General features: G+C 40.1%; 1 protein-coding gene across 1 annotated transcript; it reads left to right on the top strand.

Moving 5' to 3' along the window:
* The first annotated feature begins 29,244 nt into the window (after positions 1 to 29,244).
* Positions 29,245 to 250,484, top strand: LOC126456565 (semaphorin-5A-like). Its single transcript, XM_050092311.1, has 10 exons — positions 29,245 to 29,458; positions 82,626 to 82,843; positions 86,665 to 86,716; positions 104,968 to 105,147; positions 118,858 to 119,022; positions 136,278 to 136,442; positions 152,861 to 153,070; positions 176,369 to 176,628; positions 248,513 to 248,728; positions 250,359 to 250,484. The coding sequence occupies exons 1-10, from the start codon at positions 29,245 to 29,247 to the stop codon at positions 250,482 to 250,484; spliced, it is 1,806 nt and encodes a 601-aa protein (XP_049948268.1).
* The last annotated feature ends 15,280 nt before the right edge of the window (positions 250,485 to 265,764 follow it).

Genomic DNA, 265,764 nt, shown 5'->3' with positions numbered 1-265,764 from the left:
TCAAAGGGACCATTATAAATGTATTTGAACTTAGAAATATCTTGGTTTATTTCAATTGATTTTTCGTGAGTTTTTACGAGAGCAAAATCCCCAATTTTGTATTTGGTCACTTAAAATAAACCTACTCCTAATCGATATAAGTGTTACACATGCCCCATGTTTCAGTGATGTTTCCCGACAGGGATACGTAAATGAAACATCAGTAACACTTCAAAACAGTGTTGGGCGACCAGAAAATATCATGCCTGGCTTCCGCTTTTTGTTTTATTCTTTTTCTTACTAAGTCTTTTTTCTCCCTCAAATCTAGTTCTACAGAGGATGGAAATTGTAAGGTTTCTTCAATTATACCTTTGCTCTTATGATTAAGTAGGATTTCTTTGAGTGTGATTCCTGTAGTTTCATGGTGGAGGGTATCCATTGTAATTTCAAAGTCTGCAATAAACCTGTCCCACGCCTTATGGTTGTGGTAGCAGTAAGTTCGACACAGTCTACCTAGTCAACGCATATAGCACTCCACAGGATTGCTTGCAGGATGGTATGCTAAAAATATTTTACTTGAATGCCATTCTGTTCCATCCCTTCCTTCCAGATTTTTTAAATGAATTGGGGTCCATTATATAATAGTACTGTTTTTGGTTTTCTATTGCATTGAAATATTCAGTCATTCTATTAAATACTGATTTTGCTGTAGCTTTTCTAATGGGGGAAAAAGTTTGATAAAGTTCGAAAATACTTCTGATACTACTAAAATATAGGTAAACAAAAAGAACAATTTGTTTCCACATTATTCTTTCTTTATTTACACACACACGCACACACACACACACACACACACACACACACACACAGCCTCACGGGGTAGCCACTCGGTCTGAGGTGCCTTCTCATGGTCTGTGAGCCTCCTCCCGTTGGAGGACTGAGTCCTCCCTCGGGAATGGGTGTGTGTGTTGTCCATAGCATAAGTTAGATTACGTAGTGTGTAGGATTATGGACCAATGACATCAGCAGTTTGGTCCCATAAGACCTTACCACAATTTACCAATTTACACACACACACACACACACACACACACACACACACGCACACACACACAGATATGTACACAATACCTAACTGCTGGACTACTCTCGTCATCCTTACTACTTCTTACAGTTCCAGTTTCCTGATGATTCTTCTCCCTATGAAATTATCTCCAGGCCATCTTGTAATGGAGAACACCTCTACAGTGCACTTAACTGCTGATAGACACACAGCACACACTGTCTTTTCCTGTTCGTTCAACTGCTTCGTGTTGTGGGGCCAATCCACTTTGGGACTACAGTCATGCTAACCTCACATGTGACGTCTAATTTTCTGTGCACGACTGGGAGACCTCTGGAAACATGCTCCTGCACTTTATCTATCTCGTCCTTAAGTTTCGCAGAGCACAGTAGTTGTGCGCGAGGAAAGAGAAGAAAGCAAGCACAGGAAGAAGGCAAACGTAGATGTTCAAAAGATAACAAAACCTCTGCATGCATGAAACTCCCTTTTCTGCGTTCTGGTATTGTGAACTACGGATGAAATACACTATAAGACAAAAAGAGGAAAAAAATGACGCATCACGAAGGAGTTATGCAGATTGGTCACAAAGTGATGTTCAACCAGGTGTCGATGGAAAATGAAAAATTGTAAACTTTGGCGGCCGATGGGTGAATGTGTGACACTGCAGCATAATTTCACCGTGCGGCTGGCATTTAGGAGTATGCTAAGCAGACGATACAGATACCAGGGCAAAAAGTATTTGTTAATTTCATTCCACGTACTCAGGTGGAGAGTAATTCTGCCTCGCAAACGGGCGTGTGAACAGTATACGCAGATGTCAGGATTGAGAGAGAGCACATGTAGTTGGCCTCAAAGAAGACGGATGGAGTAATCAGAGAATCGCTCGACATTTGAATAGGAGTGACGCCACAGTTCGACAATGCTGGCAGGGGGTGAACCGCCGTCAAACACAGCGTCAGGAAAGAAGTGGTCGATCTAGAGAGATGACAGAACGTGAGACTGAGCAGTCGTCGGAGAGGCACTCAGAGACCTGGATTCGTCATTATCATCGATCCGACGTACAACTGGTACTTCAGTGACCATAAGGACCATTAATAAGCGGCTTACAGAAAGGAGACTGATCTCACAGATTCCCTTGCGGCGACTACTATTGACCTCAAGTGGTTCAAGTGCCTCTGAGCACTATGGGACTTAACATCTGAGGTCATCAGTCCCCTAGAACTTAGAACTACTTAAACCTAAATAACCTAAGGACATCACACGCATCCATGCCCGAGGCAGGATTCGAACATGCGACCGTAGCGGTCACGCGGTTCCAGACTGAAGCGCCTAGAACCGCTCGGCCACAACGGCTGGCTATTGACCTCAGCCCGCCCAGTTGGCCGTGCGGTCTAACGCACGGCTTTCTGGGCAGGGAGGATCGCCTGGTCCCCGGCACGAATCCGCCCGGCGGATTTGTGTCGAGGTCCGGTGAACCGGCCAGTCTGTGAATGGTTTTTAGGCGGTTTTCCATCTGCCTCGGCGAATGCGGGCTGGTTCCCCTTATTCCGCCTCAATTACAATATGTCGGCGATTGCTGCGCAAAAACAAGTTCTCCACGTATGCGAACACCACCATTACTCTACCATGCAAACATAGGGGTTACACTCGTCTGGTGTGAGATGTTCCCTGGTGGGGGGGGGGGGGGTCCACCGGGGGCCGAATAGTACAGTAACCTTGGGTTTGGTGTGGGGCGGCGGAGGGGTGAAGTGGACTGCGGTATTCGTCGTGGGGTTGTGGACCACTGTGGCTGCGTTGGGGACGGAGCCTCTCCGTCATTTCTAGGTCCCCGGTTAACATACAATACAATACAATACTATTGACCTTCGTGCAATAGCAAACCCTTTTGCAGTGGTGTCGTGCACATTCAGCCTGGAATCTCATTGACTGAAGCAGAATTGTCTTCAGTGATGAGTCCCACTTTGAACTTATCCTCTATGACAAGCGAAGACATGTCTGGAGATGTCCCACACAGCGGTTTTATACCAACCTGACTGTCGCCCGCCATATGGCCCGACAGCCAGGAGCGATGATCTGGAGTGCCATTTATTTTCATAGCACAACACCTTTGGTTGTCGTCTGCAGCACCTTTACAGCACAGCGGTACGTCGACTATACACTACATCCAGCTTTGTTGCCCTTCATGGCAAGTCATCCTGCATTTACATTTCAGCAAGATAATGCCTGATTACATGAGGCGAGAGTTTCTACTGATTATCTTCATGCTTGGCAAACCCTATCTTGGCCAGCAAAGTCGCCAGATCTCTCATCAACTGAGACAGTTTGGACCATTATGGGCAGGGACCTTCAATCAGCCAGGAATTTTGTTGACCTTACGTGCCAATTGGACAAAATTTGCCATGATATCCGTCAGGAGGACATCCAACAACTCTGACAATCAATGCCAAACTGAACAACTGATTGCATATTGGCCAGGAGTGAACCGACACTTTATTAACTTCTTGAATTTGTGAAGTTCTTTCTCTCAAATAAATCATAAATTTTTTCTGAACTTATAGTCATTTATTTTTATGTACATGTACATCACATCTACCATTTTGCTTCTCAATCAGATAATTGCTTCATAATGTGTCTTTTTTGTCTTAGAATGTAATTTATCTAGTCCGAGGACACACTCCATTTGAATTTCAGGAAATATATGTAAACACAGAAATTCTCAGAAAGAGAAGATCGGCTTTTATTCATATGGAAGATGAATATTATACTGTCTCATGACCATCATCTACATATGACTGATTTTATTTAATGAGAAGAAATAAATTATTTTATCGTAAAGTTTTTTTTCCGTAATGTCCAGAAAATACTTCACTTTCTTTTCAAGTGCAAAGTTAATACATTTTATTTTATCCAAAGTAATATGTGCCTACTCTTAGCTCAACGTTTTGTACTAAAAGAATTTTATTACTTGATGAAATCGAAAGACCCACTGCGTTTCTTGTTTCATAATTTCAACGAAAGGATGTTAAAGCTCTCGACTTGGAAAATTTTATGTTGTTATTTCAGTATGCGGATATGTCCATATATTTAAAACTGATTGTTACCTGAGGCTACTCTCACGTGTCAGTAGTTTTGTTATGATGAGTGGTGGTAAGTATGTAAACTGTTGTAAATGCAATAACGTCAGCTCCTATCACTTGTCTGCCTGTTCGCATAAGCATAGATGGTGCATAGATACAACCCTCTCCAACTACCCCAACACAAGACGAAATGGCATGCATACAGCATTGCTGCTTAGCAGTGCATGCGGATGGGTGTGGGCAGGTGTGCACATCTATGCGTTATGCTACTTCACATTGTGGTGTCACCGCCAGACACCACACTTGCTAGGTGGTAGCCTTTAAATAGGCCGCGGTCCGTTAGTATACGTCGGACCCGCGTGTCGCTACTATCAGTGATCGCAGACCGAGCGCCGCCACACGGCAGGTCTTCCTAGCACTCGGCCCAGTTGTACAGCCGACTTTGCTAGCGATGGTTCACTGACAAATTACGCTCTCATTTGCCGAGACTATAGTTAGCATAGCCTTCAACTACGTCATTTGCTACGACCTAGAAAGGCGCCATTATCAATTGCTATTTATCTTGTGATGCATGTACCGTCAGACCGATGTTTACCAATTATGGATTAAAGTTAAGTATTCCAGAAGCTACGTACTTTTTTTACTAGACTCAACTCCTTTAACTGTTCCAGACCTCAAGCCAGCCTGCGTGAGCTTAAACGCGTGCCTTTCGGCTACCTCATAGTGGCTTGGCTGTCTTGCCAAGTCACAACACACATTATGCAACAAATTTAACAATTTTTGTAATAATTTGTGTTCACTGTTTCAAAGAGTAAGAATTTTCCTTAATTTGCATAAGGTCCTTCAAATATCTATCTATCTTGTATTAATAACTTGAATACAACTATTAATTTTCTAAAAATTGTGGAACATCAATACATTGTATTAAATTTATTAATATGTCTTTGTTTCTCCAAGAGCCGACGGAAAATTCCACAAAAATATCTCGTACTATACCCATTCTGTCCGCAGTTCGTGGTCTCGCAGTAGCGTTCTCGCTTCTCGGGCACGGGGTCCTGGGGTCGATTCCCGGCGGGGTCAGGGATTTTCACCTGCCCCGAGATCACTGGGTGTTGTTGTGTCGTCGTCATCATTCGTCCCCCTTAGGGTCGTAGAAAGCCAAAGGCAAACCACCTCCATTAGACCGCACAGCTACCCTGCAAGGCCCAAATGTTATTTTCGAGATTCATGGGAGCCATTACCAATAGTAGCAGACTTTGGAAAAGTAGATGAACCTGTAAGTGTATTTCTAGTTTACTTTTTTGTATGATAGTTTTGAGTCTTTCGTTTAGCAGCATGGTTTTTTTTCAGGTACATGGCCCGTATTTTGAGAAAATTAATGTGTATTTCTTACTTTTGTAGCTTCTGAGGTTTCCAACAGATAGTGGTAATTATAGTTCTCGGTTATGATTCGATTTAATGTCCAACAATTCATCTACATTATAGGGGATGTATAAGAATCATTTTTTTCCACTTCATATTTTATGTCCTGGAGTCTATAGCGGTACAGTGTGTTTTTATGAAAAGGCCTACTCGATTACTTTTCCGTACTGTGAACTATTTCTTTCATTACAATATTCGTAATCCAAAGTGTTTTTTTTTTTTTTTTGCTCCTGTCTGTTACCATGAAGAAATCCACAATGATATGACGTCACAATGGGCATAATATTTACAATGTTTGTCGCGTGTTTTTACGTTACTCGACAAAGCCAACGGCTTGTATCGAAGATTCATCTTCTTCCAAACTTCACCTCACATTATCATTTTTTGAAGTAGTTTTGCAGATTATCGCGTACAAAGAGACTGACCGTTACATTATTACTGCGGAAAAGATTTGTGTGGTTACACACTGATCTGTAGCGTAACCTGAGGTCTAGGTGATTGTGGCAGCACTGGTATATCAGTAGTTTTGTTATGATGGGTAACAGTGAGTAAGTGAGTAACTGTACGTGCAATATCAGCTGCCCCGTCCCAGCACACGATGCTTCGGCGTATCCACTGTCGCTGGCGAACAGAGTGTCAAGTGGGGCGTGGGCAGGAGTGTGCACCCACGCGTCGTGCTACTAACGGAGCTATGCATTACACAACGTGTACATTATGTAACAAATAGTGTAGAAGTATCGATGAAACAATCCAATGATTGTATAAGCGTTGTACTCATTACTTTCAATCATATCATTTAGCACGTATCAACCAATAAAAGTACTTTCACAAATATGATCAAGATCAAAATTCAAAGAGTACATAGCTTTCTAAAAGAGTAAATATTTTTCCCTAATTCGCGTAATATTCTTCAGGTCAATAAGTATCTTGTACTACACGCTTTCTTCTCTGGTTCATGTTATCTCCATGCCAATTTCATTTAAACTGGCTCAGTGGGTTAATTGTGAAAACGTACCGGGCAGAGTTACTTTCGCATTTATAATATTAGTATGGATAAGACTTTCAATTCCAGTATCTTTTTTCTATGATCCGGTTTTGATGAAATAAAACCTGTATGTTGCTCCAAGGTATGCTCAAGTCACCTGTGAAAACTGCATGACAATTTGTTTAGTAGGTTTGGAGATTTGCATTTTCATTGAGACAGACAAGATGATTTTAGAAAAAATTTATATCACTGTATTTTTCTTTCTGTCATCAGATTTTGATGAACTAAAGCCTATACAGTGCCCCAAATTAAGCTCAAGTTACCTGCCAAAACCCCACGAAAATTCGTCTTGTAGTTTTGGAGAAGTGTGTTTAAACAGACATACACGACTGTTTTACTGATTTATTGTTAGTACATAGATTCAGATGTCGCTGAAGCCTGGCTGATGAAGGCACATTTGATAAGAGGAAGGAAGGGCTGTAAGGGAGGATGGGACCCATCCCCCCTCCCCACCCAAAAAAGTACTGTCTGGGGGGCTGACAATGGGCGGGTATGCTGACCACCATCACCCCTCCGCACCGCATCACTGCTACAGAGTCAAGTGCATGACAAGACACACCTTTCTAGTTTTTGACACAGTTCAGTGGTTGCTGTCTCTTCTCTGTACCTAGTGGTATTTCTACAGTTATCTGATATTCAGATTAATTCGTGAGGGTAAGCTTAACAGAATCGTAGACAAAATTGACACGTAAGTACAACATCTGTATATAATGATAATGTTGATGGTTGCGTTGTAACATCGTGTTATCAATTTGCAGCTTGTGCATGCAGTGCGACTCAAGCCTGGTTTACAAAGCAGTGAACACAAGCGAAAGAGCAACAGTGAGGAAGATTTCACTATACCGGGCGTGTAGCATGGAGGCGACTGCGCGTGACCAGCATTTGGTCGCCTTCGGTCTGCAATTCACATTCTCTAGTACTCGCTTGTTTTGCGATGGTTGTTCTTTTAACAGACCATCAAAGGACGTTTGCATCCTCTCCACTTCGACGCTAGCAGTACAGAAAGCTTTCGTCTGATGTCTTGGGTACTTTTGTTGTTGAAATAAGTTCCGTTAGTGATGGAGTGGTCTGAAGAGAATGTAATGTTGTTGGTACTAGACTAGAGACATCGTAGGTAATTCTGTCCGCTCCAGTAGCTGAATGGTCAGCGTGACGGACTGCCGTCCTTAGGGGCCAGGGTTCGATTCTACATTTACATTTATACTCTGCAAGCCACCCAACGGTGTATGGCGGAGGGCACTTTATATGCCACTGTCATTACCTCCCATTCCTGTTCCAGGCGCATATGGTTCGCGGGAAGAATGACTGCCGGAAAGCCTCCGTGCGCGCTCGAATCTCTCTTCATGATCTCCTCGGGAGGTATAAGTAGAGGGAAGCAATATATTCCATACCTCATCCAGAAACGCACCCTCTCGAAACCTGGACAGCAAGCTACACCGCGATACAGAGCGCCTCTCTTGCAGAGTCTGCCAGTTGAATTTGCTAAACATCTAAACGCTCATTTCCATTTTCCATAGGTAGTTCTGGGGTCCTCCAACAGATACACAGCACATATGCCAAAGGAAACGAAATATTATACGAATGCAAGGCGACTGTTCTTTCAGAGATTCATAAATATGTTCGAGCTCCTGTGAGACTCTCTGAGTAGCGAGTGGGAATATAATTGATAGGGACTGCGGATAGGTGACACTCGGTGGGAGTGTGGACTGGCCTTGGCAGGTGCTGAGATGGTCCACACTGTGTCCCGGATGGTGCACTGGTTACCATGCCTGCCTAGTAAGCAGGAGAATCTGGGTTTGAGTTCCAGTCTGGTACACATTTTCACTCAGAGCCGCTGATTTTGCGTAACGTCCCACTGGCTGTAGCGTGAGTGAGTGGTGGTATCAGTGGGAGGATGTGTCGCCAGAGCTGAATGGTGCCAGCGATGGTTTGTGGTTTGTTGGAAGTAAATGTGGTGCCTTGGTCGCGATGTGACCTCCCTTCTCCTTCTTTCTCTCTCTTGCCCCGTCGTCGTCGTTTTTTTTCTTTTCTCCTCGGCTGTCCAAACCCTCCTCCTTCTTCCTTCGTCGTACCGCTGTCATATCTCAGGGTTTTCGACAAAGGGGAGGGAGAAGGGGGCACATATGTGGTTGATCACGATGACGTAGTGCTATGTGTAAATGTCATCCGTATCTCTGTTTTGGGAAGACTTATGACTAAAGCTGAAACATTTCTCTAAAAAGGTAAGCGCTCTCTTTTTCAAAAGGTGAAAATTACTGTGTAGACTACAATTCTTATCGATCTACTACATTGAAGGAGCACGACACAGTTTATAAAGTTCCAACTTCGGATGAAGTTTATTGATCCCAAGGAGATGAAACAAAACTCATCCGTTCAAAATGTCATTCACAACGACAGTAGTTAGTTTTCTGGTTTGCGTGTAGTGTTCACCAATGATTGAAATGATCGTTCCAGTAATTCAATTACAATCTGTTTATTGGTTGCTAACCAACGTATCAATCAATCGACTATTCCGTGTTTAATATATGTCGTATTCAAACAGTAAATACATGTCGTATTCAAACAGTAAATCAAACCCCAATTACTGTAAGCACCAAGAACGATTACTATAACTTCCACTAATTCTTTAATAATTATTACCAAGTTATTGTCAAGAAATCACGGGGAGTATCAATAAATCCTTCACGCGACTATAACGCGCGAAAGCCTGCCGCGTATCTCAAACGTCGCGCCATTATTTCAAAGTCCGCGCGCGATCTGTTTATAACAGAGTTTGGCCGTGGCTCTCTAGAATGTTTTCCCAACCAACTCCGGATTATGGATTATCAGTTTCAGGTCAGTTCTTTAAAATTAAAGAGGATTCGCACTCGATTACAACTTGTCCGCGCACTCGAGCAACTCAGAAGTTATTATTTTTTTCAAATTAAAAAAAAAAAGAAACACGCATAACGCAGCATTGGATCTGCTATGTCAAAAAAAAAAGGCATTACCTATTGATTCTTATACAGCGTCAATCTCTCAGCAAAGATTGCACTACAAAAAAGTCTCGACTTGAGATGACGTCACGTGTTACTACCTGTTTTGACTCCTCCTACTCTCATGTGACACAAAGTAATCTGACTTTAATGGCCATCCCGACAAGATTATTGCTTAAAGATTTCGTGGGCTACTCGGACGATTACCCATGTAATGCTACACCGAGGATTCCTTTGTTGAAAACACGAGACGTGAGAGTGGCAATATGAATGTTGTGCGGCAATTTGATAGCCTGGCAGATATGGCTTATGATGGGACCATCTGCAGTCTTGCGACCGGCAAGCTGGACTTTGATAAGGAGGTCAGTGTCTATGAGTTTCAAGTGGAGGTATTCGGGAAGGAAGTCTCGGATGTCCTGATGTAATAAGAAGGTCGACAGTACATTTTCACTGCCGTGAGAGTCGGGAAGTGTTGGAGGGGGGCTGCTTGACATGTGTTGTCGTCAGGTGAGGCATCTTGAACTATCCACATGGGTTTGAGTCAGTTGATGTCCCTGGTTGAAGGTTTTCCATTGATTAATACAGGGAAGATACGATCGCTCTTCAGTGCACTTTGTGTAGTCCTCTGTAGGGAGGGAGGTGGGGGCTGTAGGGCAGGCTGCACCGTGTCATCTCTTAACATTATGAAGTCACAGTCTATGAGTGTTTCTTGAACAAAGGCTTTAGGTAACGAGTCTGGAAGAGTTGTAAGGTGGCAGAATAAACGAAGGTCAATTTCGCACCTTACATAAGAGTTTTATACATCGTAATGGGAAGGTGATTATGACACCTAACTTACTTCAGCGGTAATGAGCAGATTTGCCTATAAGTATGTAATGCAAAAGGGATAACACACCGCTCCTATATGAAGGGCTTGTTTCAGTAGTGGTACAAGTCCATTTTTGTTCATTGTGAGAGACAGAGTCCTAAAGTTAAATGAGGGCTGAAAAATCTGCAGTTGAGATACCAGAAATATCCAAGCATATGGTTTCTTGATAGAGATGAACTTTTCTTTCTGTTTGTTTGGATCATTAATTGCAGAAGCATTATAGGCAAAACCACTTTTGAAGTAAGCCCTTCATATAATGCATGTCAATGAGCATAAGGTGAAACAAGCAGTGAGAGGAAACGTTTTATGAGGAAGCAGGCACGGGCAGAAGCAGAGCCCGCACCATGGGAGGCACCATGAAAACCTCGAGGGGGGAGGGGGAGGGGGGGTGAGCGTCCCGCGGCGGGAGTCAGCGACCGGACAGGTGATGCATACTGGAGAGCAAGTAATGGGTCACCAGAAGTAGGACAGAACAAAGCTTTAGAAAACTGCGTTTCGGGATTCTAAATGGATATGAACAAAACCAGTGACGTAGTTGATAACGTGAACAGTGAGTGGTACACATGTGATGTACGCATGTAACTTTTAGGCGTCTGGAGCGGACACAAAACGTCCGATAGGCAGAAACGAACTAGGAAGGAGTTAAATTGTAGGGCGCTTGCAATTGGCAGAGAGAGTTTCCACAAAAATAAGAGGAACGCTCCTAATGGTCGAAAAAAGCCGTGATGTGGAGAACAAAATAACCCAGGTGGGGAGACAGTTCGGCTATGAGAAAGACGAGCGAAATTTTTGGGGACTTTTTTCTGAACTGGCGTCAAGTGCTGAACATAACGCTCTGTACGACACAGAGGAGAAATTTCTGTGCACACTGCATTCACTGCGGCTGGCATTCAGCTAGATATTAGCTGTAGCGTTGTTGAACTCCAACTGTGCAGAAATGAACCAGCCTGTTAGTTAATTGTTCTTCCGAAGACTGAGAGGTCATTTCAATATGCAAGCTGCTCCAACCATGCACGTGCATATCGCCATATTCCAAGACTAGAGATGAGTACATGCTTTCTCGCATAATGAGAAACATAGGGAGAGTTTCTGCTGGAAAAATCAGCACAGGCTTAATTAGTTTTTATAGGAATTTCAGAGGACGAGAGCACCCATTCAGACGACAGCTCATCGTAGCTAAGGTAAATACCGTGAGCAGAGGCGTAAACTTGTTGGTTCACCAGCTTGCGTCCACTGTAAACTCGAGCGACCTTGGGTAATCTTTTGCTCAACCTTTCACAAAACTAACCATCCTCCGTAGACTTGATTGTCATCCTAAATAGTACCGAACTTTGAACCAGAATTGGGTGATTTGTCGTAGTACTGGCCAACATCATGACCTAGTCTTAAGAATAATTTTGTAAAAAACTTCTAGTTAAAATTTACCATTGTTGTATTTAGGATTATTTCACTTTCTAAGAACGAGATGCGTTCGTTTGACAACTGTCATAACATTGTCACATTGTAAACTGTGTAAATGCGTGTCTTTCTGTGATAAGATTGCAATATTAAACCAAAAGTACGAGGGTTATTCCAAAAGTAAGGTCCGGTTATAAAAAAAAAATCAAAGCTAAAATGTTTTTTCAAAACAATTGTTTTATTTACATTCCTTACATCTTTATCTATTTTTCTACATAACTTCCATACTTATTTAAACATTTGTCACATCGTTCAACAAGCTTTTGAATGCCCATGTTATAGAAATCGGCCGCCTGTGACGATAACCAGTCCTTAACTGCTTCTTTCACTTCATCATCTGTGTCGAAGCGCTTGCCGCCGAGAAACTCCTTTAAGTAACGGAACAGGTGGAAATCACTTGGCGCCAGGTCCGGACTGTAAGGAGGATGGTCCATCTGTTCCCATCCAAATTTCTTGATCAGAGCTTGCGTTTCATTTGCAGTGTGGGGTCTGGCATTGTCATGCAACAACAAGATTCCAGACGACAAAAGACCACGTCGCTTATTCTGGATTGCACGTCGAAGTTTAGTTAGGGTAGCGCAGTAGGCGGCTTTATTAATCGTTGTTCCTCTCTCCATAAAGTCGACTAACAATACTCCACGTCTATCCCAGAACACAGTCGCCATAACCTTACGTGTTGAGATTGTCTGCTTTGCCTTGACCTTGACTGGCGATGACGTGTGACGCCATTGCATTGACTGACGTTTAGACTCTGGAGTGATGTGAGAAACCCATGTCTCATCCCCTGTGACAACATTGTCTAAAAGACTGTCACCTTCCTTATGATATCTCTCCAAAAAATCAAGAGCAAAAGCCATTCTTTTCATTCGTTGGGGCTCAGTAAGCAGCCTGGGAACCCAACGGGCACACAATTTGTGAAACTTCAAATGTTCAGACACAATTCTGTACAAAGTTGTTCTACTCACATTCGGAAAATGCATGTCTACGTCTGTAATAGTGAATCGGCGATCTTCACGAATTTTTTTGTCAACCGCATTGACCAAATCGTCTGAAATCACTGATGGTCGGCCACACCGTGGTTCATCGTGCACATTATCCCGTCCTTCATTAAAAGCTCGCACCCACTTGCGCACTTTACTGTCGCTCATTATGTTAGGACCGTACACTTCCGTAATCTGCCGATGGATTTCCGCCGCTGAATTGTTTCTTGCAGACAAAAACCGTATCACTGCCCTTACTTCACAATCGGCGGGCTGATCAATTGTCTTAAACATTGTAAAGTGACACTGTGAACTACACTCAGCAACAGTAACAAAGCGAATGGCGGCGTTTGACGCGCAAGGCTTGCCGGGAGTCGGCGCGCATGCGTGTTTTGTCATTGGCGCCAAATTTCAATAGTTACGGCGAATCGGACCTTACTTTTGGAATAACCCTCGTATTTACAGCTTACACAGTTGTTGACCTGTCCTCAAAACCTTACAGAGTCGATTGTGTACGGAAACATGCTATGTGAATCTTAACACTTGTGACTAAGTCCAGTAGCTCTTGGAGTGTAGGTGATGATTCTTGGAGCACAAAGCCTACTGGGAGGGATAGCATGTCTATGTATAGAATTTCGTCCAGTAAGGCTCCAAGGTTGTGTTTTTGTGCTGTGTAATCTCCAAGGAGAACCCAGGACACACAGGTCGTCTGTGATTGCTGTGAATGGGATGTGAACCAAGTTGGTGACACTTCGCTCACAGCTCCAGGCTGTGGTGGCTTTTTTTACACAGCTTGAGGCTGCAGTGGATGGGATCACTGTTTTGGACTGGCTGTGGGGATCCAACAGATGTCCAGCACATCCCACGAGTCTGCCTATTGGTCTGCACCAGTGCCAGTCCAGTTAGAGTCCACACAGGATAAGGTGGCCAATGTGCATTGACCAGTTTTAACTCAAGCATTTGGCAAGTTCATTTGTTTGTTCCAAAGGGGAGGCAAACAGTGTCTGCCACCTTTCAGCAGGTCGGCAATGACAAGGTTGAGGTGCACACCCTGCAGTCTTTTTCAAACCTGGTGCCTGGATATCGTGTACAGGTGGTATAGTATGAGTCGTGGTGGAAGGGCATGTGGTCAGCCATAATGTGAGGTTGTGGGGGCTAGAGATAAATTCTACCATTGATGGTGCTAGATTGTATGTGGTTGGTACCTGAAGTGGTGATGCAGCTGTGGTCGGTGGGCTGCTCTGAAAGATAGCTGGCAGGGTAATCTTGAGCTCACCTACCAAGGAAATTCGTGAGGACACCACCATGAAACCTATGGCTTATGACAAGTAGAAGCTCTATGTAAGGTTGGTAGCAATTGGCATGGTCGTGGAGTCAAGGGTCGCTTGAGTGGCTTCCATCCAGAGGTCAACGGCAGCAAGTTAGACCACGACTTCATCTGATTGGAAGCTGCGGACATCGACTATGATCATTACTGTTTCAGCAGGTCACGTTCCAGTTGTATGTGGGATGTCAGAATTTTTGTCATCCTGAAGGTCATTTGGATCCTTCCCAGTGACAATGATCCACACAGGTTTCATCTTGTTAATGGAGACTGTTGTAGAGGTGCCTGTTATGTCAGTATCGAATCTATGGCTGTCGGGGTCTTCAATGTAGGTAGTTTCCTTTGGACACTGGAAGTGGATTTTTCAATAGCAATGAAACACAAATGCTGAGTATTAAACATTACTTCGAGACTGCAGGATACAAAAGCATCTATCACATTGCATCACTCGGCATGAACCAGCGTGAAGAGCCAGGCTGAAGCACAGACATTCCACTCCTGTACTCGGCTTTGTTGGTCAGCGATGTTATTTCGTCTGATGTCCCCACACATTTTTCAGGCTCATTTTCTTATTCGCCAAAGTTGAAATAGATGCTGCACTTTTGTTTTTTGTTTCTTCACATATATTGGAAACTTTAAAATTCCTCTTGCTGAATAGCAAAGAGAATGGAAGAATCCATGCTTTTGCCAGGTGAAATATTAAGCTGCTTCTTTGTTTTCTTCGAAGGCTGAGTTTCTTTAGCGTACAATTCCTGCAGATTGTTGATGCTGACTTTTACCACGTTTGTGGGCTTCCAGCTTCATTTTGTTTTCTGTTGTCGGTATTCTCTTCAGCACCTCATTTTCATAGAGAAAATAAATTCTAGTTCCCCTCAAACCAGCTTCTTTTTCTTTCTTTACAGTTCCATTTTTGACCTAAGCTGTCAAGTCATGCCTTGAGCAAGGGAAGTTGTCTTTAGGCATCATTTCTTGTGTTTGAATTTCCAATTATTCAAAACTTCAACTCAATTTTTTTTAATGCCTGAAAAGTTTATGTCAAGTGGCTGGCAGACCTATATAGAATCAGGAGGAAGAATCAGAAATCCGACATTATTCTTCCCACATTCTCGAATTGCAGATGATGAACTGTGAAAAGCTGAGTTGTCTCCAATCATTACTTTTGGCAAGGCACTATGGAAACGTTTAAAATAAGGGCGCACGAGAGAGTAAAAGTAATCTTCAAATATGGCCACATTGAATCACAAGTGTTTTGAATCTTTGTATCGTGTGTCTTCGGATCCCCCTTCACTTCAGGAACAGTACATGTTTCCTGCTCGATACACCACGTATGGTGGAAGCAGATGTCAACTAGTTTGAGACGTCCTTGTCTGCTTATAATTTTTTTTTCTGCCAGGCTCATCAGTGATGTACATTACGTCATAGTTCATTACATGCTCTGAAACGAAAACAGCCAACGAAGTTTCTAATTTTTAAAGTATTCTTCTATAGTTTCATCTGACACCACTGCTCTGGAATGTTTGATGGTTCAGATAAGCTCCTCCGTCATTCAAGGAACCCGCAGGCCTGTGCCTTTCTAGCCATATTACTCTTGAATCGTTTTTCTGCTACGCCCTTTTGGCCAAGAAAAGATTTTACTATCAAACGAATGTCAAATGCTGTGAAAGGAAAACCACAATCTGAGAGTACTTCCATGCGTTCTGTCACTATTTTTCGTTTTATTTGCTTAAAATATATGGCTGAGCAAATTTCCGGGTGTGTATTGCTTTTATGTATTTTTCAATTATTGAAAGGCACCATATTTCTCAGCTGCTTTTTCCAAATATTCACCCAGAAAATTACGATAACTCCTAGCAACAATAGCTCTAGGTCGTAGTAATTTATCCATCTTATCTGCAGTCAAATAAAGAATTACATTTACTTCAAAGTGTCCTTTCTGCAATTCAGTAAATAAAATGTATAAAAGTTCATGAGTTGAAATGATAACTTTGGACAGGGCTGTAAATTCAATTTAGGAATTTGTTTTTCCCAGGCAATAATTGGTTGGTACATGTGAAAACTCAATTAAGCTACATCTTGCCTTATGAGTGAAGCTGTGTTTGATACTATCGCAAATGTCGCAACTATTTCAGATCGTCTGTGGAGCAAATATTCTACTGTGCTTTTCAAAGACTTTGGCATAGTCACGATAAAAAAAAAACTGGACTACCATGGATGCCAACTGTTACATCTGAATAGAAGGTGTCAGGTTCGTCCCAAGTTAGCTCACTATACAGTAGCAGTGGCTGACATGCGACACAATAATTACTATAACGAGAATGTCTACACTTGCTAATAACAAGAACACAAAAGTTCGTCATTCGTAAGGCTATTTTGGCCATCGGTGATTCGTGTTCTGCTTGTAAATTTCCTCCTCAGTTTTAATGAGGGGCCAGCGAAAACCGTTAACTATACCGGTTATGTGCAAAGTTTTGGAATAATGCTACGAACAACTGGAGCTCCAATTCAATGTTAAGTGCACAATCTCTTCTCATTTCATGCATGCGTACTAATTACGACACCTAAATTCTTTTCTTCGCAGTTTCGCTTACTTCGTTACAAACTGTGATCGCCATGTAAAATTATCGTCTGTGAATATGAAACTTTTGTACCGTGGCAGTAACTATACACATCAAAAAAAAGTTTTGCATCACCCTGATTCCCAGAACTCCTGAAGAGAGACGTTGTCTGTGGATACTGTATCACAGACACAGTCTCTTTGTTGAGAGATGTCACTAAACCAGCCCAAATATGTAAACAACCATGCATGAGCAGCGCCTATTAGACAGAGGGGGTCCACAGCCGATCAGTTCCAGTCATCCTACCAGGAAGGAGGTACATGTCTCGTGTTGTCTCTAGTTCAACCATACCTAGACGGTCAATACTGCGGTTCGAACGCGTCCGCATTGCTACTTTGTGCCGGGAAGGGCTCTCGACAAGAGAAGTGTCCAGGCATCTCGGAGTGAACCAAACCGTTGTTGTTAGGACAAGAGGAGGTACAGAAAGAGGAACTATCGATGACATGCCTCGCTCAGGCCACCCAGGGACTACTACTGCAGTGAATGACCGCTACGTACATATTATGGCTTGGCGGAATCCTGACAGCAACGCCATCATGTTGAATAATGCATTTCGTGCAGCCACAGAACGTCGTGTTGTGACTCAAACAGTGCGCAATAGGCTGCAAGATGCGCAACTTTACTTCCGACGTCCATCTTTGCAACCACGACACCATGCAGCACGATACAGTTGGGCCCAACAACATGCCAAATGGACTGCTCAGGATTGCCATCACATTCTCTTCACAGATGAGTGTCGCATATGCCTTCAACCAGACAATCGTCGGAGACGTGTTTGGAGGCAACCGGTCAGGCTGAACGCCTTAGACACACTGTCCAGCGAGTGCAGCAAGGTGGAGGTTCTCTGCTGTTTGGGGCGGCATTATGTGGGGCCGACGTACGCCGCTGGTGGTCATGGAAGGCGCCGTAACGGCTGTACGATACGTGAATGCCATCCTTTGACCGATAGTGTAACCATATTGGCAGCATATTAGCGAGCCATTCGTCTTCATGGACGACAATTCGTACCTCTATCGTGCTCATCTTGTGAATGACTTCCTTCAGGATAACGACATCGCTCGAATAGAGTAGCCAGACATGAACCCATCGAACATGCCTGGGAGTCCCGAGTTCGAGTCTCGGTCGGGCACACAGTTTTAATCTGCCAGGAAGTTTCATGCCTGGGATAGATTGAAAAGGGCTGTTTATGGACGATGTGACCCACCAACCACTCTGAGGGACCTACGCCGAATCGTCGTTGAGTAGTGGGACAACCTGGTCCAACAGTGCCTTGATGAACTTGTGGATAGTATGCCACGACGAATACAGGCATGCATCAATGCAAGAGGACGTGCTACTGGGTATTAGAGGTACCGGTGCGCTCAGCGATCTGGACCACCACCTCTGAAGGTCTCGCTGTATGATGGTACAACATGCAGTATTTGGTTTTCATGAGCAGTAAAAAATTACGGAAATGGTGTTTATGTTGATATCTGTTCCAATTTTCTGTACAGGTTCCGGAACTCACGGAACCGAGATGATGTAAAACTTTTTTGGAGTGTGTTTGTAGCTCTGTATTCTGTATATCGATTATTAGGGTAAAAAAATATAAATAGTGCAGCATTCGTGGTTAAGCTCGTTACTTCGTGTTCTCTTTAGTGGCCCCTACACGGTCAATAACATTGCACTATATTTCCTGAAGCGCTAAGTGGAGATTGCGCAATAATATGGAGAACTTCGAAAACTTCTGAATATTTCGCGCTGTTCGGAAGTATTGTTCTGTCTGTGGGCACAGCGAGATCGCCAGTTCGGTCGTGTAGCGGAGAAGCTACACAGCCGAACCAACAAGAAGAGGCCACTGCTATTAATTCTGGCTGTGGACAATATTGCGCAATATCCTTGACAGTCTCGCGTGCTCTCTTTGCTGTTATGGCGTTGAAAGTGATTTCAAAATTAGACTAAAGAGGTTTTATGGATAACGTGTATGGAAATATATAAATAATTGCCAGCCTTATGCGATGCCAGGGCAGATGAGTACAAAAACAGAAATTTAAAAATTCCACTCTATTCTAATCGCATGATTTGTTGCTCAGAAAATACGAGGAAAAGCAACAAAGGACAATGTTTTTTTAAATAATTAATGCAAAATTATTTATATATTGTGTGTATGTGTGTTGTTACCGGCGTGCAGATAATCGTATTTTTTCATAATGCGTTTGCGTAACTACATACAAAATACTTTAAGGTGATACTGCATTTGTAAATTTATAGTCTTCGAAAGAATTGCCAGTGGCAAGGTATTGTAGCATATCAGCAAACGTTGGAAATACGTCTACCATACCATCATAGCATTTTTTTTTTTTTTTTGACCCCGTGGATTTGAGCATGTGCGCAAATTTAACGAAGCAGGTAGGGGGGCGGGTAAGGTCTCAAAAATTTATAATTTTCATGTAAAAGAGTTGGTCAGTTTTGACACAAGAACGCTATAGGCATATTCCAGAAAACTGATTATTATCCGTTCAGTATTTGTTATTCGAACATTACTTCGATACCGTAATTACAACAAACGGCAATTGCTAAAGCCATACCATTGTCTCACTGACATCAGCCACGTAGTGCCACATTTGGTTAAACGAGGGGTTTAGCGGAATCATAGGAAATCACTTCTAGAAGACTAGAAGAAGATTGTAAAAAGCAAGAACACCGTACACGAGATTACAGTAGGGGGGAAGGGGTAAATGCCTATACAAGGGGACACCTAGAGTAATGTATCAGATGTTGGACCATCAACACACAAAAAGTTATGATAATTCTTTATTTGTCCAATCTCAATTCCATCAACAAGTTTTCGTGAGAGATCTTACCCTCCTTAACTCAACCTTCCATTCACCTTTCTTTCTGCTTGCAACAGAGTAGAGCAATTATCACAGCAGCAGAGTCTTTATTGTCAACAATCTTATTCTGCAGTGTGGGGAGAACGTCAATAATATTGCACAATATTATTGTGCAGTATTATTGAGCACCTAGTGACCGCTTTCCCCTTCGCTGTAATGTAAACGCTTGTCCACAGATACAAGTGAATGGTGGTGAAAACTGCCGAATTTTCTGCAAAAGCCAGTTCCCATGTGTCCGATTCCACTCGCTCCGGTGTAAACCAGACTGCAGTGTGACGTTTCGTGCTGGTACGATTGAATGATTTCAGCTTTTAAGGCACGATTCATTGCCTGTTTCGTAAAAGTAACAACAGTATGCTTTCACTTTCGCAACAGTACTGATACTTAATGCACCAACAATTTATTATTAGATCGTCTTTTAAATTTACTAGAACATTAAATTGCTTAACATCAAAAAATTCGAAAGAAAAAGGTCGTTGATTTGCACTATAAAGTCCGAGGTGGTATATTAAAAATGTTCAAAGTAAAGAATGAACCTGCAACGTATTGTTACCAGTAATTTCCTACGATTATAATCTTTCAACAATACCATACAGGAAGGTAATGGTAACTGGGCACACTGCAAAAAGACATCGAAACATAGTTGTGAATACTGGTACAGTATGCGCTAACCGAAATAAGTCGTTCAGTGTAGTATCATTTAACTTTCGCGTTTTTGTAACTATGGACCTAATTATTCGTCTTTTATTACTAACAACCATTTCAAATGCTGGTAAGCAATGTCTGTTATCAAGGAATTTAAATTCTGTTGTCTGTAGCAGGGTTTTTCGCGTATTTTGTTTCTTGTGGCGAATTTTATAAATGCGTGATATCGTGTTGTAATAACAGTATTGACGACGAAAATGAACGGGATGTTTAACTATGCCGGCATATTAATAAAACGTGCATCACCCTTCCACACAGTTTGCCTATACTTCGAGATTGCCCCACAGTTTCAGTTGTCTTATTTTTAAAATAGGACAGATCAGAATAATATTAATCAATACTGTGAAATAGACGTGATCAGTTGTACAACAAAATACATTAAACATCACAAGTGAAGCGACTAAATGATTATGCCTACATAATCTGTGGCGTATTTGTTGATTAAGACATACGTTCATATTTAATAGCCATTAATAGTCATCGTTTTTCCCACAGACAAAAATAACATGTTAAAGGAGTTTTATGGGAGATAGGGGAATGGCATGCGCGTGGGAGGGTGAAGTTCGATACTTCTCATAACACAAAAAACTAAACTATATGGTGACACGAAAAACTTATAGTGCAGAGAACTGATGGTCAGTCAGTCATGTCTAGAAGTGTGTGAGAATTCTGCAGTGAATAAAACCTCTTTAAAGGAAATAATGCTACTGGTACATAGTTTTCTTTTTTCGTGTTCCATGCAGCCATAATGCGAATTTTTCATTATGATGTAATAAGAGTGACATAACTATGGCAGGCACAATTGTGAAAGCCTTGAAATCATGTCCTGTTGGGAAGGCCGCAGCAACACATCTTCAAAAGTCCTGATCGGTAGTTAACTATGTCAGATCACCTACTGCAAAAGTCATGCCATCAACAGCAGAGGTCAGGTCACCTGCAGCAGAGGTCTGATCACTTTCAGCTGAAGCCAGATATCCCACAGTAGAGGCCAGGTAGAAGACTTTACACCAGTAGCAGAAGGAACCTCCTTTAGCAGTGGAGGATCCTACATGAGAAGTGGATGACCCTGCACTGGCAGCATAAGACCCTACACCAGCATCCAGAGATCCGAAGGCAGTAGCAGTGAAAGTAGACTGGCAGCAGAAGATCCAGCCACACCAGTAGCTGCTGCATCAGGGTTTATAATGGAGCTAAAGGGAAGACCTGCAGTGTATTGTAGTGCTTAAGAATTTTTAATACCCTGTCTCAAAACAGCCCGGTCAGACCTTGGATTTTTCAGTCTGCATTTTAATCTAGAGTTCACCTCTCAAAGCTGTGGGGAGTTGCCGGAAATGATATGTGGTTCGCATTCCACATTAAACTATAGGTCCCGTTTCCCCAGATGGATAACTGGGGTAGGTTAGGTAGGTTAGGGACATGCAATTCGCCAGAGTGGCATCCAATTGAAAGCCTTGCATCACTCTAGTGAGTCACACAAAATAATAATAATAATATTTGTTTTTATAATAATTATTATTATCATTTATGACACAACAAAGTATGAGTACAACTGTTATCAGTCTCTGTTCCAGTTACTTTCATAATTTAAACTGTAATATCTGGAGAGTTATAGGAGTAAATATTTTGAACTTTGAAGTTACAGTTAATGATGTCTGTAATGACTGTATTTGTATTAAGGAACAGTGACATAGGGATTATGAAGTAGGTATTGTTAACATTAATCATTACAATCTGGCTAGTCAGTTCTGTAGGAAGAATGTCAAAAGTGGAGGTGTTTGAATTTTCGCCAAATATGAAATGAGGTGTGAGGCAGAAGCTTTGAGTATTCAAAAGCATTTTGAAGCTGCTGCTGTCCAGTTGCATGGAGATAGGAATAAAGTAATAATTATAGCAGTATGGAAATCACCTAGGGGATGTAGACACTTTTGTGAGTAAGTAAAGAGTCTGCTGGACATTATGTTAACAAAAAAAGCCACTATATTATGTGTGACACAGTTTCAACATGTTACATCTTACAAATTGCTCCAAACAGTACAGAATGTCTAACAGACACCATGTTTCCAAACATGGACACCAGAGGGACAGAAATCATTAATATTATTCTAGGACTATCTGATCATAATACTCTCGTCCTTAGAGTTCAAGCCATATCTGTGAAAGAAAGATTTGTAGGCCCCTACTTCTTGCTATACAAGAAATTTCTCTAGGTAGAAAGCAGTGCTAGTTCTGTAATTAATCTAAGTACAGAGTTCTGGTTAGAGGAGCTTTCACAATCAGGTACTAACGATGCTGACAGTGCTTTCTCTATAGGGTTCATGATTAATTCTTGAATGTGTTTTCCAAAGAAACTGACCAGAATCCATTCATGTCTGATCATTGACTCTAGTTGCTGGATTATGTCTAGTATTAAGATTTCCCGTAGCATTCCAAAAGGGCTCAGTTTCAAATGGAAAGTTCTACAGATCCTCAGTGTAAAAACTTATAAGAAAGCATATTGATGGGTAACTACAAAAGCAAAACTATTTAGAAGTAGTTAGTAGCTGCTAGTTTTCCTCTGCTGTTGGTTTTCTGATCCCTCTGTTTTGGATGCAATGCAATCCATCTCCGCAGTGTAAGTGGCCGGTGCTATGTTAGTTTTGATGGATATAGTGTCAGGTTTTTGTGTGGTCGTGTTTTATACGTTTCAGCTGTGTTGAGTAATGTGACATGCATTTTCATTTTTCAAAAAAGTTTTATATCAAAATTTCATGTGTTAGTTATATCATTGATTTACTACTTGAGCATGTTCTAATCTCAGTTTAGACTACGTATTAATTATTCTGCTACCAGTCATATACCGAGCGAGGCAGTTTTTACAGTCTTAATGCACTGGACTTGCATGCAGGAGGAGTGGGATTTATTCTCCGTCTACCCATCCTTACTTGGATTTCTCAAGGTTTTCATAAGTTGCTAAGGTGATTGCTGGTGTGGTTTCTTTGATTAGGCCATGGCCAGCTTTCATCCTATCCCCCCTCTCCTCCTTTATGTTTTATACATGTATATATTAGGATGAAGTGGGGTAAGTGTAACCATGGGGTTAGTGTAACCACGGCTTATGGTGCCTTAAAGAAGCTGTATTTTTACCTCTGACCTATCACACATGTTGATTTACTCCTTTCTTTGTTATATTTAACCATAAGTTGTCAAATCTGACATAAATTGTTAATTAATTTTTGGACTTGAATTGACGTCTACATTTTCACTCTGCGAGAGAGTGACATGCTCAGAATTTGGTGGTCTGTCATTTTCGCAGTTTTAAAGATAACTGCTTTTGGTTACAAACTAACTTTTGCATGATAATTTCAAATATGAGATTCGTTTTACTCTACTGATACAGCTCTTGATATGCCAGGCATGGTTACACTTACCCCAACTTTTTCCCATGTGGGGCAAGTGTAACCAATCGGCTGGGGCAAGTGTAACCAGGGAGGTTACACTTGCCCCAAACAAACTTACCAGAACATATTTATTTATTTAAGCCATAACCCTGTTTTTGCCATCACGCTAGATCAACTAAACTGACCTTCCTGTGTGTGAAATCTACTTGGGACCAAAAGTTAACTCATCACCAGAGACATCATCAAGGGGTAAAATTAGCAAACGTGACTGTTCCAATCTCCTCACTGCTGTGTGTAATGAAACACCACCTGATATGCTGCAAAGTGGTTTTCAAAAAGCAGGAATATTCCCTTACAATAGAGAAGTAATTGATAAAACTAAATATGATCCCGAGGCATATAAAAGATATGTAGCTCATACCAAATCTTTGGCAGAAACAAATCCATTGCCAGCTCACGATAATGCAGCCATAGACTGTGTGGAAACTACATCTCTAACAGAAAGTACTCAGATTTTTGGGAAGCTTCCAGCTGAACAACCTCCAGAATTTTATAGGCCTACATCTACTGAGTTCTGTAGTTTTCCCAGTATCAGAGTTCTTTCTCAACCATTCCCAAGCTAACCAATGTTTCATTATGTTCTGTAACTTCTGATTTGTCATCTGAAAGGTTATAATTGGAAACAGTCCAACAGTGTAGTCCCACTGGTAAAACAAAGAAGAAAAGGATTGCACCAGGAGCTGAAGTTATCACTTTTCAAGATGCCATCTATAAAGAAAAAGATTTTAAAGGAAACAAGAATAATAAGGAGAAAGCAAAACAAAAAAGCATTATCGGCATAAAAAAGGGCTTGGTAATGAAAAGTAAATCTTCCAAACAAAGTGCTGTTACTTTATCCAAAATGGCATCTCAGAATGTTGTGGAAAAAAAATCCCCGATTGCTCATGTGGGAAAAAGAAAAAAAGACTGGAAGTTGAATAAACAAGCGAAGAAAGTGAAACTGAAGGAGGCCTATCTTTAATAAGTAGTGATGAAGATGCTAACACTGGATGATCTCAGGAAAGAAATGATAAGCTGCGAAGAAGAAGAAGAAGAAGAAGAAGAAGATGAAGAAGAGGCAAACTTTTTTTAAGCCAAAGATAAAATTACAGTTGGAAAAGTATGTTCTGGTAGCTTTTGCAACAAAATGTAAGAAAGTTCATTTTATTGGCCAAGTAACCAAAATTATTGATTTAGGAGATCCAGAAGTGATTTTCCTCAGATGCAAAAATAAGACAAAGCATGGCACCACATTCTATTGGCCTGATAGAAGAGATGAGACACAAGTTCCCTCCTCTGATGTCATTTCAGTGCTGCCTGAGCCTACTTTGGGTCACAAGGGAGATCTGAAATTTGGTGTTACATTTGATTCATACAACATTCAGTGACTAAATAATAGTTAGGGCCTAAGTGTGAATATAATAAGTTGAATTAGGGCAGTTTAGCATTAAACACAAATTGCCTACAACTTTACTTCAATTACCATGAAAAATAATAGAAAGTGAACTTATAAAGTGATATTTTTCTTTTCTCTTGAGACTAGATATTTTATTATTTTTGTTAAATTGCCTACTAAAGAAAAAATATTACTTTTGTAGAATTTAAACTAATAAATTACTGGCCTAAAACAAAAATAAATCATCTAGACACATTCTGTTTCAGTGTTTTATGGTTTAGGCTAACACTTATTTTTTTAGTTTAGCTAACATTTTCTGTGTATTTCGTAATGTACAAAGAGGCAGGGTTGTAACCTCTCCCCGATGTTATTCAATCTGTATATTGAGCAAGCAGTAAAGGAAACAAAAGAAAAATTCGGAGTAGGTATTAAAATTCATGGAGAAGAAGTAAAAACTTTGAGGTTCGCCGATGACATTGTAATTCTGTCAGAGACAGCAAAGGACTTGGAAGAGCAGTTGAGCGGAATGGACAGTGTCTTGAAAGGAGGATATAAGATGAACATCAACAAAAGCAAAACAAGGATAATGGAATGTAGTCAAATTAAATTGGGTGATGCTGAGGGGATTAGATTAGGAAATGAGACACTTAAAGTAGTAAAGGAGTTTTGATATTTAGGGAGCAAAATAACTGATGATGGTCGAAGTAGAGAGGATATAAAATGTAGACTGGCAATGGCAAAGAAATCGTTTCTGAAGAAGAGAAATTTGTTAACATCGAGTATAGATTTAAGTGTCAGGAAGCCGTTTCTGAAAGTATTTGTATGGAGTGTAGCCATGTATGGAAGTGAAACATGGACGATAACCAGTTTGGACAAGAAGAGAATAGAAGCTTTCGAAATGTGGTGCTACAGAAGAATGCTGAAGATAAGGTGGGTAGATCACGTAACTAATGAGGAGGTATTGAATAGGATTGGGGAGAAGAGAAATTTGTGGCACAACTTGACTAGAAGAAGGGATCGGTTGGTAGGACATGTTTTGAGGCATCCAGGGATCACAAATTTAGCATTGGAGGGCACCGTGGAGGGTAAAAATCGTAGAGGGAGACCAAGAGATGAATACACCAAGCAGATTCAGAAGGATGTAGGTTGCAGTAGGTCCTGGGAGATGAAGAAGCTTGCACAGGATAGAGTAGCATGGAGAGCTGCATCAAACCAGTCTCAGGACTGAAGACCACAACAACAACAACAGAGAGGCGAGTGCAGAAAAGTTCGTATCTTGAGTAAAATTTAAGATATTTTAATAATTTAAAAATCCTCAAATTCAGTAAAAATTGGGTAATCAGGTCACATACCACAAGTCTCTTTTACAATGCTCTTTGTGGGTACAACAATGCGGGGTTACACTTGCCCCGAACCATGGGGCAAGTGTAACCTCACAACACAAAATTTTGAAAACAATTATTTGACCATATAATTTTTTCTTTCAAAAACAAAATGTATATTGTTTAAAAGTCAATAAGTCAAACTTTAAGCATGAGAAATTTCAAACTCATATCTTCAATAACAAGTTGGCAATTTGGTGTCAAAGTTGAACTATGCCTAAACGTGGTTACACTTACCCCACTTCACCCTATGTCTGCAATGTATTTGATCGGCCAGGAGAGCGGTGTGCAGACCACATGCCTCTCCATATCGGCATCCAGTTATGCCTATGGGCTCCTTAATGGTGTAAGGAGGAATAAGTAAATAAATAAATGAAACAAAAGTAAATGATATCATAATAAGAAAGTCAGGCAATAAATCAAAGTCTGTTAAAAAATTTTTAAAGAGTGAAACAGGGAAGAGATGAATGGCAGGAAATTACATGTACAAAATGCTGAAACATTAATATAAGTGAAAAAGACCTGCCAAATTACATAAATGATTACTTTATAAATGCTTCAGAAACACTAAACTTAAATTTCACAAATCAGGATAAATTTAAATATTATACGTTGACATACAGCATGAGGTTAGCATCAGTTAGTGAAAGTGAAGTAATAAAGGTGTTTAAAAGCCTCAAATACAAAATGTCCACAGCTGTAGATGAAGTACCAGTGTCACTTATAATCTGTGCTGCATCACAGATTACAAAGTTCTTAGTGCACACTGCTGATTTGTTATTCACAGAGGGAGTGTTTACTCCCAGACCTCAAGACTGGTAACAGGCATAACATTGAAAATTATTGACCCATGTCACTACTCTCAGCACTGTTCTCCATCCGGCTGTCAATGTATAGAGGCACTGTGTGTTTGTGTGTACGTGCATGCCATAGTTTGAGAAAGGATTTACTCTAAAATCTAGCAAATTTTCTGTCTCTTTTTGTGTGTGAGTGTCAATGACTCAACACTTCTGCTTTATGGTGAGTGGTCTCCTTCACTCCTGAAGTATTTCCATTTTACCAGAACTATTCTACTACTTTGTATATCAAACAATGGAAAATACAGGATGGAATGTAACAATAAGAGAGAAGGAAAGTTGCTACTCACCTTAAAGTGGAGATGCTGAGCCGTGATAGGCACAATAAAAAGATGCACACAATCATAGCTTTCGGCCATTAAGGCCTTTGTCAGCAGTAGACACACATACACACATGCACACATACACTCACGCAAGCGCAACTTGCACACACATCTGCAGTCTCAGAGAGTTGCAAGCTGCGCTTGCGTGAGTGTGTGTGTGTGTGCTGACAAAGGCCTTAATGGCCGAAAGCTATGATTGTGTGCATCTTTTTATTGTGCCTATCGCAGCTCAGCATCTCCGCTTTATGGTGAGTAGCAACTTTCCTTCTCTCGTATTACTACTACTTTGTATATGTTCATATAGGTAAATATTATCCTGTAATTTGTCTGACATATTTGATACTGGAGTGCCTGAATAGTCTAAGGATGAATTACTGTAAGATTGATGCACTATTAACTATAAGGCTCATAGTTCCAATTTGTAAGTACCATAGCCCCACAGTAACAGAAATAATCCAAAAAAGTGTTTAAGAATAAGGTTAACTTCTGAAAATTCATCCTAATTCATAAAATATTATAAATTGCTAAAAACTTCTTCTAAAAAGTTAAAAGCATTTTTTTTTAAAAAAAAGACTGTTTTAGCCCTTTTTTAAAAATTTGGCCAGGTCATCACTAAGTGATCAGTCATGAACTGGTTGTATGTTTTGAATGGCACCCATCTGTTTGAATTCATTTGTTCATCCATTATGTTCTGTGGATCTCATTATGAAGGAAAACCTTCAGGGATGAGGGATTTGAGAAGTATGAAACATCTGTTAGAAACCAGTGCAATAACCTGTATGGACTGAATATCATTTAAATATCCACCCCGCCCTTTCCCTGTTCGTTGTGTGGTTTTATATATAGTATTACCATTTATCCACCTTAATGTAAATTATTTCAGTGATTTCAAATTGTGTTCTGATAAGAATGTAACACATTTACTGCTACTTTATTAATAATTTTTCTTTGTTGATAGTAGATGTTCAGCCTTTAAATGTAATACGTGCATAAAGAGGGTGTATGATAAAAGGACTTTTTTTATTTTTATTTAAAAAAAAATTGTGCTATAAGGCTCAACACCACAGTGCATAAAAACAGTCAAGCTTCTCCACTGTTTCTTTGGCTATTATGAAGTCTTCTGGGCATACTCCATACAGTATAGTATCATCAGGTGACTACTTGCTTTTCGCCATTTCTAAAATTAGTTTTAATAGACTAGGAGGTGCAGAATGCCGTGTCTGAATGGTCAAGGGAGTTGGTAGCCAACTCAGTGCCACTCTCACACAGAAGATGATACACTGACTCACCTAACACCTGAAATATAATTATGATTATTTGAAAAAATGGTGGTAGGCCTATACCCTTGTAATACACAGTCTATGTTCCATGAATAAATTTGTGTTTGTACGTAAATGAAATATGTTGTAATGTGTCTTTCCGAATATACATTGTAGGCCTATGTATTATTTCAACCATTCTGTTGCCCGCAGCAGAAGTCAAAGATATGAGACTGCGCTGCCTTCTGGGGGAGTACAGAGGAGCTGAATGTCCACTGGACGGTGGCTGGTCATCATGGGGTCCATGGGGACCATGCCAGGGCCAGTGCGGGGCAGCAGGGCGACGTGTGAGGCGAAGGCTGTGTGACAGCCCTCGTCCAGCCCAGGGCGGGGCCTCGTGCCCCGGCTCTGATGTTGACATTGAGACCTGTGCTGTTCCAAGTAAGTACTGGTGCTCTGCAACAATAAAATTGTATACTACACAGAGGCAAGTTTTTTTATTATTTTTGTATCACAAGTAGCTTGGGTGGACTACACTGGGTACTAATGTCAAGAGCAAAAGTAATGTTGATTTAAATTTCCCTTTTCTAAAGGGTACCACAATATGTAGCTCACTCTTGTGATTTACATCAGTTATACAGTATATCTTAGCCTTTTGCACTCTGCGTGCTTCTTAAGACCTGCTGATGTAGTTGTGGGATTAATTTTTAGTTTGCTTGAGGGATAATATCCTGGTCTTTGTGCAATTGTGTTAATACATCAGTAATTTGAAAGGAACATCTAATAAGAAAAATGCCAAAAGAGTTGGCAGAAGTGTCCAGCACAAGTTAAATTAAATTGAATGTTTATCAGCACATTACGTGTCTTATACAAAGTTTGTGATGAAGGTGGTCTGTCAATTATAAGACTATATACAGACTAATAAAATTAATGTAAATTTACAATATGTAAGGTGTAAGTAAGTTCTTCTGGTAGCTTATAATGAGGATCAGTGGACATTTTTGACTAAATTAGTGGGTATGTGCAGGTATTTACAGGTACTATTTTACTTGCTTATCATGCGAGAAATCTTGTACACTATAGTAACACTTACTTTTTAGATGTTTTTCCAGATCTGCTGCCGTGTTTTTTGGATTTGTGTCTCAATCTCACTTCTAGATCTGATTTATCAATTTCATGCCCTATAAATGGATACAGTTTTTAGCCACTGGTAGTTAACATGTAACTTACTTTGTGTTCTGTCTCATACTGATGTAATAAGCAGTTTCCCTCAAAAAGTTGTGTTTCTCTCGCCAGAAAATTGTACTTTACCTAATGACTGAAAAAAACTACACATAATAGCTTCTTTACAGGTAATTCAATGATATTGTATAAGATGTTCATGACACAAGCGAGATTGTCCACATGGTTACTCCACAACATATTTTTATTCAGTGTAGTTTCAACAGTTTAAGTTGATCCCTGGCAGTGACAGTGGGCTGGATGTAGCAGCTTCAAGGATCTACCTCAACTAGTAATATAAAGTGAGTTTGAAAACATCTCTACGGCAATGCCTCAGTGTTGTCACAGCTCTATGGACAGCTACTGCTTTCACCTACAGTTATTACTGCTGCGGATTTGGAACTGGCAACAGTGCTACAAGCTGTCAGGGATATTCTTACACGACCTCAACTGTAGTACACCAAGCAACTTGACACTGTTTGCAGTGTCCTGTTTTTTTGTCCATATAGTGTAATTGACATATACATTGTTTTGATGGTTTTTCTTTTCTGTTTTTGCAAACAGTAATTTCAGATTGTTATTTTTGTTCTTGGAGACATTGTCTGTCTTTGCAACCAATTGAAAGGTTTGTTTTGTGCCATAAGCATTTTGTTTCTTTTTATTTATGAAGTACCATCTGTGTTGATTTTATGGTCTTATTATTTCACATGTGTCATGTTGGAGTTGTACTTAGTTGGTCAACACACACCAGGATGCTTGATTTTCAGCATTTTTGAACACATTTCACTTAAACACTTCACTTGCGCTGTGTGATGGGTGTGTGTGTTGCTGTGTATTATTTTTGACCCATGACTCTAGTTCCTCAAATGTGTACTCAGTGTGGCGGATAAACTCTCTGTCAGTTTTACAGAAGACCATCACTGTTGAGTCATCTGTATAGAAATCAGTATGAGACTGAATTTGGAATGATATATCATTAATGAAATAAAAAAAAATAATGGGCATAACATCGAGTCTTATGCAACACATAATTGTCTGTTTTTCCAACCACAGAGGAAATACTCTTTGATTTCTCTTGTCTAAATATGATAACATCTAACCAACAGATTTCCCTGAAAACTACAGCTTATCATTTTGTCAAGAAGCATGTATCAAAACAAAAGCATTAAATAGTCTATACTTTTTTTCTAGTTTCAGGTTTGATCAGATTCTAACTTAAATAATTTAGGAGAAATAGTAGAAATTTTGAGTCATCAACAGACATAAAAATAAGAATGAAAACTGCTGGCTTTCAAGTGAATCCTTTAATGAGCTAGAGTGTGAACCCATCCACACACACACACACACACACACACACACACACACACACACACACACACACACACACACACACACACCTGTTCAGCTACATTGTGCCAGCTGAGCCTACAGTGTAGAGGCTGCTCTTCAGCAGGTGTTCTGGGGTGAAGGGTTATGTTGGATGGGCCTGGGGGAGAGAGAAAAGAGATGGGAAGAGGGGTAGCTGGTGATTCAGTAGGAGGCAGCAGGTGTGCATTATAGGAATGTGGTTGGGAGAGGCAGCAGGTGCACAGGCACCAGAGCTGGTGTTTGTGTGGCACACAATGACTATCACCTAGAGGACTCCTGAATTATTTACATTCTTCCAGAACATCCTTACCATACTTAAATTTTAAATTAAGAACTCTACCTAATGATAGCCAATCATTATTTAATTTTTACAGTTTATCTTGATGTAATTCATTTCGAATATTGAACTGTATTATCCCTGTGTTGGGATGTTCAGTTTTAGTTTACTCAGTTGGAACAAAAATTAGAGTTTCCTCAATGTTTTCTTAAGCTTGTGTGGAGTTTTTATTTTTATTTTTTTATTTATTTAGAAGACTGGTTTCTGTATGATGATACATTTTATCTACTATAAAACTGCTTCTTCCTGGAACTATTCCACTTTCATTGCAGAGTCTGCATCTCATAAGCTTTGCTCTTGGTGCCATTTCTATATCTGTTTCTTTTTTCTTTTCTTTTTCTTTTTTTTTTAAATGCCATATTACGATTTTAATCCAAGGGGATGAATGTTACTATGTAGCTGCTAAATCATTGTAACGCACCATCTCAAGGAGTGAATGACTGAGCGAATTAGGAGGCATGGTTTTTTCTTTATATTCCTTTCTCTTTTTCTTTTCTTCTAATGATGTTAATGAAATAAAGTAATCCAAAGAAAGTCAGTTTTTTTAACTCCATGAGCTGTTAATAAACAAACCTTCAATCCTCTTTAAGTCCATTGCTTGATCAGGAGCATGCACAATTTGATTACTGATTTCAGTTTATGGTGACTGTCTTCAGATATGAAGACAACTGTCAAAGAACAAAAATCTATGCTCAACTAATGTACATTTGGGATCAAGCCCTGGAATTACAGAGTATATTTTCTACCAGTTTCAGTCTGTCTGATTATCAGCAGACACTGTAAAAATCATTGCTGGAGCCATTTTGGAACCATAACACTAAAATTATAAGAAGCCGTTATCCATCACTGTCTTCAAAAAGGTAAAATGCATTTATACATTAGAATAATGTTAGTACCCTGCCCATTTCCATATTTGTTGCTGTTCAGTGGTGTTGGAACGGCTGCTTGGATCGGGTGCGGGGGCTCATATTGGTGTGGTTCCTGTTGATTATCTTAGTAGGTGGGACTATACCAGGCACGGCCTACATCTCAACAGGAAAGGGAAGGGGAAACTGGGTGGGAGCAGCACCTTTTTTAGGATAGGTAAGACAGAAAGATGTCAAGTTCTACGAGAGGTCAGGATTGAAACAAATCTTCAGTTTAGGAAAGAAATTAAACAGCACAATTCTAGCACATTGGATCACCAATCACAGCTATCAATTATAAATTTTCACCAATCACCAGAAATTTTATCTCCACCAAGTTGTATCTCAGTCCTAGGTAATTCCATTGATGAATTAAAGTCACCCAACCCAGTTGACATAATCTGCCTCTCTGAACACCATGTGACCACTGGTATAGGAACTAGGCCTAAGCACAATGAGAAACTCAGACAGGAGAGTACTGCAAATGTTAGAATAAGGGAAGGTTCTCATAAAAGTATAATTAAAAATAATGTAAGTATATTTCATCAAAATATTGGGAGTTTAAAGAATAAAGTAGATGAGCTTCTGGTTTGTTTAGAAGATTTAGAAGCTGAGAATGAAATAGATATACTATGCCTGTCTGAGCATCACATTGTTACTGATATGGATAAGGTAAATGTAAGTGGTTATAAGCTCTCTGCACATGTAATGAGAGAAAATATGGAGAAAGGAGGAGTTGCCATATATGTCAAAAGTTATCATTGTGCAAAAAGTATAGAAACAAAAAAGTTTTGTGTAGAGAAACATATAGAAGCATGTGCCTGTGAGCTTAAATTAAATAAAGGCACATTTATAATTGTAACTGTATATAGGTCCCCATCAGGAAATTTTCATCTATTTCTGAAAAATTTGGACTCCTTGTTGTGCTATCTGTCAGACAGGGGGAAGCAAATTATTATTTGTGGGGACTTCAATGTAGATTCTCTGAAAGAGGGTAATAGGAAAAATGACCTTGAAGTATTACTCGGTTCTTTCAATTTGACACCCGTTATTGATTTTCCTACTCGGGTGGTAAAGGATAGCAGCTCACTGATAGATAACTTCTTTATAGACCAAGATAAGTTTAACCAGATAAATGCTCAGCCTGTTGAGAATGGTCTTTCTGATCATGGTGCACAGCTAGTTACAATATATGACATAGCTCCATTCAGCAATACTAAACAGTCCTCCAAAGTAGTACGTTCGGTCAACGATTTAACTATTGCAAATTTCAGGGAAAGCCTACAGCAGTTAGACTGGGATGAGGTGTACCGTGAACCTGATGCCAATTTAAAATATAATTTATTTCATGACATTTTTGTAAATGCATTTGAAAACTGCTTCCCCAAGAAAATAGTTAAATATACTCGTAAGAAACCTTGTAACAAACCATGGCTTACTAAGGGTATAAAAATATCTTGTAACCGGAAAAGGGAAATGTATCTGACAGCAAGAAAGAGTAGTGACCCAGAAACTATCAAAAATTATAAAAACTACTGTGTTATATTAAGAAAAGTTATTAAAAAATCCAGGAGTATGTGTATCATGTCTGAAATCAGCAACTCTGATAATAAAATTAAAACAATTTGGAATATTATTAAAAGAGAAACAGGTCAACCAAGAGCAGAGGAAGACAGTATTACCATCAAATTGAATGAAAACTTTATGAACAAAAAGTCAGAAGTTGAAAATATTTTTAATAATCATTTTCTAAATGTTGTGGATATAGTAGGATCCAGGTGTTCATTAGGAGATGCTAGGCTGTTAATGGAAGAGGCCATACCTATGCAATTTGATACAATTGAAATCTCACCCACTTCTCCCTCTGAAATTAGGAAAATAATAAACTTGCTTAAAAGCAAAAACTCACATGGAATTGATGGCATTTCCAGCAAAATACTAAAAGCTTGTTCTCAACAGATAAGTAAGATTCTCAGCCACCTGTGTAATAGCTCTCTGGAACAGGGCATTTTCCCTGATAGACTGAAATATGCTATTGTTATACCTTTGCATAAAAAGGGGGATAGATCTGATGTCAACAATTACCGTCCAATCTCCCTTCTAACAGCTTTATCCAAAATTTTTGAGAAAGTAATGTATTCAAGAGTAGCTTCACATATCTGTAAAAATGAAGTACTAACAAAATGTCAGTTTGGTTTCCAGAAAGGTTTTTCAACAGAAAATGCCATATATGCTTTCACCAGTCAAATTTTGAATGATCTGAATAACCGAACACCTCCCATTGGGATTTTTTGTGATCTCTCAAAGGCTTTTGATTGTGTAAATCATGAAATTCTGCTAGACAAGCTCAAGTATTGTGGCATGAGTGGGACAGTGCACAAATGGTTTAATTCGTACCTAACTGGAAGAGTGCAGAAAGTTGAAATAAGTAGTTCTCGTAACATGCAAAGATCAGCACATTCCTCAAACTGGGGAACTATCAAGAATGGGGTTCCACAAGGGTCAGTCTTGGGTCCTTTGTTGTTCTTATTATATATTAATGACTTGCCATTCTATATTCATGAAGAGGCAAAGTTAGTTCTCTTTGCTGATGATACAAGTATAGTAATCACACCTGAGAAACAAGAATTAACTGATGAAATTGTCAATACTGTCTTTCAGAAAATTACTAAGTGGTTCCTTGTAAACGGACTCTCACTGAATTTTGATAAGACACAGTACATACAGTTCCGTACAGGGAATGGTATGACGCCATTAATAAATATAGACCTTAATCAGAAGCATATAGGTAAGGTAGAATATTCCAAATTTTTAGGTGTGTCCATTGATGAGAGATTAAATTGGAAGAAACACATTGATGATCTGCTGAAATGTTTGAGTTCAGCTACTTATGCAATAAGGGTCATTGCAAATTTTGGTGATAAACATCTTAGTAAATTAGCTTACTACGCCTATTTTCACTCATTGCTTTCATATGGCATCATATTTTGGGGTAATTCATCACTGAGGAATAAAGTATTCATTGCACAGAAGCGTGTAATCAGAATAATAGCTGGAGTCCACCCAAGATCATCCTGCAGACATTTATTTAAGGATCTAGGGATATTCACAGTAGCTTCTCAGTATATATACTCTCTTATGAAATTTGTTATTAGCAACCAAACCCAATTCAAAAGTAATAGCAGTGTGCATAACTACAATACTAGGAGAAAGGACGATCTTCACTATTCAAGATTAAATCTAACTTTGGCACAGAAAGGGGTGAATTATACTGGCACTAAAGTCTTTGGTCACTTACCAAATAGTATCAAAAGTCTGACAGATAACCAACAAGTATTTAAGAAGAAATTAAAAGAATTTCTGAATGACAACTCCTTCTACTCCATAGAGGAATTTTTAGATATAAATTAAGAAAAAAAAAAAAAAAATATAAAAAAAATAAAAAAAATAAAAATAAAAAACACAAAAAAAATAAAGTTGTTATATTAACTTAAGTATGTTGTTAAATTAACCTAATTATATCATGTATTGGAAAATTCGACTCGTTCCACATCATTACGAAATATCGTATTCATGATCCATGGAACTAGTATTAATCTAATCTAATCTAATCTAATCTGTGCACTATGTATACTGTAGATATTGGCAAAACAGAAGATCAGCATTGTTTTGGGAAGACAATAAAAATGACAAGTTATGTACTTTCAGAGAGAAAGAAAAAAAAAAAGTTACGAAAGAAATAATCTGCTGCATCAGATGGTATTCCTGCAGAAGTAATACAAGCCTTAATTGATCAATTATCTTTGTAAGTGAACTGCAGGAGTGCCATTTCCAGGGAAGGGTGGCTGTATTATGGAAAAATGTTGAGATGGTGATGATCGGTAAAGGATGGTTGTCTTCTGAACATCCTGGGTTACACAAAGTGTTCGGAAATTCCTGTTAGAGACTTCTAGGACTTGTAGAAGGAAGTGAGTATACAATATTTTGAATAGGGCCCCTGTCCAGAAACATAATGTTTCTGCTCTACGATGGTTTCAGTTCAGATGTTTTGCTCATCCATTTCTGCTTAAGGAATTGAATTAGGCATGATCAGTACAATTATTAGGTAACAATTCGAAAGGAAACATCCATTTATCACTTAAACACATTTGTTTGTAGTAACATTTAAACATTATATGTTTACATTATTCCCAAACAAAATGAACCCAGTGTCTCTTCAGTTTCTAGTACAGCAGTCAGAACTTCTGCCAGCAGATCTTCCTCTGTCTGCAGGAGTAGCGTAAATTATACTCTACATATGATCCCACAAAAAGTAGTGCATAGAAGTTAAATCCGGCAGTCACGGTGGCCAAATGGTTGGATGACCTTGACCTATCCATCTCTCACCATGTCAACTGTTCAGAAGTTTCCAAACTGCATGTGAGAAGTAAGGTGGTGCACCATCATGCGGGAATCACATTTCCTGATTGATATTCAGTGGCACATTTTCCAAGAATGTGTCTAATATGTTTTGTAGGAAGATAAAGTATGCAGGACCAGTGGAAGGAGGTATGCCCAATCACATGACTGTCCAGAATACCTACCTACACATTAATACCAAACTGGTGCTGAAATCTGTGAACATATACTGCATGAGGGTTTTCGTCTGCCCAGTCATGGCTGTTTTGTGAATTCAGAACACTGTCCGTAGTGAATGTACATTCATTTGTGAACAGAACTTGATTAGGAAACAGGAGAGTGTCAATCCAGTTTTGCAGGATCTGTGAATATTTGTATACTGCCAAGGACTCTCGGCCACTGCTTACCACAGTGGAAGTATGCGCAATTCCTTCCACATGCAGTGAAGTGTAGGTTAACTACTAAAAGAAGTGTTTTTGTAACACCTGCATAAAGAGCAAAACAACATTTTACAATTGTGGCAACTTTAGGGCAAAATGTCCACAGAAAGCCCACTCACAGATACCTTCACAGTAATTCTAGTCACCATCTCAAGCAGAAAGTAGTTAATACATTGGTGAAATGGCCTAAAACAATCTGTGAGCTGTAGTAGTTATATGAAGAGCTCAGTCATTTGAGGATTACTTTCAGAACAAGTTACTACTATGTCAAACACATAAATAGGGCACTGCTTACTAAAAAATCTGGAGATTCTGATGAAAAATGTCCAGGTAAAGGGAAAGTTATTTGCCGAGTCATAAAAATAATCACAGATTGCATCAGTAGACTGCTAAGACAGGGTGTATATGACCCAGGAGAACCGGGAAATCTGGGAAAAACCCAGGAATTTTTTCATTTGGGAGAAAACCAGGAAAACCCGGGAATTTTTTGAAATTCTGGGAATTTTTCATAGTTTTAGATTTCATTCAAATTTTTGTAATTTTGACTGGTAAGAATTGATTCTCTAGCAAAGAATGTTACTGCATCCTGACACTGGAGAATGATACTGCAGCAATAAAATATAAACGAGGGAGAGAAAAAAAAAATAAAAATAAAAAAGAAAATAGAACTTCAGTGGTAAAGGAAATGCACCATTTACAACAACAAAACACCGTGCATGCACAAGTGTCTGCAAACAGCAAAAATACACTATGTGATCAAAAGTATCCAGACACCTGGCTGAAAATGACTTACAATTTCGTGGCACCCTCCATTGGAAATGCTGGAATTTGGAATTCAATATGATGTTGGCCCATCCTTAGCCTTGATGACAGCTACCACTCTTGCAGGCATACATTCAATCAGGTGCTGGTAGGTTTCTTGGGGAATGGCAGCCCATTCTTCATGGAGTGCTGCACTGATGAGAGGTATCGATGTCGGTCGGTGAGGCCAGGCACGAAGTTGGTATTCCAAAACATCCCAAAGGTGTTCTGTAGGATTCAGGTCAGGACTCTGTGCAGGCCAGTCCATTACAGGGATGTTATTGTCGTGTAACCAATCTGCCACTGGTTGTGCTTTATGAACAGGTGCTCGATCGTGTTGAGAGATGCAGTCGCCATCCCTGAATTGCTCTTTAACAGTGGGAAGGAAGAAGGTGCTTAAAACATTAATGTAGGCCTGTGCTGTGATAGTGCCATGCAAAACAACAAGGGGTGCAAGGCCCCTCCTTGAAAAACGTGACCACATCATAACGCTGCCTCTGAATTTTACTGTTGGCACTACACACGCTGGCAGATGACGTTCACCGGGCATTCGCCATACCCACACCCTGCCATCGGATCGCCACATTGTGTACCATGGTTCTTCACTCCACACAATGTTTTTCCACTGTTCAATCATCCAATGTTTACGCTCTTTACACCAAGCAAGGCATTGTTTGACATTTACCGGCATGATATGTGGCTTATGAGCAGCCGCTCGACCATGAAATCCAAGTTTTCTCAGCTCCCGCCTAACTTTCATAGTACTTGCAATGGGTCCTGATGCAGTTTGGAATTCCTGTGTAATGATCTGGATAGATGTCTGCCTATTACACATTATGACCCTCTTCAACTGTCAGCGGTCTCTGTCAGTCAACAGACGAAGTCGGCCTGTATGCTTTTGTGCTGTACATGTCCCTTCAACTTTCCACTTCACTATCACAGCAGAAACAGTGGACCTAGGGATGTTTAGGAGTGTGAACATCTCGTGTACAGATGTTTGACACAAGTGACACCCAATCACCTGACCACGTTCGAAGTCTGTGAGTTCCGTGGAGTGTTCCATTCTGCTCTCTCACAATGTCTAGTGACTACTGAGGTCGCTGATATGGAGTACCTGCCAGTAGGTGGCAGCAAATTGCATCCAATATGAAAAACATATGTTTTTGGGGGTGTCCCGATACTTTTGATCACATAGTGTACGTCAAAGCCCTTATGGAAAAGACTATGTAATACATCGTAACAATAAACTGCTTTCTATGAGCGTGACATCACAACTGTTTATATTAGGTTCGTTTGACCAGTTGCCAGCGGGCTCATGCGCATGCACAGTTGACTCGCATGTGAGCAGAACCTTCTCTCACTTCCCACTACTTGAAGTGTGGCTGTTAGCTATATGGGCAGTAGCAGCAAACAGCCAGATGCTAATGAGAAAAATTTTTCTCATGCACCCTAACTACCAGATTCATGTATGTGCAGAGTTGTCTGAGTTGTATTGGGGAGGGGGCTAGTCTCCACGTGACCGGTGTTTGCGTTAAGTGATTTCACTGTTTCCTCTTCGTTTACAGCTCACACATCAAATGAAAACAAAACAGATTTCTGTGGCTGGGAGCTACCAAGTGAATTAAAATACATTCACATAATTACGGAAGGCAGACATATATTATTAGTTTCAGTTTTCTGATTTTATTTTATTTCCAAGTTATTAGCAGTCAAGCATTAATCACCTTGCAGAACAATGAAGTTTTTTTGTCAGTTTGCTGAAGAAATTTGGCTTTATTAATCTTTCTGCTGAGACAATCAATTTATTTGAAACAAAGTGTTTCATTCCACAGTATTGGCTAGTTCCAACTGTTTGCTGAATTTCAAGTGCACATTTTCATCTTCTGTCATGTATTGCATTGTGTCATAATAAAGAACTAAATATGAGATAGTACTCCAAGAAAATTTACATCCCTGAAACCACACTGAAAAGCTTAATATCATATAGGACCTGCTTCATTGTGAACCTGGAAAAAATCATTGTGCACTTCAAGCCAAATTATGCATTTTAGTGTGGTTTATGAAATTCCAGTGCTCTTGGAGTATCCTCTGATTTCCTGTTTCTTTTATGGCATAACGTAAGCTCTCTTAGTGCTTTATACAGTCGCACCAAAAAGTATTGGCACATGTGCGTATTTATCGTTGCTGGTTACAAATGCCGCACCTTCTGGTACACAGCACATGTACGTGCTACCTCACATACCAGACGTTACAATTCTGCCCACAGTGCCTATCATTAACAAAGAAATGCAATGTTAAGGGCAAACATTTATCTCCTCTGCACACAAAAAATATTGGCACAGAGCGTTTCTTCTCGGTCTATTGCTTGGTTTTTCAGGTACCAGAACACCATCTGCTGATGCAATAGACACTGCGTGTTGTTGATGGCCCAGTTGCTAGTATGTTGCTGTATTGTGCGATAGTGATCAGCATGGGGCCGAAGACGAAGGAACATTCAATGGCGTTGTGTGAGAGAGTAGTATTGCTCCATTCACAAGGGAGAAGCTATTGACAAATTGAAGCAGAGGTGACTGTTAGCTACACCATGGTACAAGCCATCATTCATAAATATAAAGAAACTGGAACGAAGTGAATAAGTGTTGTCCTGGATGTCCAAAAGTGCTTACAACCCGAGAACGCCGCTGTATCATCGCACTTGCTCGGAAGGAACCTGCTACAAGTGCAGCAACTATTGCTGAGGTTGTTCAGACAATGTCCGACAAGACGGTTAGTGTTCAAACTATACGAAATGTCTTGAATGAGGCTGACGTGCATGGACGTTCTCCCAGGAAAAAGCCATACATATCGGAAATTAACCAGCAGAAACGCCTGCAGTTTGCCAAGAACTACATCAGCAAGCTGATGGAGCTTTGGAACACTGTGATATTTAGCAACGAATCGAAGTTCAGTGTGTTCAGATTTGATGCAAGAAAGAAAGTTTGGCGCAAGCCGAATACGCACCTCGACATCAAACACATGCATCCCACAGTCAAACACGGTGGGGGCGGTATCATGGTCTGTGGCCATATGGTGGCATCCAGCATTGGCAGTCTAGCTGTAATCCAAGGTACAATGGATCATATGAGATACATCGATGTGTTGTGAGGTAATTTACACGCTAGTGCACAGTCATTGGGCCTTACTGGGGTGTTTCATTTCCTACAAGACAACAACCCAAAACATACTGCCATGAAAACCTGGGAGTGGTTACTGTACAATGCCCCCAGAAGGGCTCTAACACAAGGTTCAAACACCAACTCAGAGCCCTGATTTGAACCCCATTGAGAACCTGTGGGCTCATCTTGACACCCAAGTCATAAAAAGGCATCCATCCGGTAAAAACGACTTGGAGAAAGTGCTCCTGGAGGAATGATCGAAAATTACCCCTGATATCACCTGGATTTAATACAAAGCGTTCCTAGATGTTTATGTGCTGTTATAAATGATAAAGGGATGCACACTAGCTATTAGAAGGTGAACATCAATGACAAAAATGAACACACTGTCCGATTCATATGTGTGTGCCAATACTTTTTTGGATGCAGAAGAGAGATGTTTATTTTCATAACACTGTATGTTACTTTACGGCCAGGTCATTTGGACATATCTGTAACCTATGTAATGTAAGGTGGCAAGTGTCTGGGTTCTGTTCTGAAATATATGTTTCGTTTAACCTACGACCACTAAAATGTAACTGTGCCAATACTTTTTGGTGCGATTGTACATGCGAGCTTCCTACACCACTGCAGCTGCATACGTGCAATAATGCCTGTTCTCTGGCACTCCCTGGCAACTGCAAAGTAGAACCTATTTCTGACAGTCTCAGGATAGTATTGCGAATGGTGGTTTGAAAAGCATTACTTTCAAAGTAAATTTCTTTTTACGCAAAATGAATTATGTTACGTGTGAGAAAGTGGGATGAATTTCTTAAATCACAGAGTGTTTAAAACTGAACGCTTTGAGGACCAGAAACTGACAAGAATTTTGAGCCCAGAAGACCAGACATTTATGTCATTTTAAATTTACTGGCACATTTGTGTGATGTATCTTAAAGCATCACACACACAAAAAACCATCAGTATTACATGTGAAAGGTTAGCTTCTCTTGTAGCTTCTTAATCTTTGAGACCAATATTATATGTGAAAGCATAGCTTTTCTTGTAGCTATACTATGTATATTATGCGCAGATGCGCATAACTAAAGACCTATATCTCTGACGTCGATCTGTTGTAGAATTTTAGAACATGTTTTTTGCTCGCGTATCATGTCGTTTTTTGAAACCCAGAGTCTACTCTGTAGGAATCAACATGGAATCCGGAAACAGTGATCGTGTGAGACCCAACTCGCTTTATTTGTTCATGAGACCCAAAAAATATTAGATACAGGCTCCCAGGTAGATGCTGTTTTCCTTGACTTCCGGAAGGCGTTCGATACAGTTGCGTACTGTCGCCTGATAAACAAAGTAAGAGCCTACTGAATATCAGACCAGCTGTGTGGCTGGATTGAAGAGTTTTTAGCAAACAGAACACAGCATGTTGTTATCAATGGAGAGACGTCTACAGACGTTAAAGTAACCTCTGGTGTGCCACAGGGGAGTGTTATGGGACCACTGCTTTTCACAATATATATAAATGACCTAGTAGATAGTGTCGGAAGTTCCATGCGGCTTTTCGCGGATGATGCTGTAGTATACAGAGAAGTTGCAGCATTAGAAAATTGTAGCGAAATGCAGGAAGATCTGCAGCGGATAGGCACTTGGTGCAGGGTGTGGCAACTGACCCTTAACATAGACAAATGTAATGTATTGCGAATACATAGAAAGAAGCATCCTTTATTGTATGAGTATATGATAGCGGAACAAACATTGGTAGCAGTTACTTCTGTAAAATATCTGGGAGTATGCTTGCGGAACGATTTGAAGTGGAATGATCATATAAAATTGGTGGTAAGGCGAATGCCAGGTTGAGATTCATTGGGAGAGTCCTTAAAAAATGTAGTCCATCAACAAAGGAGGTGGCTTGCAAAACACTTGTTCGACCTATACTTGAGTATTGCTCATCAGTGTGGGATCTGTACCAGATCGGGTTGACGGAGGAGATAGAGAAGATCCAAAGAAGATCGGCGCGTTTCGTCACAGGGTTATTTGGTAACCGTGATAGTGTTACGGAGATGTTTAGCAGACTCGAGTGGCAGACTCTGCAAGAGAGGCACTCTGCATTGTGGTGTAGCTTGCTCGCCAGGTTTCGAGAGGGTGCGTTTCTGGATGAGGTATCGAATATATTGCTTCCCCCTACTTATACCTCCCAAGGAGATCATGAATGTAAAATTAGAGAGTTTCGAGCGTGCACGGAGGCTTTCAGACAGTCGTTCTTCCCGCGAACCATACGCGACTGGAACAGAATAGGAAGGTAATGACAGTGGCACGTAAAGTGCCCTCCGCCACACACGGTTGGGTGGCTTGCGGAGTATAAATGTAGATGTAGATGTAGATGTATATTAATGTAAACCTTTAACTTTTCCTCTTTGTGTGTTTACACTATGTAACAGTGATTTTGCTACACACACATGCTCTGAATATCTGCTGTCATCAGCTGGTGAGATCACGTAGCATGAGGTATGACTGGCTTACAAAAGGAAATTACAGTGTCGATTTCAACGCTCCCAGAAGCTAACGTGCTGTGTTTGGTGCAATTTTTTAAACGGGATATCCAGGAAAAAATCCAGGAATAACCCAGGAATTTTTTTTTTTGTCTGTGTATACACCCTGTAGGAAAGTCGTTCCACACACAGTGTAGGTACATAGGAACTACTAAAATAAGTGTTTTAGCAACATCTGGCTTAAATATATAGTTCTGTGATATTATCATTTTATCAAGGCCAGTCATTACTGCATAAGGATGTATAGAGAGACTATAGAAATTCAAAAGCTCAGAACTTATTTAACGGAACTGAAATTAGACAAGTTGGCGACCATAATGCTAAAAATGCAAACAGCACCAATTATTCTGTAGTAAAAGTTCCATAACACATGTGATACCACAATCTTTGACAACAGTTGGATGATGCCATGACCCCATTATTGTGCTGTTGCTTATAAACACATGGTTATCAATGCAGTTAGGTAACCTATGTCACTAATAACACATGTTTCAATGGAAATACATTTATTAAACACTGAATAACTAAAACAATACAACAGAAAACATGAGCTTACAGCTTGTGAGAAAGCTGGCATTGGACTGTCTCAGAGAAGGTCATTCACAGATAAAACACACTTTTCACTTATCGATAGTCATCACAGAGGGCCCCCTCCCCCTCCGGAAGTGTGGAGCGCGGTGGAGAGGTTGTCTGGAGACCCTGTGGCAATGCATAGGATAGGAGACAGGATGCAGCGAGACGTAGTCTTCATGCCAGCGGGGCAGTTGAATACAGCGTCCGGCTCTGGAGAGTGGAGGCACATCAGCTTGCATCGGTTCAACAGGAGCATTGTCATCATGTTCGTGCACTCAGTGAAGGTGTGAGGGGCATCGTCTTGGTGGCGATGGTACAGCCAGGACCTCATAGGAGTCTTCCAGTGTTCAAGCGGGTTTTATGCAATGCACCAATACTGTTTGAGGTTTGACATTGAGCATGATGTGCACAGTGTTGGTGCCACATGCGAGCACTTTACGTGGCCCCGCGTATGGGGATTGAAGAGCCACATGTACGGAATCATTCTATAACCTGACGAAGCTGCATGTTTACGAGTCCTTATTGGAGGAACACGCATGGAGTGGTGTGAGGCTTAGGTGGTGGAGCCCGAAGGTTAGAGATGTGCGTGCGAACATGCTTGACCAGGGCAGGTAGTGAGTCTTGAGAGGGAGGTTGGACATCATCCATGAACTTGGTGGTTGGGATTAGTGGTTTGCTGTACAGGATTTCTGTGAGTGATGCATCCAGGTCCTCCTTATGTATCGCATGTACACCTAGAAGTATCCAGGGAAGTGCCTCAGACCAGAGACCTCCATGGCACATGAACGCAGCCTTGAGTGTCGTGTGCCAGCGTTCAACCAGGCCATTGCTCTGCAGGTGATAGGGTGTGGTGTGGAACATGGACACGTCACACAGAGCACACAGCCGATCGAACAGGTCAGGTTAGACTCGAACTGGCGGTCCTTGTTAGTCGTCAGGGACAAATGGCAGCCAAATTGTGAGATCCACGTGTTGATGAATGTGTGGCAACAATGCAGCTGTGATGTCCTCCAGAGGAACCACCTCAACCCACCAGGTATTCCAGTTGATCACAGACAATATGTTTGTAAAAACCCTTGGATGGAGGGAGCGGACCCACGAGATTGACGTGGATGTGCCTCAGTCTGCCAGTGGATTGGGGGGGGGGGGGGGGGGTGGATGGTGAAGGTGCTGAGAGGAGATGAGGCATGCCCACCCACCTCGATGTATTGGCAGGTGGTGCACACGCTCGTGCATGTGGGGCAGTCGTGTTTGACTTCTGGCCAGAGGTAACATTTGGTTACAAGTATGGTGGTTGCTTTTGTGCCTGGGTGGGCCAAGCTGTGTAAGGCATCAAAGATGTCATTCACAGATCAGTCGGGCTGAGTGGTCAGATCCTACCTGTTGATGTGTTACAGAGCATTGGTGTCATCATTCCATGAAGGTGGTGGATTTCAAGAGTGAGTGAACTTGATAGGTCTGGACATAGCTGTTGAATTGATGCTTTGGTGGGCTGCCGACATTAAAGGTCTTTGAGATCAATAGATACGGTGATGGATGATGATACTGATCCATGACAGGTAGTTTGCCACCACTTTCTCTGCCCCATGGATGTATTGTGCGTCTGTGGAATACTGGCAGGTGAGGTCGAGGTGGCAAAACCTGCAAGAGGAGATAGGGAGGAGACCCTGAGATTGGTTGCAAATGACATCAACAAGAAGTTTATGGTCTGTGTATATAATGAAGGGATACCTTTCAATATAATTATGGAAGTATGTGATTGCCTCAAAAACTGTTAAAAGTTCACGATCAAACACCAACCACTTGCACTGAGATGTCAGTTTTTTTTAGAAGAAGCATGTGCAGTTGTAGCAAGAGGCCGATGGTCATGTCGCTGGCATCTGCCATGAGGGACACGTGTGCTGGGATGGGCAAGGGTAACGGCCTTGGAAAGCATGGGCTTGCAAATTGTTGAAAGTGTCAATTATGTCATTTGTCCGAGGGAGACGCTGTTTGCCTGACATGTTCTTCGTGGCCAGTGCATCAGTCAAGGGTATCTGTATTGAAGGTGTTAGTGATAAAAACGGACCAAGCCTAGAAAGCATCTTAGTTCAGAATAATCTTCCGGGAGAGGCAGGCTGAGAACGAGGTTGACACCGTCCGAAGTGGGGTGCATGCCATTAGGCGAAATGGTATGGTCATCACAGATTTTAAATTATGATAACGCTGCAGAATGAGAAGCAGAGTGAAATGAGGCAGCATGCTGCAGAATCACTGAATGGGCTACGTAGCTCCAACCTTGTCTATGGGGAGGTGAAGTGGCGTTGAATGACATGGGGACGTCCTTTACAGGGATGAGGTTGGCGACCAGGCCACTCGGTTCGGTGTGGTTGGCATTCAGGGCAACAGGTGAGGTCAGCAGTATTGTGCTGGGTGAGGCTAGTTCGGTGATGTGGGAAACCCATGAAATGAAGTTACATAGTTCCATCTTAGCCATAAGTGACGAGGTAGGTACGGTAGCAGATTCGCTGTCAGACCTCACTCAAGGCAAGGAGAAGTCCAAATGCGAAGGAATAATATGTCCATGTTAACAGTGAACAATGGGAACTGAAGCGCACGAAACAAAGGCAATAAACACTTACAGGTTTTTAACATTGCTAATGGTTGTCGGGGTCACCACTGAGGTTATTCATGCAGTTAAGGCAACGTATGTCACTACTAACACACATTTCAATGGACATACATTTATTAAACACTGAATAACTAGACAAAATATAACAAAAAGCGTGAATGTTATAGAACCTGAGAAAGCCGGCATCAGGCTGACTCAAAGAAAGTCATTCACAGATAAAACACACTTTTCACTTATCGATAGTCACCACAAACAGTTTGGCTTGCTGAGCTCATTTAAGTTCAGAAATCACAACACTTTATTGCCTCCGAGGACAACTCCAGCATTAGATGAAACGTTAGGCATTAAAACATGCCTCTTTAGATAATCATCTCTTGGGATGGGAACATAAATGCATGATCAAATTTACCTGAATTGGTTTTGTCCCATCAGTTGTAGCCTAGAGACTGATTGTACACTGCTGCAAAACAATTACTTTTTTAAAAAAAGTTTGTTATTTGTTGTTTATTCCAATATAAATAAGTGGATGTACCTGAAATTGATTATATGGCCATTCTGCTATGAAGAGAGTATGAGTGGACGAGAGCTATATGTTGTTCTGAGATCAAGTGCATTGTGCTGCCAGGTAATTTTGTTGTGTTTGCAGTTTTTGTAGCAGTTTCAAATTTTTGTAGCAAGCACACAGCATGGGCAAGAACTCCCATAACAGCAAGAAGACAACAGCCTGATCCACAAGAAAGTTGCAGGATGCAGGGCCATAGAGCAGACAAAATGTAGTATCTTTCCACGACAGGTACTTTCTTAATCTCTCATCAGTATACATTCATTGTACAGGAGATGACTGAATAGCCCTTACGGCACAGCTGTTTTTGAACTACAATAAGAGCTCGAAGCCACTGTGACCATTTCTTATCCTGCACTGGAGCTATGGGTGTCCACCAACAACAAGTGTGAAATCCTGATGAAACTGATGGTCTACCTGATTGAAATCGCAATTAGGATGAAGCTATGGAAGAAGACACCAAATGTAATGGGCCTTCTACCGGGGCTGCCATGGATTTTCTGTTGTTAAAAAAGTTCAACAAGCACAGCTTGACGGTGGATTCGACATCAGTTGAACTAATAAGGAAAGGCCTCCATTGTTCACCCTAGCAATAGATATGTCAAATGGTAATGAAAAGTTCATGAGACCAGACAGTGTCATAAAATACACCTTCTAGCTAGATAGCCTATAGTTGGAGTCATGAATGTTGGTGGTCGAGATTAGGATTGTTCTGCTACCTACATTATGCTTTCTCTGACAGCCAGTGAGCGTTCGGCAGTGTTCTGGGTGCTCTGCTGTGAATGTTGTAGCCAGTGCAAGCATTAAACATGATCGTAGCGAGTTGTTTAGGAAATTTTTATTTAATTTGTTGTGAGTTGTCATTACTGTTTGTTGTGATATGCAAGCTACTGTGGCTGTAGGGCCTTTTCAACCCACAACAATGTTAGAAACAAGATGCAAGAAAGGCAAAACATCAAGTGAACACAGGAGCAGTCATCAGAAATAAGAGAAGGAGAAGAGAATGTGGTAATCGTGTCTAGTGCAGTACAGTAGTTGAAACAGTCCATAAGGGAGAGTGGTGGGGGCATGGGCCCTGCCTCAAAGCACAGAGTGAAGATTGTTAGTGCCAGAACGCTGACTAGTGAAAGGAGTCACAGTAGCAGAATGCATCGCAGTAGCAGAAGGCATTGCAAGAACAGAAGATGACAAGCACATGGAATGCAACTGGAAGTTAAGGTCAGAGCACTCATCAATATAGCGGTGACAAGACTCTACCATCAGCTTCAAACCAAATCCCTAAATAAGATAAATGTGGCAGTCCATGCCACAATCAAAAGATTCAAAAGCCCTAAAGCACACATCCAGTCAGAGCCAAGGTTTTAGAGGAGATTTCCCCTGCCATAAAGCAAATATCAGTTCGTGCATCTCCTGCTGTGCCGAGCAAGAGCTATATTTTTTATGCCCTTACAAATCTATCAGTAAATTGAGTCAAACAAAAATAACGTAAATTAAGTCAAGGGACAAAAGAACAATGTTCTCCATATGCCCACCTTCCCCCTTCTGGGGAAGGAGTGAAAGATGAAGGAAAAAAATCAAATTCGCTAGGTGAAACAAGGAATATCTTTGGAATTCAATAGTTCACACATTAAAATATAACTTTTGTAGCGGCACTAGTTATTTCAGAAACTCTAGCATGCAGCCAAATTCAAAAAAAGCATACTCAAAGTGTTTCACACAATTCACAGATAGTTCTTCAAACTGTCAGTTCCACAATATGTACGACACAATGACACACTTCCTTATGAAAACTTTAAAGTTGCTCAATGAGCTCACTCATGGAAATATTCTAAATTCTGGTGTGGACTGAACTTGCACTATGTGGCCATTTGCTGCCCACAAATCAAATCACATAAATGTTACCATGTTGTGTACTGGTGACTGAGCTCCTCATCCTTTTGACTCTAAACCCTAAGCTTCCTACGGTGTTAATCATAGAAAAATTCTAAATTGTGATATGTTCTGGACTCACAAAATAAAGTTCCAACTGTTTCAGAACACACAAACTTTGGAAACTCACATCCTGGAATAGAGATCGTCACCCTTTTGAGTCTATAAACAAGATAAGTTTCAGTCTCGACACCAAAGACCAGCTTACTACATATTCCACCACTACTTCTTTTAGCTTGCTTCCTATTGGCTGCCACTATCGTCTTACCTACCATGCCACTCCATCCTAGTGATGTACATTGCATCCCATTTTGATACAGGTTTTGGAGTAGTTGACCAATACTACTGAAAAGAGTTTCATAATAACTATTGCTCAGATACAGATCAAAGTGGTATCAAACACTATATATTTAAAACTGATAGCTCCTCATAAAATATTATGTTAACATGAATATTCTGTTGCTAACCTAAGATTGCGCACTTTTATTATTAAGGAAAGATGTGAAACTTTAGAAATATTATTATGTAGCTTTGCATGCTGTGGTGTATGTGTGTGTGTGTGTGTGTGTGTGTGTGTGTGTGTGTGTGTGCGTGTTAAATGTTATTAACTATGACTTGGTGAAATTTCCACCTCAGTCATCAGTGGCGAGAGTTCCATGTATACAATAGTGAAGTGCCTACTGGCTAATCTCTGTGGGCTAGCTCAGACTACCTGGGCAGGTAGGATGGTAAACATCTTGATCATTCCTAATGGCAAACCACAGTGTATTTAGTACAGCAGCTTTCAAACTGGAAATACTGTGGTCTCATTTACACACAGAAACATCTTGTCTTGCCATATTTATAAAGAAATATTTACAAAGAAACTGCCAACAAAGTTTCATAAACCGGGTTGCAAGTTTACAGCTTAAAATCTTTTCCCTTAATTTTTCCTTGCCAGAGAAGTTTACAGTGACCATTAACTGAATTGGAATGTCTGTCCAAGATACTCAGAACCTCATTCTCCACACTGTAATTACAGGTCTACTCAGACTAAAATACCGGTGTTCATACTGTAATCTCTCAATAACTTCAGTAGGCTTGTCCTCACTATGAAATGTATGAGTGAGGATTGGAAAGTAGCACACAATAATTTTTTTCTGTCTGGGTATTACAGCTGTAATGTTGAAATTTCATGACAATATGTTTGAAGTTAGCACTATAAAGGGTATTTTGTTGTCATGTGCAGGGCTGGCGAGAGAAGCCGAACTACAAAATAAACATGACACACTTGTTACTGTTGTCAGGTTGTGAAGAGCGGAGAAGAGTAGCTCAATATTTGTGAGTGAAAGGGCATAAAACAAGTGAAATTCAGAAGGACATATGTGGCATGTACCTGGATGACTGTATGGACTGTAGCAAAGTCACCAGATGTGTTCTCCCAAGGGGGCCATGTAACCTTAGTGGTTCGCTACGCTCCAGGCGGCTGGTAACAGCTTCAACCCTGCAGAAGGTCAGAGCCACTCAGCCAGCAATTGGTGTGTGCAATTGCGAACCATATTGCAGCACTTCAACTTTTACTGTGATGTGGTGTATGATATTGTTCATGTCATGTTGAAATTCTGTAAAGTTAGTGCCTGCTGGGTGTGTAAGAACCTGATGGACAACCACAAGGGCCAGCAAATGATAACAAGTTTGGATCACTTAATACATTACATCACAGAAGGGCATGACTTTCTGTAAGGAATTATCACTGAGGATGAGTCATGGGTTTATCACTACACGCCAAAACCCGGCAAACCTCTGTGGTGTTGAAACATGCTGCTTCCCCAGCACCAAAAAAAATCAGAGTAACTCAGTGTACTAGTCAAGCGCTTGTGACTGTGTTCTGGGATATGCAAGGTGTGTTGTTGGTGAACTTTTCTGAACCTGGGACCACTCTGAGTGCTGCAGCCTACATTAAAACTTTGGTTAAGTTGTATTGGGTCCTTTGTGACAAACGACACAGCGTTAATGCCGATGGTGTCAAACTTCTTCATGACAATGCTCTCCCCCACATTGCTGTTCCTGTTCCTGAGAAAATTGCCAAATTTTGATGGAAGGTGCTCCAGCACCCACCATACAGTCTGGACCTTGCACCTTCGGAATTTCACCTATTTGGTCCCATGAAGAAATTCCTGGCCAGCCAACAATTTGCGATAGAACCAGAAATGAAATCAGCAGTCCACAGGTAGTTATACTCCAAACTGAATATTGAAACTGGTACCACATTGGGAGAAATGTGTTGAGAACATTGCTGACTGTGTAGAAAAGTAGGTAAAAGATGTTAGTTCATTTGTGTTTTTTTTTTTTTTTTGTTTTGTTTTGTTTTGTTACCTTTTAAACTCCTTGGTAGTAAAATTATTGTGCATTACTTTCTGATCTTTCCTTGTAAATGACTTGACTAATAGCACCAAACTCACCTTCTTACCTCAAACAGCACCTCTACATTTTGCTCGAATGTATGTATAAACTTAACAGAACTTAACTACCTGTCACTTTGGGGAATTTGTCCATCAGCATACCTCATTTGTGAGCAAAATCTGTAGTTGTATGCAGAATTACTACCCATATTGTCACATTAAGTAGTTGAGATTGAAAAACTTCATTCATGGATCTGCATAAGCCAAACTTAAAAAAAAAGACTTCAGATTCCAAATCAAATAAAAATAAAATGGCCTTAACTCTCCATCCGTTGCTCTCAGGTCAAATTTAATAAATAATTGCAGAAGGCAAAAATTTAAAATTAACTGCATGTGAGTTTTTCATCAACTTTGAAGATATACAATAACTGTCTTAAATTGCAAATTTACATGTAACAGTGGCTTAATAATTCAATGATCTCTTTCGTTAATCAGATTGTGCACAGATTCATCTTTGCACTTTCAAACAAAAGTATAAAAATGCACTTTACTACAGCATTCATTTATCTTTTGTGCTGGACAAAATCTGATGTGGTCCATACTACAGTATCTTGCCTCCTTGTTAACCAGTACAGAGATTTGAGATATAATTCTGGTGAAACTCCATTCAGCTAGATGGCTCTTTACTGCAAAGTTGTGTCTGCTGTTGCCAGCCAAGCTCTTAAGTCCCTTACAACAAATCTGTATGAAAAACAGACTGAGAATTTATGTCATTGCATGCCCTGATAACCCATTGTGAGGTTATTAATACCTTCCCATTACTTGTGAAGCCATAGAGTATCTAAGACAATCCCAAGAAATCCATGAAAAGAATATGGTTGCAATGTTCCAGTTAAGAAATAACACACACATTTTTATGTTAACTGCAGGCTACTTTTGACCTCTAGCTTAAGAACATAATCTCACTGGAGTGTTTACACTGTAGAATTCACTGCCCTTAACCAGGTGTTGCATGAAATTTATTCTAGTGGCTAGCCAAACTGCAGTGTCCTCCAGAGATAAGAGACACAGCCATACATACGAGAGCACCAATCTGCCTGCAACTGTGTTAACATTGCCATCCAGAGAGTGGTGCCACATGGCAAAGACTATTTCGGCCTCCACATTACCTTACTCAAAAAGTTCCCATGTGGACTTCCATCCACTGAACAAAGACATGATCTGACACATGGCTCCACCGAATCTGTTCAGCAACAGTAGGCTCTCAACAGTACCTCAAGACTAAATCAGGACCATGTTCATAGTTGCCACCAAGGAGAGGCAAATTGGACCTTATACAAGTGTTGTTCACTGTATTCAGGACTAGATCAGCGTTAGACAGATATCAGTGCATGTGAATATTGATCCATTGGCATCCATCAGTTGCGTACTGAAGTTAAGTGATATGATATTTCTTTTAATAAATTATTGTAAATTATTGCTAATCTGTGTTGCCATATATAACTTTTTCGCAGTGTTATATAACCTTATGTGGCCCTGTGACACTATCATTTCTGTGTGCAAGCAATCTACCTCATAGCATCAACTACTTTCGGTGGCAAGAGGTTCTCTTACCGCCTCCTATTTATGTATGGCATCAATTGTATTTGATGAATACAACACAAACCAACACACAGTTAATTAAAATCAAACTTCCCCTCAGTCGTCATCAATTTTATTATTACTAAACTATATAAAGAATTCTCTTTTTCTGAATTTGTTGCTTTTGAAATAAAAATGCTGTTGCCACAGATGTGTCTACAATAATGCAACTGTAATACATTCATAGTCATAAATAAACAAATACCATGCCCTGTTATCTGAACTTCATAAAAAAATCCTCCCCAAATGACTTCACTAACAAGACATCAGAACCAATTCATAGACACAATCCAAATGGTATCCTGCAAATAAATATTAACATACTACAATAATGAAATTTATCCACACACTAATAACCTCAAATTAGCATTATTACTTGTCACCTGTCATTACTTGTGCCAATCAGCAACCATACAGTGATATAGCCACTCCCACACACCAAGACATTGGTACACCCTGAAGCAAAACACATAGACATATAAATAAAAATGTAATTGAACGAAAACCTTCTTCATTCCTACATCATTCAGTCCACATATTCTCATTACAGTGGTACATGATGTGATATGCAAAAAATGCACCTAATAAAATTCCCAAAACTATCAATACATTAACCCTTCACATGACAAAAGACATCTCTCTTCCTCCTTCTTTTTCCTGGCCTTTAACTTGTATCTTCACTGGGTCGGCAATTTAAATTATGTATTTGGCAATGTCACTGGTGGAGAGTGGCAGGATGCCCTCCTACTCCACCCGTTTCACCCAGGGATGGAACTTGTGTATCGCATCTGTCTGTGTCTAGCGTTATTTCATGTGAAAGTGTGTGAATCTTTTCAGAATGTTTGCAAATCTTGTAGCTGAGCCAGGACCTGGGTACCAGCCCGTTGTTCACCTAGTCAAATGTGGGAAAACTGCCTAAAACTACATCCTGCCTGCTGGCACATCAATCCTCATTGTTAATTCACTGGGCAGATTTGATCTGGTGCCAGCAAGCTTCCTGTATACCAGACGTTGAGTTATTTGAGTTATATTCTGGTCTTTGTATATGCCAGCCTGTATCCAACAGGATGTGGACAGTCAGCCACAATGAATGGCCCATAATACAATTCAAATACCTATTTTGTTTCTACATCAGTGTCACTCAACTATTCATTTGTCTTCACCAAGACCAAATCTCCTTTCTTAGACTTTGTAACCCAGTACCTCCTGTTGTGCTCTCTTGCTTTCTTTTGCTTATATTCCGTGACCAATGCCTCTCTCTCTCTCTCTCTCTCTCTCTCTCTCTCTCTCTCTCTCTCATGGCAGATGACCAATAATAGTTTGCCCATTTGAAAATTCCACCACTTCACGGATCAGATTTATAGCCTTCTTGTGTTTCATTACTTCATAGGGTGTAAACTAGTCAGACTACTTTTCACATTATATTGCACCCATCTGGTATGTTTGCAACTACAGTGAGTTTGGATCAGCCACCCAAGCTCCTGCCTGTACCTTTGTGCTGGTTACTTGGAGGATAGTGAATAGATATTCTGGCATGCTTCAACCTATTCATTGCACAAACTCATTCCATTAATTTGAAATGAATTGCAAGCCATTGTGAGATAATATTATGACAAGTTTGTTGACAGTTGTGAAAAAATTCTTTTCCAACTTACTGATTATTACCTTGAATGTAGCCCTCTTCAGTACATAAAGTTTTATGAATTTTGAAAATATGTTGGTTGCCACCAAAATGTATTTTAATGTACTCCTGCCTATAGGGAGAGGTCCAAATGGATGGATCACCACTTCCTTATTTGCTATTATAATGTGCATATCCCCATGTATCATTGTAGTATTACACTTCACTCTTTGGCATTTGTCATAAGCAGTGATTCCCTTCCTCACCCTTCTTGACATGTTGTTGAGCAAAACATATTCCTGTAAACTTTCAGTGCATTTTTTGTGCTCCATAATGCCCATGATTATTATGATATAATCTATCAAAGTATCCACATGTTTGTCAAGAAAGCACCATTAGTTGTTCTCCTGCAAAATAGTTCCTTACATATTTTATAAAATTATTTCAATTTTTCATGCCCTCTTGTGCCAAAATTAATCGTAATTATTTGTAATATAGGATCCCCATTCTGCATTCTTCTAATGCCTTCAGATTCTTCACATCTCCTTCTCCTCGAACACTCCCTTGATATACATCATATATTTTCTAGATTTTCTTTCTTTTCCAGCCTTTCAGTACTGGCGAACTTGACAGTGCATCTACCACCATAATCTATGTTCGTTTACTGTATCTAACACCATAGATAAACTGTTATAAGAATAGTGCCATCTTGTTAATCTTCATTCAGCAACTTGCATTCCTGCAAGCAGCCCAGTGCCTTGTCGTCTGTATATACCACGATTTTGCATCCTTCAAAGTAGAACCAAAACTTTGTGAAAGCAGACAACAATACCAGTAGTTCCATCTCAGTTATTCCATTTACTCGTTCATGTTTTGTTAACATGTGGCTCGCAAGCACTATGCTTCTATGTTCAGTTTACACATTGACTTTCCTTTCCTGAAAGAGAGATGCAGCAATACCAAAATCCAAGCTGTCTGCTGCCAAATAGAATGACAGTGACAAGTTTGGATAATACAAGATTGTACTGTTATGTAAACTTCTCTTAATTTCATTGACATCCTTTTCATGTTCATGGATCTTGAAGTGTTTCCTGGTTTGGTTTTGTGTGCAAAATGCTTGTGTTCACATTATGAATGGTATTACTCTTGAGTTCTGAACTGCTGCGTCTTAAAATAAAGTCCAAAACAACTATATAATTTGCATTTATGAGAACTTCTTCACTACTGCAATTCCGTGCTGGAAATTGTAGACTTAATATATCTTCAACTTCCTGCTAAATGATAGAAAACAATTCTTTTGAAGTGCTGTTGTATTGCTTTTTCTGGTACAATAAGGCAATACTCTGTATAATATTGGTGTTCATATATTCACTGTGACATTAATGACAGTTCTGTATGAATCTGACAGCTAACTAATCTTAGTTTATGTTCTGTGATGTCCTCACCATTGTCATGGTGCCTCTTTTCATTTGAAGGTGTGCCCCACTACCTCAAGCTGGAACACTGCAATATGGTACGCAGCCAAGGCAGCATGTACTGTGAAATGCAGTAAAACTGCTATTGTTGTCCCATCTTGAAGATGCACGGCATGCATCCATACCCATTTACATGTACAAACAAACACAAAATTTACAAACAGTTCAACCTTGTATAGAAACAAATCTCCCATGCCTTATTTTTCCAGTTTCCCACCACCTCCCAAAGTCCCACAGTCCGGCCACAGAGGAGCATTCCCCTTGTAACTCAGTACCATCCAGGACTGGAGCAACTGGATTACATTCTCCGCCAGGGTTTTGATTACCTCACGTAGTGCCTTGAAATGAGAAATGTCCTGCCCACTATCCTTCCCAGCCCTCCTACAGTGGTATTCCGCTGTCCACTGAACCTACACAATATACTCATCCATCCTTACACAACCCCTGCTCCCAGTACCTTACCTCATAGCTCATACCCCTGTAATAGACCTAGATGCAAGACCTGTCCCATATATCCTCCTACCACCACCTACTCCAGTCGGGTCACAAACATCACCTATCCCATCAAAGGCAGGGCTACCTGTGAAACCAGTCATGTGATTTACAAGCTAAGCTGCAACCACTGTGGTGCATTCTATGTGGGCATGACATCCAACAAGCTGTCTGCCCACATGAATGACCACTGTCAAACTGTGGCCAAGAAACAAGTGGACCACCTAGTTGTTGAGTATGCTGCAAAACATGATATCCTTCATTTCAATGGCTGCTTCACAGCCTGTGCCATATGAATCCTATCCACCAACACCAGCTTTTCTGAATTGTGCAGGTGGGAACTATCCCTGCAATACATCCTACGTTCCCGTAACCCTCCTGGCCTCAACCTTCGTGAGTCACTGTCCTCACCCATCCAGCCCCCTCCCTGTTCCCATTCTAGCACTACACAGCTGTCATTTCACCACCACACCCAGTCCTTTTATTTCTCTCCTTTTCCACTACTTACCCCCCCTCCCCCTCCCCACCTCTCCCCTGCCCTCCGTCCAGACTGCAGCACTTCACTGTCTGCCACCCCCACCATACTATCCCTTCCCACCACTCCCATCAAGTATTGGTGCTGCTGCTCACAGTGTGGTTTCATTTGCCTGAGATTGCAGTTGTGTGTGCGAGTTGTGTTTGCGAGTGTGTGTGTGTGTGTGTGTGTGTGTGTGTGTGTGTGTGTGTGTGTGTGACTATGGTTGACAAAGGCCTTAATGGCCAAAAGCTATAATTGTGGGAATCTTTTAATCTTTTTGTTGTGCTTATCTATGACTCAGAATCTCACTTAACCAATAAAATTGGTGTAAACACCAGCAGGGAACCATTATGTTTTGACAACAGTCAATAATTTTTCAAGTCCATTTCTATGATAGCCATAACAAACCAGCAGGGCGAAACAGCAGCATTTGCTATGGTGAACTAGTGGATACTCAAGTTCAGAATGCCTGAGACAGTAATAACAGACCGAGTGACTAACTCCATGTCCAATTTAATGAAGCAGTTATGTCAGTTATTGAACATTAAGAATCTTTCGAAGAGTGCTTTACAACTGCGAATGAAAGTTTGAATACAAAAGATTCATTGGATGATTGAAAAAATGTAAAGCTACTATGTTAACTCACAGCATAATAACTGGGATGCTCTACTTGCATATGTCACAGGAGCATACAATTCAAAAATCCACAAGAGCACAGGGTTGTCCCGATACAATGTTGTTTCTCGTTAGAAGATGAAGTCTCCCTGTGAGTTTCGTAAGCTTCTCCCAGGAAGTGATATTTTGGCAGTGCAAAATTCTCTAAAAGATTAGAAGCTATTTGGTGACACATGAAAAAGGTGGACATCAAAGCTTTGGAATGACAAGACAGGAAACATAATAGGAACGCAGTGTTGCCTAAATATCATGTAGGTCAGTGAGTTATGATGACCAGCCCATATGTACCACAAGGAAAAACTAAGAAGTTTGTGACATGTTATCAAGTCCCCTTTCAGATGATAGAAAAGATATTGCCTGTTAACGTTAAGCTGTACCTCCTAACTTGCCCCACGAGAGTCCATGTCAGTTAGATTCATCCTTTTGAGGGAAACAGATGTTCTGCCTCCACTGTTGGCAGTGTCTGCCAAAAAGCCAGTTCTGCAATTATCCTCATACATCACTGCACACATAGACCATGAGCAGGAATAATAAGGTAATTAGAGGATGGCATGGTAACTGTGGACACAACACGTTTATGAACTGTATGTGGTCTCTTACTGATTACACTACCCAACAGTGAAAATGTAACTGTTATGAAATAAATGTTTGTTAACTATATTGACCATGCTGATAATGAAAACGACAATGAAAAACTCGAATTAGCTCTTGTTTCTAGGTTACAGGGGATTGCATTTAATTATAATTATATTTCATTAGCCTTCATTGTCAGTCCCTTCCTGCAGAGGTATCAAAATCCCGCTGATAGTAGACCGAGTGATGAATTTCAATCCAAAACTGGCTGTGTGTATTCTGTCACTATCTTTAGCATGGGCTCGTAGCAACGAGGGAAGAGGAAGAGGAAGGGAGGAGCAGAGAATGTTCAGTTAAGTGTAGTTTCAGTCTTTTATAAGCCATGTTCTATTTGTGAGCTGGAAGAACATGTTACTGAAGAGCAGTTAGTGCATGTGGACACTGTAATTCCTGTGATTCAATATACCTTGCAATCTGCCCCTGGTAGCCGAGTGGTCAGCGCGATGGAGTGTCATACCTAACAGCCCGGGTTTGATTCCTGGCTGGGTCGGAGATTTTCTCCGCTCGGGGACTGGGTGTTGTTATTGTCCCTATCATCATCATTTCATCCCCTTTGATACGCAAGTCACCAAAGTGGCGTCAACTCGAAGGACTTGCACCAGGTGAACGGTCTACCCTACGGGAGGCCCTAGCCATACGGCATTTCCATTTCCAAAATACCTCGCAAATGAGTGAATAGTACATTTGTGGACATGCTACATTGAAATCACAGAGGAGGCCAATTATGATATATTAGCAAGGTGTACAGACCATACTTTTGCTTTGAAATCAGGGACCAGGACAAGCGCTTGGCTCCTCAAGTATATTTCATGTTTTTTGTCTCGAGTCTTCACTCTTGGGAGAATTGTGAAAGATCTTCCATGGGCTTTGCTGTACCCATGATCTAGCGAGAATTATCAAACCACGTGAATGATTGTCACTTTTGTATGACAATCCATTAATACGTGGCATTTCCAAGAAGAAAAAGTATTCCATGGCATATCCTAACATACTGGTGGCCTTGTGACCAGTGCATCACAGGGACAAACTGCCTTTTCGTGTCTCACCTGATTGTGATAGTGACGAGGGTGATAGTGCAACTAGGGCTGCACCATCACTTTCAAAACAAAGGTCTTCAAAAGACCCTGATTTTGTGTGTAATGATGTGTATACGGAGATTCACAAAATAACACAAAGTGAACTTTATGACCTAGTGAGAGATCTGGAATAGCTCAAAGGTAAAGTTGAACTGTTGGTGTCAAGACTGCAACAATGGAATTGTCTTGATAAGACAGTAACTGTGACTGTTTTCTGTGTCTGCCATATGCCATTCCTTCGATTTTTCAAAAGTGAAAAGAACCTGTATTTTGTAGTTGATGTACAGGGCTAATAGCAACTGTGGACATTGAATATAAAAGTGATTTGTGGAGGTTGTTCATTGACTCTTCCAAAGTAAGTCAGACATCTGTGGTAATGCATAGTGATAATGTGTTACCATCGATTCCAATTGGATATGCTCCTTACACGAAAGAAACATATAACATGAAACAGTTGTGTTGCGATTGAACTGTGACAAGTTTAAATGGCAGATTTCCAGGGACCTGGTAGTCATAGGCATATTACTTGGGCTACAACACTGCTACACCAAATTCTGTTGCTTCCTATGCCTATGGAGTAGCAGTGCCAAAGCACTTCATATAAGATTGGCCTAAGCAACAGTCACTTGAGCCAGGATTTCAGAATATTATGCTCAAAGCACTTGTTGAGTCCAAGAACATAATTCTCCCTGCTCTTAATAAAATTGGGCCTAATGAAAAACTTCATTAATGCCATGGGCAAAACCGGTTTCTCTCCCCAGATATGCAGGGAACTGTACAAAGATGAGCATTTCAACACCATGAGTGGGACAGTGCACAAATGGTTTAATTCATACCTAACTGGAAGAGTGCAGAAAGTTGAAATAAGTAGTTCTCGTAACATGCAAAGATCAGCACATTCCTCAAACTGGGGAACTATCAAGAATGGGGTTCCACAAGGGTCAGTCTTGGCTCCTTTGTTGTTCTTATTATATATTAATGACTTGCCATTCTATATTCATGAAGAGGCAAAGTTAGTTCTCTTTGCTGATGATACAAGTATAGTAATCACGCCTGACAAACAAGAATTAACTGATGAAATTGTCAATACTGTCTTTCAGAAAATTACAAAGTGGTTCCTTGTAAACGGACTCTCACTGAATTTTGATAAGACACAGTACATACAGTTCCGTACAGTGAATGGTATGACGCCATTAATAAATATAGACCTTAATCAGAAGCATATAGCTAAGGTAGAATATTCCAAATTTTTAGGTGTGTCCATTGATGAGAGATTAAATTGGAAGAAACACATTGATGATCTGCTGAAATGTTTGAGTTCAGCTACTTATGCAATAAGGGTCATTGCAAATTTTGGTGATAAACATCTTAGTAAATTAGCTTACTACGCCTATTTTCACTCATTGCTTTCATATGGCATCATATTTTGGGGTAATTCATCACTGAGGAATAAAGTATTTATTGCACAAAAGCGTGTAATCAGAATAATAGCTGGAGTCCACCCAAGATCATCCTGCAGACATTTATTTAAGGATCTAGGGATATTCACAGTAGCTTCTCAGTATATATATTCTCTTATGAAATTTGTTATTAACAACCAAACCCAATTCAAAAGTAATAGCAGTGTGCATAACTACAATACTAGGAGAAAGGATGATCTTCACTATTCAAGATTAAATCTAACTTTGGCACAGAAAGGGGTGAATTATACTGGCACTAAAGTCTTTGGTCACTTACCAAATAGTATCAAAAGTCTGACAGATAACCAACAAGTATTTAAGAAGAAATTAAAAGAATTTCTGAATGACAACTCCTTCTACTCCATAGAGGAATTTTTAGATATAAATTAAGGAAAAAAAGAAAAAAATATTTAAAAAAATAAAAAAATAAATTAAAAAAAATAAAGTGGTTATATTAACTTAAGTATGTTGTTAAATTAACCTAATTATGTCATGTATTGGAAAATTTGACTCGTTCCACATCATTACGAAATATCGTATTCATGATCCATGGAACTAGTATTAATCTAATCTAATCTAATCTAATGTAATCCCGACAGGTGATGAAAAGCTAGCTTGAGATACATTTGTTCAAGTGTCAACAAACTTTGTAGGAAATAAGAGGGTAAAAAACTACAAGGATCTTGTGGAAAATCTTCTATACTGCTAAAATAGGCTTGGGTGCAACATGTCCTTAAAATTACATTTCCTAGATTCCCACTTGGATTTCTTTCTTGGCAATTGTGGTGCTGTAACTGATGAGCACGGAGAATGCTACCACCAGCAAATTTTGGACATGGAAATGAGATACCAGGGAAAGTGGAGTGCATCAGTGTTAGCCGATTACTGCTGGACACTGATCAGGGAATCACCAGCAGAAAACTACAAACATCAGGCAAAGCATTTATAAAATGGCTCTGTGCAGTATGAGACTCAACTGCTGTGGTCATCAGTCCCCAAAGCATTTATAGTGACCTTCCTCCAAGGAATAGCAGCAAGGTAAATACATGCATAAAGTTATATGGGCAGTAATGTAAAGCTATCATAACTTCAAAACAAGATCAAATCTTGCATTTTCATTAACATTTTCATTATCAGCATATCCAAAACATATTTTATGGTTATATTTATGTTTTATGAAAGAGTGGATAGCAGAGGACACTATTTTGGTGAAAGAGGCTCACAAGTTAACCTAAAGAAAATGTTTGGTATAACTTCTAGGTTGAAGGAATTTGGGTAAAACTGTACCTGCAATGTTACTAATGGCGGATGAACTTCAGCGCTTAGACTGACAGGAAGATGCAATACTACAACCCTTTTTGGGATCCTGTATCCGTTTCCAGTCTCATCCCCACTCTCCCGAAGAGGGGATATGTGTAATATGAGTAATTTTCACCAATTTAAATTGAGGTTTTGATTTTGTCTTTTCTGGTTATCTGGATTTGAATTAGTAACTTACACTAATTTAAGCTATTGGTTTGACATTGTTTACGTTTGGCCTCATCAATATGCAGAATGAAGGAGACATGTTGGATGAAAAGCTGATGTACCACCACAATTTGTACATTATACAAACTTCAGGCACATGGTAGGAATAATTTTGTTATTGTAGTTATGGAGTAATTAAGGATTAAAGATTCGATATTTCTAGCCATTGAAAGACACCTTTTTTTATGTATTCAAGCTAGAAACAAATTGTACCCCTAACAGAAATATGACATGATAATTTTTCAGTCAGAATTAAGCCTATTCATATTTTAATTGGTGTTACTTAATGGAATTGTTATTATGACTATATAGAAATGTAGAATTTTACACATACAAAATTTAATTAATTGAAGGCCTTTCATTCAGTAAAACTAATCCCTCTGATCATCTGAAAATGATAGGGTGATTATCCTTTAATTAAGTAAAATAATACATGCAAATTAACAAAATATATTGTTGCAGTGATAAAACTGTAATTTATAGTCTTAATAGAAACAGATTCTTTCCTGTATTTGTATTAAATTATTCATTTTTATTTGATGTAAATTTCTATGTAATTTTGGAAGATGTATGTAAAAGTTTTAATTGTTAAATATGCAAATGTAATATGTAACAATGTTGGTAATTGTTTAAAATCATATAAATAGAGGTGATTTGTATACTGCCATAGGGCAGTTCATTTCAGTTTGAGGTTAGTCTGAAGTTAGTGTTACATCAGTCATGAGACAGTTTTAAGACAGTTTTACGCATGTAGTTCGCTGCCAAACATCTTGCGTGCGAAATAAAACTCTTTGTGAACACGAATTCCTGGAGCTTATTTCTACCATTGCATGACTCCCTTGTGGCCATGCAGTAACATCAAGATGACCCTATGTCAGCATTAAGAAGCAGCACCCCGGATTACATAAGATAGGTATTATTTATTTGGTGGAGGATATCCGTAATATGATGTGGTATTATGTTTTTCTTGTATTAAGCAATGATACACATCCCAAACTTCACCACACAAAAACATTTTTGCCATGTTATATTACAAGAAACACAGATATGTGTTGTGTGACAAGTTTATTTTTTCCCAAGGAGTGGGTCAAATTCATTATCTGTAGTTATTATGAGTGAGGTTGACAAAACTGCACACAGCAAATAGAAGTATATGGCCAGGGGTTGATAATCAGTGGTACCCAACGTGACATATCCAGACTGATTTTCTGATAGCCACCACCTTCCATACAATCTCACATTCATTTATGTACCTGATCTACCTCTAGAGATTTCAGCCATAGAAACCTACCTTCCTAAATAATACATTAGATCCAGCCCTGCTTGCTTCCTTTGATCAAATGTTAGTCATCTCCCTGGGACACTTGTTACAGCACATAAAAAATACTGTAGTGACCATCAGCAGGAACTAATAGTTATTGGATCATGACACTGTAATGGTACTTGAGTTACGCAACCATTACGGCACCTCATCTGAACCTCTCGAGACCAGTAATATTCTACTGTGTTTCTGTGAAGTAGTTAACATATTATGAGACAACATTCAGATTTGATTTCATTTGTGATACATCGATATGTTTATATTGCAATGATATTAATCTTATGTGTATTCTTTCTTTTGTCACTATGATCTTTGATGTACTTGTAACTCTGATTTTTGGGCGCGTAAACGATAGTTAGTTGGTTGTTAAGTTGTTGTTAGAGAGTTGTTAGAGAGACGGACCATGAGAGGGTCAAGTCTTGGACGTAATGTTGGAAAGACGCATATTGTAGTCCGCTTATAAAATGTGAACTTTAACAGTGACTGTGAGGAAGATGTTTTCAAGTATGATTTGTATTGTGAAGTGATGTTTTGTGTGTTATGTGATATTGCAATAAAAGCAATTAAAAGGAAGTGTAACTTGAATTTGGAGTGCTGATTACTTTTTTACATCACCATTGTCCAGCAAAAGTGTAATCTGCAAGAATGATTTGTGAAGCGCATCTACAAAACTTTTGAATATAGCAGAATAAAACCTAGGTCTATTTGCATCCGAGCTTGGAATCATAACCACCTAGATTTTCGACAATTGAGCCATGATTTTACACCGAGACCAGTGTGGGAAACACGAAAAGATGAGTGCCTAGTTTTTTTTTTCATTATTACATGAAATGACTTTATTAACTGTGCTCTAATAACACCTGCCACATAATAACTTAGTTGTTGCCTGAAAATGCAGTATTTAGCAGCGTGAGCAACACCACAATCGTTATTAAATTCTGACCTTTGTTTTAGTAGGGTTGTTAGAACACTCAGCAGCCTACATAATTTTCACAGTAATAGGAGTCATGTACCACCAATTTGAGTGGAAAGTAGCCCAAATCCCATCCCTGCCAACCTTCATCCTTGTTCAAACTACTCACAACGGCACCAACCAGAAGCCATTTGACAAGGGACAAAGTGTACCGTGAACAAAGACCTCTTTGCAGAGGTAAATGCTAATGAGTCGGACGGATAATGTAAAAAGTGCAAAGGACTTGGTGATACATAAATGGGGGTAGAGAGGAGGAGTGCAAATAAATTATTGTCTATTGCCCAGTAAAATTGGAGGGTGAATTTTCTTGCAGGCATGAGGCAATGAGGAATAACACAGTCAAAGTTCACTGAGTATAGGTAGTACAAGACATGAAGTGAATGAAAACTATAAAAGCATGAATTATTTCAATAACACTCTGAAACTGACACAATCAGAAAATTATGTAAAGCACTGTAATGGACCCAAAACTAACTGTCTGACTTCTGTTAACTTAGAATCAGTTTCCATTGCACGTTGCACTTATTAATTCAGACTCAACATGCATAAAATTGTTGCTAAACTTGTTAAGAGCAGATTTAGCTTCCTTCACCTGACTGTTGTGCTACAACTTATCCCATCCCATACCCTACCTTAAATACTCTTTGAGGGCATGCTTCACTGCAGCCAGCTATGTGTGACATCATATCATTTCTCACTTACAGCTGTTGATGTTTATTGCCACTCAGTTTTTCTTCAAAATTATCCTACCTCTCTGAACTTATGTCTGTCCAAAATTGTACAAATCGTAATGTAACGATGAAAAATTTTTCATTATGTAATCAATTGTGCTGAAGATTATTATTATTATTATTATTATTATTATTATTATAAAAGAGGAATAGATTCATGCATTTATTAACAACTTGTTAACTTTAATTCGCTGTAGAAAACAGACATCTCCAACACGAATTTTAAAGTAAAAAGCTCTACCCATACATTCAATGTGATACTTGAGCCTGCTCTGCCCACTGCCGGCCGAGTCATGATAGAATCATTGACAAAGCAAGTCTCATTTCTTCATAGATGGATATGAGTCTGTCTTTCTTTGATGTTTTAACTTCAGTCAATGTCTAGAATCCCATTTCACAAAAATATTTAGTTGAAAATGGTAATAACACATTAATTACTGTCTTAGAGTTAGCCAAGTGTTGAATGCTTATTGAGAAGCAAATGTATCCAAAACCACTCCGAAAAATTTTGATTTCAGTGTCCTGTGTGCTTTCAAATCTGCCAGTTGCACTTGTAAGCCTAAATCTATATTATTTCTAAGATGTTTCAAACCACGAGTGGATCATGAATCCAGTCAGATTCTTCAACACTCTCCCCAAAATATTTTTTGAAATTCTGCTGCAAGAGTACATACAGTTGGGAACATCTCATGTATAGCATTTTCAGTTATCTGTATCCACAAATTAAATGAATTAATAAATCTGTGTATATTATCCATACTAGTCAAAATGTTTTCAGTTACATCTTGCATTTTTCTGTTTAGTCATGTAAGTGTACGAAAATATTGGAAAGATATGCCAACTTAGATATCCATTCATCATCAGCAAATAAATCACCATGCTGATGAAAAATGCTGTTGTGTCTTCTCTTTGTTCGAACATTTGTGTTAACACTTTACCTTGAGATAACCATCATACTTCTGTATGTAACAGAAGTGTAGTCTGCTGTGATCCCATTTCTTGTCACGAAACATTAGAAAGCTGCATATTTAGAGGCCATGATTTAATGAAGTTCACAACTTTTACTACTTTGTCCATCACAATTTTCAGAGGATATGGCAAAGACTTAGCAACAATGGCTTTGCGATGAATGAGCCGAAGGTCGGTTGTAAAGTAGGATTTACTTTGCGTAATTTACCTATGAATACTTTCACTTGGCCTGACATGTAAGTGGCTCCATTGTACAAACACTAACACAGTCCTCCCATGTTGATTCATTGAGGACCAAATATTAATTATACACATAAAATATTTCTTTGCTGTAAAAAAGAAATTACTTGCAGTTGCATCACCATCAATATAACTTTTGGAGCAAAGAAATATGCATGACTGCCAATATTGGTGGACTTTTCAATAGGAAGTGAGAACTTCAAACTGCTCTTTATTTTTTCCTTCAAAATGTTTTCAATGTCACTGCATATGTCACTAACTTTGCAGCTGATTGTGTCAGCAGAGAGAGGAACTTTCGAAATTTCAGTAGCAGCTTCTGAACCAAGGCCTATCTTTACCATTTTTTTACATGTGCGCATTAACAACATTTCTGCTGTTTGTGGTTTTTTGGCCTTTACAGCAAGTTCAGTGGTAATTCCTTTTTGTGAAACAAGTACCGCCATAGTCATGAGATTAATTTGCTTTTTAAGTTTGTTCCAACCAACAAAAGTAATTCACAGTTTTACTTAAGAGAGATGAATGTGTTGTTGATAAATATCATTTCTATTTACTGGGAACAATACCAACATAATGGAGTTTTTCACCACACACAACACACTCAGGGATTGGGCGTGTTTTGTCACCACACCAAAAAAGCTGTAAGATTAATAATTATCGCTATATTGCATTTGAAGGTGTCGCTACTTGCATCCGAGGATGCACCACTTCACACAATGAACTTATCCATACAGAAAAACAAAAGGTTTAGTAACACTGTGATAGAAATTACTGGATAGTGACCACAATATTTGCACTACTGCGGAGCACAGCGGTGATAAAACTGAAGTACTCAAACAAGGGATAGTCTGGGATGGAAAAACATAATATTGTCACATAGAAGAAGGTATAATTAAATGGACGACAAACACTAACTTCACTTAGCGAAGGTTTATTCAGCACTTGAACATACAAGAGCACGGAGTGAACTGCCTCCGGCCAGAACACATACGGTGTATATACAGTTACAGAACATTCCAGTACAATGATTCTTGACAATTGTGGATACTTCTAGAATGTACTCAAACCGAATATAGAAATTAAAATTTTACAGTTCAGGTGAGTTTTGAACTCACAAACCTCCATGCAACAGTCTAGTATCAAACCATTACACCACACTGACTGTGCTACTCAGCTTCTTCTGCGACATTGCTCCCTCCTTAAGAGAACAGCCTCTCGGTGCATCCTCCTAGTCTGGGAACGAGTCATCGGTCCTGCATACTCCAACTCCCGATGACTGGTGATCTCCCTGGCAGTGATCTTCTTAGGACTTCCTTTGCCACTACGCTCTTCATAACATTTCCGCTTGTTGCCTGCCACTGGAGCTTCGAATTTACCCTGGGTTGCAGGATCCTTATAGGGCTTCATTCAAAGGACATGGACTGTATCTCGGATCTTTTGTTGTCTTGTGTTGGAGTCGAAATCTTCAACTTCATGAGTAACATCAGACAACTGTTCTACAACTTATAAGGTCCAAAGTAGCGCCGGAGGAGCTTCTCAGAGAGACCTTCCGAACAGGAGTGAAGACGCAGACGAGGTCACCAGGCTGGTAGGCAACAGGGAAGTGGCTCGCGTCATACCTTCGGTGATTGTTTTCTTGAGCCTGCAATGTGCAGAGTCGAGTTAAGTGCTGAGCTTCCTCAGCTCTGGTTAACACCTGGCCGATGTAGTCGTTGTCCACATCATCAGAATGTAATGAGAACACAATGTCCATCAACGGAGTTTCCTCACGCCCACGCACCAGGAAAAATGGTGGAAATCCTGTGGTGTCTTGTTTGGCGGTGTTGTAGGCAAACGTCACGAAAGGTAGCACCTCATCCCAGTTGCTGTGCTCAATGTTGATGAACATTGATAGCATGTCAGCCAAGGTCTTATTAAGGCATTCAGTAAGCCCATTAGTTTGCGGATGGTAGGCAGTCGTCATGTAATGAGTAATATTGCACATACAATTTATCTCTGTCACAAGATTTGATTGAAAAATTTTCCTTCGATCCGTAATTAATGACCTTGGGACACCATGTTTTAATACAATGTCTTCCATGGTGAATTTGGCTACCTCTAATGCTTCGGCTGTTTTCACGGCTTTTTTAATGGCATAGTGTGTCACATAATCAGTGCAAACAATAATCCATCTATTGCCACTAGCAGATGTTGGCAATCGTCCGAGGAGGTTAATCCTAACTTGCTGGGAAGGCATTTCGGCTAGTGGAATTGGTATGAGTCAGCCAGGTGGTTTCTGAGGAACTGCCTTTCACCTCTGGCACTCTTGACAGTGCGACACATAGTGACGGAAACTCCTAAATAAACCTGGCCAGAAAAATCTCTTGCGGATCCTTTTGCATGTCTTAATAAATCCTAAACATTTGGCCTCAGGTGTGTCATGGAATTTCTGTTGAACATCTAAGGGCATTTGCTTAGGAATCACTGGCAGCTACCTCCTTCCAAATGGATCAAAGTTTTTCTTGCAAAGTAATCCATTAACGACCTTAAGTTGTCCTTTCACATGCTCTGACTGATTTAAGGCAAGCATAATTTGAGATATCTTTGCATTCTTCTTCTGCTCAGCAGAGAGATCCTGGAGTGCAGCAAGACAGTCACTATCTTCATCAAAGTCTTGATGGTGTTGCACAAGGTTTCTAGAGAGCTAGTCGGCATCTTGGTGTGTTTCCTCCCACTCTTGTACACTATGGTAATGTCATACTCTTGAAGACGTAGTCCCCACCTGGCGATATGTCCTGTTGTATCCTTAAGACCTGTCAACCAACAAAGTGAATGGTGGTCTGTAACAACTGTGAATGGCCTTCCATAGAGATAGAGATACTGTCAGAATTTCTATGTGGCCCAGATGACAGCAAGACATTCTCTTTCTGTAGTTGAGTAGTTTCTCTCGGCGTTTGTAAGTGTCCTAGAAGCATAGGCTATAACCTTCTCTTTTCCATCCGAAATTTGCACCAGAACAGCACCGATCCCAGATCCACTGCCACCTGTGTGTAGTTCTGTAGGGGCTCTCTCATCATACAGACCAAGTACAGGGTCAGTCATCAGAGCTTTTCGCAGCACATCGAAACAATCTTGTTGAGCACCACTCCAGATAAATTTAGCATCAGCTATTAACAACTTTTGGAGTGGCCTGGCTTTGATACAAAAGTCTTTGATAAAACGACGGTAATAAGGACATAATCCGAGGAAGCTTCACACATCTCTAACCCTTTTAGGAATAGGAAATTCCGTTATAGATCTCACCTTTTCGGGGCCTGGCCGCATACCTTTGTTTGGGACAAGGTGTCCAAGTATTTTGATTTATTTTGCTCCAGAGTATTAAGTTTCAGTCAGCCTTGTTGAAAACACTTAAGAACAGCCCTCAGTCTTTTTATGTGTTCATCAAATGTCTCTGAGAACACTATAATGTCATCTAAATAACAAAGACACATCATCCACTTCAGGTGACCTAGAAGATTATCCATCATCCACTCAAAAGTTGCTGGTGCATTATACGAACCAAACGGCATTATGTTAAACTCATACAGGCCCTCAGGGACAATGACTGCAGTTTTCTCACTCTCAGCCTCATATACTTTGATTTGCTAATATCCCGAGTACATGTCCATGGTTGAGAAAAACTTAGCCCCCTTCAGGCAATCTAGTGTATCGTCAATTCGTGGAAATGAGTAAACGTTCTTTTTAGTTATCTTATTAAGCTTCCTGTAATCAACATAAAGCGCCAATTGCCATCCATCTTCTTGACGAGAAACACTGGTGACGACCATGGGCTGTGTGAAGGCTGAATGATGTCAATTTTTCTACCTCATTGCGAATAATTCGACATTCCATTGCTGACACATGGTATGCTCTCTGGCTTATTGGTTGATGGTCTCCAGTGCTAATCCGGAGCGTCACTGTTGATTTGTCTAATTTGCTCTTCACCTGTGGATTGAAGCATTCAGAGAACTCTTGAAGAATGGCAGGTAGCTTCTGTGTTGTTCCTTAATGGGATCTCGTAATAGTCGAGCGAGAAGATCTTGTCTCGTAGTGGTAGCGCTAATTTCGCCCACAGATTCGGCATGGGAGGTTTCTGTGACGATCTGCTGTTTGGCAATTAATGGCTCAGTGTTTGCTACGCACGTGTCTTGGAAGCATCTGTGGTTCTCGGCAACAGTTAACTATCCACAATTCACTGATGACAGAGGCTGGGATGGCCAAGTTATTCTTCAGTGGTATGCTTCTCTTACATTCCACTACAAGATACATGGGTTGATGCATGACATGACACTTGACAGTTACTTTTCTAGTACTGACTGCAGGAATGATACTTCATCCCGCACACATAGTCTCCACACACTCGGATGCGCATCTTCCTGTCCACAGTATCTCATCTCGTCTAGCATAATCTTCAAGCGAACAAAATCTATAATTGCTTGAGAAGCTTTCAAAAAGTCCCAGCCGAGAATGACGTCATGACTACACTCTTGTAAGGTGATGATTTCTAAGGGTTGTGTATGGCCACTTATACCCACATGAATGACACACCTTCCTGTAGGTTTTATATATTTCCCATTAGCCACCATCAGCAGAGATGTTTTGCTTTTGACAAATACGGTTTTCTGCAACTGGCAATGGTACTTCTCCAAAATGACTGAATATGGTGCTCCACAGTCCACAAGAGCTTGGGCTGGTTGGCCATCCATGAGGATATTGACATAGTTTTCTATCATTTTTGTAGTGTTCGAAGGCGGAGGATTTTTCTCTTCGGTGGCCTCACCTCAAAGGAAGGTCACCCCATTTAGTTTTTCAGGTCGCGGCAGCTACGTGATAGGCTGGAGCTTCTAAATGGCGATGGGGACCTTGATTGGCATGTTGGGGAGCATCCTCTCCAGTGGCTAGCTTGTGGCGATGATGGCCTACGTCATCCTGCACCCCCATCTTCATCTTCATCTTCGTCGACCCGGAGTTGGCGTCGGCTAAGATCAATCTGCTGTCTTCTGGTGCGGGCGTCATCAAATATCAGCCGCCTTTCTTAACAATAGCGCACCACATATCCCTGTCGTCCGCAGTGGAAACATACTGGTTGGTTATCCTGGGTCCTCCAGACGTCTTCCTTGGTGCCCAAACAGGTTTCTCACACAGCATTGTGAGAATGTAACTTCACCTGGGTCTTGACTTTTTCACCATTTTAAAGGGAAATGAAAGAAGAGAGATTGGGTTCATTGCCTGTTCCACTTCCTCTCTAATGACCTCTTGAAGCGTCTTGGTTTTTTGCTCGCCGTGCATTCGAAATGCCTTCTGAACTTCCTCTCTCACTATCTGACAAAGAACACTTGTGAAATCAGTTCCTTCCTCCATCACAGACATCGATATGATGTTTGGAAGCCGTTCAAAACTCTTACATGTAATTCTTTTTTGATGCATGTTCTCGATATACTGGTACCATTTTATGAAGTCGTCTGCTGTCAAAACCTCCTTCAGGAGTAGGTCTTGATACATGTCCTCAGCAACACCCTTCATGAGATGTGCAACCATATCTTCCTCCTTCATTCTAGGATCCACTATTTTACACAGCTTCAAGACGCCTTGAATGTAGGATGCTGTAGTTTTTCCTGGACACTGTGCCCTGCACTTTAATTTATTTTCAGCCTTGCACTTCTGTTGGTGTGTGTCGCCAAAAAACTTGCACAGTTCCACCTATAATACTTCCCAGCTTGTGAACTTCTCCTCATTGTTCTCATACAATTGCTTGGCAGTGCCCTCCAAGAAGAAAAATATGTTAACCAAACACACGGTGTCATCCCATTTGTTAAATTTGACTATACACTCATATACCTTCAGCCACTTGTTTGGATCTTGGCCATCATCACCAGAGAACCTGGAAGAATGTCTCATGTGGTGGCACACAGTTGCTGTTATCGTAACGTCCTCTTCTTCTTCTATCTCCAATAGGTTGCGATCTGTTGAATATGGCTCGAACTCAGGTTTCTCACCACGCAAACGGCAGCTCTGTTGTGGCCTGATAGGAGCCACCGTGTCGTCGATAATGTGTGCTATCACAAGTTTCAATACTCAGCGTCTCCACCAGATTAATGTCATGTAGAAGAAGGTGTAATTAGATAAATGATGAACACTAACATTATTTAAAGAAAGTTTATTCAGCACTTGCACATACAAGAGAACGGAGTGAACTGCCTCCGCCCAGAACTTATACGACATAATACAGTTACAGAACATTCCAGTACAATGATTCTTGACATTTGTGGATACTTCTAAGAGTGTCCTCAAACTGAATATAGAAATTAAAATTTTACAGTTCAGGTGAGTTTTGAACTCATGAACCTCCATGCAAGAGTCTAGTATCATAACCATTACATCACACTGAGTGTGCTAATCAGTGCTGCTGGGAGCAGACACACAAGGTGTGCGGCGCACACAGGCGGCACGCACAGGGGGGCGGCAAATTCAGCCAAATCGCTTTAATCGGATTCATTTTAATGTCTCCATATCTGCATGACACAATTATTTAATTCTCTCCTAAGAGTGCAAGGTATTCTTACTTGCGAAGGAACATCTACAACAGAGATATTACTCGTACTAAGTAGAAGCTGGCAGAGCCGGCCTCCAGACACCTTTTCCCGAACAGGGAACCCTGTGGCTTCCCGGCAGGTGCATTGTACTGATGAAGCTCTGCTCTCCATTCACTTATTCTGAGCCAGTAGCGTGATACAGAAAGCTGCACATTGTCCGTTGATTGTTTACTGCAACTTCAGAGTGCTATCAGCGCACATTATTTTTAGCCTTATAAAATATAGACGGAGAAAAAAGCATCCATATGGTGAGTGCGGTTTTCTATTTTATTTGTATTTATAATACTAAATTTTCTCTGTGCTATAGTCACTGTTTTAGTACATTAATTGCTGACAGCAGTGTCTATACAGAACTTTAAACCCTCGATCAAACGTAATGTTCCCCCAAAGTGGCTGCAATTCACCTTTGACATTAAAAATTAAATTTTCACTGAAGTTTATAACATTTGTGCAGTGATCAGTTTGGCTAATTTACTCTAATTTCCTTTCCTATTCCCATTTCAGAGTGAATATATTTTTATTTGTAATGCCACTTGGAAAACGTCATTTATACCCAGTAAGTAACTGTACAAATGAAGGACTTTTAAGCATTAGTAGCACAGTTAATCCTCAAAATAATGTAGGCATCTTTATCTCCTTTTAAGGAAGGAGGACGTAATTTTGTGCTAATACGCATTTGATTCGTGTGGTAAACAGACTTTATTAAACTTTGTCAGTAATGTAATCGATTTCTAACTTTCTGATTTCTAATCTGTCATAAAAAAATGGCTCTGAGCGCTATGGGACTAACATCTATGTCTATCATAAAAAAGTTCGTACATAAGCTCAGTTGCCTTGACAAGTTTTGCTGCCCTGTAGGATCAATTCAATGCCCCTGGGGCCCATACAGCTGCATATGTTTTGTAAATTTCATTGTGTCATTGATACATGGCTTGCTAATTTCTCATATTACACTGCCTGACGCACGAAAATGCCGATGACAAGTCTTTAATACGAGTATGAAAAAAAGTTTTGTATTGGGGCGGGGGGATGGCAAATCTGGTTTGCATGCGCGCTCTATGGGAGCAAGCTACTCAGCTTTTTCTGTGACAATATTGTTGAACCAAAACACTGTATTTTTGTCTGACAATGTGTGGGTCCTTTGGTGGTGAACAAAAAGACCAATAAAGTTTTAGAAGTGGTTACAAACTGGAACAAATATCCAGACAAAGTAATAAAAATAATGAGAAACTGATGTTTTTGCTAATCCTCGATATTTTAGGGAAAAGCATGTCCAGCCAGCCGTACACAAAAGATGTGTTGTTATGAAGTACTCTCACCCTAGTAGCATACCCAGTGCAGTGGTGCACTTTGGAAAACAATTAACTTAAGATAAGCAGAGTGTAACAACAGTAATGAGAAAATAAATTATTTTCTATCAAAATATAACAGTTATCAGCCTGTATTAAATAATTAAAGAATAATCAGGGATCTTCTTACTTAAAATCAAAGAAAATAGATTACATTTAATTTCTTTAAAAACAGGAAAATTTGCATTGTGCCTAAAATTGAAACCCCTTAATTTCTCATGATAATATGTAAATGTTTACATTGCAGCCTTCACTTTGTGGCAGCACGCCAGTCTGCTGTAGCACACTGGTGGAGAAACACTGGTTTATATTATATGATCTAGGTGACACAAGGAACATCTTTGAAATTCAAAAGTTTATTCATCAAAATTAACCATTTGGTAGTGGCACTTGATATTTCAACAACTCTAGCTTATTTTACAAAAAGCAGACTCAATGTGCCCTCACAATTTACAGGTATTTTATAAAACTGTAAATCTGACAATGTTTATCAACAAGCATCTCTATGAAAAGTTTAAAAGTTCCTCTGTGGTCTGTTTTTTAGTTTCATTCCTATTAGCTGCCACTATCACCTACCCTACCATTCCACTCACTTGGTCACCCAAATGACACATTTGTGCTTGTCCACATGAGCACTGATGTGGAATGTTTCATCAGAGAACATGAACAGAATGTCAGGCTCCATGAACACAATTTCCAAGATAATTTGTACAGCATTCAGATGTGCCTGCTTGTCTGTGTTTGTGAGCTGCTGCACAATCTGCATTCCTAAATTATGCTGCATCATCTAACCACTGACATTGGAGGAATGTAAGTCTTTTGAGAAAGTCTGCATGAGGACTTGGTTGGGCTGTCTACCATCCCTCCCTGGATGAGTATGATATTCTCTTCAGTTCAGACAGGTCTCTTTCTGCTGTTTCCCTTGCAATCATCTTGAATGGAGCCTGTCCCTGAAAACTTCTCGTAGATCCTACCAGTTGTCAGGTGCGATGATGCATCTCATCCAACCTAGGTCTTGAATTTTTCTTGTATGATGCTTGGGGACTGGAAGACCTCCATCCAGGCAGCTGTTTTCCTTTGTTCCTCAATGGAATATCAGGACACCATCGTTTAATCTGCGAAGAAGCAAGAAAGAGAAAACTCATTTAATGTTAACATCTTTTTGCCCCACCCATTATATATGCACATGTCCAAAAGAACAGACACCATTCTTGATCCTGCAGCTGTATATATACATGATGAAATTAATACTGATGTTGGCTGCAGTTGTGCATTGAAGTTAATTCAGTGGCAACAAGTGAAAATTTGTGCCGACCTGGGTCTCGAACTCAAATTTACCAGTATACACTAATAGTCACCTTAATCTCTTTGGCTATCCAAGCACACTTTCTGCCCAATCCAAATTCCCCTCTTGTTGCACACTACTTACTTAGCACCCTCTGTCCACCATACTCATTGTTCCTGTAATTACACTGGATTCCTGCAAGATTTCAGAAGAGGGATCGAGCGAGAGGGCACAGTGAATAGCACACTGGACTTGCATATGGGAGGATCATGGTTCAAACCTGCTTCTGGCCATACTGGTTTACGTTTACCTTGATTTCCCCAAATTGCTTCAGGCAAATGGTTCCTTTGAAAGGGCATGGCCAATTTCCTTCCCCATCCTTCTTTAATGTGTCCTTGTGCTCCACCTGTAATGGCATTAAACGCTTATCTCCTCCTCCTCCTTCTCTTCCTCCTCCTCCTCCTCCTCCTCCACCACAGGAGAGAGAGTGTGCATCCACATTGAAATGATGTTCATGGCCGTCAAGTCATATATTCTATATGTGTAGTGGACAGGAGTGCCCAATTGCAGCCGATGTCAGAATTAACTTTGTTCCTTCAAGTACTATTTTTAATGTTGAGTACTGGTACCTTAACGTATAAATTAAAAAATTGATGATATTAACAAATATTTTTCCCTTCTTGATTTTGTTGGAATGTCATGTACTTCTACGTTCTAGTTTTAAGTCAAACAGAGATGACCCTGTTCCTAGGAGATCCAAGTAAGACACAAGTTCATGAAAAAAACCCTGATTTATACAACTGACGTTTTTGCTACATTTATACATTAATATTGCCTCAGAGATGACTCTGTGTCTAAGAGATCCAAATAAGGTATGACTTCATGAAAAAAAACCCTGATTTATCTGACTGACATTTTTCCTACATTTGTATGACATTGTCTCTTCATCTTGTTGTTCATACTAGCAGCCTTTTCCCTTAAGGCTGATAGAGATGGAGACAGTGGTATAATCATAGCATGAAGGACCTGTTGTGACGAGCCTCAGATTGTAACAGAATGAACTTTTGCATCCAGTTGACAGTTTGTTAATTAGTTTGTTACTTTCTGTTGATCATATATGCAAAATATTGACTATTTCACAAAATTAACATTCTTGTCAGCGATTGTTTGACTAATGTGGTGGAAGCCTGCTTCTTCAACTACACAAATTTTATCAAATCCAAATTATTATCAAATAAATCGCAGAATGCAATAGTTTCTTACTGTTCTGGAAATAACAAAATGAAAAACTTCTGGAGCTGATACCTCTTGGTCAGTAAAACACTCTGGAAGTTTGTAGTTCAGAACACACTTTGTAGGTTTTCCTGTTAAACAATTGAATTCGAATCACATTCTCAGTGCACCCATATTTTAGCTGTCCATTCACTGCAATCACAACTGTTGGCTGAGCAGTGAGTGAAGGCAGACAAGTAAGTTGTGGGCTAGCCAAATGTCGATGGTAGGTAACCATCAAAGTCCAGGAGAAAAGCATGTACTGCTGGGTCACCTTCAATAGGTATGCTGGAGATCTTACTGTAAACATCAGCTGGTTGTGACAGGTGAAACTATGATGGTCCACAGTAGCCCTTAAATCTGCCATAGGTGTTTTGTTGTGTGACCTGACTCCAGCAGATGTATCCCTTTGTGCTGTGCATAGTGAGCTTGCCAGAAGTATTATATCAAATGATATATCAATACATCCTGTGCGTTTATCTTGTAAACCTTCCCCCTTGAATTGGTGCACAGGGTCAGAACCATTGTGACTGCTGCTGAGAGGATGAGGTGGATGCGGCATTCTGGAAGGCTGGGATATGGCTTTGGATACTGTGGGTGGCAGAGGAATCGCTTCCAGGTCCAATGCCGGAGAGGTCCCACAATTTTTTCTTAGAACATATTTATTCTCAAGAGTTAGAAGTTGGTGACAGTATCAGTTAATATTTCTTTTATGTTCTCCAGTTTTCTACATAAGCTCCATTGTGTTTTATGGCCTTATGCAAATGTTGTTTAAGAGTGTGTGTTCCCTGATTGCTAGTTGATAAAACCTATTGTACTGCGTTTGTAGCCATGTTTTCGCTATCTAGATTACACTCTCATTATCTTCAAGGAATGTTCCATGTGGAGAATCCTTGTGGCCCAAATAGATGGAAGTCCGAGGGCACCAGGTCTGGACTATATGATAGATGGAGCAATTATGTCCAACACAATTTTGCAGTTTGTTCCCAGGTTCTGAGACTTGTGTGTGAATGTGCATTGTTGTGGTGGAACAAGACTTCTTTTGGATTCTTGACACAAAAACACTTTGGAAATGGTTCTTGAGTTTGTTCAGAGTATTCACATTTACCTCTGAATTACTGGTTGGTCCTTTTGGCAATAGACCCACGAGAATCACATCATCACTATCCCAAAAGGCTGTCATTGTCACTTTGCCCATTGATGAAACTCACGTAAATTTCTTCTTTTTTGATGATTGTGCGAGGGTGCTGTCTTTTTATTTCCAGTTCAGTGTGGTGCTCCCAGGTTTTGTCATGTGTAACAGTTCATGACAGAAAGGCCTCTCAGTTGGCCACACATCGCTTCAACAATTCAGATGAAATGGCTTTTCTTTCTTGTGGTCTGTCATGAGTATTTGTGGAACTCATCTTTAACACACCTTTGAATATCCAAGAGTCTCAATCACTGCACACACACTTCTTGTGTTCACCAGTAACTGTAGAGCCAGTTGACAAGTTGCGATGTACCTGTATGCACAAATAATGGCATTTGCATGGTTCACTGTCTCTGCAACATTGGTGTGAGAGGATATCCTGAACATGACTGATCATGGAGCTTAGTTTCTGCACTTCCTTGTACTTGAACTCTCTTCACCCATCACCCAGCAGCAGTCCTATCAAATGCATCATTCATTACAAAAATAAACTTTTTATAGTAGCGATTCTCATTCATCGATTTAAAAAATGCTTTTGCAACACATCACTTCACCAAAGTGATGCATTACATTAGAGATTCCTCCCCTTAGGTGAATGATGTTATCACTACTGTGAAACACTAACCAATTAGTAAATATTCAAAGTTCAAAACTAATTTTAACCTTCTAAAAGTGCAAGTATTAATATCTTGTGCCTACCTGATGTGCAGTCACAGCCGTACTTGTATCTCATTCACAATAAATATACTTATTCATGCGTATTACATGTGGAATGCTCCACAATGAATAGTAAACCACCAATCATAGGCATGCATTTGCCTCAATTTCATTTCGATTAAGTTTCTCAACCTCTCTACCAGATACTCATTCTTTCACTAGGGATATGGGATCTTGTATAACAACTAATTATTTTTACAATATTTCTGGCTTTCTTTTATGAGCTACCCATTACCAGGACTTACAGTCCAGTCCCCATTTAGTCTAATCATCCATATTTCCTCTAATCAAATGTAGTGCTTTCAGAACTCAAACTTTTCTAGCCATGCTCATAATACTTTTGGAAATCATTGGATGTGTGTTACACCTTGGGCAAGCCTGTGGATACAGGTTCTAAGAAACAGATATATAAGAAGGTTTCCATGATTGAGACTGTTGAACAGAGTAAAGAAGTAGGATAGCCAAGTGGTCCAGAGGAGGAGAAATAAAGGAAAAGAAATACTATCAACATTAGAACCGAGGAAGAAAAGAAGTTAGACTGAAAACTGATACCCATCCCATCCCCCATCCCATGATTCCCTCCCTGACAGATTCTGCACTGAGGAGCTGGAAGATGAAGCTGTTCGGCACATCCTACAGAATGGCCTTCCCAGATTTCACTTGTACAGGCTCCAAAAAGTGGTCCTACCACCTTACTATTGATGTGGAGAGGGTGGTAACATGACACAGTAATCACCTTGTGATTATATCTTGTGCCTACCTGATGTGCAGTCACAGCCGTACTTGTATCTCATTCACAATAAATATACTTATTCATGCGTATTACATGTGGAATGCTCCACAATGAATAGTAAACCACCAATCATAGGCATGCATTTGCCTCAATTTCATTTCGATTAAGTTTCTCAACCTCTCTACCAGATACTCATTCTTTCACTAGGGATATGGGATCTTGTATAACAACTAATTATTTTTACAATATTTCTGGCTTTCTTTTATGAGCTACCCATTACCAGGACTTACAGTCCAGTCCCCATTTAGTCTAATCATCCATATTTCCTCTAATCAAATGTAGTGCTTTCAGAACTCAAACTTTTCTAGCCATGCTCATAATACTTTTGGAAATCATTGGATGTGTGTTACACCTTGGGCAAGCCTGTGGATACAGGTTCTAAGAAACAGATATATAAGAAGGTTTCCATGATTGAGACTGTTGAACAGAGTAAAGAAGTAGGATAGCCAAGTGGTCCAGAGGAGGAGAAATAAAGGAAAAGAAATAATATCAACATTAGAACCGAGGAAGAAAAGAAGTTAGACTGAAAACTGATACCCATCCCATCCCCCATCCCATGATTCCCTCCCTGACAGATTCTGCACTGAGGAGCTGGAAGATGAAGCTGTTCGGCACATCCTACAGAATGGCCTTCCCAGATTTCACTTGTACAGGCTCCAAAAAGTGGTCCTACCACCTTACTATTGATGTGGAGAGGGTGGTAACATGACACAGTAATCACCTTTGTGTTTGTAAACTCCACATTCATATTAAACCAATTCCATGGTCTGAACTACCCAAACCTCCTATAGAAAATTCTTATAGACCCAGTTGTATTACTTACCATCGTCAATAATAATAATAATAATAATAATAGTAGGGATCTCTCTAGGCTCTACAAAATTCACAGATCTGTCAGTTTCTGTTCAAACTCATGTTGCTTCTCAAGCTGTTGTTTCCAGAGCTAGAAAAATGTGCTCTGTTGTGATTGAAATGCTTAGCAAAATGGCCTGACTTGTCCTATTGTGGTACTGGTAGGTGGTAGGTTAAAGTTTCAAAAAATCTTTGTCTGCTTCTTCAGCAATACAGATTTTATTAAGCACAAATTATTTCGAAACAAATCACAGAAAATAATAAATAGTTTGTGATTCTTTGAGAAATGAACAAAATAATAAACTACAGTAGGTGGATAACCATTGGCCAATACAGTACTTTGGAAGTTTGTTGAATATCTCACACATTAGAGCTGGAGGACATTGTTTGTAGGTTCGACTTGGAAGCTGTGAAATACAGACCACACTCTGGGTGTGCCCATATGCTATGAGTTTGTACGCTGAAGACACAACTGTCAGTTGAACAGTGAATGAAGACAATACCACATTAGGCAAACAGGAAAATCTCTGTGCTAGCCAAAAATTGATGGCAGGTAATATCAGAGTCCAGTCACAGTCCATGATAAAATTGCATGTTGCAGCCTCATAATCAATGACTATAGTGGAGATTTTGGTGTAAATAGTGGCTGACAAGTGAGGCTGTAGTGGTCCACAGCAGCCCTTAAATCTACCATGGGAGTTTTGTCACTTGACGTGGAACAAGCACATGTATTGTTCCATGTAATGCCTAGCTACCTCACTGGACAAATGCATAATTATGTCAACTGATTTCACTGATATATCCAATAGGTACTGGTTGATCAGTGATGTGTGTATCTCATACATTTTGTGACATTAAATTTTATTTTAGATTTACACATATATAAACGCAAGATTTATTTTTTCCTATTATATATACAAATAAAATATGTAACATTATTGATCATCTATTTCTCTGTCATGCAGCTCTGTCAGTAAGGCAGCTCATTTATTCATTGGATCATTTGCTTACCACAGTGTGTACAATGGAACAGCTGGAGGAGTTGCTTGCTGGAGACCCAGTTCGACAAAAGGCAATGGAAGCGGTGCAGCAGATTCACCAGAAATACCCTGCTCTCCTGGAACGTTGCCTCCTACGAAATTGTTACTTTGATACTGTCAAAAATATTCTGCAAGCAGATGCGGTGGGCACACACATTCAATTTTAAGTGATGCACTGTATATACATTTAGAGAATGTATCTTTACTTTATGGCATAGCGTGTGTTGTTATGAAACTTCCTGATAGACAGAAATTATGTGCTCTTAAGAGGAATGTCTGCCATTGGGAGGGATCTGGGTTCAGGTCACAGTTTAGTACATGGGTTTTAATGTGACAGGAAATTTCTCCACTTACTTGTGCTTGGCAGTGAAGTTCTGATAATAGATAAATGAGTTAAGATATGGGATGCCTTAGAAGGTATTTTACAATTTCGCACTGTAATTTCTAGTGATGAAGAATGATTTCGTGCGTTGGCCTCTTTCCAAATCTTTTTCTTTGTACTACTTTTACATCTCTTATTGACAAGTACGGTATTTAATACGTTTCATTTTTATGTCCTCTTTTGATACAACAGGTCTTCCGTTAACTGAAGCTGTTGGATTGTTGTTTCTGTCCTTCATATGATAAGCATATTGTTTCTACCATTATCTACCATTATCTATTGTAAGCTCATGCTCTGTCTCTATAGACCTCATCATTCATGGGATATTAATTCATAATATCCTGTCCTTGGTTGCTTAGGAGTTTGGTAAATGTCACCTTTAATGTAAAACTAGAGAAGGAATTTGCAAGAATGTAAATTCAAAGGATATGCAAGGCCAGGAAATTGGGCCACCTCTACCATTCTAACAGCCATGAAATACATTGTTCAGGACTTATTACACCTCAAGAAAACAAGGCAATGGCACATAACTACTTTTTTGGGAAAATGCTGTCAATTCATAGTTAATTTCACTCCAGTATGGCATAGTAATTATGTACAGTTAACTGTTTATGCCACAGAAAAAAAGAACCCATTAGTATGCTAGATCATGAGATAGCTCCATATGTTAACTTTTCTGATTTAACATGTCTCTACTCATATAGTATGTGAGTGTGTTGAGTCCAAAATGCAGACATTATTTTTATTGACAGTATTGTACACATAAAGTTTGTTCATCAGAAAATGTCAGGTTATTTAGGAAATAATTGTGCTCTTCCAAACATTAAAGATTTTTCTTACTGAATTTCATCTGTTACACTGTGATATGATTACATTTCCTGTAGTCATTTCAGTTGGTATGGGCACAGTTAAGAAAGTTAACATCATATGAGAGACTTATTTATGTATTTATTTGTGATTTTCTTTTAGTCTGCAATCCAGATAATAAAACAGATCAACTGTGGCCCCTAAATTTGTGCTGTACATATAACATATTAACAAAAAAATTTTAATGTGTTAATGTATCTCAGCATTATCTCTTTAAGGAAAGTAAAATAAGAAAATAAGTAGGAAATAGAAATACAACTGAGAAGGGGGGGGGGGGGGGGGGAGCATGATGACATATTAAGGAAAGAAAAAATAAGTCTGCACACTAGTCTTTTTCCCTTTGTCACACAAGTATGTACTCATCCAGAGCACAGAGGGCACATGCTACTGCACTGCTGTACTGTACTCCATTTCTACAGTACCAATTTTGTAAGTTATTATTCCACACTGTACATCAGTACACTACTGCTCTCAATGCTTTACTGGTGTCAGAAGCAGAACTTGTCTTTCTTATTTTATCTGGATTGTTATCGCTTGGCACACTGAGGCATATCTCCAACTTCACGGGGATGTACTACTACACCACCCAATGTGTAGAGACTGGAAGATGGCTGTCAGGGTCTCTGGAAATCCTTGTTGGTCCTCATTGAGGTTCATCTTCTCTGTGCTTGTGGAAGGACATTTCAGTTGGGAATTCTGCATTTTGTAATCTACCCCTCCTTCACATCATTTGTTGATGGTCACTGACTTCATAATTAACTCTTTTAATAAATTTTGAGAGGATTTACAATAAACTTTTTACTCATCTTCTTTTCTTGTAGTTCGTTCCAGTTCTTCACGTCTAGGGGCTCAGTTCTTCATGTAGGGGCTGATTCCTGAGGCTGAAATTTTTGATATTATAGGTTCTCATAGCTCCAATTGATGTAGTAACTTCTGAAAGAATTGCTTGAGCAATTAATTTTAGTCTCGCACTTTTTTCTATATAACGCTGTCCTTACAATTTCCACTTCAAAACTGAAAATTACGTTGTTATTGCCAAAAATAAAAACATGTCTGATCAAATCAGAGGCATGCCCACTACTAATCCATTCTGTAGTACTAACAATATTCCAAAGAGTTCACAAATTTTCTTGACAAATGAATCTCAACCAATTTAATGATTTATAAATGAATCCAGAAGTACACATAATAAATATCATCCATTGCACAATTAATAATAGGAATTTTAAGTGTAGCAGATATTTCATAATTTCAAAATTTTCTAAAAAAAAGTAATTTTAACTGTATATACAGAGCTAGTACATATAAATTGTAACAACAAAAATAAAGTAGGGAAAAGTAATGCTAGAGGAGGGTGTCCCTTTACAATTTCTGCTTCTTATGGTCATGATGGATTTCCATGCCAGTTGGACATGCAGTTTGTAAACTGATATTTTGCTTGTCAGCAAGTTCAGCTTGAGCCACAGCACCTCATTCCTTATTTCATTAGAGACTGGAAATTCACCAAGGGTGTTCCTGCCCACATATGTAACTTCTTGTCTACTGACATGTTCCCAGACAATATGGTCCAGGGTGCCAATTGCTTGGCATTCACAGACGTTTGTTGTATATTGACATATTTTTTAAGTAAATAGGTTGGATGTGGACCATGCTCTGACAGATAGTGTATTGGTCACTTGATTGGTGAGAAGTATGGTGGTCTCAATCCTTCTTTTATGTTGGGAAGCAATTGGTAGATTCTCCTGTTTCCAGTAATACTATTCTTGTAGAATCGGGTAAACAGAGTTTTGTGGTGAACACTGGAAGACTACTTACATCCCTTTAGGTTGTGTTCTACTCCTGTCAGCATGATGCTTTAGATCCTTACTAATGTGTTCCACAGTTGTGCACCAGCTGCCGCAATAGCCTTGACACCTACCAAAGGCTGTGCCCTGCTGCCCAGTATTAAAAAGAGACAAGATCATATTAGAACAACTGTAGAACATTTTTAAAGATCTTATTACTATAAAGACAGTAGTTTATTAATTTAAAGAAATAGAGAAGTTGCCATGTGGTTTCTTTCCACCAATACCAGCTTTTTTGAATTGCACAGATTCCTAAAACATAACCCTCATTCCTGTAAATCTCCTGGCCTCAACCTTTGCTAGTCCCTGTCCCTACCTGCCTCTGTCTTCTAGCCTATGTTGCAGAATGCCAAACACATAACTGTCTTGTCATCTCTGTTTGATGTTAGTTTGAGCTGCCTCCAATCTGGCAGTGGTTCTTGATATGAGCCAGTGAAACACCACAGCTATCTTGTTTCACTCTCAGATCCAAAACATTCAGTTGAATGCTATGTAAAAATTATTTAAGCTGATTATGAAGTATTTGATTTCCTTGTAGCTTTATTGTGCAGCACAGTAGGGAGTTGGGATGATGATTTCCTTGTAGCTTTATTGTGCAGCACAGTTGGGAGTTGGGATAACAATATTCTTAACTTTTCTTGACTCTGGTGCTGGGTTTGTGATTGTCCCCTTATTAATGGTATCCGATGTAGTATTTAGTGGATATTTTACCACCCATATATATTCAAATCGTAGTTGTTTGTACAACATGATAGCGTCAGTTAAAAACAATAATTTTCTTGATGTTCTGATAATGATAGTGTTTATTTATCATACATTAGCATGATTAAATTAATGCTGAAAACATTTAATACTTGAATCTTCATTTCAGATGCGATACTGGAATTCCTTGATGTGTGTCAAGCACAATGTTGGTTGTCCAGGTTGGTTACATTTTAATAAAAATTATTATTGTCACTCAATCATTAATGTTAATAAATGATGGAGATAGATATCTTTTTATTTCCTCATCTAACACATCTGAAGTGTGGTTTATGCTGAAAGATTTAAATGTGTAGCAATTAAATGTTGGACTTAAAATAATGTACAATCAACACACAAACAACAAAATAAATAGAAATTAACTGTGCAGTCATAGAACCTTATATTTAAGGTTATTGAAACCATGAGTAGATCAAGAGCAAAATAATAAATATAAGTAAAAAACTGGCCTGGAGTTTTTCAAAACTAAATTTATCATATTTATCATGTGTATGAAGGTGCATGTTAGGAATTAGTATGAGAGACAGGAAAACAAAGATGTTAGTGAAAAGGCTGTAATGGAAGACATATTACTGATGCATTCCAAGAAGACACTTGGTGGGATGGTAATGGGAGTAGCTCAAATGATGGATATAGATATATGTTGACTGGTATTGAATGCATTCGGGTTGCTACAAACTTTGGCTAGCAGACGATACAGATTTTAATATGTAGAACGTGACAATAAATAAGACAATTTCATGCTGTATTATGCTCAACATTTCAACAATGGTTAAGTACTTGTGTCATTTCTGATTTTGTGGATCTGTTCGCCCTAAACATAGTGTTAGTTGCTAATTGGCATTGCTAATTACCAGAAAGCAGTCAGTATTGGTTAATACAATATTATGAAAAAGTTAGTTGCTATTCACCATATAGCGGAGATGCTGAGTATCGGTCGATGTCATTTGACTTCTAACTATTCAGCTACTCCCATCAGCCACTGTGCTGAGAGTCTTTCTGGGATTCGCTAATAGTAATATGATTATAACGACAACAAAATATGGCGAGACAGGACACGCAATATGGTAATTGACCGATAAACTGATTAAAGAAGTTGTTTGTTGGAATTCAAGAAATAAAAAAAGACCAAGATGATGACTTAATGAATGGTGGCTAAATGATTAAAAAAAACATGTGGGAGGTATGGGGAGGCTGTAATACAAGGAAAAGTTTAGAGAGTGGAGTGAATATCAAATGTATGAATGAAGATGAAACTAATGTTCATGGTCCAACCTCTTCTGCATTAGAAATTACTGTCTTGATTTCTGTAACCATACATAGATAATCATTTACAAGTTAACATCAACCTTAATTCCTTAAAGCATTTATTAACGGTTCTGTCAACAGCTGCAGTATTTGTTAGATGACTAGTTTGGAAACCTTACAGGTTCATTTTCAAGCCTGGCCTACTGAGGCTACAAAAACAGTACATAGTTATCAGTGAACAGTGAATTCAAAAGTAGTATTACAATAAAAAGGTAAAATGTAACAGAAATTAATTATCTGAATATAGACATATTTCTGCTGACAATGACTAATCTTAATAATAAACACTATGTGGCAACACATGCTCTTTAAGTGTTGACAGGATAAATGCCACAATCCACACATGCCTATTACCAGTTCAAAATCTAACTGAAGGTCAGCATAGCCATCAGCACCAGGAAATTTTCAATGGCACTAGCATCACACCTCACGTACAAATGCACATCTGCAACCAATGGGTGTGTTGCATTTAAAAATGTGGATTTGTCTAAGCATCATTATTACACCTGACATCAATACAGTGAATGACAACAAAAAATGTACAGGTATTACACACATACAAATACTAGTGTGCTGTGTAAATGTTACATATATGAACAGAAGACAAGCATTTCATGTTCAAGTGTGTGTCTATAGCCAATAGACGTATTGAATTAAAATAGAGGCTATCACAGAACCTTTTATTAACCAGTCACATGTAATGTAAAGTACAATGAAACAAATCACATTTGTTTCTCCATTACAATTTTTGCATTGTACATACAGACAGTTGTCTTCCAAAAGTGTGCATACACATATTTAACATGCTTAAAATATTTAAAAAGAACATACATTGTTTGCTTAGCCAATAAGTTCTGCAAAACCAGTTACAGAGTCCTGCTAAAACAGCATCTCATAGCACTAAATCATTACTACATCACGTCATGTGCGACCACCTTGTCCTGTACACAAAGTGCCTATCAATTCATGCGAGTCCTGTTGTGAATTACAGAGGACAAATACTGAAATATGGATACGCAAGTATTTTATGTAATTCCAAACAATTTTGTGTTACTGGTCATGCATGCTGCAACCTTTGTCATATAGTGCCTCTGTGATCACACCACCCTTCAGATACGCACATCATGACCTGACATAATTTACTAACTAGACATGCTAACCCAATTACATATGCACTTAAATGCTCTCCTATGAAATTTTGTTTGAAATTCCAATATCTTGATCCAACATGTTTGCTGACTTGATATGCACCTCTAGTTATGGATTACATTCAAATGATATAATATTCACTAGAAAATGCTCCTGTGCAAAACACTGTGCTACATGTCATACAGTGCACAGTACTTTCCTGTTTATTTGCATTGAGATCATCGTACACTCATTTGGGCACCTAATGCAGTTATTTAAATTGAAATGGCCATTATATGTAGCCTGCATGCGAAAACTCACATACTCTTAAACAAAATATGAAATGACATAAAATTAAAATTAATAAAATTTGAAAAATCAAAAAAGGAAATTTAAAAATCAGGCCACTGTGTGCGAGCATTTTGCGTGTCATCTGCACACACTACTAAAAAATCATTTAATCCTAGAGATTGTGTCACACACTTTAGCCCCTGTTAATATCCTTGCATTACCATCTAGCAATTATCAGGAAACAGCACTGGTGCCCCAGAACCTGTGATGACACTGGTGACTTTGAGTGAGCATTCAGTGTCCACATGTTGCTGAATACATGGGTAGGCACGAAGTGCTTACATAACAGTGACCTTATCAATGAGTGTGGCATTAAGTAGTTCAAGAAATCACAAAATAGAAGACACTACAAGCCTCAAATCAATTTGGGGAGTGGGACTATACAATGGTAAGCCCTGGTTGGTCAACCTACACATCCACTTATAAAATCAGTATACTAATTGTAGTGAATAGTATTTGTTCAACCCCCAAGATACCTTAGGGAATGCAACCATACGAAACGTATAATGTAATCAAATGTAAATATGTAATCAATTTAACACTGTTAATGTTCAGCCATTGTGTACATGAATATACCTTCTTCTTTTCAAATACCATCTATAGAAATTAATACTTAAGTTGCATGCAAAGGCACTCTGGCACTAAGAAGAAACTAAGAAGAAACATTTGTGCTTGGGGGTTCATTGCTCTGTGTCACACATGACTTGATGTAGTGGTGCTATGAGACACTGTTTTAGTAGGACTATGTGACTGTTTTTACAAAACTTACTGGCTAAATAAACAGTATGTATTCTTTTTAAATGTTTTATCTATGTAAACTATGTGTATGGACACTTTTGGAAGACAACTGTCTGTATGTACAATGCAAATGTGATTTGTTTCCTTGTACTTTATATTACGTGTGACTGGTTAATAAAGGCATTGTGATGCCCTCTATTTTAATTCAGTGCATCTAATGGTCTGGACATGCACTTGAACATGAAATGCTTGTCTTCCGTTCAAATGCGTAATGGGTGCTCATCACACTAGTATTTGTATTTGTGTAATACCTGTAAATATTTTGTTGTCATTCACGGTATTGATGTCAGGTGTAATAAAGATCCTTAGACAAATCCCCATTTTTAAATGTGACACAGTCATTGGTTGCAAACATGCATTTGTTAGTGATGCTCAATGCTAGTGCCATCAAAAATGCATGTGTGGATTGTGGCATTTATCCTGCTAACATTTATAGATCATGTGTTGCCACTCAATGTTTATTATTAAGATGTCATGTCAGTGGAGGTATGTTTCTATTCAAATAATTATGTCTGGTTCCTGTGTCCCCACTGAGAGAATCTCTGCTCATGTAGACCAACACCTTCAACCTATTACCTGAAACCTGCCCTCCTATATAAAAGATATCAGCATGTCCTCCACCAATTCACCACAGTTCCTGTTCCTTTACCACACAGTGCCCTGCCTGTCACTATTGATGCCACCTCCCTTTACACTAACATCCCTAATGCCCATGGTCTTACTGCTATTGAACACTACCTTTCCCAATGCCCAATGGATTCCAAACCAATAACCTCCTTCCTAGTTGCCATGACCAACTATATACTCACTTACAATTACTAATCCTTTGAAAATACCTACAAACGAATCTGGGGTACAGCTATGGGCATCTGCATGACACCATCCTGTACCATTACATGTAGAAGAATCCTTCCTATACACCCAGAATCCTAAACCCCTGACCTGGTTCAGATCCATTGATGACAACTTTGTGATCTGGATTGAGGGTGAGGACACCCTATCCACATTCTTCCACAGCCTCAATAGCTTCTCATCCATTTGCTTCACATGGTCCTACTCAACCCAACAAGCCACCTTCCTAGATGTTGACCTCCACCTTAAAGATGGATACATCAGTACCTCTGTCCATATCAAATCTACTAACCACCAGCACTACCTCCACTTTGACAGCTGCCACACATTCCATACCAACAAGTCCCTTCTATACAGACTAGCCACCCATGTTGTCGCATCTGCATTGACGAGTGGTCCCTCTTGAAATATATCTATGGTCTCACTGAAGCCTTCACAGGCCATAATGATCCTCCCAACTTTGTACAAAAACAAATCTCCTGTGCCTTATCTTTCCAGTCTCCCATCACCTCCCAAAGTCTCCCCATCCGGCCATGGAGGAGCATACCCCTTGTAACTCAGTACCACCCAGGAATGGAGCAACTGAATTTCATTCTCCAACAGCATTTTGATTACCTCTCGTCGTGCTCTGAAATGAGGAATGTCCTGCCCACTATCCTTCCCAGCCCTCCCACAGTGTTTTTCCGCCATCCACTGAACCTACACAATATACTAGTCCATCCCTACACAGTCCCTGCTCCCAACCCTTTACCTCAAGGCTCATAACCCTGTAATAGAAGTAGAAGCAAGACCTGCCCCATACATCCTCCCACCACCACCTACTCCAGTCCGGTCACAAACATCACCTATCCCATCAAAGGCAGTGCTACCTGTGAAACTGGTCATGTGATCTACAAGCTTTTTCTCAACATTAATTCACAAACATACACTTAATGTGAGCTGATCACTACAAAATCTACTTGTCTCAATGGATTTGACCTTGTGTTCTGTCTTAATGTATGTAACAACTCCTCCTTTCCCTATGCTATTTCTGCACGAGTAAGCTGCAATAGTGTAATGTTTTATATGTAACTTATCTAACTCTGTGGTTATGTGGTGCTCAGACAGGCACAGAATGTCTATCGTTTCAGAGCTCTCTAAAGCTAAGAATCTCTTCTACTTTGTAACTCTATCCTATAATGTTTTACCGAAATAAACTAACCTTACTTTTCTGGAGATCTTCTGTTATTTTCTCCTCTTTCAAGACAGAGTGCCTGAATCCTCATTGTAACCTAAGCAAGATGCACCTCTGACACCGGCAACCACAGGAATCCTTGCTAATACGTGATGGTGCCTAACCCCCCCCCCCGCCCTTCACCCATATGTTATCTGCAAGAAGCTTAGCCAACCTATCTTTCCATCTTCTATTCACATGTAGGCCATGTCTAGTATATTCCCATCCTCCAGTTGTAGCAACTGGCCCTGGACTCATACGAGATTTCGTTTCAGTCTGCATCAGCCTGCTCAACTCAGTGTTCATACGACTCACAGCAGAGTTTACTCAGGCCTTGTCATGGCGCCACAGAACCTCTCGTGTACCATCTGTTCGACACTCCCCCCCCTCCCCCCCCCCCTCCTCCCCCCCTGTGATTACTATCTAATCGCAAGTCTCTTTTCTTCCTACTCACTTTTGGTACTGACCTACATTAAATTCCTTTGCTAGAAGTCTGCTGCACCCTACTATGACCTACAGCTGGGTAAGTCCCTTCCCTTCCTACATTAGATAACAAGTCAATTCGTTAGATACTGTTAGCTCAAATGTAGATGAAATTGAAGAGCTGTTCTCCTTTCACCCATTGCGTGTTACCTTTATCGAGTTCCCAAGATCTTTTTCCCCCTTCAACCTGTCTTGTAAAAATTTTGTGTGCTCTAATTCAGCCTGAAGGGCACAAATCTTTGTCTCCTGCTCAGCGATTCTCTTGTCTTTTTTGCAAAGCCTACTGTCCCATGGGAGAGACGCATGGAGTTTCCAATTCAGTTCCCCACTACAGTCATCTGAGGGAAATTACAATCCACAGTCAACACCTATCACTCCCTCTTTGACTATACTATGGCAACATCCACACTTATCACACATTGCAACACAGATTACATGCTTAAAAAATAGAATTAAATCATTTAACCCATTTTACACTACACAAATTTTCGTTACTTATGGACAGCAAATATCAGGCCTACAGGTTAGTGCTTCAGCGTATGATAGGACATAAAAAGTTATTTATTTCCACTTACAACAAGAACTATGCCCTCACTCAACTGCAGTATCAGTTAAATATCTTAACCCTTATTTTTCCAGGTTATTTTTTTTTCACACTCTGTCCCAGGTGTGGTTTGACAGAATGCCATATTTAAACATCCATAAAAATTGCATTCAGCGATTTCAATGAAACAGTTCAGTTTTTTATGTGAAAGGTTACATGAATACCAAAATATTTTAAAGTATAATAGAGGGAAACATTCCACGTGGGAAAAATTATATATAAAAACAAAGATGAGGTGACTTACCGAACGAAAGCGCTGACACGTCGATAGACACACAAACAAACACAAACATACACACAAAATTCAAGCTTTCGCAACAAACTGTTGCCTCATCAGGAAAGAGGGAAGGAGAGGGAAAGACGGAAGGAAGTGGGTTTTAAGGGTGAGGGTAAGGAGTCATTCCAATCCCGGGAGCGGAAAGACTTACCTTAGGGGGAAAAAAGGACAGGTATACACTCGCACACACACACATATCCATCCACACATACAGACACAAGCAGACATATTTAAAGACAAAGAGTTTGGGTAGAGATGTCAGTCGAGGCAGAAGTGTAGAGGCAAAGAAGTTGTTGAAAGACAGGTGAGGTATGAGTGGCGGCAACTTAAAATTAGTGGAGATTGAGGCCTGGAGGATAACGAGAAGAGAGGATATACTGAAGGGCAAGTTCCCATCTCTGGAGTTCGGATAGGTTGGTGTTGGTGGGAAGTATCCAGATAACCCGGACAGTGTAACACTGTGCCAAGATGTGCTGGCTGTGCACCAAGGCATGTTTAGCCACAGTTTAGTCACAGGTGGAGTATGTTTTGTGTTTCCCAACCTTTCTACGATGACTTTTACTCTTGGTTCTGCTACATCAAAAACATGGTGAATGGCTGCATAAAAGTTCACAAGGTATGTGACAGTTGTTGACTTGCTTTTTATCTGTGGAATTGCCAGTGAGTTTGCAAGACTCTGCAGAAAATTAAAGCAGCTCACCTGAGTATTGTCTTTGTAGGAATTGTGAGCAACAAACGCATTCACCCCACTTATTTTCAACATGTGGAAAAATAATGCCATTGGCTATCGTTGGAAGTGGTTTGGACAATTAGTAAAATTCTTTTCAACTAAGTATATTTGTAGCAGAATATTTAGCTAAAGATTCTGTCTCTACATTTCTGTCTTCATTACTTTGATCATCTGTTTCTTTCAAGGATTTCAGAGATGGCAAAACAAATTTGCTATCTCTTTTGCACTGTTCCTATTCTAATTATGAATTATGTTCACTTTCAGTTTTGTTGTCACTATTGAATCCAACATCACTTCCTAAACTGTCCTCAAAAGTTTTAAAACAGTATCCTCAAAATTAGCAGATAAAGACCTGGCTACTGAATCCATAATGTAAAGTCCCAGGTGTGGTCTCAGAGACCTCTAGCACGGAAAAAGCAGTACTAGTATAGGTCCATGTCACATTCAAGCGACTACTGACAAAGACACTATAGTAGGTTTGGGGAAGAACAACTGGACAAGGCTGTAATCTCCTGCTTTAGCAATGGAGTAACAATACACGCTAGTGGTCTGTGAGACAACACCTGGGATATTAAGGGTTAACCACAACAGAATGAAACTTTATTGTATGCAAACTGCACGTAAACAATCGACTAGTGTGAAAAATCCCTAATTGTAGCAGCCAAAGCCATCATCTGAAGTATTATTGTGATAGTGCATGAGTATCAAGCAGAGTGAAAATGTCAATTTGTGTGTGTGTGCCAAGTAGTTCCATGCATTCTGTTAGGGGTGCTGTGTTCTCAAGATGTGCAGAGCTTTTATTCCTTGTTTTGTTACTTTTGTGTGTTGGTTATTCTATGTTTTTTTGCCTTCAGTCTAGTATGGGTTCCCATGTACAATGTACCTAGTAAGGCAAACAAGCAACGAACTCACTAAGTGCAATTGATCTGTTTTTGTGGTCCTAGTCATGTGAGCCTGGCATTTAATATTCATCCTCAGGAACTTTCTATGATCAGATAAAGTTCTATTGTTGTTTTGAAGATGGTCTGGTGTACATGTTTCTCCTGTAGCAGGCACAGCAGAGTCTCAAGGCCTGATCATTATACACATTGGCCAAACTGTTGATGCTGATGTGATTGGCCACCTGCACACACATAACACAAGTAAACAATACAGTGGATGAAAATACGGTGACTTTGAACCCGACTGTGTGCAGGCTAGCTGTGAGGCTACCACCATTTTGGATTCACAACCTGGCCTTGTAGTTCACCCAGGTAGAGGCAAATGTTTTTCTATTCTGGTGTGAATGCAGATGCTTCTAAATTCACGTTGGTGGTTAGACAATTGGAACAGCAATATTTGGCAGAAACGGCAGATGTTTAGGACATCATTGTTGCTCCCCTTGAAGGGAAGGCATACAACCATTTAAAGTCAGAACTGATCCGACATATTTCCGCATCTCAAGAGGAGCACATTAGACAGGTACTGACCCACAATACAGGGGGCATCTTAGAAGTGAAATCGACGCAGGTATCGTACCCAATCAGCTGTTGTGTATGATCTCGAACTGTTACTTGCCTCGCTCTATCAAGGTGATTATTGCAACACAGTTAGAATTGTTGCTAGACACCATGGCAGAATTGGCTGACAAAGTACTGGGCGCCATATCACCTTCGCCCACTATCGTATCAGCTGCGCAGTGTGCGAGTCCAAGTCGATCAGCTGATGCAACAGTTTAGCCAGCTGGTAGTGTGTCACAGCATTGGCGGAGATCGCAGCCAGCAGAGAGATAGAAGGCACTCACAGCAGGGCTGCGTCTCACTTGCCTGCGCTGACACCTGATGCACAGAAGGACATCTGCTGGTACCATCAACATTTCAAGGAATGTGTACAACACTGCCTCAAGCCGTGCGCGTACCCAAGTGCCAGCAGCAACTGACCATAGGCACCTCATCAGATTGCTGGCCAATGTTACAGAGGCTATTCATCAGCAATCGACACACCAGCCATAAGTACCTGATGCACACCAGCTCCAATTTATGCATCTACCTTTGCATGCTGCTACATCAGTGCCAACAGCGTATGACATTCTGCCTGGGGCCCGACATTCTACCTGGTGACCAAGAATAACTTGTTTATCTCCATGTATGGCCTGCACAGAATAGGGCTGGATTTCAGCCTGTGCTGTGCCTTCCCATGGAACTTCACTGTGGCAGACGTGGGTGTACCAATTGTAGGTGCACATTTCTTGTCATACTTTAACCTTTTGCCAGGCATGTCCAATACCTGCCTTGTAGACCAGACCACCAGACTGAGAACCATAGGCTTCTGTCACCAGACATCCATTCAATCTGTGGCAGTGGACGACCAATATGTCTTGGTACTGAAAGATTTTCTGGCATTAACGAAGCCACCAGGCATACCAAAAGATGTCCAACACAACACAGTCCATCACTTCAAGATGACTGAGGGGCTGCCAATCTCTTGCTGACATTGATGACTAGTACCTGACCTGTTGAAGGTAGTGAAAGCCAAGCCTGATAACATGATCAAAGAGGGCATTATGCATCAGTCTGATAGCCCCTGGTCTTCACTCCTGCACCTTGTTCCTAAGAAGTGTGGTGTGTGGCAGCCTTATGCAGACCTGCGTGATTCCTGACAGATACCACATACCTCTGCTCTGATCTGCACTGCATTACCCCCTCAGGCTCACTGCCATTGATGGACAAGTTTGAGGCTATCTGCCAGCTGCCCCGGCTGGCCACACAAAGAATTAAGGCACTATTTAGGCATGCTGAACTTTTATCGACGGTACCTGCCGCATCAGCTGACATTCTAGAGCTGCTGGCAGCCGTGTTGGTGGACCTGAAGGCCAAAGGCAACCTAGCAATTACCTGGAGAGTTGATACGATCATTGCATTTGAGAAGTTGCCCAAGTGATAGTGGACACGGCATTGTTGGCACATGCTGAGCCGAATGCACTGTTGGCTGTGGTAGTAGATTCAAATCTGATGACAATAAGTGATATACTTCAACAGCATGTTGACAAGACTTGACAGCTGCTATCTTTCTTTTCTAAAAGGTGACTGCCTCACAGAAAAAACAGAGAGCGTACGACAGGGAATGACTGGCAAGTTACGAAGGCATCAAGGACTTCCGACCTCATGTCGAAGCTTGTGCCTTCACAATATTTACAGACCTCAAGCTGCTGACATTTGCCTTCTGGCAATATAACCTTAGCTGCTCACTGAGGCAACACAATCAGCTGCGTGTTCACTGTGGACATACAGCACATTTCATATATAGGCAACATTGTGGCAGACTGCTCTCTCGCTTCGGATGCATCTCTACAGTGGACTATATGGCACTTGCAGAAGCACAGAGCTCGGGTAAAGAGCTTCAAGACCTTGTTATAGGATCCACGGTTATCATTACAATTACAACTCGTGAACATTCCTGGTACCATGAACAACTATATCACAATATGCCCACAGTCAAGCCACATCAATACTTGCCTCTGAACTTCCATTGGCAAGTGTTCGTATCCCTGCACAACCTGAGCCACCCATGTATGAGGTCTATGCTTCGAATAGTTCTTGCTCACTTTGTGTGGCCTGTGGTGAAGAAGGATTGCAGAGAATGGACGAATTTCGCTCTACAGTGCCAGTGCTGATAGGTTAGCAGGCACATTTATGCGCCAAAAGGTAATTTCCGTGATATCAAAGTACACTTTACACATGTCCACGTTGACATTCTCAGACCACTACCACCCTTGAACGGCCAGCGTTACCTGTTCACTTGTTGGCCTGAAGCAATTCTGATAGACAATATCTTGGTCAAAACTTTGGGGCAGGCCTTTGTAATGCATTGGAAATCGTGGTTTGGCTGCCATCTCAATGTCACAACTGAGACATGCAGACAATTTGAGTCTGAGCCGTTCATGAAACTGGTAGCACTTTGTGGCATGAGCCATCATCGGACAACCAGCTACTGCCCAGCCAGCAACAGAATGGTGGACTGATGGCACTGCACCCTAAAAGTGGCCCTGATGTCCCATGTGGCCAGGTGAGCTGAAGCTTTGCCAATTGTCCCCCTTAGGCTTTGCAACACCTACAGACCAGACATGGGCGGTTCCTCAGCAGAGCTAGTGTGTGGGGAAACAGTGAGACTATCCTGCAATTTCATAGAAGCCGCCCCATGACAAGAGATCGACCCATCTACACTTGTTGGTGGTCTCAGAGAGCACACAGAGAAGATGTGCTGCTCTTCATAGCCATCCAGACATGGTACCAAACCACTGTTTGCACACAAGGACCTCAGCTCGTGGTCACATGTGATGCTGTGTGTCATCATTAGACTGGCTCTCCAGTCACCCTACGCTGGTCCACACCGGGTTATCAGCAGGAGAGACTGTGTCATGGACATTCTCTTCAGTGGAAAATGTAACACAGTCACCGTAGGCAGAGTGAAGCCCGCCTGTGTGTTCCAAGAGCTGCTACCAGCCGTGGGCCATCAATCATCTCCTCTGCTGCCTGGTCCAGCACCCACAAGGACGAGTACACTGCTTTCACCAGCAGCTTCTCTACTACATCACACCATGACATCTGGCTGTCATGTGCACTTCCCAGTGCACTTTCTAGATGGCACACCATTCCTATTGAGGGGGCTGTTCTAGTGACTGCAGCCATCATGTGGCAACTGTTGTGTTAGTGCGTGAATGTCAACCCGAGTGCAAATGTCAATTTTCACATGTGTGCCAAGTAGTTCTGCACATTCTGCTTGGTGTGCTGTGTTTTGTTCTCACGATGTGCAGATCTTTTATTCCTTGGTTTGTTACTTTTTGAATCTTGGTTGTTCTATGTTTTTTACCTTTAGCCTTGTATTAATTCCTATGTACAATGTACCTGGTGATACAAATAATCAATGAACTCACTAAATGCAATTAATCTGTTTTCGCATTTCTAGTCTTGCAAGCCTGGTATTTAGTGTTCATCCTCATGAGCTTCTGTATATAGAATTCTATGATCAAGTAAAGCTCAGTTGTTGTGTTGAAGATAGTCTGGTGTACACGTTATTCCTGTAGCAGGGATAATAGAGTATCAAGGCCTGATTTTCCTACAAAGCGGCCAAAAAAATCTAACAAATTAAGATTTATGCTACACTCTGGAAATATGAACTTAACAGTGATTGGACACACTCAAATTCAATTGTTGGAAAGAAAAACTGAACAATTCAGCCAATTCAGCGGGATTCTGTAAGCTGATTGTGCAAAGCTGTAGACAAATATACTGGTACCATCTGACCTTACAATCATTTCCTGTTTTCTGAACTAATATATATGGGAAAGTGAAACATTTAATAGTAAGCTTATGAAACGCACTGATATGTGTATTTAATGAGTAATTTGTACTACTCTAACTGTTATTACAATCTAAATAATTTATCTTTGTGAGAGTGCAAAAACTTGAATTTCTTGCCTGGAGGAGGGCTGCAGACCTTCCATACACTCACAAAAATCTGTATCAACAAAAACCACCATCTGCTAATGATAGCTCCACTCTTAACACCTGTCGCAAATTCCACACTAAAAGTACTTCTGATACAGCTTTCCACCTATGGATGCAGCATACACAGTAACGTTAGTCTCTGTCCAAGTATGCTGAAGGTTATGTGAGCTTTTTGCTGACCAAAACTACTCTACCTATATTTCCCAGAAATGGTGGTTGTCCAGCACTCAATATGACCTAGGATATGGGCAGGGGATTAAATAATAATAATAATAAAAAAAAAAACAGATTGAATTTCTACTAACTCTGGTTATGATTGCAAATAAGGAATATTTTATCCATTACCATATTTTACCCATTTCCATTCCCATCCTTCCCAAAGCCACCCAACCTGTTAAATGTCCTTTTTGTTATGATCTTCATATTCTTAACCCTATACTCATGTGTAATTGCCTGTTATAAATTATTTACGGAAGACCTCAGGGAAGATAAGTTTTTGGGTTCCAGAGCAATGTAGGAACAAGAGAGGCAATACTGATGCTACGACTTGTATTAGAAGACAGGACAAAGAAAGGCAAACCTATGTTTATAAAATGTATAGATTTAGAGAAAGCTTTTGGCAGGTCTGGCTAGAATACACTCTCTAAAATTCTGAGGATAGCTGTGATACAAGGAATGAAAGGTTATTCACAACTTGTATGGAAATTAGACTGCAGTATTAAAAGTCAAGGGACATGGAACAGAAGCAGTGGTTCAGAAGGTAATGAGACAGGGTCATAGCCTCTCTCTGATGTTATTCAATCAGTACATCTGTACGTTGAGCAGGGTGTGAAGAAAACCAAGAGGAAAGCTGAAAAGAGAATTATGGTTCAAGAAAAGAAATCAATAATTTGCTGATGATATTGTCATGTTGTAACCACACTAAGACGAAATCCAAAAGCAGTATCATCAGCAGAATACAAAACTTTGCACCAAAAATACATTTATTGCAAACACTCTGGTACAGCCAGAACAGAACTGACCACTTGGATGGACAGTGCAGCTATTTATACAAACATCAAATATTCCAAAAGGTTAGTATTTATACAAATGTCAAATATTCTCAGATATACCAATATTACAAAAATAAGATATTTCAACAATCTTCCAGAAATAATAAATACTAAATGACAAATAACTGACAGTCAGGTTTTAGCTGGTGATGTGCAGTATACCATCCATGCTAGCCACTATGCCACACTGCATGCCTCACAGCTCATAGCACTGCTCTGTCTCGTGGAGTAAGAGCTCCAGCACTCTGGATCTAGATATGGTCAATGATCCTCTGCAGTGCTGGCAGATTTAACATTCTGGTCTTCTTGTTACATCCTCTTCACTATGATGAGTGCCAAAGATAGCCCATCCTGTCAATGCTTCATAATTGTCAAGTGGGTCTTCTGTTTCCTTGAACCTCCCATTACTGGTTTGCATTTGTGGGTTGTAGTAGGACTTCATACGGAGCACATTGATGAATCCCTGCACCTATGTCTTCTCAATGAAGGGCCGTAATTTTTAACTTCATGTGTGACGTCCGATAAGCAATGAAGGATATGATACAGCCAATGCTTTAGTAACTTTTCCGATAGTCCCACTTTTGTCACAGCCATAAAAATCTATACCAAGTCTCCCAGGCTGCATCTCACTGGTTGGTGCTTGACATTAATAGTGTTCTCAGTCTTTTGTGTGGGTGCCCAGGTCTGAACATAAGCCAGCTGCCTGGCTTCATCAGTCCTGACAATGAAGTGTTTCACAAAGTCATCCTGAATATCTTCCAGCTTAAAAGAGAACAATGTGTCCATTGTTGGTTCAGTCTCACAACTGTGGAACAAAAAGAATGGTGTGTAGCCTGTAGTGTATTGCTTTGTTGTGTTGTATGTGAATGTCACAGTAGGTAATACTGTATCCAAGTCTCTCTGTCCAACATCAACGTACATCAAGAGCTATATGCCAACATGTTATTAAAGTGTTCTGCAAGGATATTAATCTGTGGATTGTTAGCAGTTGTTGTCCTGTGGGTGATGGCGCTATGTGAAATTACCTCTGATACTAATTTTCACTGGAAAACTTTTCCATTATCAAATATTAATACACATGGTGCTCTGAAATTCAAAATTATGTATTTTCTGAGCAACCTTGAAATTTCCAGAGCTTTGGCAGTTGACACTACCTTGTTGGCAGCATAGTGAATGATTTAATCAGTGCAGAGTATTATCTACCGATTCTGGTTTGTTGACTTCAGGTACCCCCTGAAGAGAATGATTCCATTTTGGACCAATTGTGTTGCTGCGGGTGGGATTGGTACCAGATGCCCTGAAGCTAATTGCAGCAGGTGCATTTGTTGTTGGCATTTCTTGCAGTGGTTCACACAGTGTCAGACAGATTGGTAGAGGCCAGGCAAGTGATATTTGCATCTGGTTTTGTGTAGTGTCCTCATGAATCACACTTGACCAGATGTTGGAGCATTGCGGAAGTATTTCATGGTAGCTGGCTATAGATAAGCTTGATGATGAGCAACCATTGGTTCATAGTTCCTTTTATCAATGTTCTGTTAATTGATTGGAATTCTCCTTCTGTCAGTTCCTCCTCCTTTAAGGCATCTATGGTTTTCAGCAGTTCTGGGCCTTCCCTGTGCTCAGCAGCAGTGTTATTTAACCCAGTGATGACTGAGTTTTCATCATCCATGCTGCTGTGTTCTGCCAAAGGATTCCTTGAAAAGCAATCAGTGTACATGTGTTTCAGCCACTTTTGTATACCCTTTGTGCTATCATATTCGTGAAGCCTCAGCACCAATCTCACCAGTTGACATGACAGATTATTCAGGATAATTAGCTGGCATAGAGAATATTGGGTTGTTTACAATATTCGAAGGTTTGCCGAATAAATATGGCTATAACTTGTTGATGACCCAAAGAATTGGCAAGCATTCTTTCTCAGTTGTAGAGTAGTTCATATCGGAACTGCTCTGGAAGCAGAAGCTGTCACATTTCCAGCAGTTTGCTCAATTTGCACTAGAAGTTCCCCTATCCTATCAGTGTGAAGTTCTGTCTGAGCATTCTTGTCATACAATGCTAGGACTGGAGATGATGCAGCACTTCCATAAGGACAAGGAAACGTCTTTTTTGTATCTCATTCCAGGAAAATTTGGCATCTCCCTGCAGTAGTTCTTGCAAAGGGTGTAGCTTCATACAGAAGACCTTCATGAATTGTCAGTAGTATGAGCACATCCTGAGAGAGCTTTACATGTCATGAATGTGCCAATGAGTTGGAAAATCTGTGACTGCTCTTATTTCCCCAGAACTGGGCCAGACTCCAGTGCTATTAACTAGATGCTCCAAGATTTTTATTTCTTGTGTGGCGAAGAGGCCTGTAGCATGAACACACGTCAAAACATTTGTCAGGCAGCTTAGATGTTCTCCAAATGTTTTCAAGAAGAAATGACAGCTTCATCCAGATAGAGAAGACACATGTCCATTTATGGTGTTGAGGAAGGTTGTTTCTCATATATATTATGGTGCCTGGACTATTACACTGCTCCACTGTCAAAATAGATAACTGTAAACTCATAGATGCCCTCAGGGTTATGAAGGCAATCTTTATCCGTTTAGCCTTATCAACTTCGATTTTCCAGTGACCTCCTGCATGTCCATAGTTGAGAAATACAAGGGGAAAATCAAAAAGTTTCTATTTGAAGGCCATACAGTCCAGAATCAGTATGCCCACCCACAGACAAAATCACTGTGAGCATTGAGGCAATCATCCCACTGAAGCACCAGGTGAAGATACTGGTTTGGTAAAACACCTTGTCCTCCTGTGTGAAGAAGCTTATAACTGTCTGCTGCACATCCATGTCTGCCGGGAATCATCAACCCTTCAAGGCCTTTTCCAAGGGACCGAAGGTGTGGATAATTGCATGGGGAGAGATTAGGACTATAGGGTGGGCGTTTTAGTGTCTTCCACTTGAACTGATGTAACTTATGCATTAATGACATTTTCGATATGGGGACGTGCATTATCATGAAGCAGTGGCACACCTTGGCGCTTAATTCCACAATGGTGGTAGACATGCTGGCCCATACACATTCTTCATTCCCTGATAGATGTACTGGTGTTTGTCTTTTGGCAGCATTGAAGAGAATGTCAGCATGATGGTCCTGTTTGGATGCATTTGGTAATAATATCTCCACAGTTCATGTCTCTGCATTTACTGCTCACACGTCACAAAGTCATAAATGCCACACTAATCCCTAGCACACAAGTTGGTGTTTATGTACCTGCATTGGAGTCATGCTGCATTGCGTATATGCTGTAGCAATGCCTTCAAATCGAAAATTTAAATTTTTATCATCTTCTCTACTTTACTCCTTTGAATTAGTCCAGTGTATCACCAATGCATGACAATGTATACACATCTTTTTTCTGTAATTTTCTCCAGTAATTGGTAGTAGATGTAGAAACATGATGAGCTCTTTGTCTTGTTTACAAGGAACGCAGGAGAGGACCAAGGCCTTTCTGAAGATTCAATGATGTCATCTTGCAGCATCTTCCCCACTTTCTCCATGATTATCTGTTGTTCAGTCTATGCTGGCTAGTTGATGGGATGGTCGCCAGTGTTGGTATGGTGTTTTACCTTGGGTCACATGGTCTGGCTTTTCTCCACTCCAGATTTGAAAGCATCCAAAAACTGATGCATAATGACTATCACTCGGTGACATTCCTCAGGCAGGCCATGTCCTATTGGCAGTTTGATAGTAGCTCTCATCCATGCATTGACTGTATTGGTAGCAGATACGACAGAAAGAGTCTGTATTTGGGTGTCTGTGCAGTTGTGTGTGTGAATGTGTGTACTTTTCCTTAGAAAGAGCAAGAGCTCGAAAGCTAGTGTGAATACCATTTTCTTTCACATGTTTCTTCTTCTTCACAAAGATCACAGGAGATGACCAAGGCCTTTCTGAAGGCCTACTATAGGTGAGTGGTTACCTTTCCATTATTTTACATATTTTTCCATCCACAAATTGCCTTTATTCCTTAGTAATAACAAATTTTATCCATTGAGATAATGTTTCTAGGAATGCTGATAACGGTAGCTATAGTTGTAGTTTTGTTTGGAACTGACCAGTGATTCAGCTATCATTGCTCATTGCAGTCCGTGGGGGATGGACACCATGGAGCGACTGGACTCGCTGTAGTGCTGTGTGTGGTCAGGGCAGTGAGTACCACTGGAGGAACTGCTCTGATCCACCACCCAGCATCCCAGAACTGATGTGTCGTGGTGTTGCTTTTGAAAGCAGGGCATGTACAGGGAGTGGCTGTGCATCCAAGAAAGGTATTTTACTTTACACTTAAAACTTGTTGTATTGCTGTGAGTTTAAATAACTCACCAGTATTCAGTCATACTTCCACGATGTATTGATTCATGAGCTTATGATCAGTTCACATTTGAAGTGACTGTAATAGGACAAGATATCCTCCGTCCATATAGTGTACAGATGCTTGTAGAGTGTGTATGTGGATCTCTTGAGTGTGGGACACTGTAGCGTATTGATGCGGATCATGACATGCTGACAAACAGATGCTTAGAACATATCTTTGTGTGATATTGTTTGATAATGTCCAAGGGGGAGAAGTAAAAAAATGATCAGATCTAGGCTCATTTCTGAAGACTATTGCTGTAACATACATGTGTGTGTGTGTGTGTGTGTGTGTGTCAGCACACAAGCTGTAGCAACTGAATGTTAATAATATGAAATGGCCTCAAGCACATCAAGTAATTTAAGTTCTGTTACACTGGGCAAAGCTTTTAAACTATTGTGTATGCTTCCACAGACATGGAAGAGGTGTAAATATTTCCTGCTGAAAGGAGAAAACTTGAACTAGTAATCAGCGACAAGAATGAGATTAATATGAGTATTTTTATTCTGATTTACAGAGTCTAGTTTTGTGAGAAACAGTAAATAGGCTTTCAGTCTCAGTACAAACACAAACTACGAAAATTATGTCACATAAGCAATTCGCAAGCTGCGACGCAGGATATGTGCAGCCATGATATCGTTGATTGTGGATGCCACAGTTTCATCATATTGTCATGTAGAAGAAGGTGTAATTAGATGAATGACAAACACTAACTTCACTTAATGATGGTTTATTCAGCACTTGCACATACAAAAGTGTGGAGAGAACTGCCTCCGGCTAGAACACATACAGAATATATACAGCTACAGAACATTCCAGTACAATGATTCTTGACATTTGTGGATACTTTTAGAATGTACTCAAACCGAATATAGAAATTAAAATTGTACAGGCCAGGTGAGTTTTGAACTCACGGCCCGCCATGCAACAATTAAGTATCATAACCTCTACACCATGGAGCTACTCAGCTTCTTCTGCGACATTGCTCCCTCCTTAAGAGAACAGCATCTCGGTGTTATGAAGTCCTAGTTCGGGAACGAGTCATCAGTCCTGCATACTCTGACTCATGATAACTGATTCTCGCACTGGTGGTGGTCTTCTTAGAATTTCTTTTGCCGTTACACTCTTCGTCACTTTTCCGCTTGTTGCCTCTCACTGGAGCTTCGAATTTACCCTGGGTTGCAGGATCCTTATAGGGCTTCATTCGAAGGCCGTGGACTGTATCTCTGATCTTTCATCATCTTGTGTCAGGGTCGAAATCTTCAACTTCATAAGTAACATCAGACAACTGTCTTACAACCTTATAAGGTCCAGAGTAGCGCCTGAGGAGCTTCTCAGAGAAGCCAACATTCTGAACAGGAGTGAAGATCTAGATGAGGTCCCCAGGATGGTAGACAACAGGGCGGTGGCTCGAGTCATACCTTCGGCGATCGTTTTCTTGAGCCTGCAATGTGTGGAATTGAGTTAACTGCCGAGCTTCCTCAGTTCTGGTTAACACCTGGCCGATGTAGTCGTCGTCCATGTCATCAGGATGTAACGGAAACATAGTGTCCATCATCATAGTTGCCTCACACCCATGCACCAGGAAAAATGGCGTAAATCATGTGTGTCTTGTTTGGCGGTGTTGTAGGCAAATGTCATGAAAGGTAGCACCTCATCCCAGTTGCTCTGCTCAACATTGACGAACACTGATAGCATGTCGGCCAAGGTCTTATTAAGACATCCAGTAAGCCCGTTAGTTTGCGGTTTGTAGGCAGTCATCATGTGATGAGTAATGTTGCACTGACGGTTTATCTCTGTCACAAGATTCGATTGAAAGACTATCCCTCAATCCATAATTAACAACCTTGGGGCACCATGTTTTAATACAATGTCTTCCATGATGAATTTGGCTACCTCAAATGCTTCGACTGTTTTCACGGCTTTTGTAATGGCATAGCATGTCAGATAATCAGTGCAATCAGTAATCCATCTATTGCCATGAGCAGACGTTGGAAATTGTCCGAGGAGGTCAATCCCAATGTGCTGGAAAGGCGTTTCAGCTTGTGGAATTGGTATGAGTGGGCCAGGTGGTTTCTGAGGAACTGCCTTTCTCCTCTGGCACTCTCGACAGTGTGACACATAGTGATGGACACTCCTAAATAAACCTGGCCAGAAAAATCTCTTGCGGATTCTGTCGTATGTCTTAATAAATCCTAGATGTTCGGCCTCAGGTGTGTCATGGAATTTCTGTAGAATATCTTAGTTCATGTGTTTAGAAAACACAGGTAGCCACCTCTTTCCAAACTTATCAAAGTTTTTCTTGGAAAGTAATCCACTGACTACCTTAAGTTGTCCTTTCACATCCTCTGACTGATTTAAGGCAAGCATAATTTGAGATATCTTGGCGTCCTGCTCAGCAGAGAGATCCTGGAGTGCAGCAAGACAGTCACTATCTTCACCAAAATCTTGATGGTCTTGCACAAGGTTTCTTGAGAGACAGTTGGCATCTTGGTGTTTTCTTCCACTTTTGTACACTATGGTAATGTCATACTCTTGAAGACGTAGTCGTCCTGTTGGATCCTTAAAACCTGTCAATCAACAAAGTGAATGATGGTCTGTAACAACTGTTAACGGCCTTTCACAGAGATACTGTTGAAATTTGCACATGGCCCAGATGACAGCAAGACATCCTCTTTCAGTGGTTGACTAGTTTCTCTCGGCTTTTGTAAGTGCCCTGGAAGCATAGGCTAAAACCTCTTTTCTATCAGAAATTTGCACCAGAACAGCACCGATCCCATACCTGCTGGCATCTGTGTGTAGTTCTGTAGGTGCTCTCACGTCATACAGACCAAGTACAGGGTCAGTCATCAGAGCTTTTTGCAGCACATTGAAAGTATCTTGTTGAGCACCACCCAGATAAATTTAGCATCAGCTGTTAACAACTCTTGGAGTGGCCTGGCTTTGATACAAAAGTCTTTGATAAAACGACAGTAATAAGAACATAATCCGAGGAAGCTCCTCGCATCTCTAATACTTTTAGGAATAGGAAATTCCATTACAGATCTCACCTTTTCTGCGTCTGGCCACATACCTTCGTTTGGCACAAGGTGTCCAAGTATTTTGATTTCTTTTGCTCCAAAGTATTCAGTTTTAGTCCGCCTTGTTGGAGACACTTAAGAACAGCCCCTCAGTCTTTTTATATGTTCATCAAATGTCTCTGAGAACACTATAATGTCATCTAAATAACAAAGACATTTCGTCCACTTCAGGTGCCTCAGAAGATTATTCATCATCCGTTCAAAAGATGCTGGTGCATTACACAAACCAAACAGCATTACGTTAAACTCATACAGGCCCTCAGAGGTGATGAATGCGGTTTTCTCACAATCAGCCTCATCTACTTCGATTTGCCAGTATCCCAAGTACATGTCCATGGTTGAAAAAACTTAGCCCTCTTCAGACAATCTAGTGTATTGTCAATTTGGGGAAGAGGGTAAACGTCCTTTTTAGTTATCTTATTAAGCTTCCTGTAATCAACACAAAAGCGCCAACTGCCATCCTTCTTCCTGATGAGGACAACTGGTGACGACCATGAGTTCTGTGAAGGCTGAATGATGTCATTCTTCATCATTTTCTCTACCTCTTTGTGAATTATTCAACGTTCTGTTGCTGACACATGGTATGCTCTCTTGCTTATTGGTTGATGGTCTCCAGTGCTAATCCGGTGCTTCACAGTCGATTTGTCTAATTTGGTCTTCACCTATGGATTGAAGCATTCAGAGAACTCATGAAGAGTGGCAAGTAGCTTCTTCTGTTGTTCCTTAGTGAGATCTGGTGATGGTTGAGCTAGAAGATCTTGTCTCGTAGTGGTAGTGCCAATTTCACCCACAGACTCAACATGGGATTTTTCTATGACACTCAGCTGTTCGGCAATTAATGGCTCAGAGTTTCCTATGCACATGTGTCTTGGAAGGATCTGTGGTTCTCGTTGACAGTTAACTGTCCACAATTCACCGAATCTGTTCTTAAATGAGATGACAGAGGCTGGGATGACCAAGTTATTCTTCAGTGGTATGCTTCTCTTACATTGCACTACAAGATACATGAGTTGATGCATGGCATGACAGTTGACAGTTACCTTTCTAGCACTGACTGCAGGAATGATCACTTCATCCAGCACACATAGTCTCCACACTCTCGAATGCGAATCTTCCTGTCCACAGTATCCCATCTTGTCTAGCATAACCTTTGAGCGACCACACTCTATAATTGCCTGATGATGATGAAGTCCCATACTCATTGACAGAAAGTAGGGGACGATGCGGGAGACCCGCACTGCTGTACTAGGCGAGGTCCTATTGGGGGTGGTTTGCCATTGCCTTCCTGCAACCATAATGGGGATGAATGATGATGATGAAGATGACACAACAACACCCAGTCATCTCGAGGCAGGTGAAAATCCCTGACCCCACTGGGAATCGAATCCGGGACCCTGTGCTCAGGAAGCGAGAACGCTACTGCGAGACCATGTGCTGCAGACATAAATTCCTGAGAAGCTTTCAAAAAGTCCCATCCGAGATTGACGTCATGACTATACTCTTGTAAGATGATGAATTCTAAGGGCTGTGTATGGCCACTTATACCCACATGAATGGTACATCTTCCTGTAGGTTTTACATATTTCCCATTAGCCACGTTCAGCAGAGATGTTTAGCTGTCGACGTATTCGGTTTTCTGCAACTGGTGATGGAACTTCTCTGGAATGACCAAATATGATGCTCCAGAATCCACAAGAGTTTGGGCTGGGTTGCCATCCATGGGGACATCAACGTAGTTTCCTATCATTTTTGTAGTGCTCCACGGCGTAGGATTTTTCTCTTCGGTGGCCTCACCTTCAAAGAAGGTTGCATCCTTTAGTTTTTCAGGTTGCTGTGGCTAAGTGATCCGCTGAAGCTTCTAAACGGCGATGGAGACCTTCATCAGCGTGTTGGGGAGCCTCCTCTCCAGCGGCTAGCTTGCGTCTGTGGTGACCTTCGTCGTCCTGCACCCACATCTTCTTGTTCATCTTCGCCGGCCCATAGTTGGCGTCGGCTAAGATCAGTTTGCTGTCTTCCGGTGCGGGTGTCATCAGATATCCGTCACCTTTCTCAACAATAGTGCACCACATGTCCTGGTTATCCACAGTGGAAACATACTGGTTGGTTATCCTGGGTCCTCCAGATGTCAGTCTTCCTTGGTGCCAAAACAGGTTCCTCATGCGGCATTGTAGGAACTTAACTCTGCCCAGGTCTTGACTTTTTCACTGTTTGAAAGGGAAATGAAGGAAGAGAGATTGGGTTCAATGTCTGTTCCACTTCCTCTCTTATGACCTCTTGAAGTGTGTCAGTTTTTTGCTCGCTGTACAATCCAAGTGCCTACTGAACTTCCTCCCTCGCTATCTGATGAAGAATACTTGTGAAATCAGTTGCTTCCTCCCTCACAGATATCAATACAATGTTTGGAAGCTGTTCAAACTTCTTGTGTGTAATTTTTTTTTATGCATGGTCTCGATATACTGGCACCATTTTATGAAGTTGTCCGCTTTCGAAACCACCTTCAGGAGTAGTGCTTGATACATGTCCTCAGCAACACCCTTCATGAGATGTGCAATCTTATCTTCCTCCTTCATTCTAGGATCCACTATTTTACACATCTCCAAGATGTCTTGAATGTAGGATGCTGTAGTTTCTCCTGGATGCTGTGTCCTGCACTTTAATTTATCTTCAGCCATCACTTCTGTTGTTGTGTGTTGCCAAAATATTTGCGCAGTTCCGCCTGTAATACTTCCCAGATTGTGAACTTCTCCTTGTTGTTCATCCCATTTGTTAAATTTGGCTATACACTCATATGCCTTCAGCCACTTGTTTGGATCGTGGCCATTGTCACCAGAGAACCCGGAAGGATGTCTCATGTGGTGGCACACAGTTGCTGTCATCGTAATGTCCTCTTCTTCTTCTGTCTCCAATAGATTGCGATCTGTTGAATATGACTTGAACTTGGGTTTCTCGCCATGTAAACTGCGGCTCTGTCGTGGCCTGATGGGAGCCACTGTGTTGTCGATAATGTGCGCTATCACAAGTTCCAATATTCAGTGCCTCTACCAGAATAATGTCGCATAGAAGAACATGTAATTAGATGAATGATGAACACTAACTTCACTTAACGAAGGTTTATTCAGCACTTGCACATACAAGAGCATGTAGCAAACTGATTCTGGCCAGAACATATACAGGATATATACGGCTACAGAACATTCCAGTACAATGATTCTTGACATTTGTGGATACTTTTAGAATGTATTCGAACCGAATATAGAAATTAAAACTGTACAGTGCAGGTGAGTTTTGAACTCACGACCCACCATGCAACTGTTTAGTATCATAACCACTACACCACGGAGTTACTCAGCTTTTTCTGCAACAATATGCAACAAGACACCTAAAAACAGATTCCATTCTCCTTACACAATAAGAAATATCTTTATGTGCCAAAATCTACATCTACATTTGCAGCTACATTACAAAAGCCTCCTTATGGTGTGTGGTGGAGGGCACTTTGGTACCAATGTGTTTTCCTTCTTTACCGTTCCAGTTGCTTGTGGTCCATGGGAAGAAAAATTACCAGTAAGCCTTCTTATGGATTTGAATCTCTTTGATTTTACCTTGATGGTCTTTTCATAAGATATATGTGGGAGTAAGCAATATGTTGGTTGACTTTTCTAGGAACATACACTCTCAGAACTGTAACAGTAGACAATACTGTGATGCAGGTTGCTGATCTTGCAGCGTCTGCCAGTGGAGTTGACTGAACATCTCTGTAATGTGTTCGTGCTTTCTAAATAAACTTGTAATGAAATATACTGTCCTTCAACTTCTCTATTTACTCTATCAGTCCTATCTAGTTCAGACTCCATACTGAGAGTAATATTCAAGTTTTGGTCCAAGGAGTAATCTGTAAGCTACTTCCTTTGTTGATGGATTACATTTCCTGAGGATTCCTTCTATGAATCTGTCTGACATTTGCCTTACTTGTGATTAATTTTATGTGGTCATTCCACTTCCAATTGCTCAGTATGAGTACTCCTAGATATTTTATGTAAGTAACTGCTTCCAGTGATTGTCCTGTAATTTTGTAATCATACAATACAGATTGTTTCTTCTTTGTATTCACTATACAATACATTTGTTTATGTTGAGGGTCAGTTGCCATGCCATGCATCAAGTGTCAATTCTTTGCGTATCTTCCTTGTTTCACTACAGTTTTCCAGCGTTGCTACTTCTCTGCATACAACAGTGTTGTCTGCAAAAAGCCTCATGGAACCTTTGACATTACCTACCAGATAATTTATATGTATTGTGACAAGTAATGTTTATGCAACACATCCCTGGGGAATATGTGAAGTTACTTTTACTCTGATGACTCCTCTCTGTTGAGAATGACATGCTGGGTTCTGTTTGCTAGAAACTCTTCATCCAGTCACACAGTTGGTCTGATATTCCTTATGCTCATTTTTTGTTCATTAGGTGGCAGTGCGGAACTGTATTGAATGCCTTACAAAAGTCAAGGAACATGGCACATGCGTGGGTGCCTGTATCTATTGCTTTTTGGGTGTTATAGACAAAGAGAGCAAGCTGGGTTTCACAGGACCATTGTTTTCAGAATCCATGCTAATTTCTACAGAGAAGTATTTTGGTCACCAGAAATGTCATGATACGCTAGCAAGATACATGTTACAAAATTCTACAACAGACCTACATCAGAGATATAGGACTATAGTTTTGTGTGTTTGTTTGATGACCTTTCTTGAAAATGGGAATCACCTGTGTTTTTTTCAATTGTTAGGAATGCTTTGCTCCTCTAGAGATCTATGACACATTTCTGCTGGAAGAGGGAAAGTTATTTTGAACACTCTATGTAGAATCAAACTGGTAATTCATCAGTTCCAGTGGTCTTCCCCCAGTTGAGCAATTTCAGTTGCTTTTCCACCGTTTGGTCATTTATTTTAATTTGATGCTCATATGATGATCTAAAGGAGGAACTTGAGTTGATCTACCTTTGTGAAATAGTTTGCTAAAGTATTTCAGCCTCTTCTGTGTCATTCTCTGTTTTAATGCCATTATGGTCACAGAGTGTCTCGACAGATGGCTTTGATCCATTTACTAATTTATCATAAGACCAAAACTTCATAGTATTTTCTGTCAAGTTGGTAGATAGCATTTTAGTTTTGCATTCATGGAATGCTTCATGCATATACTCCTTATGCTAATTTTGGCACTGTTAAGTTTTTGTTTGTCTGTGAGGCTTTCGTTACATTTAAATTTGGAGTGAAGCTGTATTTTCTTTTGTAGCAGCTTCGTAACATAGTTGTCAGAGCACAGTGGGTCTTTCCACCCCACACAATTTTGCTCAGGATGTACTTGTCTAAAGCGTATTCTATGATGCTCTTGAAATTTATCCCTTGACGCTCAATTTTGTCAATGCCAGAGACTAAATTTTCATGATGACTGTCAGATAACGTGAAATTTATGTCTTGTTGTTCTTGCTACCTTTGTTTGTATTCCTATTTACAGCCATATTCAGTGATGCCAAAGCAAAAAGAGAGCACCAGCACTTTATATTGTCGACTAATCGAGATTATTTTTTATTGTCTTTTCTGCAAGTTCCCCACATTTTTATGCAATTTGCTCAAATTTTTATGTTATAACTACTGTAATTTCATATAGAGATTTATTCTAGTTTGTAGAATCTCTCAGGTGGAGTGATGACTTAATAATTGTGTCGCTCTGAAATTTCAGTTACATAAATAGATTTCTTGTAGAGCTGACACATTAATATTGGTAACATTATGTTTTATGTTGTTGTAGGAAAATAGAAATGGATGTTTGACATTCAGTACATCTCATTTAATAAAAATTACTGTGCAAAGGAGACTAAGTATTAGTACTGTACTGGACAAAGAGTTATCATGCAGTTATTGACAGAACTTAGAAGCACTGGACCTTCCATACTTGTTATAGATGGTTTGGTATTCTACTCCTATATCCACAGCTCTACTTCACATGTTTCCTTATAGAATGTGATGGAGGCCACTTTGTACCACTATCACTTAAACTGTGTGTCCCAATCATTACTGTTCTGCAGGAAGAAAGATTGTTTTTGCACTTACTTAATGAATCTGTAATGAAATGTACTGATCTTTGCATCTTCCTGATTTCCTCTATCAAGCAATGGAAAATCGTGAATGAAATAATGACAATATTATGAAAAGGATAGTTGCTTCATACCATATAGTGGAGATGCTGAGCTGCAGATAGGCACAACAAAAAGACTGTCAAACAAGTAGGCCTTCAGCCAAAAAGGCTTTCATCAGAATTAGACTAATATAAATGCACACTCATGCAAATGCAGTTCACACACACACGACCACAATTTCTGGACGCCAAGGCCAGACTATCGAGGCAGTCTTGCCCTCGGGTCGTGTGTTGTGTGAGTTGCATTTGCATGAGTGTATTTTGTCTAATCCTGATGAAGGCCTTCTTGGCCAAAAAGCTTACTTGTTTGGCAGACTTTTTGTTGTGCTTATTACATCTGTTGATCATATCTGATAGGGATCTCAAACAGATGAACATTACCCAAGTTATGATCAAATAAGGGTTCTGTAAGCTCATCCTCTGATTGGGTAGGGTACACTTCCTGAGGATTCTTTCTATGAATCTCAGTCTGGCATCTGCCTTACCTGCAATTGGTTTTACATGGTTGTTCCATTCTAGATCCCTCTGTGTACAAACTCTTAAATATTCACTAAGTATGACTGCTCCCGGTGAATGTTCTATTGTCATGTAATCATACAGCAATAGGTCTTTCTGCCTATTTATATGCAATACATTACACTTGCAACAGAAGGATATTCTAGTAAGACAGTATCAACCAAAGTTATTGTAGCCCATTCTGCAATGTTGTATATGGTACAGCAGTTGTTAAAGTAAACTCGTGTGAATGCAAGTGTTTCACAATCTGGAAGATCCTGAGTAATGTCATACAGGGAAGATGTGTTCATTTGTGTATAGAGTAAATGTCAGAGGATTCACACTGCATGTGAAATTTATGAGGGAGTAAATAGTATGCTAGCAGCACCAGTCTCTGCATCAACAGCACAACACTGTCTCCATGAACAGGGTTTAAAATGATGCATATTTTCCAAAAAAACTTTGTTACACAGACAATGTGAAATGATTGCTGTGGGCACAGAGACATAAAAACTGGAGTGTGCAACAATGATCCAAGTTGTTTGTTTTTCACAGACAAAACTTATGTTTGAAGTATTTGGAAGCCATTGTCGAATGTTTGTTCATTGACTTCATGGAGAATGTATAAAGAGACAATGTGTCATGCCAAAGGTGAAACTTAGTGGACAGCTGGTCATATTGTGGGGATGTCTTGTGGGTGATAAAGCTGGTGATTTAGTGAGAATTAATGACCATTAAAGAAGGAAGCTCCATCTGGCAAGACATTTATTAGTTGTGGGTTTTTTTCTGCAGCAGGACAATGATCCCAAATATGCTTCTAAATGGTTCAAATGGCTCTGAGCACTAAGGGACTCAACTGCTGAGGTCATTAGTCCCCTAGAACTTAGAACTAGTTAAACCTAACTAACCTAAGGACATCACAAACATCCATGCCCGAGGCAGGATTCGAACCTGCGACCGTAGCGGTCTTGCGGTTCCAGACTGCAGCGCCTTTAACCGCACGGCCACTTCGGCCGGCAATATGCTTCTAAATTGTGGAGAGGGTGTATCAGTAGAAAATAGAAATGTGGGGAACTGAAGAATACGATTTGGCCAAGTCAGTCACCTGACTTAAATCACTGTAAGCTCTTATGGCATGAACTTGATAAAGGGGTCAGAAAAGTTTGGTCATCTAATGTTGAAGATCTACTGAATTACTCACAAATGTATTGTATTCCAATATCTGAAAAGACATTACAAAATCTTATCTCAGGAATGCCAAGAATTTGTGCAGCTACTCTGAGGGCAAAGGGTGGATACTTTCATGACATTAAACTCTAAACCTTATTGCATTGTCCTTAATGATAGAGAGAGAGAAAATACTTATTTCATTGGTCTATTTAGTTTGTACAGTGTGTTTGTACATTAAAATAAAGTATGTAGTTTTTATCAAGGGTGCTCAAAAACTTTTGACTGGTGATGTACATTCTGCCACAACTTCCCTTACCATTTTTTTCTGTGGGGTCTTGCCCACTCATCTTGTATAGGGTGCCTAAATGATGCTGCATTCTTGGAATGCTACTGGTATACAACAATTCAAGCAGATAACATTAGTAGTTTTGTTTCGATAAAGCAGATTGACAATACTTAACTTTGAATTTACAATAGTGTCGCAAGCGATGGGTGACATGCAAACAATAAAAGTCCTTTGCTGTATACAAGGTCCATGTAAGTGATTGATATGGATCACACGTCACTGCTATCGTAGGTCTCCTAGCACTGTGCTAATACTATCTGAATACTGTCCCGTCTACTAACAGTCCACCCGAGGCTGGCAGGAGTGGTGCTTATATTCGCTTCAGCTTGCAGGTGCTCCTGTCAAGGTACAGTCCGTGTCAGCGAGCTATTGGCTGACGTTGTCTCACTGCCTTTTTTGCTCTTGCGATCTTTGTCTTTGTGCCAGCACTTGTCGATACGCTGGAACATTTTCCGTGCTTATTACTTATGTGGACACCTCCATTATGAATCCTATCTGATGCAGTGATCCATATCACATGCTCCAGCACTACTACTGGCAAAATACAGGGTGGAGAAAAATTGTGTCATGAAATTTTAACCCTGGATAGCTGATGCTAGTAGGAACCCAAATTACTAATGTTGTGTAGGTCGACGACGCACCATTTTTAAATTACAGAAACTTGGCGCCATGCACTCTGACTGGCCGTGGGATTTCCCTGTTGCTGTTCATCGGTTGATGGGTAGTGCTATGGTTGTTGGTTCACACATAAAAATGTCCCTCGCCCCGTCACTGCCACAGTGTGATACGCACACATGTCAAATAGGTCTTGCTGTTTGTCTCCACCTCACATCGGAGGCATTCACATGTAAGCTTCGCTTAGGAGCACACATACATCACCTGCAATGTAATCATACAGTAATCATGATGGGACAGTATTCTGCCAGGAAGTTTCATATCAGCGCACACTCCGCTGCAGAGTGAAAATCTCATTCTGGGGACAGTATTCGTTTGAAGAACAACGAAATACGGTTTTTGTTTGCAGCCATAGCGCTGCCCGTCAACTGACAAATGGCAACAGGGCAATCCCACGACCATCAGAGCATGTGGCGCTAAGTTTCCGTAGTTTAAAAATGGTGTGTTGTAGACCTACACAACATTAGTAATTTTGTTCCTACAGGCATCAGCTATCCAGGGTTAAAAGTTTGTAACACAATTTTTCATCAGCTATCCAGGGTTAAAATGTTGTAACACAATTTTTCTCCACTCTGTAAATAAAATCAAGGGATAAGAAGCCTGTGAAAGAGCACATGTGGCCTGTGAACCATATTCTAAGTTTTATCCAACATTTTTCATTATTGTCACTAGTGCAAAACTACAGTGAATGACCAAAGAATTTCTAAGCTAGGAATACCCAGTATTCTGTCATCGAGTGTTGTGTGTAACACAGTGGCTGTTATTTCACTGTAGAAAGTCATTTAGATTCCTTGCCATGCTTCATCCAAAGAGATTAGTAGACCAAATCTCTCTCTGCTTCACTTAAGCCCCATCATCCCACTCCACCCCTCTCCTGTCCACCCTGCTTTACATTAATTATTTGGCCATTTTTTTCAAGTATGTTTCACATGTCAATACAAACACTTCATCATTAATGTAGTCAGACATTTCAATTTAACCTGTTATTATATTATTATCTATTATTTTATTGTTTTTTTTGAATGTTTCCTTGAATGTTATGTATTTTGTTATTAAAGGTTTAATATGACATTTCTTCCTTTTGATACCTAGGTAGTTTCCTCTTTCTTTTTCTTTTTTTCACTTTCTTCTAAATAAGAACTTTAAAAACTATTGAAAACAAGAGATACATCTATCCTTTTTTAAATATGTGTATGCACCAATATTAGACGATCTGATCCTGTTACAGCTGCTGGTAAGTAGACACTCTTCTACTGTCATAAGTATTAGCATTAAGTGTATTGTAACTTAAAGATTTTTCATGCAGTCATTCAGTGGAAATCCAGAGAAATGATGTTGAAAGTACGTGTACTATAATTAAATGCCGATATGTGGAGATTGGGCTACCAATCGACAAATTTCTTTGGCCAGATTATAATTTCATTGTTTGATATGGATATCATTTTTGTTTTCATTTAATTTTGTGCCTTTTATATTTTGCAATCATGCTTCTTTGACAGTTATTTTGTTTTGCTGCTGATGTAGAATGCTTTGAAGAAGGGCAGGTAGGACTGCAGTATGAAATGAGAAATTGTTGTCAGAAAGAGAACAGTGAGGCCAAAAAGCAAAGGAAATAAAAGGAAAGAAAGAAAATTCACTCTTTGCCACTTTTCATTTTCAATTCCAGATGGGGTGTGGTCAGATTGGAAGCAATGGTCAAGCTGCACTGCTAAATGTGGGAAAGGAGTTATGAAGAGAGAACGGGACTGCTTGAGAGCTCAAAAACGTGAAATTCAAAATGTTCTTAAGAAGCACTCTCATAGTAGATCTTCCTTATTGGTTGCCAGAGAGAGTAAGTAGCAGTGGTTTCCTGTCTGCTCTACAACTGAAGAAACTTACCAAGTCTGTAAATGTTGTGTAACAGTAATCTTTAAGCTTCTTTTCAAGTAAGACTGATTTGACTTAATTAAATAGGTATCTAACCTAGACTTCAATGTGTGTGAAATAGTTTTGTTGTGCATTTCATCAGCCAGAATGGTGACCAGTTTCCAACTATGACTGTGATGAAGCAAGCTGGGAGATTTGTACTTCCCCTCTTTTCTTGCCATTTGCCTCCTTAAAATTCAGTTTTTCATTTCTGACTGATTACCATTAATGTACATGAGTATAATCTGCATTTTCATAAAAGAGAAAGGTTTGCCCTCAGTTTTAAAGAATATAGCACCAGATCTAATTTTGTGCTTAGTTTTATGCATGTAATTGATTTTCTAATTTACTTTGACTATTCCTAGTTGGCATCTTTTGTTATAGGGTGAAATCTGTAATTGTTTTGTAACTTAAATTCTATTGTTGACTTACAAACAAATAAATTCTGTACTAATTATAAACATTTGGAGAAACAACTAATAATATTCTTAAAGGATCTATTTGGCTGTATTCTAAAACATGATAGTAAAGCCCACCTTTAATTAATTCCAAAGTAATTAACAGTTTTGACAAAAGTATTGTTTGCATAACAAAAGCTATTAATTTGATCTTTTAAACAAATAATTCAGCCTAAGACAGAATTTTTCCATGTTTTCGGTTAATTGAATGATTTAGGTGTTAATCGTAATTTCTGTAAATTAAACATCAAACAATGTATAGTTTCAGTGCTAGATTTTAATTGTAATTTCTGTAAATTAAACATCGAACTATGTATAGTTTCAGTGCTTATTATTGTGAGGATGTATAAGGGCCCTGTTTTTGGTCACAAGAAAGTCAGTCTACGGTCGAATTTCAGATGAGAAACCTGTGTTGGTTAGAACTACAACAATGTATCAACTTAACAGTGAAATAAGTGTAATACAATTAGGCCATGTGTTAAAACAATGTCAGTGTCTGTTCAATTTATTTGAAAGACTGTGAAATGTGTGGATAGGCTTTTACTGCTCATAGATGTTCAACAGTAAAGTATTGTAGCAGTATGTGGATGTTTGTCTGTAACCTATTAATGAGGCTTATCGAAAGTTAAACAGTAGTGGACTGGCCATATAGCTGTGTATTATTGGGGGGTTGTGAACCATGAAAATAAAGAACTGTGAAAAGCAAATGGGCACCTATCAGCTACATCATTTAAAGTAGTCAGTGTTGAACTTTCACCCCCCCCCCCCCCCCCCAAGAAATTTATTAAGATGTCTAGAGTCCAAAACAATTCTCATTCCACTGTTTCTCTTACTTACCACAACTAAAGGACTATTGTAAGCACTCCTACTTCTCTCAGTTACTCCCCATGTTTCCATTTCCTGAATTTCTTTCTCTACATCTGTCCTTTTTGAAAATGGGATACTATATGGCTTGAGAAGGAAATGTTGATGATCTCTAAGGTAAAGAATGCACTGAAAGCCTTTCACTTTCTGTGGTCTTTCATTAAACACATTTCTGAACCCAAAAAACAAATTCCTAAGTTATTGCTTTTGTTGGTCATTAGGAGTTGTACTTATCTTACTTTAGAACATACTACACTTCCAAAATCCTGATCCTTAATCTCATCAAAATCTATATCGCCATCAAACACCTGCTAGTCACCTTGGTTCACAATGTTTTGCAAATAGTTTTCCCATAGTTTAAAATACAGAAATTAGTTTTCATATATATATATATTACTTTTAGCTTCCAAAATAAACAATTCTTTAACATTCCAGCCAAAACAAGCCTCAACTTTCACTATCCAATCCATACCGAAATTATGTTTTCTTCCAGACTGTGGATCACTAAGCATCCATGTTCAGAGGTGCTGTCTTCTATAGTAAACTTTAAAAATACTTGAGATTTTACCAATTTGCTTTGCTTACCTGTAGCTCCTTGTATTTTTACACCTACCCCCATGAACCATAGACCTTGCCGTTGGTGGGGAGGCTTGCGTGCCTCAGCGATACAGATGGCCGTACCGTGGGTGCAACCGCAACGGAGGGGTATCTTTTGAGAGGCCAGACAAACGTGTGGTTCCTGAAGAGGGGCAGCAGCCTTTTCAGTAGTTGCAGGGGCAACAGTCTGGATGATTGACTGACCTGGTTTTGCAACACTAACCAAAACGGCCTTGCTGTGCTGGTACTGCGAACGGCTGAAAGCAAGGGGAAACTACAGCCGTAATTTTTCCCGAGGGCATGCAGCTTTACTGTATGGTTAAATGATGATGGTGTCCTCTTGGGTAAAATATTCCGGAGGTAAAATAGTCCCTCTTTCGGATCTCCGGGTGGGGACTACTCAAGAGGACGTCGTTATCAGGAGAAAGAAAACTGGTGTTCTACAGATTGGAGCGTGGAATGTCAGATCCCTTAATCGGGCAGGTAGGTTATAAAATTTAAAGAGGGAAATGGTTAGGTTGAAGTTGGATATAGAGGGAATTAGTGAAGTTTGGTGGCAGGAGGAACAAGACTTTTGGTCAGGTGAATACAGGGTTATAAATACAAAATCAAATAGGGGTAATGCAGGAGTAGGTTTGATAATGAATAAAAAATATAGGAGTGCAGGTAAGCTACTACCAACAGCATAGTGAACGCATTATTGTGGCTAAGATAGACACGAAGCCCATGCCTACTACAGTAGTACAAGTTTATATGCCAACTAGCTCTGCAGATGATGAAGAAATTGATGAAATGTATGATGAGATAAAAGAAATTATTCAGGTAGTGAAGGGGGACGAAAATTTAATAGTCATGGGTGACTGGAATTCGAGAGTAGGAAAAGGGAGAGAAGGAAACATAGTGGGTGAATATGGGTTGTGGGAGAGAAATGAAAGGGGAAGCCATCTGGTAGAATTTTGCACAGAGCATAACTTAATCATAGCTAACACTTGGTTCAAGAATCATGAAAGAAGGTTGTATACGTGGAAGAATCCTGGAGATACTAGAAGGTATCAGACAGATTATATAATGGTAAGACAGAGATTTAGGAACCAGGTTTTAAATTGTAAGACATTTCCAGGGGCAGATGTGGACTCTGACCACAATCTATTGGTTATGAACTGTAGATTAAAACTGAAGAAACTAGGAATTTAAGGAGATGGGACCTGGATAAACTGACTAAACCAGAGGTTGTACAGAGTTTCAGGGAGACCATAAGGGAACAATTGACAGGAACGGGGGAAAGAAATACAGTAGAAGAAGAATGGGTAGCTCTGAGGGATGAAGTAGTGAAGGCAGCAGAGGGTCAAGTAGGTAAAAAGACGGGGACTAGTGGAAATCCTTGGGTAACAGAAGAAATATTGAATTTAATTGATGAAAGGAGAAAATATAAAAACGCAGTAAATGAAGCAGGCAAAAGAGAATACAAACGTCTTAAAAATGAGATCGACAGGAAGTGCAAAATGGCTAAGCAGGGATGGCTAGAGGACAAATGTAAGGTTGTAGAGGCTTATCTCACTAGGGGTAAGATAAATACTGCCTACAGGAAAATTAAAGAGACCTTTGGAGAAAAGAGAGCCACTTGTATGAATACAAAGAGGTCAGATGGAAACCCAGTTCTAAGCAAAGAAGGGAAAGCAGACAGGTGGAAGGAGTATATAGAGGGTCTATACAAGGACGATGTACTTGAGGACAATATTATGGAAATGGAAGAGGATGTAGATGAAGATGAAATGGGAGATATGATACTGCGTGAAGAGTTTGACAGAGCACTGAAAGACCTGAGTCGAAACAAGGCCCCAGGAGTGGACAACATTCCATTGGAACTACTGATGGCCTTGGGAGAGCCAGTGCTGACAAAACTCTACCATCTGGTGAGCAAGATGTATGAGACAGGTGAAATACCCTCAGACTTCAAGAAGAATATAATAATTCCAATCCCAAAGAAAGCAGGTGTTGACAACATCACTAACAACACAAGTCTCATCTCCATGAAAGTCATTTACCTCACCTACATTCATTTGCTATAAGCTACCAGTCTCAGACTTACCACACTCAGTTATTTCACAGCTCTCATTCACATCTACATCAAAAACACCACCTATTTCAGATCCAATACAGTCATCACCTGATTTACGTACATTAATAAGTCTGTTTTCTGACCAAGAGAAGAATTCATTAGTACACACTACATCAAAATTCTCACAACTCTTACATTCTGGTTTGTGATTAGTATCTACATCACCAGAATTAAAAAGTAGTATCCCAAAACCTTTGATCAACACATAAATGAGAAATCTGATATTCCTTCTGTTTAATGTCAGATGCATGTCCCATAAAATTAACACTGTTATTATTGTCTAATTTCAAGTGTAACTTGGGGGTCCTGTGCATGTTGGACCTTCATTTAGGCGAAATGCTGTTTCCCGAGTAGTTACTTCTATGATTGTTTCTTCTACTGCAATGCCCATGGTGATCCCCATTATTCCTATCCTGCTGATGTTCAAAAGTTCTCTCCCTATTGACACTTTGATCATGATAGAAGTTGCCATTAACTCTGTTTCTCTAACTATCCTCATTGTGATTTCTATCATTCTGATTATTATAGGATGTACTTCTTTCTACTGCCCTATCCAGCCTGTCAACATATCGTAAAAATTGTTCAAGGCAATCATCAGTTCCATGTACTAAGTCCCACTGCAACCTTTCCAGTAATCTCCTTTTAAGTGTATCAGTCAATGTCATTTTGTCAAATCGTTTGTGAAAATGTGTTAATTTTTTAAGCTGATTCTTACAAAATTCTTTCAAAGTACCATCCCTATTCCTATAATTAGGACCATTCAAAAATTCTCTTTTGATTCTCCCCTGTTCAGCTTCAGACCAAAATTTATTTTAAAAACTTTCTTTGAAACTTTGACATGTCTCCCACTGACTTAAATTTAAATTTACCCATGATAGAGCTTTGCCTTCAAGACATCTTTTAACAAATTTAATTTTTTGATTGTCATTCATGCCTGACAACAAAACTGTCTCTACAGCAGTGCAGAAAATCCACTGGATGTAAATTGTCTGATGGAAAACTTTTGATAGGAGTGTTGGACCAAGCAATACCATTGTTTGCACATAGACTTTGGTTCACACGTTTCCTGAACTGCTGAAATTTTTTGATCTAAAACAGTTGCATTAGTTTGCTTATTGGTTTCAAAATTAAAAATTTTTTTGTTTAAACTGGCGATGTTTTGTTCCATTTTTCTACTACGAGCTTCTGTTCAGTTCTGACATTATTAACATTCTTCAATTGTCTTGCTGATTCAACTACTAACTCATTTTTCAAAACAATAAATTTATTTTCTAAAACATCAAGTTTTTCATTCACACTTTGAACCTCTCTGAGAACCCACTTTTTAACTCTGAAACTTGATTACTAAGTTAGTCCATTTGATCTTGAACCCTGTCCATTTTACTATTGTCTTCAGTTTTCAGTATTTATTTTCCTTGTAGTGAAGTATATTTGCTATCGTTATCTATTCTTATTTCAGTTAACTGATCATTAACTGCACTAAATTTGCTATTATTGCCTGTCTTCATTTGCTGTAGTTTAACTGCAAAATATCCGTTTTTACTGTTTGTTTACTGTCTACGATTTAACTTGGCTCAGACATGTTCTGACTGGATCCTACAGCTTTCACTTCTGTCTCGCTCTTACCCTCGTCTCTATTCATTTTTGTTAACAACCACACAAGTTCACAAACTAATTAACTTCACAAATAGTTTGTACTTATCCTTCCTTTTTGAGGTCCCTGGTTGGAAATTGTAAAGTCCTCTTTCATTCAGTCTGGTCCTTCATTGTTGGTAGTACATTGTCACTGTTGATACGACTCACTTTGTTGGGTAGCTCTGAGTATTCTTACTTCGTGTGATCGGAAATCCATTCATACATGAACTGCAAATGACACAAATCACTCTCCCTTCTTCTGCAACAGACAAAACTTCATTATTAGTCAACTGATCCTGGATGACCCCACCACTTGTAATCCACCCCTCCCTCCTTGTTTCAGGAAAAGTTACCTTTCTCTCCTCATCTTTGGGCTCTTGATGATGTGTTATACAGGGCTGTTACAAACGATTGAAGCGATTTCATAAATTCACTGTAGCTCCATTCATTGACATATGGTCACGATACACTACAGATACGTAGAAAAACTCATAAAGTTTTGTTCGGCTCAAGCCGCACTTCAGGTTTCTGCCGCCAGAGCGCTCGAGAGTGCAGTGAGACAAAATGGCGACAGGAGCCGAGAAAGCGTATGTCGTGCTTGAAATGCACTCACTTCAGTCAGTCATAACAGTGCAACGACACTTCAGGACGAAGTTCAACAAATATCCACCAACTGCTAACTCCATTAGGCGATGATATGCGCAGTTTAAAGCTGCTGGATGCCTCTGTAAGGGGAAATCAACGGATTGGCCTGCAGTGAGCGAAGAAACGGTTGAACGCGTGCAGGCAAGTTTCACGCGTAGCCCGCGGAAGTCGACGAATAAAGCAAGCAGGGAGCTAAACGTACCACAGCCGACGGTTTGGAAAATCTTAGGGAAAAGGCTAAAGCAGAAGCCTTACCGTTTACAGTTGCTACAAGCCCTGACACCCGATGACAAAGTCAAACGCTTTGAATTTTCGGCGCGGTTGCAACAGCTCATGGAAGAGGATGTGTTCAGTGCGAAACTTGTTTTCAGTGATGAAGCAACATTTTTTCTTAATGGTGAAGTGAACAGACACAATATGCGAATCTGGGTGGTAGAGAATCCTCACGCATTCATGCAGCAAATTCGCAATTCACCAAAAGTTAACGTGTTTTGTGCAATCTCACGGTTTAAAGTTTACGGCCCCTTTTTCTTCTGCAAAAAAAACGTTACAGGGCACGTGTATCTGGACATGCTGGAAAATTGGCTCATGCCACAACTGGAGACCGACAGCGCCTACTTCATCTTTCAACAGGATCGTGCTCCACCGCACTTCCATCATGATGTTCGGCATTTCTTAAACAGGAGATTAGAAAACCGATGGATCGGTCGTGGTGGAGATCACAATCAGCAATTCATGTCATGGCCTCCACGCTCTCCCGACTTAACCCCAGGTGATTTCTTTCTGTGGGATTATGTGAAAGATTCAGTGTTTAAACCTCCTCTACCAAGAAATGTGCCAGAACTGCGAGCTTGCATCAACGATGCTTTCGAACTCATTGATGGGGACATGCTGCGCTGAGTGTGGGAGGAACTTGATTATCGGCTTGATGTCTGCCAAATCACTAAAGGGGCACATATCGAACATTTGTGAATGCTTAAAAAAACTTTTTGAGTTTTTGTATGTGTGTGCAAAGCATTGTGAAAATATCTCAAATAATAAAGTTATTGTAGAACTGTGAAATCGCTTCAATCATTTGTAATAACCCTGTACTTCAGAATGCCATAATACATTATGAAAATGTAGACTTACAATTATTTCTGTACACATTTTCTTTCATTTGTGTAGTGCATTATTAGTATTAGAATTTGTGTGGGAATAAGAAAGTACAAAAATTTTCCATAAGACAGAAATACTAGCCAACACTTACCCTAAGGGGTCGAAATATTTAGTACTGGAGATCGTCACATGTAATAGTTTGCATTCTATCTTACTTTCACAACTCTTAATTCCCTCATTGGGGAGGAATAGGCATACATTGGGGAAGGATAAAAAGGGAAGGCAGGTTGTTCAGACCCACAGATGGGAGGTGAGTCAGTCTCATCCTGGGTTCTTGTTTGTAAGTATATATTATGGATTATCAGCAATATGAATTGAACACATTGCTACTTGCTGCATATAGGAAGTTTTGAGTGGGAAGGCTGTGGCCGGAAGCTTGATGTGTAAGTCTTTTCATTGTGCCTGTCTGTATCTCACTGTGTCATCTTTACAGTGAGCAGCAATCCATCATTTCCATGATTTTTGATAGTCCAACTTGGACTTTGCATTGGAAAATTAATACGACTGATGTTAGGTTCATGTTTGAATGCGTATTCTGTATAAGTGTACAAAATTATGTTATTTAGGCCATGAAAACTTTGCTAAATGAGAGATTACAATTTTGAACTTATCTGCATCATGTAGTAAATTTATGGAGTGTATTGAATAATCCACTGTATAATGAGGATGAGCCGTTGACCAGTTCCATTACAGGCCGTCTGTATTGTTGAGGCACACAAACTACCACACCTTGGCAAGGTCTATGGTTCATGAGCAGATACTACATAGTCATAATGATGGAGATATAAGCCATCTTCATTTGAACTGATGGCCACATCTAAGCATTTTATACACAACATATAGTATGAGAAACTGTGATCATGACAGTACTGGTAAAAGTCATTGAAAGTATGGTAGTTGTAATCTCCTCGTACAATTTGTTGTTGTTGTCACTACCATTTTCAATGGGAAAGTCTCTTTTTTCAAAAATACGAGAGAAGTAAGATTTACAATAAACTTTTTATTTAGCTTCTTTTCTTGTAGTTGGATCCAGTTATTTATGTCTAGGGGTTGATTCTAGAAGCTAAAATTTTCATATTTTAGGATCTCATGGTTCCAATCGACATATTTAACTTCAAAGTAAGCCTGTGCAATTTTTTTTGTATTTACTATAATTTATTCTCTCACATTTTTCCGTGTCAAACTGTCTTTTGAATTTACACATTAACAAAGCCAAAATTACATTGTTCTTCCAAAATACAAAAACACGTCCTTTCACATCAGAGGCATGCCCTCTACTACCTCACTCTGTGGTAATAAAATATTCCAAAGGGTTTACAGATTTTCTTGACAAATAAATTTCTATTAATTTCTATTATTATTTTATAAATGAATCCAGAAATAAACATAATAAGTTGCACTAAATTGTGTAATTAATAATAGAAATGTTAAGGGTGCCAAATATTTCGTAATTTCAAATATTCCAAAAAAGTAATTTCAACTATACATTCTAAGCTAGTACATTTCAATTGTAAAAAAGATAGTAAAGTAATTTCTTTGTATAGTTTTTATCTTGTAATATAACACATTGTGTACAAAATCATATGAATTTTTCTAGAAAAACAGCTGAGACAATATTAACCTGTTCAAAATTGGAAAATATTTCTGGTATCGGCTACTTCCATTGAGGAAAAGTAATGCTAGAGGAGGGTGCCCCTGTACATGCTGACTTAGTAAATGAGGAAACAAACATCAGATTTTGAATTTTTCAGAGTCTTAATATTTGTATCATATTCAAAAAGCTAAGATAGATTAAAAAATAATATACACTCCTGGAAATGGAAAAAAGAACACATTGACACCGGTGTGTCAGACCCACCATACTTGCTCCGGACACTGCGAGAGGGCTGTACAAGCAATGATCACACGCACGGCACAGCGGGCACACTAGGAACCGCGGTGTTGGCCGTCGAATGGCGCTAGCTGCGCAGCATTTGTGCACCGCCGCCGTCAGTGTCAGCCAGTTTGCCGTGGCATACGGAGCTCCATCGCAGTCTTTAACACTGGTAGCATGCCGCGACAGCGTGGACGTGAACCGTATGTGCAGTTGACGGACTTTGAGCGAGGGCGTATAGTGGGCATGCGGGAGGCCGGGTGGACGTACCGCCGAATTGCTCAACACGTGGGGCGTGAGGTCTCCACAGTACATCGATGTTGTCGCCAGTGGTCGGCGGAAGGTGCACGTGCCCGTCGACCTGGGACCGGACCTCAGCGACGCACGGATGCACGCCAAGACCGTAGGATCCTACGCAGTGCCGTAGGGGACCGCACCGCCACTTCCCAGCAAATTAGGGACACTGTTGCTCCTGGGGTATCGGCGAGGACCATTCGCAACCGTCTCCATGAAGCTGGGCTACGGTCCCGCACACCGTTAGGCCGTCTTCCGCTCACGCCCCAACGTCGTGCTGCCCGCCTCCAGTGGTGTCGCGACAGGCGTGAATGGAGGGACGAATGGAGACGTGTCGTCTTCAGCGATGAGAGTCGCTTCTGCCTTGGTGCCAATGATAGTCGTATGCGTGTTTGGCGCCGTGCTGGTGAGCGCCACAATCAGGACTGCATACGACCGAGGCACACAGGGCCAACACCCGGCATCATGGTGTGGGGAGCGATCTCCTACACTGGCTGTACACCACTGGTGATCGTCGAGGAGACACTGAATAGTGCACGGTACATCCAAACCGTCATCGAACCCATCGTTCTACCATTCCTAGACCGGCAAGGGAACTTGCTGTTCCAACAGGACAATGCACGTCCGCATGTATCCCGTGCCACCCAATGTGCTCTAGAAGGTGTAAGTCAACTACCCTGGACAGCAAGATCTCCGGATCTGTCCCCCATTGAGCATGTTTGGGACTGGATGAAGCGTCGTCTCACGCGGTCTGCACGTCCAGCACGAACGCTGGTCCAACTGAGGCGCCAGGTGGAAATGGCATGGCAAGCCGTTCCACAGGACTACATCCAGCATCTCTACGATCGTCTCCATGGGAGAATAGCAGCCTGCATTGCTGCGAAAGGTGGATATACACTGTACTAGTGCCGACATTATGCATGCTCTGTTGCCTGTGTCTATGTGCCTGTGGTTCTGTCAGTGTGATCATGTGATGTATCTGACCCCAGGAATGTGTCAATAAAGTTTCCCCTTCCTGGGACAATGAATTCACGGTGTTCTTATTTCAATTTCCAGGAGTGTATATATATATATATATATGGTTATAATAAAGGGAAACATTCCACGTAGGAAAAATATATCTAAAAACAAACAAAGATGATGTGACTTACCAAATGAAAGTGCTGGCAGGTCGACAGACACACAAACAAACACAAACATACACACAAAATTCAAGCTTTCGCAACAAACTGTTGCCTCATCAGGAAAGAGGGAAGGAGAGGGAAAGACGAAAGGATGTGGGTTTTAAGGGAGAGGGTAAGGAGTCATTCCAATCCCGGGAGCGGAAAGGCTTACCTTAGGGGGGAAAAAAGGACGGGTATACACTCGCACACACACACACACACACACACACACACACACACACACACACACACACACACACACACACATATATATATATATATATATATATATATATATATATATATATATATATATATATATATATATATATATATATAAACAAAGATGATGTGACTTACCATACGAAAGTGCTGGCAGGTCGATAGAAACACAAACAGACACATACATACATACAAAATTCAAGCTTTCGCAACAAACTGTTGCCTCATCAGGAAAGAGGGAAGGAGAGGGAAAGACAAAAGGAAGTGGGTTTTAAGGGAGAGGGAAAGGCGTCATTCCAATCCCGGGAGCGGAAAGACTTACCTTAAGGGGAAAAAAGGACGGGTATACACTCGCACACACACACATATCCATCCACACATATACAGACACAAGCAGACGTATTGGTCTTTAAATATGTCTGCTTGTGTCTGTATATGTGTGGATGGATATGTGTGTGTGTGTGTGTGTGTGCGAGTGTATACCCGTCCTTTTTTCCCCCCTAAGGTAAGTCTTTCCGCTCCCGGGATTGGAATGACTCCTTACCCTCTCCCTTAAAACCCACTTCCTTTCGTCTTTCCCTCTCCTTCCCTCTTTCCTGATGAGGCAACAGTTTGTTGCGAAAGCTTGAATTTTGTGTGTATGTATGTGTCTGTTTGTGTTTCTATCGACCTGCCAGCGCTTTCGTATGGTAAGTCACATCATCTTTGTTTTTAAATATATTTTTCCCGCGTGGAATGTTTCCCTCTATTATATTGATATCATTAATTTGAACCCAACAATTACATTTGTTATTGTCACTGTTGCATTTCGAAATCTTTTCTGTCGTCTTATTTTCTCTTTCTGTTTTTGCCAGTAGTTTCACTTTGTATTCACCTTCTCCTTTTTACCGTAATCTGCTGTACAATTTTATCCCGCCTATATATACTCAATAATACGTAACCCACTTCCAAAACATAACCAAAAAAATTTTTTTTGCCGCTTTCAACACTACCGCCGCTATAAAATCCACCATTTCTAGTTCACAAACAGTTCCTTTCAGCTTTTAAACAACCATTTCGGCTAGTTCTTATAACTTTCGCTTGATTTCCATTTCCGTTTTCCCACATCACTGATAATTTTTAGCCGCTTCCCACAGGTTTTAACGTCATTATTTCTTCGTCAGACAATTGTTAGCCTCATTTTCACAATCTGCCAATACAAAACCACTCCTTTTAATATATTACACGCAGTTTTTTCGAAATTTTCCCGAATTTCTCCGTCTTCTAACGTGTTTTGGCGGCAACACAACCACCTAACCTTTGTGCACATCGTTGTCTACCAACCCAAGTCCAACATAGCCCAGCTGTAACCAACACCATTTCGCCTTTTTTCACAGCAGATCTCCAGTTACTTTCCAGTCCATCTTTATCCTTCCCCATACATTTTTATTTTCATTTTCATTTCAGCCTGATGGGTCTTTAAATATGTCTGCTTGTGTCTGTATATGTGTGGATGGATATGTGTGTGTGTGCGAGTGTATACCCGTCCTTTTTTCCCCCTAAGGTAAGTCTTTCCGCTCCCGGGATTGGAATGACTCCTTACCCTCTCCCTTAAAACCCACATCCTTTCGTCTTTCCCTCTCCTTCCCTCTTTCCTGATGAGGCAACAGTTTGTTGCGAAAGCTTGAATTTTGTGTGTATGTTTGTGTTTGTTTGTGTGTCTGTCGACCTGCCAGCACTTTCATTTGGTAAGTCACATCATATTTGTTTTTAGATATATATTTCCTACGTGGAATGTTTCCCTCTAGTATAACCATATCATTAATTTGAACCCAACAATTACGTTTGTTATTGTCGCTGTTGCTTCTCGAAATCTTTCCTGTCGTCTTATTTTCTCTTTCTGTTTTTACCAGTAGTCTCACTTTCTATTCACCTTCCCCTTTTTACCGTAATACAATTTTATTCCGCCTATATATACTCTATAATACATAACCCACTTCCAAACCATAACCAAAAAAATTTTTATTTTGCGCTTTCAACAATACCGCTGCTATAAAATCCACCGTTTCTAGTTCAATAACAGCTGCTTTCACGTATTAAACAACCATTTCGGCTAGTTCTAATAACTTTTACTTTATTTCCACTTCCGTTTTTCGGACATCACTGATCATTTTTAGCTTCTCCCCACAGGTTTTAACGTCATTATTTACAATTGTTAGCCCCATTTTCGTAATCTTTCACCATAACACCACTCCTTTTAATACATTTACACGTTTTTTCGAAATTTTCCCGAATTTCTCCGTCCTTTAACGCGTTTTAGCGGCAACACAACCACTTAACCTTCATGCACATCGCTGTCTACCAACCCAAGTTCACCACAGAATCAACTTAACCAACACTTTTTCGCATTTTTTCATACCAGATCTCCAGTTATTTTCTAGTTCACCCTTATCTCTCCCCATATATTTTTATCTTTCATTTTCATTTCAACCTCATGTTACACTTTCCACCTTCTAATACCATGTCACCCTCACAACACCCCCACAACGACCCCATTAAGTTTTATTTACATTCCCTCCGCAAACATGCCTTCACCCTAGCCAGATTACGCTCGCATATTTTATTTTCTCAGGCTTGTCTGACATTTGGCATAACCCCCAAAGGCCTCACACTTAAAGTTCCCATCTCTGGCTGCAACCCTTCTTTCCATCAGTCCCTATACCAGCTCCAAACTGAACAATCCATTGCCCTCACCCACCTAATCCTTCACCTACACATCAACTCAGCCAATGAACACACCCGTCAACTCCTATCCTTAATAAAAGTCCTCAATCTTTCCTCTCCCACATCCACACCGGCTATTCAGAGCATCCTCCTACAGGCCAACCGCAAATTAGAGCAGCCTGCCACCCTTCACCTCAAAAAACTATCCAATCTCCTGGTTTCCCACCTCCGGAAAGGCAACTCACTCACCCTTCACAACCTTTCCAGCAAACCTCAACCACCTCTCATTGCACACAAACCCAGTCTCTCCCATCTACTCAGTCTCCTACTTCCAGCTCCACTCCCTCCAAAACCTCAAAATTCCAAGCAACACAATCTGGCACCACAACACCCTAATTCAGTAGTTAACCTTTCCTCCAAACCTCTCTCCCAATCCGAAACCTCTGTCCTATCCAAAGGCCTCACCTTCAGCCCCACTCCCAATTTCAACCAAACAGCCCTCGCCAGGTCTTTAAATATGTCTGCTTGTGTCTGTATATGTGTGGATGGATATGTGTGTGTGTGCGAGTGTATACCCGTCCTTTTTTCCCCCTAAGGTAAGTCTTTCCGCTCCCGGGATTGGAATGACTCCTTACCCTCTCCCTTAAAACCCACATCCTTTCATCTTTCCCTCTCCTTCCCTCTTTCATGATGAGGCAACAGTTTGTTGCGAAAGCTTGAATTTTGTGTGTATGTTTGTGTTTGTTTGTGTGTCTGTCGACCTGCCAGCACTTTCATTTGGTAAGTCACATCATCTTTGTTTTTAGATATATATTTCCTACGTGGAATGTTTCCCTCTATTATAACCATATATATATATATATATATATATATATATATATATATATATATATATATATATATATATATATATATATATATTGAAGTCAAAGGGATAACTGTACAGATGATTGGGGTGGGGGGTGGGGGGTGGGGGGTCATTGTTCCTTGGATCAGTGGAAACATGAGGTGCAGGCAAGGGATGAGAAATAGTAACTGAATTTCCAACTTCTTTATTCTTTTTAACCTTACCATTAGGGATTTACGAGGGCGGTTCAGAAAGTAACCTCCGATTGGTCACAGTGCGGGTTGTGGGGGGAGTAGCGACGCCATCTGTGCGTTCACGCACTCAACAGGTCAGTCGGCATCAAGCCGTGGTCGAGTGAACGTCGTACCTGTGCTAGTTTAGTTTTTGTGGCAGTTTGAAATGTGTGCTGCAATAGAAAACCCCGCCAAATGTGAAGTGCGTGCTGTCATAAGGTTTTTTTACAGCCAAAGGATATTCTGCAGCAGCTATTCATCGTGAGCTTTGTGCCGTGTACGGACCAAGAGTTATGAGTGAAGGAGTTGTCTGTGAATGGGTACGTTTATTTAAAAGTGGACGAGAAAACGTTCATGATGAAGAGAGGAGTGGTAGACCATCATTGGTGACTGACGAACTCGTTCAGACAGTTGATTCAAAAGTTCGTGAAAATCGACGTTTCTCAATGTCGGAGTTGTCTACTGGTTATCCACAGATTTCTAAGACTCTCTTGTACGAGATAGTGACAGCAAGATTGGGTTACCGTAAGTTCTGTGCACGATGGGTGCCCAAAATTCTTACCGACCACCACAAAACTCAAAGAATGGCCTCTGCATTAGACTTTTTGTCACGTTATGAGGACGAAGGAGAACCATTGTTAAACAGAATCGTGACCGGTGACGAAACCTGGATTAAGTACGTGAACCCTGAGACAAAAGAACAATCAAAGATGTGGGCACATTCAAGTTCGCCTACCAAACCAAGAAAAGCCTCGCAAGATTTTTCTGCCAGAAAACTGACGGCAACGGTGTTTTGGGATGCCAAAGGGGTGTTGTTGGTTGAATTCATGGAACGTGGTACGACCATTAATCAAGACGTGTACTGTGAAACAATAAAAAAGTTACGACGGGCTATACGGAACAAACGCCGTGGTATGCTGACTTCCGGTATCGTTTTTTTGCACGATAACGCCCGTCCTCACTCTGCTCGCAGAACAACGGCCCTTCTTGAGTCCTTCAAGTGGGACGTTATCAACCATCCACCTTACAGCCCAGACCTGGCGCCAAGTGATTATCACCTCTTCATGCATTTGAAGAAATGGCTCGGGTCACAGCGGTTTGATGACGACGAAGAGCTCAAAGATGCGGTCACAGGCTGGCTCCAGGCACAAGCGGGTGATTTTTATGCAGAAGGAATTTCAAAGCTTGTGAAGAGATATGATAAGTGCCTCAATCGCTATGGAGACTATGTAGAAAAATAGTGCAAAGATGTAGTTGTAAGTTGTATATATTAAAATATTTTTATTTAACTTGGTGTATTTTTTTAAATCAACCGGAGGTTACTTTCTGAACGGCCCTCGTATAATATCTGTGACCATGTATTGAACATAAGTGCAGAAAAAATGACCAGTTACTATTTGAAATATTATTTTTATTCCCATAAACTAGTGATCAGATTTTTTCAGGCTCCTCTTCTGATGGGGCACACAGAAGTTATGTATTTATTTCTATAATATGATGCTGGTTGCTGCCTCTGTGATAAGAAGATAGAAAACAATTTTACAGCGTCACCATACACTTACCATTCGTGGAGTAAATTAAGGTTTTTCCTATCTTCTTCTCATTGAGCCAGTACCCAGTATCACATTATGGAAATAAAGATGGAACTACTGTGTGCACCAGTTGAAGACAAAAACTGAAAAAGCTTGATAACTGGTTATGGGAATAAAGTGACTGGTTGTAGTGTTCTGTTGTTAAATTCTTTATTCCCTACTTTCTGAGCAACCTGATCCAGCTTTGGGAGCAATATGTCACTGTTCATGAAACTTATATCTTTGCTTTACCTTCTCCTACTAGCTACTGTGTATACAATCTTCTTCCAATGAAGGAAATCCTTAAAAGAGTTTGGATAGCTCATGATTGGTTTCTGTAACTTCTGTTTGTGTCTCTGTCAACTCTTTTCTGAGGTGCTCTTATTTTAAGATTTCATAAGTGTGGCTCTCTTATGTCTCTCATAACCTGCAATTTTTACTTTTGTACTTTGAGTATATAATCTTTCCTGGAGCTCAGTGATTTGCTTCATATGCACATTGAACTTCCCCATGCTAATTTATGAGGAAATTCTAGTTGTTACCATCATTTATCTGCACTTAACTGCCCGATAGTTCCATCATTTATCTTATTAACATTTACCCTCATTAGTATAGTGCACAGAAGCTCTCCTGTGAAGCAGATTAGCTCTTTCTGGAAGCATAAAAACTTAACCTTAATATTGTAATTTTGACATTTGGACTACTATTATTAAACATTCATCTGTTCTGGCATGGGTTGTCTCTGTAATCTGGTGCATGCAAAAACAATCATAAATTTTAAGACGACATAAAATTTCAGGAAAGCTCGCATTTGTTGCTTCACCCTTTCACTTGAGATGGATGAGAGCTGTTAAGTCTGCCAGCAGCTGCTCAGGAGCCAGGGAGGAGATGAAGGAATGTCAGAGTAGTGATTGCTCAGGTAATGCAAACTTCAACTGTCTGTTTAATTCAGAAAAAGCTCCTGGTAAGTACCCACGTCCCAGTGATCTATATGAACAGAAATTATTTGTATGAAACGTACTGTGTTTATTACAGCTAATGAGTTTATTCAAGGTTGATACAGATATAATCACCAGATGACAGTATCGATACGACAATCATAGATTGTGTGTGTGATTGTTTTATGGGATATAGAAAAGGAATAGCCACCTGCTAGAATTTGCACAGAGCACAGTTTAATGATAGCTAATGGTTAGTTTAAGAATAATGAAAGAAGATTGTATACACAGTAAGAGATAAGAGGCACTGTAGGGTTTCAGATAGATTATATACAGTAATTGTAAGACAGAGATTTTAAACTGCAAAATATTCCCAGGGATAGATGTGGGTTGTGACCATAATTTATTGGTTATGAACTGCAGATTGAAACTGAAGCAGTTGCAGAAAGGAGGGAAATTAAGGAGGTGGGAACTGGACAGATTAAAAGAAATGCTTATTGCTGAGAGTTTTAAAGTGAGCATTAGGCAATGATTGACTGAAACGTGGGAAAGGAATAAAATAGAAGCCATACGTGTAGCTTTGCGAGATGGTATAATGAAGGCAGTGGAGGAAAAATAGGAAAAAATGACAAGCCTAATAGAAAAGCTTGGGCAACAAGTAAGTTGTTGAATTTTGTATCAAAAGGAAAATTCAATTAAGAAAATTATAAAATTATGAGACAGAACACTGGCCACCACTTATTTCAGTGGAAAATGTCTAATTACATTATTTCAAACAATGGAAAGTCCAGAACAGAATAACAACAATATTATGAAAAATTTAGGTTGCTACCAGCACATAGAGATGGCACTGGGTCACAGACAGGCACTATGCAAAGACTGTTAAACATTTAAGCTTTCGGCGGAAAGATCTTCTTCAGAAATACGAAACAGACACAAACGTGGCCACTGTCTCCAGCTGCTGTATCGGACCACAACAGCTGAAGACAGTGACCATGTGTGTGTGAGTTGTACTTGTGTGAATGTGTGTATGTTTATATTTCTGAAGCAGGACTTTTAGCCGAAAGCTAAATGTTTAACATTCTTGTCGTTGTGCCTATCTGTGACTCAAATGTCTCTCCTATGTGGTGAATAGCAATCTATTCTTTTCATGATACTGTTGATACAACTTGTGTTTTAGAAGAAGGAAAACACCTGGGAGGAAGAAAAGGTTTTGAAAGTATGGAAAGAATACTTCCAGAAATTATATGAGGGATAGGATAAAACAAATGCACATGATGAGATAGAGGCAGACAGAAGTAACAACACCATGACAGAGGAACTAGAAACTGTGGATATTGGATGTAGGGAAAGCTGTATTAAAAATGAAAAATGGCAAAGACGCTGGATTAGATGACATCACAACTGAAATGACCAAAGCTGCAGGACATGTCAGAATTCAGTGGCTGAGTAGGATAATGAGGACAGTATGTACATACAGAAAGAGTCCTGATGATTAGACGAAGAGAATTGTTGTACCTATCTTTAAAATGGGTAACAAGGCTTTCTTTGGGAATTACAGAGGAATAGTGTTACTGTGTCACTGGATGAACATTTATGAAAAGATAATTTTAACAGGAAATCAGAAATAAGATAGAATCACAATTAAGGGAAGAACGACAAGGATTTTGTTTTGGAAGATCAATAATAGATGCCACATTTAAAGCCAGGTAGGTTTTGGAGAACAAATCGGAATTTGGGAAAGACATCATAGATATAAAAAAGGCTTATGGCACTGTTAAAAGGAAAGAGATGTATCATAGTCTGAATAGACAGGATCTGACAGAACACTGAAATACCTAAGAGACATATGGAGAAGATGGCATTCCCTCAGAATTATTGAGATCCTTGTGAGAACATACCATGTCAAACTATTCCAACTGTTATTCAAGATGTATCAGACAAGTGAAATAGGCTGATACTTCAAGAAGAATGTAATAATCCCAACGCCAAAGTAAGCAGGTCATTGAAGGTGTGAATATTACCAAACCATCAGTTTAATAATGTAGGAAAAGACAAATTGTTACTTACCATAAAGAAGACACGTCAAGCCGCATTCCGGCCTGAGATGCTGGAGTTGGAAGTCATGTGTGCATGAGGTGTGCTTGCTTGTGTTTGTGATTGATGTATCTCTCTCTTTTACTGATGAAGGCTGTGGCCAACAGCTTTACATAAGTGTCTTTTAATTGTGACTGCTGCAGCTTGACGTGTCTTCTTTATAGTAAATAGCAATGTGTCTTTTCCTACATTATTGGTATTCCTACCTAGAGAAACTGTCAGTTTAATAAGTTATGGTTGCAAAATAGTAACAAAAATAATTTACAGATCAGAGGAATGTAAGACTCAGCGAACTTACCTTGGGGATGAACAGTTTGAATTCCAAACAAATGTAGGAATACACAAGGCCATACTGACTATTTGACTTATCTTAGAAGATATATTGAAGAAAGGCAAACCTATAGTTATAACATTTGTATTTTTAAGGAAATCTTTTGACATTTTCAAATTCTGAAAGTAGCATGAGTGAAATACAGGGATTGAACAGTTGTCTACAAGTCGTACTGAAATCGTGTTGCTGTTATAAGAGATGGAGGTCATGAAAGGGAGGCAGTAGTGGAGAACAGAATGAGCCAGGGTAGTAGCTTATCCCCGACGTTATTTAATCTATACATTGGACAGGCGGTGATGGAAACGAAGGAGAAGTTTGGAAAGTGAATTACAGATTAGTGAGAAGAAATAAAAACTTGGACATTTGCTGGTGAAATTGTAAAACCTGCAGAGATGGCAGTGAAATATTAAGATCGTGTGAATAGAATGTTTTGAAAAAAATTGTAAGATGAACACTAGCAAAAGTAAAACAATGGTAATGGAGCATAGTTAAATTAAACCAGGCTCTTTGGGAAACAAGTAATGAAGGCGAAAGTATGGAGGGTACAAAATACAGATTGGCAATAGCAAGAACCTATTTCTGGAAAAGTATCTAGTATAATATTAAATGGTAAGAATTTTTTCACCTGGAAATAATGCATGGACATAAAGCAGACAAGAATAAAATAGAGCTTTTGATATATGAAGCGTGCGCATGAATAACGCTGTATGGCACATTTTGACATTTCGTAGAATGGAATAATGCTGTATACGGCAGTCTGCATCGCCTGCTGTTATAATTGATATGTTCACTGTCCGAGGGTAGTACTAAACAACGACGAGAAGCGCACAGTTTTCATGGCTCTGCGCGAACAATGCTGCATGTTACAAGAATGGCGGGGGGCAGCAAGGTGATGCTTACCGCAAGTGGTTTGAAACATGCAAATAATGCACGGAAAAGGAAAATTAACATTGGTAGTTGGCAGGATATTAAGAGGAAAAGGCTTCGTGATGCTGGACTGGAACATAAATCACGAAAAGGAAAGGTAGTTCCTGCGAAACAGCCTCCAACACAGGTGAGTGGAATAATGCTGTATGGGTTTTGTAAAAAGGTGTATGTGTTTAGAGAAGCATATGTGTCCTGTAAAGCGGCAATGTGCCCTGTAGAGTACATGGCTCAAATGACATGTTACGTGTATCTTCTGAAAACATTATAGTAAAAGTATGTAACGTGAATGAAATTAACTACAGTTCTCTAGTTATCATTTCCGAAAAAATAGAATACTCAGTCTGAGTAATGCTATATTATTAAAAGAGAATGTGAAATTTGATAATCTAGTTGAATATTAGATAGCAATATTGATTGTTTTCGTGATTCAGGATCGTGTATGCAATGCAGAAGTGTGCTCAAAAGAAGGATGCGAGGACATAAACCTGGAAATGAAGTTAAAGCTGTACGAAGAATATCATGCCTTAACATACGATAAGCAGTCCATATGCTTAATAAAATCCATGGAAATAGGCGTGCCAGACAGGTGCAAGAGAAGTAAGACAGACGATACTTCACGGAAGCAAGCTACTTTCAAACACAAAGTTTACTCAAAAGAAGTGTGTCAAAAAACATTGCTTCACATATTCTCCATCACCCAGTGATGAATGCAGACTCTGCAACGTAAAATAAAAGGTGGAATAACCACTCCTAAAGATGGTAGAGGAAAACATTGCAATAGGCCACATGCCATATCAAATGACGACAAGGCTCTTATTCAGCAACACATATCGAGTTTCCCAAAGCAGATGAGCCATTACAGCAGGAATAAATCCTCAAAAGAATGTCTGCACCCCAATCTCAACCTCTGTAGAATGTATCGGTTGTTTATCGAAAAGTTTCCTGATAAGTCAGTAAGCAGGTCATACTATCAAAGAGTGTTTCAAACAGATTTTAATCTGCGTTTCGGAACACCTAGATCAGATACTTGCAGACTGTGCGATTTGTTGTTTAACAAAATGATTGCAGCTTCAGATGAAATAGAACTGCACAAGATCGAAATTGAGAGTCGGTTGCATCCATTCAAGGACAGACCAAGCATACAAAGCCTTAAAAAACGATATGGAAATGGCTAAGAGGAATAACAATATGCATGTTATATGTGTTGACCTACAACAGGTTTTACTTTGTCCTACCTTGACTCATTCCAAGGTATTCTACCAGAGACAGCTATCGTCGTATAATTTCACGATTCATGATGTTGGTACTGGAAACATCACCGTAAATTTGTGGGATGAATCCACTGCAAGGAGAAGTTCAGCCGAAATAGTTTCCTGTCTGCTTAAATTTGTGACGCACAATTATGATACGCTTGAAGAAGGTATGGAATGAAAACTGTTTGTTTGGTCTGACCGCTGTGGCGGGCAGAACAACAACTGGAGAGTTTTAGCGCTTTATTTCTATCTGATCAGCTGCAAGTACTATACAGAAATACATCAAAAGTTTTTATGGTCGGGTCACAGTTTCCTACCTTGTGACAGGGATTTTGCAGTCATCGAGAAAAGAAAGAAAGTGTCAAAGTTATGGTTCCTTCAGAATGGAAGCACGTCATTGCTGAGGCCTTTGTCGATCCTTCAAAACTAACCATTCACGAGATGATGATGGAAGACTTCAAGGACATAGGATCCATTGAGTTGCTTTTGAAGAAGCCACCTGCTTTGAAAATTACCGATGTATTTTGGTTGAAGCTGTGTAGTGATGATCCTTGAGGTTTAAGCATGCGCCGTACCCACAATGTGCTTCGCCCATGGGAAAGACACTGTATTGTAAAGCATGGTTGTGAACATCAAGTAAAAAATTGTCCATTTGCATTCTGAATTCCGGTTGCTCTATAACGGGTCTCTGAAACTTCATAAGGAGAAGAAAAGGGATCTATTGGACATGAAGAAATATATGGAACCAAAATACAGGCAGTTTTATGAAAACCTACAATGTGACAACTGACTATAATGTACTAGATTTGAGCCTAAACTTGATAAACTAGTGTTGTATTATTTTTTTTTTTAAATTAAGCAATTCAGTTTACAATGAACATTATTTAGTATCTTGTTTTAAATCTCTTACTTACTATTTTTGGATTCTAGACACCTTGTAATTACAGCAGAGCACTGGCTGATCTGGAATAACGCTGTATATCCATTGCCATACAGCGTTATTCCATTTTAAAACTTACTTATTTTTGAAAAATCTGTGCTTAGCGCAATTTTAAAAACCAGAAATTAATATTTTACACAGTCTCGACGCACAAACAATACATATCTGCTATTACATTATTATATCGTATTAATTCTCTGGAACTAACAGTTTTTGTCAATTTCCCAACTGCAAAATGTACCATACAGCATTATTCGTGCACATGCTTCATATAATGGTGCAGATGAAGTCCGAAGTTAGATAGGTAGATTGAATAACCCCAAAGAGGTGCTGAATTGAACTGGAGAGAAAAGAGAATAATTGCACCACATTTACTGCTTCCCTCTTAGTGCCAACGATTTTGTGATGCTACAAACTTGACTGAAAAAAAGGGTTGGTTGATAAGACAGTTTTAGTCATCCAGAACTATCAATTCAGTAATGGAGGGAAGTATGGAGGATAAAAACTGCAGAGGGATACCAGTGCTTTACAACAATAAGCAGATTCAGATAGACATATGTTGGAGTAGCTACATAGAGACAAAGAAGCTTTCATAGGATAGACTAATGTGGGGAGCTGCTTCAAACTAGTCTTCAGACTGTAAACCACCACCACCACAACAACAACAACAACAACAACAACAACACTGTGCATTATGTTAGGAGGCCTAGGCACTCAGCTGTTATGCCCACATTAGCAGAAGCTATATATGACTTCAGTGGACTTGGCCTAATGGCTTGCTATGCACAATAATGGTGAGTAATGTAGCAGGCCACAGTCAATTTGCTTTTCATGAAGCATTCTGGCATGTGCCGTATGTAGTCTTCCTACATTGATTACACTTTGTTTTTTAATATATTATGGTTTACAATTATGTTGCTATTCTCATACTCACAATGAACTCGGCTTCAGTTTGGGTTGTGTATTTGCTCACTGCGTGCTCCAAACTCCCCTGAACTGACTTGTCTGATTGATCATGCCATAACTGCTTTCATCAGTTCAGTCATTCACATAACAAACTTGCAAGTGAACTGTCTCACAGTGAACAAAGTGAACAGAAATATTTTGAATTACTCAGTAGTATGGCACTTGCCTGTAAAACTTCTTGAACCAAGTATGGAAAGTGTTGTCTATAAGTAGGTAACATGGTCCACTGTTATTTGATTGGACCATCACCAGCCATTACAGGAATCAGTATCTTCCATCTTGTACAGGGGGATAGGTGTCCAAAATAATTTCAGGTAGATAATCACATAACTGCGGTAATGGAAAAGGCAGATACCAGGCTGATGTGCATTGGAAAAATTGCGAGGAACTGACATTCACCCACAAATTTGTAATAATACAATAAAATTGTACAACTGATAGAACAGACTTTTGCTTATTAACAGAACTTTTATAACAGTTTATCTTCCAGTGCAGAATGATAGATTCTTTCTGGAAACAGCCCTTAAAGTATGAATAAGCCACTAATCAGCTTATACTTTCTAACAGAGCTGTAATCTAGCAAGTCATGTTAGACATCACAATGGAATTTGGAAGGTAGAACCAGAGATTCTGGCACATTGAAGCTTTTAGATGGGTTGTAAGGTGTTGCTAACAGCTCAGCTGGCAAAAGCATTGGTAGCAAAATGGAAAGACAACATATAAGCCAAGGTTGCATACACATTTTTGTTCTGGTAGGAGGTTTCAAAGAGAAAAATGTGTGGGGTGTTATATGTTATAGGTAATCAATTAGGAGACCAGTAACTCTAAAGATGATTGAAAATGAAGCAGAAGAATTAAAGCAAAGGATTTTACAAAAAAATGGGAAAAAGATGCTGTAGTTTGAATGTTGACTCTTAGTCCAATTACTAAATGTGATCTTTTTCATGTAGTTTGTGTTGACCATGACCCAATACAGTTGACCTTATCGCACTTCTTTCCTACCTTCTGTCTGTTGTAGTTCACTTAGTAAAGGGACTGAAAAGTGCTGAAAGTTAAAGTTTTATAACCTGTTTCTTGTCATGTACATATTTTAACATTATTCAGGAATAAAGAGATGATCACAGAAAGGGAGGAGTGCTGCTTCGTTGATAGGTACACAAACAAAAGGTACAGAGCTTGACGTGCTTTTGTAACACATTTCCTTTTTCAAGCTTGTAGGAAAAAGGTGCACACAAACACACACACACACACACACACACACACACACACACACACACACAACACACACACTCTCACTCACTCACTCACTCACTCATGTGCACACACAATGTGCTCGTTTGAATGTGAGCTCTTTCCTGGCCCATGATGAGGTTTGCTGGGGTGAGGTGGGGATGTGGGGTGGGGTGGGGTGGAGTGACAGATGGAGAGAGGCAGGAGGTGGGGGTGGGGGGCAAGTGTTTAGTAGCATGTAGGAGAGTGGGGAGCTGTCTGTGGGCTAACTAGGGGTGCAGGTAGAGGAGGCAGGTGGCAGATGGCTGGGCATGCGATTCCATAGACGAGGGCATGAGATAACAGCACACAACTAGCTGATGTGGGGACACAAATTGTGTGGGGTACTGGGTCAGGGGATGGTGAACACACACACACACACACACACACACACACACACACACACACACACACTATTGGGAGGGGGGTGAGGGGCAGTGAGTTACCTTCTGCTTTGGTCAGGAAGGCTATGGGAGTGAAGGATATGCTGTAAGGATAACTCCCATCTGTGAAGCTGGTGGTAGTGGGGAGGACCCAGATGGCACAGATTGTGAAGCAGCCATTTAAATCTCGCTTGTTGTGCTCTGCTGCATGTTGTGCCACTGGGTGGTCCTTGTTTTTGGCAACAGTTTGGCAGTGGTCATTCATTCTAGTTGTCAGCTAGTAGGTTGTCATACCTATGTAAAATACTGTGTAGTGTTTGCAGCAGAGCTGGTATACAACATGGCTGCTTTCACAGGTGGCCTGGTCTATGATGGGGTAAGATACGCCTATGACAGGACTGGAGTGGTGGTGCTGGGTGGGTGGGTTGGGCTGGTTTTGCATCTGGGTCTTCCACAGGGGTATGATCCCTGTGGCAGGGGACTGGGGGTGTGAGTGGCATAGGGGTGGACTAGGATGTTGCATGTTTGGGTGGGCAGCAGAACACCATTTTGGGGGGTGGAAGTATCTTTGGTAGGTTTTCCCTCATTTCAGGGCATGATGATTGATAATCAAAGCCCTGACAAAGGACATGGTCCAGCTGTTCCAGTGGGAGATGGTATTCGGTGACAAACTAGCCAAGGTCTGTACCTGTTGTTTGTGTACCTGAAAATTATGCAGCACTTCTACCTTTTGGTGAGTGATCTTTATTCTTAAATAATTCATAATTCTCAACCAGAACTTTCCGTACATTATTATACCACTTAGTGGCTCCCTTCCATCCAAACCTTGTGTCGTCCGTCCTTCGTTACTGTCTCCTCTATTTAGCTTCCCTCTATTGTCCATCCCTTTCTTTCTCTTACATTTATTTCCTCTTGTCTTGATGGCACACTCCTTGATGGCCTTGACACATGTGGTTGCAAGGGACTTTCGTTACATCTTGTAGTATCAACCACATCCATTATGACAGCCATGTACGCAACTCCATGTGCCATGCGACTCCCGATAAAAGCTTAACACGCACTTCTAGCAACCCAAAATCCTCACTCCCTCACATATTGTTCCTGATCTGTCTGTCCTTAATTCCTTTTTATCTCTTATGATAAATCATGCATGGTTGAATGTATTTCACGCATATGATGATATATCATGCGTGATCAGATATACCCCTGTCACAATACTACCCCCTGTCCCCAACATCATTCCTTTCATTCCTTACACTCGTCAACGTTATTCAGCTCCCCCTGCAACCACCTGACACCTTAGTTGCCATTTCCTATGCCAGCTTCTATCCCCAATACTATTGCCCCTTCCCCCTCCACAATGGACCCCTGCTCTATTTATCTGCACCAGCTCAGAAAAGTTCCCTATCTATAGCCAAAATCCTGTCCCACATCCTGTTCCTTAAATGCTACCTAAGCCATGGAATCTGCCCCAGTGGCCTAACATAAAAGTCCCTGATTTGGGATCCCCCCACCTTCCACAATGATCTCCCATCTTTTCAGATTCTGCAAGTCACTTTGCCTCACAAACCTGGTTCTACAAAAACACATCTCCATGGCACAGGTGTCCCTGAATTACCTTCACCCCTCCCCCCCCCCCCCCCCCTGTAAAATGCTGTTACTATACAATCCCCATTATCTACACCTCATCACCCAAATTGGAATCCTGATATTCAGATACCTAGAAGAACATTCCAAACACCACCTTCACAAGTAATACAGCCTGCTGACACCCTTCTCCCACATTGGGGCACCACTATCCAATCCCCGTCTTATCCTCATCAACCCCTCATAGCACCTAGACCCTGCCCAGCTGACCTTTTCGACCTACCACCTCCTCCAAAACCCTCTACCAACATTCCAAAATCCAGAGCCAAAACAATTTCAGAACACTATTGTTAACCTCTCCTTCAAAATCCTCAGCCCCCAGAAGTTTCAGTCCTATCCAGAGGCCTCATATTCACTCCTTCTCCCAGATTTAACCATGTTGGACTTGTGAAAGAACTTCTCTCCTTCTCCTGCTCCCTACAGTGGAAGCACTTTTTTGTCACCAACATCTCCAGCCAAAGCCAATCCAGTTCGAACATCAAACCCTGTCTGTCCCATTTCATACCCCTGTCCAACCATTAACCTCTCACACTACCACCTAACCATCCCATGTTCACTTTTCAGGAATTTCTAATTTCCAACCTGGCTTCACCAACCTTCCCCAGGTCCCTACCTAAGAACGACAACCTTTCAACAGAAGGAAGGATACAAACAAAGGCTCCACCACTGTTGTGATGAACTGGAGTGCCTGACTGGCAGAGGGCCTCTATCAGTTGTCCAACACCTCCACATACAAGCTCTGCCAAAGTGGCCCCATCTCAGAAGTGCAACATAACCTCCAATCCCTTCTGAAATCCTTAGTCCCTTCCCAGGACCTCTCTCCTGGATCCATCTCCCTACTCTCACTAACAACAGCCCACACACCCATCTTCCTCCCATTCACCAAAATCTACAATCCTAACAATCATGGGTGCTCCACTGTTCCCCCACTGAAAGATCTCCTGTCTACATCCTCACACGCACTTGAACCTCACATCCATCCCAGACCCAACCACAAAAAAGCGCCCTCCTTGTTACCCCACACCACCCTGAACTGGAACAGCTGAACCACATCCTTTATCAGAGCTTTCATTATCTATGATCATGCCCTGAAATGAGGGACATCCTATCCTAGATACTTCCAACCCCTCCCAAAGTGGTGTTCCACTGTGCACCAAACCCTCACAACATTGTAGTCAATCCCTATGCCACTTCCACCCCCCCCCCCCCCCCCCCCACCAATCCTCTGCCACAGGGATCATTTTCCTGTGGAAGACACAGATGCAAGATCTGCCCAATCCACCCACCCAGCACCACCTACTCCAGTCCTGTCACAGGCTTATCTTACCCCATCATAGGCTGGTGGGCCACCTGTGAATAGCAGCCATGTTATATACCAGCTCTGCTGCAAACACTACACAGTATTATACATAGGTATGAGAACCAACTAGCTGTCAAATAGAACGAATGGCCACTGCCAAACTGTTGCCAAAAACAAGGAGGACCACCCAGTAGTACTACATGCAGCAGAGCACAACATGCAAGATTTCAATGGCTGCTTCACAATCTGTGCCATCTGGGACCTCCCCACTACAACCAGTATTTCTGAGCTGCACTGATGAGAGCTATCTTTACAGCACATCCTATGCTCCCGTAACCTTCCTGACCTAAATCCAAGGTAACTCACTGCCTCCCTCCCAATAGTGTGTGTGTGTGTGTGTGTGTGTGTGTGTGTGTGTGTGTGTGTGTGTGTGTGTGTGCAGCCATCTGACACCTGCCCCCTCTACCTGCACATCTAGCTAGCCCACAGGCTGCTCCCCACTCTCCCATGAGCTGCTAGACACTTCCTCCCAACCCCCTCCTTGCCCCCTGCCTCTCTCCATCCCTCACTACTCACCATCCCACACCTCTACTTCTCCCCAAAACAATCACTGTGGTCAGGAAAGAGCTGACAGTCGACTGTGCACACTGTAGGGAGACAGGTGTGTGCATGTGTGTGTGTGTGTGTGTGTGTGTGTGTGTGTGTGTGTGTTTTTCCTGCAAGCTAATAATTTATAATTCTTAACCAAAACTTTCCATACTTTATTGTTACATTATTCCACGTTTTAGGTGGCAGTATCCCCAGTGTCACAAACATTTTCTTTATGTAGAAATAACAGAAATTCATGAATGGAACAATGCTTCAAATAAGGGAGAGGCAACCACTCACTTATAGCAGACTGATGTGTGGCACATAGATGCATGTACCATGAAACACTATTCACTAGTTTTCGAACTTTCTGTCTCTTTTACTAGTAGAAGATACACACATTCACACACACAACACAGGTACCCAAATGCACCCTGCTGCAGCCACAGCAACACAGATTACTGGTTATCTGGTTATCGCAGTTGTCTGACTTATGGATGAGGGGAAGGGTAGGAAAGGATGCACAAGGCAAGGAGGAGGTAGTGGAGTAGTGCAACGAAACAGGAGCATAATGGATCGATGACTCAGAGGCTGCACAACAAGGCAAAAGGAGTTCTGAGGGGGTACAGCACATTACAGATTTACAGAGAGGGAGGGAGTTAAAAGAGTAAGATGGATATGGGGAGGAAGCTAGTGATGGGAGAGAGAAGGTGAAAGGTGTGGAGGGAGGGAGGGAGGGAGGGAGATAGAGAGAGAGAGAGAGAGAGAGAGTGAGAGAGAGAGGTGAAAGGTGTGGAGGGAGGGAGGGAGAGAAAGAGAGAGAGAGAGAGAGAGAGAGAGAGAGAGACTGCCCACAGGAGGGGGGTTGGAGTGGTGGGAGAAGACAGTACATTATCTGGGCATGAAATGAGTGATGTGGAAAATGGCAGAAGAGAATAGAGAAAGGGAAAAGATAAGATGAGGCAGTGGGAAACAGTTTAGTGGAGGTTTAGGCCAAGGGGTTGCACAAAAGCAGGATATACTGGAGAGAGAACTCCCATCTGTGGAATATAGAGAAACTTGTGCTGGGAGGGAGTACCCAGACTGTATGTGAAGTGAAGCAGCTGTTAAAGTCATTTGTCTTATGGTGCACAGCATGTTATGCAACTGCATGATCAAGTTTGCAGGTGGCCACAGTTTGGCAGTGGGACCTTTGTGCTAGTAGAGTGGCTTATGAGTTCTCCTTCTCTTCTACTAGGAGAAGGCACACACTTTCACATTCAAACCACATAGACATGCTAATGCATGCTACCATGGCTACAGCATCACTAATTATTGATTTTCGATTATTGAGAGCAGTTGCGTGATTTATAGATATGGGGAAGAAGTAGGGAAAGATGCAGTAGGTAGGGAGGGATAGCAGGGTAGTGCGAGGCAGCAGCATGAAAGACAGATGACTCAGATGTTGCACAACAAGACTAAATGAGTTCTGATGGGGATAAATGATATAATAGATATAGAGAGAGGAAGATGGGGGTGGTAGATGTTGCCATTCAGTAGTTGGGACAGCATTCTCAGCGTCATCTGAGGAAGCTGCCCCAGCTACTCCTGTATTATGCCCACATGGGATTACCTCCAGCCAATAAAGAGCATATTAACTGATCCAACCCCTCATAGCTTCTCAACCATGCCTTGCTGAGCTACACGGCCTTCCACATCCCCAAAACTTCCTCTACCCTCTGCAAAACACACTGCTCCTGAACACCAATTCCATCACACTGTTGTCAACCTTTCTTCAAAAACTGTGACCCCTATAGAAGTCTCAGTAATTTCTAAAAGCCTCACGTACAGCCCAAAACTGGAGTTCAACCAAGCTGGACTTGTAAAGGGCTTTCTTTCCTTTCCATACATCCTACGACAACAGCCAACCATAACCCCATATAGAACTATCCAACCATGATCCTCATCCCCTTGTGACCTTTCAAGAATTCTTCACTTCTAAACTGGCCCTTCCCTGTTGAGTTCAGTATCACTCATACAGAACACACAGCTATCAATAACATGGAAACCAGCCTAGATCTTATCATCCTTTCCACTGTCAAAGGTTCCACCATTGTGGTCATGAATTGTAATAACTTTGTGGCTGATGATCTCTGCCAAATTCCTGATGCCTCTGTGTACAAATCTTACAGCCATAATCTCATCCTAGAAGTCCAAAATGAGCTCCAGCAGCTCCTCAAGATTTTAGGCCCATCCCAACACCCGACACCTGAATCTGTCTCCCTCTCTGCACAAGCAACCTTTTACCTACTCCCCAAATTAAGCCCAATAGGTCTCCCTAAAGGTTGTCCCATTGTGGCTGATTACAGTGCTACCGCAGAACAATCCTCTGCCTTTATTGACCCACACTTTCAAACTATTGACTGCAACCTCCCATCCTACACCCAGGACACTACTCACTTCTTTCACCACCTTTCCACATTTCCTGTCCTGTTACCATATGACTCCATTTTGGTTGCTGTGGATCCGTTGTCTGTGGACACCAACATCCTCCATGCCCATACTCTTGTGGACATGGAACACAGCCTTTCCCAGTGTCCTCCCAATACCAAATCCTCCTGGCTTACCACATTCAACCCTGCAATTATTTCAGTTTTGAAGCCCAAATTTATCAAAAAACTGTGATACTGCCATGGATACTTGCATCACACCATTCTTTGCCAACTAATTTGTGGGCTTTCGGAGGAATCTAGCCTATCCAGTCATCCCCTAAAGCCACACTTATGGTTCAGATTTATTGACAACATTTTCATGATCTGGTCTCATGGTAGGTGCAGTCTTTGTTCTTTCCTCAATAATCTCAATACTCACTCCCAAATCTGCTTCACCTGGTCCTTCTCAATTTTATGAGCCATCTTCCTAGGTCCTTCTCAATTTTATGAGCCTTCTTCCAAGATGTCAATCTTCACCTCTTAGATGACCAAGTGCACCAACCACTAACAGTACCTTGTACTTTGACATCTGTCACCCATTTCATGTCAAGAAGTCTCATTCTTAAAGCTTCATTACTCATGGAAACCACTTCTGCAGTGGAAAGCAGGAATGTTGTATAAATGTACTGGTAACCTTGCCAGAGCCTTTGTTGACAGATAATACCTTACTCAGCTAATTTGTAAACAGATCTTCCATGCCATCTCTTCCTGTGACACCAGTAAACTTATTAACCAGCCGCTGACCAGCACTCTTCTGATCATCCAGTATCACCCTGGCATACCCTGAGATAAAGGATATCCTACCCAAAATCCTACCCACACCATCCAAAGTAGTGTTCTGCTACTCAACCAATCTATAGAATATCCTTGTCCATCCCCATTCTAATCCTGCTCCCAATCCTGCAACCCATGGGTCAATCCTTTGTGGATGACCCACATGCAAAACCTGTGCCATAGACATATCCATCACCTCCTACTGCAGTCCAGTAACAGGCAGTTAGGGTGCAGTATTCTACGTGGGCATCACAGGTAACCATATGCCTACTTGCATGAATGGCCACTGTCAAACTGTGGCCAACTTTCTACCCACATGAATGGCCACTGCCAATTTGTATCCAACCACAAACTTTTGACCTTCCAGCTGCCAAACATGCTGTGCACCACAACACAAATGAATTTAAGAGCTGCTTCACTATGTGTGCATTTTGGATACTTCTTTCCAACACAAGTTTCACTGATCTACACAGATGGGAACTGTATATCCTATGTTCTCCCAGTCCCCCTGACCTAAACCTCCACCTTACCTCTTCCCTTCTCCCTTATCTCCAATGTTGTTAGCTACACCACTCTTTTTCCATCCAGATTATGTACTACCTTCACCCTTCACTGTCCCCCCCCCCTCCCCCAGTGGGCATTCCATCCCCCCCCCCCCATCCACTTTCCACCTTTCTCCCCTCTCACCTTTGCTCTTTTAACCCCCTCAGAATTTCATCTTGTGCAGGCTCTGAGTCATCTGTCTTTCCTGCTTCTGCCTTGCACTAGCCACTAGTCTCTCTTGCAGCATGCATTCTTCCCCACCCCATCCCCACATCCATCAGTCAGGCCCCTGCTCTCAATAACTGATTATCAGTAATCAGTGTCTAAGTGGCTGGGTGCTTATGTGGTTGTTTGTATGAAAGTGTGTACTTTCTACTACAAGAAGAGCCAGAGAGCTCAAAAGCTAGTGAACACTGTTTTCTACTACGTGTGTGTATGTGCCCCTCATCAGTCTGCTTTAGGTGAGTGGATGCCTTTCTGTTATTATATGTATATTTTGTTTATGTTCACATAAAGCTCTCGAATGTGTTTAATGGTAATAAGAACATCACGGTCTCTAAAGTAAACACTGTGTCTTCAGCTATTAGAGATAAAGGGTTGACTTCTGAAAATGGAAAAAAGAAATCTGTAGAGATGAACGAGAAGGAGGAGATGGGAGACTAGATGACAGAATAGATGGGAGCCTTGGTGGCAGAATGTAGAAATAACACAAGGGAGGCTATCAATTATAGGATGAGAAGGGAGGTCAATCTGTCCTGGCATTCACTGCTTCCTAATGGATATCTGTTTCGTACACTTACTTCATTTTGACTTTTTTATTTGTTTTATATGATTTCAGATACATGTTCAGTGTTGGAGAATAAAACAAACAGAAGATCCATTAAGAACATTGCTTAAGCTTTCCAACTTCTGAAAATGATTTAGTATAGCTCATGATGACATGGTCTACTTGCAGCTCAGATTGCTGATTTGTCACAGATGATTTTTCTCACAGTGGATGGAGGCTGGTCTCAGTGGGATGTGTGGTCACCATGTTCAGTCCCATGTGGCTTGGGTGTCCAGAGCCGCAGTCGATCCTGCAGCTCCCCCGTACCTCAGGGCAGAGGAGCTCCCTGCACAGGTCCAACAACTGAAGTGCAACATTGTTACCCCCGACCATGCTCTGGTAAATAATTAATGTCACTCTAAATACGTATTTCAATATTATTCTCAGTTACAATTTTAAACATACGTTAATTTCATAACTTGAACGCAAAGTAACTGTAATCTTTTCTATTTGGTCTGTTCTTATTTGGTTTTTTGAGTACTTGCACTGTCATAAAAATTATCTCTGAGTTAAATTGAGTTAAATGATCATCATTTTCTTCTGACCTTTTGTGAACTTTAAATTTCATTCAATGTTGAACTTTCCATTTAGTCTTTTGCCTGGTCTACACCTACATCTGCATCTACATAGATACTCCACAAGCCATCGAAGGGTGTGTGGCAGAGGGTACCATGTACCACTACTTTCATTTCCCCTCCTGTTCCACTCTCAAATAGAGTGGGGGTGAAAATGACTGTCTTTACACCTCCATATGAGATCTAATTTCTTGTATTTTATCAATGTGGCCCTTACGTGTGATGTAAGTTGGCGGGAGCAGAATTGTTCCGCACTCGGCTTCAAATCCCGGTTCTCTAAATTTTCGTAATAATGTTTCCCAAAACGAACGCCACCTTCCGTCCAGGGATTCCCATTTGAGTTCCCTAAGCATCTCGGCAATACTTAAGTTTTATTTGAACCTACCGGTAACAAATCTAGCAGCCTTCTGATCCAGTAAGGATCCCAAACACTTGAACAGTACTCAAAAATAGGCCGCACCAATGTCCTTATGTCGCCTCCTTTACAGGTGAACTGCTCTTCCCTAAAATTCTCCCAAAGAACTGAAGTCGACCATTTGCCTTCCCTACCACAGTTTTCACAAGCTTGTTCCACCTCATATCGCTTTGCATTGTTTACCCAGATATTTAAGTGACTTGACTATGACAAGCTGGACACTAGTAATACTGTATCCGAACATTACAGGTTTGTTCTTCCTACTCTGAGGTTCGCCGATGACATTGTAATTCTGTCAGAGACAACAAAGGACTTGGAAGAGCAGTTGAATGGAATGGACAGTGTCTTGAAAGGAGGATATAAGATGAACATCAACAAAAGCAAAACAAGGATAATGGAATGTAGTCGAATTAAGTCGGGTGATGCTGAGGGAATTAGATTAGGAAATGAGGCACTTAAAGTAGTAAAGGAGTTTTGCTATTTGGGGAGCAAAATAACTGATGATGGTCGAAGTAGAGAGGATATAAAATGTAGACTGGCAATGGCAAGGAAAGCGTTTCTGAAGAAGAGAAATTTGTGAACATCGAGTATAGATTTAAGTGTCAGGAAGTCGTATCTGAAAGTATCTGTATGGAGTGTAGCCATGTATGGAAGTGAAACATGGACGATAAATAGATTGGACAAGAAGAGAATAGAAGCTTTCGAAATGTGGTGCTACAGAAGAATGCTGAAGATTAGATGGGTAGATCACATAACTAATGAGGAGGTATTGAATAGGATTGGGGAGAAGACGAGTTTGTGGCACAACTTGACAAGAAGAAGAGACCGGTTGGTAGGGCATGTTCTGAGGCATCAAGGGATCACAAATTTAGCATTGGAGGGCAGCATGGAGGGTAAAAATCGTAGAGGGAGACCAAGAGATGAATACACTAAACAGATTCAGAAGGATGTAGGTTGCAGTAAGTAATGGAAGATGAAGAAGCTTCCACAGGATAGAGTAGCATGGAGAGCTGCATCAAACCAGTCTCAGGACTGAAGACCACAACAATACAACTCATTTGCAGTAACTTTCATTTTTCCACATTTAGGGCTAGCTTCCATTCATCACACCAACTGGAAATTTTGTATCAGTTGTCTTGTATCTTCACACAGCCACACAACTTTGACACCTTACCATACACCACAGCATCATCAGCAAACAGATTGCTGCTCACCCTGTCCACCAAATCATTTATGAATGTAGAGAACAACAGCAGTCCTATTACACTCTCGTGGGGTCCCTCCTGATGATACCCTTATCTCTGAAGAACACTCACCATCGAGAACAACATATTGGTTTCTATTATTTAAGAAGTCTTCAAACCACTCGCATATCTATGAACTAATTTCATATGCTCATACCTCCATTAACAGCCTGCAGTGAGGCACCATGGCGAATGCTTTCCAGAAATCTAGAAATACAGAATCTGCTTGTTGCCCTTCATCCATAGTTCTCCGTATATCATACAGGGTTAGCCGGTGGAATGGGCAGATTGGAGATGGCCTTGATAGCTGTAATATTAGTGGTGGGGGTAATGGTGGCCAGCTCTGTTCTACCTGCATGTCCTGTCATTTAGTTGCGATGGATTGTTGGACGGGTGAACATCGCAACTACGTGGTTAAAGCGTATTATATGAATGGTGAGAGTTTGGTGAAAACGTGATGTGCTGTTCGACACCATTTCAACATACCATGCAACAGGCCTGTTCCCTGGGATAATACAATTCGTTCGTGGCTAAACAACCTTTAACAAACTGCATCAACATCTAAAAACCGAGGTGGGAGTGCAAAAACCATTCGAACCCCTCAAAACATCGCTGCTGTTCAACAGGAAATGCTCAGAAGTCCATGACAATCTGCCAGACAACATGCTCTATGTCTTGGAATAAGTAACACTTTGGTGAGAAGGATTCTTCGTCAAGATTTACATTTTCACCCATACAAAATACAGATTGTGCAATCTCTCAAACCAAGTGACTATCAGAAGCGATTACAATGTTGTGAGGAAATGGCCAGAAGACTTGAAGAAAATGACGACCAAGTAAACCACATGTGGTTGAGCGATGAGGCGCATTTCACCTCTCTGGTTTTATTAATAAACAAAACTTCAGATACTGGTCGGAGGAAAACCCTGGCACACTTCATGAAACGCCTCTTCATGCTGAAAAGGTGATGGTTTGGTACCCAATGTCGGCAAGAGGCCCATTTTTCTTCAAGGATATCAATGGAAGTGCTGTTACTGTTAACTCTGTGTGTTACGTTGCAATGATCCCGTATTCCAGTGAATGAACACACATTGTTCCAACAAGATGGGGCAACAAGCCACATGGCAAGAGTTGCCATGAATGCTGTGAATGCTTTGTTTCCAGGTGGCGTCATTTCCCGAAACGGGGATATCCCTTGGCCCCCTCGCTCTCCAGGTTTTGCCAACCTATGACTTTTTTTCTATGGGGTTACTTAAAAACAAGAGTTTTTTGGAACGATCCACCCAGAACTATCCCAGCCCTAAAATAACAAATTCAGGATGAAATTGAAGGAATAACAGTCAATATGATGCAAAATGCCATGGGTAACTTCCAGGCCCAGCTGCAGAAGTGCATAGATTCCAATGGACGACATTTGGCAGATGTTATATTCAAAAAAAATTTTTTTCACTTATTGTATAGTAAATGGTATCCCATCAGGTCCAGCGGCCTTTCCTCTTTCTATCCCTCTGTCATCTGTTTCGATATCTACCATTTTGTCATCTGTGTGACAATCTAGAGAAGGAACTACAGTGCAGTCTTCCTCTGTTACCTGAGTAGCTGCTTCCTATGTGTAGTGCACCCCTGGCCTACCAAGGACAGTCCTACAAATCACCACACGATAATGTAGGTCCATAAATCTGCAGCCAAGACTGTCACAGAGTCAACAAAGCCTGTGGGTGAGACCCTACACTCGACTCCAAACCAAAGGATCCTGCTCAGCACTGGGAACGGTGCTGCAAATTATGATCTCTGCTTGTACACTGTGGGTGAGGCCAGCAATCTTCACCATCTCTGCCAGCTGACTGTGTGAACTGAGCATCACCTCAGAACCTGTGTGGCAGGTGTTGTTGGTGCTGATGCGAGACACAATTTGTAGATGACTGCACCTAGCATACTCTATAGCCTGAGGCAAGGCGGCAAGGCCAACTCCACATCTCGGATGAGCCCCCCTAGCAGGCATACCGAGTGAAATTTGGCATTCTTTCCGGCCCTGAAAGTTATCTACCAAAGGGGCTCCATAATGCATCTAACTTTGGAGCTCCCCCCATGCACATGCCTGGACCCTACTGAAGGAGCAGCCACCTGTCCACTCACAGGGTGAATGGGCGAGGCCAGACAGTCATTCTCCACATTAGCCCTCCGCCTTGAGCGACACAAACGCGTTACCACCTGCCACTCACCCTGCTGTGAGGGCGGATCCACTGCATCGTGTGCGCTAGGAGGTGTCTCTGAAGCAGAGCCCGAGGGTAAAACAAGTGACACCTGACGTGTCCTATGCAGCGCTCCAGATTCTTCGCCGCCGCTATAACCCGAGGCAGCAGCCTGAAGTTGACTGACCATAACCGACAGTACTTTCAGCTGCTCGTGAACTTCAGCCACATCCTCCTGCGGCTGCAAACAGCATGCACACATCCTACCCATCCTAGTAAGATTAACTGAAGAAGTGAATTAAAAAAGGAGATAATACTAGATACGTGACTTTCAACCCTCCTGATGTGTCACCAATGAACACTGATGCGTTAAAGAGCTATGTAGATGACTGTTCAATGTGCAACTATTGGGCTAAAGAGTGAATGAATTTACACTTACAAAAACCCATGATTAACCCTCTTAAACAGAGAAACACCCTCGAAATTAAATAAACATACTATGTGGGAAACACAGGAAAGGATAACCACTTGACTTAACACTCTGTAGACACACTCGTATCACAGCCAAGTGCTGGAGCCTGATTGAATGACTTACAAAATGAATGGATGCTTGCTTTCAAAATGAAAAAAATAATGCTGTATGAGCTCCTTGGTTGACACTAACACACTGAGATTGGTACATGTGTGTGTTTCAGATACGAGAATTTGAAACTTTGATAACATTGTAATATTTAAAGACTCTTGCTTCATAATATATACATAAGGTAAATATTAAATATTGCTAAATTCATTAATATTTAAGTTTTCCCCACATCAAATCGCATTATCTACCATTGTATTATCCAGTAACTTGTCTTGTATTGTGTTGTACATCAGAAGGTTATGCTTTGAACAAAAAAATATAATGAGATCTAATTAAGGAATAATAATAGCAGTATATTATTATTAACATTATTAAGAATAAGAAAAATAACCAAAAACAATCCACTGACTACAACTTCAAGACAAAAATGAAGTATTACCCACAACAAGAGGGATATTTGCAAAATATTGGCAGAATGTTTCAGAAATGTCCTAAACTGTAATGAACCCATAGAAAAAATGGACTTAAGCAATTCAACAACAACCAGCCCTGACTTGGAACCATCAGATATTGAGGAATTATAAATAATCATTTCAAATATCAAAGACTATAAGGGCATGGTAGAAAACCAAATCACAGCTGAACTTTGAATGTCAACACAAATGACATAGAGTCTCTCCAAAACACCATTGAAGAAATTTGGATAAATGAAAGGATCCCAGATGAATGAAGGACTGCCCTCAACCATCCACTCCATAAAAACAGGTTCAAAACAGACTCCAGCTGCTATAGAGGAATCTCACTTTTAGACTTAACATACAACATATTCTAGCAAATCCTGGTAAACATAGCAGAAACCTAGCTATACCGTCAACTTGGAGAATACCAAGCTGGGTGCAGGAAGGAAGTGCCTGCCCAAAAGGAATCCTAAACCTAAAAAACCTCATGGCCTTCCAACAGACAAGAGCAAAATCACATATCACTTTCATTAACTTGCAAAAACATATCACTATATGCATTCAAATCTAAGCTGCATTCGCAAAGTGAGACTTGAAATTCAAGAGAAAAAAGAACCTGAATCTAAGCCAAACCTGAAAAATGAGTCTCAAAATTTAAGGGGGGAAGAAGGTTGCAGGCCAACTTCATATCAAAACAAAGTTAGTTCATTCTAATATAAGATACAAGTTAGATAGAATGGATGGAGATACAGCTACAGTAATTGAATTCGAATCATAAGTTTGCATTTAATCTTAAGGAAGGGTATTTTGTTGATTAATTTACTCTCTCAGAAGTTTAAGACACAGAATTTCTAGTCATAGAAGATTTAAAAGTCAATACTAGCAGTCAGTTGCCATGCTTCATTTCTGGCTGTATCACTATTCAGTGTAAGAATAATATGAATGTAACCATTACATGATCTGTATATTCTTCCATGTTTGGTGTTATCTCATTTGAGATTTTTAGGCAGACAGTTCCACACCCACGAGAATCATCTCATTTTTTGGGTCTATGGAACGAAAACTGAATCTAATCTAATCTAAACAGGATTCAAATGAGGTAACAGCTGACATGGCAGAATACGTGGTGTAATGTTTACGTTCGTATTATTCTTATGGCAAAGAGAGTATGTGATTCATGATTTATAGGAATCATCTCTTTTCATTTCTAGGAAAACATTCAGGCTGTAGGGTTGGCCATTTTGACATAAATTGGTAAATCATAAAGACAGACTTGCCAAACAGAATCAGTTTTTCGTAGAAGATTTTTAGTGAAGACATCAGATGTATGACTAGCAACACTTATAAAACAAGAATGAAGACAACTTTGAAATTAGAAGTGGAAATATAAAAAAATTATTAAATTTATAATACAAATTTTAGAAAATCAAACAATGGAAAATCTAGAATGGAATGTAACAATACCAGAGAAGAAACGTTGCTACTCACCATATACCAGAGATGCTGAGTCGTGATAGGCACAGCAAAAAGATTCACACAATTATAGCTTTCGCCCACTAAGGCCTTTATCAGCAGTAGACACACACACACACACACACACACACACACGCACACATACACACACACACACACACACACACACACACACACACTCATGCAAATGCAACTTGCACACGTCTGCAGACTCAAAGAATTGAAACCACACTGGGAGCAACAGCACCAGAGCATGATGGGAGTGGCGATTGGGTAGGGGTAAGGAGGAGGCTGGGGCGGGGAGGGGGAGGGATAGTATCGTGGGTATGATGGACAGTGAAGGGTTGCAGCGTAGACTGAGGGCAGGAGAGAAGGTGCGGAGGGGGAGGGGGTAATTAGTGGAAAGCAGAGAAATAAAAAAAAAAATTAAAAGACTGGGTGCGGCGGTGAAATGATGGCTGTTTAGTGCTGGAATGGGAACAGAGAGGGGGCTGGATGGGTGAGGACAGTGACTAACAAAGGTTGAGGCCAGGAGGGTTGTGGGAACGTAGGATGTATTCCAAGGAAAGTTCCCACCTGAACTATTCAGAAAAGCTGGTGTTGGTGGGAAGGATCTATATGGCCCAGGCTGTGAAGCAGTCATTGAGATGAGGGATATCATGTTTGGCAGTGTGTTCAGCAACAGGGTGGTCCACTTGTTTTTTGGCCACAGTTTGTCAGTGGCCATTCATGCTGACAGACAGCTTGTTGGTTGTCATGCCTAGTGGGAAGGACATTTCTCATTTCAGGGCATGTTGAGAGGTAATTGAAACCCTGGCGGAGAATGTAATTCAGTTGTTCCAGTCCCGGATGGCACTGAGTTATGAGGGGAATGCTCCTCTGTGGACTGTGACACTTTGGGAGGTGGTGGGAGACTGGAAAGATAAGGCACGGGAGATTTGTTTTTGTTCAAGGATGGGAGGATAATTACGGTCAGTGAAGGCTTCAATGAGACCGTTGGTATATTTTGAGAGGGACTGCTTGTCACTGCAGATGCGATGACCACGGGTGTCTAGGCTGTACGGAAGGGACTTCTTGGTATGGAATGTGTGGCAGCTGTCAAAATTGATGTATTGCTGGCGGTTAGTAGGTTTGATATGGATGGAGTTACTGATGTAGCCATCTCTGAGGTGAGGTCAACATCTAGGAAGGTGGCTTGTTGGGTTGAGTAGGAGCAGGTGAAGCAAATGGGGGAGAAGTTGTTGAGGTTCTGGAGGAATGTGAATAAGGTGTCCTCGCCTTCAATCGAGATAGCAAAGATGTCATCAACGAATCTGAACCAGGTGAGGGGTTTAGGATTCTGGGTTTTTGGGAAGGATTCCTCTAGATGTGGACTGCGATTCTTTCTGCAGATGTAAGGTTAGTTTGCATGTTGAGGGATTTGGGGAATGATGGTGAGGCAAGGTTTGAGTTTGAGAAATTATGGAAAGTTAACAGGGGGTGGTTTGGAGGAAGCGGAGGTGGATCATGGTTGGATAGAGGAGTGAACTGAGTTAGGCAAGGTTCAATATTAGTCTTTGGTTGAGTCTGATTGGTCGGGTTGGTGGTGAAAAAGTGTTTCCACTGTAGGGACTGGGAAAAGGAGAGAAGGTCTTTTACTAGTTCTGCATGGTTGAATTTGGGAGTGGGGCAAAAGGTGAGACCTTTGGAAAGGACTGATATTTCTGTGGGACTAAGGCTTCTGGAGGAAAGGTTCATAACTGTGTTTTGGGTCTGTTTAGGTTCTGGGTTCTGTGTGGTGGTGGGAGGGAGTTTTAGATGGTGGGGTGAGTGTAGTAGGTCTGCAAGTCAAGGTTTGTCAGCTATGAGGGGGCTTGGGGGTGGTTTGGAAGTTGTTGTAGAAGTGGTGGACAGTGGTACTCCAAGGCGGGAATAGGAAGTGAGCAGGCTGTAGAGCTTTTTGAGGTGACGTTGTGCATGTTGCTCAAGTTTCTGTAGGGCAAGAGTTTCAATGTGTGTTATGGGTTCCAGGAATTTGGGATTACCTAGCAGGAGAATTTTGCGGATGGAGAGAAGGTACTGCAAGAAGGATTGGGCTTGGTTGATATGGTTTTGCAGGACTATGTTGGTAAGGGCTAAGGACTGGCGGAATCTGAACAGGTGGAGGTGATTGTGGAAGGAGTGGAGGCAACCAGAGATGGGTAATTTGATGGTAAGGCCATTAGGGGGGATTTCATGAGCCAAGCAACAATGCAGGAACAGTATGTGGGACTGGGATCTGGGTAGGGATAAGCAAACTTTTCTGTATTGACACAGATGGAAGGAGCAAGGACCCATGGTGGTGCAGAAAATGCTAAAAATTACCTAAGAAAGTAGAATTAGGTCAGAAATAATGACAAATATAAAAATCCCACCAAAACGTTTTGAAGTGGGAGAACAAAAAATAGAAATAGTCAAAGAATTCAAAAATCTCAAGAACAGATCAGCTGGAATGCCCGTGAGTAAGAGGCAATGGAATCTAGAAGAAATAAACTTAGTTGGAAGGTATTCAAACTCACCAAAAACACTTATCACTAAAAGTCCCTCTCACACAGTGCAAAAATAACACACTGTAACATTGTAATCAAACTGAAAGCCCTATATGCAAATGAAATACTGTCCATCACCAAGTATAGCCCAACTGAAAGGCTGTAGATCAAATGAAGGAAGATATTAAGAAAAATACTAGGCCTCAAAGTACTAAATGGACCGAAAGTTATTAGTTTTGTATTGTGAACCCACAGGTATCTGTTCCACAGCTCTGAAGAATCATGCCATGGACAAAGATTATAAAAGTGCATGTAAAAAGCCATGGCTATTCGTACATTAACTTTTTAAAAAGCAGTTAACTACTGCCAGGTCTCATGGGAACTCAATGACACTTACACATCTGAATGGGTGCCATACAATCAGAACTAGTGTGTGATGTCACATGTCAGAGTGCATGCATTTTTTGGTACAACGACTCAGTAAGGAGGTAAAATATGCCACTTTAGTGCAAACAATAGGCACTTTTCCTGAGAGACTAACAGCAATCACTAAATTATTCACAGACAGAGAAGTAAAACCACATTCAGGAGTGGTGTGATTCCCTGAAAGTATTTTAAGCTTAGGTTCTTCACATATCTCAAAGCAGTGGGAGCGTTTAGCTCACCATTATTTGTTCCAGGTCACTTCCTCATTGCTACTTTCTGTTTTTGTTGTTAAGAGTGAAGGTACTGTGAGCATTTACTCATGTATGGGATGGTTGATGTCTTTACTTCAAGTAAAAGGGAGCAAAATTCAATGTTGCCTCATACATATTATGACTAAGAAACAGCTTTTTAATTGCTCACAAGTCTTTAGTGACCCTCTCAATTTCCTCGTAATAGTTAATAAAATCATCGATGCTACTAAATTAATGTACAGCTTATCTCAGCAGTGAACAGTTTACTATATCTCATTCCCCAACTATGTAGTTTTGTAAGGTTTCTGCTTATATTCTGACTTCTGGCCTGCCTGTCAAGCCCTATTTTTCTTCGTGCTGGCTTGGTGATCTCAGTGCTGCAATTACAGCAGTGTCTTCTATGGCAAACTTACCTTTTATGCTCATGGATTCAGTTGTATTGTAATAGCCAATAATTATGTAACAATAACTTGTGAGACATGTGGCCTCTTACATGGAATGATATTTGGCAAAACTAGTCATAATTTTTATTGGTTTCTTATTTTTGTTTTAATGGCTGAAATTGAAATTGTTGTTTTTATTAATGTATGTAGCTGCCTTCAAATAAGTGGTGTTTGTAGGCACACATGACAGAGAAACAGTCAGATTCTTGCTGAGTTAACTGATTGAAGTTGACTCTCCAGCGCTGCCACTCTCCCACTTCGTGGTCGGTAGTATGCTCAGTGGTGGATTGACTTATATGATCCTTTGGCTGAACAAGTTCTTGGATACTGTCCTGGACTGTGTAGCAAAGAAAGGACACATGAATAAGAACATATTGTGTCTACTATATAGCAGAATCTCATTGCACCCTGGGTTTTGATATTAATATTTCATTGTTAGGTATGTTGTTTCTCTAATGTTATACAAGGTGTGTTCAAAAATTAAGGCGACTTTATATTTTTATGGGAAAATATTTATTTATTCATCAAGTTTCATGTTGTCCCCTTCAAAGTAAAATACACTTGTACCAACACTTCTTCCAATCTTTGAAGAACATCTCTAAGCACTTTTTGGTACACCCTTGAGTACTTCCAGTATGCAGTTTTTATTTCCTCAAATGCTGAAAATTCTCATCCTTTCATAGGTCTCTTCGGATTTGGGAACAGGAAAAAGCCACAGGGGGCCAAATTTGGTGAATATGATGGCTGAGGCATGGTTGTCATATTGTTTTTGGACAAAAAATCTCTCACAAGCAACAATGAGGAGGGCTATGCGAGAGGCGTTCAATGAATTCGAAAGTAAAGTTCTATGTACTGACTTGGCAGGAAATCCTAAGAAATTTTGGTCTTATGTCAAAGCAGTAGGTGGATCAAAACAAAATGTCCAGACACTCTGTGACCAAAATGGTACTGAAACAGAGGATGACAGACTAAAGGCCGAAATACTAAATGTCTTTTTCCAGAGTTGTTTCACAGAGGAAGATTGCACTGTAGTTCCTTCTCTAGATTGTCGCACAGATGACAAAATGGTAGATATCGAAATAGACGACAGAGGGATAGAGAAACAATTAAAATCGCTCAAAAGAGGAAAGGCCTCTGGACCTGATGGGATACCAGTTCAATTTTACACAGAGTACACGAAGGAACTTGCCCCCCTTCTTGCAGCGGTGTACCGTAGGTCTCTAGAAGAGCATAGCTTTCCAAAGGATTGGCAAAGGGCACAGGTCATCCCCGTTTTCAAGAAGGGACGTCGAGCAGATGTGCAGAACTATAGACCTATATCTCTAACGTTGATCAGTTGTAGAATTTTGGAACACGTATTGTGTTCGAGTATAATGACTTTTCTGGAGACTAGATATCTACTCTGTAGGAATCAGCATGGGTTTTGAAAAAGACGGTCATGTGAAACCCAGCTCGCGCTATTCATCCACGAGACTCAAGAGGGCCATAGATACGGGTTCACAGTAGATGCCGTGTTTCTTGACTTCCGCAAGGCGTTCGATACAGTTCCCTACAGTCGTTTAATGAACAAAGTAAGAGCATATGGACTATCAGACCAATTGTGTGATTGGATTGAGGAGTTCCTAGATAACAGGACGCAGCATGTCATTCTCAATGGAGAGAAGTCTTCCGAAGTAAGAGTGATTTCAGGTGTGCCGCAGGGGAGTGTCATAGGACCGTTGCTATTCACAATATACATAAATGACCTTGTGGAAGACATCGGAAGTTCACTGAGGCTTTTTGCAGATGATGCTGTGGTGTATCGAGAGGTTGTAACAATGGAAAATTGTACTGAAATGCAGGAGGATCTGCAGCGAATTGACGCATGGTGCAGGGAATGGCAATTGAATCTCAATGTAGACAAGTGTAATGTGCTGCGAATACACAGAAAGATAGATCCTTTATCATTTAGCTACAAAATAGCAGGTCAGCAACTGGAAGCAGTTAATACCATAAATTATCTGGGAGTACGCATTAGGAGTGATTTAAAATGGAATGATCATATAATGTTGATCGTCGGTAAAGCAGATGCCAGACTGAGATTCATTGGAAGAATCCTAAGGAAATGCAATCCGAAAACAAAGGAAGTAGGTTACAGTACGCTTGTTCGCCCACTGCTTGAATACTGCTCAGCAGTGTGGGATCCGTACCAGATAGGGTTGATAGAAGATATAGAGAAGATCCAACGGAGAGCAGCGCGCTTCGTTACAGGATCATTTAGTAATCGCGAAAGCATTACGGAGATGATAGATAAACTCCAGTGGAAGACTCTGCAGGAGAGACGCTCAGTAGCTCGGTACGGGCTTTTGTCAAAGTTTCGAGAACATACCTTCACCGAAGAGTCGAGCAGTATATTGCTCCCTCCTACGTATATCTCGCGAAGAGACCATGAGGATAAAATCAGACAGATTAGAGCCCACACAGAGGCATACCGACAATCCTTCTTTCCACGAACAATACGAGAATGGAATAGAAGGGAGAACCGATAGAGGTACTCAAGGTACCCTCCGCCACACACCGTCAGGTGGCTTGCGGGGTATGGATGTAGATGTAGATGTAGAATGGGTAGGTGCATTGTCGTGATGCAAAAGCCATGAATTGTTTTTCCACAATTCCGGACATTTTTCGTGTATTGCTTCTTACAAACAGTGCATAATGTCCTTATTGACTGTACGACCTTGAGGCAAAAATTCATGATTCACTATGCCACAGTAACTGAAAAAAACAGTGAGCAAGACTTTGACATTTGCTTGAACTTGGCATGCTTTTTTTGGTCTTGGCTGTCTGGGATGCTTCGATTGGGAGGACTGGGCTTTGGTTTCAACGTCATAACAGTAAACCCGTGTTTTGTCACCAGCTACGACCCTTTTGAGCAAATCAGAACCATCATTGACTTTATTTAAGAGCTCCTGAACAATGCTCATGTGACGGTTCTTCTGATCAAAATTGAGAAGTTTTGGAACAAACTTCGTTGACACACGTCTCATTCCTAAAACATCCGAAAAAATTGCATGACATGAACCAACCAACCAATATGCCAATGGCCTCAGCAACTTCTCATATGGTAATTTGATGATTTTCAAAATCAATTTTCTTCACAGCTTTGACATCATCTGTTGTACCACTTGTAAACTTTTTTTTTAATAGAGCAGACTCGCCGTATGCCACTGTCAATATTTCAAGTGTTTTAGACCACTTGATTCCATTTTCCACACAAAACATGATGCAAATTCTTTGCTCCATTTTTTATAACAATCAAAAAAGGTTGAGCCCACTATAGCATGTCTAAACTTCCTATCTGTCAAAAACAGATGAAGTATGCTGTACACTTGAAACTGTGAACATATGTTCGGGACATTTGTACCAACATAACACAAAAAAAAGATCAATAATTGAATGTACATTGCCCGCGCAATTTGAAAAGTCACCTTACTTTTTGAACAGCCCTCCTATAATTTATCTAGAAATAATATGGGGTACAGCGGATAGTGTTACTACCCTTTTGTGTGCTGTAATTTCAGATAAATGCTTCAGTGACATGTTTTGGTCTTTACACTACACCTACACTCAACAGGTTAACATGCAGCTTATACAGTGTGGTTTTCCAGATCTTTGGGCAGGCTTGCTTTGACCGAGGGTGCGACTGCAGAAAGACGCAGTGGGCTGTGGGCCGAGGTGTCTCTTCCACAAAGTGAGGTATCTGGCAAGTTTCATCCCTGCAGCTGCACAGTTCGTAACTGTCCCTAGACAAACAACAGATGTGGGTGTTGGTTGACCAAGGATGATTGCTTATTCATAGAGTGGTGTGGGTTAGCCGGTTTGTTGATTTTTTTATAACCACTGTAAAGTTACAAGCAAAACTCTTGTGATAAATTGAGAGAGAAATGTTGGATGCTACTTGAAGGTAGGCTTATTAGTAAGGAAAAATATCAACCATTCAGTAGGTTTCACACACAGGTATTAGCAGTTAAAATTCTTAAATGACTCATGTGATGTCTTTATAGTGACCTACATATCGTGTGAGGCTATAGTGCAGTACGCCTCTCATCAGAGCAGTGATATGTGCAGCTCACTGAGCTGATATCTGGTTTGGATTCCTGAAATGTGTATTGATTGCCTATTAGAAACATTTCAAAGTACTGAGTATTTAACATGAGAAAGTTGGAGGATAGTCAACATGTCTTATATTTGACATGGCAAATTTCTTTATAAAACAACAATAGTAACTGAAAATTTACGAGATATATTCAGTTGTAGGTACTGTACCACATTCAATACAAAGTGTAAATATGGACAGGATTCAAATATAACTATAAATTTTGTCTATAAATTAGTGTGGCATTGACATTTTCACACGAGGTCCAGAGATTAGCCTCTCTTCACACATAACAGGCGAATCACACAAAACTCAGAAGGTAGCAGCTGGCTTCGCAGATATATGTAACTCAGCTAAACTCCTGCTGTGGTTGATAGATAAAGAATTATGAACCTGCAGAACTATCGAAAACTTAGTGCCACGGTAGTGTAAGGGACACATTCTGTGTAGCCACAGGTTATCCAAAGTGAAGTTATCTGTCACAAAATAAATAATGGAATAAAACCTTTTTTGCAAAACATTCATTATTACAGAAATTTGTGTTCTTAATTGAACTCCTCACAACACTTTATAAAAAGGTGAGAATTACACAGGCAATGATAGAAAAACTTTTTTGCTGAAAATACCTTATTCTTATGTTTTTTAGGGTGGTTAATCCAAATATGATACTTAAAAAAACTGTACTGTTCACCATTTCTTCACATTTTACAGTTAAATTTATTAAAATAAACGATTTTTTAAAGAATTTAACAGCTTTCAAATAGTTTGAAAAGGTGGTCTAATAAATGTAGATGATGTTGGTAGCACTGCTGAAAACATTTGCAGGCAAAAAAAGATTGATTCTTTTTTTGTGTTAACAAATGGTGTTTTGTTTACTGTCAACCTAACCCCTGTTTCCTGTACATGTGCGTAGTACAATGGTCTAATTGTGGTTGTAAACACTCTGCTGACAGTTTTTGTTATATTTGTGGTGAATTTGTGATTAAAAAACACCAAAGAAACATTTCAGACTTTGTGAAAAAGGTTTATCTGTCATACTTTGGACCTAAACTTGGTGATCAAGATAAATCTTGGGTGCCGCATGAGGTATGATGTGTGTGTTGAAGATCTGAGAAAATGGTCCAAAAAGGAGAAAAAATCCTTTAGATTTGTTGTTCCTATGATATGGAGGGAACCAAGAAATCATTCCAATGATTGCTACTTTTGCAGTGTTGATGTTACTGGTCATAATTGGAAAAACAAGAAGGTAATAAGCTACCCTAACCTTCTGCCCGCCATCTGACCAGTAGGGCATGGTGTAGATTTGCCGGTTCCTTGAACCACCAGATGATTTAAATTCTATTCCAACAGAAGTATTTTCTGATGTGCAATGTGATTTAGATGAACCAGATGATGAATTCCATTGTAATACAGAAAGTCTAGAGACCAAATTGTTTACTCAGACCAAGTGTAATGCTTTGGTTAGGGATCTGGGCTTAACGAAAGAAAAAGCTGAATTGCTTGGCTATAGATTAAAAGAAAAGAACTTATTGGCAGTTGGAACCAGCATATACATGTATAGAAAGAGAGAGAAGCAATTTTCCAAGTTTTTTCAACAAGAAGGTGATTTAGTGTACTGCTCAGACATTCCCATTCTGATGATTGAGTTTGGTATTGAATACAAAAAGGAAGACTGGAGGCTGTCTATTGATTCATCCAAAACTAGTTTAATGGCTGTTTTATTACACAATGGTAACATGTATGCATCTATACCAGTTGGACATTCTGTACATATGAAAGAAAGCAATGGAAACCTAGAAATAGTGCTAAATAAAATAGGCTATTCTGCTCATGGTTGGATGATATGTGGCGATCTAAAAGTAACATGCATGCTCCTTGGTCAGCAAGGTGGCTTTACCAAATTTCCATGTTTCTTGTGTGAATGGGAAAGTAAGGCTATTAATTGACACTGGTGCAGAAAGAACTGGCCTGGGATAGAGTCTTTATAACCTGGTGAGAAGAACATTCTACGCAAAACCTTGTAGATCCAAAAAATGTACTCCTGCCACCTCTACATAGAAAGTTAGGCCAAATGAAACAGTTTGCAAAGGCTTTGCCTAAAGATGGACCATGTTTTAAGTATCTCTGTCAAAAGTTTCCACACCTTTCAGAAGCTAAAGTAAAAGAAGGCATCTTTGTCGGACCTGACATTAGAAAATTGATGTTTGATGTTAACTTAGGATCGACAATGACCTTAAATGAGAAAGAAGCGTGGGTCTCATTCAAGCAAGTCATTACAAAGTTCTTAGGACATGAAAAAGACCCAGAATATGTTTCTATTATAGCTACAACGTTAAAGAAGTTTAAAACTTTATGCTGTTCAATGAGCTTGAAAGTTTATTTTTTCACAGTCACCTTGATTACTTGCGGGATGTTAGTGAGGAGTAAGGAGAGTGTTTTCACCAGGACATTAAAGTGATGGAAAAATGCTACCAAGGCCGCTGGAACACCAACATGATGAGGGACTACTGTTGGTCACTTCACTGAGAAGTTCAGCAAGCGACTCATCATAGAAGAAGCTACACAAGAAGCTTCAAAGAAAAAAAAGAAAATACAAACCAATTCCAGCTAACAAGTGAAACCTCTATTAACAAATATCATTGTTTTAAGTAGCTTACAATAAATACAAACCATGTTTATGTTGTAACAAAGCACTTCATTAATTTCCCCATTTACCATATATCGTAAGATTTTTATAGTATATAATAAAAAGCATATTGCTCGACAACTATGGGTGATACAAAAAAACTAAGGCTAGATTTGAATTCAGCTCATAAAAATCAATAAAGATCAGCTATCAAATGAAATAAAAGTTTTTCAAAAAAAATTTTTCATTGGCCTGTGTTATTGATAATAAGAGGGCGAACAAGATCCAGTCACGTCACTAGGAAATTTTCCTCAAAAGAATAATATGTTCTCCCAGTTGAAAAGCAAGTAGTGGTTACAGCCATTTAAGTAGATTTTGGGGAACAGCATAGAACTTGGGCCACATCCAGCCTGAACAATCTGAAGATGAGTGTGAAAATGATTTAATTAGTAAGCAGATGGTAGCATCAACTGTTACAGGAACAATGCCAAAGATCTAGGAAGTGTGCCAGTGTTTCCTTTGAAGATTCTTGTCCTTACAATGTGTCCCTCTGTTTGGTAATCCTTGTTGCAGATATTAATGATGCCAAAAGCTTTCATTCCCCAAATGGATCAATGTTAAAGAAATTGAATACAAATTAAATTAATAGTGTTATGCTAAAGTTTTGTTTCAATCTATCCATTCTGTGTTGAATCCAGGACGGGGCCGGATAATGGCGCATGGCATCTGATGTGTTCTGGTTGACGGAGCGGGGACTGGCAATCATGCCTTAAAAGAAATGAAGGCAACCAGCTGGTGAGAATTCCTGTGGTCTGAGCTGTCATACAGGTCTGACATAACTCGCACGATGACACACTTGCGGTGTATTAAGTCTTTCCAACTGTAATTCCACTCCTATTTTACAACAGAACAGTATCAATTGTTCTATGGGGCATACCACAGGTGTTCGTCTTGTTGTAATCTGTCCCAGCAATTTTATTTCCATTAAACACTGTACTTTTCATCAATAGTAAAAACAAAATTTACCTTGGTTGATTATAATTCCATAGGAACAGGTACCATTTGAACAGATCCATTGACAAACAGTAGAAAATGTTGCTTATTAAAAGTGTAAGAATCTGACCAGTACTGGACGGTTGTGGCATAAATTGTCCATGAGTTGTAAGAGGTCAACATAACTTCCATCTAACATTTCATAATTTGTTTTCTTACCAGTTTAAATAATTGAAGTCTTTCTATGTGATGTAGTTTCAGTGGTTAATTTCAAATAACTGTATTATACAATTGTTTTATTTCTCTCTGATCAACACTAATGAATGTGTCTATGTGCTGTTTAGGTAAAGGAAACAGACAACATTAACAATAAAACTCTACAAACAGTAACAAATTGTTGAAAAGTAAAGTCTACATTTAACTGTGTAATTAACTTTCTGAGAACAAACAGTACAGCCCTGTTGTAGAATGACTTCAGGTATGCCGTGTAAGTGAGTAAAAGGATGAACATTTAGCTTTCTATACCTTTAGAGTCCATCCAACAGAAGAAAACAGTAGATTCCCAGCTTGTTTCTCTCTTGTAATTCTTGTAGGCAAACTTCAATAATACCTTTAGATAAATAATTAACTCATAGTTTTTATGTGTGTGTGAACAATTGTGTGGCATTTTAACAAAAATGTGTGTTCTCTTAGACAAAGCTGATCTCGGTAGGCATTTGAGAGGGACTTTACTAGCAAGTATTCTCTTATCCGAAAGTTGTGATCTGTACCTTACAGTAGTTAATTATTCATTACACATGGTCTGCAGCAGTGTAAATGAGTCTTTGAGAACCTACCTTATGTAATGTGCAAAAGCCTTCTTCAGCAAAGAAAACACACACACACACACACAGACACACACACACACACACACACACACACACACACATTCACACAAGGAAGCACACCTCATGCACACATGACTGCTATCACCGGCAGTCTGACTAGAATGTAGCTCTCAAGTAAATAACAATCTTGAGTTGGTGGGGAAGGGGGAGGGATAGCAGGGTGGAGGTACTCAAGAGCATTGTCTGGTGGGGCATGCAGGATCTGGAGACTCCCAGGCACAGTGCCGAGACGCGGGGTGTGGGGGAAAAAATGGGGAGCAGAAAAGAAGGGGAGCAGAAAAGAAGAGAAGCAGGGAAGGGGGAAAGAATGGGTGACTACAGTGGTAGAGAGCAGCAAATAAAGTGGGTGAGGGAACGTGAAAAGGGAGGATATGATAGAAGATGAGGGTGCGGAAACTGTTGGGTGGACGGTATGGGAACAGTAGGTTACCGTAGGTTGAGGCCAGGATAATTTTGGGAATGGAGAATGCACAGTTCAGAAAAGCTGGCGATAGAGGGGAGGATCCCCAGTCATCTTGAGCCTCCCCTCCATTGTGCGGCTTGTTTCACACAGGAGTTGAAACAAATTGACCTGCTTCCTCAAGTAACAGGCTAATCTCACGGCCCCATGTAATGAATTGGGGGAAACCCTTTTAACTTCACTCCCAATATGTGGGTTCTATCTGTGAATGAATACATTGGCAGTTCTTGCCTCTGTTTCATCAGTTGGAACCTCATTATCCATGGTATCTTTTCCAAGTGCATGGGTGCGATGAGATATGGTTCATATGTCATCTGTGAATGCCACAAGATCTTCACCATTTACATTACATAAGGCATCCGTTGAGTGCAGTATCTGAAAGCTTTAGTTTTGTTATGTTTAGCAAGAAGCTATCTGGCCTTGAGCAACTGCATCCTACATCTTGGACATTCTGTGAAAAAATGGCAACATTCTCACCAGATTTAACTGAAATGGAGGGAACAAAATAGACTGAAGAGAAGATACTAGCAACATTTTGTGCATAAGTTATGGTTTTCACTGCAGAGGCTCTAGTAGTGGTGCTTGGTGTAGTTTGGCATGCTGCCTACTTAGTTTCACTTTTGCGTGTGTGTATTAGACCAGCCTCCTGTTCCTGTAACTGCACCAGTAGTGTTTGATTCACTGATTGGAGTTTATTTCCCTGTCTTCTGCTGCTAAGGGTTAGAGGAAGATGTAAACTGCAGCATGGCAGGAGGCTGCCACAGCCAGACTGAGGGGCAATTTGCCCAGAAAGAGGAGCAGGAGAACACATCTAGTCAGGACAAGGACTGGCAGACAAGAGAGCGACCCTGTGGTGTCAGTATGCTCTCACTAGCCCACTGCACTACTACGGGTGACCATTCAATGCCCTCTGATTGGCTGGTAAAGGGTACTTTGGATGTGCCCCTCCCTTCAGCAATGCATTGCAATAGCATCCCCTGTCAGCAGTACCCAGTGTGGGAATGCTATTCACATGGACTGAAGATGGGTAGGTGTGGTATCCAGAACCACCTGGTGTCACAACTGCCCAGGTCCAGCCACAGCTCAACTGTAAACCACAGTTGACCAGAAATCCAAATGGGGAAAAAAATAATTATCCCAGTAAATCTTTCCACTCAGTCTGTATGCTCACCACACACAGAACGTTTGAAACTGGAGCTAAGTATTTCTGATTTTGCTTCACTACCCTCAATTTCAGCTGCTGAGTCATCTGTGAGTGACCAGATACTAACCATGGTGCCACTAACAGCATTTACATGTGACCAGGATTTCTTTGGGTTTTGTGAAACATCTTTCAACAATATTATATTATGGTAGTTACGAAAAGCTTCACACATTGCTCTCTTGATAGCTAGATGCATTTCATTCATTATCTCTCTATTTATAGCACTTTACTTTGTTATACCCCTATAATGCAATAGACTCCTCTCACATACCGTTCTATTCTTTTAAACTTGAGACATAGTTTTACTACATGCTGCTGTCCTGAGCTAAAAAGTTTCAAGTTCCTCATTGAGATATAACACTACTGCTTCTTTATCTAGTTTACTGAACATATAAATCTTTGTTTCAGTTGCCCTTTTTTTACTTTGATAATCATTGTTGCCTGATGATGGGTAGGTGTGGTATCCAGAACCACCTGGTGTCACAACTGCCCAGGTCCAGCCACAGCTCAACTGTAAACCACAGTTGACCAGAAATCCAAATGGGGAAAAAAATAATTATCCCAGTAAATCTTTCCACTCAGTCTGTATGCTCACCACACACAGAACGTTTGAAACTGGAGCTAAGTATTTCTGATTTTGCTTCACTACCCTCAATTTCAGCTGCTGAGTCATCTGTGAGTGACCAGATACTAACCATGGTGCCACTAACAGCATTTACATGTGACCAGGATTTCTTTGGGTTTTGTGAAACATCTTTCAACAATATTATATTATGGTAGTTACGAAAAGCTTCACACATTGCTCTCTTGATAGCTAGATGCATTTCATTCATTATCTCTCTATTTATAGCACTTTACTTTGTTATACCCCTATAATGCAATAGACTCCTCTCACATACCGTTCTATTCTTTTAAACTTGAGACATAGTTTTACTACATGCTGCTGTCCTGAGCTAAAAAGTTTCAAGTTCCTCATTGAGATATAACACTACTGCTTCTTTATCTAGTTTACTGAACATATAAATCTTTGTTTCAGTTGCCCTTTTTTTACTTTGATAATCATTGTTGCCTGATGATGGGTAGGTGTGGTATCCAGAACCACCTGGTGTCACAACTGCCCAGGTCCAGCCACAGCTCAACTGTAAACCACAGTTGACCAGAAATCCAAATGGGGAAAAAAATAATTATCCCAGTAAATCTTTCCACTCAGTCTGTATGCTCACCACACACAGAACGTTTGAAACTGGAGCTAAGTATTTCTGATTTTGCTTCACTACCCTCAATTTCAGCTGCTGAGTCATCTGTGAGTGACCAGATACTAACCATGGTGCCACTAACAGCATTTACATGTGACCAGGATTTCTTTGGGTTTTGTGAAACATCTTTCAACAATATTATATTATGGTAGTTACGAAAAGCTTCACACATTGCTCTCTTGATAGCTAGATGCATTTCATTCATTATCTCTCTATTTATAGCACTTTACTTTGTTATACCCCTATAATGCAATAGACTCCTCTCACATACCGTTCTATTCTTTTAAACTTGAGACATAGTTTTACTACATGCTGCTGTCCTGAGCTAAAAAGTTTCAAGTTCCTCATTGAGATATAACACTACTGCTTCTTTATCTAGTTTACTGAACATATAAATCTTTGTTTCAGTTGCCCTTTTTTTACTTTGATAATCATTGTTGCCTGATGATGGGTAGGTGTGGTATCCAGAACCACCTGGTGTCACAACTGCCCAGGTCCAGCCACAGCTCAACTGTAAACCACAGTTGACCAGAAATCCAAATGGGGAAAAAAATAATTATCCCAGTAAATCTTTCCACTCAGTCTGTATGCTCACCACACACAGAACGTTTGAAACTGGAGCTAAGTATTTCTGATTTTGCTTCACTACCCTCAATTTCAGCTGCTGAGTCATCTGTGAGTGACCAGATACTAACCATGGTGCCACTAACAGCATTTACATGTGACCAGGATTTCTTTGGGTTTTGTGAAACATCTTTCAACAATATTATATTATGGTAGTTACGAAAAGCTTCACACATTGCTCTCTTGATAGCTAGATGCATTTCATTCATTATCTCTCTATTTATAGCACTTTACTTTGTTATACCCCTATAATGCAATAGACTCCTCTCACATACCGTTCTATTCTTTTAAACTTGAGACATAGTTTTACTACATGCTGCTGTCCTGAGCTAAAAAGTTTCAAGTTCCTCATTGAGATATAACACTACTGCTTCTTTATCTAGTTTACTGAACATATAAATCTTTGTTTCAGTTGCCCTTTTTTTACTTTGATAATCATTGTTGCCTGATGATGGGTAGGTGTGGTATCCAGAACCACCTGGTGTCACAACTGCCCAGGTCCAGCCACAGCTCAACTGTAAACCACAGTTGACCAGAAATCCAAATGGGGAAAAAAATAATTATCCCAGTAAATCTTTCCACTCAGTCTGTATGCTCACCACACACAGAACGTTTGAAACTGGAGCTAAGTATTTCTGATTTTGCTTCACTACCCTCACTACCCCAATGATGATATGTAGAGTTCATGGCAAATATAAATCAGGAAACAGGATGTGTTTACATTTAAGTTAACTGTAGGATGTAAGTTGGAGTTGCTCTGTTGTATGTCTATTTAGTGCATTTAACTTATGAAACAGATCAAAATAATGTATTTAATTTGTATTATATAATATCTTAGCAGTAAAACAAGTTGCACAGTAATGCCAATATTTTTTCACATTGCAGTGAAAACACATGAAGTGGCAACATTTGTGGGTGATGGTGTGTTACATTACTCTTCCACTGGCAGGCCAGCAAGAATGCTATTAACATACTTGCGGTTCCGACCACAGGGACCTTTTGGTGCACTAATCAGGCGCCAGCAGGAGGAATGTGTTGGCTACACTTGTGATAATGTTCGCATTGCTCTTGAGGGTGGCTTTCTGGTGCTGACTGTGCTGTCTGCAGGATGCTCAGCAGTCATTATTGGTGGCAACAAGGTTGAGGTACAGCAATGTTCATATTGCATCCAAGACAATCATTTGTTGTGTGAAAATACTATTTAATTAACACAACAGAGAGTGAATAATTATGTTGTGTAAGGATAAGTTGAAAAAGAGAACATTAACATCATTCATTTGTTCAAAGTCCAGAGACAGTTCAAGGACTGTACACAGCTTCATGTCCACATCATGGGCCTTCCCCCAAAGTGTCAACAACATTGTCACAAAAAAAAAGAGTCGCTGTATGGTATATTCTTTTGAAACAACTGACGGAGTTTATTGACTTGTTAGAATATATACTATGTGACATCCGATGATTTAGTTATTTTATTAGATGTGTTTGTGAAGAATTCTGCAAACAGATATGGAGTTTGTCCATACACTAATTCAAATGTTGTTTGGATGAAAATGGGGAAGAAATGGCTTTAAATATTTTTGTTATTTACTCTTTCAGTATGAACTTTGTTGTAGAACCCCTTTTTTTACATGTGGTAATAAAAATTCATTTAGACAGAATCAAGCACATTTAAAATTATGTGAACTTTAGCAACCCTCTCATGCTGATAAATTCAAACTAACTGATTAATAACATTTATGACTTTGAAAATTATTTAAATTAAATTTCTTACGTATTTCGGCCTTGGCACATATTTTCTAGATGCAGTGGGTTTTTAAATATTTACTGAATTCTTTCCCGGAGTTAGCTATGAAACACAAGACTGTCTCTGTTAGCATAAAAAGGTTAAATATTGCCAAGCCGACCTGAATGTTTAATTATCATTGACAAAACACACTTCACTATACGTTTAAGTTATTTGCTTTAGAAATTGAAAGAACCAACAGATTAACAACTTCAACGTTAATTATCCGCCTATGAATGCACAAATGTAAAACCAGTAATAAATTCAGTCAGCCTCACGATTGCTGTAAAAGAAAAATATTTCGTAATTCACTGCTAATTTTACCTGCTCCCGATTTACGGGTTTGGTTAATTTTACAGCGGAACAATTTTTTAAATGTGCCGCCGCTGCAAATCGTTCGGTCACGGCACAGCCCAGCAACACCAACGATAATCGCTGAAAGTGCTGAAAATTCTGTAAAGAAATATTATAGATGACATGGGCAAGCTAATTTACATTAGTAATACACAATTTTGATAAATTATAATGTATTTAGACCATAACAATAATTAAAATTACACACCTTTATAATTTCTCCCATAATGGCGGCTAAAGATAGATACAGACAAAAGAAGTCTACTCATTCATATAATGCTACATTACAGGTTCCTCTCTCTCTCAGCTCTCGAGGGAGACGACAAAGAATGCACATTATGTAGTGCTATTTATACTATTGCTGATTATGAATATCTCTTTGTAATCTTACAACATTATTTTCCTCTGTGGCTATATTTTACATTTTTTCATCACAGATATTAACATATTTCGTAATTACATTATGAGTATAGAAATATTACAATCTTAAATACATCGAGAATATTATTACAGAAAATATTACAATAATAACCAACGTCCTTTATACAAAATTAAATAATATTTTTTGTTAAACAATTACAGTACATATGAATCGCTTCATAGCAGCGTACATAGTACAATTAAATGACATTTCAGTTTATTAATAGTGTGTGTGCTGCCAGGGAACGTTACATTGCCCCCTGACAGCATTTGGCAAAGAGTTTCTATACTTTGACACAATGGTGCCAGTAACGTTCTTTACAATTCTGTTTTTTTTCTTTTTTTTCTTTTATATGGAATGGCTCTTTTAATTAGTCCCAGGGTTATATATGTCATGGCTCCCCGATTTGGGCGAAGGCAGACAGGAAACCTGGGCAAAACTGTGCCGGAGCCCAGCCATCCCAGTTGGTTCATGATTAATCTTGTCTCTTTAACAGTAATTGTTTTGAAATGATTTAGCAGTTTGTCATCAATGGTTACATAATATCACAGTCACATACAGTTCAACGAAAGTTTGTTGTGTGAGTTTAACAACTCGTAATTATCATTTTGCAATATACTGCAAGGTCACTTGTCCTAGGATATATCACTTAGTTTTTTTTAAAATCATTTAGTACAACGTCACTTTCATAATGTTCTCACTACCTACATGTTACAAATCCATCTCCTACACTTGTTAGTGTTCATTTTCTCTCATCAATTTACGGGTATACATAATAAGTGTTCAGTGTTTGTCAAAAATCGAGTTCATTGACATGTTATGCAGTTTGTGTAAATATTTTGGAATATGTCAATAATGCTGTAGTTGGTGAGCGGTGCGGAGAGATTGTTGAGCGGCGCTCGGCGTGGCGTGTCGGCTCGGTGTCAATAATGCTGTAGTTGGTGAGCGGTGCGGAGAGATTGTTGAGCGGCGCTCGGCGAGGCATGTTGGCTCCGTGTAGGTCACCGCACCCGGTGTTGACAGCTACGGCGAGGAGAGGCGTGTGGCTGTCTGGTCTGTTACGGGTTGCTACGGCCGCTGCATGGCTGAAGTAGCCGGATGCGTGTTGTATATCTGCTCGCCCGTGTGACATCTTCTTGCAGTGCTCCAGCAAACATGCAACAGGTTCACAAACAGTGTACTATCCTTATGGGCATTTTTCCTGCTGTGGGAAAGAACGCACACAGTTATTGGCAGTTATTATTCAGTAGGCCTTCACTAGTCTGGTTTGCACAATGTTTTGTTGTCACAGTAACGTGTTTTATGGGCACACAATATTTTTTCACTGTGTCATGACTTGTCATTAGTCACACACAAGTTTTCACCTTAGAACACAATGTATCTCTGTAGTCAATGTGCTTTCCTGGCGTCCCTTGACACACAAAGAATATTTTTTTTGTACACACGCACAGTACAAGTTATAGTTTGACACTAGCTTGGTCCACCGTCTATTATCGGCTCACTGTTTGTGTCGTGTTAGTTCCTTGTCCACTTGCACGCACGGCGATGATACAATTTCTTATTGCTTGTTCAAAACAACCTCGTGACGTATTGCTGCAGTTTTAACAGTCACTGTCTGTCTCTGCCACACAATACTGCTCTTTTGTTTAAATTTTTTCAGTTACAATGTCCGTTGTGCAATTTTTTGTAACAGCACACCTTCTTTGTTCGCTCTTTACCAAGGTGTGTGATGATTGCGTACATGATAACAAATATTAAAATTTCATATTAGTTTGCCAAAAAATTATCTATATTTATGTTTGAGTAGATTTTATTTGTGCATTCCAGCCAGATTCAGGCATATTGTTCAATAACTCCTGTGAAATTATGTCTCTCTTTACTTGCAAGGTCCTACGTAACTACAGTGTAGTCTCTGTAGGCAAAAATTGACTTGGACAGTATCAGGCTAGCTCTTTTTACTGATTCGATCTGCACATGCTTCAATTGAAGCTTCTTTGTGTGTAACTTTGCGTTACTTACATTTGCAATAAATTTGCCTCCCATGGTGCCCTCGGGTCACTACTGGGTGCATTACTCTCTTTGATAATACTGGTTTGAAAATGAATATTAATATTATTCTGGGTTCGAACCTGTCAATCTGACAGCTATATTTCAAGTTTGACACACATATAGAATATCATGCAGTACACAAACTAATCACTACTGAAATGTTCCTCCTGACTGATCTCTGTCACAATTTAACACTACAAATAATTGCACTAATCAGGTTATCTGTGCAGACATTTAGAGCATATTTAAGCTAACACTAATTAAAAAGAAGACATAACACAAATAATCATAAACAAAAGAGAAAGTCAGTCATATTCTTATAACTAAATACTTCTACACTAGTATATTATCAATACAGATCACACATCATTAATGTTAATTCATTTCCAAAAGAATGGTGTACCTTTTTACACATAACACATAGGACTATTAGTCATTTACTGTAGGAATATTTTCACATCCTTAAGCGGATACAGTCCCCGTACTCTCCCTGATTGGGGATCTGCTAAGAGATAGCTACACTCATGTGGCACACGTACTATTCTAAAAGGTCTATTGTACACTAATTGCCACTTGCTATTCTGTTTCAAGGGTGCCGAGGACTTAGGATGATTGCGTAAGAGCATCAAGTCCCCAACACTAAGTTTTTGATTATTCATCACATGTCGATTATATTTTTCTTTCCTTTTCTGAGCGCACCTGGTAAGGTTGCACCCTGCTTTCCTTATCCTCTCTTCCTTAGGCTCAGGAATGACTGGGACCTTAGGCAAAGGTGCCAGCCATCCATTCAGTACTCTATTATTATTCATTGTAATCTCAGTTGGTGGATACCCCGTAGAGGCATGTGGGGTTACGTTGTGAATTTCCAAAAATTTAGATATCAGATCTGGCCATCTTGTGTGCTTATATGTGATATATAACCTGAAAAATTTATTTAACTCTCCAAATGTTCTTTCTACTAAACTTGCCTGTGGATGAAAACGGGATATTAGTATGTGCTTTATGCCTTGTTCATGTAAATAGTTCTTCCAGGTATGACCTGTAAAATAGGAAGCATTATCTGATATTATCACTTCAGGCTTACCCACCTGTGTAAAATATTCTTTCCCTAACCATTTAACTATTCCATGAGCGGTGGCTGATTTAAGGCAGTATAATTTCAAGTATTTAGAGAAAAGGTCATATACCGCTAAAATGTACTTTAATCCACCCCTGGCTCAAGGGTAGGGTCCTGCTATGTCTATAGATACTAACTGAAGTGGCCGCTGAGGCACTATAGGGTGCAGTTCAAACCTTGTGGATTTATTTTGAAACTTAGCTTTTTGGCACAGTGGACAAGTCCTGATAATGGTGCAAGTCTGCTGGCTTATTCCCTTAAAGTAACAGTATCTGGATAAAATCCTTATTGTTTTGCCTATCCCAGCATGACCCCATGCTAAGTGCGTATGCCACACTACAGTTGGGATAGCCTGTTGCGGTATACACACGACTCCATGGTCATTTGACACACCTGTTTTATAATACAGAATATTATCTACTATTTTGAAGTTCTGCACACTTTTAAGATTGGTACCTTCTTTAATTTTGCTAATGACATCTTGCCAAATCGGATCAGTTTCCTGTAATGTAGACATATTCTTACATATATGTAAAAAGGCCCTCCTATGTACCTTATCTTGTACTAAGAGTATTAGATGTTCCTCCGATTGTTCCACAATCTCTGACACTGAGGATAGCCCTAGTGGGAGCCTCGACAAGGTGTCAGCTACAACATTATCTTGTCCTTTTATGTACATAATCTTAATTTTATATTCCTGCAATGCTAACCTCCATCTTAGCAAGCGGGTATGGTATAACTTGCAAGACATTAAATAGCTCAGAGCCTGGTGGTCACTGAATACTTTGATTTCTTTGCCATGGATGTAGTAGTTCAATTTCTTTACCGCCCAAACCACTGCAAGAGCCTCTAACTCGGTAGCGGAATATGCTCTCTCACAGCTGTTTAGTGTGCGGCTGGCAAAATCGATTACATTGATTGTTGTGTGGTCGTTGCTCCTGTCCCATTGAAACAAACAAGCGCCCAGACCATATGAACACGAATCTGTCGCTATGCAAAAATCTTTTATCATGTCTGGGTGTCGCAGTATGTTTGCATTCACCAAGGCGTTTTTGATAGCATCAAATGCGCGTTGACATTCTTCTGTCCATACCCAGTGTGCATCTTTATGCAACAGGCTCAATAACGACTCGTTATTCATTAATTGGTTTGGAACAAACCGTCTAAAAAAGGATGCAAGACCTATAAACGCTTTGAGTTGTCTCTTAGTTCTCGGGCTCGGAAACCCACGAATTGCGTCAAGTTTTTTGCTCTCAGGTTTGATGCCTTGTGGTGTTATTATGTGACCTAGAAATTTAATCTGATTACGTCCAAATTTGGATTTCTCAATATTCGCTGTTACTCCCCCTTGCTTAAACCTTTCTAAGACTCTACCCAGTAGTTTTATGTGCTCCTCCCAGGTGGCAGTAGCAATCACCAGATCGTCTACATACACTGTTACCCTTTGCAGCAAATCTGGACACAAAACCGCGTCGAGGGCTGTTATGAAAACTCCTGCACTTACATTTAGGCCAAAAGGTAGTACCCTAAATTGGTAGCTCCTTCCCCCAAATATAAATGCAGTATATTTCCTTGATTCGGGTGTGACCGGTATTTGCCAGAATGAACTTTTCATATCAACAGATGTCAAATATTGCACTCCATGGAATTTTTTAATTTGCTCATCTAAGTTTTCCGGATGAGTCCTATCACGTACAATAATTTCGTTTATGTCTCTTGCATCTAATACTAACCGTACCTGTCCGTCTGCTTTTGCCACCCACCAAAGGACTCCATAAGGGGACAAAGACGGTTCTATTATTCCCCACTCAATCAGCTTTCTAATTTTCCACTGTTCAGACATTTTCTGCTCTATTGCTTGACTTGTGTCAATTTCTAATTTTTCCATCCTGTTAGCCAGTACACTGATTTCATCTACTATACTGGTGTTAGCCACCTGGATATTATCTACTCTTTCGCTCAGTTCTTGCACTGCTTTGGGTACGGTTTCATAGTTTTGTCTCAAACTAACAATCTCACTTTGCATAGCTTCCAAAGACTGCATTAACTGCAAGTCTCTCTCATGCTGGCATCGATCATGCTCTGTTTGTTCATGTATAAATGTAGCTCGGAAATTGAGCATGCGCTCGAACGTAACTCTTAATGATTGCACTTCTGACACCTCACCACTCTCTGGTCCATGTCTAGTGCGTGTGGGTGGCACAGTGTTTCTACTTTCAACTGAATCACTGGCTGGCAGTGGCAACATTTCTTGCCCTTCTGCCCCCAGATTCTCACATTGTACTTCCTGAACTACGCCACTAACATTACTTTGTGCACCACTTTCTAACTCAGTATCACTGATTGCTAACTGTTGTTCATTATCCATTTTTATATTTTTTTGACTACGCAATCTAACCATAGTCAACAAAAGAAACAAAATCTGAACTAAATATCCTAACACTCAGGTTTCACTGACATAATCACACAAGAAATTGTCATTTGTTGAAACACACTTATTGTATACTATGATGACTAACTACTCAAATATCCTGTTATTTAAAAAAAAAAAACAATAACAACAAGCACACCACTAATGATCCGAGAACACTGCACTGAGGCTACTTTACTATCCACAGGACAACTACACTGTAGCTTTACCTTTTGGTGATCTATCTTGGGTGCAGCTGCCCCCTGATATTGTGGTAGGTAATTAATTTTTTGATATAATGAGCTCTCTTCTTCAGCTTGCCTCTGGGTATAAAGTGTTCTCATGTAAAAAATCATATACAGGTATTACCACACAATATTGGTTAGGCGATACATACAATACATGAAAAAATTATCAAATGTTCTCCAGCAAAGTTCGACTACAATAATTCCCTAATTATCACATGGGTGTATTTTGTGGCCACTGCTTTTTCGGGCCCCATGTTGGGTGCCAGTTTGATGAAAGGGGAAAAAAAATAAATAAAAAAAAATAAAAAAAATTAGAGAGAGAGAGAGAGAGAGAGGGAAACATTCCATGTGGCAAAAATATATCTAAAAACAAAGATGATGTGACTTACCAAATGAAAGTGCTGGCAGGTCGATAGACACACAAACAAACACAAACATACACACAAAATTCAAGCTTTCGCAACAAACGGTTGCTTCAAAAGGAAAGAGGGAAGGAGAGGGAAAGACAAAAGGATGTGGGTTTTAAGGGAGAGGGTAAGGAGTCATTCCAATCCCGGGAGCGGAAAGACTAACCTTAGGGGGAAAAAAGGACAGGTATACACTCTCACACACACACATATCCATCCGCACATACACAGACACAAGCAGACATTTGTAAAGGCAAAGGGTTTGGGCAGAGATGTCAGTCGAGGCGGAAGTACAGAGGCAAAGATGTTGTTGAAAGACAAGTGAGGTATGAGTGGCGGCAAATTGAAATTAGAAATTAGCGGAGATTGAGGCCTGGCGGATAACGAGAAGAGAGGATATACTGAAGGGCAAGTTCCCATCTCCGGAGTTCTGACAGGTTGGTGTTAGTGGGAGGTATCCAGATAACCCGGACGGTGTAACACTGTGCCAAGATGTGCTGGCCGTGCACCAAGGCGTGTTCAGCCACAGGGTGATCCTCATTACCAACAAACACTGTTTGCCTGTGTCCATTCATGAGAATGGACAGTTTGTTGCTGGTCATTCCCACATAGAAAGCTTCACAGTGTAGGCAGGTCAGTTGGTAAATCACGCGGGTGCTTTTACACGTGGCTCTGCCTTTGATTGTGTACACCTTCCGGGTTACAGGACTGGAGTAGGTGGTGGTGGGAGGGTGCATGGGACAGGTTTTACACCAGGGGCGGTTACAAGGGTAGGAGCCAGAGGGTAGGGAAGGTGGTTTGGGGATTTCATACGGATGAACTAAGAGGTTACAAAGTTTAGGTGGACGGCGGAAAGACACTCTTGGTGGAGTGGGGATGGTTTCATGAAGGATGGATCTCATTTCAGGGCAGGATTTGAGGAAGTCATATCCCTGCTGGAGAGCCACATTCAGATTCTGATCCAGTCCTGGAAAATATACTGTCACAAGTGGGGCACTTTTGGGGTTCTTCTGTGGGAGGTTCTGGGTTTGAGGATATGAGGAAGTGGCTCTCGTTATTTGCTTCTGTACCAAGTCGGGAGGGTAGTTGCGGGATGTGAAAGCTGTTTTCAGATTGTTGGTGAAATGGTTCAGGAATTCCGGACTGGAGCAGATCCGTTTGCCACAAAGACCTAGGCTGTAGGGAAGGGACCGTTTGATGTGGAATGGGTGGCAGCTGTCGTAATGGAGGTACTGTTGTTTGTTGGTGGGTTTGATGTGGACAGACGTGTGAAGCTGGCCATTGGACAGTTGGAGGTCAACGTCAAGGAAAGTGGCATGGGATTTTGAGTAGGACCAGGTGAATCTGATGGAACCAAAGGAGTTGAGGCTGGAGAGGAAATTCTGGAGTTCTTCTTCACTGTGGGTCCAGATCATGAAGATGTCATCAATAAATCTGTACCAAACTTTGGGTTGGCAGGCTTGGGTAACCAAGAAGGCTTCCTCTAAGCGACCCATAAATAGGTTGGCATACGAGGGGGCCATCCTGGTAGCCATGGCTGTTCCCTTTAGTTGTTGGTATGTCTGGCCTTCGAAAGTGAAGAAGTTGTGGGTCAGGATGAAGCTGGCTAAGGTAATGAGGAAAGAGGTTTTAGGTAGGGTGGCAGATGATCGGCGTGAAAGGAAGTGCTCCATCGCAGCGAGGACCTGGACTTGCGGAATATTTGTGTATAAGGAAGTGGCATCAATGGTTACAAGGATGGTTTCCGGGGGTAACAGACAGGGTAAGGATTCCAGGCGTTCGAGAAAGTGGTTGGTGTCTTTGATGAAAGATGGGAGACTGCATGTAATGGGTTGAAGGTGTTGATCTACGTAGGCAGAGATACGTTCTGTGGGGGCTTGGTAACCAGGTACAATGGGACGGCCGGGATGATTGGGTTTGTGAATTTTAGGAAGAAGGTGGAAGGTAGGGGTGCGGGGTGTTGGTGGGGTCAGGAGGTTGATGGAGTCAGGTGAAAGGTATTGTAGGGGGCATAAGGTTCTGAGGATTCCTTGAAGCTCCGCCTGGACATCAGGAATGGGGTTACCTTGGCAAACTTTGTATGTAGTGTTGTCTGAAAGCTGACGCAGTCCCTCAGCCACATACTCCCGACGATCAAGTACCACGGTCGTGGAACCCTTGTCCGCCGGGAGAATGACGATGGATCGGTCAGCCTTCAGATCACGAATAGCCTGGGCTTCAGTAGTGGTGATGTTGGGAGTAGGATTAAGGTTTTTTAAGAAGGATTGAGAGGCAAAGCTGGAAGTCAGAAATTCCTGGAAAGTTTGGAGAGGGTGATTTTGAGGAAGAGGAGGTGGGTCCTGCTGTGACGGAGGACGGAACTGTTCCAGGCAGGGTTCAATTTGGATAGTGTCTTGGGGAGTTGGATCATTGGAGTAGGATTAGGATCATTTTTCTTCGTGGCAAAGTGATATTTCCAGCAGAGAGTACGGGTGTAGGACAGTAAATCTTTGACAAGGGCTGTTTGGTTGAATCTGGGAGTGGGGCTGAAGGTTAGGCCTTTGGATAGGACAGAGGTTTCGGATTGGGAGAGAGGTTTGGAGGAAAGGTTAACTACTGAATTTGGGTGTTGTGGTTCCAGATTGTGTTGATTGGAATTTTGAGGTTTTGGGGGGAGTGGAGCTGGAAGTGGGAGATTGAGTAGATGGGAGAGACTGGGTCTGTGTGCAATGAGAGGAGGTTGAGGTTTGCTGGAAAGGTTGTGAGGGGTGAGTGAGTTGCCTTTCCGGAGGTGGGAACCAGGAGATTGGATAGTTTTTTAAGGTGGAGGGTGGCATGCTGTTCTAATTTGCGGTTGGCCTGTAAGAGGATGTTCTGAACAGCTGGTGTGGATGTGGGAGAGGAAAGACTGAGGACTTTTATTAAGGATAGGAGTTGACGGGTGTGTTCATTGGCTGAGTTGATTTGTAGGTGAAGGATTAGGTGGGTGAGGGCAATGGATTGTTCAGTTTGGAACTGGTATAGGGACTGATGGAAAGAAGGGTTACAGCCAGAGATGGGAACTTTAAGTGTGGGGCCTTTGGGGGTAATGCCAAATGTCAGACAAGCCTAAGAAAATAAAATATGGGAGTGTAATCTGGCTAGGGCGAAGGCATGTTTGCGGAGGGAATGTAAATAAAACTTAATGGGGTTGTTGTGGGGATGGTGTGAGGGTGACATGGTATTAGAAGGTGGAAAGTGTAACATGAGGCTGAAATGAAAATGAAAATAAAAATATATGGGGAGAGATATGGGTGAACTGGAAAGCAACTGGAGATCTGGTGTGAAAAAAGGCGAAAAAGTGTTGGTTATAGCTGGGCTATGTTGACCCTGTGGTGAACTTGGGTTGGTAGACAACGATGTGCACAATGGTTAGGTGGTTGTGTTGCCGCCAAGACACGTTAAAGGGTGGAGCAATTCGGGAAAATTTTGAAAAACCTGCGTTTAAATGTATTAAAAGGAGTGGTTTTGTGGTGGCAGATTGTGACAATGAGGCTAACAATTGTCTGATGAAGAAATAATGACGTTAAAACCAGTGGGAAGCGGCTAAAAAAGATCACTGACGTGGGAAAAACGGAAATGGAAAAAAAGGCGAAAGTTATTAGAACTAGCTGAAATGGCTGTTTAATAGCTGAAAGGAACTGTTTGTGAACTGGAAACAGTGGATTTTATAGCAGCGGTAGTGTTGAAAGTGGAAAAAATTTTTTTGGTTATGGTTTGGAAGTGGGTTGCGTATTATTGAGTATATATAGGCAGGATAAAATTGTATGGTAGATTTGGTAAAGAGGAGAAGGTGAATACAAACTGAAACTACTAATACAAAGTGAAACTACTTGCAAAAACAGAAGAGAAAATAAGATGACAGGAAAGATTTCGAAATGCAACAGTGACAATAACAAACGTAATTGTTGGGTTCAAATTAATGATATGAATATAATAGAGGGAAACATTCCACATGGGAAAAATATATCTAAAAAGAAAGATGATGTGACTTACCAAACGAAAGTGCTGGCAGGTCGATAGACACACAAACAAACACATAATTCAAGCTTTCACAACAAATGGTTGCTTCATCAGGAAAGAGGGAAGGAGAGGGAAAGACGAAAGGATGTGGGTGTTAAGGGAGGTATGTCTGGCATTCGAAAGTGAAGAAGTTGTGGGTCAGGATGAAGCTGGCTTTCGCCCACATCCTTTTGTCTTTCCCTCTCCTCTCTTTCCTGATGAAGCAACCGTTTGTTGCGAAAGCTTGAATTTTGTGTGTATGTTTGTGTGTCTATCGACCTGACGTCACTTTCGTTTGGTAAGTCACATCATCTTTGTTTTTATATATATTTTACCCACGTGGAATGTTTCCCTCTAATATATATATATATGAAATTATTTATTATGTAAAAATGAATGGATGAAAATGGGGAAGAAATGGCTTTAAATATTTTTGTTATTTACTCTTTCAGTATGAACTTTGTTGTAGAACCCCGTTTTTTACGTGTGGTAATAAAAATTCATTTAGACAGAATGAAGCACATTTTAAAGTACATGAACTTTAGCAACCCTCTCATGCTGATAAATTCAAACTAACTGATTAATAACATTTATGACTTTGAAAATTATTTAAATTAAATTTTTTACGTATTTCGGCCTTGGCACATATTTTCTAGATGCAGTGGGTTTTTGAATATTTACTGAATTCTTTCCCGGCATTAGCTATGGAACACAAGACTGTCTCTGTTAGCATAAAAATGTTAAATATTGCCAAGCCAACATGAATGTTTAATTATCATTGACAAAACACACTTCACTATACGTTTAAGTTATTTGCTTTAGAAATTGAAAGAACCAACAGATTAACAACTTCAACGTTAATTATCCGCCTATGAATGCACAAATGTAAAACCAGTAATAAATTCAGTCAGCCTCACGATCGCTGTAAAAGAAAAATATTTCGTAATTCACTGCTAATTTTACCTGCTCCCGATTTACGGGTTTGGTTAATTTTATAGCGGAACAATTTTTTAAATGTGCCGCCGCTGCAAATCGTTCGGTCATGGCACAGCCCAGCAACACCAATGATAATCGCTAAAAGTGCTGAAAATTCTTTAAAGAAATATTATAGATGACATGGGCAAGCTAATTTACATTAGTAATACACAATTTTGATAAATTATAATGTATTTAGACCATAACAATAATTAAAATTACACACCTTTATAATTTCTCCCATAATGGCGGCTAAAGATAGATACAGACAAAAGAAGTCTACTCATTCATATAATGCTACATTACAGGTTCCTCTCTCTCTCAGCTCTCGAGGGAGATGACAAAGAATGCACATTATGTAGTGCTATTTATACTATTGCTGATTATGAATATCTCTTTGTAATCTTACAACATTAGTTTCCTCTGTGGCTATATTTTACATTTTTTCATCACAGATATTAACATGTTTCGTTATTACGTTATGAGTATAGAAATATTACAATCATAAATACATCAAGAATATTATTACAGAAAATATTTCAATAATAACCAACGTCCTTTATACAAAATTTAATAATAGTTTTCGTTAAACAATTACAGTACATACGAATTGCTTCATAGCGGTGTACATAGTACAATTAAATGACATTTCAGTTTATTAATAGTGTGTATGCTGCCAGGGAATGTTACAGTTGTCACATTCATATCCTCTTTGAAATTCATTAAGGTGCAAAAAGGAGGCTATCAGTTCAATTCTCTGTGGTATGACATCTGAGTGGGACCTTTAATTGGTGATGGAGCTGTTCCACAAGACCTTTGTCAGTAGAGTGGTAGACTCAGTTCTCACATCAGGTTTTGCCAAGAAAAGTTGAGACCACTTTAAGGAGGTATTCATCAAACTGTTTCCTGTAAACAGTGATTACCTGGAGAGGTAAACCAAAGTGGGCAGTCCACATACGAAAGGTTTTGGCTGTAGTGGTTGCTTTTTTTTCTTTCATAACATAGCTTTCAGATCAATGAGAAAAATAATTGATTGCTGTCAGGTAGTGTTGGATGTCTGCTGTTGGTGGCAAAAGTCCAATGATATCCATACAGAATGCTGAAATTCTTAATTAGGTGTGGTGAAAGTACCAGTGGAACTTTAACATTCCAGGTTATTTAGTTGCACTGGGAAGTGTTACACTGCCAGACAAATACCCAGCAATCCTTCTGATATGTGACCAAACAAATGCTTTTTCCCCTATTTGTATAGTAGTGCTTCCTCCTGGATGATGCAGGCTGTGGGTGAAGGAAATTGCTTGCTGGTGGAAATGTGCTTTAATGAATGATTGTGGTTGTGAAGCTAATGCATCATAATGTAGGGCTATGGTCCTGTATTTTATTTGAATGTGTCAGAGCTGTTACCCTGATGATCCTTAGAGGAACATAATCTGTTCATTTTCTCTGTTCTAAGCCTTGACAACTGGTGTGAAGTTGGCTTCCTTCTCAATGGCATCACTGTGAAACTGGCATTTTATGTTCCATTCTGCTTGCAACCAACATGTGGATTGTGAACTGCCTTTAAGAAATCCCATGGACCAATTTACTTGTGATTGTGATAGTTTTTTACTGTAGAAAGCCAGAGGATACCAGTCATGTTGTACACATTATCATCATACAGCATCTATGGCAGGAAGAGGATTAAATCATAATACAGCCTCTGTAAAGGCAGTGTTTACTCTGCTGAAGGACATTTTCTTTTTGTCAGCCTACAACATTGTGTGTTCCACTCACTGCTGTAGCTGCTCTAGATGTTCTGTCCATTTGGACACTAAACCAAAGTCAACCATTCACCTTCCCTGCTACTGTCCTTAAATGCTTGCCTATTCATATTCTGTGCAACATGATGCCTAGATATTTAATCACTGTGACTGGTGAAGCAGCACACTACTGATGCTGTATTTGAGCATTACTGGATTGTTTTTCCTACTCATCTGCATTGAGTTACATTTTTCTACATTTAAAGCAAGGCACAACCAACTAGAAATTTTGTAAAAAAACATTTTTTTTCAACCAAAATTTATTTTTACAAGAAGAGCATTTATTAAAATATTTTTCTACATATTTACCACCATTGTTCAGACTTCTTAATCGTGGGAAATCTACTTCTTTGTGCCCTCTTGACAGAAGATGCCGCCAGTGAAGACAGCCGCTGCTGAACACTGTTTTGTCCTCATTCAATTCTATTCAGTTCAATTCAATTTATTGCTTGTAACATGTAATTTTACATGCATGTGCATTTTCAATTAAGTATAAAATTTTTACAATTACAATTTTTTTAGTTTACATTATTTCTTATTACATTGTAATTCATGATAAATTCAAGTTATAAGGGCATTTTTGGATAAGCCACTGCTTGACTTGCTTTTTAAAAGGATCCCCTGTCAATATCTTAACTTTGTTTGACAACAAGTTATTAAAAACAGCACCTTTGAGATAGGGGCTTTTCGCTGTTAAAGTTAATCTTCTGTGGACCATATGAAAAAATTTTCTGTGCCTTGTTTTATAGTTATGAATATCCATATTTCTTTTTGTGATCTTAGTGGATTCTTTCACTAGCATTATAGTTTCTAGTATCAACATGGCATAAACTGTGAGAGTATTGTGTCTGATGAATAGGGGTTTCCAAGAAGTTCTGGATTTACTTTTGCTATGATACTCAAGACTCGTTTCTGCAGTATGAAAACTCTTTTCATATGAGTTTGGCATGTCCCACCCCACAGTACTATTCTATAAGACAAGAAAGGTTACACTAATCCATAATGTACAGTCCTTAGGGTTTCAGAATTAAAATATGGTGATAATCTTCTTAATACATTTAGACTGGGTGCTATTTTTTTACAGAAATAATCAGCTTGCTGCCTCCAATGAAAGTTGATCATCTATGCATAAACCCAAGAATTTACAATCTGTACAGGTGTTTGATAGGATTTCATCAAACACAGTATTTTGTCTGGTGGGACCACTTGGTTTAAAATGAATAATATTAGTTTTATCTATGTTTACTTTTAAGTTCTCTCTTTCAAATTGAGCTTTTGCCTTTTCAATAAAGTTATGTATTCAACTAGGCTGGGCTCATTGTCTACATGGAGGGCACCAGATGTATTGTCAGCATATATAGTGATCAACTGCTTATTGTCAAGAGAACTTGGGAAATCATTTACATAGCATATGAATGGGACTGGACCTAAAATAGAGCCCTGAGGAACACCAAAATGTGTATTTCTTATACTTAACCTTCTTCTCTCCAGTATTTCTCCATTAGAGTACATAATCTCGGTGCACTGTTTTCTACCTTTAAATATGTTTCTAGCAATTGCATACGTTTTCCAGTGACACCACTCTTCGCAATTTTTGATAACAGCATGTCATGATGTACTCTATCAAAAGCCCTTGAGAGGTCCAGAAATACTCTAGCTGCTTCAGATTTTTCATTTATTTTTTCAAGTACATTATGGACAAATTGTACTGCTATGTGGTGCTTTAACCTATTCTGAAACTGTGCTGGAAATCACGTAATATGTCAGCATTGTTGTAATGTTCCAAGAGTTTTTTAAATATTATTTTCCCTATCAGTTTGCTGAAAGTTGAGATTAGGGCAATGGGTCTGTAGTTCTGTACACGCCTTGTTTCCCCCTTTTAGTGTATTGGATTCACTACAGACAGTTTCAACTTGTCAGGGAATACACCGTCTTCAAGAACACAGTTTATTAGATGAACTAGTGGTTTCATTAGTTCTGTTTGCATTTCTTTCTATAGATATGAAGAAATTTCATCTAATCCTCTGATTTTTTTCTTTCTGAGGTTATCAATAAGCTGCAGAATGTCATACGTGCTTACTGCAGTATTGTACTGCAGTTCTGTTTGTTACAGGACTCAAATGAGTGCTGTACATCCTATTTCATAGAGACATCATTTTTGACAGCAGCTATGAAGTAATTGTTAAAAATATTGCTGACTAGAAGAGGACTAGAGATATCTTCATTATTCACAGTTAATTGTACATTATTAATTTTATTTTCTGTTTCATTGTTTCTGATTTTATTTACAATTGACCAGCAAGTCTTTGAAACGTTATCTGAACCTTGTATCTGTTGGCTGATTCTTTCTGATTGTAATCTCCTGACTTAGTTGTGTTAGTTATATTTGTACTGCTTGTAGATTTCTTTATGTAATTTTGAGTTAGTCAGTCTGTGTAAGCTACACATGTTTTCCATTTTATCTTTCAGACCTTTTTTTTAAAAATCTAATGGCGCAGGTTTTGAGTTTGAAGGTTGATTTTTCTGGATACTCACTTTCTTTAATGGCATAGCTCTATTTAAGTGCTCAGCCATAATTTCTGTGAACATGTTCCATTTATTGTTGACCGCAATAGTAGTCATTGCTGATTCCAATGATTTCTGGCTTAAACTGTGTCTTAGTGTAGCAAAGTTGTTTGCAGATAATATTTTCCTGTGCCTGTACAATTTTCTTGGTTTGAATTTGGTATTACATTTTAGCACTAGTGTTTGGCGTAAATGATCTGAGAGATGACCATTTATTACATATGTTGAGATGATGTGGCCATAATTTGTGATACCAAGATCAGTTGAACTGCTGTGTGTGTTAGCTATTCCAGTGGGTACTAGTCCAAGAAGATGTTTAGCCCCATAAGACAGGATGCAATCTGTAAAACGTTTGCTTTCCTGACCATCATGTAAAGTGTTGATGTTCAGATCTTCCAGTATGGCAAGATTTACAGTTCTACTGCCTGACAGTAATTTACTTAAAAGCCCATCAAATGATTTCAAAAAAGCATAAAAGTTTCCACAGGGGGATCTATGTACACCTGTTACATAGAAAAGAACAGTGCAAAATGGGATTTTAACAGAATTGCAATTTCGAAATCCTTGTCAACACAGAAACTGTTCCCTCATAACACTTTTTCCATGGTGGTTATGAACTTACATTTTATTGAGTAAATGGCAACACCACCACCTTTATTGTGTATTTTGCAGTAAAACGTATCTAGGTTGTAGCCTTCTAATTTGCAATATTGAATGTTTTCACTGATATCTGGTGTTCTGTAACTATTACTACATGTGGAGATAGTCATGCGATAAATCATTCAAAAGCATCTGTTTTGTTTCCTCAACCCTGTACATTATAATGCAAAAGTGATAAATTAACCTCATGTGGACTGACGCCTATCTTGTTTCCTAAATCCTGTACATTATAATGCAAAAGTGATAAATTATTCTCATGTGGACTGACGTCTGTTTGAGGCACATATGAAACACATACACATGCATCTGGTGTTGCGCTCGTGGAAGGTTTTATTGTCTTAAAAAAAACATTGCTCTTGTCCTGTCAATGTATATTTTTACTGACCTGGCATTTCATGATTGATTCTCACAAGTATCCATTATTTTTGTCCTTGAGAGGGATTGCCTCTGTAGCACAACACTTCCCATTCAATTTGCTGTTCACTATTTCTTGGATCTGTTTTATAACTAAGTCCTTCCCTAGTCTGTTGAGGTGTAAGCCATGGAATGTGTGGACTCTTCTTTCTACACAGCTTATGTTCGCAAATGTAACATTTTTTAATCTCATGCATATATTTTAGGATGTGTTTATTTGCACTTCGCACTTCTTTATTTACACATGACCAGATTGGCAAGTCATGTCGATGTGGAACAGAGAAGACAATCACGTTGGAACTTCTCAGCTCATGTAGCCTTCTTTTAAGTGAGATCACTATGTCTTTTGTTTCATTTTTTGCTATGTCATTTGTTCCTGCTAAGAACACGAAAAAGTCATTACTTGTTGACGCTGTTTTCATGTCATGGTTCATGAAGTCACTGCCTGAAATTTTGCACATGGTTTAACTATGCTAGATATTTTGTGACTGCTCCTAGACTGAAATTCAGTTGCTATGTTCCATCCTTAACTGTCTGCAAATAGGCTTATTTTACACTTTTTTGCTGGTTGATGATAACTGTTTTTAGGCCTACCGGTACTTGGATGTTGTGTAGTGGCACTGTTTATTTTGTCTTTTTTGTCCATATTAGTCGATAATCCAACTTGAGGAACACTTGATTTTGATTCACCGTCGGCAACTACACTCACGGTTAAATTGTTTTTTTTTTTTTTTCCTGTGGTTGAAAGCGACTCTGTCATTCTTTGTTTCTGATGTCCTTTTTATTTCCATGTGGTTCGATGCAGCTCATTGAGATATCACAGTCTACAACTGAAAGCACTTCAAAAGGGTTTTCATGCACAAAGGTTGCCTCACCGGTACTTTTACCGTTTACACAATTTTGCAGTTCTTGTGTGCTGTTTTCGTAAGTGACTTTAACCTACATTTCGCTAGAAGTTTTTTTTGTGGAACTTGTCAAGTATTCAGCTCACTTTTCCAAGCTGAAAATTCGAGAGACCCACTTTCAGAGCACTGATTGTAAATTTTAAGCTGGACACATGTTCGTTGAAGTTCATGATTTCTTCTTTACAATTTGCACACGCTGTAACGTGCTCGTGGGGCACACGATACTCATTAAAGCCTGTACTATAGTAGGTGAGTGGGGTTCACCTTACGAGACAGGATTTTTGTATATATATTGACCGCGTGTACCTGAATGGTGGCAAATCAGACTTACACCCACTCTCTAATAACAATGATACGTCAAATAAGTCCGAAATGCAACTACACGTCAGGACGGACAAAAAGCAACACAGAAGATGCTACCAATTTGTTAATAATACGGTCGCCAGCCTAATTAGGCATTAACTGAGTTTCCTTCCTGTACAAGCTGGTGTATATTCATGCAAACCAACACGTAGTAACACTGCATAATATAGTAAATTTTAGAACCAGAAAATCTATTCAACTGATAGTTTCACATTCTGTACTGATATGGAAAAACCATAAATACATAACATTACACTATAATGTATACTACAAAACTTCGTACTGTCTATTGATCTGATTAAAATCAGGCATAGGTTACCCTAGAAACAGCACTTTCGAGTCACACATACAATGTCAATTTTGATAAAGATAAAAACACTGATAAATTTTGGATTTTATATTGACTGTAACTTTTGCTGGTCAAATCAATTTAGAACACTTCAGAATTAAAATGAATAAAAAGAAGGGGGGCGGGGGGACCCTGAAACTGTTGTGATCACTGTATTAAAAAAATTAATTACTGACACCGTTATGCGCTCAAGATTTCCAATATATGAGTTACTACTCTCTTTATCTTATTACGTACTCATTTAAATACCTTTATATCTGTCTCGAAATAATTAAACTTCATTACCAAATCAATATTAAAGTTATCTTCCAACTTTATCAGACCTTTGTTATTCATTTACTGGTTCTTTAACAAAACAGTTCTTTAAACACCATTCTAACATAGTTAGGTCTGCAAGTAATTATTATTAACACAAAATTTAATTTTTCATTTCGGGACACTCGGATTGCACAAAATTTGGAAAGGACCCTATCTAGGTTAGTTGTGAGGATAATTAAATGATAGGAAAGTTCTGGTAAAATTTAATTTGTTATTGAACAGTATGGAACAAAAGTAACACTGGGCCATACGAATACAGTACTAAAAGTTTCAACCTGTTTGTATCGATGCAGCGGTTGGCAGGCGGCGAGATGGCAAGGCACAGAGCACACATACAACCACAGCTATGGCTCTTGATGTACCGGCACTTTATTTCTTCATAGCGTCGGAATACTTTTCCATTTAGTGCCTATGGGATTTTGCCATGCTGTATGGGCGTTGGAACGGCATACCTGAGGCTTAATGAAACTATTTCTTCCAGGAGAGCCTCCTCGCTCCAGAACATGTTGCTCAGACCAATGCCAAACTCCAACTACTGCTGCTGAGCCTGTTATGCCGTGCAGCGCCCGTGTGCATTTTCCCGTGCTCGCCTGCCATCCACCTTTTACCGCTCCCTTACAGACAGGGTATTCACCCGAGGTTTTGCATTCTACGTATTCTAACACATTGCATACATATGGACCAGACGCACAATTACAATTTTAACATCTTACAACAGTCTCAACATTTGTTACACTTCAATTCTATTACAATATTGCTTGACATTTGACATAAACATTAATATTCACATTGAAATTCGTTTACAGTTTTCTTAACACAATGACATGAAACAAAAAAGAAATGAAATCAGAACATCGATTACACTAATTTATCGAAAAATCAGATGGAAAAAAAATTTACTTATATGTACAATAGTACAGCGTTGTTGTCGTTACAACACCTTCTCTTTAAAGGCAAAATTAACTCTTTTACATGGAGAAACATGTCGAACTTTCACGTTGGCTGCCTTACATTTCATTTCATTGCATAAATTCTTCCTTTTTACCATCATTTCACTTTTTAAGTCCCTATTTCTCTCATACGATCATGATACAAGTGAGGTAATTGTATGCCTGTAAACAGTCTCTGGTTATTACACATATTCAAATACGAATCCCCTAATTTACATTTGCAGCTTTCTAAGTTTCACAGAACATGTCAGTAGTAGATTGTACTGTCTCACAACTGACAGAAAAAATTAAGTTTTAAAATCACTTCTCTTTCCTACCTCATAGTGAATCGGTCTGTGGCTAATCAATGTTGAATAAATTATCCTACATGTTTGCATGATGTGGCTTTCAGTAATACATGTGAAGTTCATAAATAGCAGCAAATACTTCATGATTACATTACTCTTATTTGTGTTCTCTTAAATTACATGTCTATACAATTATGGGCTAAGTCCTCAGGACTTCACATCGCTACATCTACATCTACATAGACACTCTGCAAGCCACCTTAAATTGCATGGAGGAGGGTACCCTGTACCACTACTTGTCATTTCCCCTCCTGCTCCACTCGTAAATAGAGTGAGGGAAAAATGACTCTCTCTACACCTCTATATGAGCCCTAATTTCTCTTATCTTATCACCGTGATCTTTGTGTGAGATGTATGTTGGCAGGAGCTGAATCAATTGGCAATCAAATGCCAGTTATCTAAATTTTCTCAGTAGTGTTTCCCAAAAAGGATGCCGCCTTCTCTCCAGGGTTCCCATTTGAGTTCCTGAAGCATCTCTATAATACTTATGTTTTGTTTGAACCTACTGGTAACAAATCTAGCAGCCCTCCTCTGAATTGATTCAATGTCTTCTGTCAATCCAACCTTGTGCAGGTCCCAAATACTCAAAGAGTACTCAAGAATAGGTCGCACCGGCATCTTAAATGTGGTCTGCTTTACAGATGAATCACTCTTTCCTAAATTTCTCCCAATAAACTGAAGTCGATCATTTGCCTTCCCTGCACACTTTTGACGTGCTTGTTCCACCTCATACTGCGTTGCAATGTTACGCCCAGATATTTAAATGACTTGACTGTGTCAAGCTGGACATAAGTAATATTGTATCCAAAATTTACAGGTTTGTTCTTCCTACTCATCCACATTAACATACATTTCTTCACATTTAGGGCTAGCTGTCACTCATTGCACCAACTGGAAATTTTGTGTCAGTCATCTTGTATCTTCCTACAGTCACTCAACTTTGACACCTTACCGTACACCATGTCGTCATTGCAAACAATTGCAGACTGCTGCCCACCCTGTCCGCCAGATCATTTATGTATATATATATATATATATGTCTGCTTGTGTCTGTATGTGTGGATGGATATGTGCGTGTGTGCGAGTGTATACCTGTCCTTTTTTCCCCCTAAGGTAAGTCTTTCCGCTCCCGGGATTGGAATGACTCCTTACCCTCTCCCTTAAAACCCACTTCCTTTCGTTTTCCCCTCTCCTTCCCTCTTTCCTGACGAGGCAACAGTTTGTTGCGAAAGCTTGAATTTTGTGTGTATGTTTGTGTTTGTTTGTGTGTCTATCGACCTGCCAGCGCTTTTGTTCGGTAAGTCACCTCATATTTGTTTTTATATATAGATCATTTATGTATATAGAGAACAACAGCAGTCCTATCACACTTCTCTGGGGCACTCCTGACAATACCCTTGTGTCGGAAGAACACTCACCATTGAGGACAACATACTGAGTTCTATTATTTAAGAAGTCTTTGAGCCACTCACAATCTGTGAACTTATTCCATATGCTTGTACCTTAATTAACCGCCTGAAATGGGACACCGTATCAAATGCTTTCTGGAAATCTAGAAATACGGAATCTGTCTGTTGCCCGTCATCCATAGTTATCAGTATATCATGTGAGAAAAATGGCAAGCTGAGTTTCAAATGAGCAGTGTTTCCTAAAACAATGCTGATTTGTGGACATAAGCTGCTTAGCCTCTAGAAAATTTGTTATATCTGAACTGAGATATGTTCAAGGATTCTGCAGCAAACAGAAGTTAGGGATATAGATCTTTAATTTGGCGTGTTCATTTCTTACAAATTTCATTATTAAAACATGGTGGGTCTTATCATCCTTTATCCACTTACTAGGCACATAAGTCTCCAGACCACGATTTACTATCTGCTTAAAATTTACCCATAATTCCTCTACATCCATCTTACTGGTACTAAATGATGCCATTTCACTGTCCATCTGTCAGAAACACTCTTCTAGCCTTATTGACTGGTTTATTAACTTTTGTAATCATAGTTGCTGTAATGGCATGATGATTGCTGCTCCCCATTTCTATACTAACATTGTCGATAAGATCTGGCCTATTTGTAGCTACAAGCTCTAAGGTATTTCCATTGTGTGTGGGCTGCTGAGCTAGCTGCTCAAGACAATTTTCAGAAAATATATTCAAAAGTATTTCTCGTAACTGTCTGTCTGAACCCCCCTGCAATGAATCCATAGACATCCCAGTCTATACTCAGCAGGTTAAAGCTGCCTCCAGTTAGTGTTGAATGATCTGAGTATTTATGCACTGTTGACTGTAGACTTTCTTTGACTGACTCTAGAACAGCCACACTGGAATTTGGTGACCAGTAAAAACATCCAACAATTAACTACGCCTGTTATAAGCGACCAGACGACTTCACTGACACACTCAACTTCGACCTCAATAGAGACAATATTTTTGTCAATTGCATTGAAAACTCCCTCTCCTATCGCCTCTGATCTGTCTTTCCGATATACATTCCACAACTCACTAAATACCTCACACTTCTCTCTCCACTTTGAGTTTCAGCCAGCTCTCAGTCCCAAGAATAATTTGAATGCGAGAACTTTCATGGAGCAGGTAAATTTGGGAATTTTATTATGAATACTACAACAATTTACTGACAAATTGTGACAGTCAAAGTGTCTTTATTCTGAATGCCATTTGACTTCTCTTTCTGTGAATCAACTAGCAAGTATTTATCAGAGCACCTAGAACTACTGCCTAGTTTAAAAGAACCTGATGTGCACTGCACAAATACTCTGGTACTCAAGTAGCTGCTTCCTTTATGTAGTGTCAAGGGTAGTAGTCATACAAACTCCAAATGATAACAGAGGTTCAGAATTCTGCAGCCAAGACCAGCGATGCCTTTGTTTGAGACCCTCCACTCAGCTCCATACGAAAGGACCCTGATCAGCTCTGGGAATGATGCTGTGAATTGTGTGCTCTGCTAGAACACCGCAGGTGAGGCCAGCAGTCTTCGCCATCTATGCCAGCTGCCTGCGTGAACTGAGAATCATCTCAAAACCCATGCGTTGGTGGCAACGTGAGGCACAACTTGCAGACAACTGCACTCTGTGTGCTTGATAGCCACCAGGAAGGCCGCCTCCACATCCCAGACATCCCTCCGACAGACATACCTAGTGAACATTGGCTTTCTTTCCAGTCCTGAACGCTATCTGCCTAAGGGGCTCCATAACGTGCCTAACATTGGAGCTCCCAATAACCAGTAAACCCCTCCCCCCATGCGCCTGCTTGGATTCTGTTGAAGGAGAGGCCACCTCTACTCTCACAGGGTAATTGGGCGAGGCCAGGCGGCCAGGCATCACATAGGCCCTCCACCTCGAGTGACACGAATGCGTTACCATCTGCCACTCACCCTGGCGTGAGGACGGATCCGCCACATTGTGTGCACTAGGAGGTGTCTCAGAAGCAGAGCCTGAGGGTAAAACAATGGCACCTGAGGTGTCCCGTGCGATGCACCAGGTTTTCCGCTACCGCTAAACCCTGAGGCAGCAGCCTGAAGGTGACTGACAATAGCCGCTGTTTGCATACTGTGGCCAGCTCCTCCTGCGTCTGCGCACAGCATGCACACATCCTACCCATCCTAACAAGACCAATTGAAGAAGTGAACTATAAAAGCAGAGTATCCTAGATATGCGGCTTTCTACCCTCCTGATGTGTCACCAATGGACACCGATGCTTTAAAGAGCATGTTGCTGGCTGTTCAGTGAGCAACTATTTGGCTAAAGACTGAATGAATTTACACTTACAAAAATGCGAGGTTAACCCTGTTCAACAGAGGAACAAGCACGAAATTTAATAAATATACTACATGGAAAACACAGAAAAGGATTAACACTTAACTAGCCAATCTGTAGACATACTCCTATCATAGCCCAGAGCTGGAGAGTTATGTGGTTTGTTTAGTATTAGGCTAACTTCCCTTGTCATGGGCAAAAGGAAACTTCAAGACTACCTTCCTGTTTTTATCTTGGTTGTGAGTAATGTCTCAGTCAGCAGTCTCAGTATATTACTCATCATAATTACCATTTCAATCAATACGCACACACATAAATCAAATGAAACATTACTGTCACTATACAGTGTCTCAACATTTTCTGCATGCAATAAGAAAGTGGAGTGACATATTTAAGTCAAATATGTGTCAGACATAGATAAAAGGCATAAGGCATAAGGTGTCAGACCATATACATAGCACAGGCAACAAGTAACACCTTTCAGTCAAACCTTCTACCACAGGTAAAAAAAGTTCAATCCTTCTTTTTTCTTTAAAAAAAAATGCAAACTGTTTTCAATATATTAGTATAATATTTCATCTTTCACCCAAAATTGTGTTCGCAACAAAATACTCTCCTTTTCTCAAGCTCATTTCTTTTCTCAAGCTCATCAGAACAATGGTTATGAAGTATCTCATTTGTCAGTCTAGTAAATCCTGAATCTCAGCCAAAATTTGTGGAATGTTTTATCAGAATCACCCTTCAAATAATCGGAAACTTGGTACAATTCTCAAATTATGGCAATCTCAGAGTTTCTTCACTGAAATTTTTGTATATCAGTGCATGACAAATGTTCAGTCACTGATCACCATAACATTATATGTATAAAATCCCTGTATTGTGTATTTTCATTAAATTACTGAAAGGAATCTCAACATTTTCAATTGACAAGCCATGCACAAATCTTCAAATTACATTTATCAAGTATTTTCTTTCATGACAGTAGTGTAAAATGCACATGGCATATGAATATGGCCGCAAATGTAAGTTTTAAATAATCAGAGATCATTCACAAGTGAACAAACACTAAATAATAGTTATCAGCTTCGTTAGAACTTTTGTATAGCTTCAGTTGTGTAACGTTTCTGAGTCCCAACAACTTTTTTACTTTGGATATATAAGCCTATAGGCATTAGGGTATGGATTTTTAGATATTTCAAATGGTCCACATAGATGTCAAAGATTTTCAATTTCGCTACTCACAGACCTGAATTTTGTGCACCTTTTAGTTAATAGAAGATCTCCTATGTTGAATTGTGTATGTTTTACATCTCTATATGGTCTGTTTTCTCCTTTCATAGTACTGTTTCAGTGTTTTTCTGATAATTTCATCTCTTTTATAAGCTGAAATACCTTTACAAACAGGAAAGTCTGTAACTTCTTTGATCAAATGAGACAGATTTTTATCAAACAGTATCTCATAAGGTGAAAACCCTGTGGTGGAACGTTGCAGGCTGTTAATTATGTCTTCAAAACTGTTAATGTATCCTATCCAATTGGCACGATCTTTGTTGCAATATGTCCCATACAATCTTCTAATTTCTCTAATATACCTTTCTGTGATGTTACATTTTGGTGAATATTCTGAAATCAGTACATATTTTATGTTGTCATTTGTGAAATCTTTGCGTGTTTTCGAAGTAAACTGACTTCCATTGCTTGATGAGATTGATTTACATATGCCTGCTGTACTGAAGTAATCTTTTATGATCTTTTTCAGTAATTTTCTTGCCTTTCTTCAAAGGGTAAAGTTTCACATACTTACAGAGCAAATCTGCCATCATAAATATGTACCTAAAACCAGCTTTGACTTTTGGTAATTGGTCAAACAAATCAGTGCCTACTAAATCCATTTGTATAGCTGGAATAATACTTTGAGTATAGACTCTGCAAATTTTGTTACTTGCCTTTACCATTTGACATTGGTCACAACTAGCAAGGAAACTCCTGACCCTTCTAGAAATATTGTGAAAATATAGGATTTCCTGAATTTTTTGAATATACTTCAACGATCAACGACATCAAGAACTTTCTCGGGTATATTTTATTAATGTGTCTGTATACAGGTCCGGCCAACAAACTTTCCACCTGTCACTGTCAGGGCTATGTCCTTAAAATAGTATGCCTCTATAGATTTGGTAATATTGCTGTACTTTCTCGTATCCCTTCTTACCTAAATAGCTTTTGACAAGTTTCCAACGGTCATCATAGTTTTTCTGAACTGATTGCAAATTCTCTTAACTTTTTTTTCATCCTTTACCACTCTTAAATACATAATTTTTGGATTTGTCTCTAAACTTTCATTCTCATATTCTTCTTCACCACCTACTGGTAACCTACATACAGCATCCACTGTTACATTCTCCTTTCCCTTAAATGACTGAACTGTATAGTTTCTTTTGTGCATCTGTAATGTGCTGCTTGGAAATGCTATTGGATGGTGTTCTATTTTTCCATTAATTTCCTTTTCCTGAAATAGGTGCACTCCCAATCCTGTATCACAACTATCTGTCATGAGGCAAAAGGATAAAGACAAATCAGGTCTATATAGAATCTTGCTATCACATAACTGCTTTTTAATTTTATCAAAAGCTAACTGGCATTCACTAGTTGACTCCATAATGTGCGTTCCTGTAATGAAGTATTGAAACTGGATGCATTCAGTGCTTAAGTTCTTATGTACTTTATATAGAATCACTTTAGCCCATGGTTTTATTTCTTGGTTTTGGTAACTTTGCTATGGCTTCAATTTTTCTGGATCAGACAAAATTTCCTCTTCACTAATTCTGTGGCCCAAAAATTTCAATTGTCCCACCACAAACTTACACTTTTCAGGTTTTAATGTCATACCTGGACTATAAATAGTTTAGACAAGAAGGGAATAGAAGTTTTCAAAATGTGGTGCTACAGAAGAATGCTGAAAATTAGATGGGTAGATCACATAACTAATGAGGAGGTACTGAGTAGGGTTGGGGAGGAGTTTGTGGGACAACTTGACTAGAAGAAGGGATCGGTTGGTAGGACATGTTCTGAGGCATCAAGGGATCACCAATTTAGTATTGGAGGGCAGTATGGAGGGTAAAAATCGTAGAGGGAGACCAAGAGATGAATACACCAAGCAGATTCAGAAGGATGTAGGCTGCAGTACGTACTGGGAGATGAAGAAGCTTGCACAGGATAGAGTAGCATGGAGAGCTGCATCAAACCAGTATCAGGACTGAAGACCACAACAACAACAACAACAACGCCATATCCCCTAATCTCATTTTTCTCCCAATTTCTCTTAAAAGTATTAATGTGTTCTTCCTAACTTTTACTGGATAATAAGATATCATCTAATGCATAGTTAATTTCTCCAAAAGTTCCCTTCCTAATACATAAGTGAAACCCCTGATGAACTCTGATACAGAAACATTTAAATCAAACGGTTCAATGCAATATTGAAACCTTTTCCTGTTATATAAAAATGCCGTGTATTTTATCATTTCCTTTTCTAGCTCTATTTGGTGAAACCCAGATGTGAGATATAAGCTAATCATAAACTTCACATTTTCAAACTTATTGAGTAACTTGTCAGTGTTCTCCAGATAGTCAGTCTCCCTCTCAAGATATTTATTTAAATGCCTAGTGTCAAGTACAATTCTTATACCACCGTTTTGTTTGGACACTAGTTGTACTGGCTGCTGCTTCTTTCTACTATTTTCCATTTTGAATTTGTTCCAGCTCCATTTCTATTTCTTTCCTTTTACAAATTGGGATGGCATAAGGCTAACAAAAAATGGCTATGAGCTTTTAATTTCAGTCTACAGTGATAACTTTTGACTATTCCTGGTTTAACAATAAAAATATCATTATATTCTCATTGAATATCTCCTCTTTCTTCTCTGTTTTCTGAGGTTAAAGCTTCCACTTCAGATAATTTTTTAGCTACAAGTTCACTGAAAGAGTTGCTACGAGGGTTGGAACTTAAATAGTGGCAACTGTTTATTCACGACCAATACAAAAGAGTTACATGTTTGCACCTGTTACTGTCCTTCAGAGTAGTCACCAGCATTATGTAGAACCCATTTCCAGCGATGTTGAGGGCATAGTATACTGTTAGCAAAGTCTGTTCTGTTGATGGTGTGAATGGAGCAGTCTGCTGCCTGTTGAATCTCTGGAACAGCTCTGAAGCGAATGCCACAAAGTGGTTCCTTCATCTTTGGAATTAAATCAAAGTCACAAGGACTTAAGTCTGGGGAGTATGGTGGATGGTACAGTACCTCCCAGTCCCATTGATCGAACAGCGCAGCCACAGCTTGCACTGTATGCACCCATGCATTGTCGTGCAAAATGAAGGGTGGGTTGCACAGAAAGTGTTGCCACTTCTTTCGCTAAGCTGGTCACAGGTGATGCTCCAAAAACAAACAGTAATACTGTGCATTGACAGTCTGCCGTGGAGGAACATAATGTGTTAGGATAACACCATCACAGTCGTAGATGAGAATCACAATTAATTTCACCATACTGGGGTTCTGACGTGCTTTTGACTTTAGCGGTGACCTATAATGACACCATTTGTTGGATTGGGATTTCAGTTGTGGCTTGTACGATGTGGCCCATGTCTCATCCAGTGTTACAATACGGCAAAATAAAACCTCTCTCCTTCACGCTCATAGCACTCCAGCATCGTAACACATCCATTTCTGCATTTCTGTCAAGTCATGCAGAAACCCATCGTGATGCAATTTTTCGCATGCCCAGGCATTCCTTCAGGATGCGAAGCACAGTTGTATGTGCTAATCCAGTTTCATGGGCGAGCTCATGAATCGTATGGCATCGATCACTGTCCGCTAATGCGGCAACAGCATGCACTTCTTCAGAGACGCTAGGATGACCTGCCCAATGCATGTCTGCCACAGATTGCCGACCTTCGTTGTAGGCTTTCACCCAACGTGCCACTGTTCTATACGGCAGTGGCCATTCCTCACATGCCTCTTGAAGACCTTGATGACACTGTTGTGCTGTACGACCTCTGGCACATACAATCTTGATCCAGCTCCGTTGTTGCTGTTCCTAAAACATAGTGACACAATTACGTTAGACTGCTTGCTCACAAGTGACTGTGTTTCCCTAGATTGTGTGCACACTGGTGACATGGGACAGTCCATTTGCTTGGAGGTAAGGTAGGTATGTCAACAACGTGTGCTATCAGTGACAATATTAGATTCCATTGCATAGTGTCTCCACAACAGTTTTGCCACTATTTAAGTTCCAACCTACTTATCTATTTCATCATTACTATGTTCCTCATCTTCCTCAAAATAACCCATGAGAATCATCTCATTTTTGAGTCTACAGAATGAAAACTGAATCTAATCTACTCTAGTCTAAACCTTTATCTCCAAATTCTTCTACCTCCCAAATCTGATTACTGTGGCCATTATTTAACATTACGATACTAACTTCTTCACAGAGCACACTTTTTGGGTCATTAAAAATTATTGTCATGTCCCTCCAAATAAAATTAACTTTTGCTTTTACTATCCAGTTCATTCTGAGTATCAGATTCTCATATTGATCTTGAACTCTAGTAAAACCTGTCTGGTAATTAATTTGTTACTCTTACTAGTGGCTCCTTATATTCTAACACCTGTCACAGAAAATTCAGTAAAGTTCACACTGTCCTTTATTCTGTCTTTCTTTTCTTTTCTTTTCTTTTCTTTTTTTTTTTTTTTTTTTTTTTTTTTTTGACATGGCAGTAATGGGACTCCCAGTGTCCAGAAGACACTTACCTCTCTAATTATCAGTTTCTACAGAAATATAAGGCTACCCAGTGCTTCACGTTTTTCGTCTTTTTCATTCTCATGTAAAAGATATTCCTCAGTTTCCCTAAAACTCATTCCTTTCTCTCTATCTGAAACTTTATTACTTTCTACTGATTATGAACTTTCCAAAACTACATTACATCTAGAGGCCTTTTTATTAGAAGCAACATTCACTTCATTGCCTGAGTGCGTATTTCAGAAAATCTTCCTTAAAACTTCTTGCATTTGACTATCATTGCTAATGTTATCATAGTGATCGCTAGCTACTTTCAATATTTCATCATTGGCTAAGTCCTTTCTCATACTTTTATTAAAACAAGTGGACACAATGTAACTGGCATATACTGGGAAGAGCGAACAATCGTGTACTTCCCCACCTGAGATAATACTATCACCTAAACCCACAATTGAACCACTATCATCATCTTCCATCAAACTTTCACTTTTAATCTCTACATAAATCATTCCATGTAATTTGTCGTACCATAAAGTATTATCAACATCAGAAAAATCATCATAAGCATCATAATCACATATATCTTCAACATATCCATTATGAACCTCAGAACAAATGTCATGATTAACATCTGAATCATCAGAAAATCCTTCAGTAATCCTAACAGGATCATCATTAACATCATCATCATTCAGGAAATCACGTATACTTTCTTCCTGCCTCCTAAATACATGACTCTTTGACTCTATAAACATACAACTTTAGTACCAGCCGACTCATTTAGCATACCTACATCAGGATTACCCATTAATCTCACTAAACCATATTCATCAAAATTCACAACATTAGCATCATTACATGCCACTTCATTACTGTTATTAGATTCAGCAAAAAAATTGTCAAAATACAACTACTAAGCTCTAATTCAGATTTATTCTTACTGTTCTCTTCTTCTTTCATTTTACCCAGAATAAGTTCCCAAAATTCTTCACTAAATTCTATTTTATCCATTATATGTGGTTTGCTGGTATCTCCATCCCAACATCTCCTATTAAAACTATCTCTCTTTCTTCTGAAACTGCTGTTACCCTAATTTCAATAGTTATTTCTCCTTGTCTCACACTAACAGATTCATCTTGAGGCAAATCTTAGTTTTCCTGGTGATACACACTATAATCACAGCTCCCATTACTAAAAATTCCTGCCATGATTACTGTTATAATGACTATTCATTCGCTCATGACCTCTGTCTTCTTCTTTACGCTTATTGTTCCCATTGTTACTTCTCCTGTCATCATATCTGTGCCCATCATACCAGTAATTATCTCTTCGATTAACATTACTTCTTCTTCTATCTCTGTTTTGATGGTGATCATTAGAAAATTACCATTTCGGTAATATTCGTTATCTATTGGTCTATCTTGACTTCTTTCAGTTCTCTCCCACACCGTGTCTAACTTATCTATGTATCTGAAAAATTCCTCTGTTGAATAGTCTGGTCCATATACGAATCCCTTTTGCACTTTATGTGGTAAATGTCTCTTAAGGGCATCTATCTGGACCATTTCATCTAATGGTTTGTCAAGATGTACCAGTGCTTTTATTTGTTCTTCATAAAAGAGTTTCATATGACCACTACCATCACTAAAGCACAGTCCACTTAAAAATTCTGATTTTATTTTTGACTGTTTAATATCTGACCAAAACTTTTCATAAAATTTTTTTCAAACTCTGTAAAACCAATCTCAGAATGTATGATCTGATGTGTGCAGGATAAGGCCTCACCATCTAAAGACTTTTTCACCAGTTTAATCTTTAAGTTATCTGACATACTGACTGAAATTATCTTTACATTGGCAAATAAATTCTACAGAACTGACTTTGTTGTCTCCTGGAAAATTTTTAATACTTAAGTTACTCCAAACACTACTACCCACTACTGCAAAAGTTCTTATGATTAAATTTTCTTCTGTTTCAGAAACTTTTGGTCTTGCATTATAAATATTACAGAAACACACGTCTACATCAATTTCAACCCCTGAAAATTTTTTGTTAACTGTTGTAGTCACTTCACCTACCCTTTGCTTTACAACTGAGCTCTCATTTTTAAGCATGTTATGCAGGGCATAACTGATTTTTTTCATTTTTATTAATCTCATCCAGTAAGCTATTTTCAGTTTCTGAATTTCTATTTTCAACTTTATCTAACCTCATATTGAATTCCTTATGATCTTTTTTCAAATCAGTAACCTCATTTACAATAATTTGGGTTTTTTCTACAGTGCTGTCAACAGTGATCTGAATTTGGACAGCATCGTTACAAACTAGCTTTAGCACCTCGGCGTGCTCCTGTACATACATTACTAACGATCAAGCCTTTGCTCTTGTTTATGTACTTTTTTTATCCAATTTACTTATTCCTCTACTTTGTTGTTTTGAAGTGAATTTGATTAAATTGGCAAGTCTATCGAATATGCTTCCACCTCTACTGTTTATTACCTCACATTCATCCAGTTCTCGAAGTGACGAACAAGTTTTATTACTTTTGTCTTCTTCAGCTTCCCCTTCTGACTCACTATCCCTTAAATGGTCATCATGAATACTTTAGTCACCATTAATTACTTGCTGAATCTCTAGCAGCTTCTTCTCTTCTCTACTCAGCGCTTGTTCTGTATATACATTTTCCTTGCCCCCTCCCCCAGGTTTCATATAGCTTGCTTCTTTGATCTATTTTACACACCTTCTTTATGTCTGATATGCTAGTGGGTCATTTCAAAAGCAGTGTCTCAAAATTCACTGAATGAATATAAACATTTTTCAATCAGAAAAGATTTTAATAGTGTGTTAAAGTCATTTCCCTTTAAATGTTCTTGTAGATTTTGATAGTTTGCTAAGCCAAATCAGACTGTTAATGTAAGGTGTTCAATCTGTCACTTTTACTATGGTTCTTTTTGAGAAGTAATGTGATTAGTACTGCACATTTTTTATGCCAGTAATTGTGATTGGTTCATTGCCCTTGAGACCCTGACTGTTGAAGTATTTCATTAATTCTATTATGAGTAGTAGCAAAAGATGCTAGATTCTTACATTGTCTACCACAGGATGAGATTGAGGTGTCACCTGCATGGCTTATTATATGGAAGTTAATGGGTTGTGCAATGCTGTTAATGTATGTGAGCCCTGAGGTCCACCTTGTGTTGTTGCTTCACAGGTGGGTTGAAAGTTTGTCATTTTATCATCTAATTTGTACATCAGTTTCTTGCATTACTTGCAATTCAACAGATATGTGGTCAGGATATGCATGGATGAACTCTCAATATGACTTCAGTTTTTGTAGAAAAAAATATATGTTTTCTTGTGTCGAAAGCTTTTGTCAGATCTAACAGAAAAATACATCCGCATTCTGTGGTGCAACAGACAGTTCACATCATGTAAGAACTGTGTGACTGCTGTGCTTGTGCTTCGTTTTTTTTAAACCCATGCTGAAAATATGTAAGCAGTTTGTGATTTGTGAAAAAGGCACTAAGCTGGGACAGGATAATACTTTCAAAAATGTTGCTTAAGGTTGGGAGTTAATGATACTGATCCATAGTAGAAGATAGCTTCCTTAGTTTTCTTTTCTTATGCTGGTTTCATAACACTTGATGAATTTTTTTCTTCAGCCAGGGCATTACTTTGCCTATGTTCTGCTCATTCACCTCGATAAATTAAAACATGGAATATTGAGGGAAGAGACAAGGGCGATCTTGACCTGTGCATCTATAATATGGTATGGTTGGTCAGAGCAGAAGCTAACTAGTTATTAAGAATACTGCATATAGTATTTAACTTTTTTGCAATGTTATCATCATGTCTTATGCTGAATGGTTCCATGTTCACCTTCTTGAGATCTTTATACTACTTGTCGGCTATGAGGATACATTACTTATAGTATCAGAAGGCTCTATGGCTTTGCTGTTATGTTAACTTGCTGCCCAAGGTTAGCAATTTCAGTTTTAAAAGTTTTCTGTGCCAGATTGTATTTTTCTTAAAAATCTGCCAGATAGTAGGTTTACATCATGAACATCATGTACCTTGTCTGAGGCCAATAAGACCTGATAGGAGTTTCATTCTAGGATTACTTCTGTATTTGCAAAGTCAGGCTACCTTCTGGATTTCTGTGACAGGGCAGCAATAGTCATAATGACTAAACAGGGTTGAATAGAATATATTCTACTTGTCATCAGACCTTTTCTCATGGTACACTGAATCCCATGTTCCCCTGTGCAAGTTTGTACTTGAAAGTGTCAATATTTGATGTATTTAGAGTTTATTTGTAAAGAACAGCTTTTGTTGTATTTGGTGTGGCTGAATCTGTGTACTGTAGTCCACTCAATGACAGAAAATTAGAGGACGAAATTCCTGGAATTGCATATTTTTGTACTGTGGCAGGAGGCAGTGCCGTGGACAGTGTGCTAAAATCCTGACCAGTAGGGTGTGAACGTTGGAGTTGGGGCTGTGGGTGTGGGTGTTTAAAGGTAACTTTTTAAAGTTTTAGTTGAATAACTCAAAAGACGTGGCTTTTAGAAAAACCTTTCCCAGCACAAAATTAATCTATATTAAATTTCCTACAAAAAAGATCCTACTCACTCTTCCTTTTGCAGGGTTTGTTCATCTTTAAAATCCTTAAAAACTCCTTATTTCATCTACTAAGTTTTAAGGGTCCTAAAAACTACTTGTTCTGATGTGTCTTCCAAAAATTATTATTGTTTGACATGTCATTTTGTGAAATGGTTTTTGTATTGTAATTTTATTTTTTACTTCTGAATTTGGCATGGCAAGTTTATGTACTATATGAGTAACATGACATAATTTTAAGCTGCCATGGAAAATCTACATGCACTACATTATGTCACTACAAACATCATAGTACTTGTTAAGAAATTTTGGGTTACAGATTCGACTCACCAATGCTTTTACACGTTGAGATTGTGCTACAAGCTATTAATTTAGTTTTATTGGTTTGTTCAGTATGTCAGTTGGGTAGTGTGTTTTTAATATGCAGTACAAAAGAAGAATACAGAATGTGGATAAGGCCTCATTCCTGCAAGAAAAGAGCAATGTGTGTTTCTCACAATAAAGAGCTAAACATCGGAAGCATGGATGAAAGTGCACTGAAGGTTCACATGGTGTGTAGAATAAGCCTATTTGTAAATATTAAATCCAAAAGTGGTAATCTTAAGGCTGAAATTCTATGGTTTGTGAAGTCTACAAATTCAAATTACTCCTGTGATAAATGCACCAGTATTAATGAACTTTTTGCTACTATATTTCGTGATAGCGAAATTCTGAAAAACTTTTTCTGACTTGGGAAAAAAATGTGTACATTTTAATGCTGTGTTCTGTAGATTTTGCTTCAGTGTGTCTAAAACCGTAGTTCATATTCCTTCACTGTTTGACAAGACCCCCAATTCTTCAATCCAAACCAAGCATCTTTTGGATTTGCAACTGTGTATCGTAATAATAAATATATATGCAAAACATTTTGCTTCACCAAAATCACATTTTGTAAATATCAAGGGGTATGTTGACTCACTGACGAAATTCACATTTACATTTTTTGGTTTGCAGATGACAAGCTATCAGTGCAGCACACCATCCAGATGGTCCTGCAAAACCATGTAATGTAAAATCATGGTAAGAAGCAAAACAAACAAGAACTTTCCTTAGGCCTCACTTTGTTAGATCAGTTACAACCTAAAATTTGTTCAGTTTTTACAGAGATGCCAAAATATGTTTGGATAAAAAGAAAAAACAGTGTTGTTGCAAAAAGATGGAACTCACATCCTATAACCAAACTAAACAATCGGGTATTTATTTGTGAATTTTACCATCCTGAGCTGAAAGAAGTTGTTACTTGGTACAATGGTACAAGCAACTTTTAAGGATATATTTAAAAATTTCACAACTATTACAGAAAATCTTGAGATTAAAAAAAAATTCAAGTATCAATGGGTCCAACCATAAACTGGACACAAGCAGTTACAAACTGAAGTGAAAAAGGATTTTGGAAATTATATCTTAAACGTAGGCAGGTACTAGCAGACTTCGTGTTACTCACAGTGCATGCAAGAGTAGGGGTTTTTTTTTTTTTTTGGGGGGGGGGGGGGGGGGGGAAGGGGCAGGGGGAGGGGGGGAGGGTGGCAGCTTCAAATTGGAATGTAGAGTTCATTTTAAGTAGGCTGTTATTTGTTCAAAGATCCACCTGTGACATGTGAAGATTATACATTATCTTCAAAAACCAAAAAACTTTGGTTAAAATTTTGTATGCATTGATGGGTAGACAACGGTCCAGCAGTATCAAGAGCCATAAAAGTAAGGGATGACATGCAAAAGTATGTGTCCAGTGTTGAGAAGGGAAAGGTCACAAAACCAAGTTGTAAGTCATTCACTGTCATTCAAAATGCTATTTAAGGTAAGCTAAAATCTGTTAAGTTAAACTTCTTTCTTTGTGTCTCAAAACTTACTGAGCCATTTTTGACTCACTATCAAAGTGATGAAACCCTGTTTCCATTTCTTGATCTGAAATGTACTGTCAACATTCAGTGTGTTAAAAGAAGAAAACTCACAACCATCAACTCTCCAGCAAAATTAGCAGAGCTCACATTTGAAAAATGTTCTCAGAATAAACACATCAGAATTTAACTTGGAATTCGTTTGGGGCTGATAACTGAAGGAACTTCTAAATAGCAACAAAGTCACAAAGAGGGATGCATTAGAAGCCAAACATGAATCTATGATGCTTACAGTTGCATTTATTAAAAAGTTTGTAGAAATGTCTCCAGTAAACTAACATATAGTTAGATGTACTTATTGTCTGGACTCAAGAAATATTGTGTCAAAGAAAGAGCCCACTGTCAAGAAAATGAAGAACTTGTTGGACAGCGATGTTCATCCAGATGAATGTGACAGCTTGCTCCTGCGGTATAGAAATTTTGTAGACTATTAACCATACATCACTTTTTCCATTTGTGATCCCATATTCAAGAATTCTAAGTTGAATTACTTTTTTCAAAAATGTATGTTTAAGGATGATTATATGAAAATATGGGTTTTGTGAAAACGTGGTTGATATTATCACATGGATGAGCCTCCATAGAAAGAGAATTATCAGTAAACAAAAAGTTGCAGGTAGGAAACTTTTGTCTTCAACTAATAGTGCTAGGCAGAAACACATGCTATATCTTGACAATAAAAAAAGCCAAAAAGCTGAGGGTGTCAATAAAAGAAAGAGAAATTGAAAGAAGAATTGGCATCATTAAAGAAGAGAGCTTGTTTAGAAACAGAGAGAGAAGAGAAAACTATGGATATTGAACTTCGTTGTCATTCAAACACTTCCCGAAGAACATCTGAGGTAAAAACGGAGAAATAAGTGAAACTGAGAAACAAATTGAAACTGAGAAACAAATTGAAGAAAAAAAGATGAGTCTAAAGAACTAAGTGAAATTAATTTTATGCTGCTATCTACGTAAAACTGAATGTGTTAAGTAGAAAATAAAAAAGTGACCAAACTTATACTGCAGCTAGTGTTAATAGCGTGCTCAGAAATTCCTGATACCAACTTCTAGGAGATGTAGAGGGGAGTGAGTGCATAAAATTTGAATAGAAACTTATGTCCAAAAATGTATCATTTCCATTCTATGACAGTGTTGATTCAAATGTGTAATACATCCACATCTGATGATCTCATAGTTGTTTGTTGTGGTATCCAATAGGCTAGACAGGATGATGTCAGATGGTCACCTGATGTCACCCTTAACATCTGCCTTGCCACGAGACCTATTCAATAGCTGTGTGTTTCTGATACAGTAAACATGGTTCCGTCCACATTTTCAGAATAGAGAGAGATGCTTGTGTATGGCACAGCTCGAGGCAATGGAAGAGCAGCTCCAAGAAACAGGTACCTTCACCGTGGGGAGGCAGGACTCTGGTGCTCCATGGCGATACCACATGCCTGAATTTGAAGAAGACATACTGCACTGCATTGAAGAGAACCTGTCCTCAAAAATTGCATGTGCAATGAGCGTTTGTCACTGTATTGTGCTTGACAATCCACGTGAGCAAGAAATACCTTTGTACCATTTACAAAGGGTACATGCTATCGATTCAGCTGATTTTCCACGACACGATGCCTGGTGCACATGGTTCCTGCACTGCAACATTCACACATCCCTGCTTCCATGTCGAGTTCTGTTCACAGATGAATGTAAGCTCACTAGGGCTATGTTCTGAATTCGTAAAACAGCCATGTCTGGGCAGACGAAAACACTCGTGCCACATATGTTCAGGGATTTCAGCACCGTCTTGGTATTAATATGTGGGCAGGTATTCTCAACAGTCATGTGATTGGCCCGTACCTTCTTCCACTCAAGCTAATTGACCCTGAATACTTGATCTTCCCACATAAAAGATTTTGGAACCATTCTTGGAAGCTGTGCCACTGAATTTCCATCAAGAAATGTGGTTTCAGCATGATGGTACTCCACCTCACTTCACACATGCAGTTTGGAGACGTCCCAGCTGATGATATAGTGAAAGATGGATAGGCCAATGTGGTCCAACTGCTTAACTCCTATGGACTAGGTCTTTTGGGGTCATATGAAAAGTTTAATTTACGAGACTCCTGTAGAGACAGAGGAAGATCCACTGGCATGAGTTCTGGCTGTTGCACTAGAAACTGAAGAGATACCATGTGGAATGAAGAGTGTGTACCAAAATTTGCTTCTTAGGTACAATGTCTGTAATAACATTGGTAGTCGACACATTGAGCTGCTGTTTTTGTGCATCAATACTGTTCTGTATTTACGGTGTGCTGTATTATTTTTTGTTTTGGAGTAACATAAACATGTAGTGTTTAAGTGTTAGTACAAACAAATATGCTAAAGTTATAAATCAATCTTTTGTTACATTTTCATTCAAATTGCCACCTAATTATTGTACTGTGCTAAACCTAATTCAATTCTTCAAGCAGAAATGGATGCATTGAACATCTTGAACATCTGAATTAAAATGATATCTTTCTGAACATAGGTTCCTACTCAAAATATTGTGTACTTACTCCCCTCAAGAAGTCCTAAAAATTTGTAATGGTAATTTCTGAACACCATGTATAATTTCTGCCCAAACTGAGTGTTATTTTTTCATACTATGATCTAAAAACCAATATCATTGCACATTGGAGTGTTTGTGCTAGAAACTTCAGATTCATTGAAGAAATATTTTAATAGAGAGGTAAGGTATTCTTGTATTCTTAAGTTTATGTTTTATAATGTGAAAAATAATTTGTTGAAAACTACTGTATATGAAATTATGGTTGTTTTATTTGTTTAAAGTTTTGATGTACACTGTGTATAACCTTCCCCCCCCCCCCCCCCCCTCCAAAGGAGGAGAGTATGAACTATGTATAGGATTAATAGTTTCTGCATTGCAGGGGGTGGAAAACCACAAATTATTAAAAATAGTGTTTTAATCTTGGAAGAGGCACCTGTACCAAAGGAGAGTAAATGAAGAACTAACAAACTTACAAACTAAAGACAATATAGAAGAAGAATGGCAAACTCTGAAGAATACTGTATGCAGAGTAGCAGGAGAAGCTTTTGGTAAAAAGAAAACAATATGGAAAAGGAAAGGCCTAAAAATTAGGAATGAGGATATAATGAAAGCTGTGATAGAAAAACAGGATGCATATATAAAATGTTAAGCAACCCCACTATCGACAACAAACAATACTATAAGGAGAAAAGAAATAACCCTAAATGCATAGTAAGGAAAGCACATCAGGAGCACTGGGATAGGTTTATTACTAATATCGAACATGATGTCCACGGAAGACAGCAATTGGCATATAAGGCGTTAAAAACCTTAAACACAACAGAAAGAGAGAGGATACAAATAATTAGTATTGAAGAGAACAATGGATAAATCATTACAGCAAATTGTGGTATTGATCATACAGCACAAGAAACTGAAATTGAACAACTAGACAAAAAAGGATTAGATGACATACAGTCTGACGTATTAACATCTGCACTAACATCACTTAAGAACAGAAAAGCAATAGGAGAAGCATTAATGCTGAATTATTAAAATATGGAGGAATGATGCTACACCAACGACTGCTACATCTCTTCAATGAATGTTGGAAGAAGAGTATTCCCAACAACTGGAAAACAGCTAGAGTAATATCAATTTTTAAAAAAGGAGATAAAATCCATGCAGTAATTACAGAGGAATAAGTTTACTGTGCTCAACATACAAGGTGTATGCTAAGATTCTAAATACAAGGCTTAAAAACGTAGCAGAAGCAGTACTGCATGTGATACAAATGGCTTTTAGGAAAGGACACTCCATGATAGATGCAGTTTTTATTCTACAGCAAATTGCTTTTATTGACTTTAAAAAAACTTTTGACAGTGTCAATATACTAATGACAAATCGCGGATATCCAAAGCATCTAGTAAATGCGATAAAAAGTTTATATCAAGACATAAATATCACTCTAGATCTTAACGGTAAAAAACTAATGAGGTAACAACTCATAACAAAGGGGTACGACAAGGCTGCTGCATCTCTCCAACTTTGTTCAACATCTACATTAATGAAATAATACATATATGGAAATCAGAATTTCAAAACCGCATCTACCTAGACAGGAACATTCTTTTAAATAGTTTATTATATGCTGCTATGCAGTGATCCTAGCAGATAAGGAAGATGACCTTCAGAAAGGAATCTACTTGCTAAAACAAATGAGTACAAAATTTAACATGGAAATTATAAAAGAAAAAACTAAGACAATGGCCTTCATGGGGAAGGAACCAATCAGAACCAAAATAGTGATAGACCATAAGGTTTTAGAGCAAGTAAACCATTTCATTTGCCTCTGATGTGAAATGACATATGGCTACAGCAGAGATATTGAAATTAAGCTTAGTAAATTCATTAGGGTATGTGGAACCTAAAAAGCAAAACCAGGAAAGACACTAAAATAAAATTTTACAGAACTGTTGCAGTTCCCACACTGCTCTATGGAAGTGGGACATGGGTGATTACCAAGAAGCAAGAAAGCCGGATTCAGGCACAAGAAATGAAATTCCTTAGAGGTGTTAAAGGTTGCACAAGAGAAGACAGGCTAAGAAATCAAGATATTAGAGAGGAACTGCAAAGCTTTAGCCTCAATGATAAAATTCGAGATTACAGAAGAAAATGGAATGAACATCTACAAAGAATAGGGAGTGAGAGACTTCCTGTAAAGGCAAGAAATTATAAGTGCCATGCGAGAAGAGACAGAGGAAGTCTGCGACAGAGATGGGTACTGTAACAGGCATTTCCTGCCTAATACCTAAAGAGAAGAAGAAGAAGATGATGATCTTAGAAGAGAGGCCAGGTGAAGACAAACCTATGTTTATAGCAATTGTAGACTTAGAGAAAGCTTTTGACATTGTTGACCGGAATACCCTCTTTCAAATTCTGAGGGTAGGAGGGGTAAAATACAGGGAGTGAAAGGTTATTTACATTTTGTAAAGAAACCAGATGGCAGTTATAAGAGTCGAGGGACATGATAGGGAAACAGTGGTTGAGAAGGGAGTGAGACAGGGTTGTAGCCTATCCCCAATGTTATTAAGTCTGTATATTGAGCAAGCAGTAAACGTACCAGAAGTAAAATTGGGAGTAGGAATTAAAGTCCAGGGAGAAGAAATATAAACCGTGAGGTTTGTCAATGACATTTTAATTAGGAGTTGAATGGAATGAACAGTGTCTTGAAAGGAGGTTATAAGATGAACATCAACAAAAGCAAAACAAGGATAATTGAATTTAGTCAAATTAAATCAGGTGATACTTAGGGAATTAGATTAGGAAATGAGACACTTGTGTAGTAGATGAGTTTTGCTATTTGGGAAGCAAATTAACTGAGGGTGGTTGAAGGAGGGAGTATATAAAATGTAGACTGGCAATGGCAATAAAAGCATTCTTATAATAGTAATAGTAATAATAATAATAATACTTTATTCAACATAGAATGATTTATTGCATATGTATAAAAACAGGTTACAATTCTTGACATCTAACTCAATAAAACATTCTTCTGAGTACATCAGTGATTAATCAAATGATTATATTACAAATAAAATGGTGCTTAACGATGTTTACCTATTTTTTCAAAGGACCTCTTATTCTGCATTTAAGTATGGTATTCTTCTAATGTGTAAAATGAATTTTGTAATAGAAATTTCTTCATTGTGGGTAGGGTCATAACTTTACTGGGCAGTGCATTGGCTGACTTTAAACTTGAATATTGTGGACCCTTTTCATAGAGTGCTGTTCTGTGGCTGCTGATGTAAAATTTTACTTTATTTCTCGTATTGTACTGATACAAATTGGAACAAGTGTTGGGCTGCAAGCTTTTGACAAGTAATATGGCTTTTAGAATGTACATGTTCACTGTATTTAGTACATCAGTTTTTGGAAACATGGTTCCTTATATTTTATTCCACAGATGATTCTTATAGCCTGTTTTTGAGGTAGCAATATCTTATTTAGATTTGCTTTGGTTGTCGCTCCCCAAATTTCTATTCTGTAATTCAGGTGAGAGGAAAATAGAGCACAGTATGCGGTCTTTAGGACAACAGTATCTTTGCTGAACTTGCTGATCATATTAATAGCAAATATATTCTTTGTCAGCATATATGCTAGGGTGTCAATATGCATGTCCCATTGTAGATTGCTTTTAATTTTTATGCAGAGTAATTTTACACTAAACTCTGTTTTTATTAATTTATTGCCTACATATAATTTAATTTCAAAATTAAAACTACTGTCGTTAAACTCCATGAGACATGTTTTACTACTGTTTGCATTTGAGTGGCTCTCATTAAAGCACTGAATAGTTTCGCTTGTCATGTTATTATAGTGGGTCTCTAGTTCGTTAAATGATTCTTTTTACGCACAAGGGATGTATAATCTGCATAAAGAACTATTTTGGAACTCTGAGTGCAATATCTTATGTCATTTACATAAATCAAAAACAGAAGAGGACCCAGTACTGAGCCCTGGGGTAGTGCATATTTTATATTCGTGATTTGGGATTTGTGAACACCACTGTCAGTTTTAAGCAGTACAAACTGTTTTCAGTTACTCATGTAAAATTTTATTAGGTTATGAGCAGTGCCTCTGATGCCAGTGCTCCATACCTTTTCTAATAAGATTGTGGCGTTCACACACTCAAAGGCTTTCTCAAGGTTGAAGTATATACTAGCAACGTGTTGCTTGTTTTGATGCCACTTACCTTCTCTTCAATGAACTGAGCAGCTGCTGTGCTTGTTGATTTACATTTTAAGAAACCATTTTGGTCTTCAAACATTAGATTGTGCATCTGGAGGAAGTTTATAATTGTACTGTATATGACTCTTTCAACTATTTTGAAAAAGACAGCAAGTATTGAGATTGGTCTTCTGCCTCTGGTAGCTGAGTGGTCAGCGTGACAGAATGTCATGCCTAATGTCGTAGGTTCGATTCCCGGCTGGGTTGGAGATTTTCTCCACTCAGGGACTGGGTGTTGTGTTGTCCTTATCATCGTCATTTCATTCCCAATGACATGCAAGTCGCCAAAGTGGCGTCAACTCAAAAGACTTGCACCAGGCGAACGGTCTACCTGATGGGAGGCACTAGCCTCATGGCATTTCCATTTGCCTGAGCTATTTTTATAATGGAAATGGACATATCTACTCACCAAGTGGCGGCAGGGGAATACGCACACAAAAGGATTTAACATTTACAAGTTTTTGGAGCCAGTGGCTCCTTCTTCTGGCAGAAGAAGCCTTTCCTTCTGTTCCTGTCCAGAAAGTCTCCCTTGACCCGGTGTTCTGGGTGACTTTTCTGAACTGTACTGTTTTCCCGAAACCTCTTCAGCCCTTTTCCTTCCTCCCTCTTCCTTCCCCTTCAAGTCTTCTGGCAGAAGAAGGAGCCACTGGCTCTGAAAGCTTGTAAACACTAAATCCTTTTGTGTGTGTGTTCTCCTGCTGCTGCTTGGTGAGTAGATTTTTTATCTGTCAATTTACTATATATTATCAATAACTGATCATTTTCGTTGTTATCCGAGCTATTTTCAGTCTGTCAGGGAAGGTGCTGATTCTGTGATATTATTTACTGCTACAGACAGAGATACAGAGACATTTTGTCTGCACACTTTTAATAAATTAATACTGAGACCATCATGTCCTGCGCAACTGGAAGATTTTAGAGAGCTAATGATGTATACTATCTGTTTGCAATTTGTGGGGGCTAGATATATCCTAACTCAGATCGATTGTCTTTAAACTTATACTGCAGGTTATTATGTTTGTGATTGATAGGGTCCCCCTACTGAAGAAAAATATTCATTGAATATATTAGTAATTTCAAGTTGATCTTTTACTACCTTTCCATTGTGGTCAATAGCAAAGTCCATATAGGATTCATCTCTGCCTGTTCTAAAACTGTTCATCACTTCCCAGACACCAGTAGTAACACTGTGTGAAGCCTGAAGCTTATTTGCAATGTAATTCCTCCTGGTCTGTATTAATAAATCTTTATAGTATTCTTGATTAGTTTTAAAGGCCTCCTTTAGCTTGAGATTTTGTCTATTATTCAACATTGCACTACGGAATAATTTTAATTTTTCCCCTGCTTCAATGACATCATTATTTATGATACTTTTGTTTATATTTTTAGTTTGTTTAATTTTGTGGCCTGAAGAAGAGAAATTTGTTTACATTGAGTATAGATTTAAGTGTCAGGAAGTCCTTTCTGAAAGTATTTCTATGGAGTGAAGCATCTACAGAAGTGGGATATGGACAATAAACAGTGTAGACAAGAAGAGAATAGAAGCTTTTGAAATTTGGTGCTACAGAAGAATGCTGAAGATTAGATGGGTAGACCACATAACTAATGAGGACATACTGAATAGAAATAGGAAGAGGAACACTTGACTAGAAGATGGGATCAGTTGGTAGACACGTTCTGAAGCATCAAGAGATCACCAATTTCCAATTTAGTACAAGAGGGAAGCTGGGAGCAGGGGGGGAATCATAGAGGGAGACCAAGAGATGAATACACTAATCAGATTCAGAAGGATTTAGGGTCCAGTAGTTTCTCAGAGATGAAGACACTTGCACAGGTTAGAGTAGTATGGAGAGCTGCATCATACCAGTCTTTGGACTGAAGACCACAAAACAGCAGTGTTTTAGTGGTGTAAAATTAATGTATTTTGTTAAATAATACAGGTTAATAACAAATATGTTTGTACTACATCTGACAAGGGACCCCTTGAGTGCAAGTTCAATCTTTAGTAAGGCCCATTTGAAAGTGTGTTAAAAATTATAACAGGAAAAATATTAGCTGGTAATGACGTTCCATGTGTATCAGGAGGGAGACAGAAAATGAGTGTGCAGGTGGTGTAGAGATCAATATTCTATAGGACGTATGCTTACGCTTCACAAAATGGAGATTGTTGACATTCAAGAAATGTTCAAAACAATCCATTAACTTGCACCATGAACATCAAATGAAAAATGGCATGCCACCCCAGTGATCACAAAGATTCACACTATCAAGATTGAAGGCAAGCTCCTTGGGAGCTACAAATCATGCAGGACATTCAGCTAGGTATCCACACGTAAAGAATGTACATAGAATAATATTGGTGTAATGGGGTGATGAGAGCTGATGGAATGTAATGGCATGCAACTGAATGTGCAACCGTCTGTCATGGAGCTTATCATGAAACTAGCTATCCTTTAAGGCATAACTGCTGAGAGTGTGGTGATATGTTTTGTAGGCATGCGAAAAACAAACATCGAGAGCCTGAATTTGTCCAGTGGTTCCAGGTGGTAAGAACTGCAATGTCACACAGTACTTAGGAGGGATGTTGGTCTAAAGGAGTATGATTTTTATACATAGGCTGGGAATCAAGCAAAAGCAATTTATTTTGACCAGCTATTGTCCTAAAGCAGTTCTCATACCATAGTTGTAGTTCTCTTAAGCCCATTTTCCCACTGTTGCTTGCTGTGATGTAAATACTCCCTACTGTCCTTGCAAGATCACCCACATGAGAAGAACTGTAGGGGGCATCTACATCATACTCGGCAAGCCACCTAATGGTGTGTGGTGGAGGGTACTTTCGGTACCACTATATGATTCCTCCAACCCTGTTCCACTCGCGAATAGTGCGTGGGAAGAACGATTTTTGGCAAGCCTCTGTATTGGCTCTAATTTTTCAGATTTTCTCCTCATGGTCAGTATGCGAGATGTATGTGGGGGGAAGTAATATGTTGTCCGACTCCTCCTGAAAAATGCTGCCCTAAAATTTCAATTGTAAATCTCTCTGTGATGCACAACGCCTCTCTTGTAACATCTGCCAGTGGAGTTTGTTTAGCATCTCCGTAATGCTCTCTCGCCGGCTAAATGATCCCATGACAAAATGTGCCGCTCTTCATTGGATCTTCTCTATCTCCTCTGTCTGTCCTACTTGATAGGGATCCCAGATAGATGAACAGTACTCAAGAATAGGGCAGACAAGTGCCTTATAAGTCACTTCTTTTGTGGATGAGTTATATTTCCTTATGATTCTTCCGATGAATCTGAGTCTGATGTCTGCTTTTACCACTATCTGTTTTATAGGGCCATTACACTTAAGGTTGCTCTGGATAGTTACGCGTAGATATTTTATGGCAGATACTATCTCCAGCCTATTTGTCATCAATAGTGTAGCTTTACAGTAGTGGATTTCTTTTCCTATGCATGCGCAATATGTTACATTTATTTATGTTCAGGGTCAACTGCCAGAGCCTGCACCATTCATCAATTCTCTGCAGGTTGTTCTGCAAATTCTTACTATCTTCTGGCTTTGCTACTTTGGTATAGACAACTGCATCATCTGTGAGTAGCCTTAAAGAGAATCTGATGCTTTCTGCTAGATCATTTATATACACTCCTGGAAATTGACATAAGAACACCGTGAATTCATTGTCCCAGGAAGGGGAAACTTTATTGACACATTCCTGGGGTCAGATACATCACATGATCACACTGACAGAACCACAGGCACATAGACACAGGCAACAGAGCATGCACAATATCGGCACTAGTACAGTGTATATCCACCTTTCGCAGCAATGCAGGCTGCTATTCTCCCATGGAGACGATCGTAGAGATGCTGGATGTAGTCCTGTGGAATGGCTTGCCATGCCATTTCCACCTGGCGCCTCAGTTGGACCAGCGTTCGTGCTGGATGTGCAGACCGCGTGAGACGACGCTTCATCCAGTCCCAAACATGCTCAATGGGGGACAGATCCGGAGATCTTGCTGGCCAGGGTAGTTGATTTACACCTTCTAGAGCACGTTGGGTGGCACGGGATACATGCGAACGTGCATTGTCCTGTTGGAACAGCAAGTTCCCTTGTCGCTCTAGGAATGGTAGAACAATGGGTTCGATGACGGTTTGGATGTACCGTGCACTATTCAGTGTCCCCTCGACGATCACCAGTGGTGTACGGCCAGTGTAGGAGATCGCTCCCCACACCATGATGCCAGGTGTTGGCCCTGTGTGCCTCGATCGTATGCAGTCCTGATTGTGGCGCTCACCTGCTCGGCGCCAAACACGCATACGACCATCATTGGCACCAAGGCAGAAGCGACTCTCATCGCTGAAGACGACACGTCTCCATTCGTCCCTCCATTCACGCCTGTCGTGACACCACTGGAGGCGGGCTGCACGATGTTGGGGCGTGAGCGGAAGACGGCCTAACGGTGTGCGGGACCGTAGCCCAGCTTCATGGAGACGGTTGTGAATGGTCCTCGCCGATACCCCAGGAGCAACAGTGTCCCTAATTTGCTGGGAAGTGGCGGTGCGGTCCCCTACGGCACTGCGTAGGATCCTACGGTCTTGGCGTGCATCCGTGCGTTGCTGCGGTCCGGTCCCAGGTCGACGGGCACGTGCACCTTCCGCTGACCACTGGCGACAACATCGATGTACTGTGGAGACCTCACGCCCCACGTGTTGATCAATTCGGCGGTATGTCCACCCGGCCTCCCGCATGCCCACTATATGCCCTCGCTCAAAGTCCGTCAACTGCACATACGGTTCACGTCCACGCTGTCGCGGCATGCTACCAGTGTTAAAGACTGCGATGGAGCTCCGTATGCCACGGCAAACTGGCTGACACTGACGGCGGCGGTGCACAAATGCTGCGCAGCTAGCGCCATTCGACGGCCAACACCGCGGTTCCTGGTGTGTCCGCTGTGCCGTGCGTGTGATCATTGCTTGTACAGCCCTCTCGCAGTGTCCGGAGCAAGTATGGTGGGTCTGACACACCGGTGTCAATGTGTTCTTTTTTCCATTTCCAGGAGTGTACATTGTAAACAGCTTCTCTGTGCTACTCTGGATATTACCTTTACATCTGTCAGTTTAGTTCCGTTAAGAGCAACGTGTTGAGTTCTATCTGCAAGAAAGTCTTGAATACAATCGCAGGTCTGCTCTGATACTCCGCAAGCTCATATTTTTTTCATTAAACAACAATGAGGGGCGGTGTCAAATACCTTACTGAAATCAAGGAACATGGCATCAACCTGAGTGCCATTGTCCACTGTGCAGTGGATCTCATGGAGGAACAGGGCGAGCTGAGTTTTGCAGAATCTCTTTGTGGAATCCATGTTGATTTTTATAGAGGAGATGTTCATTTTGCAAAAACATCATAATTATTGAGTATAAAACATGTTCCATAATTCTACAACAGATTGGTGTCAATGATACAGGTCTATAATTGTGTGGATCTGTCTTACGGCCTTTCTTAAAAACCAGAATGACCTGCACTTTTTCCAGTTGTTAGGTACCTTTTGTTGTTCAAGCGACCTAAATAAATTACTGCTAGTAGGGGACCAAGTTCTTTCACATAATCTTTATAGTATCTTACATGTATCTCATCTGGTCCTGAAGCCTCTCCGCTACTAAGTGATTGTAGCTGCTTTTCAGTTCTGCAATCGGTTATCTCACTATCTGCCATTTTGATGTTTGTACGTTGATTGAAAGGAGGGACAGTCTTACGATCATCAATGGTGAAACAATTTCGGAAGACCGAATTCAGTATTTTGGCCTGCTCTCTGTTATCTTCCATTTCAGTGCTGGTGTGGTTGCTGAGAGAATGAATAGATGATTTTGACACACCTTACTGATTTTATATGTGACCAAAATCTCTTAGAGTTTTTGCTCAGGTCAGTTGACAACATCTTACTTTCAAAATCATTGAACGATTGTCTCATTGCTCTCCTTATGCTAATTTTCGCTTTGTTCAGCTTTTGTTTGTCAGCTAGGTTTTTACTTCTCTTGACTCTGAGATGAAATGCTCTTTGTTTATGTAGTGATTTTCTAACACGGCTATTAAACCATGGTGGATCTTTCCCATCCCTTAAAACCTTACTCGGAACATACATGTCTAGGGCATATTGAATGATGCCTTTGAATTTTTTCCATTTGTTCTCCACATCTTCATCCTCATCACCGAATATTTGATGCAGACTGCTGAGTTATTCTGAAATTTGCTGAGCAAATATATCTTCCTACCTTTCTTAACATTCCTTGTATGACCCATCATCATATTTGCTGTCACAGCCTTATGATCACTGATGCCTTCCTCTACATTAACTGATTTGGTAAGGTCAGGTCTGTTTGTTGCCAGGAGGTCTAAGATGTTACCATCACGAGTTGATTCTCTAACTATCTGCTCGAGGTAATTTTTGGACAAGACATCCAGAACAATGCCACACAATTCCCCATCTCTGGCACTTGTTTTGATTGCATAACACTCCCAACCTATACCTCACAAGTTGAAGTCACCCCCTATTACAGCGGCATGATCAAAAAAATTACTAATGATGTCCTGCAAGTTCTGTCTGAAGCACTATACAACTACAGATCCTGACCCAGGTGGTCTATAACTACACATTCATAGTAGTATGGACTTATTCAAAAACTGTTCATAATTGTTTTTTACTATGCTGCACATGATCTTCCATGTATCTAATTATGTTTAGTATCTGCTCTTGGACAGTGAGTGTCCTTTACTATGTTTCACAGGAGATGGGGTTTGTGGCTCCCTGTCTGACAAGGATGATGAACTACATGGCTTGTCACCTGTTTCAATATCACTTTCATTTGTTAGGCACATATCATGATCACTGTAGTTCTCATTTACATTGTCAACACTGGTGGGTGTATACGACACCATACATTCCACTGACTCATCTTGCAGAAACGCCAATATCACATCTGCCATTTCTTTCTCACTCCACAAAATTCCTAGGGTTTTTTTCTGAAGAAAAATCAACTTCGGCAACTATTGTTGTAGATATAATGCAATGTTTTTTTTGTGTATCATTGCCACTGTTCTGCTTTCTATCAACACCGCTACCACTGTAGTACTGTTGTGAGTTATTCATTGACTAAGCAGTTCAACTATGCTCCGTAGCCTCATTCTGTGCTCATCAGTGGATACTTCTAATCTCTCCAAGTTTTGCCTTTAGCAACCAATATTGTGGTTGCATGGTAGACACTATGTGTGGCATGAGATGCTGTAAACATCATTGGCCTTTTGCGACCTCACGCTCAAGGGGTTCCTTGTAAATACAGTAGAACCATATTAAGAGATAAATTGTGTTCTGGAGGTTTAAGTGTGGGTATGGGGTGGGAAGTAGAAGTGTGAGGGAAGGTACCTCACCGGATTGTGTACATTCCCTTCCCTCCTTTATAAGTCTGCAAACTGAAGAGTGAGTGGGCAAGTCCCCACCTACTCTACCATACTACGTCACAGGAAGCAACTACAGTATGTTTCACAAAGTAATATGGACTCTTTTGCATTGCTCCTTATGAACCAGTGGTGAATCAGTGTGCAGACATGCCTAGGTGTGTTTGTCTTCCATAAAGTTCATTAACACTATGTGAAATGCAGGTATGAGTTACTAATAATACTAACGCAAGAAATGCATGTGGCCAGAAACTATATCAATATGTGCATACTGTTAGATACTTAGTCATCCTGTATGGCAGTTGTAACATTCTTCTGAGAAAGGCGACATCCTCCAACAAGGGTGCTGCTAGGTTTTCACTTTACTGGTAGACTATACCTCTCCAGCATTTCCTGTCCAGTTTTCTCATGTGAATAGACAAAAAAGCTTCACTGAGCTTGTGTTTATATAGTGGAGTAATTTTTAGTTTAGTGAGTGAGTATTTGTATGCAGTTGTTAAATGAGCTATTATGTAGAAAATTTCAACAGCTGGAGCTGTCAGCTGTGTACAACATTGAAGATCCTACCTCAAGTGTAACATGCTGTCAATATGTATTTGGCAATGTTGATTTCATTCTCTCCACTACAAATGGCTGGAATACTTCTTGCTACTTGAGGGTACCAAATGCATCAACCCAATCTCAGCTCTTCCAACATCTGAAGAGGCCATGAAGCTTAAATTCTCTCTCTCTGTAACAGAAATAGGTCACCTAAGTGTTACAGAACTTCAGATACTTCAACATAAGTCAAGAAATGCTTTACAGATGATTACTGTTCTAGGTTTAAATATGATCTGTCCTATTCCATCAGACATGTTGACACCCACCTTGTAAGATATACTGTGGATGTATGATGATGGTTACAATTTTGGTTTGTGGGGCACTCAGCAACTTGGTTACCAGCGTCCATACAAATTCCCAATCTTTTCACTGCCCAGTCTTGCCACTTTCCTGTATGATGATAAAATGATGAGAACAACACAAAACACCCAGATGGATGTATGGTAAGTGGCTCCAGTCAGAGCAGCCCACTATACAAGTGCCAGAAATTCCTGAGTGGATGAGATTTATGCAGTCTACCAGTAACACAGTTAATGGTGGGAGAAATGCAGTGACTTTCTGGTCATTCATTAATTCACCAAGTGACTAAAACACAGTTACATGGCATTACAATATGCTGTCAATGATAGAGAGCAGCAAGATGCCACATTTACCAATCAAATCCCTTTCCCACCAGCACTGTATAAGGACCAACAGCATCACACTTACAAATTAAGCACTTCTCAGCCATTGTTTTGTAGGAACATATTTTACGTCATTTAGCAACATCAAATAAGTACTCACTTAAAAACTGAAAATAACTCCACTACATAAACATAAGCTCAGTGAAGTTATTTTGGTCTGCTTGTATAAGAGAACCGAATGGGAAATACTGGGGAGATATAGTCTCTGTAAACTGAAAAGTAGCAGTGCAGATTGTGGAGAAAGCCACCTTTCCCAGAAAAATGCTACAACTGCTGAGCAGGATGACTAAGAATTTATTTCCCCTCTAGCAGGTAGAACAGTGTGCAGAGATTTATGTAGAATCTGTTCTTATGCTTTTCTTGCATATTTATTATTAACAGCTCATATTTGTATTCGATGTAGTGTTAACACATTTTGTGGAAACCTCCCTGCCCCCTTTATAATTCCTCTTTCCTCTTGGATAAATGATTAAATATTGTTTGTTCCATATGATTAGCAAAGCAGGAGAGAAGAAGAAATTATCTTAATGATGGGGATGAATTTAATTAGAATCAGCACAGTCTAATTACTGGTCCTCTACTAATAAAGTGATGCATGACTGTGGAAAGCAATGTAGGTATTGCAATGTTGGTTTAGTGTTAATGAGATTCCTTTATTGATAATGCAGTATGCATTTAAGGCTGCAATAGTATCTCTATGCTAGTAACATCATCATTGTCCTTTGCCCCTGATTACAGCTCTGAAAAAAGCAAGGTTAGGGCAGGAAATAATAATATGCACAACAGCATCACCTTCCTATCAATGCTGACAGATAAGGCACTAAGATAGAAGTGAAATGGAAAGTAGTAAACTGGGAGTCTCAAATATTTTTAGACAAAAACATAATGACATCAAATTACAGTGAATATAGTGTCTTAATGTCCATAGTCTCTGATTCTTTGGGAGGCTGTGAACTTATTTTTCTCAGTTTTTTAATGTCCTGTTATATCTCCCTATAGAGTCCATGCAGTGCATCACCACTGTTAACAACACAAGTTGCGGAAGGGCTAGTATAAGTTCATGAAATATCTTGTAGTTGCTTTTTGTGATGTAGTGTGGCAGAGAGAATGGGGAATTGCCTGCTCAGTAATCATTTTGCAGACCTATGAAGGAGGGAAGGGGCTTGAGCACAATCCAGTGACCTACTTTAACTCACACTTCTAACCCCCATGCCCACCTTTCTGACTGTTACACCCCCAGGACACCGTTTATCTCTTCATACTGCTCTACTGCACTTAGGTGTGGTGCACACATTTTATATTTGTTCTTAAACCAATTCATTTAACAATGAACATGAATTTTATACCATTAAAACCCTATTTTAATTATTATGATTTTTTCATCTTCTACAATGCAGAAATTATTAGTTCTAGAGAAAAATAATGAATAGGATCTTTTTTTGTTGGAAATGCAATGTTGTTTAATTTTTTTCTGGGAATCATTTTTGCTACACATCACAGTTCGCAAAATATTCCAAAAAACTTAAAAAATGACCTTTAAATCCCCCCTCCATCTCCATGCACATAGCCCATGAGTAATGATTTTTGGTGTGTTGTTCATGACACTCCCCCCTATAACAGTGCAAACATTTGTGACTACATGAATATCTTCCTCCAGTCAGCACATTTTGGTCTTTGTTAACTAGGTTACAACTCGTATATCACCTGAGAGAATTGGTCAAAATAATGGAAATCTAAGCTATTATAATTTACCTTAACTGTAACATTTTTGCTGATTACAGTATTATCTGTTATAGAGGAGCAATTGTCCATTACTTCTGTGTCTAAGCTTACAGTATTGTTAAGATTGTATGAGCTTAATACACAGTGAATTTCAAGTTTACTATACTATTTCAGTTTACATCTATGTTAATGTCACCAAAAATAGTAAGGTCATTAGGAACAATGTGACCATCTACACTGCTATGTCTATCATTAATGCACTTTAATCAGCATATACCCCAATAACTTAATGCTTAGCTAACTTAAAATCATTACTGTGAACCACAAATGTCGTTTCTGTGTAGCATTGTTAAAGAAAAGAATTTTTATTAAAGTCCTGTATGTTTAGTAACATAAATTGCCACACTACTATTTTACAGCATTGCCAGTAATAACTGTTTGCTAGTAAGGACGCTTCTAATCTTTAATGTAGGAAAACACTGGATTTTAGTCCATGTTCAATTATTGCTAACACATGTAATGAGTATTCCTCTAAGAATGTTTGCAATAAGTGTAATTTGTTTCTGAGGTATTGAATACCCACTTGTATAAAACACAAGGACGAGACTAACTTTCACTTGATAAGTCACTGCCAAATAACGTAGGTCGACGAAAGTTTGATCATACATATAAAGCAATGCTACAGTACAGTACAGTACAGTACAGAAGGTAACTGAAAGAAATACTCAGTGAGACGATCAAAAACAACATTTTTATTTCAAAGCAACAATTACAATGAAGTCATTGTGATTTATGATGGTCCCCTGGACAGTACAAAATGCATGACATGGTTCCTAACAGGTTGTGTGATGACCGCGGATGGCAAAGCATGCTCTGCAACCTGCTCACATGCTGGCCACGAGGTTGGAAAGGAGTTCTTGTAGCAGGGCAGTCCAGTCCTGTACCAGCATGGTTGACAACTGCTAGATAGTCATTGTTGCATGTGGATATGCTGCAATATGTCTCCCAAACATATCCCACACAACCTCAATTGGATTCAAGTTGGGTCAATGGGCAGGCTTCTCCATTTGCCAAATATCCTGTTGTTCCAAGAGCCCCTCCACCTGCACTGTTTCATGTTCCTTCAACTGCCTCATATTGTAGGGCCAGCCCCATTTGGCGTTATAGTCACACTAATCTCTTGCCATGTGACATCCAACTGTCTGTTCATGACTGAGAGAACATTGGCAACCTGCTCCCACACTTTTGCACATTTCCATCCAGTTGTTAATATGATGGTGGCTATAAAATAGTGGGACTGATGCCGTCACAGAGTAAGTATGCATGCACCAAAACTGAACACCCAAGAACTGTGAAGGATGAAGCCTTCTCACTCGAATGCGGCATCTCTGGTGCTTATAGACAAATCAGTGTGGCTGTGGCCTTTGTTTGTGCAAGAGATGTTATTTTGTTTTGCTGGAAAAATGATAAATGTAATAATATAACAACAAATTATCATGAATTTTCACATGGAAAAAACTGCTGCAGTTTCATGAAACTTGTAAAAAACTACTTCTGAAACTCATCTTTTACTAAAAGAACTGTATGGCAAAGGCTGTTTATCATGTATACAAGTTTATGAATGGTTGAAGTATTTCCAAGATGGCCAAGAAGACACTTAAGATGACTCATGTTCCAAAACAGATGGAAATATTGAAAAAGTAGGTAATCTGATTCGATCTGACCATCAGTTGAGTATCTGATTGATTGTTGAATCTGTAGGAGTTGACAAAGAATGTGATGCCAAATTTTACATTACCAATTTAACCTGAGAAAAGTGTGTGGAAAACTGGTGCCAAAAATTCTCACAATTCAACAAAAAGAATCGCGTGAAAATGTTTGTATTGACACTTTGAATACTATTGAAAATGATGAAAATTTCTTGGAAAGAGTGACAACATGTGAAAATCTTGCTGTTTCACTTATGATACAGAAGCTGAGTGCTAGTCCATGCATTGGAAGAGCCCAACACTACTGAGAGTGAAAGAAGTTCAAATGAGCAAATCAAGATTCACAGCAGTGATGATTGTTTTTCTTTCGATATTTGTGGAACTGGGTATCTCCACTACATTTGTCATGGTTGGACTAGTAATCAACATTACTACCTTGAGGTTCTTGTTCAGTTCCATAAAAAATAAGGAAAAATAAACCCTCATTGTGAAAGAACAAGTCATGGATTCTGCGTCAAGGCAATACCACATTGTCTGTTAAGAGGTTTCTAATGAAATACAGCATCCCAGTTTTAGACCACCTACCTTATTTGCCTGATGTAACACCATGTGACTTTTATCTATTCCCCAATGTTGGATCTGCATTAAAAGGAACAAGATTTCAGTATATTGAAGCAGTGAAAGGAAAAGCGGCATGTGTCACCAAGGAGCTTACAGAGGAAGATTTCCAGCACTGTTTCCACCAATGGCAAACTTGCATGGAGTCTTGTAGCTGTTGTAACACTATAGAGTGAATGCATGTAATCAAATAGCACATGCCTCCGTGGCTGGCCTAAAGAAGTCACCTCGCATCGGTACAGATGGTGCAGCAAGTACTGTGCTGTGTGCAAAACAGCATTGCATAATCCAGTGCTCTGAACTCTCAAGTCAGACTAGTGATTATGTAATAGTTGTATGCTCAATTGTTAGACTGTGCTTTAATGTATTTTATGGTTAAGTGTGATTATACTGATTCGTACTTCATTCTTTGTCTTCGTGTATCCCTTCATGTGGAAGCATAAAAAAAGTTGGTTGGTGGGGATTCTGATATTGTGTTTGTACAATGTTACAACATTATTGGCAATGAGCATGGTATTCTAGTCCATTTGTTTTATTTCTCAGTTAGCTATGGCCAATATATCAGTGGAAGAAATTCTTCAGTCTCTTGTTGAACACCAGTGAGCTCTCACCAAGCAGCAGCAGGCTCTAAACCAGGGCTTAACAACTGGCCGGTTTTGAGCGCGAGTACTCGCGTCTGCTCAGGCACGTGCTCGCGAGCAGGTGCAAGGTCGCGGAGTAGGGAGGGAGGGGAGGGAGGGGAAATGCGCGCACACGTTTGAATAGGGCCGCTGCGTGCCTATTGAATTCGTGCCGACTGTGTAACGTTTAAAGTACTACTATCAGCTCTAAAAGTCACTTCGCTGGTTAAGAATCATGTCAAGTCGCCGTTGTGTAACCCCAACCATGCTTTCGCAGTTCAACCCCCATTGGGAGGAATTGTATCTGTTTACAGAAAAAGATGGTGTTGCAAAATGTTTAGTATGTCACAAAATGCTGAATTCTTTTAGGAAATTTAATTTGCAGTGACATTATATGTCGTACCACGCGAAAGACTACGGAAGTGGAAAATGTGATGCACCAGATCGTGCACAGGAAGTTATTAAACTTAAAAGAAAGCTATCCGAAGAAGATCTGGACAACAACAAAAAATCAACTGAGGCAGGTCTCAGAGTGAGTTACAAAATTGCTTTGCTTTTAGCAAAATCCCTGCGCCCCTTCACTATGGCGATTTAATAAAAGTATGTTTGGTAGTTGCAGTGGAACATTTGAGCCCATCTCAAGTTGAAAAGTTTCGGATTGTGCTTATCTAACATGACCATTATGCATCGCATACAGGACATGGCAGACAACGTCCAGAGCTAGCTTGCAAATATCTGTAAAGATTTTATGGCATATTGTCTAGCTCTGGACGAAAGTGTTGATATCACTGGAGCAGCGCAGCTTGCCATATTTATTAGATGTGTTAATAGTGATCTTCAGGTGAGGGAGGAGCTCCTTGATGTAGTAGAAAGTGTTGAAAATATAGGATTGTCGTGGAATTCTTTAGTTTCAGTGTCTACAGACGGTGCACCAGCGATGACAGGGAAAAAGTCATGTTTTGTTGCGCTGTTGAAGGAGAAAATGCAAAAACTGACCGTGAATGAAATAAGGGGCGTTCACTTTGTGATCCACCAGGAAAACTTATGTGCAAAGAGTATCACTCTAAAAAATGTGATGAGTGTTGTTGTTCGTACAACCAATTATATAAGGAAGCATGGGCTACAACACAGGCAATTCAAAAGCTTTCTTGAGCATGAAAGCCATTATGGTAGCCTGCCTTATTACAGCGAGGTCCACTGGCTTAGTCGTGGTGAATTATTAAATCGATTTTTTTGCTTATTAGATGGGATAAATATGTTTATGGAAATAAATAACATGTGTGTTCCTGAATTGAAAGAGCCTTCATGGAAATGTGATCTCGCGTTCTTAGCAGATTTAACTAGCCATCTGAATGCTTTGAACATTTCACTACAAGGTAAAGATATGCTAATTACTCATTTCATAGATCGAACATGAGATTTTAAAATGAAATTGACACTTTGGGTGAGTCAACTGGAAGCAGGAAATCTAGCTCATTTTCCTAAATTATCATCCATGCAAGATGTTCACAAAGACTGTGAACGTTATTCACATAGTTTAGTTGCCCTTAAGGAAGAATTTGACCAACGCTTTCAAGATCTGACAGCACTAGACAGTGATTTTGATCCGTTCTCCTCTCCATATTCAGCGAACATTGAAGAGATTCGTCCTGAGCTGCAACTAGAAATTATTGACCTCCAGTGTGACAGAGAATACAAAGACAAATTTCAGAACAAGAAAAACATTTTGGAATTCTACAGACACTTCCCTCAGGATAGATTTCCTCGTTTGCACAAATTGGCGGCTACAATAATATCAATGTTCGGTTCCACATATGTTTGTGAACAACTGTTCTCTGCAATGAAATGTAACAAGATGCGCCTGAGAAACGCATTGTCTGATCGAAATTTAAACTGCACGCTGCGCCTACAATGCACAAGAACAATTACTCCGAACATAGACGCAATTGTAAAGAGCAAAAAGTACAAGATAACCGAGAATCCCACACTTCAGTGACATCTTTTATTGTGTAACAGTTCACAAATTAATACGAATGTAGAGGCATACACTAAGCTAATAAAATTATGTGGCACGTGTACATTCTCCTTTATTTGTTTCATTTGTCACAGTAATAATTCGCGAGTGATATTCCTGCAGGTGGCCGCGGATTTACATTGACTGGCGGCAGCTGTTGTGTGCCCCACGTGACTCTCCCCTCTCTCCGCTCTGGTCCATTAGTGGGGGTAGCGTGCTCGCGCTGCTCCGTGCTCGCGCTTTGCTGCTCACAGCTTGCTCCGCGAGCACGTATGTTGTGAAGCCCTGCTCTAAACAATTTTGCAGCATCATTGACTCACCAAGATTCACTGCCGTTGATGCAACATCCACTGTTTCCTCCACATGATGATTCTACGAAAGATTAAGATTGTAATCTCCCCCCTCCTTCCTACTTCCATGTATAATCCACATTACACAATGTCTTTTATGAATTTTTCTTAACTAATGAGTTTCTACTAGCTTTAATTTTGATTATTATTTCATAAATGAATCCAGAAATAGACATAGTAAACAGTACAGGATTACGTAATTAATAATAGAAATTTTAAGTGTGCAAATATTTCACAATTTCAAATGTTTCTAAAAAAAATACCTGTACATTGAGAACTAGTACTTATTGATTATAACATCAAAACTATAATATTTTATAAAGTAATTCCTTTTCATAAATTTTAACTTGGAATATAACATACTGCGCTTAAAATTATATGAAAGTTTTGACCTGTCCAAAATTCGGAAAATAATACTGGTATCAACAACTACTGTTGAGGGAAATTAATGCTACAGGGGGATGTCCCATTACAGGATGCATATGAAAAATGGCTTTGGCAGCATTTTCAAGCTTTTGGAGTTGCTGACCTCAACATGTATGTGTACAAGGCTTTCTTTTTGTTCATGGATTTCTCCTCATGTTAATCATGTTTTGTATCAGCTATCTCATCTTCAAGAACTTGCCAGTCTCTCTTCTTATGAAATGTGTCACTTTCTCTCTATTTATCACTGCAAACATACTCATGTTTTTGCTGCTCGCATTGAGTTCTACCATTGTCAAAAGCAACCACAATAGTCATACAGAGCTTAGGCAGTGGAACTTCACAGGGTTAGCCAATGTTGCCTTTTTATCTCACTGGGACTCACTTGCTGATTTGATGGTTTGTGATGCTCCATTTGACTGCCACATTTGACTGCACCGTGCTAAGCAGAAACAGCAGTCAGCATCGCAACAGTAGCCACATGCTTCTCTCCCACCATGCCCTTATTGTTTTGTTCAATGTGAATGGGCTGTGTGTACAAAACATGGGACGACATACACTCATTGCAAAAAAAAGGGACATATTGTGTCTGCGTGCACCTCTCAACTTCCTTCATCGGACATGAACATGGATGTGAACAGTGTTTCCCTACTGATGGTAGCCACAAACAAATTATGTATTGAAGTATGTGCTATGGATGAGAGTGTAAAAATGCAAGTGGACATGGGTGCAGCAGTGATGCGTTTAAATTCTCAAACCTGTGTGGATCACCGGCGTTGTCCTCTGTCTTTCATCAGTGAGTGAGTCGCAACAAACAACAAATATCCACATGAGGACAGTTTTCTACTTCCATAGAGTACAAAAGAGTTGTTTGGCCTTTGAACATTCTAGTAGTGGATTATGCCGTCACTAAAAATTTATTTGGGTTAGACACCTTCAGAATTTTTGTATTCTCTGTTTTTGATGAACTATGTCTCATATCAGATTTAGTTCTCTGCCAACAACTGGATGCACTCTTCTTGGAATATTCCTCTCTGTTTTTGGATGGTTTAGGGTCTGCTACCAATTTCAAGTCTCAAATCAGAATGAAGCTGTGATGAAGCATGCTGAGATCTCTTTACTTCCTCTCGTGATTTGCCATCTGCTGCCTTAAATTCATTCAATTTTCATTTTTGAATAATTACCATTAACGTACATGAGTGAAATCTGCATTTTCATAAAAGAGAAAGGTTGTCCCTCAGTCTTAAGAAATATACTACCAGATCTAATTTTGTGCTTAGTTTTGTGTATGTACTCAAATGGTTCAAATGGCTCTGAGCACTATGGGACTTAACTTCTGAGGTCATCAGTTCCCTAGAACTTAGAACTACGTAAACCTACCTAACCTAAGGACATCACACACATCCATGCCGGAGGCAGGATTTGAACCTGCGACCGTAGCGGTCGCGCGGTTCCAGACTGTAGCACCTAGAACTGCACAGCCACCCTGGCCGGCTATGTACTCAATTTCCTTATTTATTTTGACAATTTCTAGTTAATATCTTTTGTTATGGGATGAGATCAGTAATTGTTTCGTAACTTAAATTCTATTGTTGACTTATAAACAAATATAAATTCTGTACTAATTATAAACATTTGGAAGAACCACCACTAGGATTCTTTAAGTATTTATTTGGCTATGTTTGAAAACATGTTAGCAAAGCCAGTTCTTAATTAATTCCAAATTAATTACCAGGCTTGTCAGAAGTATTGTTTGCATAACTATATCTGTTAATTTTATTATTTAAACAAATAATTCGGCCTAAACCTTGTAGTATAAGGAATGGTTAAAAAGAAGGAATTTTTCGATAGATTGAGTTAATTGAATGAGTTGTGTTTTAATTGTAATTTCTGTAAATTAAACATCAAACAATGTATAGTTTCAGTACCTATTGTTGTGAGGATATATAAAGGCCCAATTTTTGGTCCCTAGACAGTCAGTCCATGACCGGTTTTCAGATGAGAAACCTGTATTGGTTAGATAAAAAAAAATGCATCAACTTAAGTGTGAAATAAGTGTAACACAAATAGGCCATGTGTTTAAATAATGACATTGTCTGTCCAATAGTATCACACGTACTGTATTATTCTGCAAGAACTATGTGGTTAGGTTTTTACTGCTCATAGATGTTCAACGGTAAACTATTGCAGCAGTATGCTGATGTTTGCCTGTAAACTATTAATGAGGCTTATCAAAAGCTAACCAATAGTGAACTGGCCATATAACTGTGGAATACTGTGTGGTCGTGAACAGTGAAAGTAAAGAACTGTGAAAAGCAACTGTGTAACTGTTGGCTACATCATTTACAGTAGTCAGTGTTGAACTTCCACCCCCCACTTTTCAACCAGTATAGCAATGCAGTACGTCAACACCGGGGACTATCAAAGAAGAAATAAAGCGGGCGAACGTCACAAAACCAATGGTGCACCCCCATTTTTTTGTGCCCTCCAATCCCAATAGCTTCATGGGAACAAGTCAAATTAGAATTAGATTGAATTATGTCTTTGGATTTTATCATGCATGTCTCCACTAGTGAGAGGTCTACTCCATTTTTAATTATCACAAAACCTAATGGTAATCTTCGATCTGTGGTTATTTTAAAAAAGTCCATACATTCACAGTCTATTATTGACAACTGTCACTTACCCCTTCAGGATGAACTCAGACTGCCTTTCCTGGGCCAATATTTTCCAGAATAGACTTATTGGAAGCCTACTTGTAATGGCCCTTGATTATGATTCCAAATGTATCCTCATAGTGGATAACCCCTGTGGGTTATACCAATTCCAGCACCTTCCATTTTCCAATGATTTTTGGAGCAACTCATGGTCTCCATGCTGGGGGTGCATCAACTACCTAGATTGTATTATGGTTTCAGTTTCCACAATAGGTGAATGCCTGCAGAACTTGCATGCCTTGTTCATGGTGCTGCAGGCCACTAGATGAAATGTCACTTGGACATATCACAATTTTATTCAGCCATCTATAGTCTATCTTGATTTTGAAGTCTCACATGCTCGCATCAGGTCTTTATGCCAGCATATCAGTGCCCTTGCGGCTTTGCAATGTTGTACCAATGTCAAAGAATTGCAGGCCTTTCTCAGAAAGATTGCATGCTACCATAAATTTCTTCCTGATGCAGCCATAGTGGCTCATGCCCTTCATGCCTCATGTTCCTTTTCATTGATTGCCCACTGGTGTGCATGTTTTTAACCTATTGGAGTCAAAATTATACTTAGCATTGTACTTGGCTACTTTCTAACTGGCCAACATCTCATTTTAGTCTTGGTCTCCCAGTATGGCCTTGGGGCTTTTCTCACACGCAAATATGGGTACAGTTCTGAACACCCTATTGTATATGCTTCCAAAACTCTGAATCAGTTCAACATGCTACTCACAGGTAGAAAAAGAAGCTCTTCCTATTGTGTATACACTCAAAAAATTTCATATTTTCCTTTTCAGTTCTAAATTTCATTTGATTCTTAATAATAAACCTCTAGTTTTTCTTTTCTGGCCTTCAGCATTTTTACAGGATAAAGTGGCCCATTGCCTGCAACACTTGCCATTTTTTTGTTGGGCTATAGCCACTGCACAAAACACTAATATGGGTTCTATTGCTCTTTTACTGATTGGTTCTAATCCAGCATTTGATCATAATGAACTGCTGTGTTTCCATTTGGATGTCGAAGTCCAAAACACTGTGGAGAGTTTTTGCATTACCAATACTCAGATTTTGGCAGCTGTTGTGGCCCATCCTCTCTTATGTCAGGTTATTCAGTTTCTCCACCACGGCTTGCCAGGTAAATGACCAGGCCAAGCATCAAATTCCCCACATAATTATTATGCTCTCTGCTATTGATTCTGAGTTCTTGATGTGCTTTACTGTTGGCTACTGAGAGTTGGCTCTCAGGATTGTGATCCTGTCTGCCTTGTGGCAGGACCTCATGCCCCTTCTCCACATGGACCATTGGGGTATTCCACAAGCAAAATTGCTGGCCTACCACCACGTGTTTTGGCCAGGCATTGACAATGTGATCATCCATGTTGTGTCAGCCTGCCCACAGAGAGCCATCTGTCAAGTGATGCCACAAGTCCTCTTTCCCTGTTGCCCATTCCTGGTGCCCCTGGGAGCTTATTTTGTTGGTCTGTTCCTTAACTCCTTTTGGCTTATGGTAGTTATTGCTTTGTCAGAATTTCCGTATGTGTTCATTGCTTGTCAGCATCTGTGGTGGGTACAGTCACAGCTCTCTCAAAGATTTTTCCCTAGAAGGATTGCTGCACACACTCGTGACAGACATCAGTTCACAGTTTGTGACTTAAGATCTTGAAAGTTTTTGTACAAAGTGTGGCATTGGGCATGTTATGTCCTGTCCCTTTCATCCCCAGTTCAGTGGGAGGCAGAGCAGCTGGTCCATACATTAAAAACTCAGATGGAAAAAATATATTACTCAATATTCTCCTGAGAAAGCTGTTGACAGGTTCTTGAATTCATATACGTTCACATCCATTGGCAACCATAGTCTGGTGGGGCTGTTTTACAGCTGCCAGCCCCATTAACTGCTTCATCTGGTCTGGCTGACACTCGGCCACCTTGCAGCGATTCCATCCAGGCTCTGCCATCTGGGCCTGAGGGTTTGACTGGGGCCCTAAGTGAATACTGGCAGTCATCCACTGCTTCCAATGCCACTGCATTTCTTTTGTGCACACTTATGTTGGCTTGGTGTCACGATACTGTGACCAGCTCTGTCAATGTGTGACCAGCCGTACATTGGTGAGCCCTCCACCCATGCAACCATGTCCACCATCCATGCACTGGCATTGCAGTGTGGTCCACGCCCCCTCTGGCTCCTGTGCCATCTTCGTTCTGGGTGCTGCTGCCTCCGAGAGGAGTAGTCAGCGGCAGGTTACCTGCATCAGCAAGTACTGTGCTGTGTGAAAACAAATCTTACATAAGCAGGCGCACTGGGCTGTCGTACAGACTAATGATTATGTGACGAATATATACTCAACTGTTAGATTGTGCATCAATGCATTCTAGGGTTAAGTGTGATTGTACTGATTCCCACTTCATTCAGTGTCTTAGTGTATCACTTCATGTGGAAGTGGAATAAAAGACGGTTGATAGAAATTCTGGTATCATGTTTGTACAATATTACATAGTAGGGATAGAGAAGGGGGTATATTGATGGTGACAATAATAACTATATATAATAGAAAGAAACATTCCACATGGGAAAAGTATATTTAAAAAAGATGCTGTGACTTACCAAACGAGAAAGTGCTAGTAGATAGACAAAATAAAAAAACACACAAACACACACACAAATTTCAAGCTTTCGCAACCCACGGTTGCTTCATCAGGAAAGAGGGAAGGAGAGGGAAAGATGAAAGGATGTGGGTTTTAAGGGAGAGGGTAAGGAGTCATTCCAATCCCGGGAGCAGAAAGACTTACCTTAGAGGGAAAAAGGGACAGGTATACACTTGCACACACACACATATCCATCCGCACATATACAGACACAAGCAGACATATGTAAAGGCAAAGAGTTTGGGCAGAGATGCCAGTCAAGGCGGAAGTACAGAGACAAAGAAATTGTTGAGTGACAAGTGATGTACGAGGGGTGGAAACTTGAAATTAGTGGAGATTGAGGCCTGGTGGGTTACACTGCTTGTGTCTGTATAAGTGCGGATGGATATGTGTGTGTGTGCGAGTGTATACCTGTCCCTTTTTCCCCCTAAGGTAAGTCTTTCTTCTCCCGAGATTGGAATTACTCCTTACCCTCTCCCTTAAAACCCACATCCTTTAGTCTTTCCCTTTCCTTCCCTATTTCCTGATGAAGCGACCATGGGTTGCGAAAGCTTGAAATTTGTGTGTTTTTTATTGTGTCTATCTACCAGCGCTTTCTTGTTTGGTAAGTCACAGCATCTTTTTTTAATAGCCCTCGTCAAAGATTTACTGTCCTACACTCGCACTCTCTGCTGGAAGTATCACTTTGCCACGAAGAAAAATGATCCTAATCCTACTCCTAATGATCCAACTCCCCAAGACACTATCCAAATTGAACCCTGCCTAGAACAGTTCCGTCCTCCGTCACGGCGGGACCCACCTCCTCTTCCTCAAAATCACCCTCTCCAGACCTTCCAGGAATTTCTGACTTCCAGCCTTGCCTCTCAATCTTTCTTAAAAAACCTTAATCCTACTCCCAACATCACCACTGCTGAAGCCCAGGCTATCCGTGATCTGAAGGCTGACCGGTCCATCGTCATCCTTCTGGCGGACAAGGGTTCCACGACCATGGTACTTGATCGTCGGGAGTATGTGGCTGTGGGACTGCGTCAGCTTTCAGACAACACCACATATAAAGTTTGCCAAGGTAATCCCATTCCTGATGTCCAGGCGGAGCTTCAAGGAATCCTCAGAACCTTAGGCCCCCTACAAAACCTTTCACCTGACTCCATCAACCTCCTGACCCCACCGACACCCTGCACCCCTACCTTCTACCTTCTTCCTAAAATTCACAAACCCAATCATCCCGGCTGTCCCATTGTAGCTGGTTACCAAGCCCCCACAGAACGTATCTCTGCCTACGTAGATCAACACCTTCAACCCATTACATGCAGTCTCCCATCCTTCATCAAAGACACCAACCACTTTCTCGAACGCCTGGAATCCTTACTCAATCCGTTCCCCCCGGAAACCATCCTTGTAACCATTGATGCCACTTCCTTATACACAAATATCCCGCACATCCAGGGCCTTGCTGTGATGGAGCACTTCCTTTCACGCCGATCACCTGCCACCCTACCTAAAACCTCTTTCCTCATTACCGTAGCCAGCTTCATCCTGACCCACAACTTCTTCACTTTTGAAGGCCAGACATACCAACAATTAAAGGGAACAGCCATGGGTACCAGGATGGCCCCCTCATATGCCAACCTATTCATGGGTCGTTTAGAGGATGCCTTCTTGGTTACCTAAGCCTGCCAACCCAAAGTTTGGTACAGATTTATTGATGACATCTTCATGATCTGGATTCACAGTGAAGAAGAACTCCAGATTTTCCTCTCCAACCTCAACTCCTTTGGTTCCATCAGATTCACCTGGTCCTACTCCAAATCCCATGCCACTTTCCTTGATGTTGACCTCCACCTGTCCAACGGCCAGCTTCACACATCCGTCCACATGAAACCCACCAACAAGCAACAGTACCTCCATTATGACAGCTGCCACCCATTCCACATCAAACGGTCCCATCCCTACAGCCTAGGTCTTTGTGGCAAACGAATCTGCTCCAGTCCGGAATTCCTGAACCATTTCACCAACTGCTTTGGCATCTCGGGCGGAATGCAACTATCACATGGGATGGAAGCAGCTATCTGGAAAGGGTGGGGACGGAAAAGGATAGTAATGTATGGGTGGGAGGACAGAGGAATGCTGTCTGGCAGAGTGCTCAGAGGGACTAGAATGCCTACAGGCACAGTGCCAGGAGGTTGTGGGGCAGGGAAGGGGGGGGGGGGGGGAAGGAGCAAAAAGGAGAGGAGTGGGGAGAGATGGGCGGGTGCATTGGTAGAGGGCAGCAAACAAATAGCTGGGAGATGAGAATGGGGAGGAGATGATAGGATAGAGACGATGGGAACTGTAGAGTGGAGGGTTTGGGGATAATGTGTTACCAAAGGTTGAGGCTGAGATAATTATTGAAGCAGAGAACAACTCCCATCTGCACTGTTCACAAAACCTGGTGTTGGAGAGGAGGATCCAAATGGCTTGGGTAGTGAAGCAACCACTGAAGTCAAGAAGGTTATTCCCAGCCGCATGTTTGCCACAGGGTGGTCTACTTCGCTCTCGACTACAGTTTGGTTGTGGCCATTCATCCTGGTGGACAGCTGGTTGGTAGTCATACCAGTATAAAAAGCTGAAAATCTGTGCAATGATTGCAGCAGAGCTGGTAAATAATGTGGCTGCTTTCATAGGTGTCCAGACTCCTGATGGGGAGGATAAACCTGTGACAGGACTAGAATAAAAGGTGATGGTGGGTGGATTGGGCTGCTTTTGCACCTGGGTGTTCCACAGGGATATGATCCTTGTGGCGAGTTGTTGGGATAATGAGTACCATAGGGATGGACTAGGATTTTGTGGAGGTAGGGCCGGGTGATGGAACACTACTTTAGGAAGTGTGGGAAGAATTTAGGGTAGGATGTCCTTCATTTTAGGGGATGATGACCCGAAGGGGCACTCTTTTGTGGCTGGTTCTTGGGAATGGTGGGGTGATTATGGGTGTAAGAGGAAATGGCATGGGAGCTATGTTTGTGGACTGGGACTGGGGGATAGTGCCTGTCTGTGAAGACCTGGTGAGATCCTCAGCATACTGACCAGACACCATCCACCCAACAGTTTCCACTCCCTCTGTTCTATCATCTCCTCCCGATTCTCCTCTCCCACCCTCTTTAGTTGCAGCCCTCTGCCAACACATTCACCCATCATTCCCCACTCCTCTCCTTTTGCTCCTTTTTTTCTCCACCTTCCTGCCCCACTGCCTGTTGGCAGTCTAGTCCCTGCACACTCCACCAGACAGCATCCGTCTCTCTCACTGCTGACATGCTGCCTCCAGGTGGCTAGGCTGTATGCGAGGGATTTTTTGGTGTTAATGGCTGTTGAAATGCAGGTACTGTCGGTGTTTGGTGGGTTTGATGTGGACAGAGGGTGGATGAAGCCATCAGAGCCGAGGAGATGAGACAGCATTCGTCTCTCTCTCTCCACCTGTACACTAATCTCTGTTCCCCTTCCCCACCCGCTCCCTACTGCTGTTTGCATCCCATGTGATGTTGCAGTCCAGCCCGAGATGCTTGAGCTGTTAGTCGTGTGTGCATGAGGTGTTCTTGTGTGTGTGTGTGTGTGTGTGTGTGTGTGTGTGTGTGTGTGTGCGTGTGTGTGTGCGTGTAAATGGTGGATATTGTGTCTCTTACTGATGATGGCTGTGGCTGAAAGCTATATGTGAGTGTCTTTTTAATTGTGCCTGTCTGCAACTTGATGTGTCTTCTTTACGGTTAGCAGCTATCTTTTCCTACATTGTTGATATTCCTACCTGGACTTTCCATTGTTTAACAAGTTATTGAAGTGGCAGTACACTGCTCTGGAAACAGAAGGATCATGGCTGCAAAACTATATCACTGGATTTTGGAAGTAAGTATGTTTTAAGATTCAAACATTCTTGAATATGAAAATTTAGAATACAGATAATGTTTGAAATATAAAGTTATTTCGTCCTCATGCTCAGGAATCTAACCAGGAGCGCACAGCTAAGTGAGCGTAGACACTGTCATCTTGAAAGACACATTCCCTGCTGAGAACAATACCTGAAGGATTAAATGAATATGGTTGCCAAAAATAATTCATAGAACTCACCTTCTTTTGTCAGCATGTCCTTAGAACACAATTAAAACCTTAGTAATGTGAGTGCAAAAACATTTGTAGAATATCAACCATATTTAATATTTTGAGGAAGACAGTCTCCATGTGTTCTCCATGCATACCACTGTGTTTGGTAATATAAAAATAAACAATTGGTTACATCACACAGCATGTTTCTATTACTTGAAAGACAACTGTGTTCCTTTCAGTACTGGAATCTATTTTCATTCACATCAGTAGCAGGATATTGTGTAATAGCAGTTCTCATGTAAATTTTTTATTTATGCAGTTGTTTTTGTCCCTGTTCCATTGGCACTGTGTTCTCTAGATATATGTAAAGCTTATCAGTACCTTTTCTTCTTATTTTCTCAGTTTCAGAGTACTTTCAGTTGTGACACACACCACATTTATATCTGTTTGTGTGTCAAGACCAGCTTTACAGAATTCATGAATGTGCTATGACAAATAAAAATTTATACTACACTGGGATTTGAACCTGGGTCTGCATATTATTGCAAGTAGTCACTTTAGTCTAGCCAAACATGTGTTCAGACTTACTCAAATTTTCATTGTAACTTCTGAACACTACTGTCAGAGAGTCTCCTGTGACATATTCAAGTACAACATCATTGCAGGAACAGATTTGGTGGAGAACTGTGGCATTTATGAATGGAGTTGACTGATGTTATTTCATGCCATTGGATTTCATTGATTTCATTCACTTTATTTCAGTGAATTTTTTCACCTCCAGAATTTTTTGGCTGGAAAGGAGTTCACTATAAGAACTAAAGTTAATTTTTACATACAAAGGTGCATGCTAACAAGTGCTGAAAGGTCACACAAAGTGCATGCAACCAAAATCTTTAAAAAATTGCTGCTGTCTGTTTATATAATGTTCCTTATAGATTACAAAACAAAACTGCATGACTGTCAGATAACTCATTTTACATTGTAAAAGAGTTCTGTGATATGCACAGTACTGACATCAGTTTGTAAGATTGCAACTGTTCTTACTGACTTACCTATCCAGTCAATCCAAAAAGCTTTGAGGCTAGATCAATAAAAAATAAAGGAAAGTGAAGATGGTGGTTTTAATGTTTCAAGTCCACTTGAGTACAACACACAGAATGTTCATACAACCATATGAAACTGTCTGAAAAGTCCTTCATTAGGAGTTTATTCAACTTGTCTGTCAAATTGACTTGAATGTCAGTTCATGTGAATGTCTGCACTTTGTTGTTTTGTGCTAGTTTCATATTCATAACATCAAATCTCATTGCCCTTGACGATTTGTTCCAAATAAGAATTGACCACATTTTGCATTTCAATTGAATTGCGGCAGATGTCCACACTTCATTTTTGTTCAGAAGTTGAGGTGTGTGGGATAAACTTTGAACATGCTTTTCACTTCTTCAAAACATTCTGGAGAATGTCTTGAACACTTGATTTAGAGATGTTGCTCCATTGAGATTTGTGATACAACAACATTGACACTATGACTGCATGTTGACTTCTTAATACTGTCTGCTCACAACTGGCTACTCAAATGTACATCTGTTGTTTACAGTTGTTAGTTCAAAAATAGACGCCAATTATAAAGAACTGCCTGTATTACAGATTTCAAATGGAAAAATGGAGGGAGGGGGGGGGGGGGGGGGATGAGACTACTGTGAGGAGAACGGAAAAGCAGAGTGGGGATAAACTGACACAAATTAACACAAGGTTTGCAAGAAGCAAGTTTTAGTAGGAGTCCTTCTTTTCATAACATCTCCAGCTCTCCTGGGGGATTAAATAATATGTTTTAAGTTGTTTGTATGTGAGCTGTGTTTCAATTATTATTTTGGAGACCTGTCAGTAGATGCTTCTTCCCTTAGTAAAACATTGTTAAAAATAATTTTTGACTTTAATTCTAAATCAGGCTAAATAGTGCTGTTCTTTTGTGTGATTCTTTTATGATGCATATTTTCTTATCACATTCTTATCACAGTTTTTTGTTTCCAGATTGATGTATGGCATGAAATTCTTGTGACCATAACCACAAGTTTTGTTACATTGAGAGTCGATAACTCTTTTGAAAGGCACCAATCACCATTCACTTGCATCTTGAGAAATCCAGACTTTGACCAGCCAATGAAAGTTGGTGAAGGATTTCATGGCCAAATCCAACAACTTGTAATCAATTTTGTTCCCCTCAGGCTGCGTCACACTGAAATCCAGGTAATGTCTTTTTTTAAATCAATGTCATGGTGGTAAGAAACAACAGCAGTCATATACAGCTTCATTTAAAAACTTAATGTCTGTTTTTTGGTGTGAAGATAATAATAAATTGTAAGAAAAAAATGGTTCAAATGGCTCTAAGCACTATGGGCCTTAACATGTAAGGTCGTCAGTCCCCTAGACTTACAACTACTTAAACCTAACTAACCTAAGGACATCACACACATCCATGCCCAAGGATAGATTTGAACCTGCGACCGTAGCAGCAGTGCGGTTCCGGACTGAAGCACCTAGCACCGCTCAGCCACAGTTACTGGCAATTGTAAGAACTATGGCTTCTGTTCGGGTGTAAAGATACTGATTGATGCTTTCATTCAATCAGTAGTAGTCATACATCAAGTTTCATGTATCCCGCATAAAGGAGAGTACTTTATAGTGTGGAATTAGCCAGTGAAAATGATTCTAGAGTTTCAGCTGCTGTGGATGATGACAGAACAATTGTCAAGCCCATAGCCAGATGTATGTATCCAATGATCATAATATTTTGACAAGCAACATTGTGCTGAGAAACTGACTGCTGATGGATGAGCATGGGCTCTCCCCTCAATTCTTCCTCCTCCCACATGCTTCCAGTGGTCTGTGGCAGGTATGTTGTTACTTTGTTTGAAATTCGCACCTGGTAAAGGGCCAATACACAACATTTCCATTTGTGCATTACTGGTGTGATTTCAATCAAAGCAGTGAAGTACAAACTTCATTTAAAATATTGATGCACATTGGAATAATTAGTCTTTTGTTTTTCTGTTTAACATTTCCATTGTAACATAACAATAAAAAGTATGCATGGGCATTTATTGTAGTTCTCTTTTATGGTGCTAAATAAGTAGTTATTTTTATTACCATCACAACTGGTGAGCCTGATGTGATCAAGGGTACGGAAAAATCAATAACATTACTCCAGTTTGACTGCACCAATTTACGAGGCATGTTTTTGAAGTACTATTTCGAAGTAAAAATAAAACAAGAAGACCTTTCTTAGTAGTTTTACTTTTACATGAAAGCCTATACTTCAATCTACTTCTCTACATAATTCTCACCAATATTAAGGCACTTATTGTATCACACAACCTGTTTTGAAAGTCATCCTCTTAGAAATCTGCCGCCTGAGCATAACTTTTGATAAACATTATGTAACAGTTGGATGAAGCACACTTCTTGAAGCTTGAAGGAAACTCATCATATAATGTCAAAGTGTAGTGTGTCTGTTCTCTCTCACTTTGTCATCATCCTTCTGCACCAAATCATTAGCAATGACTGAAGGTTGGTGATTGCATTTCTTATCATGCACATTTGTATGGGTATCTTTAGAAGCTCTCACCCATTTCCATACCATCCCATCACTTGTAAGTGTTGAGAAGTGTGCTTTATGCAACTGTTATACAACATTTAAGTTACTGAAAGTTGTGCTCAGGTGGCAGATTTCTTCAAGCGTGGTATTAAAAGCTGGTTTTATGATACAGTTAGTGCCTTAATATTTGTGGGAATTGTGTATAAAAGTAGGTTAAAGTACAGGCTTTAATGTAAAAGTCAGATTACTAAGAAAAGTCTAATTGTTTTATTTTTATTTCAGGAACATACTTACTTTATAAAAAACCTCATACACATTCAATTTCATGGTAAACACATCATAAAGATACCAACACGGAAATATCATGTGTGGCTGTGGAGATACCAACTTTCTGATGGAAAAATGTGAAAAATCTGGTTTTTTCAAGTGGGGTTTTTTCAAGCGGAATCTCAATTCATTACTCTGAATATAAGCATTGAAGCAAGAAAATATCATTACATTTTGGTGTCACTAGGTTGCGAAGTTGCTGACCTAATTTTGGATCTCATGTCAAAACCGTTATCAGCTTTCCTGTACACAGACTTAAAAGCAAACCATATATCAGAGTTTGAGTTATGTAAAGTCAAAAAATTGCTAGCTGGATTAGAACTAGAAGACTAAAAATCATCTACTTTGCTCAAAGATAGGTCGTGCCCTTGCCAGAACCAAGTAACCAATGATATTTTTAAGTTCTATATTTCCTCAATGACTACCAACCCATATGTATTCTATCCTAGCTGTTAGCCAAGATGTAAGTCTCAATGCAATGGCTCCTGTGACTGACAAAATTGCAGGGGGAGTATACTGCCAACACACAGTATTCTGTTGCAGAGTATGCACTGTGACATGACATTCATGACCTTGGTGCCTGTTTCACAAATTTTGCCATCTGGATTCTTCCCCCCAGCCATCAGTTTCTCAGAACTCCACAGGTGGGAATTGGCATTACAACATGTCCTTGGTTCTCCCTACCAACCTGGCTGCAATTTACGTTAATTTCTTTCGTCTTAGCATTTCTTCACAGTAACTATTGCTTTCTTCACTCCCTTTTAGGTTTCTGCATCTTTCATTTTCTGACCTGTCTATTTTTTGCCGCCCCTACCTTAGCTTTTTGGTCTTATTAAGTCATCCACAATGAATCTTTTGGCAGTAGTCTCCGTCATGTGTATTGCCCTATCTTCCCCCTTTAAGCTCTCCGATTTTAAACCACATCCAGTGCAGTCCTCAATAATCAGTCTTACTTTCTCATCTTATCCAGTAAGTCTCCCATGACTCTGGGATTTGGGCAATTTTTCCGAACTCTCACCATTTCCTAAACCTCACCTGTCCTTTTCCTTTACCCCTCTTCCTTCTCCTTCAACACTATAGGCAGAAGAAGGAGCACTGGCTATGAAAGCTTGCAGGTTTTAATTCCTTTACATGTGTGTTCTCCTGCCACTGCTTGGTGAGTAGATTTTTTACCCATCCAATTACATTACATTCTCAAAAAACTATTATTTTCACTGTCAAAATTCAAGAGATTATGATACTCAGTCAGTTTATGTATAGAGCTGAAACTGTTTCACCTCCAGCTCCAGATGATAGACTTTCCCATCTAAAAAAGTAGATTCCGGATCCGAATAGTCAGATTGAGTAGCTGCCAATTTTGACATGATAGATAATCAATTCAAAATCACTGCAGTGTATGCAGAAACATCCTATATGTTGTTATCATTATAAATTTAAGCAGAACACAAAGAAATATGCACCACCTTGTTCATTTGTTTCTCAACAGTTTGCTAAACCTCAGACTGGAATCTAGAATATTCTCCACTGGACATGGCACAGTGAGAGGAGGCTAAATCATCTCACTATCTGCTCATAACTGATCCCAACATAAATCTTCAATTTTTGGTTGATTCCAGAGCAGACGTTTTTGTACGGACAGCAACACTACTAGATCACAGAAACATACAGAAACAGTAACTCTAAGCTGCACACAGTTCCGTAATACACATACGGTGGATCCCTACTGAACTTTGAAATAGGCCTTCAAAGAAGATTCCTATGACCATTCCCTGTTTCAGGTGTTTGCCAACCAGTTACTGGCACTGCTTTTTTGAGCTATTATGGTCTGTTGCTTGATGTTGCATCAACAAAGTTGCCTGACTGACAAACTTTAATGGCTAATACACATATGCGTAAAGACATGATGGAAGAAACCTCTTCAACCTATCTACGACGGACTGTATAGGATACATTCACACTTTCAAGAACACTGTTATTGAAACATCTCATGCTCAGAATACCATCTCCAATAACATACTCAAGTCAGCTTTCTTGCTGATGAATATGGATCTTTGATCACCCATGTCGGTTTCAAGTGAACAACTAGCTCCAGTTAAACCCTCCAGGGCTTCACACAAATCCAGTAAGCCACACATACAGTGCACTTCCCAGAGAAATACCGCAATGTTATCACTGGAGAGGAAGTAGTCTGTGGCTATAATGCCCACAGTGAAATACACTCTTGTTTAAAATATTGATGCACATTGGAGTAATAAGTCTTTTTTTCATCTGTTTACTGTTTCTTTTTCAGCATAACAGAAAAAAATGTGTACGTGCATTTATTGTAATTTTGTTTTGTGGTGCTACATAAATAGTTATTTTTACTAGAACCACACTGCACTGGAATCCATTTCATTGTTTCAGGGGATATCTTTATGACTTTTAATAAATGCAAGTGGAGGTTCCCAGGCCTTGGAAGACAAATGGCTGATTAACTTGTTCCTTATTCATATCTCAGTCCATTCTTCATCCCAAATGTGTGAAATCAGTACCAAAGCTTTGTACAGCTGTAGTCCATGCCATATAGCTCTGAGGGACAACACTCCGTGGCTATGGATTTGCTTGGCTGTAATATTAAAGGATGTCACTGATGCTCATGCCCTTGGATTAAGTCTTGCACACTTGGAGTACACCAATGAAAGACTAAACCATACATATACAGCCCAACTGATAGCTGAACAGGATTACAATTGGAGCAAAGAATTTGTGGCAAAAAGTGAGTAGTAAATACTGTAGAAAAGAACATACTAGAGAGATAGAAGTAAGGCTTTGTTTGCCAACAAAAAATCAGGAAAGAAGTTTCTAATGAAAATTCAGAACCATGTGGTATAACAGAGAAGTAAGCTCACAGGATTAGGTAGGAGCGACATATGATACAGACAAGCAGATACAAAGGAGCAGGATTTGGTGACAAAAGCTGGTCAGTTTGTATGTAGACTGTGAGGAAAATGTCGCACTGTGTACAGAAGTAAAAGGAGATTTGCCATTGCAGGATATGAATCTGCAATAAAAGCAATGTGAGACTCAGAGCCATTTCATACAGCAAACAAACACTTATTACAGAGAAGTATGCAATAGAACACAGAACGTAATACATCCACAACAGATTTGTGAAAGCATAGAGTTCATGATGCAGTTTATTAGGCTGAAAGAGCCGATGACACTAACTATGGTATTAAAACATCTGGTATGAAATTTTCACTCAAAAAGAGAGTGTATTACTTTTTCTGTACCTGATTTCATAGATATGTGGCGACTATTGACCAAGTCACGTGTAATGTGCACTGAGAATCAAGACTGTATATAACTGTATATGTGTGCTTCTGAGTAATAAAATAGTGCTTATTACATGTGGTGTAGTGTACATCATTGATCCGGCAATCCTATAACACTAAACCCATACTGGTGACCCCGAATTTTGTTCTCGAGTGCTACAACGAACCCTCATACCGTCATACAGTACACAATGGATCGCTTGCCACCCACTACACCGCACACATGCCAACTAGGTTTTCCAACTGATGCTACAGCATTGTTTTCCAATTATCCACCTTGTGTTTGCAATAGTTCAAAGCAGTTCTGAACATACCAACTAGCTGTACTCAACAGGACAGTGCTTCTCCATTCCCACAGCCACGTGTGCCGGCATCAGGTACAAATAATAACTTTTCGGTACCATACATGAGTCAGCAGTCGTCTGGCAGTGTTCCATACCAGCAGAATGTTTTCTGCACACAAACTTTGAATGTGAACATTTTACACCAAATATAAACTTTCCACGTGTTCTGAGTGCTCAGCAATGGCTGACGCAATGTGCTCAAACCCCAGTGACTATGTTTATGGGTTTCCCAAGTGGCAGTGTGAACTTTTCAGCTGAATCAGTGGTGGTACAAATCAAGCCGGACACTCAAGACAGGAAATTTCATGTTTATCCTGGAACTCCAGATTTTGCACCAGCCCCCCTACTCCCCCCCCCCCCCCCCCACTCCTCCACCCCCCACCCCCACCCTCACACTACCAGCGTCTGCTTTACGAGTGTTTCCGATGGCACACGCCACTCCTGCCATGCGTGTTCCACAAATATTAGGTGATTTTAACAATTTTTATGCACCTATATGGGAGGGTCCCGGAAACTGTACTCCATCATTCTCCGCACATCAGTCAACTACAGTCAACTCTACTGTGCCAGTCCATTCTATGTCTGTTGGTGTTACTCCATCAAATGCCCAACTCGCTGATTTCTTGACCAAGGTCAAGCCAGCTGCGCCTTTTGCTGCGTGCCACTGACAGTGTCGGAAGCTGGTGCACTGCTACTGCACCCAAGCCAATTGCGCTGCAGAGCTATGGACAGGGAGTGATAGTTTCTGATAAACAGTTATGTCAAGACTTCCCCATCCATTGGCTTAAGCTACCGCCCCTTCGCAAGGACTACCCCCGCACATGGTTTGCCTTGGTTGACTACGTCCTGCAGCTACATTGTGTCACAGACAACTCAAAATTCCTTTGCTTACTATGTCACCTACATGATGAACTGGACCTGATCTGTGATATTATGGCTTCACCCCCCACTATGGAAAAATATGTGTTTGTCCGATGCACCATCCTCGAGTGACTATCTGCATCAGCAGAGGAAGCTATCTGCCTCATCAGTCACAAGTTGCTGGGTTCCAGATCCCCATCGCAGCATTGGCGTCATCTCTGTGCCATGATTGACACACATTATATGCCAGACGTTACACTTTGGACCATCTGGTTGCTCAAACTTCCTCCGGAGGTTCAAATTCACGTTCTACATGTAATTTCGGCCCCACTAGATGCTAAACTGAAGATCGCAGACTAGGTTTACAACATTCTGCCCCCCCCCCCTCCCGCCCCTCCCCCAGGTGGCCCTCAGGCCTCAGGGGTTGCCACACCTGCACGGCAGTTTCCAGGACCCAACGCCACCTGGTAGCCACCACTGTAACTCTTCTCCTACCAGCACTACTGCAATGCTGCCGTTGGAGGAATCTACAAACAAGACCCCCTCCACTGCCAGCATGACGGATGATGCCACGCACCATTCCACTTGGTGTTATTTCCATTCCCGCTTTGGCGACGCAGCTAAGAAATGTTGTTCTCCATGCGCGTTCCCAAACTAATAACGCAACCCAATTCAGGCGCTACGGCCCATGTTACGCTGCACAGATGCCTATATTTAATACTTTTTCACCTCAGGTGCCAGGACTCTTGTACATGGAAGACACAGTGTCTTGCCTTTCATTTCTAGTCGACATGGGGGCCGAGGTTAGTGTGATACCTTTGTCCGAAGGTATTAAATTTGAGTAACAGCCTTGTCCCCCACTTCGAGCCTCCAATAATTCCCTGATCCAATCTCATGGAATAACTAATTTAAGCAGGACATTAATACCCCCTTACAGTGGACTTTCGTTATCGCGGGTGTGGATGAATCTGTGCTCGGGTAGATTTTCTCTTAGCCCATGCGCTTTCACCTGACCTACAACAAGACACACTAACCTTTAACTCGATAGAGCATACCACTGGTTCAGATATCTCTTCCCTCTCATCCGAGAGCACCACTCTATTGTGCAAGCTAGCTGAAACTGCTGTTGCAGTGCTCTCTCTTGGATCACACAACGATGAACTTCGGGACAGCAATGAAACCCTCCGCTTATGCATCGCTGCCGTGCAAGCCAAGCTCACGGGCACTCATAAGCAGGTCGCCCAGCTGTTACACATGGCCATGCCTCCAACTCAGCACCATTTCCTCGCACCCGCCGCCGACACCGCGTGACATTTCTACTGCCGCACAGAAGCTGTGCCCGCGACACTACCAAGTACCCACCAAGCTCCATGACAAGGACTGCCAGTGGATCACCAGCACTGCTGCTGATCCGCGGGCCTGGGACACATAAGCGTGTGCATTAAAGGTTAGTAATACTGCATTGGGTCGGGTCCATCATCCAAATCGGTGTTCGCGATCAACAACGGTACTGTCGATAAAATCAATACCACAGGAGGTCCACTGGTACACGCAAAGGCTAGGCGTTTAAATCAGGAAAAACTTAAACACGCCAAAGCTATTATTCAGGAACTTTTAGACAGTAAGACTATTCACCCTTCTAATAGTTGGTCATCACCTATTCATTTGGTGCCCAAGAAAGATGACACTTTCCGCCTCTGCGGTGGCTATCAGGCACTTAACACCAGAACAATTCTAGATAATTATCCCATCCAAAATATTCAAGACTTTGATTCCCAACTGCATGGGGCACAAATTTTCAGTGTAATTGACTGTCACAAGGCATACCACCAACTGCTAATGGCACCAGAGGACACTAAAAAACCACTATCATCACCCCGTTCGGGTTGTTCGAGTATTTGTTTATGCCATTCGGCCTTAAAAATGCTGCACAGATGTGGCAATGGTTCATTGACTTTTGGTTGGAAGACTGGTCTTTGCATATGTGTACCTATCATCACCCCGTTCGGGTTGTTCGAGTATTTGTTTATGCCATTCGGCCTTAAAAATGCTGCACAGATGTGGCAATGGTTCATTGACTTGTTGGTTGGAAGACTGGCCTTTGCATATGTGTACCTTGACGACTTGTTAATCTTTTCTTCTTCCCTTCAGGAATATGAATTCCATTTAAATACAGTGTTACAACTATTACAAGCAAACGGTGTCACAGTGAACAATGTGAAGTCACAACTCTACTGTACTAGTGTCACTTTTCTGGGCCACGAGGTTTCTGCCGACGGAGTCCGCTCCCTACCCTAACGGGTCGAGGCCATTAGTACAGTGCCTTTCTCCAAAGATTTTCGTGGCCTCCGCCGCTTCCTGGGAACAGTAAATTACTACCACAAACACATCCCCCATGCTGCTGACATACAAGCCCCACTTACGGATGCTCTCGCAGGAAAAAACACTTTACGGTCTCGGTCAGTCATGTGGACACCAGAAATGTGTTGCGCATTTGATAAGCTTAAGTCAACCTTACAGACGGCCGTTATGCTCGCTCACCCCATTCCTGATGCTCCCATCTCGCTTACTACAGACACAAGTGATACGGCAGTGGGGGCAGTACTTCAGCAATCCTTGGGTTCTGTTGTACAGCCGCTCAGATTTTTCTCCCACAAACTGTCCACTTTCCAACATAAATGGTCGACCTTCAACTGGGAACTATTTTCTATTTACACCACTGCCAAATATTTCCAACATGATATCAAAGGTCGCCATTTTGTGGTACTTACTGATCATGAGCCGCTGGTATACGTTTTCTGTAACCCAGGCAAGGACTCATCCCTGAGACTTTTTCGGCATATGGGCCTCATATGTCAGTTTATGAATGACGTATGTTACGTCAGAGGGGCAGACAACATCATCGCTGATTTTCTATCTTGTGTGTCAGTTTTATCTTCACAACTGGACCTCAGTTAACTCCCTAAATTGCAAACAGAAGATACTGAACTCGCTGCATTGTGCTACAATGTTAAAACAAGACTAAAACTAGAGTTACGGACACTTCCTGGGTTTTCATCACCCATCTGGTGCGACATTCCAACAGGACCCATACGTCTGGTGATTCCTGCACCTCTCTGCTGGGACATTTTTAATAGTGTCCACAACTTGGCACACCCTGGCATATGTGCCACCGGATGTCTGGTATCTGAACGTTTCGTTTGGCCCAGGGTGATAAAACAATGTCATAGTTCGGCGCGAGCGTGTGTGGCTTGTCAGCACGCAAAAGGAGGATGTTATACACAGCCTCCCCGTGGATACGTTCAATGTGGTAAAAAGAAGATTCCAGCACATACACATCGATATTGTCGGGCCCTTACCCCCCTCGGGCCCCTTCCATTACATACTGTCTGCCATTGACAGGTTTACCCGCTGGGGTAGAGGTATTTCCTCTCACTACTATCACAGCTGATGCAGTGGTCCGAGCCCTTTTATTGAAGTGGGTCTTGCACTCCAGCTGCCCAGTTTCTATCACCACTGACCAGGGCTGCCAGTTCGAGTCTGCCCTTTTCTGACAGCTTTGTGAACTGTGTGGGGTGAAACAATTTGGGACTACAGCATACCACCCTCAGAGCACTGGGCTTGACGAATGCTGGCACTGAACTCTTAAAGCTTTCCTGATGTTTCACAGAGGTGAGTGGGCCAACACTTTACCATTGGCAATGTTAGGCATTTGGGCTGCACACAAAGAGGACCTTTGTGCATCCCTGCCAGAAATACTGTATGGAGAACCCCTCAGACTCCCAGCAGCGCTAGTCGAGCCTTCACTTCCTCCAGATCAAATCTGCGACTCGACATTCGTTGGGAATGTTAAGGAGCTAATCACTAACATTCATGTGCCCCCTCCTTGACCGCCCTTGCTCCCTCCCATATTTCTGCATAAGGACTTGGCGTCGTGAACTCATGTCATGGTGCACGATGACACCGTTCAACTGGCACTCGTACGTCCATACTCGGGCTTGCACAGAGTCATATCTCGGCATACCAACACGTTCAAAGTGCTCATTAATGGAACACCTCAAATGGTATCTGTCTGCTGCCTCAAACTGGCGTGGTCTTTTGGAGAACTGCCCGATACCCCACGCAGTCAGCCCCCACCTCCTGCTACACCCACCTCGCACAAGGCATCTACCGACGGTCTGCGGGTGAGTGACACCCACTCCTGCACGTATGATGTTACCCACTCCCAGTCGTGTGACAGTGCTACAGGTGCATGTGACATTCCCCTACAGAGTGACACATGTGATGACTCCCTCTCCTACAGGCAGCCTCTCGCCTCTCCCCTGTTAAGATTTAGTGACGTATCAGGGGCCAGCCTCGGAATGTGTGGTGTCACCAACAACGAGTCGTGTGGAGATTCTGTCAACCCATAATATGGAAGTGGTAGTGAATGTCAACACAGATTTTATTTGCAGCTCCTAAGTGTTTTTTGTTATGCATCCGGATAATGTGTGTGTCTTCTACGAACGAGCCAGCTTCCCCATTCACAGCTTAACCCACATTCATTTTCTCCAGTCTGTCCCCTTGCCTGTTGGTACTGACCCATCAACGGTAAAAGTCCTACATACCGAAACCGGCATTCAGGTCCACTACCCCGGCTCCTCACAACCCACCATCCCCTCCCTGGACCCCTTGACTGCTGTGAGAGGATTCGCCCTGTCAGGCAAACCATCCGCCCTCCTCGCTGGCTTGAAGACTTCAGTTACTAATGTAATGTAATGTGATGTTAGGTATGGTTTCAGTTTGAACCCCCCCCCCCCCCCCCCCCCTCCCGGGTGTTTCCTTTACATGTATGCCACAATATTTATGTTTTGTGCTCCACACTCTAGGGGGGGGGGAGGGGGGGGGCCTAATGTGGTTACTATCAACCAAATTGCGTGTAATATCTTTGTTTGGAAAACTCTTTGTGAGCTGTCTGTGGCCGTGCGCAAAACGGTACACACGTGCACCGAGAATCAAGAATATATATAAGTGTATATGTGTGCCTTTGAGTAATAAAATAGTGCTTATTACATGTGGTATAGTGTACATCATTGGATCTGGCAATCCTACAACACTAAATCCATAATAGAATCCATCTCAAAGTGAGTAGTCTGCCAACAGAAGTGGAAAAATGGGAGAAGTTACTGAAACAAGCTTCTACCAGAATAAATGAATTACTTTCCATAGATATGTTGTACAAGCACTTTGTGATGATGCATGATCATATAGACAGGATACAAATGAGAATGGCCAGATTGTCTAATACTGTAATTACTCGAATCTAAGCCGCACTCGAATCTAAGCTGCACCTGAAAAATGAGACTCGAAATCAAGGAAAAAAAAATTTCCCGAATCTAAGCCGCACCTAAAATTTGAGACTCGAAATTCAAGGGGAGAGAAAAGTTTTGGGCCGCACCTCCAAATCGAAACAAAGTTGGTCCATTGTAATATGAGACACAATTTAGGTCGAATGAATGACGATACAGCTACAGTAGTTTGGTTCGAGTCGTAAGCTTAGCTGTTAAGCTTTACCAGGTAGCCATTGCTATGCGTCAGGTGCTCCATCCGTATTTATACGAGTACCCTTGCTTTTTCACGTACTTCTTCTGGTTTGAATTGATTGTTTATTTTTCTTTGATCTGATAAGTGCCGTTCTCTTTGTTACAGGTGTTTACGTCACACTAAACTGAAAATGCATTACTGTACTGTGTCATGCATTGTTTGTCGCATTCTGATAATGAGTGTTTACGACCTGTCGCCGCTCGCGGCATGCCTTGCTTTTGTGGGCGCTACTGCCGCTTACAATTAAAAAAAATAGAGAGAGACAGAGAGAGAGAGAGAGAGAGAGAGAGAGAGAGAGAGAGAGAGAGAGAGAGAGAGGAATCCTCTCATTAGCAAAACAATGACAAGAAACTGCTATTTGCTGTTACCTACACTCCTGTTTTCTTTGATAATGATCAACAAAAACCAAATAATAGACAGCATATGATAGAGGATGTTCTGAACGAGAGTTTAGCGAAAATTTTTCTCCATTTGAAAATCTTTGCAGACGCCTCTTTAGTACATTACATTCTGCACTGAAATTAGAGTCATCTTAGATTTAAAAATCTAGTCAATTGCCGTGCTTCATTTCTGACTGTATCACTATTAGGCATAAGAATAATACGAATATAAACATGGGATGATATCTATATTTTTCCACATTTGCTGTTGTCTCACTCTAATTTTGTAGTTTATTAGGCAGTCAGGATTTAAATGAGTTAGCAGCAAACAGGAAAGAATACATGGCAAAATGTATTATTCTTATGATGAAGAGAATACAGCATGCAATTCACAATTCATAAAAGTTCCTATAAGGAACCATCTCTTCTCACAGGTAGGAAAAAATTCAGAATGTAGAGTTGGCCATATTGACAAACATCCCAAACAGTCTTGCCAGTCGGATTTTCATAGTACATTGAAATGCTGCTACATTCGAAGCTGCACAACACGGAATTTGTATTTACTTCGTTGGATAATGTATGAAAATGCAGTGGTCGAAACTCGAGTCGGAGAAAAAAGCTTGTCTTGCACCTTTTTTTAAAAATGTATTTACTGATGCAGAGGGTTAGGCGCCAGTATTTATCTTTGTGCCTGCAAAGCATGCTTGTGTAGCGCTACATATATTCGACGGCAGAAGTTAGTTGTGGCAGCACCTACCAACATTTTCCAGAACTTCCGCTTACTTTGCACTCGATTCTAAGCCGCAGGTGGTTTTTTGGATTACAAAAACTGGAAAAAAGTGCGGCTTAGATTCGAGTAAATATGGTATGTACCCATCATCCCTAATGGGGATAAAAATAGGATGGCTTAATGCTATGTAATGTTCCTGCATATTACACGAGGCTAGAAAAGTGTCATAAGAGTTGCACTTAGATGTATTGTGTATCAAGGAACGATATACTAAGGTAGAAAAGAACCCCAGTACACCAGTAAAGTCCAGGCAAATTAGGAAACATGGGGGAAAATTTATAAAGTTTTGAAACTTTGGGAAAATACTCTTAGGGGATGTAGAAGTAAAAGCAAAAGTTCCCTCCTGTATTGGGGGAGCTTTTCCCTCCTCTACCCCTTAATGTAATTTATTTTCCTTTTTTCAAACTTTATGAAAATGATTCATTTAATGAAGTTATCTATATGACGGAAAATATTTTTGGTTTTTCCATGTCGTGGAGGTACAAATGATATGAATATTTACTATTAAAAACAGTCTTGATCATGATTTATTTATCACGGTGACCGGTTTTGACCACTGCTGTGGTCATCTTCAGACCTACAAGTTGTATACAAAGCTGTAGTGGGAAGAAGCCTGCTGCCTCATCTTTGGAACGGCATCCAACTTCACCGTGGCAACCAGTGGTTCCAAATGGTTCACTAACAGGCCTTGAGAGGGCAACCCATGTACTGCCAAACCAAAGTTCATTTATCCTACATATTTAAATATTTTTAACGGTTCTTAATTGACAATAGCTGTTTAATAAGCTAAGTTTAGTGTATATTTATTTTTAATTCTTGACAATGTTCTTTTAACTAAAAAATTTTACATTGTTATTTGACTTATAACTCATTGGTTAGTAATGACATCATGCCGTCAGACATGGGCGGAGCCCCCATTATATATAGTAAGACGTGCACTGGTTTCTCCAGTAGTGATTCTCCAACATAAAGAGGTTCCTACTCAATGGTAGTTCATCATTTTATTGCTTTATAACTTTATGTATTTTCTTTCATGTATGTAGCCCTCTAATTGTAGCTTTGTATACATCTTGTGGGTCTGAAGATGACCACAGCAGTGGTTGAAACCGGTCACCTTGATAAATAAATTGTGACCAAGACTGTTTTTAATAGTAAATATTTGTAACACATTGATCACTGCCACTCCCATAATGTATTCAAAATTAACAAATGATATGGCTTAACATAAGGAAAAATCCAATTGCATGGAATATTGGGAGCATAGCTCTCACACATTCTATATGGAGCTCCCAATTCTCCATATGCTCTGCCAAGATGAAATGCAATGCCAGGATGACAAGCTGAATGTATTGTATCCATAACTGGGAAGTTTTCCCTCTTTGCTTATATCATCCATTATGTTGACAGATTTATTTTTCAGCGTTTCAATCACTTGATCATTTTCCAAATCGCTGAAAGATGCACTGTTTCCACTCAACTCAGAAATACAGTCTTTAATATGTTGCTTCTCCTCCTCTGTGACTGGCATTTCCTCCAATATTAAGATGGAAAGAGCACACTTGACTGCAGAGTGAGCCTTAATTGCCCTCATGTATGCATGACCAGAAAGTATATGGGGAACAGAAGCTGCAGCATATACAGTTTCCAAAAGTTGAGAATGTCCACTGTCTCTCATTAAGAATCCTATTGCTCTTAGAAAAGACATTATCAAGTGAAAGCCTTCTAATCGAATAACTATATTAGTGAATAGCTCATTTCCTCCGTTAACCTCCACAGCAACCACATCTTTAGCTATCATGTAGAGTCGTTGATCAAACATCACGATATATGTTTGCTGTGTGGTCTTCTTTCTCTCTGTGATGGCATAAGTTAAAGCAGTTAAAATAGTACTATAATCTGTGGCTGGGTTGTTGATGAATGGAAGTGCTAATACATTTGATTGTGTATAAGGTTGTCCAGTTGTGATTTTCTATGTAAAACTTTACCATGCAGGAATAGAAAGCTGTAAAAACTTTCCCATCATACAAGTACAATTGTGATTGGTAGGTACTGTTGCTTTAGTGAATTATTGTTCTGAATAGACATTTTGCAGAACAATTTCTTCAAATACAACTCTGTCCTGCCTTCGGAATTTTAGCAGACTGATTTTTTGGGTACTCACTGTTTCAGTAGAGCTTGGCATGACAGAAAGTTTCGTTACTTTCTGATGTTCTATTGCTCTCCCAGGAGTCACACAGCTGATTCCACCCATAGCATGGAATGTACCTTTGCTTGTCATTGTTGCAGTATTGAAGTCAGCATTATTGAAAATGAACTGCGGGAATGAATCATTTGAAGTATTTGGTTTCCAGAACTGAATGGCAGAAGCCTCAAATAAAGCCACATTGCTATATGAAGAGCAGAAACCCATATTCGAGACAATTTCAACAATGTTTTTTGATCCCACTTATGAAACAAGTATACTGGAAGACCTAGTTGCAGTGAGGAGATAAATGAACGAGGCCAGGTAGCTGACACAATCGCAAGGGATATTGCTGTACATTTTTTAAAGGGGACTGTTCACTACTTTTCTTTTTTTTGACGAAATGACACCCTTCAAAAATTTGCGTTAAGTCTCAGGAACCTTAACTCCAGCATTCTCTGGCAAGGAGTCATTCTTATATCTTCACAGATGATAGCTGCTGCTGCTTATGTATTCTCTTTCTCTCACCTTTCTCATTAACAGCTCATTCAATGTACCATTGATTCAAAAGTTTGTGGCCATTGCCACGAAAACATACAACTGGGGGATTTTTTGGCATTGTGGGAAACAAGACCTCATCACTGAAGTGTTCAATCAGTTTGTTTTTGAGAGTTTTTACAGTCATTGTCTCTCCTTCTGGGAGACAGTCATTAACTTTCTGCAACAAATCGAGCAGTGAAAATTGACATTTCTCTGAACTGTCTTTAAATTTGCATAATTCTTGAAAAGTGGCATTAAAGTTGGTCTCTTGGGAGTGGCCCCTTTTTTGAGGAGGGGTTTGAAACTAATTTAGTATAGCAATCTTGATGATGAAGAGCTTCTGCAGCTACTAAATACTAAACACTGTTGATGTGTTCAGCAACTTTTCTACCAAAATCATCATCTCGTTTCTGTGCTATCTCAAGCACCATGTGTTTCACAGTTAGGGAGTGAACTTCAAATACTCCACAGCATTTGTGTAGTTTTTTTTTTTTGTTTCTGCATCTATGTCACACTTTTCAGCACATATGAAACAGTCCTTTTTGAAATTGAGTGGATAAGGGTAAGAGGATCTCAAAATTTTATCATCTGGCTTTGCAACATTCTGATGAATTAGTTTCCTTATATTACGTTCCTTAATATATTCATATCAACATACCTTATGCACTTCAATCAGTCCAGCATTCTGTAGAAGACAATGAGCCTCATCCTTCCGTTTCTTGCTGACGCGTATCAGAGTTTGCAAGCCCTTCGTTGCTATTGATGTCTCTCCTTCCAAAACAGATTCACCACAAATAAAACAGATAGTAGGGTCCAGCATTATTCTTTTCTCAATCCATACAAAAGAAATGAGGCTAAGAAGAAGCACTTCATAACACCACGGACTGATAAACACTGTCACAAAAACAGAAGTCTCTGGCACTACTGTAGTGTTTCAAGAATTTCTGCATGAATTCTAGAACCACTCAGCCTTCTACCATCTCGAACACATGATATTTTAGAAGTGAGTGTGGGTTGATAGAATCCTACCTACTGCGTGTCACATGTTTTTGTGTGCAGGTTTGAAATTCAGTCGCAAGAAGAATGTAGACGCGGCGGTCGAGCGGCACCTACAAGTACCTGTCAGGCAGTCCATAGATGTTTAGCAAGTGTGTACAAGAGGACCATGGAGTATTTATGTAACTCTGTGATAATAGTGTCAGTGACTATTGTTAGTGAAAAAAGAACAGTTGAGAAAGTACTCTTGAGAAAAACTCTTGTCTTAGCCTGGTTGAAGGGAAGACTTGTTAGTTACTAATAACCCACAACTTATAATAACAGGGACAGTGGAAACTTCAGAGGTTAACATGTTTATAGACTCAGGGAGT

This window comes from Schistocerca serialis, chromosome 2 (assembly GCF_023864345.2).
Source record: "Schistocerca serialis cubense isolate TAMUIC-IGC-003099 chromosome 2, iqSchSeri2.2, whole genome shotgun sequence".
NCBI lineage: Eukaryota > Metazoa > Arthropoda > Insecta > Orthoptera > Acrididae > Schistocerca > Schistocerca serialis.
Note: the sequence above shows the minus strand (reverse complement) of the source record. Positions and strands in the feature narration are given on the sequence as shown.

Bases quoted from the DNA above. Each gene is read 5' to 3' on its own strand.
- LOC126456565 (XM_050092311.1), top strand. From the start codon at position 29,245: ATGAGACTGCGCTGCCTTCTGGGGGAGTACAGAGGAGCTGAATGTCCA. The intron at 105,148-118,857 runs GTATTTTACTTT...TTTCAATTCCAG, and splicing joins TGGCTGTGCATCCAAGAAAG to ATGGGGTGTGGTCAGATTGG. The intron at 248,729-250,358 runs GTAATGTCTTTT...TTTTTATTTCAG, and splicing joins TGCGTCACACTGAAATCCAG to GAACATACTTACTTTATAAA.